The following is a 287,219-nucleotide window of genomic DNA, read 5'->3' as shown; positions in this document are numbered from 1 at the left end:
GTAGAATTTAGCAAAAATTTAACAACGAATTTAGCTGTCTTAGGAGAGCTGTTTATTTGAGGAGTTTTCGGCGAGTTGTCTGTTTTAGGAGAGGAGTCAATTTGAGGAGAGGTTGTTGCAAGATAGGTGTTTATTTGAGGAAGGTGCGCATTTGAGAAAATACATCTCCCTTGGAACAGATGTTTATTTGAGAAACTGAAGTCAATGTGAGGAATTAAAAAAAAAATGTCTCAATTGGAGAAGGAAGTGACATCGTCATCTACTGGCCTGGCATGCACACCGCAGCGTATTTCGACTTTCTGTTTGATCTTTGACATGTCGCCTCCTTGTGTCTGGTTGCAGATCAGCATACTGGACTCCAAACGGGGAATGAACGTGGGCATTTTCCTCAAGCAGTTCAAAAAGTAAGTCCTGAGTCCTGTTGTTTTTTTGGGGGTTTTTTTGGTCTGAAACAAACTGAAAACAGTTTTCAAGCACTAATACTTTCATAGGATTAGTGTCCGAATACGTGTTTGTTAATTAGCTCTGTCACATTTCTATTGTTTGTCCTTGATTAGATTAGAATCAGATTACGTAAACACAAATGTGTCGCCCACGTTGCGAAGTGACTGCTGCTCGGTCGACTGGAATGTTAATCCGGCCTGGACGTACGCATCATTGGCGAAGCAACTTGGAACTTGGAATATTAGGACTTTTCCCTGTGGAATAAATACCACTTTTGATGTCACTCATGATCAATTTAAAAGAAAGTCAGTTCTTGTGATAGTAGTTGCCCCAAGTGGAGGAGTTCAAGTGTCTTGGGGTCTTGTTCCAGAGCGAGCTGAGGATGGAGCAGTAGATCGACAGACGGATTGGTGCAGTGATGCGGACTCTGTATTGGTCCATTGAGACGGAAGGCGAAACTGTCAATTTACCAGTCGATCTACGTTCGTACCTTCACCTATGTTCAGAAACTGTGGGTCGTGACCAAAAGAATAAGATCCAGAATAAAAGCGGCCCAAATGAGTTTCCTCCGTAGGGTGTCGGGGCTCTCCATGAGAGATAGGGTGAGAAGCTCGCTCATCCAAGAGGGACTAAGAGTTGAGCTCCTCCACGTTGAGCCAAATGAGGTCACTTGGGCAACTTGTCAGGATGCAACCTGGACTCCTCCCTGGTGAGGTGTTCCGGGCATGTCCCGCCGGCAGAAGGCCCCGAGGACGACCCCGGGACACGCCGGAAAGACTATGTTTTCCAGCTGGCCCGAGAACGACTGGGCATCACTCTGGGAGAGTTGGAAGACGTGGCTGGGGAGAGGGAAGTCTGGTCTTCCCTGCTGAAGCTGCTGTTGTTGTTGTTGTTGTTGTTGAGCAACGAGATAATTCGGGTTAGTGCTGTAGGGGTTGGGGTTGTGAGACATCTGGCAGATCAGTCATAGAAGTCCATCACTCCCATATGAGAAGCGTTAAAGCAGGGTCCTTCCTCATAGTGTCAGGAGGAGTGGGTTCAGCAGACGGCCTGTGGATGCGCGGGCAATCATAGATGATGTGCTCGGCAGTTTCGTCGCCCAAGCCGCATTTTCTGCAGATTGTGTCTGTAGCTCGGTCGATCTTGGCTAGCCAATATTTGAGGCTGGGGTGGTGGCCAGATCGGAGGCGGCTAAGTGTCACCTGGTCCCTCCTCTCGAGGTGTTGTTCTGCGAGACGATTGACTTTCTCTCTTCTATCACCGTAGATCCGCTGAGTGCGTTCATGGGACGCCGGGCCGCCCCTTGTCGCTTTCCGAATGGTTGCTTTAGCGGAGTCATAACGGTGGTCGACTGTAGTTTGGTCAGCGTCCGTCCCCTGACTCGCCTGGGTGTCTCATGGCCGACTATACCACACTGGCTTGGGCACCAGGTGAAGGTCACTTGGCATCCTCGCTCCGAAAGCACCGATAAGGCTTGAAGTATCATCTGTTCATCGTTGTCTTTGCACGGTCGGGATGGGTGCGCTGACTGGATGCGAGTCAAAACGGAGAGGCTGTCGCTGACGATTCGGGCTTTTTGCACATGTCCTTCGGCCTGTATTTATTGGAGCGCCTTAACCATTGCTTTGATCTCTGCTTGGAAGGAGGAACACCATCTGCTGGTGGGAATGGCGAAAGAGCGGAGGACTTGGGGGTCTCTGGGGTGGCCAGTGGTGACGACGATTCCACCACCGCCTGTTGCGGTACCGCCCGTTGCTGATCCATCAGTATGGAGGACCAGGTCGAAGGTGTTCCAGCCTTCCTCCAGTCGTTGCAGGGCCCACTTCTTGTCGGCTTCCACATCTCCAGACTTGCTGCCGGAGGTCTCGAAGATGTGTCCACCTGTCTCCAACCACGGTGGGAGAGGTTCTGGCTGTTGGGGGGGGCAGGTGTTTTGGAAGATGGACTCTCCTGCCTTTTTTCGCCAGCTGGGCTTTTTCGTGCGTTGGATGACTTTTTGAGTTGCTACTTGGTATAGCGTGGGTTTTCTGGGTCGAGGCGTTTTGACTTTTCTAGCGCTATCACACCAAGCTGAGCAAGCTTCGGTAGGTCCGCTTCCGCTAGGATCATCTCCACCGGGGTGGTTTTGACGTTGGCTGGCTTCCAGCTTCTCCATCGTTGACGACGAAACCTATGGAAGCCAGGCCGATACAGCGTATTCGACAGATGCCCTGCCGGTTGCTATGTAGGTGGCTCTGAGGGTGCGTTTATCATACCCCTACTCTGTAGTCGCCAGGCATTTCAGAGCCCCTGCCTGCCTGCACAGCTTCCCGCCGATGGTCGCCGCATGGTGGGCGAACGTCAGCTGACGGTCATAGATGACGCCTAGGAACTTCGGGTGTGGGTTGTACTTTAGCTGTTGGTCGTTCAACTTTAGGTTGGGGATCCAGCTCGCCTCGTGGGTGTTGGTAGAATAGAAGGAGTATTCCGATTTTTGGGCCGAAAGCTTCATTTTCCACTTTTGACTCCATTCTGCTATGTGGTTTAAGGTTGATTGGAGGCGTTGTTCAGCTAGTCGTAGGCTCGAGGACTGGCTCCACACTGCCACATCGTCGGCATAGAGGCTGATTTGGTGGGTGTCGAGGCCGGTGGTGAGGTCGTTTATGTAGAAAAGGAACAGGAGGAACAGAACAACACTGACCGCTGCGGGACTCCTTGCTTGCTGCAGTTGCTCCGACTCTCCCAAGAGATCAGCGATGGTCGCCAATGTAGAGAACGGTGCTGAAGCTGCTGCCCTTGAGACCTTGGATGGGGAATAAAATTTTTTTTTTTTTTTTTAGAAAAATTGTCAGACCTATCAAGATGGGTGTTTTTCTTTTTCTGATGAAGTTTTTTCAATTGAAAAATTCTCTCATTGTTGTATTACGATGACAATTTTTTGTGAGGGCGGATGGAGTGGCCTGTTGGATGCTTGGTCATCAAGATGAGATGATCTGTATAGCTTTTCATGCTGGAGCAGTTATTCTGCACATCTGGAGTGTTTCATATATTGCCTCTGGGGCTATTTATAGGGATGTCTGTTGCCACTTTTTTTCAGACTGTTACCAGTACCAGTATTCATTCTCACTGATATTGATGACTGATACTTTTTGTGAATGATATATAAAATTTCATTTAACACAATGGCAAAATATGTGAACAAAGACCTCTCTTTCTGACACACATAATAGTCCAATGTGTCAACGTTTTGCACGGCAGCGCAAACTACTGCCAAGGAAGATTTATTTGATGTTTCTATCTTTTATTTAGTTATTTTTTTTTGCCTTACGTATCGGCGGCTGGTATTGGCAGCTCGACACCTCGTATTGGTACTCGCCCAACCCTATTTGTATTGTTATTTGTATTCTGATGGATATTTATTGAAAACTGATCGAGGCCAGACAGAGACAGAAGAGGGGCAGAGAGAAAAAGCACAAGTATCAATGGAACCCTAGCTGTAAGCAAAACAAACAAAACACATTTCATGACTACGACAGCATTCCATTGGAATCAGGTTTTTATGTTGGTCATATTTTGTCCATAGTATAATAACAAACTACTTTCTTACGCGTTTTACATATTTCTGGCTTTATTTTAATATTATTTATGATAAAATTCTAACTTTTCTCCTAAACTTACAGCAAATTTTTTTCCGCAAAAAAATAGGACTTTTTCATCATACGAATATGCATCTTTATGAACCAAAGTCATTCCGTCAATGATGTCTCCAGGGCTTCCTGTGTTTTGTTATACGTTCTTTACAATTTGGCCTCTGTAAACAAAGCGCCTTTTGCCAACTTATTCAAAATGGTACACCTGTGGCTCACACTCCTCCTTTTTAGGTCTAATCGTTGCATTGTGGAGGATATACGACAAGGACACGGCGGGACGTACGGAGCCCAGCCCCTCAAAGACCTGCTTAAGCTGCTGCCCGACACAGATGAGGTCCATGCTGGAGCATGTTATTGCGTCACGCTGATGACAACATACAAAAAAAAATTCCCCTTTCCCTTCCGCAGATGAAGAAGCTGCAGGCGTTCCAAGGCAACCCGGACAAGCTTACGCTGGTGGACTCTTTTATGTTCTTGCTCATTCAAGTGCCTCGGTAAGTCCTTTCTTTGATTTATTTTTTTTCTTTGTCAGGGTGGATTATTGCAATTTGTTCAAGAGTCAGCTGTGATCAGATCAAGCTTCTAATTGTGTCCCATCAGTGGGATTTATCCAGTGCATTTTCAGATTTTATATGTGTGTGTACCACAATACGTCCTTATCACAATTGATCAAAATCACTTTACCATTACATATCAATGTTACAATATATTGATATTGATCGTTATTACAGTGTTTGCTTAAAATCATAACTGCAATATTTTAATACCATAAATATTGCAATCATTTTGCACTCCTCCTCGAATTATTTATACATTGGCTGAATATCACCTTGTGATATTGTTGTTGCAATGTATAACAATAGTGTATCATGAGTTACTCTACAGGGCGCCACAGTGGCCGACTGGTTAGCACAGTACAGAGGTGCAGGGTTCGATCCCGGCTCCGGCCATCCTGTGTGGAGTTTGCATGTTCTCCCCCTGCCTATGTGGGTTATCTCCGAGTATTCCGATTTCCTCCCACATTCCAAAAAACATGCATGGTAGCTTGATTGGTCACTCTAAATTGCCCCTAGGTATGAGTGTGAGCGCGGATGGTTGTTCGTCTCTGTGTGCCCCGCAATTGGCTGGCAACCAGTTCAGGGTGTCCCCCGCCTACTGCCCGAAGATAGCTGGGATAGGCTCCAGCACCCCCCGCGACCCGAGTGAGGAGAAGCGGTACAGATAATGGATGGAGTTACTGTACAATCACCACCCATAATTGTGATATTGAAATAACTATACATACCAAATGACATGACATCATCTTCTGTTTTATGTCAGGCTGGAGGTGCGCATCGAGGCAATGGTCCTCGGTGAGGAGTTTGTGCCTTCCTGCGCGCTGATGAGTCACGACATTGACGTTGTGCGAGTCGCCATTCGAGGTAACCGTGACGCACACAACCTGTGCCTCTGGTGTCATCTTTCAAGTGATCTCACTCCTGATATCTGATCACGCTGCTCGGTTATGCCAAGTGGACCAATTTTGCATTTTGCATGTAATAATGATACAGTAGATGCTACAGGACGATACATTGTTATATATACTTAGAAATAACAACACTCTGTGCGAACGTTAACGAACTGTACAACGTTATAACAATACACGGCACCACTTTGAGATAACAGTTGATGATGTTACAGGGTGATAAATTTGAGACTAAAATGTGAACTGTATTACCGGGAATTGAACCCCGTGGCCTCTGGCATGGCCAGTGAGAATGCTACCACTGAACAACCAATACTTCACACGTCGTGCCGGTGGGTAGTAATGTAGACCGACCTCCGCCAAGGCAAAAGCCACTAAGTTTTGCTCTATTGTTCTTGGAATGTATGATGATAAGAGTGTGCGTATTCCAACGATGATAGATTTTGTTCATGAAACCAACATTATAACAAAAACATGAAAGAACTGTCCAATGCCTTAGCGAGCCATAACAACACACCGCAACAACGTTACGGCAACAGCATTTGGCGATAACAGCTGGTATTGTTACATGGAGTAAATCAATGTGAGAGTTTTGAGATTCAGTTGCTGCCCCCTCTGATATATTACATTAAACTTACATTGCAATCCCAACCCTTAACAACGCATCAAAACGATTGATCTTGATCCACGGCGACAACAGATTTGAACATTTTGAGATGAAGCAGCTGCCATATCTGGAAACGTAAAATGCACTGAGTGGGAATTGAACCCAGCCTCTTGCATTGGAAGCGAGAATTCGATCACTGAACAACCAATGAAGACTGTTGGTCACCTCATAGGTTGTGGACCACCACCAAGGCAAGACATTTTTAAGGGATGGTATGGCTTGTAGTGTATCATTGGAATGTCTACATACATATTGCAATAACAAAATAAATAAAAATAGTAAGTAACGGTTGGTATGAGAAAATATGACATTTATTTCAAACATTTGGGTTCAACCTCAAACATGAGAATGTACTGCACTTGAGAAAAATAAATAAAAAAATGAATCAAAGCAGAGACAACTTTTTTACTTGATTCTGCCAGCTCCAAAGTTTACACAGATTTCTGACTAAATCACATTGAGCGAGCTGCCAATTACAGAAATTCATATCCGTTTTAATTTAATTTTCCCATTTTAAAAATTCTGTCAGGAACATTACAGCATGACTGCACATTGGAACGTTTTACTGTATCTTTAATATTAATGTTGCAAAGAAAAACTCGCGGAATGATTTACTCAGCAGTGACCTTTCAACAATGCACATACCTGCGTACACGTGCATTTTTAATTAAATGCTGGAACCTGTTTCAATTTTGACAGCCATTTTCAAGTGAAAATATGATATTATCACTCACCATAGCTTCACTTCCTGCGAACTTTGACCGTTATTCCCACAAGTATTAATGACTGTTAAGACAGTTACGACACCGTCTTTGCCATTCATCCATCAAATTTCCAAAGCATTTAACCTCACCAGGGTCGTAAGCATGCAGCAAGATTTGTCGTTAGCTGTCGTCTGCGCATTGTTGGACATCGTAAACTGGCGATGAAAAGTTCACTGTCTGCTGCGGTTAGCGTCAAGTACAGTTGCATTCAAACGTGGAGAATCTGAACAGGTAGCCACGCTTAAGTGATTCATAAAACATAAAAGTCCCGAACATTTCTTGTTCCAAATCACTCGCAAAGCTCAGCTCCGTAGTCCAGCCCCCCTTTTGTGTACACATGACCTCCGCCGCTTGACGAGTCTGCCAGAGCAGACCTGCAATCCACGGCAATCCCACCGGTCACTCGATCTCCTCCGGGATGTTAAAAGTGCTTGTCAAAGTCCACGCAATTTTAATATCCAGCAGCAAAGGTGTAAATACAGTTAAAAAGGAAAAGGCTGAACAACCAAGGCTTCATTATTAGCAATCCCATGGGTTGTAATGTAGACCTCTACCAAGGCAAAACATCTGCTAAATCTTGTTATTGTATCGTTCTCTTATGCATTCCACTAATGATGGATTTTGTTTATGATAACAAGACTCTGCGATAACGTTCGAGAACTGTCCAATGCCCAAACGATCCATAACAACACACTGCGCTAACGATACTTTGCGGTAACAACACTTGGTTAATGATAACGGCTGATAATGTTGCATGGAGATAAATTTCAAATTTGAATATTTTGAGACTTTTGGTGACACTCATACATTGTGATCACAATCCAGAACAATACATCATGATAAAAAATATTTTCTTACAATGGGATTAGAGATTTGAATAATTTGAGGCAGAGCTGCTGCTTCTAGGAAAATCAAATGCATCGGCCGGGACTCGAACATTGGCCTGTCCGGTGGCGTGCGAGAATTCTACCGCAAAATAATAAATGCTGTATATTCCTTTTCGCAGTAGACTAAAGACGTCAATGAACGCAAGGGATTTTATGGATGCTGTAGCTATTTGTGAGTCATATTTTGGCGTGGAGGGGCAAAACATTTTCCATAGCAATACTTTTGATTTGAAAACATTCAGCGATAACAGTTGATAACTCCTCTATACTTTGTGATCACAATCTATAATAATACGCCAGGAGTACAAATTTGAGACTAAGCTGCTGCCACCTATGTCAAAATGAACTGCATTTTTTGTTCCAAGAGACTTGATACGTCCGCTTGATCGTGTCATTGAAATACCTTTTCATCATTGCCTGGAGCAACACTTCTCACAGTTTTTTAAGAATAAATGTGGACATTTTGAGACAATGTTGCTGCTTAGCTTGTGATATATCGTAGTAATCCCTCATTATGATCAATAACATCACATTTCAACACAAAGAATTGGTGAGTCAGCTGCCACTATATGTGTAATTGTGCGCTGCATTGGCCGGGAATCGAACCCGGGCCTCTTGCATCGTGTACGCGCGCTCGAACGAGGAAGGAAACACACGACTGAATGAAGAAGCAATTGAGAGCTAAAATAAGCAATTCAAGTTTCGTTTAATTTGAGCAAAGGAATATAGTTCAATAAATACAGCAATGTCGTCAAAACCAGGTTTCCAGTCATCTCAAACACTCAATTAATTCCCCCCCCGTCAAATCCTTTCTCTCGCTCTTGTATTTATTTACTAAGCTCAGCTGTAGCTCACCTTGTGTGACAACAAGAGTGTGAGAAACGTTACAGTCTAATGCGCTCTCAGCATGCTATTTATTTTTTTATTTAATTATTATTATTATTATAATTATTATTATTATTTTTTTTTTGCTTGGGGCGGGCTAAGAGGGTTATTTGCACAGACGCAAGCGCTTTAAAAGGAAAAAAGTGTAAGGAGGGAACGGTGCCCAGGTCACAGATGAAGGACGCGGGACGGACCGACAAAATCAGGTGAAATCAAGCAATCGCTAAATTTAGGACGCTCAAAAAAAACAACAAAAAAAGCTTAATTGCGCTGACTGCATTTTACGGCGCTTGTTGCCAGCTGACACATTTGCAGTTCCTACTTATCAATTTGTCAGCAAACCAGGCTTACTCAAATGTGCTGTTTTAGCTAGTCAAATCTCTACTTTGGTTCTGATGTCACTTATCTCGTAGACCAAATTCTGCGCGCTAAGCATGCAATACAATGGACGATACATAACAATATATCCCGATAACAATTGCGAACAATTTCTGACTAAGCTGGTGCCATGCTTTGGCTGGCAATCAAACCTCTCGCCTGGCACTTAACAACCAGTGCTCAGACAGCACTCATAAGCTTATTTCTACCACACCGATTACATTTTTTGCATACATTTAGCATGTCTCCAATATATGAGGAGTGATGTCTTGATTGGATTTCACAGAGTTAATGGGTTGCGAGGAACTTCACGCCATTTTGCATCTGGTGCTGCAGGCGGGAAACATCATGAACGCGGTACGTGAATGCAACGCCATGCAAGGTGTCATAAGTCGTAAAATTGATTAAATGTTTACGTTTGTTCAGGGAGGCTACGCGGGCAACGCAGTGGGCTTCAAGTTGTCGTCGCTGCTCTCACTGGCCGACACCAAAGCCAACAAGCCGGGGATGAATCTGCTGCACTTTGTTGCAATGGTAGCCAAAAATACTTTAACGCATTCACACAATTGAAAATATGGTCATTTATGAATATCTTCATATAACATGTACATTTGTTTTGGATTCTACTTTCATTTTTTTTTTTATGTAATTAAGAAGTACATATTTTTAATGAATGACTTAGGTTTGTGACTTAAAGTTTTTTTTTTCTTAGTTATGTTTACATTTTTGTTAATCATTTTTACTGTATTACATACTTGTTTTTACTGTTTGTCAAATTTTTACATGTTCAATAAAATCTTAATATTTTTTACTTAATATTGCAAAGTTGCAATTGCTCCACGTATTTTATCACAATTTTGCGTGAAATTACTGTTCAAAAAATTGCATAATATTATTTGCTCATTCACTTAATGATATTTATTTATCATGCAATAGGTTTTATGGTCTTACATATTTTTGGGGGGGGAATTATGATACCTTTTTTTTCTTTTTTAAAATTTTTTTTTTTACATTTTTATGTTTTACATTTTTACTTTAATATGTTTCATGTTGGTTTTAATAATAATTTCCATGGCAATATGTTATATTTTTTTAACCCTTTTACTCAGAAATGTTCACTTTTTTAATTAGTAAGATTTCGGTTTCTACTGTTTTACTGATATGTTTCCTTTTACATGAAGAGACTTCATATTTTCTGATAATAATTTTAATGTTTTAATTACTTTGTTTTATTTTTACATTACGTATTTGAGCCTTTTTTCAGTAAATGTTTTAGAAACGTACTACGTATTGTGTTTTTGATACAATCATTGAAATCAAATTCTGCAATATCAGGATGGGGCACTGCTCATCTTTCCCTATCTGCAGACTAACAATTGTGCGTCTCATAGGAGGCCAAGAAAAAAGACGAGGCGCTGTTAAAGTTTCCGGAAAAACTGGTCCACATTCAGAGTGCAGCCAGGTAACGTATGAAAGGAAGAACATTATATTTAGTGAAAATCTGAACCGATTTAATATAGGTGCAACAGATCATCTTCGATCCGTGATCCGTAGAGATAGCACCATGATCCGGGTCGGACTCGAATGTTGGTAAAAAAAATAAATGTGCCCGTTCTCAATAAGGCAACATATACATTCCAAAGACATGCATGGTAGGTTGATTCAACACAACAATTTGGTGGCTCTAAACGTGGTGGCCTAACGGCTATCTTGACTTTATCATCTGCACATTCAAAATGTGGTATCTGCCTCAAAATGAGAGAAAGCAATCTCGAGCGTGATGCATAAAAATTATAAAACTCTGTAATAACGTTACTCAGCAAAACATAATTGTTACCAAATATACACGCATAACCCGTTTCCTTCCTCAATATTTTTTAACACTGTAAATTTGTATATTTTAACGATCTAGGTATGTTATGTTTTATTGTTGGATGTTGGCATCAATGTCTTGTGGCAAATGCGTCATGTTGTACTTTGGGTGGTGAATTTCCGACTTCATAAACGCAACACGCCGTGCTCGGTCGCAAGTTAGCGCTTGTGCTCTTGCTGTTTCGATGTCAATCACGTATATATAAAAACTGTGTTTTGGTCTCATTGCACGCGAGTTCGCTGACTACCGCCGCCACAATCCACTGTAGACGCTACAATATGTTAGCGTACCACAACATGACATTGCGTGCGACGTTTTGTCAAACGCACACGGTAGCCTGTGTGTGCTAACTCCAGCTAGCCTTCAGACAAGACAGTCCTTCTCATAAATTAAATCGAGCATCAGTCTGCGTATACTTTATAAATGCTCGTTTATCACTGCTGTGTTGCTTTGAAAGAGAAGTGGGAAATGGTTTGACATAAACAAATTATCGCTCAATTAAAACAAAACAAAGTTAATTGCAACTGCTGTGTTGCTAAGAAAGTGAAGTTTACAACGTATTAAGTAATGCAAAGCATGTCGTTTTTTTCCCAGCGCAGACATGAATAAGAGAGATAACAGGGCGTTGCAAATCGATTCTTTTATTTTTACATATCGATGCATATTTTGAGCATTTTACTAAAAAAGTTCCATCTTTTAGCTTTACATGTAATATTATATTTGAATTCTTTTTGGGTATCTCACATATAAATTTAAAATGTAAAACTTATTAAGAGAAAACATTCAAACTTCAAATTTATGTAATTTAAAATGAAAAAAACATGCTAAACATGTTAACTCGATTAAAAGTCTATTATGTCTGCAAAACAAATATTAAGCAAAAATAATATAAAATAGAATAATGTCGACCTTCTGGTTATATTGTGTGTTTAGCACTAAAAATTCTTTCCCCCCCAAACATAGGATCTCCGTTGAGAACATGGAGCTAGAGTTCTCATCCTTATACGTACGGATCCGAACACTTGACGAGAAGGTGCAGGGAGACTCAGAGTTACTGCCACAGCTGGAGCCTTTTCTGCAGGTTTGTCAGTCAATCAATCAATCAATCGATCAGTCATTGGATATGTGCCACCTGGTTGATGTTCCAAATGTTTTCAGAGTTCTGCGAAGACCCTCGCGGACCTCAAGCGTCGTCGCCTGGAGCTTCGCAAAGAAGGCAACGCGCTGGTGGACTTCTTCTGTGAGGACAAGGACACATTCAAGCTGGACGAAGGATTCCGCATCTTCCATGACTTCTGCGTCAAGTCCAAAAAAGCTGTCAAGGTCCGGCCTCATATTTTAACTTTGACATACGTTATACATTCAAAAACATAATTTTCCATTTATTTTATTTTTCCACAGGACAACACCGAGCGTGAGCTGAAGGAGGTGGCGAGGCTGCGTCGCCTGAGGGAGCTGGAGGAAAAACGATTGGCCTGGTCGGTCGAAGACGGCAGCGTCGGCTGTAGTGCATTCGCTCGCAGCAGCAGTGAAAACGACGTGGAGACACTCACCAAGGAAGGCCTCATCGATTTCTTCCAGGGACGGTCCAAGAGTCCTCACAGTCCGCCAGGTCGCTCATCCAGTGCCCGCCGCCACCGCCACACCCTGACGTCCATCGCGGACCGGGAACTCCACAGCTACCTGGAGCTGTTTGGAGACAAGTTCAACAGCCTGCCACGGTCAGGCCGCGCCCTCCAGCGCAAAACCGCCCCATGGATGGACAGCCGAGACATGACATCTCCTTGCCCTGAAACCGAACCCATCAGCCCTCTTGCCAAGTTTTCCTCAGCGGGGCTGAACGCCTATGAGGACCGATACAACAACAACAGCTGCGGCTACCTGTGTCCGCCTCAATTGTTTGGCGGCCACATAAATGTAAATGTAGAGAAGCACACTTTGGTTCCAGGTCCGCAAGCGTTTCACCTCCAAAGTCCAAACTTTGTCAATCAGGGCGACATCCAGGTGACTGATTTGGAACATGACAAGCAACCTCCTTCTGGCACTCCTTCTGGGACGCTGGATATGGTTCGAGGAGTAGCAATAGATTCTTTGACGCAAGAGGACGAGACTAACTCAGTTTCCTCAACAACCTGTGACACACCCCTGCCCTTAGACACACCGTTGTCCAATAGGAAGCCTCCGTTTTACATCCCAGACTCCACTGAAGCGGACTGCTCAGTCACGCTGGACATCTCCGAAGTAGACACCTCGTCCCTTTCGAAAGAGGGACTTCTCACTGGAACAATTGACAAAGACATGGAGAACCCTGGAGAGCTCAGTTCTCCGTCTGCCGATTTGAAATGTGTTCCCCTGGGGGAGCCCCTAGTACAGAGGATGATGGATGTCGCCTCTGCAACGCCGTCTGAGTGGGGAACGGAAAGCTTCGACACCACCATGGCGAAAGAGACTCCTCGAAGTAGCGCGAAACCAGTACGCACCAAAGGCAAGACCAAAGGCGGCAACGTGGGCAGTGATGGTCCCAACGGGGCCGCCAGCAGTGGTAGCAGTGGAGTCGACCCAGGCGGCAGTGGCGGTGGTGTACGGACACTAACCAGCAGCGAGAGCCAAAGCATGCGGAAAGTGGTGCCCATAAGCCGTCTTAGCAGGACAGGGAGCAAAAAGAAAACAGAGACATCCCATGATCGACTCCTCCGTGACCAAAGCACCCCACCAAGAGGACACCGTGAAACGAACCCTAGACCCCAGCGGCACTCGAGTCTGCCTCCTGATGACTTCAAAGCCCAGAGAGGAGCTGGCATCCTCCCTACTAGCGCCTCAAGATGCACTTGTGATTCCAGTAACTTGAAGAAGACTTCCTCTGTCAATAAACCGAGCGCCAAACCCTTGAGGAACCTCCCCAAGCCGGCGCCTGAGGAAAAAATGTGCCGATCCACCATGAGGGCCCTGGTGCAGACGCAAGTCCCGGGCAGCTCTTTGTCAGAAAGCGGAAGCTCGCAGGCGCTGGTCTCCAAGTGCTCCGCTGACGTCCCGAGCTTTGCTCGAAATACAGTGTCGTCGTCTTCCCGGACCAAGAAGGAACCACTTGCCCTGTCTGGCCTGCCCGCGCCGTCTCACGTCCCCGCTGGCCTGAGTCGGCATGCGTCCGTCAAGCAGACTAAATTAGCTTCCACAGTTCCGGGTGGTGAAGAGCGGACGACCGTGCGGCGGGTGCACAGCGTCAAGGCGAGCAGTCGTGGCACCTACCGCAGTCAGACGCCACCGGCCCAGGCCCGGGACATGGGAACGCCCAGCAGGAGCGCCAAACCCAGCTGGAAGTAAAGCGCAATGAAGCTATGATGTTCTTTCTCTGGAATCGGACACTTACTAAATCGACAGGCAGCAAGTCTGTCCTTGTTGCATCTGATCCCCTTTTCCTTCTCTTCCCTGTCAAATTGGAACATTTTCACCACAGGAACTCGGCAAGTTCATTAAAACTAACGGAGTAACAAAAAACTAAATTGAAAAAAACATTTTCTTTCATGTCATAAAATATAAACAAAAATGCTTTTAACAAAACAAAACCTAACTGAAGCTACATCTTACAGTTAAAAAACAAAAACTAAATGTATAAGTATTGCAAACATGTCCTTTATTTTTTTTTTCTTTGACAATCACTATCGTACATGAGATTCTGGGGTTCATTTTAAATTATTATTTACTATTTATTTTGGTATTGCTGTGTGTCCGTACAAAGGAAGGAAGGTCTCTCATTTGAAAATTGTAGTTTATGTGTCTTTGTTACACAATACTTGGTGACCTTTGTTTTTGTCTGCGTTACAGACATCCCATTAACGGTAAAAAACAAAAAATGGTCGTGCAGTGCTGTGTTAAAGTATTTGCCCCCTTCATGATTTCTATGTTTTTTGCATATTTATCACTCACAAAGGTTTCATTTCATCAAACCAATTTTAACATTGATACAACACAAGAATACGACTCATACAGGAGGTCGCAAAACAACCGAGAAAACCATTTAAAGAACTGCAGGTCTAGCTGGCCTCAGTTGAGGTCATTGTTCACGACTCCACTAAAAGAAAGACTGGACAAAAATGGCATCCATGGGAGGGACTCCTGGCAAAAAACACTGCTGTCACAAAAGGACACAAAGCTTCGTCTCACATTTGCCAAAAAGCATCCTGACGATCCTTGAGACTTTTGGAGAACTATCCTGTGGACTGATGAGTCAAAAATTTAATTTTTTGGAGGGTGTGCAGTCCATTATATGGCATATAAATGGCACAGCAACTGATAAAAAGAACATGATGCCAACAGTAAAAGCATGGTGGTAGCATTGTCATGTTCTGGGCCTGATTTGCTTCCTCAGGACCAAGACAACTTGGTGCGATTATTGGAAATAATAATTCTGCTATTTACCAGAAGATCCTGAAGGAAAACATACGGCCATCAGTTTGTGCGCACAAACTTAAGCACTCTTGGATCATGTAGCAGGACAAAGATACGAAACAGCCAACAAGTCCGCCCCTGAAGCTCTCAAGAAGAACCAAGATTACGTTTTAAAAGTTTGGATTTAAATCCAATTGAGATTTGGTGCTGTGATATTCAACGGGCAGTTCATGCTAGAAAACCCTTCAATATGGCGGTGTTGAAACTGTTCTGCAAAGACGAGTGGTCCAATCATGGCAAACGTTTGATTTCAGTTATTGCTGCCAAAGGTGGCAGAACTCGCTATTATGTTTAGGGGGCAATTACTTTTTCACATAGGTTTGGATTCTTTTCCCTTCTTGGTAAATAAAATCATCATTTAGAAACTGCATTTTATATATCTTTGGGTTGTCTCAGTGTGATATTAAAATCGGTTTGATGAAATTAAACCATTGTGAGTCGCACATATTCGAAAACCACAGAAATCAGCAAGGGGTCAAATACTTTTACACAGCACTGTGTGTGTTTTCACAGGACAGCAATGATATATAAAATGAACTGAATTTAAAAAAAAATCTGAATGAAATCAAAACTGCACCGTAGTAAAAAGTTCAAACCTATTCTTACTTTGGAACGCAGCAGGAACTGCATTTTTTATCCTTTCATACAATGCAAAATTGCAGACTTGATCATCATAAATTACAACTTTAATCAAATTCAGTAAATACAGATTAAAAATAATTTTATTCTTGCTAATTTTTCTTGTATTGATATAACAACATTAGATACCTTCAGCTATTAAAATTGGACTCGATTCTTGCAAAATGACACATTTTGACAGAATTTTAGCCTTTTCTTCTCGTAAAAACTGCATTCCTTGTAAATTTAGACTTTCTTGTTTTTTTTTTTCTTGAAAACTTTTTTGACCTCATGTCGCAATTTGTCGCGGAATTGGAAAATAACATTGTTTTCTTGAAAGCGCATTGTTACAGCTCCAGCTGTGGTGAATTGCGCTATATAAATAAAGTTGTATTGTATTCTGAATTGGCTCTAGTTTTTTTAGATATTCCATGATTACAAAAAAAGTTAATGATATCCAAGTTATGACTGATACTCTCTTCATGCTACTACTTGATGAAGCCGTATGAAGCCAATGTTAGCAGTAAACGAATACAAAAACAGATGATGTCAAAACACAAACTACGTTTGGTAATGATCGAAGTTTATTTTGGAAACTGTCAAAGCACATTCAGTGTCAATCAATTATATGTCAAAAATATCAAATGTCAAAAACTAGAGACAATTCAAATCTCTTTTTGATGACTCAGCTGCCCATAATTACCCCGAAAGCAGTCAAATATCTTCAGCACTCCAAAAAAAAAATTTTTGGCCCAATGTTCCTGACAAATATGAGAATGGATTAGTTACTAATTATTCAATGCACCTCTCGTGAATTTTTACCGGACAAAACAATTACATTGACTTCCTGTGGTCTCTACTTTTTTTTTTTAGCAGAACAAAGCTAATACGCTGCATGACGTGGCCACTTTGCGAACAGCTGCTTTAACGTTACAATCTAGTCCGGGGAGGATACGTAGACAAAGATGTAACCCGTTTTGCACCGTGTGGTACTGGTTGTGCCTGCTGGTAGTGTTTCGATGACGCCTCCGTACTGTCACGGGGAAGCATGCATCGCTGTGACGCTAATGCTAACAGAGCATTCAAGATACTAGGATTTTTTTTTTTTACATTATAATTATTTTGTATTTGCGGAGCTGGTGACAATTTGACTGTGAATGTAGCAACTGGTTATTAACTAGTAACAATTGTTACTGTGTGTAGCTTTAACTCAGCTGGTCAAATCATTAGGTACACCTAAACTTTTGAAAGGCGTACCTAATGAAGTGGCCAATGATGATGATGTTGAATATTATTCCAAGTAAATGTGTGTGCGTGTGTGTCCATATTGTACGGTGTGTTATATTGTTGAGGTTTTGTACAAACAAATGTTAGGGCTTCAGCGGAATTTTTTTTTTTTCAAAGAAAAATGTCATATTATGAGAATAAAGTTGTAATTTTAACAAGTGAATGTCAATACTGCAATTAATCTGATAAATGAATCACCTTATTCTCTTTACCAAAGATTTAACATTCTTTCTCTAATGCAAAGAATTTATAGCAGATGGTATCGCAATATAAATGTTTTGTGTTTTTTATGACTAAATAGTCTATGTTCAGAAATGACAACTAATCTTATAAAATCACCTGGTTTTCGACCAAATTGTTTCTCGTTATTCATTGTAAATTCAAAAAAAAAATTGACAACCATATTATTCAATTTTTTTTCAATTCAAATTGCTGCATGTGAAAATCTGCCTTTTTTCTTTTGGAAAATGTTGAATAATTTGTTGGTAATTGTGCCTATTATCCCAATTTATTTTTGGAAATGCGAACATTATCTTGTAGTCTTCCAAATCCAATTACCACTTTGAACCAAAAAATGTTCCTCGTAAAACGATTATTAGTTGTCAATTTTTTGTCCTAATTTATTCTTGATGACATGATTGTCATAAAATTGTGCATTTTTCTTCTGGTTATATTACAACTCTGACCTCATATTTAAACTTTTTCCATAAAAGTCAGGTTTGTTGTAATGTTATGGCACTATTGTCAATAATATTTCTTTTTTTTTTAAATTATGCTACATCTCTATTCTTACAATATTGCAATTTTTTTATTAACCAAGCATTGCACCGTTAAATGATCAACTATTGTAAATGATGTCATTTAATTTGACGTTGACTTTATCATTGCAAAATTACAAGTTTTCCCGCATTAAAAAAATATTCTCCCAATATTCTTCTTTTTTTTAAATTATGATTTCATACCATCTTGGAAAATTGCCTCCTTTTTCTTGATATCTTACAACTTTAGCTTCATAATATTTCAACTGCTGTAAAAATTGTCTTTTTTTCTGCTTACAACTTTATTCTCATGCAGTTCTGCCTTTTTGTACTCTAATATATCAACTTTTCTCCCCAAATTCTGTAGTTTTCTTTTTTTTTTGGTTTCCATGTAATATTCCCACTTGATTGTTTTCGCTGTTACCTTAACGCTCTTTGGTCTAGTTGCCTTTTCTGCTGTTATCATTTGGGCGAGCTTGTGTGTATTTTATTGTCAATGTCGGCCTCGTAGAGTGCATTGTGCCATCGTCTCCGTGGCAACCACCACACTCACGCACACGCGCACACACACACGCACACAAACCAAACAACCTGTTGCCTTAAAGCCTTGTGTAGCTCCATACATGCATATCAAAATGTAAACATCCATACAGCTGCTCTTTCTATATAATATAAAGACAGTATTTTTATGACCATTAAAGCTTTATACCCAGCACGTGAAGTCTTGTGTGCGCGTGTGCGTGCGCGTGGGGGTGTGTGTGTGTGTGTGTGTGAATCTTTGGCTGTCATGCAAATCAAGTGGGTGGCACACAAAAGAGACAATGGCACGTTGTCATGACAGCCGGTTCGCTGGTTACTATATTAGGGACACCTGGCCGCAACATCGACATCACATCCACGCATTTTGCCTCACAGGTGTGATAGTGATGACATTCTGCTAATGTTTGGACTTTTTTTTCTCTCATAATATTAAGACTATTTTGGGTCCAAAAATAAATTGAGTTTGTCGAAACTTTATTATTGCAATGTATACATTTTTTTCTTCATATAATTCAGGTCTATTTGCTCCGAACATTACGACCATGACTTTGATGTTGTCAATTATTTTTGTAGAATTTTAAAAACATCAAAACATTTGGACATTATTCTTGCAGTATTATAATTTTCTTCTGCAGTAATTGAAACATTTAATATTACCCCCCCCCCTCCTCCTCAATTAACATTTTAACATCATATTTCAATTAAAACATTTTAAGTACTCCCACTCCCCACAAGAACTTTCTTAAGCTGTTCTTAACGCAAATTCCCTTTAATTCTGCTAAAAAAGAAATGAACATGCAAGTCTGGCCTTATGTGTGCCTTGTTTCAGTTTCTCTTGATGCTATGCGCCCCTGGGCCTCTTCTGGGAGGTGTGGTGCACACATGCAGCTAACATACCGAACAAAGACATTTCAAAAACCAGAAGACGAAAGTTGAAATTTTGACCTATGCCCAATAGCCACACGGCACCCTACGGTCCTCATTGACGTGTACATGTAGTCGAAGTGCACGTAGTGTTTGAGAGCCAGGTTACAACTCTACCAGTGAACAACATCCATAACTTCAGTTTGCTCAATCTATAAGAAATTTGAACAGCTTATGTCTGTGAAAAGCCAAGTTGCACTAGGGCATGGGTGGCAAGAATTCGACCACTGAAAAACCAATTCTTCCTCCCATTCGCTCTCAAAGTCTGATGAATACTCCACTACAACAACTTTGAGCCTGCTGCCACGTATAAATCAAGTGTTTTAGCCAGGAATCAAACACTGGCTTCTCACAAACTAAGAGACAATTCTACCACTGAACAAATAAGTATTAGTTGTCGTCTTCCAATGGACTGTAGACCTCCTCCAAAGCAAAACATTGTCACGTGTAAAATTCTTGATAATGTTATCGCAATTTATTTCAATAAGGACACTTTACGTTAACAGTTGTACCATGTTAACGGTCACTATATGTCAGCCTCAAAAGAGCTCTGGGATGAGCATTCTGGGAGATATGCTCTGCTTAACATGTCTGCCAGTAACATGTCTTTGCCTGGAGTCTCTTTGGAGCGCTCAACGGTGGTTTCCTCACAATTGTCTCGAGCGGCTTATGATCAGATTGCCCAGTGACTTTACGCCCATATGGGAACTGATGAAATTTCTCTACACTGAAAACCAGCTAAAAACTCTTTCTCCATCTGAGCATAGCCACGTTCCGGCTGTGTGAGTGCTCTGCTTGCAAAAGCAATGGGCTTGCCTTTTTGCATGAGTGCGGCCGCCAAACCTGTGTGCACTCCTAAATCCTCCTCACGGCAGAAATACTTCAGGACATCGTTTATATGTCATTGCACTCAGCCTTCTTTTGTTTGCATCTGTCCAGAAAGTGTCTCAACTTTGCGTCATGATCTCTTATCGCATCTTCCCCTGACTCTCACCCTGGCCTGTAATGAGCACATTGTCAGCAATGATGTATAGAGGCGGCAGCCCATCCAATGCTTGATTGAATTTTCTCTGAAAAACCTCAGGTGCTGGACTGATCCCCATGGGCATCCGGAGTCATCTGTAGCGCCCAAATGGGGTGGAGAATGTAGTCAGGTAGCTTGACTCCTCTTCAAGTTTGACATGCCAGAAACCGCTTCTAACATCACACACTGTGGACAGTCTAGCTTTGGACAAGTCTGGGTCAAAGGTTGCCAATGGGAAGTGACTATGCTTGAGAGCCTTAATTAAGGGCTTTGCATCAATGCATATTCTTGGTCTGCCATTTTGTTTTTGTACGACCACCATGCTGCTGATCCAATCGGTGCTACAGTCCACAGGTACGATAATACCTCTGCGCTGAAGTTCCTGAAGCTCCTCCTTCAGTGGCTTCAACATGGCAACAGGCACACGGCGCTTTGGCAGCTGCACTGGTTTGACACTTTTGTCCACACCAATTGTGTACTCTCCTTCCAGACAGCCATCTACTGAGAACACATCTGCAAAGTCAGCCTTAATCTGTTCAAACGTCCATTTGCCCAGTGGTTTCACCTTACTACCATTATACATCACGAGAACAGACTTTGTGTGATCAAGTCTCACATCAGTGTTTAACAGGCAATAATACATTACATGTAGCACCGCAATCAATCTGGAACTTTAGCACATTTTCCTAAGAGCATGCCTGAACAATATATATATATATATATATATATATATATATATAATAAAATTAACTTTCATAATAAATATAATCATTATATCTTGATTGTTAGGCCAGCGGAGATGGCCTTGAAGGCCTTGACCGCTCATCACTGGTGTATCTGTCTGTCTATCTTCTACTGTGCCCAAGTGGGCAAGGTAAGCACACTAGACGGTGCAAAATAAATGGCATCACTGCATGTGCTTTTTTTTAAACGTGTAATATTGTGGAGTGTTCTTTTTCCGCATTAAAATACACTTACATTTCTTTTTAGGGGGAGTGTAGTTTAATGGCATTGTCATTCATTTCAATGGGAATATGTTAAGGCACCATGGAGATGGAGAAATAAGATAATATTTCTTTGTGATTGCATCCCAGACTTCATCCCTTCTGACAGCTTCCAAAAACTGTAAAACATTTAATTTCTTTGCCAGAAAATTAACATATCTCCTTTTTTTTTTAGGAATATTGCCAGTGCAACCCAGTGCAAACATCGCCGACTGCTGTCAAAGGTGCTTTTTTTGTTTGCCACAAGAGGGCAGCAGAGGGTTTGGATCCTCATCATCATAATTATTTGACATTCTGGAACCCTTACATGAGTCAATGATGCGTGACATACACAATGTATGTACAGTATTAGGTTGAGTGTACATAGTTGTATGTCCAGTGGTGCATTCATTGTCTCAAGGCGTTGTTAGTTCCTATTGTAGGTTTGGGACGTGATCTGCATGTTGAGTTAAGTAGTAGAAAGGATGTTTAGTTATAAGTACGGTATATACTATGTATGTTTTGTAGTAGAATGTTGAGTAGTATGTTGATTGGCATGTAGTGTATTGACAGTAGTAGTCGGTTGTTGAGTAGCATTCACTGAATATTTAAGTGACGTGTGTATTCTACCGACATTGCTTAGTAATTTATACAATTTTTTGAATATGTTTAGTGGAATGTTCAGTACAAAGTTATATAATATGTTCATTAGTATGTTGAGTAGAAATATGTCAAGTAGTGTCTGTGTTGTAGAATTTAATGTTGACTTCTGCTTTTTGTAGTGAGTTAAGTACTGTGTGGTATTGTGGTGAATACTTTGTTGAGCGCAGTCTTAATCAGTAGTTTGTATTTAGTAGTCTAAGTACTGTATGTTGAGTATGATGTTGAGTACTATGCTAAGTATGTTTAATGCATGTTGAGTACAGTTGAGTTCTAATATACAGGGATGGGCAACTCGATCACATGCTGAGTGGCCCCTTGATTAATCCCTGTCCCCACCTTTACAAAAAAAATGGGGTGGGGTGGGTTTTCAAAAAAAAAAAAAAAAAAAAAAAAAACACTGATAAATATTTAATAGACATTCTCCACATTAAACAGGTTAGAAATGAGGGGGGGATTCCAGAAAAATCCAAAACAGCACCTTGATTATATTTAAAAAGTGAGTGATTTGATTTTTGTGAAAACAATGTACAGGATGAGTACTTGCAATGTTATTATTCTTCTTCAGTAGTTTTGTGTGCTTTTATACAAGCATTGAAAAATATACCATTATAAAATGAAATATTTTAAGAGCACACATTTTTCTCATATGCACTTTGCATTTTGTCCATATTTAAAAATAGCATTTGCGTCATACATCTGATGACAAAGTGCGTGGTCCTCTGTGGCCCCCTCATTCGCACCGATGGAAAAATTATGTTTACGTCAACCATTCCTACTTTAGTACATGAGGATGTTAGTATGTTTAGTAGAATGTTAACTACTACTTTAGTACTGTGTAATTGAATAGTAGTAGCATGTTTATGCTGAGTAGTAGTTTGAGTAGTGTTAAATCGTATATTGAGTCCAATATTGAGTAGTCTGCTGAGTGGTGTTTTTTGGGGGGGGCGGGGGGAGGTGGTAATATGTTGAGAAGAATGTTTCAATGAGATGTCAGAGAGGAGGTGACTGGTTGGTGTGTCCACCTGCTGTGTGTGTGTGTGTTTCAGCGGTCATGTGTGAGGGATTATGCTCGTCTCAATCCTTCTTTATCCCGCAGCTCAATGTCACACCTCAACACTACTCACTCACTCACTATCACCCTGTGCCATGCTGACTTTCCCTGGCATACCACCCCAAATGCATTAATGCCACACCATACAGGACGCGTGTGCGTTAACGCCCAATGTGTTGGAAATGACATTGGAGTGACGCAGTGGACAAGCTGTGCTGACATCACAACACAAGCAGTGAGTCATGTCGTATTTCATGTTTTTACTCTGTGTTTTAATAGATATTTGTTAATTCTGCTGCAGTGTTTGATTGGGTCCTCTGGTTGCTTCTTTTGAAATGCAGATCACATAAACGTGAGGTCTGTGTGGATTCTTAAGCGGGACAAAAGGGAAGAGACATGAGGTAAGACATATCGTAAGGCCATGCAGGGTCCTCTGAATTGCCTTTTTGAGAGTTTTGCCCAAAGTCTGAATTCACCCCTCAAAAACAGTTTCACTCAGTAACATCACATTCGGAGATATGTTAATCACTAGTAGACCCACAAGAAAGTCTGAATAAGCCTTGCCTAAAAACACAAAGGAAGTCTACCATTTTGGTTTGTAGCATCCATTGGACTGGTTATCATACCCGCCTCACAGTGCAGAGGTCGTGGCTCAGATTCGAGCTTTCCAGCCTTCCTGTGTGGAGTTTCCATGTTGTCCCCACGGCAGCCCAAAGACTTGCATTGCCGGTTGATTGAACATTCTAAATCGTGCCTAGATATGATTGTGAACGTGCATGGTTGTTTGTGTTTGTGTGCCCTGCGTTTGTACGACGACGAGTTCAGGGTGTACCCCGCCTCCTGCCCGAAGACAGCTGGGATAGGCTCCAGCACGCCCGTGACCCTCGTGAGGAGAAACGGTACAGATAATGGATGGGTAGTTTAGCCCGCAAAGACAGTTTCACCAAGCAAAAGGAAATTTGGTAGGGCTGTCTACAAGTGGAAAAGTAGAGAAGAAGTCATGACACGTGATCTGCTATTGTGATTGGAAGTTTGACATTTTGAGTTAGCGGCTTGACATTCAGTCGGCATGTACATATATTCTGTTGTGTGGCTCGAGTAGACCCACAAAAAAAAATCTCAAGAAGCCATTGCCTGAAAAGACATGTAAAGTTTGCGATTTTGGTGTGACGTGGCCATTTTGGGGTTATTTCCAGGGATTCTGCATTGGCTAACTAGCCATGCAGATTATGGCCGATTGCTCTGAAATTTGAAACCTGTACACAAAATGAAAAGAATTCTCGCGGTGATCCCTTGGTTGTGTGCTTTGCATGCTAAACAGTTCCTCTTTAAAGCTGCACCCCCCTTCTCTCATCCCGCTCTGACCACCTCGATGCCCACCGACAATAAAAGCTCTCATTCCACTGCATCGTATCATTAATGGAACAGAAATGCAAATAACTTTTCCTTTTCTTCTCGCTTTTTTTGTATTTGTTTTTAAATGAAAAGAGTCTTTTATGGGATGCTGCATTGATGTTATGTTGTCATGGTGACACCTTTGGGGGAAGTTACACCCAAGAGCATACTTTTAGCAAATGCTAGCTGAGCAAGGCCTCATTAAACAGGGACAGTTTTAGGCGAATGTAAATCTAATTATAACACAAATATTTTAAAAATAAATACATAATAAATACTGTGTTAGTTTTGCGGGTATACAAAGTGAAACTTTCCACAGCTATTTTAGCCTAGTTTAGCATCAACACTAAGTTGAGGGAAAGCAATTTATGTTTGAAGTTAACTCAAGATACATTTTTTGAAAAATTAACGCGATTAAATATTTTAACTCAGTTAGCTCAGTTCTATATTTACTTCATAAATTAATTTGCATAACTTGGAAAGCCAAATTCCAAATTGGCTGTAGATCTTTACCAGATAATTTCAGAACAAAACAGCTTGCTGAAGTTACCACCGGGCCTTGCAAACCAACACTGCTGGAGTGCGGTGCTCACAACTAAATGTACTGTTGTGGCGGACATTAGGACCATGCCTCTCACCCAGCAGGCATCCCGTTTGGGGGCGTATTCATGTTAATGTTTGTTGGCGCGAATTTGTGATTGTGTGTTATTCTGTTGTTGGCAGTCTTGGAATAAAGACGTGTTCACAGTCAGTCGTGTGTGCTCATTTCAACTGCCACATTGGTGACCCCGACGCTGAGTATGTTTCAAGTCGTAGATGAAGAGGTGTCTTCCTCGGCCATGCCGCCCCAACTCCCTCATCTTGCAGCCGTCACCGCTACCGTGAGGCTACCGGAGTTCTGGCAGAGCGATCCGGCTTCGTGGTTCCAGCATGTGGAAGCGCTTTTCCACCTTCGTGGAATCACCTCCGATGACCCGAAGTACTACATGGTCGTGGCGTCCCTCAACCAACTGACTACACGTCGTGTTATGCAGCTATTGCGAGCACCTCCACATGGCGGGAAATACGACGCGCTCAAACAGCTTCTGCTGAGGAGGTTCTGTTTGTCGGACTCAGAGAGGGCAGATAGGCTCCTTTCCCTGCCCGGTTTGGGCGATGGCACGGCAGTGGATCTCATGGACAATATGCTGTCGCTCTTGGGTTCGGATGAGGGCGGTTTTATTTTCCCGCACATTTTCCTGCGACAGCTACCATCTCCGGTGCGCGCAGTGTTGGCTAACTCCGCTTGTCTGGCGACCGGCGATCATCGAGGTTTGGCTGAGGAAGCGGATCGAGTTCTGCTGGCTACGAGACGGTTCGCCGTGCAAAGTGTGGCGGCCGATTCCACCCTTGGGACGACACCAGACGTGGATCCGTCAACGGTGGCCGCGGTGGTCGTTCGAAAGCGTCGTGGGAAGGTTCTCTGCTTCTTCCATCAGCGGATTGGCGCCAGGGCTCGGCGTTGTGTTCCCCCCTGCACCTACGAAGCTCCGGGAAACTCCAACGCCGGCGTTCAGTAGTGGCTGTGGGCGCCGGCAAAGAGAGCGAGCTGCTTTTCCTTACAGACTCGTCCTCTGGACGACGTTTCCTGGTGGACTGCGGGTCGCAAGTCAGCCTGCTTACACCCTCCGCCGTGGACAAGGCGGGCGGCGTTTGCGGACCACCCCTGTGTGCGGCTAACGGCTCGCCCATCATCAGCTTTGGTTCCAGGTCGGTGACTCTGTGCTTCCATGGACGTGATTTCCAGTGGAACTTTCTTGTTGCCGCAATCACGGTTCCCATTATCGGCGCGGATTTTCTGTGTGCACATGGACTGCTCGTTGATGTCGCAAACCGCCGTTTGATTGACGCTGTTTCTTTTGCTACTTTTCCGTGTGAGGCTGGGGGACTCGGGCCATTAACGCATGCGAATTATTTGGCATCGGGTGACATTTATCAGCGCCTGCTGACAGACTTTCCCTCCCTAACGACTCCAGCCTTTTCCACCGCATGCACTAAACACGGGGTGGAGCATTTCATACCCACGGTCGGCCCGCCTGTTTTTGCTCGCGCGCGTCGCCTTGACGCGGCCAAATTGGCGATAGCAAAAGGGGAGTTTGCTACAATGGAGCGTTTGGGGATTGTGAGGCGTTCTAACAGTCCGTGGGCCTCGCCTTTACACATGGTGCCTAAAAGGGATGGTTCCTGGCGGCCTTGTGGTGATTTTCGTCGCCTTAACAATGTGACTACGCATGACCGTTACCCCATTCCACACATTCAAGACTTTTCCACCCGTTTGGCGGGCACCACCATTTTTTCAAAAGTGGACTTGGTCCGTGGTTACCACCAGGTGCCTGTGCAGGCGGAAGATGTGCCCAAAACCGCGGTGATAACCCCGTTCGGTCTTTTTGAATTCTTGCGCATGCCTTTTGGACTGAAGGGGGCAGCACAGACTTTTCAAAGATTGATGGACTCTGTGTTGCGCAACCTCGACTTTGTGTTTGTTTATCTTGACGATATTCTGGTGGCCAGTCCTTCACCAGAGGAACATCTGTCGCACTTAACAGAGGTTTTCAAGCGTCTTGATTCGCATGGTCTGATCGTTAACCCAGCGAAATGTCAATTTGGTCTGGCTGAGATTGATTTCTTAGGCCACCGGATTTCAGCACAGGGCGCGGTCCCCTTGCCCGCCAAGGTGAAGGCAGTGGTGGATTTCCCCCGCCCGGCCTCAATTAAGGCGCTGCAGGAGTTTTTGGGCATGGTTAATTTTTATAACCGGTTTCTCCCGCGTGCGGCCCACCTCCTGCATCCTCTTTACAATGCCTTGAAAAATAAGAAAGCTAATGATACTGTCGAGTGGTCTGCACCGCGGGAACAGGCTTTTCGACAAACTAAGGACGCCCTGGCGAGTGCGACTCTCCTGGTCCACCCGATTGCGACTGCGCAAGTTGCCTTAACTACAGATGCTTCTGATATAGCTGTTGGGGCAGTGGTTGAGCAGCTCGTGGCAAATGTGTGGCAGCCTCTTGCGTTTTTCAGTCGTAAGCTGCGGGATAACGAACGCAAGTATAGTGTTTTCGACCGAGAGTTGTTGGCTTTGTACCTTGCGACGCGCCACTTTCGCTTCCTTCTTGAAGGACGCCGTTTCACGGCTTACGTAGATCATAAGCCACTTACGTTTGCGATGTCAAAGGTTACTAAACCATGGTCGGCCCGTCAGCAGCGGCACTTGGCGGCCGTTTCAGAGTTTACGACGGACGTTCGGCACGTGGCCGGTAAGTGTAACCCTGTAGCTGATTGTTTATCGCGCGCGATCGTGTGTCCAGTCCAGCTCGGGGTTGATTTTTCGGAAATGGCTGCCGACCAGTCCGTTGATCCTGACATCCGCAACCTCAAGGCAGTGAGTACGGCTCTTAAGCTTGAGGAGGTGGTGTTGCGGGGCGGTGGCACTGCTCTCCTCTGCGATGTGTCCACGGGCCGCCCTCGTCCTGTAGTTCCGTTGGAATGGCGTCGCCGGATTTTTGATTCGATCCACTCCCTGTCACACCCTGGCGTCCGTGCATCGGTCAAGCTGGTGGGGGCAAAGTTTGTCTGGCCCGGGCTTCGTAAGGACGTCAGGATGTGGGCAGCGGCCTGTGTAGCATGTCAGCGTGCCAAAGTCCACCGACACACCAGGTCGAGCCTTGAACCTTTTCCGATTCCGGCCAGGAGGTTCGACCATGTGCATGTGGACTTGGTAGGTCCCCTTCCCCCTTCGCAAGGTTTTACTCACCTACTCACTATGGTGGACCGGACGACTAGGTGGCCAGAGGCGGTTCCTCTGTCCTCCACGACCTCGGTGGATATAGCCCGTGCGTTTCTGTCGTCCTGGGTCGCGCGTTTTGGCACGCCGTCCGATATCACCTCGGACAGGGGCCCCCAGTTTGTATCTGAGCTCTGGTCAGCCTTGGCAGTATCGTTGGGTGTGCGCGTGCACCGCACTACTGCCTACCATCCGCAGGCTAACGGTTTGTGCGAACGTTTTCACCGGTCACTTAAAGCTGCGCTGCGAGCTGCGTTATCGGACGGTAACTGGGTCGACCGTCTGCCATGGATTTTGCTCGGCTTACGTTCAGCGCCGAAGGAGGATCTTAACGCCGCTCCTGCTGAGTTGGTGCTCGGTCAGCCGCTTCGCGTACCTGGTGAATTTCTGCCAGACGGTTTGGACGCTCCGCCCTTTTCCTTTTTGTCGGGGGGGCCCCTGAGCCCTGCACCGGTTCACCACTGTGTTCCCAAGGTATTCGTGCCGCCCGCGCTTATGTCAGCCCGTTTTGTTTTTGTGCGCCACGATGCCCACCGCTCGCCCTTGCAGCCACCGTATGACGGCCCGTTTAGGGTGCTGGAGCGCGGCGATAAGAGTTTTGTGCTTGATATGGGTGGGCGAAGGGAGTGCGTCTCGGTAGATAGGCTAAAACCAGCTCATTTGGTTGCAGGCGATGTGCTGTTGCCGGCCCACGTCCCTCGCCGCGGTCGCCCTCCAAAGTCCACGCCCTCACTTCCGCGCGACGACGTTGTGTGTCGTGCTCCCGCTCCTGTCTCGCCTGACCCCCCTGCCCACCGGGTTTCAACTGCACCACTAAAGGATGGCCTGCGTAGTCGTTGTGGCAGGCCGGTGAAGCCCCCTGTGAGGTTTTTGTTCTGAGCGACCTTCTGGGTGTTCGGGGGGGGGGCTGTGTGGCGGACATTAGGACCATGCCTCTCACCCAGCAGGCATCCCGTTTGGGGGCGTATTCATGTTAATGTTTGTTGGCGCGAATTTGTGATTGTGTGTTATTCTGTTGTTGGCAGTCTTGGAATAAAGACGTGTTCACAGTCAGTCGTGTGTGCTCATTTCAACTGCCACACTGTATATGTTTTGAGAATTGTTTCTAAATCTCATCTAAAAAGGACTCCCTTTAGAGCAGGCATCACAAAATGGAGGGGATGTATCGGACCGGACCCATGGCCAATCTATGATGAATTTTTTCCAGGGCGCATTCGCAAACGTTGGCGCTGCAATTCTAGTTAATACGGAAAAGGCGTCACTGATTTGAGCCAATCAAATCTTTTGTTTATGATCCACTGCCAATTGCGCAGCAGATCGGAAGAGAGTGCTGCTGACAGTCTGCCTTGCTATAAAGTTAGCAAGGTCGATGCGTTTTGTTTTAAATGAATGGACGGAGAAATTCAGTTTCGTTCTGGCTGCAGCCGATTCAAAACTAGTGTGCATCATATGCTCCGAAACCGTCGCGACATTGCGAAGCGCCACTACGAAACAAAGCACCGCCCTTTTGTGCACAGTTATCCGCTGAAGTTTGAGGTGAGCGCAGGCAAAAACATCGAACTTCGAGTGCAGTACAACAGATTTTTACATTTCCGTTTCCAGCCCAGCGGCATGCAAACGAATGTTCATTAAAAGTATCATGGATTTTGGGGAAACATAAAAAAGGAAGTTGTGAAGGAGTGCTTAAATGCGGTTGCACAAACATTATTTAAAGGAAAACACAAAACCCAGATGTGTGAAATAATCTACCAAATCCCAATGGCCCTGACTCCGTTCCAACCCAGATTTAAGTCACTGGCAGGGCAGTCACAAATTCATTTTTCTCATTAAGAGAAGTTAAAAAAATATTCAAAAGAAAAAGTGGTGTCAAAGCTCATTTTGATTTAGTTTTTCATGAGGACAACCATTTTTATTGATTGTGTACTGAACATGTTGACCTGGTTTACTTGGATAATTAGGCTTTCCGTTTTCTTCTAGGCTGATAACTCTTTGATTTGAGAAAAAAAAAGGTAAAAGATGTTAACTCAATGCTTAGCACTTGATATATTTCTGCAGGAGATATTTGACTGTTTTTTTTTCTGGAAGTGGTAAACTTAAGTTCTTGGAGCCACATTCTCTTGAATGTGAAATAAACGCCTTATATTTGTTTGACTGGCAAAGGAGTTTAATGGGAACATTGCTAAATATTTCGTATATAAGTGCGCTCTGTTGAAAATGACTAAATATTGAAACTAAAAATGTAAACATAGGCTAGACATTAAGGGAAGTTGGACTTTGGTTCGGACCTTTTAATTGGAACAAATTTTAGTCGTGGACCTCTGTGACTTTTAATTGAATACCTCTGCTTTAGAGGGTATTGAAGGATCAACGAAAGCTATTAGAACAGTCTTTGATCTAAATTACAGTACATATTTGGTGAGTTTACATTAATTACAATGTTTTATGCACGTAAATACTTGTTAAAAGCGTCACAAAAAACAGTAGCAGAAAAAATGCGATTAATCGCAATTAATTAGGGAATTTTTAGCGATTGATTAGTTAAAAAATTTAATCCCTTGACTGCACTATAGTAAATATATTTTAGCAGATCTTAATTTGAATATGATGCTGCAGCTAAAGTTAGTAAAGTACAATTTAGCATGCTCACGTTAAACAGGGGAAATAAATTCCTATTCAATAAAAGATGTTGGTCCTATGTGAATTTAAAATATAAATAATAATACCGCAAATATTTTAAAAATACATTTAAATAAATGAATATGTGCAGCTATTAGCTTAGCCTAGACACGTTAGACAAAGTGAAGCAAGTTTTTAGGTTCATAAAAGTATGTGACGTATATTGTTATTTTTTTAAATTAATGACAAAAAATACATAATTCCCTGTGGTTTTTTATCAAAAGAAAAAATGTGACCATTTAGTACCATTCCTCATCATCCTAAATTCACTTTTTATAAGCATTTACAGATAAGTTTTTTAGATGGGCGTTTCTTTGCATGTGATTGGTTGCATTCAAGTGAACTGAGCTGGAAATGTATTGACATAGTGACACTGAGTCCGGGATGGACCCCACAGCATCCAAATGAACTTTCCATTCATTTCATAAACGCTCAGTGAACATCTAGAATGGTCCTACATCCTCACGTTTTCTTTTCACCCACATCAACAAAGCCAAACAAAATCCAGGTGAGCTGTTATTTTTTTTCATTCCACTGCTGTACTCCAGTGGATTATGTAAGTGTACCTAACGAAATGGGCCGCGTGAGTTCAGTTAATGATTGATGTGAAGCAAAAAGTGGAAGATTCAATTTTTTTGCAAATGCAAATACATAGTTTAAACAGTTCCTACTGAATCAGTGAATCAAAACTTTATCAAATGTGATTTGTAGTACAATAACAAAACAAAAATAATAGACTACAATAATGAAAAAAAGTTCTTACATTTTTCAGTGACTTGTTCTATCCTTTGCTGTGCAACTATGTATTTATTGTAAAAGGAAGCAGCATGGCCCTATTTTTTTATTTTTATATTATGTTTATTTTATTAAAGTAATTTTGAATGATTACTTTTAAATATAACTCCATATATTTGAGTTTTGTTTCATTCTTCAATTCTGTATTTTACTATTTTTTCTTTTATAATTTCAATATATTTTTTTATTTGAACCGCTTTTGTTTTTACCTCTGTATTCTTATTATAAGTTATTTTTTATTTTTATGTCATTATATTGTTTCTAAAATAATATTTATATATATATATTAGGCTTTTATTTTTACATTTTTTCACAATTATTTAATTAAATGGTCCAATTATATATATATATTTATTTGTTTCTCATTTCTTTTATTTTCACTTAATGTAATTATTTTATTATTATTTATTATTTTAACTAATTTATATGCATGCATTTTATTGTTTGTGTATCACTCTCTCTCTCACCGTTCACACTTATATCAGCATGGAGCGTCACACGCTTATCCTAATGCTGTGTCATCAGTAGGTCAAAGAGGTACCAGCATGAAGCACATTGAGTACCGAAGGTCGAAAAGCGCAAAAGCGACAGCCCATTTACCATTTTATTATTTTTTTTGTCATCCTTTTGTTTTTGGCTCTGCACGCAGGCGGAAATATTCAAAACAGAGAGCTATTAATAGCATTTATTGTATTGGTGCGTGCATGTTGGTGATGAGTCATGCTAATTATTGGACTGTGCAGCTGACAAACTGGTACTCTGCGTGTGGGGGTGTGTGTGTGTGTGTGTGTGTGTGTGTGCGCCTGTGTTAATGAACATTTGCAAAAGCAAACCGGTCATACACGTTAATACTATCATGTGTGTGTGTGTGTGTGTCAACAGCATGAAAAGGCCCATATATAACAAGACATGGATTTTTTTTTTATTTAAAAAAATATATAGAAACTAAATAATTTCTTAATTTTGTGAAGGAAAAACAAGGTTTGCAATATTCTAAAAGAAAAATCAACGTTATCATGCATGAGCATTTTGTTTTGAAATTTATTTAAAAGTAGAGGTGACCTGTGGACTAGTTCAAAGGCCAAAAATTTCACATCCCTTTGCAACAGTTTAACTTTCAAAAACAAAAAACTGCTACGTTTCCTTTATTGATCAATAACGAACAGACAACCAAACAAAAAAACTCGTCCGAGTATCAAAATCCAATCGTAGCTTGTTTGTTTAAACTCATAGCTTTGAATAAAAAAAGAGGAGACAAATTTCAAGTGATCCACAGTTTACTAAAACTGTAGTGCAGTCAACGTGCATCACCAAAATTGTCTCCTGTCTATCAGTATGGCTGTTTCAAATTTGCTGACAATTGAATGAATTCCTTTACAGTTAACTCTGGGACAAAATCTGGAAAAGGCCAAAAACTCCACACACCCAAAAAAATTAATATAATATATAAAAAGAAAACCACATTTGGACCAAAATGACGACATGTACATTACACAGTTTTGGTTGTATATTGATTTTTGTGCATCATTATGGATTTATGTGCTGAATATTGTGTCAACCAGATGCCTAATGCAAATAATCTATCGGTTTTGTGAGGAGTACTGTAAAATCTCATGAATCCCACAAATCTCTTTGTAAAAAAAAAAAAGAAAAAATAAATTAAAAAAATAATGGAAGGGGGGGGCAGGGGCACTGGGGCACTTTGTTAGTAACTAAACTGTTCACATTGTTTCAACGTTTACCAATCCCTAAGGGTTTGTAAAAATTAAGATAGAATCACTCATTCATACATACATAATGTTACATAACCTGCTTCACATTCTGGAATTAAAAGTAGAACATTAAAAAACAATTACAAACACAGTTAACTAGATTAGTAAAGAATTGAAAATTCTAAACTCAAAGAGTGTGGATTTTCAAAAACACATTTCAGACTGCTGGCAAAGGTAGGAAAATGCGCGTTCATGTCAGGGTTCGTTCATGGTCGCAAATGTTCCCAAAAATATCGTCAGACATTCTCCTCTTCATAGATTTTCCCATTCCGGCATGTGCGGCATTTCTTACACATTTCTTATGCCTTTCTTACTCCCTCTAAGCGAGGCCAGTCAGTTCCAGCCGGCATCCATTCCGCTCCACGGTTGGAGCCATCATGGCAGAGGTTGCCAGCAAGCATGTGCGTGAGAGTGCATGGGTGCATAGCCATTTGCGCGGGCTAGTAATCAGTAATCAGTAAGGTCTACAGAAGCTAGATAATGATCCTGATCATTTGAATCCGGTGTGTTGCAGCAGGGAGAGATGGAAAACAGGCAGGACACCGGCCCACGAGGAACAGAATTGAGGACCCCTGCTTTATACATTCGCAAAGAAGTCAAAATAGTTGAAAAAGCACTTGTGGTGCATCTGTAATATTTTAACCTTTACTTTGACGGTTCTTTTTATCAAAGTGAGATGTCAGTTGAATTGGGCAGAATATTGACTGATAAACTACCGCTGCTACGGCCTTGTCAGTTTGTTTGTCTACGTTTACAAATACTTGCGGAATTATTCACATGATGCTCTATAACGGGAACTTCTTTGACATGTGTTATTGGTCTACAGATGCCTCAATGATACTATTGACTGACAAATAAACAAATGACAAAACGCCTTCTGGATAGGCCCTCTAGATCAAGCTTTGTGTACAGCAGCGGCAAATGAACGTTAGAAATTTCCCTATGGCCATGGCGCTGCACAGAATCGCCTGTGAGTTGGTCAACTCACAGTAAAATTGTAGAGTGATTTTTTAAAAATTTTATTTCTGATTGGCCCACGACTTCCGTAGGTCCCAGGACTCAAACTCAGGTAAACCCGCTGGTTATTCGGCCCTGCCGGTGAGATGTATGCGTCGTGGTCGTCGACAGTTGCCTCCGATTGGTCTTCTGACAGCCCCACCCCCGAAAGTCCCTCCCCTTTTTACACACATTCTGACTGTCAATCTGTTTGGATTATTGGAAGAGCTCACATGCATTCCTCCCTTTTCCCTCCCGCTCCCAAGAGGAGGATTAGTTGACCAGCAACACACGCACACACACGCACACACACCCGCGCGCACCCACCGACCGCCCCCCCTCCATTCCCCCCCTCCACACACACACGCACGCACGCACACGCGCAGACGGGAGCACGAGGCGACCGTGATGCACTTCAAGTAAGTGGAAGACAGGAGGTGGTGACTAACATTGAGAATGATCGATGTGAGAAACGGATGCAAGCAAGTGATGTGAGTGACGTGAAAAATATCAGGTTGTTCATTATCATGTTGTTTATCTTGAGCATGTTATGCTAGTAGCGTGTTTGTATAGTCCTCAGGGACATGTTGACATTTTACTCTCAAGTCTGTATGATGACAAAAGGGTCCATTTGTCTCTGTGTGCATCTTAAAGATGGAATTTAGACGATGAATGTGGGAATATTTCTTCATGTGTATTGTATGGGGTACTGTTATACTGCAACGGTGTACCTAATGAAGTGGCCCAGAGAGTATATGTTTCATCGTATATTTTTGTTGCTGGTTAAAAAAAAAATGCAGGAAACTAAGCACGAACCCCCCCTCCCAAAAAAAAGACTAAAAAATCAATTAAAAACATGGGGAATTGTTTTATGTTTTAAACATTTTATTTTATGTGTTCTTATATCGCTATTGCTTTTTGCTATTGCGTTGTTCAAAATTAACTTTAAAGAAAAAAAAAGCCCCTCCAAAAATATAATTTGGAAAAAAAGGTCTTATCAATAGTGGGGAAAATAATTTTGGCCAAAAAAGAAAAATGTAAACTTATAAATTGAATAGAATACATTAGAAAACATTACAGCTCAGGTTTTTATTCTTGTTCGTTTCCTTTTCACAAAACTGGCAAAACCAAACAAAATCCAAATGAAACAAAACGTTTCTCTGACAAAAAGTTCACATGCATCAAAATATATATTCTATTTTTTTAATCAGAAAAGGCTACATTTATCGATTAAACAAAAAGGGGGCATAATATTTAAAAAATAGTTAGTGACTACATATGAAATGTAAATACATTAAAAGATTTTTGCATTGTTTTTTAATATTAATTATCTCCTTTTTTTTTTACAAACTTCTACTTTTGATATTTAAAAAAAAAGATGTGATCATCTGCATAATTACAGTAAATCTGTTAAAATGCCCCCCACTCCAAAAAATAAGAAAAAAAATATTAACATAAAATAAGTAAACACCGCAAAAAATGTTTAACAAAACATCAACATTGGTTAAAATGCCATGACTGATAAAGTTGGAGAAGGTTTTTGGATTTGAGTTCAGATTCCAAAATGACGCCAAACAACATTAGCAGTCAAATTACCATTACCTGTGCCACGTGCAAGAAAAAAGTATAGTGTTATATCACTTGTTGGTTGTTTGCTGCAACAAAACAACACACATGTGAAGACGTGGCCACAGACGGCTTGTCGTCTTATCTGGCGTGGCCAGAAATGCAAGGTTGAAACGCATGTTGACGGATGCATGATGCATTCGACAGCCAGGAAGTGGCCCCGGCCCACTGCTGTAATCTCACGTCATTCTGCACCCGGTGGACGCTTGAGATTAGATTGGAATTGGGTTTGCATTACACTAGTGGGCCATACTCTAGAAGTGCATTGCTAACCCAAACAGCAGCACCCACCAAGTTAACAGCCTCTTGGATGAATTGAAGTGTAAATTTTGACACGTGACCACATGTCGGAATAACACTACAATTCTTATAGCTTTGGTGGAATAAGAATTAAGAAGATGAGTCCATCCATCTTCATGAACGCCCTCTGCTGTTGACTGAAACTGACATCAAAGTGCTCTCACGCTAGCATTACCAAACCCAGAAAATTGGCCAAAATGGCCGCCCCCTGAAATAGATAAAAGCTGAGGGCTTATTCTACGAAATTCTCCTAACACTAGCACAAAATGAATCCAAATATGGTGTTCAGACTAGTGGGGGAACATACAACACATTATTGCAAGGTACATTTTTCACTCAAGTTCCCCTTTGAATTGATTTAATGGTAAATGAAATAAATTAGCTATGGAGTGGAAATAGATTTAGAGTGAATTAGCAGTCTTGTGGAATTGCGATTCAAGTAAATAACTTTATGATGACCTCATTTTAGCTAATCATTGAATAGTCAATATTGCCTAAAAAGACAGAAACCAGGTCAGTTTAAAAAATAGAGAAACTCCAAAACTGAGGTGTTAAATATGATGCAGTAGAATATTTGGGTGCACTTAACTTTTGTGCTGGTGCTCCAAAAAAAACAAAATGGGCACACCAGTGCAACCAGTGCAAAAACCTTTCAGTCTAGATCCCTGACACAAATGCATCTGAAAACATGACCTATAAATAAAATGATAAAACATCATTTTAAAGGCAAAATTAAATCACCTAAGTTAATATAATACGAAAATGGTCAGAAGTAAAAACCACAAAAAACAAAAACATGAATAAATAAATGCAATGACAATGTCGAATGGAAAAAAAACCCCATAAAATATATGAATAACTTTAGAAGTAATGAATGGATGTTTTAAATAATGTTTAAATTACAAACAAATAAAAACCTTAATACAATCTCATTTTCAAATAAATAAAACATCTGCCCCCGCCCCCTTTGCGGGGTGAGTCAGCATCCAAGGCTCCCCGTCGGGAGCGCCCATAATTCCATCTGTGAGGTCCTCATTCGTCATCAACCGCCCCCCTCCCTTCCCTCCATCCATCCGTACTGCACACGCTCAAAGGCAGTGAGACGACGTTTACTTGAGCACGGAGGGATGTGACGGGAGGAAGAGGAAGAGGCTATTCCCAAGCATTTACAAGTGAGTCACATGATGATGATGATGATGGAGATGCCTTTTTTTGACACCTGCTCAATCCCCTTTGCCATCCACATTGTTGCACAGGTTCAGTTTTTTTTTTTATTGTTTGCGAGCATGAAAGCCGGAATGGCCGCATGATGGTATTACATAAGAGCAGTGTGTGTGTTTAGTGTGTGTGTGCGCACTGAGGCGACTGTGCAGTTGTGTTCGTATTTACTAAGTGAAGCTCGGCCCATGGAGCGTGGCTTTTTCAGTCAGTTTTTAGAAGGTACGTAACGTACCAAATTTACATTTGTTGTTTCCAGAAGAGTTTGTTGGAGTCAGCTTTCAGGTGTCAGATGCTTGAAAATGTTCTTTCTTTGAAAGTAGTAAATACATATTCAGCAGTACCTGGAGGCTCTGTTCCAGAATATCAACCTTGTATTCATTTAATTAGTTACGTATATATATGAGGTGTGTCCTAATTTTTTCATTTGTGAGCTTCATATAGAAAAATGGAAGGCAGTTTTGAAATTGTTCGACTTTAATAAGCACATGGAAATCAAATCAATTTATAGTTATTTTGAAAAACGGCTACGTAACAGCTTTCTGTTTAAGGTGATAAAGCAAATATTGAAGAATGTTCAAGATTATGCGGTGGTAAACCACTAGGCAATGTCAACCTTTGCACTGAACAGTGACCAAATCCACAAACTGTTAGGAGATGATGATTATTTTACTTGAGGATCATGAATGTTCATAAATCGGACCTTGACACAGAGCAGAAAGTGGAAGAAACCATTCTTTCTTCTAAAATGTAATTATCTTTATACATTACATTGTTTTGAAGCGAAATAGTGCCATTATTTTCGTTGCTAAGAGTGTCTTTGGAACTTTACATATCTACAGAGACTCTAAAGTACATAAACCAATTCATTACCAATTTAAGTGGCCTCACGGACCGTGTCAAATGTTATTTTTAGTACATGCTGCGGGGCACTGAAAATTTGACCCGGGTGGTAGTTTTGACATCCGTTCTGTATATAAAATACCAATCCAAAATATGCATGGAGGAGGTCTTATTTTTGTCCACTTGGGGTTGCTAGCCTCCCCTTCTCCACTGTCGTATTTGTGACTTTGTATTTAGGTGGCTTTAAAAGTCACGGCCTGGCCTAGTGAGTGATGGTACAGTCGGCCAAAGACGGTGCAAAGTTAGCCGTGGCAGGCAATTTAATTAGGGAAACAATACTTTGCTGTTGCTCCGCAGTAACAGCTCGTGTAAAAATAATCACAGCAAAATATCACAGTATGTCAAAGCAATCTTTGCCTATTGAAATGAATGGAAATGTCATTAATCTGTTCCAGCCCCGCCTCCAAAACAAAGATTATATATTGCACTTTATAAAAACAGAATTTAATTCAATAAAATGTAAAAAATGAAGATTTTGTGGCTTGTGATTTACGATTGCAATCCAATTTCAATGTGAAATGTTTTTTCACAGCTTATGTGATGGTCGTCAATTGTATTTTTTATTTTCGCTCTTTGCAAGCGCGGTGCATATCCCTGGCGAATAGTGGCGGCCCACTGTATCACGAGTCTTTTTCACTGCTTTCTTTGGAGTAATAGTGCTGCAACAGAAATGTCCTCATGGTGTTAGAATCTGACATTTGACGGTGAACATATCGCATGACCTCATTTTAGCGCTAATTCAAACCAGACTGCACGATTACTTTGTGGTGAAAGTACATTTAGGAAAAAATAAGGGAAAAAAATCAAATAAAGGAAAACATCCAGTGCAGTTGAGCCCCTGTGGCTTTTCTTTGACCCCGTTGTGGCACTGACACATTTTCCGTGGACTGCCTGATAACAAAAGTCACTTTGTGAATAAAAGGACACTCCGACAGTCAAGCTTGCTGACACTGGTGCATTGTGGGTAAGGCGTTTATTTTTGGAGCCAACACAGAATGTCCCGCTTTTTGCTTTCTCTTTCATTATGTATCAGCCCTGTGGAGAGTGCTTCTTAAGAGCAACTCGCAAAGATGGAGGATGGGGGTGCGCCAACTCGGATGGAGCGTTGAAGGGGGTGTGCGGCTCGGAGCATTTGGGAATGGTTGTTGTACGACGTAAAAGCAACACAGCTCAACGCTAAATGAGGTTTGTTACTGGTCTTATTGGCGAGTTTGTTGGTAGGGGATTGGGGTGCTCCAAATCTACTGGGGTGTTGAAGGGAGTGTTCCGCTTCAAAAGTTTGGAAAAGGCTGTTATACAACATAAAATGAATACTCACTGCACACTAAATAAAGTTACTTTCAACTTATATTTTGGCGCTTCCCTGTGATAGGGCACAGCAACTTTGTTGGAATTTTCAAAAAGTTTGAGTTTTAGCAAACGCTACTAGAACGTAAACTTAATTTAGATATAATCAGAATGAATCGGTTTGGTTTGGGTTTTAGGTGTGTGCAAGGGTTCTATGTGTTTCAATGGGGGAGCGCTGCTGAAAAGGTTTGGGTAATACCGTTTTTTTACAATGAAAAATCAACCTAGACACATGCTAATTTTTTATTTTTGAGCAAAGAGGAGGTGGGTGTTCAATGGGGTGTGCAGATTGCAAAATTTAGTGAAATGCTATGATGTATTGTATTGGATTTTGGGGTGGGGGGCAGGGTTAGGAATGCACCAAATCTTTTGGGGTGTTGAAGGAGGTGCATGGGTGTCAGGGATAGATGCTCACCGACTTGGTGTGTCAATGGGGATGGGGGTGCGCTGCTGAAAACAACACTGTTTTTGAGGTAGAATCAACATCCATTAGCTACAAGGTTTTTTTTTTTTTTTTTTTTTTTGGAATGATGGGTTGGGGAACGTGAGGGATAGTGGTGCACCAACTTCATCAGTTTGTTCAAGGAGGTGCGCGGCTTCAAAAGTTTCCAAATGACTGTTTTGTAACACAACATTAACTTGGCAATGAGTCATCTGGCATCAACATTCCTGTATGTGAGTGTTTAATCTTATTAATCTCATCAGTGAGTGAAACTGCATCGGTTGATTGATGCTTTTGTCCGACTCCTGTCCGTAAAAGGATAATGACGGAGGGCTCACCTCCCCAAAATAATCCACTCACACCTTGTAGGAGGTCATCATTAATGGAGTTGGTCTGTCTGGCAGGGCTCAGGCAAATAAGAGGCAGAGCCAGGGCGGCCTGGACCGAGTGCCGCGTTCAGGATGGCCACTGACGCCGGCAGCATTCCCAGCCCAGTGGTGCGCCAGATCGACAAGCAGTTCTTGATCTGCAGCATATGTCTGGAGCGATACCACAACCCTAAAGTGCTGCCCTGCCTGCACACTTTCTGTGAAAGGTGAGTTGTTTTGCTTTGACTATTACGCGTGTAAAACAATTACACGTGTATTTACAACATTTGCACAGCTTTGCCCTCAACAATGCCCCTACTAGCTCAATGCTAACTTATAATGGAAAATTACATTGACACGCCAACGTGCATGTTAGCATGTTAGCAATGAGCATTGTGGTTTAGGAACCCCTTTGAGGAAATAAAGACATTTATTTTTTGCTTAAAACAACCAAACAGCTTTGGCCTTCACGTCACATTCACAATTTTAACAATATTGCATAATGGAGAAGGACATTCACATGCTTTGTTTGATTAGCATGGGTTGCATCAATAGTAATAGTTTTAGAACTCTTTAAAGCAAAATGAGACCAATGTGACCTAAAAGCAAAAATAAACAGAGACATTTTTTTTGGTACCACAAACACCTGGCATTTGAACAGGGGTGTGTAGACTTTTTCTATCCAGTGCAAGAGGAAAAATGACATAATTCGTGCTCAGCAGTGTAAAATGAGATATAATAAGAAATAAGACTGATACAGAAAATGTCAAATATTAAAATGAAATACAATTACATACAAAAAAAAATACAATTAAATAAAATCAAAGACGAACAATTCGTCGGACTAAACATAAATATTGAATAAAATGCAAGAAAAAGTTGAGCAGCACATAATGCGAGCGTTTACTAGCTGAGTGATGATGACATGACAGGCAGTGCAGTTGGCACCACTGTCTCTGCGCCGACCTTTTGTTTGGGAGACAAAAGAAACCCTGTGTGATTCTGGTCGCTTCTCAACTCAAATACAGCTTTTATTTCAAAGCGGCTACATTGGTACACACGATTGGTCGGTTTAAAAAAAAAATGATTGAGGACTTGTTTGTTTTTCCAAAATCCTGAGATTTTTACTAAAATTCCCAATCTTGTCATCCCCCAGGTGCCTGCAAAACTATATCCCGGCCCAAAGCCTGACACTGTCGTGCCCCGTGTGCCGCCAGACGTCCATCCTACCCGAGAAGGGTGTGGCGGCACTGCAAAACAACTTCTTCATTACCAACCTGATGGACGTCCTGCAGCGCTCGCCGGCCCACCGGCGAGCGGGCGATAGCCAGGAGGCGGCGGCGGTCCTCAACGACATGGCCACGGTGGCGGCGGGGCAGCTGCTCTCCTGCCCCAACCATGGAGGCAACGTAAGCGCAATGCTAAGGCAGGGGTGCCAAAAGTTGCTCAATGACGTTAGTGGTTTGTGATGACCTCATTGCGTAGTTACGGAGAAGAACAGTAAAGGGGCAGTCAACACAAAAATTGTTTTTACAATAATAAGTTCCAGGCAGTCCCACTAGTTTGAATACGGCATTCTGGTTACTATTGTGTTTGTGGAATATTAGTTAAGCAACATCTAAGCAAAATCTACCCCTTTTTAGCCATCTCAGGTGGCTGCCATTTTGTCACTTGTTGTTGGCTGAAAATGGCTTCAAAGTTGCTCCGGGCTCACGTAACAACCAATCACGGCTCACCTGTTTTCTGAAGCAGAGCCACGATTGTTTGTTACCTTGACTGCTTATTACCACACTATGTATGCAAAGTGTTGTACATGAAGCAAAAGTAAGTAATTGAAAAACAAAGGACAGAATAAATTAATAATGAAGACACTAAAAAGCACAAAAACAGTAAAACCAAAAAACATGTCTCATGCTGAGTCAAAAGTCAAAGAATTAAAGCCAGGGGGCTTGCCTAACATTTAGCAGGAGGTCATTCCAAAGACAGGGACCGGCAACGGAAAATGCTCGATCCTCCCTGAAGCTGCGCTTAGTCCCCGCCACCTCCACAAAGGGGGTCCAAGGAGGCACAAGTCAGCAGGATGGATTTTTCTTTTCTTTGAAACACTCCTGGGTCACATAAACCCACATAAACATTCAAATTAAATAGAGCGCTTTGTGGTGGCACGGTGACCGACTGGTTAGCACAATGGCCTCACAGTGCAGAGGTCGTGGATTCGATTCCGGCTCCGGCCTTCCTTTCCTGCCAGGATGGCCGAGTGGTCTAAGGCGCCGCGTTCAGGACCCAATCTCCCCAGGAGGCCTGGGTTCGAATCTCGAATTTCCCCATTGTGGGACTAATAAAGGGCAAATTATTATTATTATTATTATTATTAGATCTCAACCAGAAATTGAAATCGTTTTGCTTAAATTTGTTGGCCTAAAAAAAGTCACTGTTAATTTTTATGACTGCCAATCAAAAATAGAAAACTTATGATTGCCACATGGATTCTCCAACATGATGAGATGTGATTTCCTTGACACGCAGGTGATGGAGTTCTACTGTCCACCGTGCGAGACAGCCATGTGTCAAGAGTGCACGAGTGGCGAACACGGAGAACACCCCACCGTGCCGCTTAAAGACGTCGTGGAGCAACACAAAGCCTCATTGCAGGTGCAGATGGATTCCGTCAAGAGGAGGTACGCCTGGGATTTTGTCAAAAGAATTCTGGGATGTTGAAAAGGGTTCACATCTTTCAAATGTGTTTTGTAACATAAATATATGTAGCTATACGTTAAATGGGGTTTTGTCTTGATTTTCAAAAAGGCTGTCCAACAACATAAACATAGCCGTGGAAAAAAAAATGTTGGTACCCCTCAGTTAATGAAAGGTCCCTGACTTTTTCCCAAATGGGGTTTTGAGATTTTGCCGGATTAAGATAAAGTGATGTTGACTATGTTAAGCCCTTTGAGACTTCCATCCATCCATCCAGTACTGCTTCTCCTCACTAGGGTCGCGGGGGGTGCTGGAGCCTTATCCCAGCTATCTTCGGGCAATAAATAAATACAATATCCAATCGAATCTAAATCGGGAACTGAAAATCGAAAATCTAATCGAATCGTGGCTTGAGTGAATTGTTACATCCCTACTAATCAGCATCCCAGGTATCTTCAAATTTGTACTCAGTCGGCCCCTTTAAAGGGTTGGCAGTTGTCACTGTGCTAGTTGGTGGCATGGTGCGCACCACACTAAACATGGACTAGAGGAAGCAAAGGATAATTACCTCAGTAGATTAGAAAGTCAATTCTAGACAAACATGTTAATGGTGAAGGCTGTGAGACGTTCGTCAAGCAGCTTGATATCCATGTGACTAATGTTGTGTGGAACTGTACTGTAAACAGAGTTTGGCTCTTGTGTCATATTGCCCACACTGCTCTGCATTTAATCATCTCAACGAGGAGAGCCGCATCGGCTGTCCCGTCCAATTTACCGGGTATGCAGTGTCAAAGCAGCTAATCCCAAGGCAGCTATGGGAATCACTGCACTCGCAGTTTCTGTCCTCTAAAAAAAAAAGGTTTTTTTCTCCAGGTTGCCGGAGATTGACGGAGCCCTGCTGACACTGTCAGAGATCCTGCAGCGACTGACGGGTCGCAAGAGTGCCATCGAGGAAGACATCCACGCTGCCTTCGACGAGCTTCAGAAGACGCTCAACGTACGCAAAAGCGTCCTGCTCATGGAGCTGGAGGTCAACTTTGGCCTCAAGCAGAAGGTGAGAAGCATTAAGGACTATTTAGTCTTCAATATACCTTAACGTTCATGATTTCATAAACGTCAAAAACGGTTTTGTCTTCAACTTTATTCTTTAAATGAACCAAACCTGTTTCGCAAACATTAGTGACACTTAAGTCCTCAATTAACCTGATATGCGTGTTTTTGTAAACATCAGACAAATTTATAACTAAAGTGGGCTCACTGTTTGTTTTTGTAAACATCAAAGACAATTTAGAGTCTTGAATTAGCCTAATGTGAACCCAACAAAAATGTTTGCCTATATGTACATAAGACAGTTTTGATTTGTCAATGAATCTGACATGTTTTTGTAAACACCAATGACAATTTAGAGTAAATCAACTGGACATTTAGTTTTCAATTAACGTGCATGTTTTCGGAAACATAAAAACCTAATTCGAGTGAACTAATCTGACGTGTTTTTAAAAGCATCAAACACACTATGTATAGTGTGTTTGATGCTTATATATATATATGTATATATATATATATATACATATAGTGCTGATTAGTTTTTTTAACTAATTAATCACAAAAAAATTCCATGATTCATTGTGATTAATCAGATTTTTCAACTATTATTTTTGTGTGTGTGTGAGGGCGTGTGCGTGTGTGTGTGCGTGCGCGTGTGCGTGGGGGCGTGTGCGTGTGTGTGCGCGTGTGTATAAATTGTAAACTTCAAAGCACCTTCCAAGTTTTAAGCAACCCAGGAAACATCCCAAAATCCACTGGACTGCTAATGCTAATCTTTCATGAAGAGGTCTGCAGAGTTCTGGTGCTGGGTTTGCTCACCCATTTATCTTCCAAAAACCAATCATCTGCTTGGCTGGCTGTCCCCTGGAGCTTGATCACATGTTGATGACTCACAATTGAGGGAGGAGGGTGGATGTACGCCAGGTTCGTTGGGTGGAGCGAGCTTGCCTTTGCGTTCTGTCTGCTTGTAGATAGATGGAGCCAGTGTACAGGGTGCACTCGCAGGGTGTGTCACACTGCATCCAAGTCCTTGAAGGGGTCCCAGGGTGTCTTTCGGGGTCAAAAAACCGTGCAACACTAATGGATTTTTGGAGCCTGAGATAAATGCACAATGGCCTCGGGCGGTGAAGCAGAAGACAAGTGTGACAGGCTGATTCACGTGAGTTTACTTTGTTGTTTTCAAAAACAACAAGACGGCGTCTATAGTTTGTGATTTTATGGTCCTTTTTACGGTCTTTGATACGCACGTGCAGACTGCGTATTGGTGTTTTCAAAAGAATGAAACATCCGGTCTGGCCTCAAAAAGAGTGGTGGTAGTTTTGTTTGTTTACGTCCCAACCGGCTTGCTGACGTAATTAATTCACTTGAATAATGCTGCCCCCTCCTGGTTGTCTTAAAACATACACTAGGTTATTGGAGACGAAATTTTCTTTTTGATATTTACTGAATTGTACACAATTACTTGTTTTGAGTGTTTGGGGGGGGGGATATGATTTAGATTTGTTAACTCTTCAGTGTCTAAGAAAACACCTATTTCACGACCCTTTTTTTCCTCAGCTTTTGGACCATGTTACTACGGAGCCCCTTAGGGGACACGGAAGAGAAAAAAAAAACTTTGCGTTCCCTCGCAAAATCTTTGTGTTCCCTTGCAAAGATTGCATTCCCTCGCAAAGTTTGCGAGGGAATGCAAAGTTTTTTTGTTTTTTTTCGAGTGAATGTTTATTTTTTTTAATGCGCGTTTATGTACTTCCGGGTCATCTTCCGTTTAAACAAACGCAGCAAAGATGGAGTGTGTTCACCCGTGGGCGAGTTTAATTGAATTTTACTTTGAAATTGTCTTGAAATACAAAGAAAGGAAAATCAGTTCTGGATATTAAGCACGGTTTTCAAATAAGTGAAAGACAGTTCCAAGCCCTCCTCCATGATTAGTGCCGTCTCTTGAACAGCAGCGCATTCGAGGCAAGGGTAGTCAACCTGACCCGGAAGTACATAAACGCGCATTAAAAAAATAAATAAATAAACATTCACTCGAAAAAAACAACAACTTTGCGTTCCCTCGCAAAGTTTGCGAGGGAACGCAAACTTTGCGAGGGAACGCAAACTTTGCAAGGGAACGCAATCTTTGCAAGGGAACGCAAAGATTTTGCGAGGGAACGCAAATTATTGTTTTTTCTCTTCCATGTCCCCTAAGGGGCTCCGTATGTTACAGAGCCCCTAAAGTGACATAGGAAAAAAAAAAAGGTTTCTCGTCCTGACGAGAGACTTACTCGTCCAAACCAGAAACGTTCTCGTCCTGACGAGAAACTAACTTGTCCAAACCAGAAACCTTCTCGTCCTGACGAGAAAGTTTCTCATTAGTATGAGAAAGTTTCTCGTCGGGATGAGAAAGCAGTAGGCGTGTATGGAGACCCAGTGGCTCCATTTTGGTTTGTGTTGTAAGTGTGAAAATGACAGTGCAGGACTTACTTAAGTTATATTTTCATCTTTGACTTTATTACAAGGACATTGCTGCTTTGCTGGCAAGTCGTCACCATTATGTTGTGTCTGAGAGACATTTAAAACGAATTTTGAAATCTTGCAATCTGCTTCGCCGAAAGGAATATACCACTTTGGATCGTGTGGTTAATTTTATTCAAGAACATTTACAGACATCGGGGCAGCTCTGTGGTTACAGATGGATGTATGCTAAATGCAAGGAGAATGGGCTACACGTCAAGAAAGAACAGGTGCACCTAATTTTAAAAGAACTTGACACAAGAGGTGTAGAACTCAGGAGGAGGCGGCGTCTCCATCGCCGAAGCTATTTTGCAAAAGGACCAAATTACATTTGGCATTTCGACTCATATGACAAACTGAAACCATTTGGTATCTGTATCAACGGCTGCATAGATGGGTTTTCCCAAAAAATCATATGGATGAATGCGTTCACCACCAGCAGTGACCCAAAAATCGTTGGAGGCTACTACATGGAGGCAGTCCAAAGATTAGGTGATTGTCCGAGGATTGCCAGAGGTGACCGGGGCACAGAGAATGTTAAAGTCCGAGACTTTCAGCCGTTTCTCTCTCGCAACATTAACAACGGATCCGGCTTTGAAAGTTACATCGAAGGCGCCAGCACAACTAACCAGCGCATTGAGAGTTGGTGGGGCTTCCTCAGAAGGGAATCAATTGAATTCTACATCGCTATCTTTACTGACCTGAAGGACCGTGCTTTGTTCGACGGGACATATTTGGACCGAAATCTCATTCAGTTCTGCTTCATGGGCATCGTTCAGGTAAGCCATATGTCTATAAATGTTCTATTGTCATCTTAAATTGTGTATCAAATTGCTTTTTAATATTTTCCAATGATAAAACACTAATTGTCAATGCTATCAATTACATTACAATAATTCTTGTGAAGAAATAAGCAATGCAAGCCTATGCGCACAGCACTTGTCTTCCAAGCGTGTATCGGAAATACACTGCACCCTCGATCAATATTGATATATAATTTTAAGACCGCTGTCATATCCGAGTGGGTATCTGATGACAATTAACCATCGATATGACGTCTAAATCATTCGATTGATGTCATATTGATTTTGAATTGACATCAGATGCCCGCTGAAGTACAATTAAGCATCAATTATAACGATAAAAAAAAGTCAGGCTATAAGAGGTTGGGATAATGGATGATAAGTGGAACAACTTTTTTTTTTTTTTTTTTGCATAGCCCTGCCTAAGTGACCACATCTTGTGTTTCAGCATTGCATGTGCCATTCAAAGTGTTTTTCGGTATCAATCGCAAATATCAGATGCAAGCACAATCAACTCAGTCAACTCGACCTCTTAGAGGGTGACAGTAGCTTCTAGTGTGCAGTATTTTTGCAGCCCATTACCTGTCCTATTTCACATCAGGTCCGGAGCTGTTCACGGCACTGCCATGCCAAAGGTCACATATTTCAATTCCCTGCTCTTCTATACTTTATTTCATGTAATTTTTTGCATCATCTTCAAAAACGTCAAAATTGATTTTTATTTCAAGACATCTAATGAACCAAGATTAGGACCCACAACCATATAAATATTTGGTTGCTCTTTGTCTAATGTAGCTTACTGTTTTTTTCCCAGGACGAATTGGATGAGACCATCCGTGTGTGGCATGCACACGTCATCAGACCATCGAAGAACGAAAGGGTACCCAGTGGTCGGCCCCAAATCATGTACATGTTCCCAGAACTCTACTCAAGTTCTGACTGCATTTGTTCAGTGGACAGAGCTGATGTACAGTTGTGTTGGAGCGCCTGCAGATTTCGCCCAGCTGTGACATAGACATTTACAACATCTGCAACATTATAATGGTGGAGTCACAGATTCAGCTTCCAGCTGATGCCTATCAAGCATTGGATCTGTACCTACATTTGAGGCGTGAGATTACGTCCGCTCTCTAATTTGAGATGGCATTCAGAGCCTTATAAACTGATCAGACACAATACACCATGGAATACTTACTGCAATTGTATTTAATTTTTCAGATGAAATTTGTATAAGCTTAGTTTGGAACTTGGGTCTGATCATTTCCATGAGCACACCTACTAAACTATAACTTATACCACAATACTCACAGAGGAGTTGTATATATGACAGATATGTTGTGTAATGTGTATATCACAGAATGTATGTGCCATTTGTTTCAAAGAACATTTCCAATTTGTAGTACTGTATATAGTAGGAATGGCATTGTCTATGTTTTTGCTTTACCTTTACATCTGTCATGACCAGAAAATAAACAAAACTGCCAACAAAGCATAACAAACCAGTATATGAAAGGAGAAATGTATTTATTCACGCATACTTTTGTTGGGAATTTTAACATTTCATTAACCTAATAGTATAACTGCCCAAGACATTTTTTTACTTTCTGCTACATCAAAAAGAAAAAAAAAATACTGTGATTTAAACTGTGTTTTGGCTTTATGTTCGTGTAGTTTCTAAGTCATCCAAGTCATGATAAAATACAATGGGTGAATTGGAAAAAAAAAACCTTTTTTTTCTTTCCATTCCCAAAACATTTAAAAATGACTGGCAATTATGCTATTTGGCTAACACTATAAGGCCCTAACAAGTACAGCCACTGATGCCATTTGAAAAATGTGGCTACTAACTGCATTTAAACAGATTATTTTTGTTGAACAAAACAATAAATTGCATTAAATCAGCAATGACAAAAAGTATTAAACGTGCAAACAGTTCTTGAAAAAAAGTGAACATCACCTTTTAGAAAAGAAAAAATGTCTTTTGGACCTGAGCAAATTATCAGTCATTGTCCTGATGCATATTACAGCACGAAATCTGAATTAACAAATGACATTTTTTCGGAAGATAGTCAAATGAACACAAACTCTTTTTGTGGAATTTCATAACATTCTAATACAATATGCAGCCCTTACGTTTGCTACAAAATATCCATTGAAAAGCAATCACCAGACAGCACATTGTCAAACTCTTGACGTAACTGTGGGTACGAGCTGTAGGTGCAAGGCAATTCGAGAACTGATCCACATATGTGTGCCACAGGCCTTTGACTTAAACCACGCAGTCGATTAAAAGTCACTTTGATGTTGTCCTTGCGCAGCACAGTTGATCCTGTGCAGAAACGTAAAAATTTCTCCAGTTTTCTTTGGTCGATGCTTTTCACATACCTTAGGAGGTGGTTAAGAGATGTCTGCTCTTGTCGTTTCAGGATTTCAGTTGATGGCTTTATCATCTGGGCCACTTTCTTGTTTGTTGGCTTCTTAGACTCATAAAGCTCCATTATGTTGTCTTTTGTTATGAGTGGTGGCACAGTGTTGTGAATACTGGAATGGAAACAATCAATAATAAATTTTGGCTCTTGAAGAAGCGCTTTGTGTGCAATTCTGAGAGTGGCACTCCGTAAGTTGTCGGGAGAAGGCACGCAGCGAGAGCCCATTCGTGAGAAGATGTCTAGTAAGTCTTCTGTAACGGTTTCATCCATATTGCCTTGGAATGCTTTTTCTAGAGATGATCGCTCATTCCCTGAAAGAAATTTGGCAAATGACATCATCAAGAGTTCTTCATTCACTGCACCAAGTCCCTGGCAGCAGGCAAGAACAAAAGCTGGTGATAGTCTGATTGGTAAGATTTTGTGGTCCTGGTAACCTTTCAGCCACACTCTTCCAAGAGCTTGCCATTTCTTTGCAGAATAGTCAGGCCTTAGTATGGGTACTCGCTCATCTTCCCCCTCACAGTGTTCCAGGAAATGCTCCCAGAATGCAGAATATGCCTCTCTTGACACATCGTCGCTGTCCAAAGCGTTTTCATTTCTGAACTCCATTTTTAAGCTAGCATTCAGTATATTTGGTTCCATGAAGACATTAAGGACGTCATCAACTATGTTAACACGCCTTAATTTCACCAGGACCTGTTTTTTTGTGAGATCTGGTGATGCTTCAAAGCTGTCGGAAGATCCAGGTCCATAATTTGGTGTTGAGTACTGCAAGACAGTTAAAAGGAACAGTGATTACTGATTAAATAGGAAAGAAAATATTTATTAATCACAACTCTGACAATCTACTATATCTAAAAACGTCTGCGTTTGATGAGAAAACACAAGGATTTAAAAGATTCCCATCTTTGTAAATACAGATAAATACAAATATAAAGACAAACACATTAAATGTTTACAACAAAAATGAATAGGTAAACCTTTTTCCCATTATTTTTAGCACTGTCAGATGTGGTTCCGCACCAACTATACCTGCATACTGTTTAACTCATGAGGATTCCCGGGGATAGTGGAGTCTTGGTCGTCATCATCATCACCAGTAACAGGTCCCAAGTTTACTTCCGCATCCTCAAGAGATGTTTCAATGGCTTGGGCAAGAGGTGAATCCAAACCACCACCCAACCCCTGGTCAGCATCTTTATCTGACACAGGGATAAAAGGGTCCCCATCAGATTCCTGCCTGTCCGCTAATTGTCCAAGAGCATCATCATCATATGGAGGATGCAGAACTTCTGCGTCACTCATCTCAAAAGATGCAGCTCTTGACTGATTCATTGCTTCTTCTCTCTGTTCATGATGACATGAAAAAGACAAATTGAATAAACACATAATTATTGTCTAGTATTTTTTCATGGACTATCTGACAAAGCTATCATATTTACTTTCATGCTTTCATTGTCTCATCCTAACAAAGCTAAAAGCATATCAAACATGTGGCATTGAGGATACATCATGACACAGCACTACATCCTGATCCTTTAAGGCACAGGTGTCAAACTCAAGGCCCGGGGGCCAGATCTGGCCCGCGGCCTGCTTTTATGTGGCCCGCAAAGGGGAAATCATGTGTGTCAACTTCCTGTTTCTAACACATTTATTTCACTTTTAACATTGAGATCAGAGATATTGTCGTTCATTTGTTAGCAATACTCCCCCTTTAAAATAAATTGTTGAACTAACAATTATTTCCTGGCTTCTGATTTCAAAACTCGCTAACCCATCAGTTTGTTTCGGTACGCGGTAACGTCATAACGGCCCTCTGAGGGAAACCATAGGTATGATCAGGCCCATCCACAAAAAATGAGTTTGACACAGCTGCGTTTAAGGTGACATGTAAAGGGGAGGAGCAAGTGGGGGTTGTCCTCTTGCAAAATTTCACTCCCGTCAGATTATCATCACAGTCTCGAATCTTCGGAAGAGGATTAGGGCCATGAATGAGAAAAAAAAAAGATTGGAAGGATTCTGACTTTATTCTCAGAATTCTGACTTTAATCTCAGAATTCTCACTTTATTCTCAGAATTCTGACATTAATCTCAGAATTCTCACTTTATTCTCAGAATTCTCACTTTAATATCAGAATTCTGACTTTAATCTCAGAATTCTCACTTTATTCTCAGAATTCTGACTTTTTAATTCTGACTTTATTTGGAGAATAAAGTCAGAATTCTGAGATTAAAGTGAGAATTCTGAGAATAAAGTCAGAATTCTGAGATTAAAGTCAGAATTCTGAGATTAATGTCAGAATTCTTTGAATAAAGTCAGAATCCTTCCAATCTTTTTTTTCTCATTCATGGCCCTAATCCTCTTCCGTACGAATCTTCTTACACAGCATACATTTATTAATTTGTCACCGTCAAACTATAAAACATACAAAAATATAAATATACAACTGCGATATACAATATTTACAAAGATAATGAAAAGAAAAGCACAGCAACACCATCAAGTGTGAACATATTTGTTAACAGCAAAACATACCTCGATGACTGCACAATAATCCTGAGGGGAATGAGCTTCAAATGTTGGCAGAAAAGTCACTTCAGAAACTGACAATTAGAACGGAACATATTAACTATTGCCACAACTATAGACACAAAATTAGCAGAATATTAACCTGTAATCTTACAGGGGAAAGTTTACCTTCCTATTCAGCCGACAAACAGACTCAGCTTGTCAATAATGTCCGACCGCACTTGCCTTGCCACGCAAAGAGCGCATGAGTATGAACAGTGCAACTCTCAAATACGTCCCCGGAGCAACAAACAATATAATTACTTTCTTATTGTTCCATGTACAAACGATTCACAAATAGGAAAAGAAAACTTGCATGACAACTATGCACAAGTTATCAATAAGGTCAACTTGCAAATTGTTTGATGAATAATAAAATTATAATAAATTAAATGACAAATAATATTTTGGCAGTTAAACAAAACTTGAACGGAAACCTTGCATGTAAAGTTTATTCCATGGGAACACAAGAGTATTTTTTTTCTTTTATGTCACCTTTGGCGCGCCATATCTTTGAGACCTTTAAATGTAGATTTTACTTAAATGCCACTACAGTTAACTAATGTGATCAATTGTTGCTTGAGTTTTAAAAAGTATTGTTCAAGCATCTTGGCAAGAATTTCACACCCTGCATTTTACGGTATCGACTATTTCATGGTTTACCTGTATTGAGCAACTGGGTGCTGAACCCAAATCAGAGGAGCTCTCTTGGTGATCCGCCTGATTATCAATTGTAGTCCTCATAGGCTGATGTCTCCCACGCTGTTTTCTCAAGGATCGTCTCTGCATCATCATTAGTAAAGACAGAAAGACATTAGCAAATGAGCAAATTGTCACCCGTACCCCATGGATGAAAGCATTTTTTTCCAAATATTAGTGAAGAGAGAAGTGGACCAAATTACTGTGTAATGTGTGATTACATACTGTATCTTGACCAATAGCAACTCGACCTTTGCCCCCGTTTTAGCAGATGCCGTTGCAGGCTTCAAATAAATTTAACACATCCTCAAAAAGCACTGACGACATCAATGAATGTACAGCATAAATTCAACTACAAAATACAGTACATTGGAAAAGTGTACAGTGTACAACCGCAAATCTGTCACGTATTACATATGATGAGAGCCATATCGCAATATTTATGTAGTGAGTATGAGTAGTTAACAATTATTGTCACTTTATCTTCTTTTAGTTGGTCGATGACACTATTTGGTATAGACCTTGTTTTGAGGAAAGAGTGCCAGTCCTCTTCTGCAGCCATTGTCTCGCTGCACTGGATTCAGGATGAAAATAGACTGCAGTTTGCAAAAACCTAGCTCACGCAGGTAAATAAGGTAGCGCTCGTTGGTAAAGACGTTTCTCAACTTTCTCGTCCTAACGGGAAACTTTCTCGTCAGTACGAGAAAATTATCGCGTCAGGACGAGAAAGTTTCTGGTTTAGACGAGAAACTTTCTGGTTTGGACGAGAAACTTTCTGGTTAGGATGAGAAAGTTTCTCGTCAGGACAAGAAAAAAATTTCTTTTTTTTTTCCATGTCACTTTAGGGGCTCCGTACAATGTCAATGTCAATGTGACCTGATTGACTGTTTTGGAAATGTGTTTATTTTTATGAATACAAAATAGATTGAAATTCATTTAGTTTAAAGTAAGATATATAGGAAGGTAAATATAAGAGAATTGGAGATTTAAACAAATTATATAAATGTCTTGAAGTCTACAAAGAAAATGTGTTTCACGCAGGACTTGACCGTATTTGATGTTTAAAAAAAGCATCAGTCTTAGGTTTATTGAAGACTATGAATTGTCTTTGATGTTTACTAAAACAATTTTTTCACGGGTTGTCTTCGGGATCATTGCCAACTAAATTGTCTTTGATGTTTAATAAAATAATTATATTAGGGTCTCTAAAGTTCCTTAACTATCTGACCTTTTCAAAAACAGCTATGTTAGGTTTGTTGGTGACTCTTACTACAATCAAGTTAGTCAGATCTGCTGATTGTCTTTATTGTTGACTAAAATGTATGTTGGGTTTGGCAGAGACGAAATTATCTTTGAGGTTCACGAAAACACATACTTTAGTTTCACTGAATCAAATGTCTTTCCTGCCGGCAAAATGTTTTTGTTTACAAAAAAAAAAAAAATCCATGACGGGTAATTGCGGACTGAATCGTCTTACACTTTTACACAAACCTGTTTTGTTACATTGAAAATTTTTAGGTGTCCTTGATGTTTACAGAGAAGTACTAGTTTTCTTGTTTTTAAACTTAAGGAATGAATTGGTTGCCAACCAATCGCTGGGCACACAGAGACAAACAACCATCCGTGCTTGCTAACACATCTTGGGACAATTTAGAGCAGGGGTCCTCAATCCTGTTTCTCGAGGGTCGGTGTCCTGCAGGTTTTCCATCTCTCCCTGCTGCAACACAGCTGATTCAAATGATCAGATAATCAGCAAGGTCTGCAGAAGCTAGATAACGATCGCTCAGGTGTGTTGCACCAGGGAGAGGTGGAAAACGGGCAGGACACCGGCCCTCGAGGAACAGGATTGAAGATCCCTGATTTAGAGTGTCCAATCAACCTGCCATGCATGTTTTTGGAATGTGGGAGGAAACCCACGCAGGCACGGGGAGAACATGCAAACAGCACACAGGAAGGCCGGAGCCGGAATCGAACCCACGACCTCTGCACTGTGAGGCCATTGTGCTAACCAGTCGCCCACCGTGCCGCCTGACTACAAAATCTCATGTTGAAAAATAAATATGGCTCCTGCTGGAACTTTCAACGGCTTCCGTTTTTCATGGACCACCCTTATTTTTACACTTCACCAAATCTTCTTGTGTGGGCCGGATTAAACCCGTTTGCGAGCCTGATTTGGCTCATGGACCGAAAGTCTGACATTTTCCGCTCTGTCTTTGAAGTTTACTCAACTTATTATTCGGTTTTTGACTTTTACAAATCCAAAGGCTCCAAATTGTGTTTGATGTTTCCAAACATTTACTTAGTTGTCATGTTTTTAAACTTTAGATTCATTGAAGACTCTAAGCTGTCTTTAGTGTGTCACGTGGGCCGATGCCACGTTAATTGACAACAAAATTGACATTGTTGTCCATGACAAAATGTACACAGTTCAGTGAAGACTAAACTGTCTTTGATGTTTACAACAATTCATACTTGGGTTCATTAAAGACTCACATTGTTTGTGATATTTAAAAAATTGGATGTTATGGCGACTGAACACTCTTTCATGTTAAAAATGTATTTTTTACAAAAGCCCGACTGTTCGGGTAATTGAAGACGGTGAATGGTCTTTGATGTTCATAAACACACTGAGTGGTTGCCTTATGTTTTTAAACTTTACATAGATGACTAAACTATCTTTAGAAAAAGACCATGCCATGTTTATTGACAACAAAATTGTCTTTGATGTTTCTGAAAAAAAAAATGTACGCTAGGTTCAATGAAGACAAAATTGTCTTTAATGCTCACAAAAACTCAAACTTAGGTTCGTTGAAGTCTCATCATCATATTTTCGGTAATCAAAAACAGGTTTGTTGCATTTAATATCGGCTCCACGTTGCCTTTGATATTTCCAAACGCGCCATCTGTTACCACCACCTAACCCTGCCGGTTGTTTGTGTGCGCGCAGGTGCTTCAGACTCAGCTAGACAACCTGCTGCAGGGCCAGGATGGAATCCGTAGCAGCTGCGATTTCACCGAGCAGGCCCTGAGCCACGGCGGAGAGGCCGAGGTGCTGCTGGTCAAGAAGCAGATGAGCGAGCGCTTGGCGGACCTGGCGATGCAAGAGCTCCCCCTGCGGCCCGGCGAGAACGGCCAGCTGGACTTCCGTCTGGAAACGGAAGGCGTTAAGAAGTCCATTCACAACCTGGGCAGCGTGGTGACTACCAACGCCGTGGCGTCCGAAACGGTGGCTACTGGCGAGGGCTTGCGGCACTGTGTGGCGGGGGTGCCCACCTCTGTCACCGTCACCACCAAGGTTGACATCAGAATTCATAGAACATATTTTTGGAAAGAAAAATTGGGGGTTGACTTCTCCTTTAAGGAAAGTAATATTGAACTTTATAAAAGCAGAGCGCTTATTAACATACTTAAACAATTTGTGCATCACGATTTAAAAATTCTTTAATTCAAATAAATGTGCTGCTCCTTCGGGTGTGCCTGCTTTGGCCACTGGGGGCAGGAAAATGCACTCATCCAGACAAACAAAGAAGATCCAAGACGTTTCGGGTTGCTGCTGTTAATAAAAAAAAAAATCTTAAATTTTATTGAATACATGAATCCAAGATTTTTTTAAACATCTTTAAAAAAAATGCCTACACAAGATGAGTAGGCTTTTAGATAAATCGTTTCAATAGTTCCATATCTCAAAATAAATTACATTTATCATATTTATTTAACATTGTTAAGAAACTTAACACTGGTCAACAATTTTTTTTAAATCAGCGATTTAAGGAAACATTTACAGATTTCCTTTTTGCGCTGAAGGAATATGAAATAAGGCTTAAGGTCAGCAACAGGTAGAATTTTCTGAAATGTCATACAATGAATGATAAAATCCATATTGCGCAAGCTTTTATAGATCAAACCTAAAAACAAAAATGAAAATATCTCAAAAACCTAAAAAGATTTTTTTTTTTTTTTTTTAGCTCAGCAACAGAACAGTCAAGTTTTTAGTTGGGACAGATCAAAGAACGTCATTTATGTACCGTTGCATTATGAGACATTGAGAACTTTGTGGCGGTGGTCGTAATTTTAACTTCAAATGGAAAAAGTCTTGAATTTAACTTGCCTCAGGCTTCTATTTGCAGTCCGTTTTCAAGTGACTCACTAATCTGTAATATTAGTTGTTTTTACAAAGGGGATAAAGAATATATGCCAGTGAGTGTTACGACATTGTCTGTCCACATGTGTTGCTCCACCGTATGTTCAAATGTGTGTTGCTTAAAGGGTTAGAAACTGCCAGCAAGGTAAACGATTTATCTCTTCCCTGGAAAAAAAACACCGCAAAATTCAATGCTAATCGTTAGCTCATTGATAGCATTTTCCGTTCCATACTAACATTAAGATAGCTGGGGCATTCTTAATGCAAAGTTGTTAGGTCGTTTTGAATACACAATGTGTAATTTTCTTGGTTTTATGTTTAATTTCAGTCGAATTCAATTAGGCATAAAATAAGAGAATTGGAAAATGCATATATGATTGGTTTGTGTTATCAAATTTCTTTGCCTCTCTAAAGCATGATGAGTTCGCCTTATGTCCCAAATGTGCTCTACAAATCAGGACAAAGACGGCGGCCTTTGCAAGGTGGGCAACGCCGTCCTGACGGCAGAGATTTCGGCGGCCGACGGCAGTAAAGGCGACGGCGAGATCCTGGACAACAAGAACGGCACCTACGAGTACCTGTTCACCGCCCCCAAAGAGGGCACCTTCACGTTGTCCCTGCGCCTGTATGAGGAGCATATCAAAGGCAGCCCCTTCAGGACCAAGGCCAGCAAGTTGCCGGACGTTTCGCCCGCGCCCGACGGCGTCAAGAAGAGGCTCAAGTCGCCGAGCAGCAGCGGGCACGTCAAGCAGAGGGCCATCAAGAGGCCCGCCAGTATGTACAGCACCGGGCGCAGGAAAGAGAACCCCATCGAGGATGACCTCATCTTCCGAATCGGTACACACTTTGGGCTTTGTAAACGTCAAAGACAATTTGGAGTCGTACACTAAAGATGATTGTACGTCTTTAAGGAACACAATTTGCGTGTTTTTGTATACATGAAGTTCTGGAGGGGGCCACAATTTTTCATTAGTACAACTGGGGGGGGGGTACATGGGACCACACATTTCCTAACCATGATAACATTTTGAAGTATGGAAAAAATATGTGCTTAATACTGTACATTTAATTTTTCATAAATGAATATGCATGAAGAAAACCATCCAGTATTCTAACCTAACGACAGGGTTTGAAGGAAACAATAAAATAACCACATACTGTGATTTCTTTTTTTTTTCCGAAGCGCAAAGGGCTTTCTTGGATAAAGATAATTACCTGGATTAAAGGACAGCACAAAACTTTAAAAACTTACTTTTTTAACTAAATTCCACCCACTCAAAATGTTAATATTAATGAGGTGCTCTTTTTGTTTTGCACATCATTCCCAAAAATGATGATGCCAATGGTCCACTCAGAGTTTGGGCCGTGGGTCTTCAACAAACGTGACCTTTGCTTTCATGAATATTGAAAACCATTTCGCTTCTATGACAGACCCAAAACTTGCGTGTTTTTGGAAACACAATAACATAATTGCTTCATAAACAGTGAAGACTTTAAAATCTTGAACAAACTCAAGTTTCAAAAACTCACAAATACAATTTCAAGTGAATGAACGGAATTTTTGGATTTTGTAACATCACACACTTTGGTGTGATCAAATCAATAATTGTCACGTGACTATTTAGCACCTTTAACACGTCTTTCCGTTGACATTCACGACAGTTAGGAGTGGACGAGTTAAACTTAGAGCTTTTTATTTCCCATTGTGCAGGCACCAAAGGGCGAAACAAAGGCGAGTTCACCAATTTGCAGGGCGTGTCCACGTCTGTGGGAAAAGTGCTCATCGCAGACAGCAACAACCAGTGTGTGCAGGTACCAAAGCTACAACTTTTTTTTTTTTTTGCAAGTTTTTCTTTTAAGCCGTAATAATTCAATGTTTTTTTTTCCTGGTAATAGTTCAGCTGTTTTCTGTCAACATTTCAGCAACAATTCAGATTTTTTTTTCTGCATTATATTTCAACATCATCCTCAATTAAAACGTGGCTTATTTTTTTCTAATTATTCTCTTAATGTTATTTTCCTGAAATACTTTTTTGGGTGGGGAGCAAAACTTTTCTCATCATTTAACTGGCTTTGTTGTAAAATTGCAATTTTTTCCTCTTTTAATTATGCTTTTGTTACGTGACTTAATTTTTTTGTTCTTGTATTTAGATCATTCTTATAACATTACATAAATTCCACTTTTATCCCCATAACATTTCAAAATGTCCTCTTACGGCGACTTGAGTCTCGCAAACATTTGTCTATATATACCCTGGATTTTTTTTTTCCATCCACCGTTAAAGATTTTCTCCAACGAGGGCCTGTTCCGGAGTCGCTTCGGGGTCCGGGGCAGGACCCCCGGTCAGCTGCAGCGGCCCACGGGCGTGGCCGTCCACCCCAGCGGTGACATCATCATTGCTGACTACGACAACAAGTGGGTCAGCATCTTCTCCAGCGACGGCAAGTTTAAGGTGAATGTTTACCTGCACTTGGGGGGGAAAAAATCATCTGTAATATCAATATTTTGACATTTGCAGATTTTCTGGAGGGTGGGGGCGGGGTTATACACTGAACAACCCACCTATCAATTTTTGTACTCAGGCCAAAGCTCAGAAAGCATTACAGTGGTGCAATTTTATTTCATCTTGGTTCCAAGCAACTATATTGAGATCCCTTGAGGAGTTTCATTTAGAAATCAGTCGTGCTTTGGTGTCATCGAGTTGCATACTGGTGCCAAGGTCATTTGTCGGGGTGAAGTGAGGATTTTAATTTGGACAACAGCAGTGCTTTGAGGCAATGCTGTGGCATCTTCCTGCCCCCCAAAAATATGCTGAAGTCAACTGAAGAGCTCCATTTAGGGAACAGTGGTGTTTTTGCACCATCCTGTGGTATTTTGGTTCCAAGCAATTGTATTGACGTGAATTGAGGCGGGGTACACCCTGAACTGGTTGCCAGCCAATCGCAGGGCGCACATAGACGAGCAACCATCTGTGATCACACTCATACCTAGGGGCAATTTAAAGTGTCCAATCAACCTGCCATGCATGTTTTTGGAATGTGGGAGGAAACCGGAGTACCCGGAGGAAACCCACACAGGCATGGGGAGAACATGCAAACTCCACACAGGAAGGCCGGAGCCGGAATCGAACCCACGACCTCTGCACTGTGAGGCCATCGTGTTAACCAGTCGCACACCGTGCCACTCGGTTTAGTATTTAGTTTCAGGTTTTCCTTGTGTTTTTGTTAGGTTACAGTAGTGATGTGCAAATGGTTTTTTTATGAACCACTGAACCACTTCAAGCAGGTTCAAAATGATTTGAAGCTTCATCGCTTCAGTGAAAATGACATCTGGTGGCGAAAAACTAGAACTGCAGTCAAATACTATGGAGGCTTTTAGTAAAATATGAGCACGTATACACACACGGAAACTATGATTGGACACCTATTTTTTATACTATAAAAAGGTGTTTTTTTGTGTATTGTGGCAGTTTTTAAGTAAATAAAAAAAAAAATCAAGCAAATGGCTCCTAGCTTGTTTAATGCCGAGCTAAGAAATGTTGTGAATGTCATTTGATTATTTTTACCTTAAGTAAACAAAAGTGTGAAACAATGTTACGCTCAGAAACCACGACTCATATGTTCACACACTAAAGTATAAACATTTGTACATAAAGAAAGTAACAAAAACTATGGCACACAAATGCATTTCAAAGATTTTTATTTAAGAATATTATTTTTTTCCACAGTCTTTGGATTTAGACGGTTTCTTTTTAGGGTTTACTAGAGTTCACTTAGACAATGGAACAGTTATTGCTTCAGACGTCACAGGTCACGTCTTTTTCTCCAAATTGAACGGAACATCGGAACAGTGTTCCGAGGCAATTTTATTTCCGGGTTTGAGACGTGCGCCGGAGTTTCCGTTTCAGAGTGCTCATTACGGTGTACACCTATGCTCGCCATACCGGTCCCTGGTGTCACCCAATCAGCTCCCTCCAACCCTTTGTGTCTTGTCCAGGTGTTTTTGTTGTCTCGTCAATTTGTATTGAGTTCCCTGTTCCCTTTCGGTCCTTGTGGGGTCACTGTCTACACGGTTTTGGGTCTATTGTGTATTGCCCCCGTCCATGCCATGTTAAAGTCCTATTTCCATAGTGTTTGTTTGGTTACTTTGATTCTTGTTTTGCACTTTGATATTTTATTTAAATAGTTTGACAAGACTTTGTGCTTTGGCACCATCCTGTGGCGTCTTGTTGTCAAGGAGCTTTGTTAAAGCGCATAGATTAGCTTAAATTTGTCAAAAATAGTGCTTTGGCAGTATTTTGGTGTCCAAGTATGTTGATAGGAATTCAGGTGCTTCATTTAGACAAAAGGAAAGATTTGCCACTATCTCTATGCTGACATGAGTTGATGGGTTTCATCCATCCATCCATCCATTACCATGCCGCTTCTCTTCACGAGGGTGGCTGGCATGCTGGAGTCTCTCCCAGCTCACGGCGGGATACACCTTGAATTGGTTGCCACTCAATGGCAGGGAACACAAAGAAAAACAACCATGCATGCCCACAATCATACCCAGGGATAATTTGGACTGTTTAATTAACCTACCATGCATGTTTTTGGAAAGTAGGAAACCAGAGAAAACTCTTGCAGACAAAGGGAGAGCATGCAAATTTTACGCTAGAAGGCTGGGGTCCGGTGTTGAACTTTGTTTGTGGCATCGAGAGGCACTTTAAAGCCTTTTTAGAGTGGGCGGATTCCTTGTGGATGTTCGCAATTTGTGACAGAGTTTGGTCCCTAACTCCGAATTATAGTCTGGATTCACATCATATCGCAATTTTATTTTGACTTTCTTTTTTTTTATATAGAACAAGATCGGCTCAGGCAAGCTGATGGGTCCCAAGGGCGTGTCGGTGGACAGGAACGGTCACGTGATCGTGGTGGACAATAAGGCCTGCTGCGTCTTCATTTTCCAGCTCAATGGCAAGATGGTCACCAAGTTTGGTAACCGCGGAAACGGTGACCGGCAGTTTGCAGGTGATGGCAAACGGACGTACATGTTTTCATAGGCATCAAAAACTATCCACCGACAAGTCTTTCAACTACTTTATTCAACTTGTTCAGATTTTTTGTTCTTTTCTCCTCATTCAGGGCCTCACTTTGCTGCAGTCAACAACAACAATGAAATCATCATAACAGATTTTCACAACCACTCAGTCAAGGTAAGGCATGTTTCATCACCTCACCGCTATTGGTTTGATTGAGAGTGAATCATGGGAAAATGTGGTAACTTTAGGTGTTCAACACGGAGGGCGAGTTCCTGTTGAAGTTCGGCTCCAACGGCGAAGGTAACGGTCAGTTCAACGCCCCGACGGGCGTGGCCGTGGATGTCAATGGGAACATCATCGTGGCCGATTGGGGCAACAGCAGGATACAGGTCAGTGCACGCCAAGGTTATCATAGTTTTGAATTTTCAATGGAGTTGGTTTTTATTTGTTTCAGTTTTGTTTTTTTATATTTTAGTTAGTTTTAATTAGTTTTCAGGGTGGGTTTGCAATTGTTTTTAAATTCGTTTTGGCATTCTTTTTTAAAAAAAATTTTATCTTATGTCTTTCTTGTGTTTCTGTGTAATTAATAAAAATTAAAGATTAATTTATAATTAATAAAAACAATCTCTGGAAATATTGTGTAATAAAAATTTTACTTTTTTCTGTTATTATTATGATATTATTTTATAAACAACCATCCACAAATTAAATACAGGTACTGTCCACAGACTTAGAACTACGATAGGAGCAGTGCATAATACGGCTTCTGAAGTAACCGGTCACTGATAACTTTAGGCAAAAAAAAAATCTGACATGAGTAAGTCCTCCCCGTCAGTAGTTGTAGTAACATTTTGCTGTAATTATTTTTTTTCCATAATAAAAATTTAAACTTTATTCTAAAAAATGTACAACCTTTTGCTCAAAAAGTATGATTTTTATTTGTGTGCCCCTTGTGAGAAAAATCATACAGAAAATGGATGATGATCATATTTAATGATTTTTCTCGTAATAATACAGCTTTTTTTCTTGTATGCTGTTTTTTTTCTCTAAATATTACGTTATTCTAAAAAATAACTTTTTTTTAACATATTTACTCAATGTAATATTTTCCAACATTCCTCTATTTTTGACTATTGCCTGAAAGGTTAAGACTCATTGTAGATGACGCAATTTATTTTTTCCCCATGAAATATTATGCCTTTATTCTCATGAAATTTACTTGTTTTGGCTCCTAGGATTGTATTTCTTCGTAATCTTTCTCACAATATGAACTCTTGATATTTTCTTTCTAGAAATTATTTTAATATTGCATTACTGTTCTCATATTAGTGCTTTATAGTCATAAAATAATGACAATAAGTTAAGTCTGTATTGATAACATTGACAATGCCTATCATTCCCGTGAAATTGAGCTTTTTTCTCGTTTGAATAATTGCATTTATTTATTTCAGGTGTTTGATGGCAGTGGTTCCTTCCTGTCCTACATCAACACATCGGCCGACCCTCTGTATGGCCCTCAAGGTCTGGCGCTCACTTCGGACGGACACGTGGTGGTCGCCGACTCGGGAAACCACTGCTTCAAAGTCTACCGCTACTTGCAGTAGCACCACACATGCACTATCCACTATAAACTATTACACGCACGTGTGTGTGCGCACTCACGTAAGGAGCGGGTTTGCACTCATCCACTTTCACTTGCTGTGTGCCATTCGTGCCCCTGAGACTGCCTGTTTATTATCTTTTTTGTTTGTTGTGCTTTTAGGAGTCACTTCAAACCAACGTTCACATTCCACCACAGCTATACTGACAGCAACATTATTTTTGCCTGACTACTTAAAAAGTATTGTATAAAGGAGTATTGGTGCGACGATGAAAAGAAAAAATATACATCAGGAAAAAGAAAATCACAGTCAGATGGAAAAGACATAAGATCACAAGAATATTTTTCATACTAAAAGCATTCATATTCACAACAATATATTTTATTTACGAATGGAAAGTTGCAAATTACGAGAATAAAACAGAAATCCAAGTTGAGAATATAATTGCCATTTTTCCCAGATAAAAAATGTTTACATCGCGAGAATAAAAATAATGCTTGAGCAATACAAAAAGAAGAGTTAAGTTGTAATTTAGAAAAAAAAGAGGGAATGGTTGTAATAAGAGGTAGTCATTTTTGCAAAGAAGAAAAATGTATTGTGACAAGAAAAGAAAAAGATTTCATTTGGAAAATGGTAAGGAGGTTTTTTTTTTAATATATATTTTTTTCGCCCCATTATATTTACATTTTTTCAGTAAATTAATATTTTAACTTGTCGCAGTGATGCAGCTTTCTTCATGTAAAATTACACATTTTTATTTTGTACTAGTACAACTTTTTGGGATTAATAAAAATGTCATCCTTTTTTTCCCCCTTGTCATATTACGGATTTATTTATTATCGTATCGTAATGACTTTTTGCTTGTGCTGTTATAACATTTCCACCATTATATAATACTTTTTCCTGTTAATATTATGACTAAAAAATTTCCAACTTTTAATTCTAACATTATGATTTTAGTCACGTGATATTAAAACTGGTCACAGAAATTTACAATTGAGAAATTATTAAATTAATTATTAAAATGTTACAACTTTATTCACATAACGTTTAACCATTTTTACCATACAATTCTAACATGTTCCTCGTAAATTACGATTTGTTATAATGTGAAAAAAATCCTCTTAATATTTGATTATTATCATATTTTTTTAATAATATTATAAATTTATTCTCGTGAAATTACTACTTTAAAAAAATTCAAATAAAATCTACATTTTTTTTCTTCCAGCGTGGCCCCAATACTTCCTGGTCTCATTGCACTGTGTAACGCTGTAGCAAAGAAAGTCTCGCGATATAGCTTCAGACAATGCACTGTTAAGTTATAATTAACTAAGTCATAATTGAAAAATGTGTAGCACAAAACAAGTGCACGTCCACGACAGTACGAGACAATAAAGCTTAATATACGCATGGCTTCAATAAGCGGCAATGTTGCGTGTCACCGATTGATGTGAGCGAAAAAATACTGACCCATATGTTACTGAGTCACCAAGTGCAATTTGCTGTGTTGTGACACCTTCAAAAAAATAAACATTTTACATAAACTATGTACTAACAAAGTATATTGTAGCAAATAAATAGTTTGGCAGGACAGAGAATACATGGCTACACAGTTTCTGATGAGAAATATTTTTTTCCCCTACACATTCCTGTTAAATTATTATTTTCCATTTTCTTGTTTATATTTCTTCTAATTTCAAATGAAATTAAAGTGCCCTCTGTATTAAAAAGCATGTTTCTGGTGTCTTTCGCTTTACATGCTATATGTTTACATATTTACAAAGTTTAGTTTTTTTTCATTGTTATTGAAATGAAAACAAACTGATTTATTTTTCTTGTATTATTGCAACTGTTGTAAAATGAATGATGACTTCATAATGACTTCATTCTTATTTGCTTTTTTTTTTTTAAAAACAATGAACAGCTTGGCTGATTTTTTTCCCCTGAAAATTACACTTTTATCCTTAGTTCTCTCTCTCTCTCTCTCTCTCTATATATATATATATATATATATATATGTATATATATATATATGTATATATATATATATATGTATATATATATATATATGTATATATATATGTATATATATATATATATGTGTATATATGTATATATATATAAATATATGTATATATATATATATATATGTATATATATATATATATGTATATATATATGTATATATATATATGTATATATATGTGTATTTATATGTATATATATATATGTATATATATATGTATATATATATATGTATTTATATGTGTATTTATATGTATATATATATGTATATATATATATATATGTATATATATATGTATATATATATATATATTAATTATTGTCAAATTATAGTTTTTTTCTCAAAGTTATAATTCTTTTATCATAACATGATCTCATGACCCGTCAACTTTTTTCATATAATCACGATTTTTTTCTCTTTCCAAATTATCAATCATTACGAATTGATTCGGATTACTTAACTTGTAATACTACAATTGTATTATTCAATGTTATAGCCCTTCCTTGAATTAATTTTGATTGTAATATTATATTAGCATTTTACAATTTTGCCCTCCATAATTTAACATTTTATCCCTAGAAGCCTTGTTGTACTATTAAACATTTTCTGATGAAATTATGATAATTCTATTCTTGTAAAATGACAATTGTTCAACCTTATCACACACACGATGCAATATGACCTAAACTTTGCCCTTTTTCTTTTATTGACATAAAACATCCTATTGCAGCAATTTTTAAACATGTCCTAGATGGACAAATTGTTCAAGGAGAATACAAAATATAGGACGAGATGGTCTTGTCCTACATAGCCAATAGAGAGCAGTGACTCAGTTAAAGAAAAACTCAGTAAAAGTGAAGGCACCTTGACTGAAATCGTAAAATATAATAATTAGTAGAACAACAAACATTCATTTTTACGAGATTTTGATTATAGAAACATGAATCGAAAGAATTCACGTATTCTTTATCATAGTAATCTGGTGGAGAGTGCCAAACACCAACAAAGCATTTGTTTCTGACACATTTTCCAAAACAAATTGGAAGCGCACACGCAGGAATTATTCATGTTTTCGTGGTTCCGTGAATGCGACATAGTGAGGTCACTTGACAGACTTCCGCGGGAAATTCGGAAGCATCTCGACACCCTGATTTTCATTTGGAGTTAAAAAAACAAAACAAAACAAAACAAAAAAAAAACAAAACAAAGAAAACAAAACGGGTCAAATATCACTAACAAACGACTATTTATCACGTATATTAACGGAAGAGGACTTTTCTAGGCGGCCTGTTCATCAAAATGGTAAGCTTGTTGTTTCTAGGAACGTTTAGTGTGTATCGAGCCGGAACGTAACTTGTTCAAAGTTCGATTTCATCGTAGTTACTTTAATGACACATTATCGAATTGTTGAAGGCGTTTACCACGTATTTGTACGTTAAAAATGTCGGTAATGTCAACGTATCTAAGAAAATTGTCGCCGAATGGGGGGTTACCGTAAATAGATGCAGCCTGTCGCAACGAAGCGTCGTCTCAACATTGAAATTCATTTTACGTCTCGAGTAACTGTGTCGTCAGATTAAAATGAAATTAATCAAATTAAACGTATTAAAATGAGATCCTTTTTTAAATGTTTTTTGGTGAAAATTTCACATTAATAAGTTTAAATTTGTAAATTAAATTCCGTTATTTATATTATTTTTGTTTGAGATTGATATTCATTTCAAGTCTCTTTATTTAACAACAACCCCCCCAAAAAATACATCAATAAATGCTATTCATTCAGGAATATATCAATTTTAAGTCTCACGCATATCCTTGTTTGAAATGTAATTAGTATTATTGGTCTATGATTTTTTTCCCTTTTATTTAAATTCTTTGTATACTGTATATTAATGTTGTGAATGCTAGTAAAACGTTTGTTCTATATATCAAGTAAATTTTAAGGGTATTTTTGTACACTTTACTCAAGGTTTAACTTTAATTAAATGTAGTAGTTGGGAGTTTTCACAATTTTGTTACTTCTTCTCAGCCACCATAGTACCAAGTTACTCATAAATAATTGAATAATTCAGAATTTTGGAATTTTTATTATTATCACTGGTGTTTCAGTCCAAAAAGAAAGGACTAAGTTTCGAGGAGAAAAGAAGTCGCATGATGGAGATTTTCTTTGAAACAGTAAGAAATATATACAAAAACAATAATTACAATTGTTGTTATTATGTTTGATGCACAATAAATTCCACGTCTGTTGTTTTTGTAGAAGGATGTATTTCAGCTGAAAGACATTGAGAAGATTGCTCCTAAAACAAAAGGAATAAGTAAGTAATAATCCACAATCAGCAGTTCAGATAATGGATGGATGGATAATTCACAGTCATAAAAAGCTTTGCTCCTTTTTAAAAATTTTCAACCAGCAGTGCTACACCATGTAGACAAATGACAACTCTCTAGTGCGTAAAACTGCCTTTACTTCAACAATAACAATGTAGATGCTCGGGCTGGGTCCTGATTAAAAGCACATGTTTTTCAGCCCCTTGCTCGGGCATGATGCTGTTACTTAATGACGACAGGGAGAGGAGGGGAAAGGGGAGTGTTGCCTGCAGATCCTTCCAGGTTTTTCCTAATATGCGACTGCTAGTCCTCAGAACAGAACGCTTCTTTATATTATTGTATATAATATACATTATTATATATCAAACACTCAGTCTTTACTTTAGGGACAAATCACAAAGGCGTCATCTAAAAATCCAAACGTTAATTCACGTTTCATCTGTGAATTGATTTTATTTTAATCATCCTTAAGTGTCATTCGAGCGTTTCGGGAAAAAAAAAGCTTTGATATTTTGCTGAAGTGCGCTTCCTTTGCATATCTCTCTGTATTGGATTTTATTGTGATGTTTTTCTTTTTTTTTTTTCTTTTCTTATAAGACCAAGTGTCTTAAAAAAAGCCAAAGAACAAGCATGCCTCACTTTAGTGGTTCCACTGTATTCTACTGCCATGCAAGCTAATACTCCAGGAAGAAGGCGCCAGGTCGGGTGATGTTGTGTCTGTAACATCTTTCAGCCCCCATGTCGGTAAAGGAGGTGCTACAGAGCCTGGTGGATGACAACATGGTGGACTGTGAGCGTGTGGGCACGTCCAATTACTACTGGGCCTTCCCCAGCAAAGCTCTGCACGCTCGCGAGCTCAAACTGGAGGAGCTGAACAAACATGTGAGTGCACAAAAAAAAACATCCTGAATAAAAGAACTTGTTTTGGGGTCGCTTAATGCTTACAACAAAATAGATATGCATTACAGGCAGAACCTTTGAGCATTTTAGGATACTTAAACCTTTTGCATTTGTTTAAGTTTGCCGAGAAAAATCTGCAAAAATCGCCCATTTTTATTTTGGGGGCAGTTGAATGTCATTACACTGTGTTTGTTTTATGCCTAAAAAAAAACCTAATAAATAATAAGAAAAAAAAATCGTCCCGATTATTAAAATAGCTAATATTGTCCAATCGATTAATCGGTCGGGCCTAGTAAACAGGAGTTGAATGCAAGCCTATAGTCATCTCGTTTGCTCCCTGAATGCGTTGCTACTGTACTGAAGTTTATTTCACATTCCAATGTGTTTATTTTAAAAGTTAGTATGTTCCAAAGCAGCAGTGTAGTTGTAATGCAAAGCTCTCTACACTCAAAGGTGTCTGAGGCAAAGCAGCGCCAAACATCTCTACAGGACGCAATTGGAAAAGCAAAAGAAGGACGCCAGGATACAGTAAGAAAACACATTTGTTAGCATTTAAAACATGGTAGTATGTTCACAAGTTGAATGAGCACGTATGCGTGTGTGTGTGTGTGGGTGTAGAAAGAGAGGAATGCCATGTTGAAGGAGCTTCAGGCTCTGAAAGATGAGCGAGCTCAGCTGCAGACTGAGTTGGACAAGTACAAGGACTGTGACCCACAAGTTGTCGAACAGATGAGTGAGTACTCGTGACCAATCCAGCCAATTTAATCAGCGAATATCAGCTATTTCTAATGTCTGCAAAAGTCTGCTATTTTTTTTGTTTGTTTTTTGGGTGGGGGTTATAATTTCTGACGATTTACTTGTTTTTTGTTTTTTTTTGCACCTTAAAACATTATAGCATAAGATAAAGATCATGACATTCAAACATTTCAGCCCCTGACCAAAAATAAAAATAAAATCTGCCAACTTTTGCAGACTTTTATATCTGTAAAGTTAAGAAAAAACACTAAAGGACAAAGTAATCTAAAACGAATGTTATGCCTGTAATAACTCTTTATTATTGTAACTGTTTAAGGAACCCACTTTTTTTTAAATTAACTTTTAATTTTTTAAATGAATTGTCCGATTAATTGGTTATTGGAATCGGCATCGGCCTAAAAATAAATTATCTGTAGCATGAACAAACGGAAGTAATGACAGTCTATTTGAGAGAGGTGTATATTTTTTTCTCAAGTGGATGACAGCCCAATACAACCTAATCGGGCCTCTATTAGTGGATCACTGTTCGAGGAAAAACGTCATAGCTTCTATTCACTGAAATAAACACAGTTACAATTATTTTCCTGATCTGTTTATTCGTCATAAGTGGATAAATGACAGACCCAATCGGGGTACAACATCTATTAACGTTTAGGGTCAGTACATGAGGAAATACTGTAATGAATTTAGAGAATTACACTTCCTTATTTGTCCTAAGTGGTTGACACACCTGCCAACTAACCAGGGCACGGCACCCATTATCAGGATGGTCATTATTTCAGGATAAACACTAATCAACTGAGATAACACTTCTCACTCATACTTTGCCCGATGGGCTTTCATTTAAGGTAGGTGTGTATTAATTTTGAGTGGATAATTGACTCAGAGTGACTAATGGCATTTGTTAGTGGGGTGATATTTGAAAATTATTGTACTGTCAGTCAGTGAACTGTGATAATTATTTTAAGTCCCCCTATTTTTCTTGATGGGGAAATCGTTTTGAAACAAGGCCGAGCCACAGTCTTCGTGGGTGCGGCTTGGCTGGCTAATCATATTCAAGTATCAAGTCAATATGGGCATTTTGTTTCGTCATAATTTATGGTTTGTTTTAGTCAATACTTGGAAAATTTTATAAACAACCCATAATGATAACGCTGACATTTTTTTTTCCAAATTTGTTTATATAAAAATTTAAAACATTACATGTACTTACCTGAAGTGTAAAGCATAGTTCATGAAATCTAAACACAATAAGTTCCTAATTCCAAGGTAACGTTTCTGTGATTTAATAAACACAATCTATAAACACAATTTATCAATTTATTTAGTCTTACACTTCATTCAATTAAAATAAAAGTAAGTTAAAACAAAATTAAGAATGACAGCCCGACAGGAACATGTTCCCACATCCTGAATATACAATAAGACAAGATCTGATAATAAATTGCTTCAGTTATTAATATTGTTCCATAATATAAACTTATTACTTATTAGCCATTGACTGGCTACTTGATGTGTCAATCATCATGAGTAATCCACTACTTAGTTTGCCTTTTCTTGTTTTGCAGGAAAATCAAACGTTGTAGCCAAGGAAGCTGTCACTAGGTGGACAGGTGAGTAATTTTGGGGAATTTTCTGGCACACCCTGCTTGCATTTCTTTTCAAGGGAGCGCAAATGCTGCTAGTGAAACAGTTGACACAAGAAGTCTCTCTCTCTCTCTCTCTCCCTCTCTCTCTCTCTATCGCTCGCTCTCTCGCTAGCGCGAATGCTGCTTGTGAAATAGTTGACGCATGGGGGCTGTTTCTGTCTCTGTCCCTGTGACCTGTCCTAGTGTTGACTCATCAAATGTAACCGTGGTGAACGAATGTTGACTATTTTGCTCAAAATGCCTCAGTCTGCTGGACCGAGCTCGAAGGCACACAATGTGGAAGTAAACAAAAAGAGGAAGTGAAAGGTGAAAAAACCCCGAAACAAAACAAAACAACCAAGGACACACTTATATCCAGGCCCATCTGGTTTTTGGCCTAAACAGGTAGCTGTAGAACAGAGGTGTCATTTTTGTGAACGGGCCACATCGTGGTACTGGTTTCCCTCAGAGGGCCGTTATGACTGTGAACTCATATAAATCACCTTACATTATCACTTACACACAACACATTGATACAAAGCTAGTTTTGAAATCAGAAGCCAGTAATAAATGGCAATATCTCATTTCTCAATGTTGTTAAAAGTGAAGAAAATGTGCTAGAAGCAGCAAGTTGAAGCACATGAATTTCCCTTCGTGGGCCACATAAAATGAGGTCGCGGGCCACATCTGGCCCCCGGGCCTTGAGTTTGACACATGTACTGTAGAAGCTGAAAAAGAATTTAAACAGGTTTCCACCAGCAGAGGGCACAGTTACAATGTGCCTTTGCCAGATGTTGCCTAAAGAGTTGCCGAAACTGAAATGGAAAATAAACTGGATTCTACCAGGGGAGGGCCCAATTACACTCCAGCCCAATAAGTTTGCTGCCAAAAAAAGGTTGCTGAAACAGAAAGTGAACTACCATCCATTATCAGGGGCACAATTATATCCCGGCCCGATTCGTTGGTTGCCTGAATAGGTCACTAGAGAAACTGAAACAAAGTAAACCCATTTCCATTAGTGGAGCGCACAATTACATTCAGAACCAACCAGACAGGTTGCTGATTCAGCTGAAACTGAAAGTAAACGGATTGCACCATGAAATTAGACCCAGGCTCAACAAGTTGATGTTTTTTTCCTGCCTCGACTAAATCATCGTTTTCCAGTCCCAAGAACATTAACACCTCCATACCCGACCGACTAGGCATGCCAGTAACACCACTTACATGTAACATGACTTTTTGTTGTTTTTGTTTTTCCAGACAATGTTTTCGCCATCAAGTCGTGGACCAAGAAGAAGTTTGCATTTGACGACAGCCGTATGGACAAAGCCTTCGGGATTCCCGAGGACTTTGACTACATGGACTGATTGACTCATGGTTCTCCAATTTAAGGACACAAGTCTTGTGTTGCCAGATGAATCTCATTGGCCCTTATTTGAGTTTTTGAGTGCAACCAGAGATGAAACAAGAGCATCCCTTTGCGGGTTAGACGACAAAAAACTATTTGTGCCTGTTGACCTAAAGACTGGACTTCCTGAGGAGAGCCATCATTGTTGCTGAATGTGGAGTTCTTTTGCCTTTTTTGGATTGTTTTCACAAAGTTCCGCTATTTTCCTGTTTGACAATGCAAATGTTTCTCCGTTTCTACACCAGGCCTGTACAAGCAGTTTCTGGATGAGCCAACAAAATGGGAACAATTCTGTCATGGCACGTCAGCGATGACTAGTCGCGCCTTCTGCAAAACAAGATGCAGAGCAAAGCCCCGGTGTGTTTACTCGATGTGTGAGTGTACGAATGTACCCCAGTGTCACTTGTCTTTTTGCTTAACGATACGCCAGGCGACATTGTGATTGCAATGTTCTCGTTTGTTTGCTTATTGAAAATGTGCTGCTGCTGTGAAGTAGCGCAAGTGAGAGAGGGGGGAAAAATGTCAATAAATGCCTGAGTGCAGGTTTGTTTGGACACACCCACCCGCGTCGTAACATCGCTCATGTGTGTACTTGCCCAACCTGTCTTTGCCGCCAATTATCACGCTGTTTCATGCTGAATTCACTGGCGACCAAAGCAAGCACACTTGAACGCTTTAATTGTGTTATACAGTGGTGGGCGGTCAAGGTCTTCTCGGCTGGCCTAACATAATCAAGAAATCATGATCATATTTTTCACATTGATGTCATATTATAATCGAGTGTTGTATTATTAGGTGAGAGTTCTTTTTCAAGTCAGACTAAGTAGGACTTCACTGAAGGCCCAGGTGTGAAATACATGGCCCGCCACTGGTCTTATGTAATTTAGCAGATGAGAAATAACTCGAGTCCTCTTACTTATCTGACAGAAATGTTTCCCAGGATTCCCCCTATAGTCTTTGTCAGTTAAACATAGCTACAATGTGTTGCCCCCCAATTCCTGAAAAATTGTCAACAGGTTGTAGACTGGAGGAGGCACACAAAGGGCGAGAAGTGGACGTCCTGGAAAACATACAGTATTTATACATTAAGGGAAAAATGACATCGGCAGGTGGCAAGAGAGAGACTGAAAGAGTCACAGAAAGACCTTGAAGTGGAAGTTAGAAATGTATCCATCAAGATGTTTTGTTCATTGATGTGCTAAAATATGCACAGATAATATTGTACAGTCTTCGAATTTTGCTTTGCAAGTTATGCAAATTATTTTTGAAGTGAAAAAAATTAGCTAACTGAGTTGTGTGTGCGTGCGTGTGTGTTTGCGTGTGCGCGAATGTGCGTTTGGGCTATCTAAACTAAAGCGATAACTCAAGATTAATTTGATTTTTTTCACTTCAATAATAATTTGAATATCTTGCTAAGCACCTTTAAGAACACACGAAAAAGAAAAATAATCCGCCTGCATGGTGTAACACGCAATTTACATTTTAGTGCCATTTCTCGCTTTCACTTTGGCCGACACGTAGCCAATTTGTCAACTGTGTCGATTTGCGTGCGCACTGCGCATGCGCGTAGAGTAATCGCGAAGGAGGGTGGGCCAGAGTGCTCGCTGAGGGGAGGCGGTTGCTGCTGTGGCCGGAGACAACGAAGTAAGCACCTACCCAGCGAGCGAGCGCGGCGGCGGTGTGGCAAAACATAAGGCATGGCGGGGCCGCAGGACTTCCAGCAGGGCAGCTACTGTCACCGGAAGACGTGGCTCAACGTACTACTGGGAATATTGCATTTAGTTTTACCCTGCGTGCAACACGGAGGAGCTCAGAGACAAGGTTCGTCCGAAAATAACAAACCAAAAAAAAAACTAAACATTTTTTTCCTCCCGTAACGTCAAGTTAGCTAGACGTTCATTTGACAGCACTCTCGAATGGGGCTCTAATAGCTCCTTTATCGTTGCATTTACACCCACGCGCTCATTATTGTGTTCTTCAACACTAATCGCTGCGAGTAGTTTCTAAAGCAAATGTGACTGTTTGTGTGAACAAATTGGTTTAGCTGCCGTGCTAACGCTTCCTGCTAACTAGTCAGCCTTTGTCAAAGCGATGCCAAGTCACGTCACCCTTCTCGTTTCGTTTAGAAGCTCACTCTTAACTGTGAGGTCTTTTCATTGCCGCCGATACACGTGTTGAACGCTGCCAAATCAACTTGTCACCTCTCGTCTCATCTGATGTGTTGTTTTTCTCGCCCATTCAAAAGCTCTGAGCCAAATCGCCACAAGCGTGGTCGAGGTCTGGCAACCGGAGGATGCAGACACACTTGTCCCGTTGCAGGTAAATGCCACTGCTTGTTTATACACGTGTGGAAATATTGTTTTTCCAGAACTAGTATATTCATTTATTTGTTTGTTTTAACCCCCAAAAGATCTCCAATCGGGAACACGTGTGTGACATCCATTGTTTCCCTTCTCTTTGAACATGTGCACGTCCCCCACCACCTCTTTTGTTCGCGTACTTCATTGACGCTGATCGCAATTTTACTTTCACATGTATATTATGCATTTGTAAATTATGCATATGTCAGTTTTTTGCCATGCAAACGGCGCCTAGTGCCCCCTTCCAGCATGCGGCTTCCCCCCACGTTCCAATCTCCACTCCATAATGGGGGGTGCAACTGCACATGGAGGCAGGCGACCCCACGACACTTTGCAATGCTTCTGTTATACTCGCCCTCCACAATGTTAGGAACACGTGCACACACCAGTTTGATTAATATATATCGACAGTTATTAATTTATTATTGGATTTAAAAGTATTATTGTGAGGAGAAGTGGATTGGAGAATGAATGGATGGATGGTTACTGCATCGTTCTGGGAGCTGTTCGTGATATTTTGCCCTTATGTTATTGCAAATTAAAAAAAAATCTATGTGCAAAATTTCCTTTGTATAAGAAATATTAGAAGTGTTTTCTGTACAATATAGTTACGTGCCGTGATGCTTTTTGCTATCCATCATTTCGATTTTTTTTTTAATTTGATGTGATAGAATATAATTTTGTTACCGTAATTAGAACAATAGAAATTTGTTATTTCAAGGATTATATTATTGTCTTTTCTTGTCAACCCCCTACACTATATACATGGATATGTTAGCCTACATCAGTGCTTCTCAATTATTTTCTATGCCCCCACCAACAAGAAGAAAACAATTCTCACCCCACCACCTACTCTCCGCTGCATTTATAAATAATAGCATGTTCATTGCAAAACAAACCTTCTCCATAGATTTAATACTCGCTGCGCACAATAGGCAATGAGAGCACCACTGCCAACTACTGGAGTGGATGTGCAATTACACTTCATTATATGGCAGGGGAAAAAAATCATGTTCCCCAGATTCCCCTCAGCATCGCACCGCGCCCCCCACGGGGGCTCGCCCCACAATTATAGAAACACTGGCCTACATGCGTGTGTGTGTATTCAATGTCTTGGTTAAATATTGAAATTATATGTATTTTTGGAATTATTCACTTTAAATGAATGATGGTTCCATATATAAATTGAAAAATATCTTGAAATAAAAGTTTGACATTTTTTAATGATTGGTTTAAATATTTAGATTTCATTTAAATTCTTTGTATTTTAATTAAAATAAATAACGACTTTCGCAAAATCTTTCATTAGATACACTTCTTAGTATGATTATGTGCACAGAACAACCACACTAATAAACATACTGTATATTGATCGCACTGCATTTGCAGTGATGAATTTTCCTTAGGAAGTGCGCCTAAGATTTTGCTCTCACCCTGCAGCAATGAAATTTTCAAAGTGAGCGAGTGATTACGTAAGCGCACGTTGAGCGATAACTCACAGTGAGGTTGCCAGCTGACGGTCATGTCACCTGAGGGGGCGTGGAATTTTGTGTACGTATGTGTGTGTGTGTTGTGCGTGGGGGTGTGTGTGTGTGTGTGTTTGTTTGTTGTCCTGGCTTCACCACCACCTCCAGGTCTTTTCAGACCTTCATTGATATAACCAGCGATAAACGTGTTTTAGCAACGTGGCAAGATTTCTCTCAAAACACTATCAAAATTGGAACATTTCATGATTTGATTTACGCCGTTCAGGCAACTTAATACAATGCAATATTTTTTTTCTAGATGGCAGTTTAGCTTCTTTTGACACGTTTATCACACCTAAAACTGTTAAGGCTTCTTTATACTTCCGCGGCCGATGTCCATGCGTACATCACTGCATCAATATCACGCGTCAATTGCTGCGCGCCCACGCGCTGTTTTGAAAATGTGCTGCAATTTCGCTACGACAAATTTATCCCTCAAAACCTTCCACCCCCGTTGGCACGCCAAACTTTCCAAGCCTACAGCTGCAGCAATGTCATGTTGGCCATCTTTATAAAAGCTGGAGCTGGCATCTTATAGAGGAATATATTTGGGCACCTCCTCGCACAGTCGTTCGTCTACTTGGTCCATGTTTTCTTTGTTCGAAATGGCGGAACTTGCCAGGAAACCTGATGTCGTCATTGCAGCATGTGACATAATGGACCAATCAGGAGAGAGAATGCGCACGTCGACGTTCGCGTAGCAACTATTTCTGACGTGTGCGCTACTTGTGTTCGCTGTCATGTCGTGGACCACAACGCGTTGGTCATGTGATGCGATGTGACAAAATGGCCGCCCCTTGAGCGTGTTCCTCTCTCCCTCTGACTGATATGCTTTGCTACATTCTTCCTTTTTCCAGATGGCAGTAGAACTTTTTTTTTTTTTAACATATCCTGCGGCTAATGGCACTCAAAAAGCTAGCAATGTGAACTGCTGACGAAATAGTAATCCTCACTTGCTAAACATGCTGTGCTACATGGCCAAAATACAAGTCCTAAAATTCAACACGCCGCTTCAAATAATATTGCCTGCATTTAATGTTGAATAACTGTTCAAAATAGGCCTGCGCATTATTGGAAACATATGCGATATGGATGTTGACTTTAGCTGTTGGGGAAATGCGCTATATAAAAAAAGCTTGGTTTAACTACTTCTTAACCGTTGTGTGGCAGCTAAGAATGTTAAAATGATAATGACAAAGAGTCCTAATGCCTTAATTGTCCTTCCTCTCCACTTCCTTATATGCTTGGCTAGCTTGCTACATGAGTGTTTAGATGTCTGCTTGACTTGTTATTGCATTGTTATGACAGTTCGTAAGTAAGTAAAATGTTCCTTAATACATATTTTGCACAAGGGCGATGCAATTTATCAATAATGGCCTCTGCAATATGCACATCGCAAAGACATGCAATCATTTTCCCATGGAATTGTATGCTTTTATCCGGATTTGATCAGTCAAATGCTATTAGATACCACCCAGTAGTTGGACATTATCTTGGGGAATTACAGTTAATTAGCTAACAAATTAACCTTGCTTATTTTAAGCATGAAAAAAAGTACTTTAATTAGATAAAAATGTCATCTCTTTCGGTACATATTAAATCGATATGGCTATAGACAACATCCATATCGCAAGTGTTTCCAATATCGTGTAGCCCTATTTTGTTTATATATATATATATATATATATATATATATATATATATATATCTCTAATACCTACACATTCAATTTGGATTAGCTGAATGGTTAGTGTTAAATTCCTGACAGTTTTTGCAAAGTGTTTTGTATGTTCCTATAAAAAAAAAAAAATCAAGACTGGCTTTGTCTTTGAGGACTTTATCCTATTTTTAACAGTAGGGAGCATGGGAAGTAATAGTCTTGAGATTTTGTAATGCCCTGCACAGATTCAAGACACCTAGTGCTAGATGAGGACAAGCAGCCCCAGAATGTAACCGACACAAAGCTTTCTGACACTGGGCAAAGGTTATATTTGAGCCCACATCACGCTGATCGGTTCGAGTGTTTCTTCACAATTCTCTCTCATCCGCAGGTGGAAAAGGGGCCAAGAAAAGATGGTCTTCCACTCAAAGACAGGTAGGTTTATTTACAATTTGAGGAGTTGGGGCAAACCATTACGTTATCGAATGTTTCTGATCATAACAGACCATTTGGTCAGAAAATGTGGCCGCAAGCTAGCACACCTTAAATGTGCCTGATCAAATCTTGTCCATCTGTAGAATCCTGTCGCTTAACAGCATAGATCAACCAACCTGTTCACCACTAAAGAATGTCAAGACAGGTTCTTGATTCTTATTTGGCCTGTGGTAAAACACTGCAGTGTGATGTTTTGAATAGGGAAAAAAGGATACCAAGTTCTTGATTCACATTTCACCCTTGATAAGACTCTCGTGTGCTTTTTGAATGTATAAAAAAACAAACAGGCGACGTGTTGCCAAATAAAACAAGAAGTTCTTGATTGAAATTTGACCTCTTGTTGGGGATGTTTTGAATATTAAAAAACAACTGGTTGCCAAGTAAACAAGGTCTTGATTCTAATTGGACCCATAGTGAGATTGGTTTATTTGAACAGCCTTTTTGCATCGATCAAACATTTCTCAACAATGATGTGTCACGCTTTTGGTTGAAAATTGCCTTTATGAGGGGCCATCCCCTGGATTCAGGCTATGTTGTTTATATTGGTGTTGTGAAGCAGGCGTGTGTGTGTTGGAGGGTGGGGGTCTGCTTATGGTGGGAGTTTGAGGGCCGTGGGTAGAGAGGCACAGAACAGAATTCCTGACTAATTTTAGAACTCCTTAAAAGAAAATGGATGGCAGGTCTTGTCGTTCCCAGCTGCTTCCCCTGTAAAAGAAAATTCTCCCCCCCCAATGGAAATATCAACAGTTTCTGGTGGTTAAGAGCATTGCAATGTTTTCCCTGGGGAATCTTCTGGATTTTCTCCTGAAATCCAAACGGGGTATACGGTTTGACAGAAAGAAATCACACATTTTTAAAAATGAAATGAATTTTAAAATGATTACTGTTGATGGGCTGAAATCAGAGGAGTTGGACAATATTATGTTAAAGAATGCTGCAAAACGCTTACTCAACTATTAAAATAGTCGATTGATTTGATAATTGAATTAGGGCGATTAATTTTGACACCTGTAACCCAGGCTTGACGCCCCACTTTGAACCACAAACAGTTGCTTGAATTCCTAATTTTAAACACTGACCCACTCTTGAAACGTTTTCATTTTCTAAAGTAACCCTTGGTCTGGCTCTGGTCAGAGTCCTGACCCCAACTCGTTAGAACACCTTTGCAATGAATCGGAGCAGCTGCAGAATAGTCCAAAGTTCCCAAAACACACTCCTAAACCTTGTGGAAAGCATTCCCGGAAGGCTTGAAGCTGTTTTGGCTGCTCATGGTGGACCAACATCATTTTAAACCAGATGAAATAAATGCGTTCACTTGAGTACATACATCCTTAAACCTGCTGGGTTGTAAAATAGCCCAATGTGGGGAGAGAAAAAACCCAAATTGGATTAAAAATAAAAAAACATCCACGATATATGGGTTCAAAATAGCCCAATACATGGGTTAAAATAATCAAATATATACCAGGTAAGCAAGCCATTTTGGGTTATTTTTAACCCAGTTGTTATAAATGTGTGTGGGAGTCATGTCAGGTAAGCAAATACTTCATGTAGAATTAAAACTGGCTTACCGCAAAGGTTAATCACGCCTGTAACCAGTTTATGAAGTGATCCTCGTTTTCAACCAAACTTGCCAAACTATTTTTAGCCTATGAGGAGGTGACAAGCAGCTCATTGACCTCCACGGTACTCAGGCTGCGCGACCTCTCTCGTTGCCCGTCTTATCAGCCACTCGGCCAGCCCGTCGCCACTCAGCTCATTGGAGAGCCATCACTTAGCCCCTCCATCACTTGTTACTCAACCTAAGACGAGGGTCGGCAAAATCTGACTCGCTATGTTCTCTAACTCAACCGAATAGAGCATTTTCATTATCTAGGCCCCATTAATATACATAGATTATATTATCTTTTATTTGATCTGTTTTTTTTTTAAATCTTCATTCTAATTTATATTTATGTTTTCATCTAATTAAATAATTAATTAATTGATTTAATTTAAAAGTAAATGCAAAATCAATGAAAAAAATAAAGAAAAAAGACAATTTTGCATATACAGTCAATCCACTCATTTGCTATTCCAAAAATGTTGATAAACCGCTAACACAGTTTGTGTTTTCCATGAAAACCAGGAGTTTGCTGCCTCCAGGACACCCCTCCCAAACACAATTATTCTTATTTTTTTTTAATTGGGGGTGCAAAAAAATCCACCAAAAATCCTGCCAATCAGAATCAGCCCCGACTCCTGATTGGTTAATAATTGTGGCACAGTTATCACGCCTGCATCGTAAGCGCAAATCTGCGTTTAGTACGCGTAGAGGCGAGAGATGCCGTAAGCGTAAAACGTATTTTTTGCGTACGCGTGATGGTTCTTGTACACGCGAAACACATTTTGGTACATCCAAAACATGTTTTCGTACTCGGTATTTGACATTACGCTTACGTAATTGTGGCAGAAATCTAAAGCCATCGTGGTACGTTGACATAATGTAGCATCTACTGTGGATTGTGGCGGCGTTAGTCAGCGAAATCACATGTATTAAAAACCAAAACATAGTTTTTATATATGCGTGATTGACATCAAAACAGCAAGAGCACAAGCGCTAACTTTCGACCAAGCACCGCGTGTTGCGTTTATGAAGTCGAAAATTTCACCACCCAAAGTACAACATGACGCATTTGCCACAAGCCATGAACGGCAACACCCAACAATAAAACATAACACACCTTGGGCCTTAGAATATACTCATTTACAGTGCTAAAAAATATTGGAAAAAACGGGTTAGCAATTGTGTTTTCCTGAGCAATGTTTTTTCCGAGTTTTATGATATGCATCACGCTCAAGATTTCTCTCTCGCTCTACCTCTCTCGCTTTCTTTCTCTCTTGTTTTTTTAGGCACATACCACATTTTGAATGTGCAGATGATATTATACATACTAGATAAGTAAAACAAAACGTTTTGTATTCAGGTTAACTAAAAACAAAATGAAAAATCAATTCAAGTGATGATTTTAGTTTTCTTTGGCACGGTGCATTTCCTCAATTTTATTCATATGATTTCAGTCCCTTCAATATAAAAAAATGCATTGGTGCTCAAGAAATGTGAAATATGTTTACAAGTATTTCATTTAGTATTCAAAGGTAGTTTCGTAATGATAGTGCAAGTCGGCATAGTGTATATTTTTTGGTTCCATTCAAAAGACACGAAAGATTTAGACGCTCACGCTAAACCTCAGTAGGTATTTCATTTGTGGATTGCTGCTGCATCACACGAACGCACAGAGACAAGTGTGGCAGCAGCAATCCACAAATGAAATACCTACTGATGTTTAGCGTAAATAAATACATAAAATATCAAATCAAAATCGGGAACTGAAAATCGAATCGGGGCTTGAGTGAATCGTAACACCCCTACCAATAGGTGAATCTAAACTGCAAGTGTGCATATGTTCACAGTACTATTAACCTTTTGCCGATTTAAATGAATAATTAGTCAATCAATTGTAATTACTAAGCATGGGCATCAGCGTTGTTTTTGGCAGGCATTTTAGATTTAGTCTTAGTCATTTGGACGAAAATGCTTATTAGTTTCGTCACATTTAGTCACTCCTATTTGTGATAGTTTTAGTCAACAAAAACTCAGAGGTTTTAGTCTACCTTTAGTCGACGAAAACACAAAAAATGTTTTAGTCTAGTTTTCACAAATTTATTTGACAAAAACTCCTTAGTCCATTTTTGTTAAAACTAGGCATACAAGGTTTCCACCCAATAGCAAAGACTTTCTGGTTGACTGCTAAGTATTATACACTATAAACCGATAAAGCGGTCAATGCTCATTGCTCCGAAATAAGACGAGAATCAAAACATTTTATTTTGCAACTGTTGTGGCTTTAAAGCAACATAAATAAACAAACGTTTTAACAACATTGACTTGTAATAGACTTGTTCGAATACAGTAGCATAAGTACAATCGCAATCAAACATGGCTTGTTTACTTGTAACAGCTTGCTGTTAATCACAACAAGGTAGCCTACCGAGTGTCACTGTCGCCATGGTTCGTCAAAGCAAAAGCGCGTCAGTGTGGCCTGTGTAAGAAAAGTGTATGAGTGCCAGCCAAGACAAATGACCGCAGACATTTTTTTTTTCAATGCCCGCTGACGTGTTCGTGTTTTGTTGTCCCGTGGCGGGCGTGCCCAAACGAGGATAGGTTGCACTGGCAATTTTTTTTTTGAAAGACAGATTACATGTAGAATAGAAAGTGATGTCAGAAATTTTGAACGTGTCTGACAGACCACACACTAACAATTTTGTCCTAAAGCGTCAACGAAAATTCATGTTCGTCACGTCATGTTTTCGTCATCAAAGAGCCACGTTTTGCTCGTCAACGTCTCATCGTTGAGAAAAAAAGGGGCTGTTAAAGTTCCCTAAAATTTGCTTTAATTATAAATAATTAAATATGAAAATTAATTTCTTAAAACTTTTTTATTCATTTTATCACATTTGTTTATTTGGTTTATTGTGAATAAAATAATACAGAATTTACCATTTTTTATTTTATTAAATAGTGAATTTAGTATGGTTTGTCATGAGTCATATATGTTGCATTAATTTTGCAATTTTTTTCAAATATCCATAAATGGATTTGTTGTAAACAATAAATGAAGATATATCAATAGAATAAACTGAATGAACTAAATTAAATTGTGTTGTCAATTATAATTACATTTATGATCAATAATTAAATTAAACAGGAATTAGTTGTTTTCTTTTTTTTTTTACATTTTAATTTATCACATTAGCTGCCTAATTATTGCTGTATAAAAAAAAAAGGACATACCAATTCAGTCAATAATTGGTTCTTGAAAGGTAATTATGTATAATCCAATGTGAAAATGTATTATATTATGAAAAGAAACAATTTCCGCACTGCATTTTTTTTTTAACTAATCCACAAATGTTTTAGCCCATCTGTTCTGTCCACTTTATAAAACGAATGTGGCCCTCGTGCCCAAAGACTTGCCGGCACTCTTCAACACCAACTGCCCCCCATTCACCACCCCCAACCGCCGCTGGTTGAGGTCCCGGCAAACATTGACTTTATGTGACTTAGATCCGATGGGGGGTTCACCGAGGAGGGAGGAGGATCAAATAGCGCCAAACATAACGTGTTATTTTTGTACCGCGGCGGTGGACACAACTCTTGCCTCTCTCTGCTCACATTAAATATGCATGCTGTGTAGTTATCCAAAGCAGCAGCACGTAAACACTATCTGATGTTGGCACGTGTTGCGTTCAAGGTGATCTTAGGTAAGAATGGATGCCATCAACAGTAAAGGTGTCGTAGCGCCTGAGGAGTGGCCCTCCTTCCCCGAGCATGCAGGCTGCATGAGGCCTTCGTCGGCACACTTTTACACCAGTGAGTCAGTGCTGTGCAGAAAAAGTCACACGAGGAGTCTCAGGTGACCAGGAAAACAACAACAACCAAACATTTGACAGATGCTAATTTAAACTTTAACCTGGGTTTGGAACCCTAATTCAAAACCCCAATCCAAGATGGCTTCCCCACCTTGAGACCCTAACCCAGTTTTGATACCCGAACCCAAAACCCTAATTTGACTCCTGATGTCAACCCTAACCCAAGTTTTTAACCTGAATTTAAAAGCCCTACCCAAACCTTTGTTAGAAACCTACCCGGTAATGAAACCCAAATTTGAAACCCTACTTTATACTGTATCTCTAAGGCAAGCTTCAAACCTGAACTCAAAAGCCCAATTTTACCCCAGAAGTTTTTTTTTGTGTTTTTTTTAAACAAACACTAACACAGGGTTTCGTTTGAAACCCTGACTATGGTTTGATACCCAGACATAGGCTTTCAGTGAAGTCCTTCTTAGTCCGACTTCAGTAAACCCCCTCATAATGGCATCATTTATGACACCTTGGCTGGAGAAATAATACACACACACACACACACACACACACCTAGAAGCTACTGAGTGTTGGATGACCTCGGCTCACGGGAGCGAGCCTCTCTTGAAAATGGACTTGCAAGTATATCTGCAAACAAATCCACACTTTTCCCTCCATTGGCCATTGTGGGCTAAAAACCAAGAATATATTTTTGATTTTCTAACGGTCACCGGGTAAGCTTGTCAGTGTGGATTTGTTGATTCCGCATAGCGCTGCCCTCTCACAAGTGAGTATCTAATCACAGGATGCGTTTGTCACCTTCAACGAGAGGCCTGCTAGAATGCCTTACTGTCATCAACTCGTGATCTGATTGGCTATCGCAACTGTCTATCAACTCTTAAGAGCCAAATCACTCACACAGCAGAGACGACCGCGCTGTTGATTCTGAAGGCCTCGGACGAATAGTGCCTGCCACTGGTACTCTGAAATTTGCCTGGCAACACAAGTTAGCGGAATGTGGGGCACAATGATTGGCTGCTTGCGGTGTTTAGTAATTAACCCGCCTCTTTGAAACAACTTGAACCTGTCGTTTTTCTTTTTCTTCCTTCTCCGAAAGCGGAGAGGGGAGGGGTGCGCAGTTATGCATGGAGGAGGAGTACTAAGGGAGATTAAAAGAGACAGTGATGCACCCCCTGATGCATTTTTCTCTGATTAATGTGCGTACTCATTGTAAAAAAAAATAAAAATAAACCCCAAAAAAAACTTGAAACTTTGACCTTTGTTTGAAAACCTTTCCAAAACTTGAAAATCCTAAATGTTATATGAAATCCAAATTTGAAACCCAATCTTTTCTTTGGTACTTTGACCCAGGCTTGAAACACTCATTTGTAAATTTACTTGTGTCCTGAAACTTGGAATGAACAGTTTTGCAATAGAGTCTAATTGCCATTTTCTTTTCGCCATCATCCTTATTGTGATTTAATATGTGATTTTTTTTTTTTTTCAAGGGAAAGTGCAATTGTGAATGTGCGTGTGCGAGAGGTAAAGCGATGGAAGGGCAGATTGTGACATGAGAAGTTAGGACCATGTTTATTTTTGCAATTTGAAAGTTGCATTCTTGTACGTCATGATGTCTGCTTGAATGTGATTAAACTTCTGTCTCAACTTGTGCCATTTCCCGTGTTGACATCCTTTCATACTCCTGCTTTGTAATAGCAGTCGCCGTTGCTTCTTGTGCTAGATTACAGTAAGTGTACAATGAACTGCTTTTACTTTCATTATCCCCCCCCCAGACAGCGGCTCTCAAACTCGCCGTTTCAAACAGACGATATACACGCAGCCGCTGCCCCCGCCCTACTCACCACTGTGTGCATTTCTAACCATGTTTGGACTGCTCAGTCTGTTTCAAGGAAGTGCCAGTGAGGGAACTGTGCAGCTGCACTTACTGTATGCTCGGCATTAGCGGTCGCTACTTGTAACAACGTATTCTTAAGCTTTGTTCTCATCTACTGTGGGCTTCATTAAGTGTTACATTTACATTTATGATTGTGGTAACAATGTAAAACCCCTGGGGGCAATTTTGGAATTCAAAGTGGAAAATTTCCAAAAATAGTGCATATTAATGGGGGAAAAAAACCTTCCCAACTTAAGACTTCACAGAGGGGTGTGGCATAGTTTTAACTAAAAAACAAAAAAAGCTTGTAAGGCCAATAATTTTCAACGTATGTATGAGTGAACGGTAACATTAATATAACGTTGGTGCAGCGATATGGAAAAAAAAAAAAGGGAAAAAAAAACAAGCTCATTTTATTCAAGCAACAGGGTAATTGGACAAGAAAGTATGCGTTTCCAAATTTGGTGAGTTTTAATTTTTATTCTAAAACAAGAGAATTTGTTTACATTTTTGGGTGCAAACTGAAAACTCAGAAACGTCTCACTCAAAACCAAAGCGCATGATGAACTGTCTGCTTTGGAAATATTAACAAAAACTGGATTTTGACTTAGCACACCGCCCAATTCTTTCTAAAATTCATCGGGATGGGCAAGGCTAGCAAGCTTAGCCAACTCTCTCCATTTCCTGGTGACCAAACAATGCTGTTTATTTTAAATAGATAAAATCAGGTTGTGCTTCTTCCATCTATTAACCTTTAATCGCATTAGAGCCAGATTACTTCATTATCAAGTAGCTGTTTCTTTTTTCTTCTTCTTCGCGGTTCGATTCACATTCAGTACAGTAAGGGAAGAAAAGGCTCCCCCTAATATCTTTCACGTGAGGAACAACAGATTTAATGACAAAAGGAAAAGTCATCTTTTCTTTTTAAGAAAGTGGAATAACAATAGTTTTTTCAGCAAGCGAAGATGTGCAAAACTAACAGGTTTGAACAGTGTAAATGAAGATGCTATAAAAACACTAATAATGGCATTTTTTGTTTTTGTTTCGTTTAGTGTTTTGTTAATGTCAATAGAAAATGTGTGAGGCACTTCAACTTGTCCCTTACCTAATATATACATTTTCTGTGAGCACATAATCACCCCCAAAATATAATCTAATTGCCCGGTCATTTTGGTTATCATGGTTGGCCATTATCTGACCCCCAGGCCTCAAGTTTGACACCTGCACAATAACCATCAAGTCTTCGCACTGTGTCAAGGTTGAAAAAAAAATCTATCTCTTGTGCTGTGCCGAGTCCCAGTGGCCGAATATATTGGCCACCTGTTGGCTGTAAAGCATTTTTATGATATTATGCTTTGTTTCCTGTGATTGATTTGTCTGCGCTATAAACAGCACAGCGCCTGAGCGGCATGCATTGCTGCAGGAAACGCCCCCGATGGCGCTCTCGGATTTCAAGCCGCCCCTTGATGTCCTTCCTTCAGTTAGCATAACAGAGCTAGTATAGATTGATTTCACCTTTAATTTGGCTTACAGCTGCACTACGATTTGGTTTAAAGTAGCGGTAAAGAGATTTTCGTGTTAAGTGTCAGCAAAAAGGCAAGCAAATTAAAGAGAAGATAATTGTAATATTTGAGTAAATTGGGTCAAAGGGAGGCACATGCATCTCTTTGCCCAAACTATTCCCAATACACAGAGCAACAACTGTTCTTGTCCAAGGTTATTTTAGTGAATACGTGAAAATATAATGGAAAAATATACTTTTTTTAATGAAATAAAATAGAACCAAAAATTATTTTAAGGAAACAAAAACTGGTCCTGTCCTAAGTTGTTTTTGTTAATGAAAACAAATGAAATACGTAAAAATAAAATGGAAAAAAAAAACTTTTTCTTTAACGAAACAAAATAAAAGCGAAAATTCTTTTAAAGAAAACAAAAACTAACAAACTACATTTTGCATTTAAAAAGTTAAGGATAATTCTAACAAAAATGTCCTTCATTTTCATCATTGACAGTTCATTTCATACACAAATGTATTGAATTCATCAATATTACTGCACGACCGCTAGCCAGAAAAAGAGACGGTCGAACAGTCTGGGAGTTGTAGTCCTCTTAATGTGTCCTCAGAAACGACGTCATGAAGCAGCAGCCCAAAAAAAAAGCCCCTTTTTAGGCTAATATTTATAAAAAAATAACCTAAATATATAAAAATAACAGATATAAAAATAATAGTACACTGCACAGCCGGGTCTAATACTTTTCTTTTGAAGCGCTCTACATCACGCAGTACACTAATTATAATTCAAAGTCTGTAGACTGTTAAACTCTACCCTGTTTTATCAAAATGTTTTCAAAATATTTTTGTTGAATTTTTACAATAGAATATTTACCATGGGGTTTTTCCAATCTAGCACACAATTAAAACATCAATATCTTGAAAAACCAAAACTAATACTAAACTAAAACTGTTTTTGAAATAACTGCAACTAATAAAAACTGAGACAGATACCCTTAAAACCAATTAAAACGAACTAAATTTAAAAAAACAAAACAAAGTAAAAATTAACTATGATTACAAATAGCCAAACTTTAATAACGCTGGTCCTGTCCAAGCTAATTAACTCATTCACTACCAGCCAAGTAAATAAATGGATCTTTGACATCTTTAGCCATCAATGTCATTAAATGAGTTAATGCTCGGCTAAGCAAGGCTATCTAAACTTGTCTGTCATAACGTCTTGAATTAAATACATACGTCTGTGTTACTTTTTCAGAGAAGACATCCATCCATTATCTGTACCGCTTATCCATCGTGCTAACTAGTCGATCACCGTGCCGCCCAGAACAAACATACAAAGTCTGTCTGGTCTGAGGCTAAAAATCCAAGCTAAGTTAAAATAATGTCCAGAATTTTCTATTGGCTGTACGACGTATCTACTTATCAAAAATTATGATATAATAGATCTTGTTAAAAAGAATCAGATGCAAATTTTATCCCAGATGATATGCATACAGTATATCCAGATGAACTTGGATTTGATAACAAAGACATTGATGTCTGAAGCTAAACTACCATACTTATGAATGCTAAAGTAAACTGTTATGATTGTATTATTACAATATTGTGACTCCGTTAAAAATGGTACAAGGCACAATTGGTCATAAGCATGAATTTGTTAACTGTCAAGATCAAGGGCTGGTCTCTGGTTAAAAAGGTGAGCAGATGAATGCTAAACTGTAATGGCAACAAATAGAATAAAAGGCTAAACCATGGTCCTGATTACATGTTATGAACATGGATTTAAGTGGCAAAGACGTCTGCTCTTGGTTAAAAAGCCACGCGAATGAATGAGTCAACAAACAAGTCAGGCGAGGAGGCTTGTCTTACATTTAGCGGTAGGTCATTCCAAAAACTGGGACCGGCAATAGAAAAGGCTCCACCCACTCTGAGCCTTCACTTAGTACCCGGTACCTCTAATAGCCTCTCATCCGCACACCTGAGGCACCGGGTAGATGCGTAAAGGTGGAGGAGCTCAGAGAAGTTAGCTTCGATAAAGCCATTTAAAGATTTTAAAACAAATAATAGTCTTAAAAAGAACGCTAAAATGTACAGGGAGCCACTGAAGACGCCAGAGTTGGAGTTATGTGCTTGCTCTTAAGAGTACCAGTCAAGAGGCGAGCAGTAGCATTTGTATTTGTATTTATTTATTTTTAATTGTATACAGGGACAGTGCATATTAATTAAACAGTTTCCCGAAAATATGCCAGATCATAGCCAATGGCTAATTTGCATACATTGTCCCGTTTTTGTTTTTTTTTTGTCCGGTTTAAGACCCATGTTCAAGACTTTTGGCTTTAGATAAAGAGCCAGGTCAGCAGGATGAGAAGTACAAGGGACACTGGGAGCAAACAATATAACTTCTGCTTTTTTCATTAAAATTCAAGAAATTCTTGATTTCCTATGGACAAGACAAAAGTGGCCTCAATGAGAAAGTGTCTTTTTTGCTCAGCGGGACATAGATCTGACAGTCATCTGCATAGCAGCGAAAGGAAATAACATGGTACCTTGAGAGGAACCCAAAGGGAGCCGATACAAAGAAAACAACAGAGGCCCCAGAATTGAACCCTGTGGAACACCATTTGACAGTGGAGCAGTGCGAGACTCAGAGCAACCATGGCTAACACAAAAGGTTCTGTCAGCCAATGAAGCTCTAAACCACTCAAGGGCGCTACCACAAATGCCCACCTGGTACTGCAAACGAGCCTACAGAATAATGTGATCCACTGCATCAAACGCTGCCGTTAAAAAAAAAAAAAGGATGTCTTTAAGAACTCGTAACAGGGCTGACTCTGTGCTCTGCATCATCTTGAAACCTGACTGGAAGATCTCCATGAAATTGTTTATCCAAGAATTTTTTTTAAACTGCATGTGGACCACTTTTTCCATTTTCCATTTTTTCCCATTTTTTTTTTTAAATAAAATGCAGCTTAAAAATGAGTCTAAAATTTCACACTACTTCCTGATTAAGGCCAGGTTTCAGCAAGGGTTACACCACCAAATGCTTGCTTGAAAACTACACCAGAAGGCAGACAGCTGTTGATAATGGCCAAGACCGATTTACCAATACTTGGGAGAACCTCCTTAAATAAATACGAAGGAACAGGGTCATAAGGGAGCCAGATGGCTATGTCTGGTAAACCAAATCCTCTAAAAATGTCAAGGAAACCATTTCAAAAGAATTTAACACTGCTGAACATGGACAGACTGATTAACTGTGGTGTTTGAGCAACAGTAACATTTGCAACAATGTAGTGTAGGCACCAGTTTACCAAAATGATCCATGGAAACAATGAAGCCAAAATGTGTATCTTTATCACAGGCCAGTGTCGTGTTGAAATTGTTCAGTGAGGTTTATCCCATTTTACTTGTTTTATTTTAGTACGCTTCTTCTATTTGCTGTTTTTTGTTGTTTATGTTTTTTTTGTTCCAATCCTGATTTTATTTATTTTTTTGGGGGGGCCGTGCAGCAACTGTGTCAATCAACAAAGTTTGACCGAGTTTTATACTCACACTTCAGCACAAATCAGCTGTTTTGTGCATCTCATTAGCACTGGATTTCTCGCACCGCTCACCCTCCCACAAATGAGATTCTTGCAGAAGTGCGGGCGTGCTGACGTAGCCCCAGATTACGTGACGTTTATATTTGGCCTTCCCACAAAACTGTCCAATCTCGCCCTGTTTTTAATGAGGTGCAGGGAAGTCCTTTTATTTATTTGTTTTTTTTGTTTGTTTGTTTTTTTTTTTAAACACTGACACGCAGTACAGCCAGTTTGTTGCTAAAATACTGCTAATCAGCATGTGGACATGATATGCTGAAGTTGTACCTGCCAAATGTTTCGAATTTTTTAATGCCCATTATCATTATGTATTTAAACCTCCTGATATGTTGTGGGTCAAATTAACGCGTATTTAAAGAATGCCAATGTATATTTTTGAAAAATATTTTTGGATATAAATTTAAAAGAATGGATAAAAGCTGTTTTGCTGACCATAAGTGTGGTATTTAATATGATGTTTTTTTCTCTCCAACAGCTCCTCTGCATTTAATGGGGAGAATGGGAGGCTGTTGCATTTCCAGCCAGCGATATTAAAGTTTGGAGATCAGTAAGTAACAAAATTTGTTCTATATTCATGCCCAAAACCTTTCGAATTTGCCAGGAGAAATACTATATAATAACGGTATGTATTTTTTTTTCACAAATTAAGCATCTCCCGGGTGTCTGTGAATATATTTTTAAACACACTAGGCCTGATTTATTTGAGCTCAGAAATGTATCTGCCAAATTGCTCCAAAATTGATATTAAGCGTTCTGGGAAGAGGATGCAAATTGATTCATTTAGCGTGTGTTGTATATAACCTGAGACAAACTGCCATGGCTGATTTTGCATCGTAAAATACTGCGTTTGATTAGTCTGTGTGAACCGGCACGCAAAGCTGCAACAATGGTGCTGGGCTCTTGCAAAGCATTTTTTTTTTTTTTTTGGTTTACTGTCCCAAGTTTTAAACTTCGGCCTTGCGTGTTAGAATGAACATGCCATTTAGCGCCCACTATTTGGGATCTTAGTAAATCAGACCCATTGACTCGGAACTAGTACATGTGTGGCGTCCTGCCACTCAGCGTCCACCATATTTTTCTGCAGGCCGCTGGGGCTGCCAAGAGCCGAAACCATACATGTACACAACCCCAGCCAGGAGGTTCCTGTGACGCTGGTGTCTATGTTTACGTCCAGCAGGCACTTTCACATACCTTCCTTCCACAGAAGAGTAAGTGCTTGTGGAATATCATGTTGACTCTCTATTCGCTGGCCTCTTGAAATGACATTTCTCATTATTTTGTTGTTTGTTCCAGGTGATCCCCCCCAGAGGGAAAACATCTTTTAAACTAATTTTCCTCCCATTCGAGGAGGGCAACGTAGAAAACACATTATTTATAAACACCTCGGCCCACGGGCTTCTTTCATATCAGGTCAGTGGGTTTTTGTGTACTTTTATACATAAAAAAATGACAGTTTTACATGGGTTTGTACTTACCGTAATATTAATGAAACCATCATCATGCGAGACTTAAAAGAATCTCACGAGACCTAAGCTGAGTAAATATTAAAAGGCTCAACTCTACAACTCATGAGCTTTTCTGTGTTTACTTTTCTCTGTTTTCTTTACCACTGAAGAGTACCCAGAATGATAACCACTGATTCGAAAATGGTGTAATGCTACTGTGGATCATGACAAATCAATTCCTCACAAATTATTTTGCCCAAATTGTAAATCCACTTATGCGCTTATCACATTTAAAAATGCCAAAAGGACGCTAGATACCAGTATCGACTGCATAAAGTAGTTCTGCTGCGTTTTATTTCTGTTGTAGTATGGTAAATTAATGAGTCTAGTTGATCCACTCAAACTGGTTAGGTTGCTCTTTCAGTGTTTTTTTTTCTCTTCACATCTTGATTAGTATTTGTAAGCGGTTGACCTTCAAAGTGTGGTCATGCTGAAACATCACAATGCCGAGTTGTGAACAAAAGTAGCAGTTTTTGTACTGTCTACTTTTTAATCACAAAAATGTAGTCGTTAACGTTCTGAAGTCATTTGGTGGTAAAATAGACATATTTACTCGCAAAAATCAGTAAACCATTGATTTAAACTGCTTAAAATATGCATCAATGTTAAAAATAGAATCGATTTGCAACGCCATGTTAACCATAGCCACTCTCATGTCTCTGCTGGAAACAAACCGCATGCGCACATTGCGTCCATTACTTGACTGTATACGAGGGCTGCCAAGATTAGTGGCCTAATCACGACTACATTGACAATCAAAACTGTCGACATTTCATTTTAATATACGACTTGTGTCTTTTATTCATATATGTAATAATTTTAAATTTTGTTTTCCTCTTTTCCCGCTGGCTGCATGCCTCTCTGTAACGCACATGCAGGTCAGTGGTAAGCCGGGTTATCCGTGATGTCAAACAGAAGCATTATGGGTACTTGAGTTTGATTTCTAGCCCATAATAGCGTTATCAACAAAGTCTGAAACGTACGGGGGCATTTCACAAAATTGCCTAATGCAATGCAACCCGCCGGTGATGAACGAGCATCTAAAAAGGAAGCATGTTACGGTTGATGCCCGATTTAATTTCTGACATAGGGACGGTTGTCTGTAGAAGCTAGCTGTAGTTAGCTCACACAGGTTACCATACGGAGGATTATGGCGGCATTAGTCAGCAAGCTCACGTTTATTAAAACCAAAACTCAGTTTTTATATACCCATGTTCATCGAACAGCAATAGCCCATGTGCTTTGATGCTATTACAGTCAGTCGGCGACCACATGCCATATGTTACGTTTTAAACTACAAATCTCATCACTCAAAGGAACATAGCATGACAACCCATTTGCCACAAGCCATTGTTAGGAGTTGCCATTACCTAACAATACAACATAACCAACCTAAGTTTTTTTTAGAACGTACTAATTTACGGTGCTGAAAAAATTTTGTTCCTCCTAATCTTTACTTTTTTTTTTTTGGCAACATGTACCTCCTAAGCTTTAAAGGTTTTCTTTTTTGTTCAGATACTTACCACATTTTAAATGTTTAGATTATATTATGCATACTAGAGAAGCAAAACAAAACATTTAGTATTCAGGTTAAGTCAAATTTAAAATTAAAACTCAATTCGTGTTTATTTTACTTTTCGTTGGCACAGTACATTTCCCTATTTATATTTATATGATTTCAGTCCGTTCTACATTAAACCAATGGTTTGGACACCTTCCCTCTGAATCATCACCGGGCTTTTTCTGTTGCAGTATCACCCCAAAAAGATTTCTCAATTATTACATCCCTCACGGTTTCTACCTTGATACCAGTGTAAAAGTGATTTTAACCCCATTTTTTTCCCTCCTAGGTCTTTGGTGTTGGTGTCCACCAGGGCTCGTTAAAGTCTGTCCAACGAAAGGACAGTCAGCTGGTGTTCCCTCACATCCAGAGCATCAAGTTGACCCAAACTCAGGCATGCATTCATTCTGTTGAAAGCGGCGACTTACCTAAAATGACAGAACATTTTCTATGTCCACAAAGAGGTTTTTGTGATGCAAAAAGAAAAATTGTCAAGTCAGCAACTTGGATGACAACACAGTCCAGAGTGCACAAGCGCTCACTTTAAACAGATATCATAGAGTCGACTATAGCTATAATTAGCAATATAAATGACACCCAAAGGTAGGCCCATGTGTACCCAGTGTCCGCCCGCGCGCGTGCGTGCGTGTCTGTGTGTGATTTAGGGGGTGAAAGTACGCGTGTGTTTAAGTGATGTGAAAGTCAAGACGAAACCCACGCAAGAGGAAGTGGCCTGGCAGAGTCACTCGTAACACTCAGTCTGTCTGAATTTCTGCTTCAACTTTCAATAGCTGTTACGTAACCTTACTGTACCTGACAAAGTCAGACACTCCTCTATCTCTCATTGTCATAATAAACCAGACTTGTCGGACATTATTGTACAATGTTATGCAACTGTTCAGCATATCTTAAAGTTTTACGAGAATTTGTGGGTTCAAATTCAAATGCTCTTGTATGGGTTTTATTTCATGCCACCTGGTCCACCTATTTGGTTCCAAACTTAGGTCTGATGAATTTAGTATTTATTTATTAAGTTATTACTGTTAAATATTTAGTGTACCTGCGGAAAGTGAGGGAAAACTGAGTAGTATTTTATTTTCGCGTATATACAGGAATTCCTCAAGTTACAAAAGAGTTTCGTTCTGACGCTAGCGACGCAACCTGAATTTCCACGCAAGTCAGAATTAACCCTTTAGGGGGGTGAATCATGATTATTTTGGGAATAATTTAAATGTTTTTTTTTTTGTTTGTTTTTTTTTAAGATTATGCCAGTGTAATCGCCGAGTGTAATAATTGTAATTGTGTTTCAATTAATTGCACAGCCCTGGCATGGAAATGGTGGATGAGACTCGGGTGTTGAAAAGTCGAAACAGCAAAGTTCGAGTACGGTTTAACTCGTGGACCTCCTGTGGTTACCAATAGGTTATTGGAAGTAACATTTTAGTTCCTGCATTTGTGGATATAAAATAAAATTGAGTGTAAAACATTTCCTAAAATTATTAATGAAATTATTTATTCAAAGATATTTTACTACACATTTTGTTACATGCTTTGTAGCAATATACATAAAAAATTATTCATTTAAATTATTTATAACATAATTACCTGATTTATTTGTATTAAAATTGTATTTGTAAAAATGTTTCTTAGCCATTTCATTTTGTATAGCAAATATACCAATAATATGTTATTGTTTTCAATATCATGTATTATTCATTAAAATAACATGTAGTTAAAAAATTTTCAGACTTTTGACTGGTGTAGCTAAAGGAACTACTAAATAATGTCTTCATTTGATTTTATGTACAAATCAAAGCCTTCACTTCTCCCTTTTTTGCGGTTGAGTAAATACAGTCATTCCCATAAAATATATAAAAAATACACCATGCATTGCCATAACACTCACATACATGTTATACTCGAAACATTAGAATACACGTGACAGTGATTGCCATTACAATGTTTTCAGAAATACTCTTGAAACGAGTGTCTTGTCTCTTATTCCCACAGGAAGATGTGTCCAACATCACCATACTGGGTCTACTGCTGGACTGTAGCCTACCCAAGAGTTTTTTCATCAATTCACAGGTATGTTCTGTGTCCATATTATTGCTGTTACTCTGGAAGAAAAGCGCTTATGGGAAGCCTCAGCAACTCCTCCCTGGGTTGTCCCTTAGGGTTCTTGCCTCCAGAGTGATGAGCGCCTCAGCCTACAGATAGACCTGTCCGCACGTGGCGAGCAGCCAGCTGACCTGGACAAGCTCAAGCCTTACGTCATTGAGCACATCCTCTTGCTGCTCATGGTCCCCGCTGCCGGACAGACTGCACTGGGTGGGTGTTGTGCCTTCTCGTACCCATGGAGAGGAAAAAACACAAATTTGACAAATTAAATTGAAATGACCCTTAAATTCCATGAACAGTGCCACCAAATCACCCTTAAAGAGCATGTTTTTGTCTGTACTTGCTTATAACACGGCCCCCTGATTTGCTGGCATCCTTTATTCCAATGACCAACATTTTGCCTGCCTTTGAAAATCAATCCAACAGTTGATGGCAACAGTGACTCGGAAAACGAGTCAAGTCAGCCATTACCCCCGACATGCTGCTGGGAACAACTTCAAAATAAGTGTGCCAAGGCACTGATGTATTGCTGTAGCTGGAATGACTTAATTTTGAAGTAGGCCTCATCCGTCTTAGATAGTATGAACAATTGTTGCTGCTGTGGGCTTGCCTTGTTTTCCCCACGCTGTACATGCGTATGCGCGAGCAATTATTTGAAACAAGGTAATTTATATTACATACATTTGCAACATTCACTATTGTGTTAGAAGAAAGGTAGCGGTACACCTTGTTTTCTTTTCTTATTTATTTGTATTAATTTTTTTATAATAACATCTAGGTCCCGCTAAGGTCTGGCTTTTATGTTGGTCTTTCACACATCTTTACTCGTTTAAGTGTGTGTGTTTGTGTGTGTGTTGAGTCTGTTTGAACAGTAATATTTGTTTTAATTTGGATTTACTTTGTTTTAACCTAATTTTCTTGTACTGTTTTGTCATTTGTGCTACAGGAGAACCAAAAATAGGAGTTTATATGCAAAATTCCGGAAGCAAAAGGCTCTACATTAATGTGAGTTGTTTGTATTTTGGAATTATTGTAAATAGAAATGTATGTATGATGGTGTGTTTTTAATCCACCCAGGATATGCAGTTGTTGTCCAAAGTGGACGGCAGTCTGCAAGTCAATCGAATTCTTCTGCGTTCAGAAGCGAAAAACTTCACTGAAGTGGCCACCCTCACCTGCAGAGGTAAACTTTTCCTTTGAAAGCCTCCATAATTTCTCGTTCACCGTTTATTATACCACATTGTGTTTGTGCGCGATTCCAGGTTCTGTGCCGGGTCAAGGAAGCAAATGTGTTAGTCATATCAGTTTAAAGGTTCTAGGCAACCAGATGACCCACAACCTGGCTGGATTACATATCACACACAGGTAATTATGTCACATTTTACAATTTGATAAATTCCATGAGAGCCTTCAATAAGTTTTCAATTGTTTTTCAAACCCTAATTATCCTCAAAAGTATCACCGCAACCTTAAATATGCTGTTCAGATGTTCTAAAAACACACTGATATGATCTTTTAATCCTGTGATTTGGTGTTTATTTATTCACAATAACCACCACCTTGCATAATAGAACTAAGAAAAGCTTTCTGAAATGATGAAGTCATAAAATGCTCAAACATACACGGACTCGTACGAAGCGGCAATGTTTGATCACTATTTAGTGCAGTGGCTTGACTCCCCACTTATTCCCGAAAACTGCCACCTTGCACAATGGAAATCAACAGGGCTGCTAATATATCTGTACTTCCTATCTACCTGTAGGTGGCGCACGGAGGACCTCTCCAGCCTTTTCCAAGTCAAACAAAAAACGACAGAACAGGCGCAATTGTGGTTGAACAACCCATTCACCCTGCCACTCACTGTGACGAGCGCCAGCCTCTCACACAAACTGAAGGGGGCAATGAAGGTACGCTAGTTCCAAAAAGAAATTCAGCCAATGTATCACAGGGATACATTACCACACATGATAGCTGAAAAGAGTAGTAGAGAGAAACAATATTTAAAAAATATATTTTGTTAACCCGCTACACATGAACACACTTGAGCTTAATCATTAACTGTGTTGGGGGTATTGCGTTACTTTTGTATCGCAGTACAGTAATTTATTACATTTTGGCAGTAGTAATCTTACGACTTACCCTAAATGTTTTGTAATATTACAATTACTGTGTCTGGTAACGTGTTACAAATTTTGGGACCTTAACACAAAATACATAAAATATTTTGAAACTAAGTGCAACTTACCTCCTCATTTACTGGGTAAGATACAAAGTGAAGCAATCGTCGCAATCAGAGTATCATGACTCCCTGCAAATTTAACGCAGCAAAGTTGAACAACTTGTCCTCTTGAACTCTCTTTTGGTTCAAGTGTTTCATATGTATTTACAGGATAATCAGCCTCCTCAATGGCTGAGAAGTTATTTATTTTAGATATATTTATTTATTGAAAAAGAAGACCAGCACAGAAGGCCTTGACTGTCCTCCACTCATATATAGATATATAGATATATATATATATAGATATAGAGAGATATACATATCTATATATATGTCAGTTTTGACTATCAATACAGTTACACATGCCCTTTGTTCTTTTTTTAGAATTATAAATTATATCTCATGCATCACTATTTTTTGTGTGTAAATTCATTTGACTATATTGATAATTTGATTTATGGTTTTCAGTCTGGCATTATGTATTTACTGAACAAAATACCAGTTCCAATAGTTGTATTAAAAAATCTGATTGGTCAAAGATAATGATCTCCCAACTTAGAATCGAAACATTTAATATTTTCACCCACACTCTGTTGTTAAATATCTTCATTACGAGTTAACTTTATCAGCAACAGTATGGTAGAAAATTTTACATTTTCCTTTCAAAGTGTCAAAATCTTTATTTAATAAATTATCCCTGATTTTAAAAAAACTAATTAAATCATTACTTTACAAAATACATGTAAGGGAAAGTATTACTTTCACATACAAGTAACATGTAATATGTAATATATTACATTTTGAGAGCATCTTGCCTAACACTGCTCATTAAAGTATTGCCTGGCGCCTGTTCTCACCCCCTTAAAGAAGAGGATATAGTGAAGGAACAGACTTGGAATAGTTGACTGCAGTTTTTCTGTCACGCTCTGCCTACCAGGTGGTGAACTTCCGCAGCCCGTTGTCTGTGCCGCAGGGCTGTTGGCCCGTGTTGTCCTTGCAGCTCTTCAAAAGGGCACTGCCGGCCAGCCACTCCTTCACACTTGGCCTGTATACCAAACTGGGCGCAGCCGTGCGCGTTCCTCTCTACTTTCATGCCGACCCTTCCATGGTAGGAAAGAATTATTGTTGCCAACTGCTCGCGGCTGGGGAAGGGATGTATCCTGTACAATTTAAGGCTGAGTGATTCATCAATTTTCATTTAATTCAAGTTTTTTAAGAGCACAAAGTTTCTTAGTTTCTTACCCATGTGCCCTAAATAATTCTCCACAGTTCAAAGCACATCCAACTTGTGTGCACTGCTTATTCTAATAACATGGCTGCAAACAGACTAACTGAAAACACAATTTTTCTATTTTTGATAGGATCCAAATTTAACCATTACACAATAATAACTATTGTGTCTTTGATAAGTTCGATATTGCCCATCCCGTTTGTCTATCTCAGCAGGGAGACTTGGTGTTTGAGTCCGAGCAAGAGTGTGGACAAACGTGCCCGCTAAAGTTGTCCGAAGCAGGTGAGATGTCAAAATAACTCTTTTAAATAGTGTGCTCTTACTTACAACATTCATTGAATTGTCCCCCGTAAAGGTCGCTCAGAGTGGCAGCGCACGCTCCTCCCGGACTTCTCTCACTCGTCTTGGACGGTGGACAGCAAGCTGGCCAGCGAACTCTTCTCCCGGTGGCAGAGCCACAACAACAAACTGCCTTGCAGGTCAGCCTCAATAACTGATAATATCACCACATGATGACTTAACTGATTTGTGGCTTATTTTGAGTGCAATAAAAACGGGATAGCCTCTTTTTTTAATTATGTGATTGTCTCCACTAATCGTACCAGGGGTGTCAAAGTCAGTTTAGTTCAGTGGCCACATTCACCCCCTTCCCATGGGCTCACCACTTGTGGGAGGGGCCAAAGGGGTTGTGTGCCATGTGAGCCGGGCAGCGGCAAAAGGTAGGGAACCTGGCGCTCTGAACCCCGGCTACAGAAACTAGCTCTTGGGACATGGAATGTCACCTCTCTGGCAGGGAAGGAGCCTGAGCTGGTGTGTGAGGCAGAGAAGTGGATAGATATATGTAACGTTCACAAAGCAACCTGAGATCTGGATCTCATTTAAAATGTAAATGAATGTTTGCATCTGTCTGTGAATATTGTCAACCTCAACTGATTCATTACACCATCCAAACTAAACTTCAGAAATAGGGTGCCATTATCCGCCTACCTTGTGAATGTATCCATAAAAATACATTCAAGTTGTGGCACTCCATGAAAATAAACTAGTTTTCACCAAATCAAACTAAAGTCATTGACTGACATTTAATTTCTTATCCCTGCAGGAGGCATTGATGTGAACAACACTCTTATCTATCTCTATCTATTCTTCACAGTGCAAAGGTCTCACAACATTTTATATGAAGTAGGCTTACTTATTTTCTCATGAAACTCAGCATCTTTTAGCTTTCACAGTGCATCTATAACAGGTGTCAAATCTTTAGTACCAACCATTTTCAGAATGTCATTTAAGTGGTCGTCATTGCGAAATCCAGTGGACAGAATTAGCAGTAACAGTTATGTGTCCGTCCAATGTTGATAATTGCGTCTTTCAGAATCAGAATCGGAATCAGAAATCCCTTGATTGTCATTGTACTCAAGTATGCAACGAGATTAGAGAGCTCCCCTCTCCAGTGCAATACAACAATAATTCAGTTAAATATGTAAATTAGATAAATTTCAGCTAATAGCTGCCAATAGAATACCGTCTATTCACAGAAAAAAAATCCAGATAGGTTCATTTCTATTGTGCGCGGTGTCAGTGATCATAACTGGCGATAGGAGTGGTTGCAAAAATTATAAGACGGTTGTTGACCCGCACACTTGCTCCCGTTAGTGTTGGGGGGCCGTTTAAGTCGAACAAGCTGTTAGCCTCTCAAATGGTTGTAATACCTTCATCAACCTTTCACCATGCTTCATTAACTACGGTGTACATGTTCCCAGTTGGCCCAGACTCCTCATGGAGACATTTTCACCTCTGGATTTTGGTGCCACGCCCATTAAGGAGAGCAAGGTGAGTGACATAACGCTCGCCATTGACACTGTAATCTAAACGTAAAATGCTGAAATATTAAATGTGCGTCTTTGTGTTTTTAGGTGAAAACGTTATTGCTGAAGAACCCTTCCTCATCTGTAGTTTCTGTGGAAATCCAGATTCTCTCACTGTATCCTTCCCCACTTGGCGCTTTGGACCTTCTCACCAAATGGTACAGTAGAGGAGCATTTAGTTTTTTTTTCATTTTTCTTAAAAGTTTTTGGGGTCAAATATTCCTCTTGGTTACACCTTGTTTTGATGTAGTGGATGTTTTTGTTTTGCAGGTTTAACGTAAGTCCGCTGGCAGTCAACATCACCACTGCTGAGTTCTCTCTGTTGAAAGGACCCCTCCAGGTGAGTAAAAAAACAACAACATTAATCCTGTTTGCTTTCAATGCATTCCATGGCAACGTCTTGCGTGTTTTTAAGGCGAGTGAGGATGCTCAGTCCCTGAGAGGTGAGGGGGTCCTGCGCCTGCTGCTACAGCCGTGGGAGTCCCGGGAGGTCGCCGTCGTGTTTACTCCATCCGAACACAAACCCACCACCACCATCCTAATCATCAGGTACATTGGCATTTTGAAAAGTTGGCCCATGCACTGCAAAAAGCCCCCTGGAAATTTTGAGAAAAAAATTAAACTAAGAAAAATTATAGTTAAAATAAGCAAAATTATCTGCCAACAGAACAAGAAAATACTCCTTGACAAGATTTTGAAAATTAGGAAAATAATACCAGGCTCATATCGACCAGCACAGTCTTGAAATTATTATTATTTTTGTCATATTTAAAATTTTCCAGCTGTAATATTTTGAACTAACTAAATGTTCACCTGTATTTGGTTAACTAAGATTTCTTAAAATAGGAAAAATGAGAAGTTAATAATGTAACAAAACATGACATCTAAATAGAGATGAACCAGTTCTGTATGGTTGTTTTCATACTTTTATTTTTCATTTATCTTATTATTAGAGTATGCAAAATGCTAAAATAAGAAAATTTGACTTGAAAGTTCAATTCAGGTCTTTTGATTGATGGTCTGCCATCTTAAAATGTTGAAAGTTTGTTTTAAGCCTCACAATACTTAAAACAAGCTATTAATACTCAATGCCAAGACTAAGTACAACTAAGATAATTAAGTAATACCTGTCTTTAAACAAGCAGAATGATCTTGTTTGACAATTTTATTTGAAGCAAATATAACAAAGCGACCTTAACAAAATAAACAAATTTTGCTTACATTTAAGAAATTATATCTTGTGTGTAAAGGCAGTTTTACTTTGCCGCATGACATTTGGTAGACCCACAAAAATGTGTTATGGGCCAATCCTGGAAAAACAGAGCAAGTCTGCTGTTTTGCTTTGAAGGAGACATTCCGACTCTGTAGCGACCTCCAGAATTTATTACGAATTCAGTATCGGAGGTTTCTACAACACATGCCCACAACTCGGACGGAATGGTGCCGTTTTGGCTCTTTAGCTCCCTCTAAATTCCCTCAAAGAAATCCCCCCTCATTGCAGTTTGACATAGCAACATGAAGTTTCCTAGGTATGTGAATCATGTCACCCACAAAATTTTCACCATGCAGTGCCTAAAAAGACAGATCAAGTCTGCCATTTTGCTTTATTGTTGCATTTTGAACTTTTAACACCTGTTTCCACTTTTCTGACCTAAAGTTTGGTAGATGTCTCTTATCGTTAGTAGACCCTCAAAGACACAGCAAGTCTGCCATTTTGGTTTGAAACTGCCTTATTTTGTCCACTTTGGATGGTCCAATATATAGAATGAGAGGTCAAAAATGTCCTTTAATCAAGTCTTAGTGAATGTAATTTGTGTACATTTTCAGGAACAATCTGACTGTGTTTGACATGGTAACGGTGAAGGGCCACGGGGCCAAAGAGTTGCTGAGAGTTGGGGGCAAGCTGCCCGGTCCGGGGGCTTCTTTGCGCTTCAACGTTCCTCAGTCCACGCTGATGGAGTGCAGAGATGGTGAGGGCTTTGTTTTGTTTTTTTTTAAATCATAAATATTAGAAAATGGCTAAAAACATTTGTTTAATCACATTTCTAGCAGGCCTGCTGGGCAACAACAAGCCGCTCTTTGCCATACGCAAAAGCTTCAAGGTGGAGAACGCCGGCGAGCTGCCACTCACGGTCACATCCATGAACGTCAACGGTTACAAGTGTCAGGGCTTCGGTTTCGAGGTACTGCAGTGTCGCTCCTTCAGCCTTGACCACAACGGCTCTTCAGAAATCACAGTAGCGTAAGTCGTATTGGCTGTGGCTTCACAGTTTCTTTTTTTTTTTTTTTTCCCCCCCACCTGGACACCACTTTGGGGTATGGGTGGGCGATTTGGCCTCAAATCTTTTTTTTTTGCCAAAGTGTCTCACAGATAGCTATTTTAGCCACAATCCAAAATTGCAGAAAACTGACAACGAACTCTGTCTTCACACTTTTTCAACATTTATCCTTAAATTGGTGTTATGTCTTTAGAAACAAGTCTATGAATTCACTTGGCTGGTCAACTTTTTGGCTGTAAACAAAAACCACCACAATGGATTTGAAACAAACAAGGTGTGCTTTAACTGCTCATTTAAATCTGTACTTTGTGGGTGTGGACTTTCAAATCGGGTGACCTGCATAGGAAATGCAACATTTTATTTATGCCTCCCCATAGCATAGCATTAGCCGGAATTAATCTCAATCTTTTTGAGAAATGGGTAGAAAAGGTTGCTTAATATTGTGACCAAATTCTAAATTGGTTGTTTTTCTTTTAGATTAGCACCTTTTTGTTCACCATGTTGTTCGTGCAAGGAGGTGACAAATGACAAACTGGAATCAATCCATAGTCCTAATTTCTGGTTGCCAGATGTCTATCTAGTCAAGCAAAAGCAAATGGGAAACAACATAACAAACCTTTTATTTTGTTTAATTGCTCCCCTCCAGGTTCACGCCGGACTTCACGTCGTCTTGGGTGATCCGCGACCTGGTGCTGGTGACGTCACGCGGCACCACCTTCCCATTCACCCTCAACGTAACGCTGCCCCACCACATGTTGCCCCTGTGCGCCCAGGTTGTGCCGGGCCCCAGCTGGGAGGAATCCTTCTGGGTGGTCACACTTGTCTTCACCTGGTCAGTTCCAACGGCCAAAGTCTTGTTTTTGTTTTTGTTTTGTTTTTTTGTTTTTTTTACTGCATGTGTGGTGAGTGTTATATTTCAATTCTATTTTCCATGTTGGAGCATTGTACCGTACTAAATGTCACATAATGAAGAATATCTGAATGCGTCAGAAGCATTAGAAAAAGGAGGAAATATTTGAAAAATATTTGTATAAAAATTGTGAAATTATAAGATGAGAACTGTACATTTTGGAGATAAATATGACAAAGTAGAAAAATAATTTAAGACAAAAAGGAGAGAAATGTACAAATACTGCCAAAGAAATTATTATATCTTCAAAAAAATAAATAATTTGGGTTATAATATATACATAAGGAAAAAATATACAAACAAAGAAACTTTTCTTTTCTTTTCTCTCTTTTGTTGTATCTTTCCAGCTTCTCCTTGTTCGGCGTCTGCTTGATGGCCTTCCATCAGGCGCAATATATCCTCAGCGAGTTTTCCATGCCCGCCATCCGCAGCAACCACAACTCAAACATGTCCCGGGACAATGGCCCCGTCAACAACATCACCCCTAACGGCGTCAAGTATGCTTTATTTTTTGCTCTTGCTTTTGTAGAACGTCTGTTGTTTTTACATACTTAAGTTTTGACTCCCTCCTTTCATCCCTTCACAAGTAAACCCAAGGGCAGTTGTAAGAGCTACGTGGACACCTGCCACACCTCGGATAAAGGAAAGGGTCGTGGCTCCCCGGCACTGTCCAACAGGCCCGCTCATCGTCCACAGTCGTCCAAGAAGAGCTCCTCCGGTGCCTCATCGCAGCCCCAGAAGAAACACAAGGTGTCCCTGTACTACAGCAAGTACAAGCCCAGCGCGCCCACTGCGCCGGCGGCACCCATGGACGAAGAGCATGAGGATCATGAGGAACTGGTACCCGAACTGCCCCTGACACTGGACCCTGAAGTATGCAACAACAACAACGAACCATCGTTCATCAGCGAGATGGCTAAAAAGGCGTCGTCGGACTTTAAAGCCGATGATAGCGTGCCAGCAGCAGTTATGTTTCCCGTGGAAATTCCTGCTGGCTTCCCGCAGAACGTCACGCTCAGTCCCGGACCAAGACCGGGCCTGCTGCTGTGCAAACCGGTGGAGATGACTCACGGCGGACCCTACGAACCCGCCGTGGTGCCCAGTGCTGAGCTACAGGTCAGCACATCTCCACCAGCTCTTTGGTTTTGCTCAATGGAATGGGCTACACTTTATTTATATTTGCTTTGTCTTAACATGAGCCATGGCAATATTGCTCAAAGTCGTGGGGAAAAAGTTGTAAAAAGAAAAACACCACAAAACAAACATGTTTAGCATGCATGACAAACTAATATTGGAATATATTGGAGATATATTAATATTGGAAATAAATAGAGCTATAAATATTGGAGTAAAAATAAACAAATATTAGAGAAATAGTAGATAAAAATGCACATTTTGGAAAAGTATATTGGAAAATGTTTTCATACTTTTGCAAAATATGTGATGAAACTAAGATACAAAATATTCAACAGAAATACAATTGTATTTTAACAAATGACACTTAAGAAAATATTTAGATTAAAAAATGGGAACAACTGAAAACAAAAATAAGACATTATTATTTATCTTAAAATCAGTATTATTAAATTATGTGATGCGTGTAAAAAAATGCTAACTAATTTGTCTCTTCATCAATAAAATTCCAAAACAATATTAAACATAAACCGAACGCTTAATCATATATATTTAAAATCAAAAAATGAAAAGAAAAAAAAAAAGCACCGATATCAAGAATAAATATTCTACTACAGTGACTGAGTGATTTAAAAAAAAAAAAATGAATCAAAAAAAAAAATTGCTTTGACTTGCAAGCACAGACTTGAAATATAATGACTTTATGGTGGCAGTGAACTTCACAATGAGTAACACTTTAGAAACTCGTGACCAATGTAGTTTTTTAATGCCGCTCTCAAATTACACTTTGTATAGTTAAACAAATCTCATAGCTTAGTTTTTAGCCTGCTAGCTCAATGGTCATGCTAACACACAATGGAATACACACACAGTGGGTTTCAAAAGTATTCATACCAATGAGCAATGATCAAGTTCTCAGCACAGAATGAACGAAACAAAGGATAGGTCCCTGTTTTTGTTCATAAGAATGCTTCAACTTCAGATGGATTGCGTAAATCTGTATTTCATTGGGGCGGCACCGTGGCCCGACTGCTTTGCACGATGGCCTCGCAGTGAGAGACAGCATTGGTTGTGGGTCCCATCCAGTGTGGAGTTTGCATGTTCTCCCCGTGCTTGCGTAGGTTTCCTCCAGGTACTCCAGTTTCCTCCCACATTCCAAAAACATGCATGGCAGGTTGATTGGACACTCTAAGTTACCCCTAGGTATGAGTGTGAGTGCGGATGGTTGTTCGTCTCTGTGTGCCCCGCAATTGGCTGGCAACCAGTTCAGGGTGTCCTCCGCCTACTGCCCGAAGATAATCTGGTATAGGCTCCAGCACCCGCCGCGACCCTAGTGAGGAGAAGCGGTACAAATAATTGATGGATGGATGTATTCCATTGATGCAAAAGTATTCACGCCATTGCACCCAACTTATTTTGAGTTGAAAATGGTTGCACACTAGGAGTGTCACAGTTCACAAAAGTCACGGTTCGGTATGGGGGTCACGGTTCAGTACAGCAAATAACAACAAAAAGTCTCAAAAACATAAGACCATTTTTTTTTAGTTAGTTTTAACAGATGGCAAGTTCCTATTCAATTTGCTATGAAACAAAAAAAACATTCCCTGTTGTGAAAGCACAAAAAACCTCAGGTTGTTCATAATAATTAAAAAAAATAAACAAGTAAACACCCTTTGATGTATGGGTAGACTGATGGGCGCATAGTTGTTGCTATGTATATGTCGATTGCTCCCCGTCATTTGTTTAGCTGTCTGCTTTCACTTCTCCAGACTGCTTGAAAGCAGCGAGGATACGTTGTTGGTGTTGGGCGGGTTACTTTTTTTCTACCCCCGGTAACTGGCATATCGGGGTGATGCCATCTTGCATGTGTTAGCATTTTGGAACTATAAGCTGCAACATATCGCACGGAGGTTGAACAACGCCGACACGCAGTTCCTCTCGTTCAATTCACCACTCCTACTCCTTCGCCGTTGTAATCACCTGGGAAACCGAAATATTCGAACCACGGCTGATTTTTGTACGTGGTTGACGGCTCCTCTAGCTCCATGTTTTCACGCGCACTTGCCACTTTTCTTCTTCAGTGGTTTTGATCTATTTCTTCTTCTAACAACAAATGTGGCGGTTGCATCATCTCAGGCGTTAACTTTTTTTTACCCCCCTCAGACGTATTCGTAGTATGACCACATGCACCAAACCGTGAAGCCCGTACCGAGACAGTACGTGACGAATACAAAAACCGTTACGCCCCTATTGGACACCATAAAGTATTGCATCACAGTGTCACTAGGCTGCATTTAGTCACCTGTAACTTGTATAGGCTTGATTGCTCCTTATAAATTGTGCCCAGTAATCACCTGTCCAGTGTCCACAGTCATCCCATGATTGTCAGCAGACAACAGTCATGATGTCCAAAGACCTCAGAAAGAAAGTTCAAGAGAAGCAAAGAGATGGACAAAGCTATATATATATATATATATATATATATATATATCCAACACAGGTTCATCTGTTAATTTCGAATCTGTTTGACAGGCTTTATACTCAAATGGTGGTGCTGTTTTAAACGTTGAAATACATTGGTCGTGTTGCCTCTGGATCTGATGCTTTTTTTTTTTTTGATGCGGTTCAGTTTTGTTGAATCTGCTGTACGTCCAAATAATAGACGGACCGCCCGTCTATTGCACGATCATCTCCCTCGCCTCTTCTGTGGCGGCAGAAGTTACTTCAATTTCATCCACTTCGGTACACGGCAATGACAGAAAAAACAGAGGTGCACTCGTAGTGTGTTATTGTCGGACTGCGCTGACTGTTGGCACCAAAGCGCAGACTAAGGCGTGTTAGCCAACAAGACTGATTGGCCAGCGCTATTAAGACCCGAGCATCGACAATTCTGGTTGGCTAATTCATCTGTATCTTAAACGCCACAGGTTGGGGGAGAGAGGAAAAAATACAAAACCTCACTGTCTTGCGAATACATAATCGCACTACGTCAAACCTCGATGTCGATTAGATTTTGATTTATCATGCAGCCCTACTTATGAACAAAAACAGTGATGACTGTTGTGTTTGTGCTATTTCATTTCATGCAAACAGATGAAACACACTTTTCCTTTGTCCAAGTAATTAAGTGCTGCATACGGGTATGAATAATTTTACAACCCTCTGTATATAAGATAAGATAAGATGCCCTTTATTAGTCCCACAATGGGGAAATTCGAGATTCGAACCCAGGCCTCCTGGGGAGACTGGGTCCTGAATGCGGCGCCTTAGACCACTTGGCCATCCTGGCAGCCATATAACCCTTTCTCAGTGATTTTTAAACACAAACACTGGAGTAACACATTCGACATTGAATATAACAATAGTGAGCCACGTATTCTTTGTCCTCTACGAGGAGACGAACCAGCTGAGAAATCTAGACATTCATGTACAGTGTTTGTGTCTGTCTTAAACTGCCCCCAAGCTGCCAAGGCGGGCAAGCAGCATGATAGTAATTCAGTTCATGCGAAGTGGGACAATAACTTTGTAGTTGTGTGTAATTATTTATCACAGAATGAATTTAACTCGTATCACCACTGTATACCAAAATGGTAACAATCCAAATATGTTAGAAAATACCAAAAATAAAAACAAATCAAATATTTGGCTATTTTTTCTTTAAATCAAAAATATGGAACAATACAAAGCTATTACAATGAAAATAATTTCGAATGGAGAATTGATCATTTTGAATGCTGCTCTACAGTTCCAATCCTAACATTGATTTCTGTTGCAGTTAAGGGAAGACGGCAAAGGGACGAAGAAAAAGGCAGCAATTGTAGACACAAGCAGCGCCAGCAGCAGTATTAGTAATAGTAATAATAATAATAAGGGCAAGAAAAGTCGCCGGAAGACGGAAAGTGTCTCAAGGTAGGACATGGTCGTTTTTGTTCCTTCTTTCTGTTATCACGCCCCCACGCTCCTGTCTAAAAAATCTTGCTTGTTACCCGCCTACCCACATTCAGCGTTCCTGAGCAGAAAGTTCTGCTGCTTCCAGAGAGGGCGCGAGAACCCGACTGGAGCGCGGCAGACCGCAACCTGGCGGTGTCCCGCAATAAGAGCCGTTCCTGCAACGCTCAAGTGGCGGATACGCCCAAACCAGGACTGCGTGCCGACGTCGTCGTCCGACAGAATGGTGGGCAAACTTCCTCTATCACATGCTGGCCTTTATCCGAGGATGGACGTTTAATTTCTAAACCCTGCCGGCTGTTCCTTTTGGATTCTAGCAAACACGTGTCCCGCCCGCAGTCGAAGAAAGTCCGTGGCCGAGCGGCGCGTGTGCGAGTCCGGTTCAGACTCGGGCAGCTCGTCGGGCAGCGTGCGGGCCAGCAGGGGGAGCTGGGGCAGCTGGAGCAGCGCCAGCAGTGTGGAGGGCGACAAGGAAGCCAGACACACCTGCGCTACCTCATCCAGAAAAAGTACTAACACTAACACTGGATCCTTTTGCTTCAAGTCTAAATTGAAGTAACAATTTTTCCATAGTTAACGGGCATGTCATTGCGAGAAGTATAAATGTTGCTACTCTGACAAATACATCTCACTTAGTCCATCTGCAGTTGTTTATCTAAACCCTGCATAGCTGTGTGAGGAAGAGTGTGATAAATACAACTCGTGTTTCACACGGTGGCCGACTAATTAGCACGCCCGCCTCACAGTTCAAAGGTGCAGGGTTCGATTCTGGCTCTAGCCATCCTGTGTGGAGTTTTCATGTTCTCCCCGTGCATGCGTGGCTTTCTCTGGTTTCCTCCCACATTCCAAAAACATGCTTAGTAGGTTGATTGAACACTTTAAATTGTCCCTTGGTGTAATTGTGAGCACGGATGGTTGTTTGTCTTTGTGTGCCCCGTGATTGGCTGGCAACCAGTTTAGAGTGTATCCCGTCTACTGCCTGAAGACAGCTGGAATAGGCTCCAGCACCCCTGCGACCCTCGTGAGGAGAACCGGAACAGATAATGGATGGATAATAATGTACTTGAGTATCAAAACATAGAGTAACAACATAATTAAAAACAGTAAAGAATTAAACAATTCATGCATCACGATGTAATGATGCTATCCAGTTCATTGTGCTGCTCCTTCTGGTGTGCTCGTCTTGGCCACTAGGAGGCAGTACTGAATATTCCAGTTAATACAGTACATTTGTGTTCAAATATCCACTTTTACCATACAATACAACTATTGATGCTAACCGATGTGAATGCAATTTGTATCATATGTTAGAATTGCAGATGCGGAGGGTGGAAGGGGCTTCCTCAGGCACAATTGTTTGATTGTTTTAAACTAACGTGAATTTCTCTTTGTTTGATGTTTAGTGTGACGGTAGATTTCCACTTGCTGTGTCATTTCCTTTTCAAGTTCCAATGTCTTACAATCTGCTTTTCTTTTTCCCCAGGGGACCCCATGCAGTATAGCATATACACAGCAGAGCGAGACGCCTACCAGCCTGCAAACGCCAGCTGCAAACCCCTCAAGTAATTTCTCACTCCTCCTCACACTTGAAATCACTCCTCATGCTTTTCTCATTAAACTTGTAACCGCATGTTCCATCCAGCAGTACGTACCGCAAAGAGCAGTGCCAAAGTCACGATCCTGCCGTGTCCAGCTTCGCCCCGAGCTTTGCCGCTGTTGCCGCAGGGGTGGAGCGAACCACTGGTAACCGCGCCCCCCACAAATCCAGAACATCCAGGATGTGAAAAGCTTTTTATGCTGACTTGTTGTTTTTTTGTTTGTTTGTTTTTTTCTGGCAACCTGCAGACCTGACGGGTCACTTCCTGCCCGAAGAGACGTGGTCAGCGCCCTCGGTGCCGCTCACCAACGAGTTCCGGTACAATACAACGACCGCCGACGCACTACCCTTCATCCCGCAGACAACCTCGCCCAGGCCGTATAACGGGTATGATGGCATCCCAACAACTTTTGGGAGAACCAGTGCACAAATCTTGAAAAAAGTATTACCCAAAAAGTACATCTTAACAAATTTGAGGAAAATATATACAAACAAATATGACAGGAATGTTATCAAAATATGCCTCAATTAGTATCAGGGGAAAATATTAGGTGAAAAATTAAAATAAATAAAATATATTTGAATAATGAACACAAAAACGAAATATTTAAGAATTTCAGAAAAACAATCTGACTAAAATATAAGAAATACAAATTAGTTAAAAAGAATACAAAGCTATAAGATGAAAAATGCACAAATATTGGGATGAAATCTTTTTACAAATACACAGCTATTATGTAAAACTATGTAAATGGTAGGTAAGAAATAACAAGTATTAAGCAATATCAAATGTAAAAAATACAAATTATTTCACAAATTAATGCAGAAATAATTGGAAAAAGAATTGGACAAAAAATATCAAAAATTTTATTCTGAGGGGAAAAAAATGTTTTATTTTTCTTTTGCTTGTAAAAAGTGTATTAAAATATCCAAATATGCCTCAAATAATACTAAGTAATGGAAATTAGCTGGAAAAATACAAAACAAAAAGTTCGCAAATATTTGGAAAAAATATTAGATAAAAAACTAATATGGAAAATAATAGACCTATTTAAAAATGAGAATTTCGGGGTGGAAAATCTGACTAAAACATAAATACAAAATATTTAGAAAAATACACATAAGATGAAAAATGCACAAATATTAAGAAGAAATTATTACACAAATACCAACCTATAAGACAAAACCATTTACAAATAAGAAATACACAAATATTAGGGAATATCAGTCAACTTAAAAATAAAATACCAAATATTAGATAGTTAAATGCACAAATATTTGGAAAAAGCATTAGATGAAACCACAAATTAATCTTTTATGTAGCATAAAATCAGTAGAAAAACCCAACTGCTCGAGAATAAAACTGTTAGATAATAATGCACAGATATTGGGAAAAGAAATCTATAATGTGCTTTTTGTTAGAATAATGTTTGTGTTTATTCGTGCAGGTTTGCATGGAGAAGTGGCAACAACCACTGCAGTAATCCCTACGCCTACAGCGAGGAAGGCAACTACATTGGTACGCAAGCCTTCACATTCCACCTCATGCGCGCCCGTCAATGAGCGCCATTCCTCATTTATGTTGCGTGTGCTTGTGACGGTCTGGCAGGAAATGCGGCGTTCCCGGCGGGATTTCCCCATCAGGAGTGCCACGGCGTTCCCCCCGCCAGTCAGGCAAGCTGGAGCGAGCAACACGCCCCAGAATCCCCCTCCACGTGGGACTCTGCTGCTTGCGTGGGCACCAAGGTGACTGACAAGCTTTGCAATTAGGCAATAATATGTTGATTATAGATTATTTTAATTGAATTGTCTCATTAACCGTTATTTCGATTTTAGTCATGCATTCATAATTGATTGGGCCTTACTAAAAATTGCTCTGACCAAACAATTTGCTATCATCTAATCATAGTGAATATGTTGTTTTTTTTTTTTTTTACCTGTTTTAAGTAACAATCTATCTTTGGTCAGCCTTTCTTCTCAGGCACCCGCAGTCTTTCGCCCATGTCCAGCCTGTTTGGCTCCATCTGGACGCCGCAGAGCGCCCCCTACCATCACAACGGCCACCTGCAGCACGAGCGCTCGGCGCCCATGTCACCCGTCACACCTCCGCACTCGCCCTACACCCGGGAGTCGGCGGAGGCACCCGCGTGCGGCGGGAGCGTCGGGGGTGGCGTCCCGTTCTCCAGCTTCAACCCGTTCGGTCCGCACATGAACCTGGACATCTGGAACTCCTCGTCCAACCGCAGCTCCAACTCGCAGCTATCCAACGACTCGGGCTACTGCGGCGACGTTTAAAAAGGAAGAAGAAACGGCAACGAGAAAATAAGCGTCACGATAATTGCAAAAACATATAGAACATGGCTATATACCACCAAGTAAAAAAATGAATGTTCTTTTATCAATAATGGGGAAAATGTGAATATTCCTTTTCTTTTATGTTCCCATTTTCAAACGTTGTGGACATTTGTTGTATATTTTTCTAGATGTTTTGCAGTTTTGATCATAGAAAATTAAAAACAAGGTTTTGTACTTGAACAATGTCCCTTTTTTATTTAGTTCTATAATTTAAAACTAGCCTTGGAGTTTTAGTACAGAAATATTTCTACCGCAAAATGTGAAAAAGTAAAGAATAGAGAACCTTTTTGTTAGAGGTTGTAGAAGTTGTAAAAGTGAAGGGGGGGGTTCTACCTGTTTTATTTATTTTTCAAATTTGGTCACTTCGGTTAGTTCAAAATAATTGCATACATTATTTGTTCATCATATGTCACACAATCATTGCGAAAATACTAAAGTTAGAATCACCCAAAATCTGTTTACCCCCTCACATTTGGGGGTCATACATCACGCAATATAAACAGAAACAGGACTAAAAAAAATGGGCATTCTTAATGTTTGCGATCCAATCAGAAACCATCATTACTCTGGGTTTTCCTAATGTTAATAACATGCATCGGGCTACGCATTAGGGACATAAAAACTCATAACCTTATTGTCAGTGCTACTAAAGCTTTAATTATTTATGACAAAATTAGAAACTAACATGATTTGTGTGTGTGAGTAAACATTTTATTCCTGGTGTCGGCAGAGACCCCAATCTGCATACCTACTGATATTTGGTAGTCATAAATTAAGCTTTAGAATTTGTGGCTAACTTTAAAACTAATGAGTATTGTGTATTCAGTGTTGTGGGGGACTTAAACCAATTTCAGGTAACATAAATTGCAATCTTAACAAAATGCTACAAAAAATAGATTTCCCTGATCTGTTTATTGCTGAACATGTGTTCCAGTGTATGTTCCAACATACAACACAAATATGAATGATTTTTGTTATGGGGATCTTGTCACCATTGGGCGTCATACATCTCATAACCTTATTCGAAAATATACGAACTGATTTGTTTATGATTTTTGATGGCGATGAAACAAATGTGCTTTTTTTAAGCGATGGGAACGAAATAATGTGTGTGCCCGTGTACATAGCGCTCGTGTGGCTAAAAGGGCGTGTAATTTGCGATCAGACAGTGGAGTGCTGACATATTGCCGCTATTGATCTTGAGGCCTAAAGTCAACACGGAAGCCGGGATACTGATGACCACGGGAGGCCAGGCGGCGGTAGTGATAACACACACGCACACTCACGCGAGTACACGCACGCGCGCACACGCGCGCGGTAATACGGCGCATGCACCCATCAACAGAATGGAATTGACTTGTGTGGATTTAGTTGCCCCGCTAATGATGTTTTATGACAATGCCAAGCATTGTCAAACTGGGCGTTTAAAAGTACAATGTAGCATTAAAAAAAATACAAATTCAGGGTAAATAAAATGCAATCAGACTATCCAAAATGCATCAATAAATGATCATTGAATCAATATAAGTATTTATAATGGAAAAATCAGATGTGAATAATAAGACAATTGTTACAATCAATGAACATTGGATAAATCCAGAAAAAAATAGAAAATGAAACGAAAGCATTTGGTAAAATGTATCAATGAAAAACACGTTGAGCAAAGAAACAAAAAGAAGATACCAGTATAATAAAAATATATGTATAAAATAACCTTGTATAAATTAATTGAAAAATTGTATTAAAACAAGAAGAATCAAAGTAAATAAAAAAGGATCTTTGAAAATGTTTTTTTAATTAATTTCCAATTTGTATTTATCTTTGTTAATTTAAATACATTAAATTAGTAGATTAAATACTTCTGAATGAAATAAAATATTAAATCTCAGTTATTTTAAATCTAAAAAATAATTTTTTTTCAATTTTATAATGCGTTGTAGTTTTTTTATTATTGAAATATGATCTGAATTAAATACAATATATATTTTTTTTATAACCTCTTTGTACTGGAGTTAGCAAGTGAATTGGTATGAAATATAATTTGTTTATTTATTGGAGGAAAAAAGAAACCCATAATTATTTTGATGGCAATTAGGTTGTTTTTTTTAATGTTTTGAAATATTAAGTTGCATTGTTACTTTGACATCATATAATATTCAGTAATTATCAGTTATTTTGTTTGAAATTCAACACTAGTGTGTTTTTAAAAGTAATATTCAATGTAATATATTTAACGGTTATAACTTTATACCATGTTATTCTTAAAGTGTTGAAACATTTTAAATGTTTTCTCAAAAAGGAGTGTTTTTATATCACCAAAGAGCGTTTTATCATCATGAAATTCTATCCAGAAAGAATATGCATTTCACAGTATTTTATTGAAATTCCATAAGGCGGCACGGTGGGCGGCTAGTTCGCACAATGGCATCACAGTGCAGAGGTCGTGGGTTCGATCTCGGCTCCGGCCTTCCAGTGTGGAGTTTGCATGTTCTCCCCGTGTCTGGGTGGGTTTCCTCCGGGTACTCCGGTTTCCTCCCACCTTCCAAAAAAACATACCTGGCATGGTGATTGGACACCCTAAATTGCCCCTATAGGTGTGAGTGTGAGCGCGGATGGTTGCTCGTCTACGTGTGCCCTGCGACTGGCTGGCAACCAGTTCAGGGTGTACCCCGCTTACTGCCCGAAGATTGCTGGGGTAGGAAACCTCCCGCGACCCCCGTGAGGACAAGCGTTACAGCTAATGGATGGATGGATGAAATTTCATATATAAAAGAGGATTGTCATTCCCTCTTTTTTGACTGAATTCTAAAACGTTTTTTCTTTTGATAGCACAGATCAGCTGAACTCAAATATAAAAAAATGCAAACATATGAATACGTAAAACTAGTAATTCTACATGTCATATTGTAATAGTTTGCATTTGAGGGGGCATGCGTTGGGTTAATTTTTGACGCCCTTTAGAAGTCGAAACGGCGTGAAATTAGATTTTACACTCTTTTTATTCTTTGACTACCCTCAAAAACAAACCTGTTTATCTAGTCGTGTATGTATGTGTGTACATGTGTGTACATGTGTGTGTGTGTGTGTGTGTGCGTGTGTGCACGTCAACTTTCCATGGTGCCCCTGGCAGAGGGTCCATTAAGGTGCGGACCCCCTTCCCAGTTGCTTGGCGCTAAAGTAAACGAAAGATTGTTTGACCAACACAAATATTAACAAACACACACACGCGCGCGCAAACACGCACACACACACGCGCGCGCGCGCTCACACACTCAAGCGTATATATACCGTCCCCATTTTTGACCAACCAGTCATCACTCTCAACGATGGCGACGGGCGTCATGCGAAACTTCCAGCTCCGGGTGCGGTCCCCACCCTACTTCCACCCGGAGGAGGAAGAGGAGGAGGATGAAGAGGAGGAGGAGAAGGGGTCCACTGATGAAGATGAAGAAGAGGACGCTTCGGATCTCCGGGTCTCGTCTGACTCAAAGGACACCACCGAGCGTCTGCTCAGGTTCGCTGACGTCATCAGCCGCGACGTCCGCCGATATTTCGGCCGCCGCGAAGCCCGGGACGTCTATGACGACGGCGCCTCTGCTACTGGGGGGCGTCCGTGTTACAACGACCCGCTGAAGCTGGCCGAAAGGTGCCCAGCGGCGGCACACGAGGGACACCCCTCCTCGCAGCTGGGCCCTCTGGCTGAGCTGTTTGAGTCCCGGGGGAAAGGCCAAGGCCGCCCCATGAACGCAAGGCACTTGCCGCCCAGTTTCTGGACTGAGCCGGACCCCCCGGTCCCCCGTGGTGGAGACGCACCCCCACAGGACACCCACACGAACTACAACCTTCAAACGCTGGAAAACTCCCAACCGGACTTTAGCGACTTGTTGGCTAACTGGGATCCCAACCCAGACGACGCAGACGTGCTGCATTGATACAATAATTTTTTTTTTTTTTTTTTTTACTGCCATCACTGATGAAGTGTGTGCGTGTCTGTTAGGAGACATTTCATAAAACTGTATAAATAAATTTAAAAGCCAAAATATTGTAATTAATTATTGCTGCAGTGAAGAATTGTGAAGGAAGTGTATTTATAGGCTACATATAAAAAATGAAATTTTCATCATTATTACCACCTCCCAGAAATTGCTATAATAGACTTTTTGGGAATTTTTAAAAAAAAATTCAGCAATATTTATTTCATTTACCCAAGTAGAAAACATATAATGAATGTTTATTAGTGTTTTCTGGAGATTTTTGGTGGGTTTGTAAAAAAAAAAAAAAAAAAAATCATTTTGCTTTGCTGACCCCCTGAGATGGCCTTGGCCATCCCAAGGATAAAAGTCTAGCTCCTCTATTGCTTGGGGGCTAATTCCCGTACTAGGAATCAGCCCCTCCCACCAGTTCCACACGTCAACATGGATGGGTGATAACCAGAAGATGAACGCAAAATTCTCATTCCCTGGAAGATGACCGTTTTGGTTTGAAGCAGATATTTAGGGGCCAAATTCCAGTGCTATGCTGGACTATGAAAAAACTCAACAGCAAAGAAAAGATGATCAGCAATTTTGTTCATCTGGGCAACTTTGCATTGAAGGGAACAAAATAAAAGTCCTGCAGGAGTTCTTCTGATTGGCTGAAAGGCGAGGCCAGTAGAATTCTGCCACACACTCTCTGATGCTGTCAAAAGGGTACAAACGTGACATGCGGCGTTTACACGGCCGGTTAAGATGAGGAAGCGAACGTTAGCACTAGCAGGCCTGCTGCTGCTGCTGCTGGCCACCTGCCGGGCCAACGACAAGCACACTGAGACGGAAAACGCCACAGAAAAGAGCTTCAAAGATGTGCAGGAGGAAGTCGAAGAACCGCCCAAGAAGGAGAAGGGCACCGAGATAGAGGAGGACAACAACGTCATGGTTCTCCATGGCAACAACTTTGCCAGGGCACTCAACCAGACCAAGTTTTTATTGGTGGAATTTTGTGAGTAGCAAACATACATAAATGCTAATGTAGGTGTTGTTTTTCAGAGTTATTAAAGCATTTTAAATTATTTTGGGGATTAAGTTGCATTTTTGAGTGATTAAATGTTTTTTCAATTTAATTTACAATTTTGAATATATGTTAATTTTTAAAAATACATTTATATATAGTTATTTATTAATTATTTAAAATAGTTTGAATTTGAGAAGTATTTAAAATGTTTAACATTGTATTCACATATATTTTGTATATATCTTTTTCAATTTTTAAGTATTTCAAATTATTTATGAATTATTCTTCATTTACAATGTTTAAAATTGTATTTTTTTTCTTTGTTCAAATATATTCAATAACATTTTTAACACCGATAAATAAAGAATTTCAAACAATATTTATTTTTTATTTTCAAAGCAATTATTTGCTGGACCAATAAATTTAATATAAAATTCCCTATAAAATTCGCAAAACATTATTATTCTTCCATAAAAGAAATTCCCATTTCAAAAGAAAATCACAAATTTTACCATATGCCTCAAATTTCTTGGTTTCACAGTATTTCTGTATATGTAATCCAAAAGAAAAAAGATCTCAACAAAACAGGAAGTATTTTTATTTTTAAATACTGTGCTCTGTAATGGTAATGAACCACCATTTAAATTTTTTAATAAAAGAAAAATATGAGTTTTATTTGTATACGTATATATCTTGACTTTGGGGGTCAAATTCTCCTCCTGTAATGCAGCCCATCGTCCAGATGTTCTCCCGCTTGCACTTTCCCATGTGTGAAGGGAGCAAAGTTTCAGCTTCTTATCAGTAATGTGCATGTCTGACCAGAAAGTCACTTAGTGGCTTTGCAACTTTTGTTTTGCTAAGTTTTGTGTGTGTGCGTGCGTGTGCATTGGGTGTGTGCGTGCGTGTTGGTGTGTGTGTGCGTGTTCTTGCGTGCAGATGCCCCGTGGTGCGGCCACTGCAAGCAGCTGGAGCCCGTCTTTGCCGAAGCAGCCGAGAAGCTGAAGAAGGACGAGGCCGCCATCGGCTTGGCCAAAGTGGACGCCACTGTCGAGAAGGAGCTGGCTGAGGAGTTTGCCATCTCCAGCTTCCCCGTTCTCAAACTCTTTGTACACGGCGACCGAAAGAAACCCATCGACTTCACCGGTACACAACACAAAAAGAAAAACAAACGGTTTTTGCCTAAAGCTAAGCTTGGAATCAACAGCGTGTTAGGAATAAAGCTTAAGGGGATAAAATAACAGCATCGTTTTATTAGAATTAGAATGTTGTTTTTTTTTATTTTATTTTTTTTTATTCAGCTACCAAAGCCAGTTTTACTTACCGGAAGTAAGTTGAAATTTGCTATGCATGTCCTTCAATTAATTCAATGAGATGATTTTGGCTTGTTGCTGCCATTTTGGCTTTTTTTTTGTGGAATTCAGTCTCTGAGGCCTTTTGCACTTAGCATGATGAAATTCAGTAGCGATGTCCATTTCGCGTAGACCCACAAAAACTCAACAAGCCATGTGCAAAAATTCATAGGAGGTCTGCGTAATTTCAGCCACGTATCTCCATTCCCGATTTTATTTTATAATCCAGCCCCGAAGCAAGTTTGACTGAGCGACTTGAAATTAAGTCGCCATGTTTGCAATGAGTATACCCCGAAAAACGTCTCATAAAGGACTTGCCCGAAAACACACTAGGAATTTGCCCTTTTGGTTTGAAGCAGCCATTTTAGTCTAAATTTCCAGAGGACCCAAAAGCATTAAACAGGAAAAACTCAGAACTCAAAACTGTTTCCAGGTAAGAGGACAGTCACAGGACTCATCCAGTGGCTTAAACGTCGCACTGGTCCAGGCGCATCGGCTCTGGGCAACACTGACTCTGCCGCCAGTTTTGTCGACGCCCACAACATCGCTGTAGTTGGATTTTTTAAGGTATGCCCTCACTATATGAGTCTAAACTGGGCCGTATACTAAATGGACCTTCATACTCAATTTTCTCACCCAGAGTTTGGAAAGCGAATCGGCTAAGGAGTTTTCCGATTTGGTCATGGACATGACTGATACGGAGTTTGGCATTACGACATCTCCCGAGGTTTTCCAGAAATACGAATTGAAATCTGACACGGTGGTGCTCTTCAAAAAGGTACGGGCTCAAAAGAGTGCCCCAAAATAATTTTTTGCATTGCACCGATTTCTAAAAATTGTTTGAATGTCATTATCTTTGTCTTATATTGTAACGTGTACCTTGTACGAAAAAAAAAAGTCCTATTTGAAAATGGGAAGATGATGTGCTCAAGTTTGAAGTGGCCATTTTGCCTATGAGAATTAAAAAGAAAAAAAATGAAAATGAACAAAGCCGTTTCAATTAGCAGCATCAAATTTGGTAGGTGTCTATCATGAGTTAACCCACGAAAAGAAACCTGAAGAAGACGTGTTTGAATTTGTTTTTTTAGTTTGACAACGGCAGACTGGACTACGCCATGTCCGACGACGGCAAACTGGACAAAAGCAATCTGACCAAATTCATCCAAGAAAACAGTCTGGAGCTTATCATCCCCTTCACCAAGGAGGTCAACACAAACACGCTTGCATGCATGCCAACACACACACACTCAATTGCGTTGATGTTGTTTGTTTGTGTAGACAGGGGATAAGATCTTTGGCTCCAGCATTCGCCTTCACTGTCTGCTCTTCATCAATTCCACAGTGGAGAGCCACACAGCACTAGTGGACCAAGTCAGGACCCTCGCCAAGACCAACAAGGGCAAGGTAGTGCTCAACATCTTCAACGTTGAAAATGTGTACGTCAGATTCATTCACGGCTCGACTGTCAAAGTCAAAATCCCGCCGATATTTGGGCTTCGTTTCAGATGCTGTTCATCACAATCGATTTGTCAGGCGATGTGTCATTCGTGCTTGAATTCTTTGGTGTGTCGGCGGCCGATGTGCCCACGGTTCGCATCATCAACATGGACACGGGCAAGAAGTTCAAACTGGAAACGGCGGATTTCGTCAGCGACCTGCCGCCATTGTGTCAAGAGGTTCTGGATGGTACGGCAAAGGTAACACACGCCCACACACTCTGCTACTCGATTGTATCGATGCTAATTGTAATCCTAATTGTAATTTGTTTTGGAACGTAGCCTTACTATCGCAGTCAAGACATTCCCGAGGACTGGAATAAAGCACCTGTTAAGGTGCTGGTGGGGAAGAATTTTGAGTCTGTTGCCCTGGATCCAACCAAGAATGTCTTTGTGGAGTTTTGTGAGTTAAAAATATTCTCAATTAAGCTTCCTCCAAATTTTGAAGTGTCATAATGACATAGCAATAAAAATTATATTGAAATTGATCAAATAATGGAAACATGTTTTATTTGCAGATGCGCCCTGGTGTGGCCACTGCAAGGACTTGGCTCCCATCTGGGACCAGCTGGGCCAGAAGTACGCCGAGCATGATGACATCATCATTGCCAAGATGGATGCCACTGCTAACGAGCTGGAGGCGGTCACCATCACCGGCTTCCCTACGCTCAAATATTTCCCTGCCGGTGGAAAAGAGGTACAAATTTCACTCACCCTCCTGTCATCATCCCGCCGTCCTTATTCATAAAATATTTGTCCCATGTCCTTTTAGAGGGCCTCCGTCCTTGCATTTCACCAGTACGTCCTCTGCTTAAAAAAAAAAAAAAGTGTCCATGTATGCCGCAAGGCCAATTTCAGAGGTTTCATAACTTCACAAACATTATTTATAACTGATTAGCTGGCCAATTTCCTATTCACATCCACTTCACATAATTTCGGGACAACAAAACACCTCATTTAAAAGCCACAAGAGCTCCATTCAGCTATCAAAACAGATTTGTACAGAACTTATCCACTTTGTTAAATGAGGTATTACCTCTATTAACAACACTGGAAGACGCTTTTTCTTTTATTTAAATTTTTTTTTTTTTATGCTCAGACCAGGGTCACATTGTACAGATGCCTGGATTTATTTCACTTCATTCATTTACTCAAATTAAACACAATTTAAGATTCTTAATTTGGCTCTCAATTGCTTCTTCACACAGCCGCACGTATCGTATTGCTTCTGTGTACCCCCCTGCTTTTCTTTCTCTCTCTCTCTCTCAAACGCTCAGTTACAGTTACATGCAACAACAGAGCGCAAATTTGAATTATATACCCAGGGTACTTGACTCGGTTGGGGACGATTACAGGGACAGACGAAAATCCACTTCTGTACGTGCTTTGTTCGTCTTTCTAAAAAAACTCGTCCACCTGTACCCCCCCTACCCCCCTCCCAAATTGGACATCCATCCGGGGACGGAATGCCCATCTCTGACAATTTTACACTGTTTTTCTCACCACGCATAAAGAATATATATTTTGTTTACTGGGCTTGCCAATGTCACTCAAACACACATGTTATTGCGCGTTACTATGGATAGCAAATTCCACTCACACATACATTTTCGGTTTCTACGGATGTCAATTTCATTTACACGAACACACACACAGGTATAAACATAGGTACACGTTTACGGTGGTAGATGGTCACACTATTTTCTCAAGTTGTTGTCCTCTTGTCTCACAGGCAGTGGAATACTCGGGAAACCGTGATCTGGAGACATTGTCAAAGTTTCTGGACAACGGAGGAGTTTTGCCCAAGGAAGATGACGATGAGGATGATCACGATGATGATGCAGTCTGTGTTTGCATGCTCACCACCAAATTAATTTTCCTCTCAAATAATAATGATTATAATGAATACTGTCCATTTTCTGATGGTTTGTTTTGTTTTGTTTGTTTTTTCAGAACGCGAGCGAGTCTTTGGTGAAAGCTGACAATACAACGTCTGAAAAAGATGAACTTTGATGACATTTTTCATGTTTTTAACTCAATAAAATTCCTTTGATGGGAAAAAAATTGAAGCCATGAGGCACTTTGTGTCTTGAAATATGGGCATATAAATGAAATTGGAGTGCAGCAAAAGGAAAATAATCATGAAAATGAATGTCATTAAAAAGTATTGAATATGGATTATTGTAAATTAATGTCAATACAAAGGTAATTTAGTTGATAAATATATACAGGGTGACCCAAAAAAAACGGGCCGCAACTCTAATTAGACCCCTTTTATTAGTGTTTTGTCCGAATGAAATGAAACTTTGGTCATAACTAGTTTATTGTATTCAAAACATCACATCGAAACACTAGGGTCTTTGGCCTTTTTTCTCCGTTCTACAGCATATGTTCTAGATGGCCTCCATTTAGCTCTGTGCATTTCTTGAGGTGCAGCACAAAGTTATCCATGACGTTCTTATAGGCTGAATTGGTAATGGCTCTCATCTCCTCCCTGATGGCTTTCTTGAGTTCCATGATGGTTCTGGCTTTCCCTGCGTAGACTCTGTCCTTAAAATAGTCCCAAAGAAAAAAATCTCTCACCTCAAACCTGTCCCGAGATTAGAATTAGAATTAGAATTAGAAATCCCTTTATTGTCATTGTACTCAAGAGTGCAACGAGATGAGAGAGCTCCCCTCTCCAGTTCAATACAACAATAATACAGACAAATATATAAATTAGATAAATAAGAGAGTGCAATGGAAAATAATACTGAAGGGTATATAAAAACACATCACGATGCTGTTCTGAAAGGTAAGGGTGGTCTCGTGTGTGTGTGAGAGTTCAGGATAGAGATGGCTCTCGGAAAGAAACTGTTTCTCAGTCTATTGGTCCTCGATTTGATGCATCTGTAGCGCCTGCCAGAGGGCATCAGGTCGAACAGGTGTGAGTTTGGGTGGGTATTGTCTTTGACAATGTTGAGAGCCCTGCTGAGGCACCGGGCGGTGTAGATGTCTGACAGTGAGGGGAGAGGGCAGCCAATAATCCTTTGCGCTGTTTTGACTGTCCTCTGGAGCCTCACTCTGTCCGCCTCAGTGCAGCCGCTGTACCAGGTGGACGAGTGGTAGAAGGCCAGCAGCAGCTTCCTGTCCAGGTTAAATTTCCTGAGGACTCTCAGGAAGTGCAGACGCTGGTGGACCTTCTTTACCACTACTGTGGTGTTGTGAGTCCAAGAAAGGTCATCGGAGATCTGTACTCCCAGGAACTTGAACGTGTGGACCCTCTCCACACGCATGCCTTCGATGCAGAGGGGGGGGCGGTACCGTCTTGTTCCTCCTAAAGTCGACGACGAACTCCTTTGTTTTTGCAGTGTTGAGTTGCAGTCTGTTGTCCTTGCACCAAGCCGTCAGCCTCTTTACCTCCTCTCTGTAGGCTGTCTCGTTACCTTCCGAGATCAGACCGACCACTGTCGTGTCGTCAGCAAACTTGACGATGGTGTTGTTGCCGTGGGCTGGGCTGCAGTCGTAGGTGTAGAGGGCGTATAGGAGAGGGCTCAGCACACATCCTTGAGGGGAACCGGTGCTCAGCATGCGGGTGGAGGACGTGTAGGGGCCGAGCAACACAGTCTGGGGTCTGTTGGTCAGAAAGTCCTTAATCCAGATGCGTGTGAGGGCAGGGAGGCCGAGAATGTCCAGTTTGGCGACGAGGATGTCTGGGATGATCGCGTTGAATGCCGAGCGAAAAGAGAACTTCGGGGGCTGAGTGATCAGTCTCAAGACTGATTTTGGACCTAAGCCCCCCCAATTACTTTCGGACAAAACACTAAGAAACATGGCCTAATTAGAGTTGGGGCCCGTTTTTTTTTTTGGGTCACCCTGAATTATAAATATTCTTAATGTGGCGGCATGAATGCCTCACAGTGCGGAGGTCGTGGGTTCGATCCGGCCTTCCTGTGTGGCGTTTGTATGTTCTCCCCGTGCATGTGTGGGTTTCCTCCAGGTACTCCGGTTTCCTCCCACATTCCAAAAAAATTGCATGGCAGGTTGATTGAACACTCTAAATTGCCCCTCGGTATGGGCGTGAGCGCGGAATTCTTGTTTGTCTCTATGTGCCCTGCGATTGGCTGGCAAGCAGGTCAGGGTGTACCCCGCCTGCTGACCAATGATAGCTGGGATGGGCTCCAACACTCCCCGCGACCCGTGTGAGGAGAAGTGGTGCTGATGATGAATGGATATTCTTAATGAAGTCTAATGTTCAGTAATAATCATTGCCCAATAATTAATTTCTATGTAATATAATATTTCATCATCAAGTTTCTTCTATATATTTAATTATCATTTATTTCAGGACCAATGTATGTATTTCATGACTTTTTAATACAATACAATGAATGGCATTTTTTAAATTATTTTTTTATAGTTATTAAATTTTACTAGATGGTTTAAATAAAAAAAAGGTCTTGTGCTCAGTGGGTGTGAACAAAATGAAAATTAAAGTTTTTTTTTAATGTAATGTAACAACTATAAACAGGTCAGACAGGATTTAGTTCCTATCTTATCTCACTAGAGAGGACCTCCTGTAAACCGCACGTCCTGTGTCCGTGGTAAGACAAACTAACTTTCGATCTTAATTTACAATTTGAATTTTACTTAGTTGATGGCTATTTTTTTATTTTTTTCTCATTCTGTTAACCTAATGGTAGAATTGTGAAAGTCACAAAACGACGCAACAAGAAGAGTCCAGTTGCTGAGAATGGACAAAGACCTAAAGGGAAAAAAAAAAAATTTTTGCAAGTGCTTTGGAAAATTTTCAATTGCTATTTTGGTCGTAAGTTAATAATGACTTATGGAATTGTGTTCTTCGGCTAACAAACTGTATTTGCATACAAGTTCAGTCTTATTAAAGCTTGTGATCGTCTGTATCATGGAAAATTCCATTCACATGTTTTCTGTTTGTTAGAGCAATTTTTGGAATAACTTCAACAGTCACATGGAATAACAAGACTGCAGTGTGACAGACTGCTCAGAAAAGTAAAAGAACAGACAACCCAAAATATTTCACTTTGGGGGTCAGTAACAGCACTACTGTGCGGTGGATTTCTCAGAAAAGTGATGTCACCAAACATTCTATGGTATTATAAAAAAATATATAAATATTATGTACATTTCAAATGGCTGGTGTAACTAAAGCAAAATCTTTGTTTCAGATCTGTTTTCATTTTCTGTTGCTCAGTAGCTTCCTTCGTGACTGCATGTTCTGCTGATGGAAGACCCCCCATTGTATGAGGAGCTCACACAGAGCTCTCTTGGTTTGGACCCTCCACCAGCTTACAGTCCCGATCCTCCAAACACAACTTCTTTTCCCTCGGTGCAGCCCATCCGTGATAGAGGCCCAAGTACGGTCGAATAACCATCTTCGGTTTTTCCATTTGGTTTAACCAGTGTTGGACAAACTTGTTTGCTCTAAGGCCACGTTTACGTTTTACAATGGACAAATGGCTCTGGTCATTTGTGCATAAGGTAGAAAAAAAGTAGACAGGAAATAGATTATATTAAAAATAAAAGCACAAATGCTCCTTCTCATTTAAATTATTTCTGAATTAATTAGAACTGATTGATCAAGCCATTAAATAACTTTTTAATGAACTAATTGTATAATAAATATAAATACATTTTATTTAACCAATTTTAGTAGGCTGCAGGGATTGCAAAATTAATGCAATGTGTATTACAGGCCTTTGAGGAAGATTAAATAAAATAAAATGGGTTATTCTGTTCAGTTTTTTTTTCCTAGACTGACAACCTTTTTTCCATATGAGGGAAAAGTTGTCATTCTAGGAAAAAGCAAAACTGTAATATTGTGCAAAAATGTTTCCTGAGAATACATTTTATTAAAATATATGAGAAATTATAGCATTAAAGCAATACACCAATTGCCCTCAAACTGTTTTTGCAATTAAATACAAGTGGAGCAAGTTATTTTTGGAGAAAAATAACAACAACTTTATTTTGCCTTTTAAAGTTGGCCCATTTAAATATGTTTCATAAATTACTGATTATTGTTTAGTAAAAATTACATCAATTTTAATTTTTCCAAGAAGAATCTCAGTTACAAACCTTTAAATTATTATTTTTTTATTGCTTATAAAAAACATTGGCCAACATTTATATATTGCATTAGAGATTTGAGATAAATTTAAAATAAATAAATAAATAAATAAAACACCTGATAATAAAAAATGCCGATTATAGAATTGAGCTCAACTCCCCCTCAGGTTAAATGTTAACAATGGCAGCTGAATGGTACTCATTGTCAGTTGTGTGTTGCAGTCTTGCCAGATCCACTTCCTATCTTGACACCTGCTGCAAGGCTGCCCCCGCAAATCGAAGGCGTTGTAATCCACGTCCCAATCGCGGGTATGCATAACACTGAGCTCAAGAGTAAGTGAAATGTTCTTCCTTAGACATGCACTTCTGTGTCCCGCTTGGCTTCATTTGTGGCTTGCAGTCGGTACGACAGTGATTCCATCAACTCAGCTGGGAAGACTTCCTGCTCTTGTGCACTGCACTCGCTGTCGGCGTGATGTCACCACCAAAGTCCGATTACAGCGTGGCCGGCTTAACTACCTGGTCTGCGTTATTCTTGGAATTGTTGGGTGAGATGCACATTGTTTTTCATTTTATCGTCTACAGTGAGTGCAAAAGAAGCATCAAATGGTTTCATCTGTTTGATATAATCTGTCTGTTTCAGATATATGTGTGCTTTATTTGTATTTGCCTTGACCAGTCCACGCCTAATGGATCATCATCACATCTGTCCACATTGTGAAAACCTGATACATGTAAACAAGAGACTTTGATACGTCCCCTGGGTTATTTTGGTTTTCTCCAGTAAAACAAGGCACCTTGTACACTCTTTGGCTGATCTGTCTATGACTACAAACCCGCGATTGTAATGCTTGACTAGTTTAGAAGTCTTTTATGGCTCTCTGGCCATCACGATCATGGATCCTCTTCCACCCAACGTTGGGCGCACGGCCATGGCACTGCTTCCATGTCAGTAGCAAGACCCCATTCTGGCTCCTTATTTGCTCAAGACCTTGATTCTGCCTCCTTGGCAGCCAAAAGGCCCAAGATTTGCCTCCTCATCCGCCGCCGATGGTCTTACACTTCCGTCCTCAACCGAAGTGGTAACCAGGGCCTTGCGACTGAGAATGAGGCAGACCCAGGACTTTTTGGTTGATGAGAAAGGAAATATGGGATATTGGCAAACAAGGTGCTATATTGACAAAGGAATTCCTTGGCTTTGGCGGACCAGGTGACTGATCCAGAACCGAGGATTGATGATGAGGCAGAACCAAGATCTTTGACTGATGAGCAAACAGAACTGGGGCTTTCCTGCTGACAAGGAGGCAGACTCAGTATCTTTTGGGTCAAGAACCTTGGCTAAATAAGATGCCATAACCAGGACCTTGGACTGATAAGGAGACACCGCTGAACCTTGGTTGGCTGAGGAGACCTTCTAGATGATGAGAAAGGAGATTCAGGGACTTGAGTGAACATGGATGAGGATTCACGGTTTTATGACTAATGAAGAAAATTCATGGCCTGGCGCAGACACGAAGACCGCGCCAGACCCTCATTCACATACTCCTACATGTTTATGGGGGTTGCTGGAGATACAGTTTCCTCTCAGAGACGCATGTTTCGGAGATCAATTTTTCTCACTGTCATATGCACATACATGTTTATGTTGGGTTCTAGTGATGCCAGTTTTACTCACACTTGTGCACGCATGTAGGTTCGTGTTGGAAACTGGCTCTGTCAATTTAACTTGAACAAACTATCATGTTTTTATTAGTAGACAAGTTTCCCTCACACGCATGCACTTCTATGTTGGTTGGTGGGGACACGTATTTCACGGACATGCACACCCATGTGGTTTGGAGGATTTTGCTCAGACCAGTGTGACCATGCATGTCTATGTGTTTTTTTGGGGAGATGCCGACTGTAACGACTGATTATATGAATTGTATTCGCTTGCTTAACCCCCAGTTAATCATCCTCGCACCACGACTTTGCAAACATTTGAGCTTTTCAACTCAATCAAATACTTTTGAGATAAAAAAAAAATAAAGCCACTTTGCCCTTTAACTTTAATGCCTATTGACAATCTTTGCCTTTTTTCCCTGCCAAATAGATGTAGTTAATGAATGGAAAACTTGCCATTGAAAAATGAATAATAAATATGGAGTGTTGCTGGTACCAAAGTTAAATGAATACACAGATAATATAAGGATGTATATATATATATATATATATATATATATATACTATTCCATCGTTAATTTAGGACATTTAATATTTGTTTGTATCCAAGACAATACAACATTTCAAAACAGCTTTTTCATTAAACCAAGCTTGTTTTTCTTTTTTTTTTTTTTTCTTGCGAACAGATAGCGTCATAACAATTAAGTGCAGATGCCTCATGTCGTCCAGAACAGGTGTCTGATGACGTCCCATCAGTGATGTGCTGGTGTCTGGGAATCGTGGGGCGGTTCACTGACAGCATTTCAAGCTGCGTTTTTGTTCATCGCCTTCCAATGAGAAGTCGTCTGCGGTTGGCGGCCAAGGGAAGGTCTTTTGTTCAATATGTTCAATATAAAATACAATCCAATACAACTTTATTTATATAGAACCTTTCACAACAGGTGGAGCTTTAACAAAGCGCTTTACATATGGTCTAATATAAATTAGCGGGAAATTAGAACACAAATGAAAACACATAAACACATACACAATAGAGACCAGAAGAACAGCAGAACAGTGACAGTCTCGTGGTGAGTTGGAAGCAAAATAATAAAAATGTGTCTTCAAACGAGTTTTAAAAGTGGACAGAGAGGGGGCTTGCCTAAAATTTAATGGGAGCTCATTCCAAAGGGAAGGACCGGCAACAGAAAAGACGCAATCCCCCCTGAGGCTGCGCTTCGTCCTCGGCTCCTCCGGCAGCATTTGGTCCACAGACCTGAGGAAGCGGACAGGTGCGTAGGGGTGGAGGAGCTCCGAGAAGTACTCTGGGGCGACGCCATTTAAAGCTTTGAAGACGAACAGAAGTTTCCTGAAGTGAACTCTAAAGTGCACAGGGAGCCAGTGAAGAGAGGCCAGAGTAGGAGTTATGAGCTCCCTCTTACAGGTAGTGGTCAAGAGGCGGGCAGCAGTGGTTTGGACCAGTTGGAGGCGCTTGAGGGAGGACCAGCTGACTCCAAAATAAAGTGCATTACAGTAATCTAGCCTCAATGAAACAAAGGCATGGCTTACAAAAGAGGAACTTAAAATTGTCATCATAATAATTTGAGGTATTTTTATACCCCAAATCTTATTTCCGTTAATTAGCACAATACATTTTTCTAATTATATGTAATATCGATAAAGCCGGTCAGACTGTTAAGGTCAACGTGGATCCATAAAGTGCAGACACAGATAAGGGGTGGCAAAAACAAGATTTATTTCTAATACGACACATACAATACAAAGTATAACATTTTAACATTTAGTAGTTTCGGTGCCAGAAAAAAAAGCCATCTGTCATTGCAACCTAGTTCAACCGTTACTTTCGGATAGTCATTCAACAAGTTTTTGTTGTGTGCAAAATCAAATGTTTCACATTCCAGAGGCAAAACAAGTCCAGCAGGTTGCAACATAATGTCCCGGTCAGTCTTGGTGTTATTCCATTCAGTTGGAATTTCCTTTGACCAAGGTAAGACTGGCATTCTAAAATATCGACTATCCTACTTTTGAATTTGCAAGCGGTCTCATAGCTTTTCAGAAATTGTCAAAGTTGAAATAATGTTGTGAGGGGTGTTGTTTATTCAGTTTGCCAACACAGGATTAAGAAGTAGCCGTATAGCAAGGTCGAGGGATTTTCTAAAGAGGCATTTCTTGCATAAGGCGGCGACTGATTGCATAACATTCAAAGCACGGATGATACATTAATTTGTTTTGAGGTGATATATTAGAGTTCAAATGGCAAATCAACGATCTCCTTTTTGAGTTTTATTTACTGCCGCTTCCTTTGTTCGTCATTCAGGCCGCTACTTTCCGCTGACGGGATGACGTGATGAGTCATGACTCAGGAAGTCGTCCGCTTTCCCTCCACAATATAAAGATTTTTAGTCGTAAATATGGCACACGTTTGATATTTCGGATTGTCGGCCCCAACTCATTTCAAACCAAATCATCGGGACAAATGCTTACTTAACACACCTTTGACAGAAAAATAATCTTTACGTGTCCTTTGTCGGGAAAGGGCAAAATCGGGATAATAAACAGCCCCATTGCTTTTGTCTGTGCCTTAAATTGTTCACGCTAATGGAAACATGGAAGATAAGTTTAGCTGCTTGGATTAATGACTGAAATCAATCATGAAAAACAAAGTGTTAGGTACACAAAGATTTCACACTTTATCCACTAAAATTCCCTCGAAAAATCCTTATCCATTGTCAAAAACTCAATGAAAAAAATACAATCATTCCCATTCCAAAATGTAAAGCTCACTCATTTCACCTTGGGAACGATTTTCAACATGCCAAAAATTCCCCCTTACCCAAAGTTCTATATTTTCCCATTTGAAATACCCCCTCAAAAATAAAAAAATGCACATTTTTTTTAAACGATTCAAACCGTCACACCCTTAGTACAGCCCATTTCTTGTGTGCAGGTTTACCTTATTATGTGGACATATTGCCAAAATGTTATGTACACAGAAATTTTTCTTAGTTTTCTTGTTCCTTTTCCTTTTCCACTTCCACTAGCTACCAGCTACCTGTTTACTTACCTCCTCGTTTCCATGCTACCTTTTTTTTGTTTCCTATGTTCCTCACTTCCTTGCTTCCTTCCTCCCCCCCTGCTTCCTAGCTTCCCTGCATCCTTCCTTATTTGTTTTCCTGTTACCTTGCTTCCTTCCTTTCTTCCTTGTTTCCCTCCATCCTTCATTATTTTCTTGTTTCCTTCCTTCATTGTTTCCTAGCTTTCTTGTTATTTTTCTTATTCTGCAGTATTTCGAACCTTTCCTTCTTCTACATTTCGCGATCAATTCAAAACATTCCAATTTCAACATGTTCAGATCATTCCAAGTCATTGTACATTATTCCATGCCATTCATTATCATTCCACAATTTTTCGTTCAGCCTCTCAGCCTTCACAAGCAATTTCTCCGTAACTTGCCCTCTCCACTTTGAATGCCGTTTTTCTCTACAGCTTGCCGTTCTTGACCGAACTATCTGCTGATGGACCCTCCTTCATATGAAGAGGCTACATGCCACCAACCGCCTCCATTCACTAATCAGGTGCCCTCTGAGGACCCTCCGGCATATGAAGAGACAAGTTGGGTTACAACTCATCAACACCGACCCTTATCATTGTTGCCTTATTAATAGGTTTGCTATCGGAATGAAATACAGTATATGCATACTGTATACGTTCTCAATGACTTAAGTTTTTCACTTTTGTATCTAATATTATATTATTATCTTCTTATATATTATTATTATATTATTCTAATAAGTGTCATTCTTATTATTTAGTTAGGGATGGGAAGTACAGATACCAATTATTAGTATTGGGCCAAGACCAGCCTTATTTTTAGGTATTGGATAGTCATGCAGTCTGCTGATACCAGCCTCCGAAACTAAAGGCAAAAAAAATTATCTGGCAGTATGACTTGAGTATGAGTATGAGTAAGTATTCTTCGGTAGTAGTTAGTGCAACATTGCGGCATTTAACAAATGTCAAAGTCATCATCTGCGACAGAAAGCAAGGTCTTATTTCACATTTTTTTGTCATTGTGTTAAATCATAATCAAAATCAGGAAATTTTCCAATATATTTTTGAGGTTGCATTTACAGTTGTGTAAATGTACACTGAATAATACTATATATATATATATATATATATATATATATATATATATATATATGTGTGTGTGAGAGAGAGAGAGCATGCTGCTGTTGGATTTTTACTGTGATTTTGTTTGTTTCTAGAAGGGGGGGACTTTATATATTATTTTAATCGCATTTAAAATTGATTAGTTGTATATATATATATATATATATATATATATATATAGAGAGTAAAGGGCGGGTATACCCTGAACTGATTGCCAGCCAATCGCAGGGCACACATAGACGCACAACCATACCAATTTTGAGTGTTCAATCAACCTGCCATGCATATTTTTGGACTGCGGAAGGAAACCGCGCAGGCACGGGGAGAAATGCAAGCTCCACACAGGAAGGCCTGAGTCGATCCCATGACCTCTGCAGTGTCTCACTGTGAGGCTATTGTGCTAACCAGTCGTCCACCGTGCCACCCTCGTAACTTTGTTTTCAATTTACGTTTATTATTATAGCCCTTAAATCTATCTAAATTCAACTTTTTGTATTTTTCGAATGTGCTGTAAACTGAGGCAGTGGCTGTTTTGCAGCAAGTGACCAGCCTGGTCCAATTTCCATCTTGAGCATGCCGACCGTGACGACCACCCAGACATCACAAGTCACCTTCCATCAACCAAGTATGGGAACGTGAACTTCACCTCACCTTTTCCAAAAAGATATTGTCTTAACAACTCTATTTTGTTTTTTTTTATGGTATTTATTTGACACAAATCTTGTTAAATGAAAACCCCCAAAAGTTGGGCTGGTCCCTTTTTTTGACCCAATTTGCATTACTTTTGACCCAACTATCTTTAAATTGCCTAAACGAGCAAGACCTGGGTCACTGAGCAGTTGTAGTCCTCTAAAAACAGTTAGGTTATTTACTGAACCCAAGTTATGGTTTGCGTTAGTTGGGTCAAGTGTCTGGTTTATTTTTCTGAGTATGCTTTATTGGGCTACGTGGCTGATATTTTAAACACGTTCCCGAAATACTTGTGCTGGGTCAAAATTGGTTAAATTGGGTTCAATTTCCTGTGAGTAGCCAAATTATTTGGGTCAGGTCCACCTCTTGTTGAGTTATTGAGTTATTTAGGTCATAGTCATAAATGACTGGGCTATTCATTGAACCCAGTAAGTTGGGCCATAATTGAATAACCCAATTTTGGGGTCAAAATGACCCAATCAGTATCACCCTTATTGGCCAAGTATGTAACACACACAAGGAATTTGTGTGAAATGAGCTACACTAGTATTACAGTAACAAGCAACTACGATAAACTTCGGGACAGCTGTGGAAAAGCATGTTTCCTTGCGTGTGTTTGCCTCCAGGCTGTGTCGACTGCACCAGTGCGCCAGCTGCTCACTGTCGGTACGCAGACTCGTCATTGTCTTTGATGCGGCCGATGACTGTGATGTCATCTGTAAACTTTTTTGCTCACGTAGGTCACTGTGCCGTCGAGGTGCTCCCGGATGTAGTGCAGCCCCATGTTGACCGCGTCATCCATCGACCAGTTTGCCGGGTAGGCGAACTGCAGGGGGTCCAGTAGGGGTCCGGTGATGTTTGTTCGGTGGACTAGCACGAGGCGTTCGAAGAACTTCATGACGACAAATGTCAGAACGACAAGACTGTCGTCATTCAGTCCTGATGTTGCAAGTTTCTGGGGACTGGGATGATGGTAGACTATTTGAAGCAGGTTGGGACGTCTCACAGCACCAGGGATTTGTTGACAATCGTATAAAGACCGGAGCCAGCTGGTCAGCGCAGACTTTAAGGCAGGAGGGAGACACCCGATCCGGCCCGCAGCCTTCTTGATCTCCTGCAGGGTGAAGGGCCGTCTCACGTCCGGTTCCTGGATCGCCAGGGCCAGGGGAGGATTCTGGTGTGTAAATGAGGTAGTAGAAGTGTGGACAAGTGTAGTTGTCCGTTGCAAATCAGCAGTAGAACCTGCTCAGATCGTCAGCCAAGCTCTTATTGTTCCCTGTTTGGCAAGTTCGTCGCCAGTAGTTTGTAACTGATTCCAGGCCATTCCACGTGGATGAAAACTTTTTTTTTTTCAGCCTGTCTGCACATCTCCTTTGCGATGTGTGGGCTTATTTGCCCAGTGACCGTCTCCACTTCTAAAGGTAGCCTCTTTCACTTTTCTGAGTTTGGCACTGTGACTTGTTATTGCCGAACGAGCGCAAGGTCTTTGTTTGGTTGACACGTATCCTCCCAGAAACTGATATATGATGTTCCAGTGTGTTTGTATTCATCCAGGCTGTCAGGTGAAGTTTTAAAGACACCCCAGTCAGTGCAGTTCAAACATTCCTGTAGTGAAAGCTTTGCTTCACCCGTCCTTTTCGACTGTTTTTTACAAATGGTTTTCACTTGCTATGACTTGGATCGGCGCCATCTTGGGATACTGAAGCAGTGTCCGGGACCTTTTTTGAACCCAAATTGGGTTATTGTCAACACAACTGTATTCAGAGTGGGTCCACTTGAACCTAGCATCCTGTTTATTTTTTTACAAACTCAGCTTCAAATTACAATTGTTAATGTCATCAATACAAAAGTTGTCATTTTCTGGTCATAAACCCATTTTGCATGTAAAAATACATCCATACATTCAATGTCAACTTTTTCCCAAAATTTCAAGTGGGTTGTTAACTATGTGAGTGGATGTTTTGCAGTAACTATCGATCCGGATCCATTTCCCCTCTTGAGGACCCCCACTGTGACAACCACCCAGACGTCACAAGTCGTTGTCCGTCAACCACCAGTGGGTATGTAAATCACACCAACGTCATTTTGTCCTGTTTACATCAATTCACTGGGGACAATCTTGGATCGGAACCTCGAATACCACAAAAGTCGCACAAATTTGTAGTTCAACAGCCCATTGGGCATCTGCTTTTTCTTTGGCTGGTTTCATGCTATTTGTGTCTCCAATGTTGCCACAGTTACCCTAAAAAAAGTGACTTTGTTACTTACTGACTTTACTTTAAGTAACATAGTTATTTTGCAGATTACTTGGTTGTAAAAGTAACTAAGTGAGAATACAAGTAATTTCAATAGTTACATTCAGCAGATACTGACGACTCTGCTTCATGTCAAAATGTTGTCACTGAATTGGAAGTGCATTTTCATTTTGAGCAGTGATTTTAGTGTGTATTAATGTTGGGAATTTTTATCTCTTTTATTATTCATTACATTCATTTTAAAATGACAATACGTGTGTGAGGGAGGCACCGTGACTGAAAAAAATGTGCTGGTTATTTAAGTCTTGTTAATTCTTTGTAACTGCTGCTACTTGCAGAGGATTAACTGCAACTGTCATTGGTGGTGAAAGGTGCTGCTCTTTGAAGTACTGATCATACATGCATGTAGACGTAAATACATTTCTCAAAGTAATGCTTTTCTATACTTGAAGATTAATTATAGTCTGATTACTGGACTGGAAAAAGTAACACGTTAGATTAGTCATTGGATGAAAATTTTGGAAAAACGCGTAAGTATTTGGCAGCATCGCGGGTGTGGATTCCACGGTCTGTTTCCTTTGCTGAGGTCGTCATGCGTCCGTCATTTTTGTCTCTCAGGGGACATGGGACGCCAGAACAGACAACAAAGATATACAGCGCAAGTGGTGGTGACACAGCCGCAGAGACACCAGACCATCCCCATCAGTCATCTGCGGGACCATCCGGGCTATGTTCAATGTTCCAAGTGTCATCGGGAGGTCACGACCAGAAAAGTGTTGCTCCCGTCGTCTCAAGCCGTCCTTCTATGTTTCTTGCTCATCTTTGGAGGGTAAGCCTCTGGTTAGTTGCTAACGTTGCCTTCTGTGATTAATTGATTCATCTGAGTAAATAATAATAATAATAATAATGCCTTTATTAGTCCCACAATGGGGAAATTCGAGATTCAAACCCAGGCCTCCTGGGGAGACTGGGTCCTGAACGCGGCGCCTTAGACCACTCGGCCATCCTGGCAGCCACGAGATTCGAACCCAGGCCTCCTGGGGAGACTGGGTCCGGAACGCGGCGCCTTAGACCACTCGGCCATCGTGGCTAATAACTAGTGTTGGCAAGATAATTCCAAAATGTAATATATTACAATTTACTTGCATGTGAAAGTAATAAGTCCCTTTACAACAACATTACTGTCTTTGTAGAGTATTGAGTTGCTCAAGTTTAAATTACTTTTATGTTACTTAAAAAAAATAGTTATTTAATAATGATTTTGACACTTTGAAAGTAAAATGCAAAATTTTCGAATATACTGTAGCTGGTAGTTAACTCGTAATGAAGATATTTCACTATATTGTGTGGGCTATAATATTAAATGTTTCGACTCTAAGCTAGGAGATCCGAGTGGTAATTCTTTTTACACTTTGGAGACGAAGGTATGAGGTAAATTAACGAAAATATTGAAAAAAAAAAACCCAGCGCGTCAGACTCTAATTTAATAGCAAATATTGTCGTTTATTGGTTTGGAGCTATCGCGTGACGTATTTGGCCACCACACATCTTTGGCTTTGAGGCAGACGATTTGCATTTTGATTGCGTGCAGCCAATCAGAATGACCACTGTTTTATATTCTGCAATTGATGACACAAAATTCCGTAAAATCACCTAAAACGCATGACTCTGTTGCTTTTTAGCTTTATTCCTGCTTGTATTTTGAGTCAAAACTTTGCATTTTATTTGATGAAGCCATGACTGTGATTGGTGTCGCAAAAAAATAACTTCTCAGCCATTCAGAACGACGAGCATTGTGTCACTGCATACAGAGAGTCAAGGAACACTGAATGTGACAATTGCTTCGCTTTCTAGTTTACACTGAATTTCCTTTCAATATAGTTGATTCAATTCATATTAAGGTCCCAAAATTTGTATCGTGTTACCAGACTCGGTAACTGTAATAATATTGCGAAAAAATTTAGTTTCACTCATTATATTACCTGGCCACTGCCAAATTGTAATATGTTAATGTCATGCATTACTTTTGTAACGTATTCCACCCAACACTGGTAATCACTATGTGCCATTTACCAGAGGTGGGCGCCTCAGAAATTTATGCCATAAAAGGTTTGTCATTTGTCAATTGCCGGGCCACCCATCCGTCATTGTCATTTTCCGTCCGAGACGGTCAAAGAATGAGCAGGTTTGGAAGAATGAGAACCTACAGAGATTAAAGATCCCACGCAACCACCGGCAGGTCAGTCAGGTTGATTCAAATGAGTTTTTTTTTCTGTCGGAGGACAAGGCTTTCGTCCAAGCCCTCCGCTCAAAGAACTCCGCAAAAATACATCGTGAAGCATGCGGCGTGAAACGGGAGTCCGTCAGTGACTGATTGACAAGGCCCGTTGGTACTGACCCAGTTAATGACAGGCGCTTAGTCCATCGGTTTTTTTTGTTGTTGTTTCCTGTCATTCATTATTCACTAGTAAAACTGACGTCCATCAGTGACGGACTGAAGGACATTGTGTGAGTACTAACAGAATGCCCACCTCTGCCATTTGTAACAATCGTAATCCTAATCCCGAACACCCAATTCCCTAACCTGAATGTGTAACCTCACTTCCCCAATAATGACCCCCTATTGCACTCTAAATGCGACCTCTATAACCCAAACTCCAAATTTGAACTCTCCCCAAATCTTAAATTGTGAGCCCCTAAACACTAACCCTAACCCATAAACCTCCGGGTTCGGATGTCCCTTTAGACAAACTTCAATCCCATATTAAATCTTGTTTCTTTTTTGTCACACCTGCTATATTTTGTTCTGCTTTCATTTCAGTGTCATTTGCGGCTGCTGCCTGATTCCGTTTTGCATACCTTACTGCTGGAATGTGCACCACTTCTGCCCTCGTTGTCGGAAACATCTACACATCTATGACGAGCACTGAGCAATAGGCGATTTGTGGATTATTGACTGGTATCAACTGCTTTGTGGACATACTTGCAGTTATTTGTCAATTTTATGATCAATCACCGAGGATCAAATCAATGCACGCATCATTGTTATTAATGGTATTTATTTTGATTGATGTTATAAGTGTGCAAAAGTCGTATATTTTTACATAATTGCTGTTTTAAATAATTGCTGTGTTAATGGCTATTTTATTTTATTTTTTTAAATCCTAATTGATGGTCATGGGTTGGCACGGTCGATGACTGGTTTAGCACGTCAGCCTCACGGAGCAGAGGTCGAGGATTGTGTGGAGTTTGCATGTTCTGTTTTTTAAGATACAAATACTTTCTAATCATCGTTCAACACTATGCACAAGACTTTTGTGCTCTGTGGTAAACCAAAAGTATTTCTATAAATCTTTAAAGTTGTCGTGAAAATTATTATTCAATCTCACTCATGATGCCACAAACTGCATTGTGATGCATTGTTTTATTGTTAGCATTGATTACACAGATTAGTTTTTTATTTTTTCAAATACAAGTTCTTCGATGCATTTCCCTGATTAAGTTTGTATCCCTGCAGTATTTTAATTGTGCAATCCTGTTTTGTGATAGAATCAATATTGTTTGCCATGATAACATTAAATTGTTGTTGCGATTCTTTTTTTTTTTTTAATCAGAAACTGATTCTGAATACTTATGTTTTTATCCGCCTGATATTTCAATTCCAATTACCTTAACCCTTTTTGGCCGTGCGGCTGAAGTAGAAGCAGAGTTGCGGCCTGCTGTTAAGGAAAGCGATCCAGAGACATCCAGTCCTTTTTGGGGGATAAGCAGAAGACAGCCTCTTGGCTGGACCGGGAACAAGTCACCTCATCTGCCATCAATGACTCACTTGATGTGACTTCAACACTACGCACACGTCGTTCACCTTTGTTTTTCTTTGGTGAACCGAATGTTTCACATTCCAAAGGCAAAACAAGTCCAACAAGGCGCAACGTGATGGTATGGGAAGTCTTGTTGTTATTCCTTTCAGTTGGCTTCCTCCTTTGTCCAAGGTACGATTGGCGCTCTAAAATCTCAACTATCAAACTCTTAAGAACATGAGTGAGGGTTGCTGTTTACTCCATTTTCTTTGCACATGATCAGCAAGTCGCCTTATAGCTCGGATTAGCATTAGTGCTTTTCAAAGAGAGACATTTCGTGTATGAGGCGATAACGTTTGCTATGTACGTGAGAGACACACAACGCCAGTGTTTCTTTTACTTTAAGCCACAAGTTATCTCTCTCTAGAACTGACATTTCTTTCCCCTTTCTGGGCTGCACGATGTGCGGTTTGAACATCGCGATTGCGATGTGCGAATGCGCGATTGTCACATCGTTGGGCGTGCAATGTTTTTGTCTTTTTTTTTCTTAGAGCACGCAAAATTTGTTTAGCTTCATCGAAACAGCAAACTACTGTATGCTCTACAAAGCCTGTCTCGATCACCCCTTCCCTCCTCCACTCTATGCGCTCTGAAAACACTAACAGGCGACATGGAAGAGACGACGGCGGCATTTAGTCCTCAAAAGAAAGTCAACATTGAAAAATTGAATTATTTTGGCCATAAAAAGGAATATACAACACACAAAAAATCCTCTGCTGACAGTGCCTCGCTGTTGTCGCTATTACGAGCCCCCATATAACCAGTTCAGACTCATTAGTGGGACTCGATGAAAAACCATTGACTCAAAAAAACAATGACAGATGCCTTTATTATAACACCTTATGATAAGAAGTCCAAACAGCATCGACAAATCACGAATACAATAACTTTTCACGGGGCGAAAGACACCGTGCAAGAAACTCATCGCCATCACGAAAGAGAGGTTTAAAAAAAATTATCCGCACACTCGACAAAAGGTATAAAATGCCGTGGCGCACGTATTTCTCTCAAGTGGCCATCCCAGAGCTGTATAATAAACAGAGCTATTTGGTGAATTTTCTTTCCAATTTCCAATGTCGCAATACACATCGCATTTTTTTCCAATATCGTGCAGCCCTACTCTGTATACATGTTTTCCAGAGGTGGGCAGTCCGTTCCCAAGGCGGAACGATCCGGCCCTCCGGACCAGTCAGACGCCCACTTTTGGGACGGAGGACGGAGGGGTGACAAATTTTAAGAAAAGGTTTGATTAACAAAGGCCGGAGGTTGCTTTTAGTCCGGCCCACGAATCGGCCCTCGCGCGTGTGATAAACCTACTAGCAAAACGGGGAAACGACAAAAATTGCTTCCGAACACATCAAAAGCGACACTACCAACTGTTTGTGTATGAAGAGACATGGGAAAGCAGAGTGTGTTCAAGCTTTCCTGTATTTCCTTATTCTGACATCACGTAACCCGTGACTATGACGTGATGACCATTATGGAGCAATTCCAAGAATCCCTGTCAGATGTTTTCTGGAATAAGCAGTCTTGGTCCTTTTAATCAGAAACTGTGATGTTTTCCTTCTCTGGCCAGTAAAGTCCCAACTCGGGATAACAAGTCATGTTTTTCAGTATTGCAGTCGCCGTATCGGATGAGTTTCCATCTGTTGCTTCTACTGGATTTCTTTCAGCCTTGGTGCCGTCGCTGGCATACTTTGAATCAAAGTGTTCACGAACACTTTGACCTCCTTCCTCGTTCCGTTCATCCTGCGTTGGCATGTGTTTTTCTGTACTATTAACTTTTTACCCGAGGCATGCACAAGTCAAATATAAACTTCATCAGCCTAAGGCGAATATTTTGTACTCTGGGTGGGAGCTCGTTCAACACTTTTGTGCCGGGCAAAGCCACCAGAGGCTTGTGGTCTGGCTCCAGCTTGAATCTCATGTATGTGTTAGTCTTTCGCAAGCCCATGTGACTGTAAGAGCCTCTTTCTCTATTTGTGCATAGTGTTTTTCGGTTTATAGGCCTTTTGAGACTATCATGATGCTCGGCCTGGTTGCTCCTGTGTGAGGATGGCGCCGAGCCCGTAGAATGAGGCATCAGATGTCACACACATCTCGGATGCGAGATGAGGGAGAAACTTTCCCAAATAGTTGGCCATGCCCACAAGTCTCCTCACCCCCTCAGTATCCGTTGACTCTGGCATCTCCATGATGGCGCTGTTTTTGTTTGGATCTGGCGACACGGCGTCAGGATATGACACAGTGTCCCAGAAACAGAATCTTGTCTTTTCAAAACTTCACCACATTTCTCAGTCAGTGTCAGTCCTGGATCCCTGAGAGTTTGTAGCACCTTGTGGAACCTCTCGTTGTGCTGTATCATGTCTTCTCTAAAAACAACAATGTCATCAGCATGGCAGACTATTCTCTCAAACTCCTCCAGCATCTGCGACATTCAACGCTGAAAGTGCTCCGGAGCCGATGGGATCCCAAATGGCAGCCGGTTGAAACTGTATCTGCCAAACGGGTTCATTTCTAAGTTCAATTGCAATATTTGAAGTTTGTTTTTATCATCTTGTCTCGTCGTTCGTCTTGGCCCAAGTCTATGCACCATATCAATCCCGTCGTGAAATATGTTGACGAATTTCAATGACTCTATTCCGCACATCTTCTCTGCCAGACTCAACTGCGCAAGTTCCACCTTCTTTTATACCTCACCAAATCCATCATCTTGTTTGCCATACCTTGGACACTCCATGTTGCTGACTCTCTCTTCAGTTTTGGTCACCATCATTTTAATGTCCTTTATCTCTTCTGTAATATGTGTTCTAGTGTCAACCAAGTCAGCAATCCTTCGGCTAATACTGGCCTCTTGCTCTTCGATTTCAACATCACAATTTAGCTGTGTGGATTACCACGAGAAACTACCCGAATGTTGGTGTTAAAATGCCAAAGTCAAGTTTACACGCGTCACCTGTAGTTCCATCCGTGTCATTATTTTATACAAAGACAACACCCAAAGACGCTAGCTACGGTAGTAACACTAATTTGACTTTTTGCTCTGCAGCGTCCCGTTTGACACAACGACCTGCTGATGGAGCCGCCTTCGTACGAGGAGGCGACACGCCAACTCCCGCTTCCTTCCATTTATCAGGTGCCCTCCGAGGCCCCGCCGTCCTATGAAGAGACAAGTTAGGCCACAATTCATCTAGCCCAATCCTTTTTAGTGTTGCCCAATTCATCACTTTGCTGTTCTAATGATAAACACTATGTGCTGTCTGTTTGGATCGGCTCTCTTTTTATGTAATATTGCAAGCTGACCTCTTTTTATCAATTAGTAATAAAAGTAATGGTAATCATTTGACGAAAAAGGAAGCTTAATTTATTGAACAACCCAAAAGTTGAAAAAGTAAACTTGTAATTAAATATTCTGAAGAGTTTGAAATGTATTAACGTATGTTTTTGATAAAAATTTAAAATTGGTAAATAGTTACATTTTTTTCCAAAAAGCGTTAACTTGTAACATTACCCTAATATTGAATCGAAAACTGATTTGTAAAATGAGAATTTTTTTTTCATTCTTAAAAATTTCAGGAAGGAAATTCAAGTTCTTGTTTTCTTTTATAAAATATGAGCGTTTTGTACAATGTTTTTTTATCTTCAAAATTTCCAGGACAAATAATAGGATAAATAACTAGCAATATGACTTAAAAAGTTTGTTTTGTATTCAACGTTTGTCAAATTATAAAGGTTTCATAAAATTTTAATTTTAAGAAAACAATATTTACAATTTTAAAAAGTTAAAACTGAGGAAGTGGACATTTACATTTTCATAAAACAATCACTTTTGTCAACAAAATGACAGGAAAGAAATTGTATTTTAAAAATGTTTCTAAAGACGTGCAATTTTCTGAAATGGTTTTAAATTTGCTTTTACCAGATATTGTTTTAATTATATTTTATTATTAAAAGCCCAAAATATATCTATTTAATAACAGCTCATTCAAAAATGTGTTGTAAACAAAGCAAGTTGCTGGTTTGCAGCAAATGTGGAGCCAGTTCCCGCCTCGAGGACGTCCGCCCTGACGACCGCCCACACGTCCCTTCCTCAACCAAGAGTGGGTATGTAAAACTCAGCCTCATTTAACGTGAAAGTATACTTACCTCTTACGTTAAACACCACAAAAGTTGCATTCATTTGCTGTCAAGAGCATAATATTAGCGTAATAAAGTCAATTGAATTTTTTTTATTTTTTTTTTTTAGTTACGGTAGCTATTTTTTTGATATTCTTAAAACACATCAATCCAACTAAACCTTTTTCAAAAATGCAGTTACTGTCCAACCGGATCCAGTTGGCTTCTTGAGGACGACCACCCACACATCTCAAGTCGTCTTCCATCAGTCAACAGCCGGTATGTAGATCTCAACCCCCTCATTTAGTCGTGTGCTCCTTGATGCAGGTTGGCCAGAAAGCAGGTTAGGGTGATTAAGGATGGAGAGGGAAATGTGCTGACCGGTGCCAGGAGGGTTCTGATTGATGAGAGGAACACTGAGAAGTTGATGAATGAAAAAAATGAGATTAGGAAAGGGGACTCTAAAAAGGCCCTTAAGAGCAGGTGTGGGCAAACTACGGCGCGGGGGCCACATGTGGCCCGTTAAACGTTTTAATCCGGCCCGCCGAACTTGAAAGAAATTAAATGAATAAACCTCGTTAATGTTTTATTTTCTAAATAAAATACATATATATTGTTGAAATGCTTTTGTTCACAAATTAAAAGTATTGATTTTCTCCGATGAGGTGAGGTTACCAAAACACTCCATCCATCTGCTCTTGGTCTGGCCCCTCTGTCAAATTTTAGAACCTATTGTGGCCTGCCAATCAAAGAGTTTGCCCACCCCTGCTCAAGAGGAAATATAAAGATAGTTGGTTGTCTTGACATATTTGTGGAGGTAAAGAGGCTGAAATTTTACAAAGTTTTTACAAAGTTACCAATTTCTATGAATGAACTTGCTTGCCAATGTTCTGAATGTGGAATAGTTCTCAAATTCATCGTTAATGTTGTCAAGCATATTAATGCCTCATAATGTTGCATCCAATCTTGAGTTAAAATGCTCACAAAAAATATTTGGAACCTGACTTTTAACTTTGATTTAGTGTTAGATCCATCAAATACATCAGGCGTGTAAACTTCAACTTTTTCAAAAAGGCCACCTGTGTTGTTAAACTGAGGGGGTTATTGTTTTGCAGCAAGTGTCCAGCCGGGTCCATTTCCCATCTTGAGCACCCCCTCCATGACGACCATCCAGATATCTCAGGTCTCCTTCCATCAACCAAGTGTGGGTATGTAAATTCCAACCTGATTTTTACCAAAATCAAACTTTTATCACTTCATAAAAAGTTTAAAAACTTAAAAGTTTGGTCAGTTGTGTATTATTATTCATTTGACACAACTTTTTGGGTTGATTGATGAGCCCAAAAAGTTTTGACCCGACCAAATTATTTTTAGATTGCACGAGTAAGCAAGACTTTGGCCACTGCAAAGCTCCAATATTCTAAAATAATAAAAATAGTCGCTTTTTGTCATTTTGTCATTTTTGACACTACTGTTTGTTACAAGTGCGCCCACCCGATTCGAGCATCCTGGTTATCATCACCCTAAAAATAAAATTTGATGTTCAGTTCAAAAACCTCTGAGAATAAATATGATGAGAAGAAAGTCATTGGTATCTTCTCAAAATACATCAATTCATTGTCACATCGTCCTAAAATTTCAAAAGTGTTGTAAACGATGTGAGTGGCTGTTTTGCAGCAGCTGTTCAACCGGTTAGAGTACCAGTCCTTCGGATGCCCACCGTGTTGTCCACCCAGACGTCGCAAGTCTTCGTCCGTCAACCAGCAGTCCATATGTAAATCTCACATTGGTCCAGTTTACATCGCTTCATGGAAGGACAAACTAGGAGTGGAACCTCAAATGCCACAACAGTCTTGCGAATTTTGTAATTCAACCAGGCATTAAGTCTCTGCTTTTACATCCATTATTTGGCCGCTTTTTGTGTCCTTGTTGTGTTTAATTTTCGTAAAAATTGTGGTATAAAAAAAAACCTATAAATTTTCACCCCCTGAAATTCACACACATTTTGGAGTCGGAATTGACAATTCAAACATTTTCAAAATAAGTTTGAAAAAAAAAATCATCCCAAAAATCACCTTGGAATATTTATTTTTTTCCATTTTTTTTTTAATTCTGTTACGAAAAAAATCCCTTAATACATGAATTGTTAATGTCTTCAATTTTTATTTTCAAACGAACTAACGAACCAAGCAAACAGTTTGGAATTTTCTAAAACTGTACTGCATTTCGATATTTTGGATATTATGCAATGAAACTAGAGAAAAGATTCAATCAGCAATCATCCAAAAATATATGTATTGTGTCTTAAAAAATTCAGAAAATCCTACATATGTCAAAATACAATGCAATACAATACAATTTATTTATATCCCGCATTTCATGATTCCACTGTACCTTTCATTTGCTCTCAGTGGCCATGGTACACCAGCAGAGACAACAAACATTCACGGCGCACGGAACTCAACCGCAAGTGGTGGTGACACAGCCGCAGACACAACGGACCATTTCCATCAGTTCTCCCGGGGAACCATCCCGGCTATGTTCAATGTTCCAAGTGTCATCGGGAGGTGATGACCGTCAAAGTCCTGATGCCGTCATCAGTGGCCTTCATATGGTGTATCTCTCTCATCTGTGGATGGTAAGCCCTTGATTTGTTGCTAACATTGCCTTGTAGGACGTAATGATTCACCCAAGCACTGCTGATTTCTTTTCGATATATATATATATATATAGTTGGGTGATGCCGTTCATGGCTTGTGGCAAATGGGTCATTTTGTGTTATTTTGAGAGGTGAAATTCTCGAGTTCATTAACGCAACACTGGTTGCCAGTTAGCACATGTGCTCTTGCTGTTTCAATGTAAATCACAGGTATATAAAAACTGTATTTTGGGTTTTAATTAACATGAGCGGGCTGCCATAATTCAGAGTAGACGCTACAATATGTTTGTGTGCCACAACAGGACACACCAGAAACGCACATGGTAGCTTGTGTGTGCTAACTACTGCTCGCTTCTAGACACAAAGACATATACGACGTGCACATTGACGTTAATCCTAACCCTGAAAGCTCCTATCCCAATGAGGGGCGAACATTTCGGACAGTTGGTGAAAGTAGAAAAATTATATTTCATGTCACGGTTTGTCATCGTCCATTCAAGATAGCAAATGATCACCAAACGGTCGTCAGACCTTCACGTTACTGCAAGACAAGACAAATCCCTAAAACTGCTGATGAACATCCGTTGAATGTGATGCAAACATTTGCGACAATAAACGAACCCGCAACATTTGCTGCTTTCGACAGCTCTTGCAATTGTTCGCCGCTCAGTAGGGTAGGGGCACAACAGTGAACCCTAACAGCAAAACCTGTACCGCGAATGTTGCATTCACGTTCGAGTTCTTCAGGGTTTGGAAAAGGTTTGCTAGACATTCGGCAACAGTTTTAGTGATTTTTTTTTTGTTGTGTTTTTTTTTCGTCGCAAGGAAATTTTGAACATGTACAAAAAACACAGGTGAACATCCGATGACTGTTTAGCAAACATTTGCGACCTTGATCTAACCCTGAACTGAATGTGCATTCTTCTACCCACTGTCATAAATGTTCGCCCCCTCAGTGGGATAGCAGCTTAAACGCAAAGACCCAAGACCCTATTTAGTCGTGTTTCTTTCTGTTCACCTCCTCAATATTTGGGTCTGCTTGCATTTCAGCCTCTTCTGCGGCTTCTGCCTGATTCCGTTTTGCATACCCAGCTGCTGGAACGTGTACCACTTCTGTCCTCTTTGTCGGAAACGTCTACACATCTTTAACAGGAGATTAGCCATGACTGTTTTGGAGACATGAACTCACTTGGTCAACCACTTTGTTTACCTTTTTGCAGTTATTTGCCAACCCTACAATCAATCCCTGAGCATCAACTCAATGCGAGTGTCATTGCGGGGAGATTTATTTGGATTTCTGGTATAAGTATGTAAAAGTTGAAATGTTACTTTATTGCATTTAAAATAGCTTCTTGTGTACACAGCACAGTTTTAGCACGTTTTAATAAATTGCTCAATGATCCTTTCCTATTGTTTTATTTTTATTACTCTTTTTTTTTTTATAGCTGTATTAGACAATATCTTTAAAACCCTCCACAATGCAAATTACCTAACGTGACACGGCATAGTTAAAAAAGTTATGTGCCCTGAAGCCCAAATTTAGACAGAATTGAGCCAAGAATACGGGAAAAAAAATTAAAAATCTTTAAGTTATGTATATGTTATGTTTTATATATATATATATATATATATATATATATATATATATGAGAATGTTTTAATTTGTGTGCTAATTGCCTGCTAATTTATATTACGGCATATGGAAAGCGCTTTGTTACTGCTCCAGCTGTTGTGAAATGCGCTATATAAATAAAATTAGATTGTATTGTATTATTCTTGTTTGTTTAAAAAAAAAGTGTTTCTATGCATTTCCATGTTTCTTTTTAATTGGCAGTCCTGTTTTGCGGTACAAGTACCATTTGTAATGCTAACATCAAATTGTTGTTTGTCTATATATATATTTACATTTCCATAAAATTCAAGTATTCATGTGTCTGACGTTTCAATTAACACTCAATCACTGTTATAATTGTTATCAATAGCAACAACAACACTGCATCATGGAGATTATTAACATCATCATAATGATGTCCGGTTCTCATGGCTTTTGTTTATTGCTTATTCGATTTTCATTCTAACGGATTTTCTGGTCTTATATAATCATTTTGGGACAAACCAGCAACTTGTTTCTTGAAAATGTTACTTTTAAATAAGGTTGTACATTTTACTCAAAACTACAGCTGTCAACTGCACAACACCCAATAAAATTAGGTTTCATTCCCTAATGGTTGTACTTTCTTCTTATTGTCGCTATTAAAAGTTTTATTTGGAGTTCAAACCAGCTATTTCTAGTATCTGTGTGTGCCACACCTGAAAATGGAACATGCGTCATTCATAACAAGATACGTTATAAAACAAACAAGTCCTGTGAGTATTTTGTAAGTGCATAAAGTAAAGTGTCGCGAGTAGCAAATGAATACACGTTATGTTTGGTCACAAATTTGGTGCTGTTTGAGATGTATTTCAGTCAACTCGTGACTGGAAGAAGCAATGACAAAAAGCCACATCAATTCTGTTTGCGTGTGAAAAACGTGACTTTCATTGCAAGATCATGCATACAGTGACGATATGCAGCTTGTTCCTGAAGTTGTCTGGCAACAAGCCAACATTCTGCGGTGAACTTGTGTTAACCTCTCCAATGTCAGATGTATTTCAACTCATGTTGCGCCGAAAAGAGGTCAAGTCCTTTCGATTGTCAGCTGCTTCATGACCGCGTTAAGAATAAGTTGGACAATCTTTTCTATATGTAAAAAAATAAAATAAAAATGAAATGTTTTCCGTTGATGTTTTTGCGAGGGGAGTTGAGTGGGGGCAACCCCATTTTTTCATGGAAAATGCTTATTGGCTCTTTATTTGTATTTTTTTTCGATCATTTTTGGGCCTAAAAAAAATACAAAATTCAATGCATTTATAATGGCCGTCAAATATACGGCAAATTTTACCGTTCCCGAGCCCCCGCAAATAGCGGGGAGGGTCAAATGTATTGTGTTTAGTTGGAGTCATTCATATTGTGATGTAATTGGGGTCATTTGTAGCAATGGAATCGTAAATGGAGTGAATGAAATTATATTGCTTGTAATCAGAATTAATCAAACCATACCAAAATAGAATCATATTGCATTCTAGCTGGAGTCAGGTGGTTCACATTTTAATTTGAGTCAATCATTTCATATCACATTGCATTGTGATTGGAGGAGTCCGTGGCACATCATTGCCGGGAATTGAATTTCATTGCATCGTAATTATTGTGAATCAAATGATACAGCATCGTATTTGGAGTAAATTGAATTCAGTCTCATAATTAAGATGAATCGTATCCAAATTGGAGGCCATTGAACGATCTGACTTTTCATGCAAACTGGGGTGAATAAGTATTAGAATTGAAATGAATCGTATCATCGCATTGTTATAGGAGTCAGTTGGATATCATATCAATCTTTTTGTAAATCATATCATAATTTGAGTAAATCGAATCACATTATAATTGTAATGAATACAATTGTATTGTCATTGAGGTGAATCAAACCGCATTCACATCCTGACAGGCAGTCAAACAGCATCGTAACTGGAGGGAATTGAGTTTTATTGGAAATCTGATCGCAATTTCAGTGAATCAAATCGTATTACAAACCAACTGGTATTGCAATGCAGTCAGAATTGTATCACCTCGCAAAATACAAATATTTTTTTTTTTTTTTTGTGCATCGTTTGTTGAAAAGGCTAGCAGTCCAATATTTTGTTTTACTTGAAGAATTTAGAGGGGTTTCGGATGTGGAAACTATTTTTTGATTGCGGTAAAGAACTGGTTGGACGGGCTTTCATGTCAGCTCTCACGACAACTCACAGTACAAATTGCATCCTCACAATTTGTCTCGCAAAGCTCTTCAAGGTAAGACTGCTGCTCTCTGATCACGCACATCACTTCTATTCTACTTACAGAGGGACACTACTGATATTCAATATGCATTTGCTTTCTTTGGAAACAAGGTTTATTACTTGGTACATTTTCCACTGGAGGTGAATTTTTTTCGTTCCGGCGCAGGTAATGGGTGGATGGATGGATGGGTGAATAATTGACACAAGGAAAATTAAACTGAAGATGAAACAACTATTTAAAAAATATATTGTTTGAATCATTGGGAAGGTTTTATCAAAATGTAAGAAATAATATATTTTTTCTCGTCATCTCCAGCAATATTTTGTCCAGTATATGTACATCAATTTGAATGGTGCATTTTTTTTTTAAATTAATGTGAAAATGTAAAAAAAAGAAGAAAAATAACTAAGAAAAAGTTTTTAAACATATATTTGTGAGGGGAATCTACATTTAATTGAATTCCATTAGAAATGCATTGATATTTCCTTTTACCAGACAAAATTCTAGAAAACAATAACTTGCGGCAGTTGGCTTCCAAATGAAACCAAACTCTATTTTGAAAAAAAAAAATATCCGTTACGATGTATACCTGCATGTGCTGAGCCATGAATCTTTTTAAGACTTTCCAGCGACAAGATATTCTAAATGAAAGCAAAAATGTACATTGCAACTATTTACTTAAATCTCACAATTGATGTAAAATAGTATTTTGGTAAAAGTAACAATTTTGTCGATAAAATTCATATTTGATGAACATTGGTGGCAATTGGAATGTTTAAAAATAAAAAATCCAGCACCCCCAATGCGGATGACCTAAAAACCCACAAAAACGTCCCAACGAGCTACGGCTGAAAAGTCTCATAGACTCTTCGGATTAAAATAGTCCTAACTGGCTAATTCCTCTTTAAAGATTTTATATGTTGGACTATTTAAATGACTGAATGGAAAAATTGTTGTGTAACTACGCTCGTGTGCAGTTAATTGTGTCACTGTTGCATAAATAAATGGAACATCAGCTGTTAGATAATATGTAATGACTATTGAACAAACACAATGAGAATGACATTTCAGTGTTTGAAACAGTTTGCGTATAAAAGAAATAATACAAGGGACTACATGGCCATCCACTTTTTGATGAAGAATTTGAATTTGTATGAACCAGTTGTGGTGGCACGGTGGCCCGACTGATTAGCACGATGGCCTCACAGCACAAAGGTTGTGGGCTCGATCCCGGCTCCAGCCTTCCTGTGTGGAGTTTGCATGTTCTCCCCGTGCCTGTGTGGGTTTCCTCCGGGTACTTCGGTTTCCTCCCATATTCCAAAAACATGGCAGGCCGATTGAACACTCGAAATTGCCCCTAGGTATGAGTGTGAGCGCGGATGGTTGTTTGTCTCTGTGTGCCCTGCGATTGGCTGGCAACCAGTTCAGGGTGTCCCCCGCCTACTGCCCGAAGATAACTGGGATAAGCTCCAGCGCCCCCCCGCGACCCTTGTGAGGAAAGGCGGTACATATAATGGCTGGATGGACAGTTGTTGTAACTTCCGTTAAGTATGACAACCTTGGTATGATCAGAATCTGCTAAAACGGTCTTGTGATTGTTTATTTGTCTTCATGGTCAGTTTTTATTTTGGTCAAGACACCAATGGACCCTCCGACGTACGACGAGGCCACGCTGCCACCTTCCGCTGTGGCCGTGGGAGGGGTTGACGTTTGCCCTCCGCCTTCTTATTACGCTTCCATTTCCCACCATTCAAACCCGCCTCCCTATCAAGAGACCAGTAAGATTGCAGTTTAACAATCCACTGTTGATAGAAGATAGCGGGCCCTTTTCATCACCCTTTGTGTGTCCAGATCCATTTCCTGTCTTGATGCCAACTATCTTCAGTCGCCCACAGACCTCTCCAGTCATACATCTAACCCACCAGGGTATGTAACAAATGTAATACCTCCACGTTCATTCACACAAGAGTGACTTTACATCAAAGTCTTTTGTTCACCAAAGGTTAGTGAGGTGGCCTGTCAAGCCAACTGGATCAGAAAGTTGAGAAACTACCAAAATCAAAGCGATAGCAGTGTTCAACAAACTCAAATACACAACACCAATGACCATAGGTCCACAACAAAGCTCATTGTTAACAAAGACGTGGTCAATACCAGCATTGGCTGAGAGTCCGATCAAGCCTAGCCTCAACCCACTAAAGTAAAAAGAGTAACAGCGCAAATGTGGCCTAAATACAATACAATCCAATAAAATAACAACATGGGTCCCAGTAGATGCCAGTCACAAAAAGCTGGTCACGACCTGCTCTGGCTCTAAGTCAGATCAGGACAGTAAAATGACTTTGATGTGAATGGCAAGATTTATTTGATTAGGTTTCTACTTCCTTTCTTTGGGGTCTTGATAGGACGCTCAGATGGTAGAGTCACTGATTTGGTTGGGTCACACCAAGCCAAGAGAAATAGAAACCTACCAAAATAAAAGCCGCTAGCGGCGCGAAATAAAGTCAGTTCCACAACATCTGTAACAAAAAGATCCTCGTCAAAGTAATTTGTTCACATCTGGTCGCTATTACAGCTGAGAGCTTTATAAAGCCCAAAAATAAATAAATAAAAAAAACTGAAAGTTGAAAGCAAACAAACGGAAAACAATTGGATGACAAAAGTGGGGCCGCATCAAAGTCCTTTGAAAAGCTGGTGGCTGGATGTACTATCAGGATAAAGTGAACTCCTACAACATCAAACGACTACAAAATTTTGACGCCCCACACGCAGCTCAAAAGATTTAAAACTCACTTTCCTTGTCTGTCCATATTTGTTCCCAAATAGAAGCGGTGGTGTCCCAGCCGACTTCAGAACAAATGTTGACAATGTCCGACCTGCTAAGCTCGCCAGGCAGCGTTCAGTGTCCACACTGCCACCGCGGCATCGTCACCAAAATCAAACAAATGCCCGGGAAGAGCGCCTACACTTTGTGCTGCGTCCTGGCGTTTTCGGGGTAATTAGCACATTAGCACGTTAGCGTATCGCCACTTTTCACTCACGATTTTCATTTTGTTCCTCACCTCCCCCCAGGTTAGTTTGTGGCTTCTGCCTGATTCCTTTCATGATTCCAGACATGTGGGATGTTCATCACTACTGTCCTCATTGTGGAAAACATCTACATGTGCACCATAAATCCTGACAGTGGATTATTTGAACACTTTTTGGAGAACTTTTTCTGATAATTATTATATTTTTTTTGCCTACAAAGGATAACAACTGCGCATTAAGTGTGGACCAAAAAGAAACTATATAGTACATCCAAAAATGGAATTAGCATCTTCAGAAAACATGTTGCAGAAAAAAACAGGATTACCATTTGAAAAGGCAACATTAGGAAAAGTGTTTCTTCCACCATTTTGACCTTGTTAAGCCAAGTGCATTAGGCAACTAATAGCAATTGTCTTGATGAGAACAACCGTCAATGACATAGCTCAGATAACGACAAGTTAATGAGCGACAAGACAGGCTTGATAACATTCACCCCTGGGCACACCCGTCCCAACTTGCTGCACGTTGCAACAATGGAGAGACTGTTGATGCCGCTGCTGTGACTGCCTTCTGCCTCGCTGCGAGCACGCAGGACGCGAAAACTCTCCCAGAGAAGGACGGAATTTTACAGCCGGACGGGGCGAATTTCAACAGAACGCCGAGCACCTACAAGCAGCTACTGGTTCACTTCTGTCAGTTCTTCAACGGCGTCTTTCTGCTTGCCTTTGGCTGAGTTACAGGATAGAAACTGTTACTTCATTGTAGTATTTCTTTGGTATCTCAAGTGAGGGTTCAAAACAGTGCAAGTGAAATATAATTGCCAAAAATTGTACAAACAAAACATTTTGGTACTTTGAGTGTTTTGGGGTGGGAGTATGCCAACACTAGCTTAATTGAAGACTCAAAATTGTTTGTTGAAGACTTGAAATCTTTGTTCTGGGTCATTGATATTGTCTTTGATGTATTACAAAAACTATTTTGGGTTTTGAAGGATTGTATTACGATTAGTGGCATTATTTTAAACATTTACGGGGCAGAATGTCAATTTAGTTTAATTTAATTGATTTAGCAGGTTACTGAAAATGTTCAACATTGGTTAAACAAGAAGCATTTATCAAATGAAACTAGAAGTTCCGTGCACAGTGATGACTGGGATTGTAGTGACGGTGGTTACCGATTTATTATATTATTCTCATATGCAAAATTTATGGTTTAAATGTGTGAACTCTATTGAAATTTTCAGTCGTAAGACCTCAAACTTGAACACATAGTAGTTTCATGACCTACGCTCACATTCACAACAAACATATTCAATCTGCACATTACAAACCGATTACAAATCAGACAGCACTCCATGGAGAAATACGATAAAGCATATTTTTTACATAGGCCGTAGAAGATGCAAACATATCAAATTGGGCACTGGAGGGGTTACAGGGACGCTATTGCAAAAGCACATTCTGAAAGACATAATTAGATTTCGGAGCACACACACTTGCACACAGACAAGATTACAGGAGACTGCCTGCCGGAGAAGGCCAGCCATGGAATGCCAGTCCTGGCGACCAGACGGTAATCAACCTTCCAGGCGATAACCAACCTGGAGAGGACCTTCCCTTGGACGTTGACTCGTGCCGTGGGAGGGAGCGAGGACGACCGATTTCAACCTACATTTCCATTGTCATAGAAACCTGGCTAGGGAAATCCTATAAAATGTGAGGGTGGGCTGAGATAGAGCGCGATTTTTCAACTGTATTCGCTTGAGTACAGTTCCTCGTGAGGTTGAGGAAAAGCCGCCCAGATATCTCTTTGTACTATTTCCTGAACTTCAGAGAATTTAAGAAACTATCGGAACAAATCTTGGGTCAGTTGTTGAGTCTTTATTTGACATCTTCTTTCTTGAATATAAAAAACAAACACGCATTGAGTACGCCTTAAGTAGTACATCTAATTAATTAGGGTTTATTACCTAGTAATTTGCATCTATTTGGCGATTTAGTTCAACACAGTGATATCACCAATTAACCTATTCCTGAAGATCTTCAAAACCAAAAACTGCAAAATTGCCATCAATCTATCACAAACATCAGGTGTCGAACTGTTCACAGCAGAACCCATACACCAGGCATCACCAAATGGCGGACCGCAGTCCGGATCCGGACCGCGCGATGGTTCGGACCGGACCCATGCCCAATCTATGATGAATTTTTTCCAGGGCGCATTCGCAAACGTTGGCGCTGCAATTCTAGTAAATACGGAAAAGGCGTCACTGATTTGAGCCAATCAAATCTTTTGTTTACGATCCACTGCCAATTGCGCAGCAGACCGGAAGAGAGTGCTGCTGACAGTCTGCCTTGCTAAAAAGTTAGCAAGGTCGATGCGTCTTGTTTTAAATGAATGGACGGAGAAATTCAGTTTCGTTCTGGCTGCAGCCAATTCAAAACCAGTGTGCATCATATGCTCCGAAACCGTCGCAACATTGCGAAGCGCCACTACGAAACAAAGCACCGCCCTTTTCTGCAAAGTTATCCGCTGAAGTTTGAGGTGAGCGCAGGCAAAAACATCGAACTTCGAGTGCAGTACAACAGATTTTTACATTTTCGTTTACATCCCAGCGGCATGCAAACGAATATTCAGTAAAAGTATCATGGATTTTGGGAAAACATAAAAAACGTTCAAGTGATGGGGAAGTTGTGAAGGAGTGCTTAAATGCGGTTGCACAAACATTATTTAAAGGAATACACAAAGCCCAGATGTGTGAAATAATCTACCAAATCCCAATGGCCCTGACTCCGTTTCAACCCAGATTTAAGTCACTGGCAGGGCAGTCACAAACTCATTTTTCTCATTAAGAGAAGTTAAAAAAATATTCAAAAGAAAAAGTGGTGTCAAAGCTCATTTTGAATTAGTTTTTCATGAGGACAGCCATTTTTATTGATTGTGTACTGAAGATGTTGACCTGGTTTACTTGAATAATTAGTAAAAGGTATAGGTAAAAGGTAATAGGTAAAAGATGTTAACTCAATGCTTAGCACTTGATATAGTTCTGCAGGAGATATTTTACAGTTTTTTCTGGAAGTGGCACCCTTAAGTTCCTGGAGCCACATTTTCTTGAATGTGAAATAAACGCCTTATATTTGTTTGACTGGCAAAGGTGTTTAATGGGAACATTGCTAAATATTTAGTATATAAGTGCGCTCTGTTGAAAATGACTAAATATTGAAACTATATAAAAATGTAGACATAGGCTAGACATTAAGGGAAGTTGAACTTAATTGAATACCTCTGCCATACACCAATCACACTGCTTCTCTCATGTCTGTTTGGATCCTCTGTACAGAAATCCTGACCTTTGCTGGGGAATTAAATTTGTGGTCTCTCACTACTCACCATCTGTTCTCTGGTCATGTTCAAACCATCTCAGTCTGGCCTCTCTGACTTTATCTCCAAAGCCCCTAACGTGTGCTGTCCCTCTGATGAACTCATTCCTGATCCTATCCATCTTGGTCACTCCCAAAGAGAACCTCAGCATCTTCATCTCTGCCCCGTCCAGCTCTGCCTCCTGTCTTTTCTTCAGTGCCACTGTCTCCAGACCAGACAGCATCGCTGGTCTCACCACAATTCTATAAATCTTTCCTTTCATTTTAGCTGAAACTATCGCACATCACACCTGATACCTTTCTCCACCCGTTCCATCCAGCCTGCACACGCTTCTTCACTTCTTTTCCACACTCTCCATTGCTCTGGAGTCTGGAATGTTGACCCTAAATACTTAAAACCCTCCACCTTCTTGGTTTCTTCTCCCTTTAAGGTCATTATTCCACTTGGGTCCCTCTCATTTACACACAGAGACTTCGTCTTGCTACGGCTAATTTTCATTCCCCTACTTTCCAGGGCAAACCTCCATGCCTCCAGTTTCTCCTCCACCTGTTCCCTGCTCTCACTACATACCGCAATATCATCTGCAAACATCATGGTCCATGGAGATTCCTGTCCTCCTCATTCTACCACCAAGTCTCCTTATCAGCTTTCCTTTCAGATGACACATTATGGACTTTCCTACCCATCTCCCTGATCACATTTGCTGTAGTTGTCCAGTCATCTGCTCCGCCTTTGCCCTCTTTGTCATTCTCACCACCAGAGTCATCCTACACACGACCATCCTTTGCTGTCTGGCCACACACTCACTGACCACTATTTTGCAGTCGCTGATCTCCTTCAGATTACACCATCTATACAAGATGTAGTCTACCTGTGTACTTCTACCTCCACTCTTGTAGGTCACCCTATGTTCCTGCCTTCTCTGCAAGAAAGTATTCACATCAGCCATTTCCATCCTTTTTGCAAAGTCAACCACCATCTGTCTTTCAGCGTTCCTGTGCACGGTGGACGACTGGTTAGCACGATGGCCTCACAATGAGAGACAGCATCGGTTGTGGGTTCAATCCCGGCTCCGACCATCCTGTGTGGAGTTTGCATGTACTCCCCGTGCCTGCGTGGGTTTCCTCCGGGTACTCCGGTTTCCTCCCATATTCCAAAAACATGCATGGCACGTCGATTGGACACTCTAAATTGCCTTTAGGTATGAGTGTGAGCACGGATGGTTGTTCGTCTCTGTGTGCCCTGCGATTGGCTGGCAACCAGTTCAGGGTGTCCCCCGCCTGCTGCACACAGATAGCTGGGATAGGCTCCAGCGCCCCCCGTGACTCTAGTGAGGAGAAGTGATATAGATAATGGATGGATGGATGCAAATATTGTGCCATATTAGCTGTACAAGCTTTAACACGTCTCAGAACAAAACACTGTGTACAAGTTACCACTGGGTCTTGCAAACCAACACTGCTCCATTTAGATGGTATTCAAAAATCAAAGAAAGCAATTAGAACAGTCTTTGGATGAAATATACTTCATATTTGGTGATTTTGCATCAATTCCAAGATATTATTCAATATCTGTTACTAGCTTCGCAATAAGTTGTAGTTGAAAAATGTGATGAATGACAATTAACCATGGAATTTTTTGCGATTAATAAGTTAAAACAAAATATGACAGCACTTACACATACATTATAAATCAATTATTGCAAAACGTTTTGCTTCTCTAGCGTACATAATGTCTTCTGCACATTCAAAATGTGGTATGTGCCTAGAGAGGGAGAGAGAGAAATTTCAAGCGTGATGCATATCATAACTCAATAACATTGCTTGGCAAAACACATTTGTGAGCAAATCAACTCACATTACCCATTATTTGCAATATTTTTTAGCACTGTAAATTAGTCTGTTTTAACGATATAGGTAGGTTATGTATTATTGTTGGGTGTGGCCGTATGGCTTAATTGTGGTAAATGCGTCATGTTGTACTTTGGGTGGTGAAATTTACGACTTCATAAACATGCATGGTTGCAAGTTAGCGCTTGTGCTCTTGCTGTTTTGATGGCAATCTCGCATATATAAAAGCAGTTTTGGTTTTTAATACCCGCGAGTTGGCTGACAAACGCGGCCACATTATGTTAGCGTTCCACAACAGGACATCGCGTGTGACGTTCCATCAGACGCTCGCGATACCTTGTGCGTGTTTTTTATCGATGCTTATTTTGAACAGCTTATTTCGATATTTAACTTGTTTCAGAAAAAATCTTGAGAACCTTCTGACTACTGCGACTGACAAATTTGTTCCAAAACTGGTTTTGACACAGTCTTTGAATTTGAATATTTAATCTTTGGCACCAGTAAAACTAAACATGAAGTCAAGTATCTAGCCGTGTCGATCATGGGCCCCCCAGAATTTCTCCTTAGTCCCCCCACTTTCTGGCACCCCTGATGACATTGACTGATCATTTGCTTTTTTTTTTCCTTTCTCTTCCCATTTGTTTTTATCTTCGATTTGTTTATATTTTCAGTGTGAGAAAATACAGAGAAATCTTGGTCATTGTTTTTCAAAGTGCAAATACTTTGGCAATATCTTGTTTTCCAAAGTAAAGGAAGAATTGTTGTCATTTGCAAGAAAGATAATCAGTCCGCTATGGATGTTCTGTTGAAAAGCTGCATTTCCAGTATTAGGACATTTCATTGCTCTACAAATTTTTATGTAGGGCACATCCAGCTTCAAAAGCTCTTTTCATTGACTTTTCCGCGCCACTCGTTATTTTTCTTTTGACTCACCTCCTGTGGTCTTGTACATGTATTGTATGATCCCTTCCCCGTTTTAGAACAAATACTTTAACATTACACGCAAACGCCGAGTTTATGCCATGCTAATTTGTTGGTAGTAATTACGTATAGTTTGAAATACTACTTACAATATCTTAAAGTCAAGTTAGTTTGTTCGCCCCCCAAATGAAATTCTGCATCAATTAGTGAGCCATCAGAGGGCGCTGCAACTCCCCAAGCTCAAAGCAGTTGAAAGACACTTTTAAACGATTTTATTCTTGTTCTAACACATTGTCCTGTTCACATCGTCACGTCAAAGCAAATTTTCTCTAAAAGAACCCAGTTGCATTCAATTATAGCAATTGTGTCCATACTTCACATTCCTGGCACGTCATTTTCCATATTTTCGAAGAGCACAAGAATTCCGTAATGTGGCCGTCAATATTTTGTGCCGTGAGATTTGCTCGCATGGCTCGTCTAAACAGTGGACAACAAGAGAAGCCGGTAGGCGTAAACACGTGCGAATTGAGCCGACGGCAGTTCGCATGACGACATCCAAACAGGACGCTGCGGTGGCCGGCGACGTCGTCGTCACATCAGCCGGATGCCGGTCAGCATTGCATGCCACACCTCAAGCCAGTTGACGCTTTGCAGGTCCTTAACTTGATAGTCGAAGTCCAGCCGGAGGTCGTTATTGAAGTTCAGGTGGAAGGTGCCATTGTCACACTTGATGACGATCTGGATGGTGACAAGACAGCAGGGTCACTAAGCGCTCCTTAATCAGTCAACACTTTTTTCCGGTCAAGTCAGGAAATGCCGACACGTGACAGACTGGTGGCCCGTCAAGGTCAAGACACATTCATTTGGGCGACGAGCAGCCGACAACGGAACGATGGGCGTCACCTTGAAGTCGAGACCGCGTCCAAACGGCCGTCGTTGGGGAAGGTCCTCGGTACGCTTGGCGCCCCATTTGCCGTCCACTCTGGAGTTGAGGACCACGGTTTTTTTTGCGAAGTCAAAAGTCAGGCGTAGCGCCGTCTCGCCGTCGTCACGATTGCTGCCGTCCTCGTGCACCCGCAGGTTGACGATGAGCCTGCGGCACAAACGCGTTGTCATGGTAACAGCATTGCGTGCACAAGCATGGCATCTTGGCCTTTTACTTCTCCGCTTTGGAATTGGCTCGCCCTCTGATGACAATGCTGCGGTTCACGGCGAGGCCGTCGTCGAGCGCGGCTTGGAATCCGCCGTTCTACGCACACAATGGAGAAAGCTGTCAAATCCACGACGCGCTTTGTGTCCAAGTCAACTTCTTTGTGGACAAACATTAGCCCTCATTTTCTCAATGGGGTCCACGAACGCTTTTCAGCATTCACAGCGCAAACAATCGACTCACCGGGTTGACAAACATGGCAAGCAGGCATGAGCATGTGACGTTGCGAGAGGAACACGCCGTACGACTGGCCGAGCTGGCGCAGGTCTCTGGCTCCTCAGCAGTTGGGAGGTGGGAGGAGTGGGGACGGTAGAAGCGGTGGGACACACGGGGGCCTCGGGAAGAGCGGGGCAAGAAAGATTGCACGGAGCAGGATGACCGTTAGGGATTGCCTCAAGGCAACGAGGAAAGTTACAGATGGGCTCAGGACAAATAGGTGCAGGGCAGTTGCAGATAGGTTCGGGGCAACTTGGATTCGTAAAGTTGCAGACAGGGTTGGGGCAACTTGGAAAGTTACAGACAGGTTCAGGGCAACGAGCAGGATGACAGGTACAGGTGGGCGGAGCACACTGGGGGCAGTTATCACATTCAGGGCAGTCCAAGGTAATAGAGGGACAGTCATGTTGAGGACAGACAGGACGAGGACACTGATTACAGGCTGGGCAAGGGGTCTGGTCTGCAAGGAAAGGAAACAATCCATTTGAAAGGAGAAGACATGCATGCAAACGTTCTTGTTGGTCATGCACTTCTACATGTGGCCACGAGGGAGCGGCGGCATCTTTTGAAGAAATCGGATGTATGCCGCTTTTTTTGGTTGCTGGATTGCTCGTCACTAGTGATGGGCATAACGGTTGTTTTAAGTGAACTGAATCATTAGAAACAGTTCATTAAAAAGATTCATCGTAAAGAATCGTTCACTGAATCATTCACCGTCATCTCCCAGCTGCTGCAGACAGAGGCGCCTCATTGGTGAGTGGTTCCTTCCTTGGCGAATCGTGAATCATTCGCAACAAAACAGCGTGCACTGACTGAACTGATGTACTGCATGGAGTTCTCGTTTGTGTGAACCAGAAATGGCAGCGACACGTTCACTCACTTAATCGTCGGTGAACGGGAACTGACGTCACGGATTGCTTCGTGAACGCCAATACCGTGGCAGTATTTTCAGTAAATCACGTTTACATGTGACATTGGCTGCTAGTTGGGTGTTCGCGAAGATTGACAAAAAAAAAAAAAAGAATGAATCACTTCAGGAAGTGATTCATTCACTAATGTTCACTGAAAAGATTTGTTCTTTTTGAACGAATCGTTCGCGAACGACACAACACTACTCGCCACTATTAGTTTAGTCCTTGAGATGATACAAGGGTGCGCCAGCAAAGAAAAAGAGACATTTGTTTTTTCGAATAGAAAGTTTTCTAGGGAGCATATTGGGGAGAATAAGTGCAATTGCAAAGCAATCATTCGCAGAGGTGGTGAAGGGAGCTTATCTGCCAGTTGAATAGAAGCACCTACACCACTTCTGATGACATGCATGGCAATCTAGTTCTGAACTAAACTTCAGTTAAGCACATTCAAGCTAAATGGAGGAGGAAAAGGTTTTGATTTGTTAACGTGATTGTGCGCTTGTTGCCGGGCGATATACATGCCGGTGTTCTGAAATTCCTTCCTACCCATCGCGGCGTCCTACCAATGCCTAGTGCGCATGCACACAACGCCGTTGTAGATATTTGACCTACCTGTCGTTTGTTCGATTAAAAGTGGGGATGACTTATTTTTATTCTCATTGAGTCTTATTTGAATTTTTCATTGCCTCAAAATACACTTGACGTGTGTTTCTGTCAAGCACATTACTTACGCAGTATGTATGCCACACTCATTTGATATCGCCAGTAAAAGTTGTTTGTCAACATATCTATGTCAGGGTGTCCTACCTGCTTGCCTCTACGTGTATTTAACTAAAGGATTTTTTTTTATAATTCTACCTATATGCATGTAAACAAAAGAATCTGAAAGCACACGGTAGTACTTTGCTGACAAATTAGCCTCTGGTAGGACATTTTGACTGATCTGGCTGTCAAATCTATGGCGTTAGATTTATGCCGCAATTATGTACATGAAATGTCAAATACCGCGTACAAAAATGAGATTCGCGTGTACGTAATGTTAAATACCGCGTACGAGCCATAATTATGTAACCATAATGTCAAATAACGCTTACGAAAACATGTTTTGTACGTACCAAAATGTGTTTTGCGTATACAAGACCCACCACACGTACTCACAAAATATTTCTCTCTCCTCTCCGGTACAAAACGCAGATTTACGCTTACAATGCAAGCGTGTTAACTGTGCCACAATTATTAACCAATCAGGAGTCGGACACTAGGGCCGATTCTGATTGGCTGTTTACTGTCCAGTCGCATTTTACAGCAGTATAGCGTCCTGGAAGAATAAGAATCTGCGTTTTGTACGGTAAAGGAGAGAGAAGCCGTAAGCGTAAAACCTATTTTGTGCGTGAGCGTGGTGGGTCTTGTACACGCGAAACACATTTTGGAACGTACAAAACACGTTTTCGTACGCGTTATTTGACATTACGCTTACGTAATAGGGGCTCGTACGCAGTATTTCACATTACGTACACGCGAAATTCATTTTTGTACGCGGTATTTGACATTACGCTTACGTAATTGTGGCATAAATCTAATACAAAGCAGCCTCTGGTAGGACGATTCGTACGGGTAGGATATTTTGGCAAAACACCGGTTGAAATGCAGTCATCAATCCACAATGTGTGGACTCACCCAAGTCACGCTTGCAGACGTATCTCTGACTATAGGAGCAATCATAGTCGTGCCAGCGACCGTCGTCTTTTCGGATCTCACCGCAATGGTTTTCACCAACCGTGTTGTCCGGCTGGCCATCATCCCAGTATCTGAACGAGACAAGCAAGCTATCACACGAAGCCGCAGCAACCAAGAGCTGGCACGCGTGCCGCGTTTTCCTTTCACACACACGAGGCATGCCAGCGCGCTGGGGTGTGTGTGTCTGTGTGTGTAAATTTTCATTTTTATAGTAGGTAGAGCATTTTGCCTTGGTCATTTTATAAGTAGCTCGCATGCTGACCTCTTGCCTGGCACTTGGAAACTCAGCATCTTTCTGCCAATATACTCACTGTCTCTTCTCTGGACATGTCCAAACCATCTCAGTCTGGCATCTCTGACTTTGATCTCCAAAGCCTCTAACATGTGCTATCCCTCGGATGTACTCATTCCTGATGTTATCCATTTTGGTCACTCCCAAAGAGAACCTCAGCATCTTCATCTTTGCCACGTCCAGCTCTGCCTCCTGTCTTTTTCTTCAGGGGTACTGTCCCCAGACCAGACAAGATCGCTTGTGTCAACTTTTTGTTTAGCTGTTCTCCGCGTGCGCGTGCGCGTGCGCGTGCGTGAAAGTAAGTTATGTGTTAGGTTAGCTTTAGTTTGCTCCAGAACTGGGTAGTCCGTCCCGGGGCGGAACGGTCCAGCCCTTTGGCACAGGCCGATGCCAATTTTTTTTTGGGGGGGAGCATTTTTAAAAGACGCTTGACTAAGGAACAGAACAAGTCAATATACAGATGTCAATCTCAGTACATTTTTATTGCTTGTCACGTCTTTATTATATAGGTATTTTAACGCAGGGCTTGATCATTAAAAACGCAGATTGACATTGAGAAGTGTCATTCTTTAGGAGCAGAATTATGGAGTAAGATCACTGTAAAAAAAAGGCAAATGCATAATTAAATGAACCGTGTCAGTCATTGTAAGATTTGTATCTGTAATTATTAAAACGGGATTAAGGGCGGTACAGTGGACGACTGGCTCGCACGATGGCCTCACAGTGAGAGACAGCATCGGGCGTGGGTTCGATCCCGGCGCCGGCCATCCTGTGTGGAGTTTGCATGTTCTCCCCGTGCTTGCGTGGGTTTCCTCAGAGTACTCCGGTTTCCTCTCACATTCCAAAAACATGCATGGTGGGTTGATTGAACACTCTAAATTGCCCCTAGGTATGAGTGTGAGCGCGGAAGGTTGTTCATCTCTGTGTGCCCTGCAATTGGCTGGCAACCAGTTCAGGGTGTCCCCCGCCTACTGCCAGAAGATAGCTGAAGAAGATAGATAGGCTCCAGCACCCCCGCGACCCGAGTGAGGAGAAGCGGGACTGAAAATGGATGGATGGTATCCGTACGTGAGTACGAATCAGAGTTGTGAGGGTTATTTTTTTTTTTGAGTCCGAATAAAAATTGTGAGGGTGAAATGTTTTGTGAATACAAATATCGTTTCTACGACTACAAATCTTCACTACGCACAAATTGCCAGCTGAGGATACAATTCTCACTGTCGGGAGGACAAATCTGCACAATATGCACATTAGGATGACGTCACTCAGGCGACTGGGAGGTCCCAAGGGAAGCCAGTCGAGCGGCGATTCCACGATCCACGCATGCGCAAAGAAGAAAGCAAGACATTCATCCGCGATTTGGCCCTTTGCAAGGTGCGGACAAGTTTATAACAGCTCAGGTAAAGCATCTTCACAGTCAAGTAACGTCAACTACGTGGATATCCAATATATTCATTGTAATTTATTTCATAAAATTGCTCTTAAATAATAAATATTAGCTTTGGACCACAGGCTTACGGCCATAGATGGCTATCTAATGACGCGTTTTACTGTCTGCATTGTATGTACGTGACTGTTTTACGCCGACAAAAATGTTCTGCATTGTATGGATACTGTTAATCACTCGCTAAATTAATCACTCCGTTTTGATTAATCAAAGTAGTCCCACAGAACACAAAAAAGGACATTGTAGTGCTTAATGCAAAAGACAAAGATGCAAAACATGTCTTCTAGACATTTTAGTTATTTTGTTTTCTGCGAGCTTGTTTATGACTACTACTACTACTGAAATGTAGTGACACAATTGAGGAGTGAGGTTTATCAACATTTGACATTTTAGTAATTGACTGTCATTGTCCTTCCATGTTTTTTTTGTGGTACAAATATTAGGTATTTATGATTACAGTATAGAGTGTTGCGCACAATAACATCATGAATCCGTCCCATGGAGCAAACCTGTGATAATCGTGTAATCCAAAAAATGGTATGAAATGTCACTTTTATACGCTTGAGAATATAGTTTGTCAGTACACATTGAATTTACGCAATTTTATTTTGGCAAGCGGTTGCATGAAAAAAAAACCCTGTGTAACTCACAGCAGCGGTGATTTTGTTGTATTTTTCCATTTGGAATTTGCATTGAAAGGTGCTACTTCCGGTTGAAGCTATGTGCTTAAATTATGAATGCAAACTTCCTGTTTAGTACAGTACGTGCTCGTGCTCGTGCTCGTGCTCGTTGCTCTCGTTCACGTTTACAGCTCATAGTTTGCCTTTCGGTTTTGTTTTGCTAATAAATCTCCCTTTACGTTACCTTTGCCCCCAGTTTCCCCGCATCTTTGGGTCCTCCTCCACCTCGCCTTCCCGGGAGCTTAACACGACTGAGGTATTAGTTTTATTTGTTTTGGGATTACCCATTTTGTGTTAAAATTTCGTGTTTGCATTTTGCTATAATATAGAACCGCGTCGTTCCCTTTGTTTTGAAAATATATTGTTTGGCTTCATTGACTATTCAACTGTGACAAAAAAAAACATTATGAATGATTAATGTTGTTCCTGTTGACCAAATAACACACCTGCATACAATTGTCAATACATTAATCATACTTATTTTTTGTATGTTTGAAAATTACAAGAGCAACAATGTCTTGAAACTATTGACAATACACAAGTACAGAGGTTTTGCAGTTTGGCCGCGCTTTATGTATTTTCGAGAGCCTTTAAGTTGCTTTGCTTTTTTGTTTGTCTCCACCAGGATGTTTGTTTTTGTTGTTTTGTGTTCCTCATAAAAGTATTTTTAAAAAGGTGAGCAAGAGGAACAATTTGAGCACTTCAGTGTTGCGGCGCCTGGGTCACAAAAGCTTTATCGCTCCACTTACGCCTCAGATGCAAAGTAAGGAGTTTCGTCTCTCCATGTCCACTCGGTATTAGAGTTCGCACGCCACAGTCCGATCCAGACCCACGCGGAACTTAATCGTGCCGTCAGCCAGGACTGCAAGAAAGGGATAGACAACGGGGGACGAATGAGAGACAGCGCACAAGAGAGACAGACAAAGAGAGAAAGACGTCACCTGCTCCCCTTGGTCCCAAACGCTCGCCAGGTGGCCTCCGAGAGAGAGACAACTGAACTCAGCATCAAACCCATTCATGCTGTCTGTTGAAAAGAAGTAACAGTGGTCCTTGTGGCGCAGCCAGCCCGTTGGACACCTATATTGCGCTTCTGCAACAAGAAAAAGAGCAAAAACAAGATGTGCACGCGTGAGCATGCAGAATGGAAAAGTCGAGTGCAACACATGGCTGCATTCGTCATGACACCCGCGCGTGTGCCGCCGGCAATTACAAATGAGCGCCTCGGGAGGGCGCTATGAGACAAAGTCCAACGCGCACGGCAGCAATCACAAAGTCACGCGCACTCATTAAAGTTGCACCAAAGAGGGCAGGATGTGCGTGTAAATTGAAATAGCGTATAGCTTTAAAATATAGTACTTCCACACGGCGCACTTCATGTTCCGGGGCCTTTTCAACAGGGACATCATGCGCATATTCCGTTGTCTGCCTGCCTGCACAATCGAGTCCTCGATGAGCGCATGTCGACATTTTAGACAAGAAACTCGCGCGCGTGTCAAGAAATTAAAGGCATAAATTGAGGCGAGGCATATGTGACATGTTGCGTTTCCATGGAATTTTCACGGGTTGTTCGGGACAAAACAAACTAAAATTATGGACTTTCATTGCTAGTTAATTGTCACTGGTGAACTTTCCAAATCACTGTTATTCCGATGACAAAGGTCGTGCTTCACGTGCAAATGATAGACTTCAGAACACCAACTCGACGTTTGATTTCAATTAGGAATGAAGACAATTCAACGACACACGGCACATGGGAAAAGGACTACAAATCGTTCCCTCGCAAGAGACAAAAGTGAACATTTGCTCACCTACGCAGGTCCAAGCCAGACCAAGTGTGACGATCAGACTCGCGACGGATGGCAGACTCATGTTGGGTGACTCGCCCTGTGCTCCAAGTCAGCCGATCGCAAAGAAGAAAAGGAGAAGCCAACTGAGATGGGTATGAGAATGGGACGCTGCAACAAATGACTGAGCCCTTCAAGTGGGGGCTGCCTGCGCCTGCCAGCCCTGCCTTGTCCCGAGAACACACCCAAAGCACGTCACACAGGACACTTTGGGCCTTTGCGCTTGCATCTGGACGTGCGTGACGTCACTTCACAAAACGCTTTGATTTAGTTTAGCTGCACAACACGACAAGAAACGGAAAAACAACTGTCTCGCTTGGTTTGCGTCAGATTGTACAACATCCAAATTTAAAAAAGGAGCAAAAGTCGCGTTCCTGCTGCCAGCAAGAATGACAAAAATGTTCTCAGTGAAGTGTCTCACTAAAACTCAGTTCAGTGCACCAATGCAAGTGTGTCAGAGCCATAATAATTGCGAACATTTGTTTTTTGCCATTTGTATGTTTGTGAAAAGAAATTATACATTGATTTGTCTTTTGTAATTTTTTTTTATTTTGGGGGGGGTTGAAATATGTCCGAGATGTTTAATTAAAAATCAGTTCAGTGCAGCATTGCAAGTGTATTCAGTGATGACAGTCGCTTATTTGTCGGGCGTTTATTTTATTTATCTATTTTATTCGCAGTTTGTGTTTTGATTTCAAACTAAGTGGATTGTTTCTTTTTGACAACATATCTGCACTATGATCCCAAAGGAAACATCATATATATTATAATGATCTTAATGACGGCACGGTGGACCACTGTTAAGCACGTTGGCCTCACAGTGCGGAGGTTGTGGGTTTGATTCTGGCTCCGGCCTTCCTCGGCGGATTTTGCATGTTCTCCCCGTGCCTGTGTGGGTTTTCTCCGGGCACTCCGGTTTCCTCCCACATTCCAAAAACATGCATGGCAGGTTGATTGGACTCTCTAAGTTGCCCCAAGGTGTGAGTGTGAGTGCGGATGGTTGATTGTCTTCGTGTGCCATGCGATTTGCTGGCAACCAGTTCAGGGTGTACCCCGTCTACTGCCTGATGACTGCTGGGGCTAGGCTCCAGCACACCCCGCGACCCTTTGAAAGAGAAGTGGTTAAAATAATGGATGGATCTTAATGACGTATGCACATCCAAATTAACAGTGTCCTCCTTTGGATCATAGTACAGATCTGTTGTGAATTGCGCGATTCTATAAATAAAGTTGTATTGCATTGTTGTCAAAAGGAAACCAACGACTTAGTTTGAAATCAAAGCAGAAAACTGCTAAAACAACAACAAAAAAAGGGGTGAGGGAAGAAGATGCCGACAGGATGAACGACTGTCAACAGCGAATACACTTTGTAGAGGCCATCTTTGATTCCTGTAGTTTCTTCTTATTTTCGTTGTTCAACCTCTTCATTTAATGGTGGACACAAACAACGTTTTACACATGAACACTGACGGTCGCAGCACGGTAAAAAGACCGTGTTTCTTATCCGCCATCAATTTTATTTCTTTTCCAACAAAGCACAACACTTTCTTCTTCATGTATAACAGTAAAAAAAAAAGCTTTATTGATGCCTTGACATATTAAAAAAGAACTAATGGACATGCTATAATGTATAGCAACAGTCATTTCCCTGTAATTACAAAACCCAGTAGAATAACTGTTGATACAGCCACACTAATAGATAACTTCAGCTAATTCTGAACCACAAAGGAGTACATGTTCACCTGTGACCTTGCAGCGCAGACACTTCTGCTACTTTTTAACAGTTTGAGATGTGCATGTGTTTTGTGGCTTCCTGTCAGCGCAGGCCCTTCTGTTAACACTGAATCACAAAGGTACATGTTCACTTGAACTTCAATTGACCTGTAAGCATAGTTTGAAACTTGATAATATGACAAACTAATTTCTTTGACAAACACAGAGTGTAATGTAAATATTATTATATATTATTAGATTTTATATGGATGATGTATTGTCTTGATATAAATTAAGTAAAAATGCACTGAAAACTGGGGGTAGGACTTGAGAAGTTCTCTACTTCGTCCTAGTACCTATTGAACACATAAACTGTGCTGATGACATTCGTTTTTTTTCTTTTTCCTTTTAAATCTTCTACGTATGACTATATTCATTTCAGATCTATTTATATGTTCAATAAAAAAATCATGATCAGAATAATGAATTGCGCCCTTTACCGTAGATAGTCTCAACATCTCGTATACAACAAACAAAAATAAAAATAATTCAAAAGACAAATAAATGTATAATTTCTTTTCGTAAAACATACAAATGGCAAAAAACAAATGTTTGCCATTATTATCCATAAAAATAGAGAAACGTGTGAAATGGCTCTTACACACTTTCATTGGTGCACTGAACTGACTTTTAGTGAGACACTTCACTGAGGACATTTTTGTCATTCTTGCTGGCAGCAGGCACGCGACTTTTGCTTCTTTTTTAAATTTGGATGTTGTACAATCTGACGCAAACCAAGCGAGACAGTTTTTTCCGTTTCTTGTCGTGTTGTGCAGCTAAACTAAATCAAAGCGTTTTGTGAAGTGACGTCACGCACGTCCAGGTGCGAGCGCAAAGGCCCAAAGTGCGTCAAGTGTGTCCTGTGTGACGTGCTTTGAGTGTGTTCTCGGGACAAGGCAGGGCTGGCAGGCGCAGGCAGCCCCCACTTGAAGGGCTCAGTCATTTGTTGCAGCGTCCCATTCTCATACCCATCTCAGTTGGCTTCTCCTTTTCTTCTTTGCGATCGGCTGACTTGGAGCACAGGGCGAGTCACCCAACATGAGTCTGCCTTCCGTCGCGAGTCTGATCGTCACACTTGGTCTGGCTTGGACCTGCGTAGGTGAGCAAATGTTCACTTTTGTCTCTTGCGAGGGAACGATTTGTAGTCCTTTTCCCACGTGCCGTGTGTCGTTGAATTGTCTTCATTCCGAATGGAAATCGAACGTCGAGTTGGTGTTCTGAAGTCTTATCATTTGCACGTGAAGCACGACCTTTGTCATCGGAATAACAGTGATTTGGAAAGTTCACCAGTGACAATTAACTAGCAATAGAAGTCCACAATTTTAGTTTGTTTTGTCCCGAACAAACCGTGAATATTCCATGGAAACGCAACATGTCACATATGCCTCGCCTCAATTTATGCCTTTAATTTCTTGACGCGCGCGCGAGTTTCTTGTCTAATATGTCGACATGCGCTCATCGAGGACGCGATTGTGCAGGCAGACAACAACGGAATATGTGCATGATGTCCCTGTTGAAAAGGCCCCGGAACATTTAAAGCTATACGATATTTAAATGTACACGCACATCCTGCCCTCTTTGGTGCAACTTTAGTGAGTGCTTGTGACTTTGTGATTGCTGCCGTGCGCGTTGGACTTTATTGTCTCGTAGCGCCCTCCCGAGGCGCTCATTTGCAATGGCCGGGTGCCACAAAGAATCTTCTCATCTTGTCGTTTTAGAAGCGCATTATAAGTGTCCGATGGGCTGGCGGCGCTACAGGGATCACTGTTACTTCTTTTCGACCGACTCCATGGGCGGGAGGGAGGCTGAATTGAGCTGTCGCGCCAAGCAAGGCTACCTGGCGAGCGTTTGGGACCAAGAGGAGCAGGTGACGTCTGTTTTTTTTTTTAGTATCCTTATTTAACATTCGTTAATTACAAAAGTCAGCAGAACACATTTAAAGGTTTAAGACAACGAATATAACGCGAGCGGGTGAAGTAAAAAAAAATAGAGCGCACAGAAAACAAAACGATTAAATATATGCAAAAATACAGACGGAAAACAAAACATTAAAATCATACAAGCAGAAATAGTTTTAATTGATTTCCGTTTTAAAGAATATCTTATTGTAGAAATACAATGTTTGAACTTGTTAATGAAACCAGAAAAGCAAATTTGGCCATTATTAAAATTAGATTCATCAAATACATTTTATATTTTTTTTTCAGCAAACCCAAAAAGCTCAAAATCCATTCCAAAATAAAGCAACTTTTTTTAAAAAAAAAACATGATTTGTCATGAAAATACTCAGGTCACTCCATATGGATTCTACTAATGGACATTGCCAAAAAAAGACAAAAGCACAGTTTAAGGAGAGTTAGAACAGAGAAGCTATACAGTTTACATCAATGTCTTTCTTGAACCTTTTTTCAATATAAGCTTTAGATGGATAAATTGATGAACAATTTTTATTTTAAACCCTCAATCTTATTTGTAATTAAGTAACGATTAGGTAAGTGCCAGATATTCTTCCACATTATATCATCCACAAAGGCCGACCAAAATGCGACTACATGTCAGAATCAGAATCAGAAATCCCTTTATTGTCATTGTACTCAAGTGTGCAACGAGATTAGAGAGCTCCCCTCTCCAGTGCAATACAACAAAAATTAAGATAGATATATAAATTAGATAAATAAGAGAATAGTTAGTGGAATGGAAAATAATACTGGATAGGATATATAAAAACACATAACGTTGCTGTTCTGCAAGGTAAGGGTGGTCATGTGTGTGTGTGTGAGAGTTTAGAATGGAGATGGCTCCTGGAAAGAAACTGTTTCTCAGTCTATTAGTCCTTGATTTGATGCACCTGTAGCGCCTGCCAGAGGGCATCAGGTCGAACAGGTGTGAGTTTGGGTGGGTATTGTCTTTGACGATATTGAGAGCCCTGCTGAGGCACCAGCGGGGTAGATGTCCGACAGTGAGGGGAGAGGGCAGCCAATAATAAAAAATAAATATAATGTGTGGCTGAGGTAACATTTTTCTGAAGAAATATTCTAATTTTGTCTTTACCATGAGATTTGGAGAAACATTCTTTTTCCACAAGCCAAGCTAAAAAAGATTAATATCATGATTGCAAACAAGAACTAAATACAATCAACCCATTTGAGAAAAAAGGTACTTAGGGATGATGTTCCATATGGAGGTGGGATTGGTCAGTGTTTCAGTCACTTCAGCTTGAGTGTATATTTAAAATATAAAAATACCCCCAAATTAAGCCCTCCATTTTCATATGAAGCCTTTCTCAAGTAATGAGTCTTTGTTTTTCCACCCAAAAGAATTAAAAGAGCATCTTGTCAATCTTTTTAATTGCTTGTCATCAAGGTGAAGAGCCATTGAGTGGCAAAATCCCTTCATCCTTTGTAATCAAAACCCTCCCTTTTAGTGAAGGATCCCTTTACAAACAAAAAAGAAATATTTTTGGAGCTTTATGTATGATGGGTTTGAATTTTAGAGAACTTCTCATTTTTTGATTCTTAGGAATTTTAATTCTAAGATATATTTCCTTTTTCTTATTGGAATACCACAAGATTTAGAACATTCCTTAATGGCCATAAGATGGTGACGTCTTTCTCTCTCGCACTTTTTTATTCTCGTCTCACTTTTTCTTGCAGTCCTGGCTGCAGTCACGAACAACAACTGTGGATTGAGGAGACTAATCGCAATTGGCAGTGGTCAGATGGAACTCCTTACCATGAATCTGAGGCGTAAGTGTCCTTCTGGAAAGAGAACGTGACAAAGTTTGTGAGCCGCAGGAAGCGCCTGAATTTTTCCTCCTCCTCCCTATCTCAGAAATGTTCAGGTACAAAATGACTGCAAGACAACAAGTCATAGTTATTTGAGAACATTCAGCAAAAGAATAGTTAGATTACTTAATTGCGTTAGTAAACAGTCTTTTTTTCCCCTTGAGGTGAACCGGAAGTCCGCCTGCTGTCACCTGTTCATGCTGTGACTTTGGAATAGCAAAGAAAGCAAAAGCCAGTCTTAAATTTGTAATATCTAGTTATTAATATTTGGTTCTATTAAATAAAGGCGATGAAAGGCATGGAAGTTCTTGTGTGCTCGGGCTCTTTGGCTCCGGCACTGTGTCAAAGCTCGCTCGTCACTTTCAGGTTCTGGGATGATAACCAGCCCAACTACTGGAATGGAAAAGAAGAACGCTGCGTAACGATTAGGAGCACTGGAAGTGGTCGCTGGCACGACTATCCGTGCCCCTTCAACTTCAAATACATCTGCAAGCGCGACTTGGGCGAGTCCATATCTTGTTGATATGTGGCTACATTGCATCAGGGTATGCATTTTAGACGTCCCAGCACAGTAAGGCTCTTTTTCTTTGCTGGTGCGCGCTTGTATCTTGTCAAGGACCAAACTAATAGTGGTGCGAACAACCCTGCAAAACAGATGCACACTCTCGGTTAGGGCTGGGCGATAAACCAAAAATTGACCATTACTGAAATTTATTACAATGAATTAAATCATTTTGTCCATGTCGGTAAATTCGGTGTTTTAAAAAAGAAAAGCTTTTTTCTCTGTGCGGCAATGTTCATGCCCCTTTAAAACGGCTCCACCCGTCTGAACGAGAAAGAAAACAGACGTCGCTGTCGTAGCCGGCGATTCAAATCCAGAAGCGTTTTCACCACCCACAACACAACCATGCTGTGCTGAAAGTTCAAAGTGAGAAGCAAGGTTCGACAAGTGACGTATTTCCCGATATGGACTACATCGGGCCGGGAGAGACATGCCAAGCATTTTGCATCTACATCCGACTTGTGGTCGGGTCGCAACATGGATCCCTGATTGAGCCTGACTGTGCATTACATAGACGACAAGTGCCGACTGCGCACCAGAGAACTCGAGACGGCACATTTTCCCCGATGATGCACACTTGTTTATTTGGCTTGCATTGACATTTTCTTTCATTTAATTTCGCATTTTTTTATTTGCCATTATTTATATCATTACAGCATCTTGGCGCAATCTTTTTGCAGAAAATTATTTTGCAAGAGGTACCCTTTTTTTCTTTGTGACATTGTTCAAGTCATGCAAAGCAAGCGATTTGGAATGTTTATACAAATGATTTTTGTACTTTTATTTTTCATTGAAAATAATGTGTACCAGTTGGTCAATAAAAAAAGCAGTTTCTATGCATTTCCTGCATTTATTTTGATTTTAGTCCACGGGGGGAATTTATTGTGCATTTATCGTTATCAGGTAAAATCGCTCAATTTATCGCGATATTGATTTGAGGTCATATCGCCCAGCCCTACTCTCGGTGTCTTCAAAATACAAAGCACATGACCAACAAGAAAGTATGCATGCATGTCTTCACCTTTCAAATGGATTGTTTCCTTGCAGACCAGACCGCTTGCCCAACCTGTAATCAGTGCCTTGATCCTACCTGTCCTCAACCTGTCTGTAATCGTCCTTCTGTTCGCTGTCCTATTTGTCCTGACTGTCCTCAATGTTCTGATCCCATCTGTACCTGTCATCCTGCTCATTGCCCTGAACCTGTCTGTAACTTTACTAGTTGCCCCAACCCTGTCTGCAACTTTGCAAATCCAAGTTGCCCCGAACCTATCTGCAACTGCCCTGCACCTATTTGTCCTGAGCCCATCTGTAACTTTCCTCGTTGCCTTGAGGCAATCCCTAACGGTCATCCTGCTGCGTGCAATCTTTCTTGCCCCGCTCTTCCCGAGGCCCCCGTGTGTCCCACCGCTTCTACCGTCCCCACTCCTCCCTCCTCTCAACTGCTGACACCGACCGGTGAGGAGCCAGAGACCTGCGCCAGCTCGGCCAGTCGTACGGCGTGTTCCTCTCGCAACGTCACATGCTCGTGCCTGCTCGCCATGTTTGCCAACCCGGTGAGTCGATGGTTTACGCTGTGAATGCTGAAGAGCGTTCGTGGACCCCATTGAGAACATGAGGGCAAATGTTTGTCCACAAAGAAGTTGACTTGGACACAAAGCGCGTCGTGGATTTGACAGCTTTCTCCATTGTGTGCGTAGAACGGCGGATTCCAAGCCGCGCTCGACGACGGCCTCGCCGTGAACCGCAGCATCGTCATCAGAGGGCGAGCCAATTCCAAAGCGGAGAAGTAAAAGGCCAAGATGGCATGCTTGTGCACGCAATGCCGTTACCATGACAACGCGTTTGTGCCGCAGGCTCATTGTCAACCTGCGGGTGCACGAGGACGGCAGCAATCGTGACGACGGGAAGACGGCGCTACGCCTGACTTTTGACTTCGCAAAACAAACCGTGGTCCTCAACTCCAGAGTGGACGGCAAATGGGGCGTCAAGCGTACCGAGGACCTTCCCCAACGACGGCCGTTTGGACGCGGTCTCGACTTCAAGGTGACGCCCATCGTTCCGTTGTCGGCTGCTCATCGCCCAAATGAATGTGTCTTGACCTTGACGGGCCACCAGTCTGTCACGTGTCGGCCAGACTTGACCGGAAAAAAGTGTTGACTGATTAAGTAGTGCTTAGTGACCCTGCTGTCTTGTCACCATCCAGATCGTCATCAAGTGTGACAATGGCACCTTCCACCTGAACTTCAATAACGACCTCCGGCTGGACTTCGACTATCAAGTTAAGGACCTGCAAAGCGTCAACTGGCTTGAGGTGTGGCATGCAATGCTGACCGGCATCCGGCTGATGTGACGACGACGTCGCCGGCCACCGCAGCGTCCTGTTTGGATGTCGTCAGGAAAGCAAATGATTAGTAGATGTCATCGGGGGTGCCCAATTTAGGGGGACTAAGACTGATCGCTAATTTTGACTTGGTCTTTGTTTTATTGCTGCCTAAAACCTTGTATTCTTCAAAGACTATTTCTGTCAAACGAGTTTTTTTTGTAACAATTCGTAATAATTTTCCACAGTCAGGAGCTGCTCATGATTTTCTCTGAAACGATGTTATGTCATCAGCAAATAGGATTTTTTAAAAGTACTTTAGACAAACTGCAGATATTGTTGCTATGAACAATTTGCGACCAATCACAGACCCTTGGGCAACCCTGTGAGATATCTTCAACTGGTTCGAATTCATGGAAAACGAATTTAATATCAATATAAACTGCTCGAAATATGCATCATACAAAAATGATTTACATCACCATGTTACCCAAAGCCGTCACGTTTGTGCTGTACAGATCTCTTCTTCGGCCAAACAGCACCTTCGTTTTCAAGGCCATAAACTGTCAATAGTATTGCCAGCCGCCATTGCACGGAGAAGAGATATATAAAATATGAGGTACGTTTGAGAAATTTGCTGTGAACAAATGAGCAACCAGCTTTGCAAGTGTCGGACGCTTGGCGCCCCCCAGAGGTCTCTTTCGGTCCTGCAAAAGCACAAAGTAACACGTCTGAGGATGGGGGCGGGCAATACCAATGGTGTAGTTTACAGGGGGCTGTTATATTTGAATTGAAAACTGAAAACATTTATGAAAGTCGATCGATTGTAGATGGAAAATTCAAATTAAACAAATAAGCAATTTATGTCATTCAATAATTCAGTTTCAATTCAAATATTCAAGTTAAGCAATTCAGATACAAATCAATGTCCAGATTCAGTTTCTAGTGGCACAAATATCAGCCCCCCAGTGCGCACGCCCTCGAGTACGCTCCAATTCTCCCTTTTTGCATACCATTCTTATCCTACTTGCCATTAAAATGGCCTTTCCATTAAAATGGCCTCCCATATACAACTCTTCTGCGCCAGACCCCTTTTCTGTATACACGTACATTGGGAAGTCGAGGACCCCTGTCGGAATCTCTGACCCATCTGAAACAACGTGGAGTCCCGATGCCTCGAAAGACAGTAACTCATCTTATTAACACAAGACTAGTTATTCCGAAGAGCAACAATCTCGTCTTGGCCATAAAATGAGTTGTATATGTTAGACCGCATGGAAATACATGACATTACCATTTGAAAAGGCAACATTAGTAAAAGTGTTTCTTCTTCCATTTTGACCTTGTTAGGCAAAGTGCATTAGGCAACTATTAGCAATTGTCTTGATAAGAACAACCGTCAATGACATAGCTCAGATAACGACAAGTTAATGAGCGACAAGACAGGCTTGATAACATTCACCCCTGGGCACACCCGTCCCAACTTGCTGCACTTTGCAACAATGGAGAGACCGTCGATGCCGCTGCTGTGGGTGCTGTTGGTGGCTGCTGCCTTCTGCCTCGCTGCTTGCGCGCAGGACGTGAAAACGCTCCCAGAGAAGGACGGAATTTTACAGCTGGACAAGGCGAATTTCAACAGAGCGCTGAGCACCTACAAGCAGCTACTGGTTCACTTCTGTCAGTTCTTCAACGGCGTAACTGTTACTTCATTGTAGTATTTATTAGTATTATTGGTATCAAGTGAGGGTTCAAAACAGTGCAAGTGTAATATAATTGCCAAAAATTGTACAAACAAAACATTTTGGTACTTTAAGTGTTTTGGGGTGGGAGTATGCCAACACTAGCTTAATTGAAGACTCAAAATTGTCTAAAAAAATGCTGTTAAGTTTGTTGAAGACTTCTTTTTTCAGGGTCATTGATATAGTCTTTGATGTTTTCAAAAACTGTTTTCGGTTTGTCAAGTCTTCAATGTTTATGACTAAGCTTGCACTAGAGTCATGGAAGACCCCAAATTGTCTCGATGTTCTATCACAATCATTTTTGTTGAAAGAAGAGAAAAAAAATCATCTATGATTTCCGAAAACACGTACATTCAGTTTGTTACAGATAAACGAATTTGGAAACATGCACACTAGTTTCAATGAAGTCTAAAAATTATCTTTGATTTTTTTTCCCACTGAACAGCATGCAAGCAAACAATGAAACAAAGAAATACAATTAAGACTAAACATGCATCTCTCATGCCATTCATATCCCAAAAAGAAATAAAAATAACATAAAAAGAGTCCTGAGCCTATCAGGCTCAGCCAATCAGATGGCTGGTTAGAGAGATGTGAGTGGTGTGCTTTGGGCAGTATTTCTTTTTTCAGTCTGTTGTCCAAACCTGTGACATTTCTTGCTTGCAATAACATGAATGATAAGATAGACTAGAACATGTTTTTGAAAAATGCAAAGGGTAGAAAAAAAATGAATATTGGTTTCATTGAAGACTCAAATCATCTTTGATGCTTGTCCCCGTCCAGACGTTCCACTGTCCGCAGACGGCCGTTATTTGTCAGAAGTCTTTCAAGGAGCTGCCATCGATCTTCAGGACTCGGACATCAAGTTTGCGACTGTGGATGTGACGAAAGACAAGGAGCTAGCCAAAGAACTGAACGCAACAGGACCGCCAAACATTAGGCTCTACCTTTTTGGAGAGAAAGTAAACTTTGTATCCTGCCCTGGTGAGTTGAAGTTCAGTTTCACCACAAAAATATTCGGTTGTTAAAATTCATTTTTCATGTTTTTTTTTGTAAGAGATTTTGCTACCAACTACCCCCCCCCCTCCCTCAAAAAAGAAAAAATAGACATCTTTAATTTTTTTATTGAGCCGATTGAAGAAAATAAATGTTGGGCTCTTTGGGGAAGTATAAAAAAAAATAAAAATATGACATATTCCAACTAAAGAGTTTTTATTTATTTATTTATTTATTTGGAACCGTAAAAATATGTATTTTTTTAAACTCACAAAATTTAGAATCACATCTATTTTGTTCTAGAAAAAAATTTACGATTCCTGACAATATCAAGAACAAAATACTTGGGTTGGTTTTCTGCAGGTTGACTGCCTTCCACCAAAACACTCATGAGACCCCCGCCCCCGGACCCGTACACCCACACAATCCCCCATCCCCCTCCTACCACCAAACAAAAAGAAACTCACACTTCGGGGTTCAAATGCAATGAATTTATTATTATTTTTTATTTTTTTTGCCTGAAATCCCAAGAAGTCAAGTCTAATAAAGATGTTGCCTTTTCATCCTGACGGCCTGCATTAAAAATTTTTTTTTTTTTTGGGGGGGGGGCCTGCGATTCAAGTTCCTCAGAGCTCCACTTCCATCGTAACGTGGTTGAAAAGGAGGGCGGGGTCTGCTGCCGACCTCGTAGCCAATCTCAGCCAATTGGTGAGCTCAGAGGAGGAGTTCGTCGTGGTCGGATTCTTTCAGGTGATGACCGTCAAGCCAGCTCTGTGCTCACCGCTCATTAATAAGGTCATTATTAAGTGTGTGTGCGCGTGCGTGCGTGTGCGTGTGCGTGTGTGTGCGTGTGTGTGTGTAGGAGCTGGACAGCGAGTACGTTCAGGTGTTTTACTCGACCGCTGTCAACCTCCCAGACGTCAGGTTTGCCGTGACGCAAAATGATGACGTCATCCATAAATATGATGTCACACTTGATGTTGTGCTGCTTCTTAAACAGGTACCCACAAATCACAATAAAAACATATTTTAAAATGTTTTTGGAAAGTATGGTGATTGTAACAACGAAATTGGCCGAGCTAATAAAGTAGCAAGGGAATTTAGGATTGTGCTTTCAGAATGGATGACCATGGGGTTTAAAGTAGGGTTTCTAAATTGGGTTTGAAAGTGGGGTAAGGGGTTCAAGGTAAGGTTCATGGTTTTGATTGAGGGTTCACTTTGTAAGCGTGGCACAGATAATGTTCAAATTAGGATTAGGGTTTCATATATGGGTCTCACTAGGGTTATGGTTTCAAAGTAGGGTTTCAAATGAGTTTTTGGGCTTCAAATTTGGGTTTCAAACTTGGGTGTCATGGTCCGGGTTGAAGTAGGTGAGGACCCAAACGCAGGGAAGCCAGGCAGGGGTAACTGAAAGGGTATTTAATAAACAGAAAACAATTGGCAAACAAGGAACTTGGAAAAACTGGACAACGATAGGAAACCAACGACAGGAACAGGCGACAGGGACAATGACAGTGAAAATGACAATGAACCAACAAGAACTGAAAGCAACCAAGGAACTAAATACACACAAATTGACGAGACAACGAGGAGCACCTGGACAAGACACGGAGGGTTGGAAGGACCGGATTGGTTAACACAAGGACTTGGGTAAACGAACACAGGTGGACACAATAGACAAGACAAGACAAGACACAGGAACAAGGCCAAAACATGAAACCAAATACTAAACCAAAAATAACAAATACAAATCCTGACAGTGGGTTTGTGTTTAAAATGTGGCTTTCAAATTCCAGTTTGGATTTTAAATTAGTGTTTATGTTTAAAATGTGGGTTTCAAACGAGAATATCATAGTAGGTGTTGTGTAAAGGTTAATATAACCAATCCGAGTTAATGTTGTTATCTCAGCCAATCAGGGGACTTGTTACAGGAATGTGGGGTTGTAAGGAAAAACATGAGTCGTCATAGTAAATGTTAACAAGCAAGTTAACCGCTCTCTCTCTCTCTCGTTATTTAATCACACAATAACGTAACATGGTGTCAGGAGTGGGATCTTCGTGAATCGCGGGAGGATACGTTCCCATGAGAAGAATTGCCCGGACGAGACGATCGGGTGGCTACATTAGGCTCGAAGCTAACGGTGGCTCGCGAACGCCAGGCTAGAAGGCCGAGAGAGGAGCCGACTTCGCCGAAGGTGCGTCGGGGGAGACGTAAACAGGCGAGAAGGCGGCCGATAAAGCTAAAAAGAAGGACAACGAACCAAGGTGCCGTTTAAGCTATCATTAAAAAGAAAAAAAAATGCTCAACAACCCTCCAGCACTGGCGAGCAGTGTCCAGCTAGCTCCACCCGGTAACTTTTACTTCAGCAATGCAAATGAATGGCCAAAGTGGATACGACGGTTTGAACGTTTCAGAATAGCATCAAGTTTGGATAAACAGTCGGAAGAGTACCAAGTCAACACCCTGATGTATACTCTAGGAGATGAAGCTGAAGATATATTGAGCGTGTTGCCCTTAAGCAGTGAGCAGAAGAAGGTATATACAGATGTGAAACAAGCCTTTGAGAACCACTGTGTGAGCAAGAAAAATGTAATTTTTGAGCGTGCACGTTTCAATCGAAGAAATCAAGAGCCGAAAGAAAGTGCAGAATCATTCATCACTGCTGTCCATAGTCTTGCAGAACACTGTGCATTTGGAGCACTAAGAGAGGAGCTTATCAGAGACAGGATTGTTGTTGGTCTAAGAGATGCAAAGTTGTCAGAGTCATTACAGATGGACCCGGATCTCACACTTGAAAAGACAATATGCCGAGTGCGCCACAGTGAAGAAATAAAGAGGCAGCAACCGGTACTGCGTGGCAGTAGGAATGAGAGCGAGTCGGGAAACATAGATGTGATGACTACAAAATGGAAAACCCAGAGGACCTCAAAAGGAGACAGGAGCAGCGCACGTCCCAAATCAGGAAATAGGCATAAAGAGGTGAACTGCGGGAGATGTGGAAATAAAACAAACCACGCGTGGAAAGACTGCCCCGCTAAAGATGCTGAATGCCACAAATGCAAAAAGAAAGGACATTTTGCCCGGAAATGTCGGTCAGCTGGCAGCGTCCATGACATCACAGATGACTCTACGGAGTGTAACTCTGACGTCACCTTTTTGGGAGAAATTATTATTGCAATGGACGATGTTGAAAATGAATGGACAGAACATCTTGAATTAAATGGAGAAACCAGAGAGTTTAAATTAGACACTGGAGCAGGGGTCACAGCTATTCCGTTTCACCACTACTCAACAGACAAACATGGGACTTTGAAACCCCCGAAAATTCCCTTGTACGGCTCGGGCAGGCAGCCCTTGGAGGTAAAAGGCTAGGATGGCCGAGTGGTCTAAGGCGCCGCGTTCAGGACCCAGTCTCCCCAGGAGGCCTGGTTTCGAATCTCGAATTTCCCCATTGTGGGACTAATAAAGGGAATATTATTATTATTATTATTATTATTTCAGAGGAAAACTGAAGGTGAGAAATAGACACACTGAACAAGACATCTATGTGGTGAACAATTTGTCAAAATTACTGTTAGGACTTCCAGCCATTAAAGCTCTGGCTCTTGTGAAGCGTATGCACACAGTTCAGGTGGGAGATGATTTTGTAAAGTGTTACCCCACAGTCTTCAAAGGACTGGGGAAACTGACAACGCCATACAAAATTGAGCTAAGACCAGGGGTCACACCATATGCTCTGTCCGCCCCACATCGAGTTCCTCTCCCGTTACGTGATAAGGTGAGGACAGAACTGGATCGGATGGAGGCCATGGGGGTGATATCTAAGGTCACAAAACCCACTTCATGGTGCGCTGGCCTGGTCGTGGTACCAAAACCAAGGTCAAAAGAAAGACTGAGACTGTGTGTGGACATGACACACTTGAATGAATGGGTGCAGCGGGAGAGGATCATTCTGCCAAACGTGGATCACTCAATGGCAATGCTGACGGGAGCAAAAATCTTCACGAAATTGGATGCCACATCAGGGTTTTGGCAGATTCCATTGACTGAAGATAGTGCTCTCCTGACTGCTTTCATCACTCCATTCGGTCGCTATTGTTTCAACCGGCTGCCGTTTGGAATATCCTCAGCCCCAGAACACTTCCAGCGGAGGATGACGCAAATTCTAGAGGGCTGTGAAGGTGTAGTGTGCCATGCCGACGACATATTAGTGTATGGGAACGACCAAATTGAACATGACTCTAGACTACACCAGGTGCTGAGGAGACTTCGTGAGGCGGGTCTAACTTTGAACAGGGACAAGTGTGAATTTACCAAAAGCAAGATAATGTTTCTTGGACACAGCCTCTCAACAGAAGGTATTAAGCCTGACCCAGGGAAAGTCAAAGCCATTCTGGAGATGCCAGAGCCCACCTGCGTTGCTGATGTGAGGCGAGTGATGGGCATGGCTAACTACCTGGGCAAGTTCCTGCCTCATCTGTCCTCATATGCCCAGCCCCTAACGGTCCTTCAGTCAGAGAAGACAGAATGGTGCTGGGGGACACCACAAAGAGAAGCTTTCCAGAAGCTAAAACCAGAACTGAGCTCACCCAGAGTCCTGGCTGTTTACTCACCTTATGCTGAGACGCGTGTGTCAGCTGATGCATCATCATTTGGGATTGGAGCAGTCCTGATCCAGAAACAGCCTGAGAGTGGAGACTGGAAACCAGTCGTGTTCATCTCCAGACAGCTATCGGATGCTGACAAACGATATGCTCAGATTGAGAAGGAAGCGCTAGCAGTAACCTGGGCATGTGAACGCCTGCAGGTGTACTTGCTAGGGATGAACTTCACAATTGAGACGGATCACAAGCCATTGGTCCCTTTGCTGAGTTGCAAAGCGCTGGATGAGCTTCCTCCCCGTGTCTTGAGATTTCGACTACGACTGTTAAGGTTCACCTATGACATTGTGCATGTGCCAGGGAAGCAACTCATCGCGGCAGACACTTTGTCGAGAGCTCCAGTGAGTCACTTAGCCACACAGGAGGAGAAAGAGATGGAGGCGGATGTTCAAATCTTCGTGGACTCCATCAGACAGTGTCTTCCAGCAACGGAAGTAAGATTGCAACAGCTCGCAGAAAAGCAGAAAGAGGATCCAGTTTGCAGTACTTTGAGACAGTACTGTCAAACCAAGTGGCCTGACAAAACTCACCTTCCAGCTGATATCGGACCTTACTGGTATGCGAGAAATTATCTTTCTATGTCCGGTGACCTGCTCCTGAAAGGACAAAGGATCGTTATTCCCAGCTCCTTAAGAGATGACATGCTCAACATCCTCCATCAGGGTCATCAAGGGATAGGAAAGTGCCGAGCAAGAGCCCGTCAGTCAGTCTGGTGGCCAGGACTCTCAAATGAAATTAAAAACAAAGTGGGAATTTGTCAGACATGTGTGAAACACCGGCACACGCAGCGGGAGCCCCTGTTACCAACCCCTGTGCCAGAGAGACCGTGGCAACGCGTTGGAACTGACCTGTTCATCTGGAAAGAGAAAATCTACCTGGTAGTGATAGATTATTTCTCTCGCTACATCGAAGTGGCACACCTCCATGCAGCATCAGCTGAAACAGTCACAGCAGCGCTAAAGAACATCTTTGCTCGACATGGAGTTCCGGTGGTGCTCGTGTCAGACAATGGGCCACAGTTTGCTGCTTCACTCTTTAAGGACTTTGCCAGTGGGTACGGCTTTACTCACATAACCAGCAGTCCGCGATACCCACAAGCCAATGGTGAGGCTGAGTGGGCAGTGGCCATCGTCAAGGGATTATGGAAAGAGGGAGGAGACTATGCAAAAGCGTTGCTTAGTTATCGAGCTACCCCTCTGGAAAATGGATACTCTCCAGCCCAACTTCTTATGGGAAGACAGCTCAGGACCACAGTCGCACAAGTGCCCGAATCACTGCGTCCACGCTGGCCCAACATTAAACAGTTCCGGACCACAGACACACAAGGTAAACGGAAACAAGTGGAATATTATAACAGACGCCATAGAACACAGAGTCAACCGGAGTTACATCCTGGCCAGAACGTATGGATCGCTACAGAAAGCACTCAGTTGTGCAGAAGACAGACGCCCCCAGATCATACCTAGTCAGAACAGAGGATGGACTGTTGAGGAGAAACTGCGCACACCTGCGAGCTACCCAGCAGTCAGCATCCATTCCAACCAACAGGCAGGAAACTGACTTGCCTATAGGATGAATCAACCTGCAGCAGAGCCAAATGCTGCTTATGTTACAAGCTCAGGCAGACATTCATGTCCACCCAAACGACTGGACTTGTGATTGTGTGAAAAGAGTTCCTGACTGTTATGATCAATGTTCCTATGTGGAAGTGAAGTCATGTTGATGTTGTTTCTTACTTAAAAGGGGGAGATGTTGTGTAAAGGTTAATATAACCAATCAGAGTTGATGTTGTTATCTCAGCCAATCAGGGGACTTGTTACAGGAATGTGGGGTTGTAAGGAAAAACATGAGTCGTCATAGTAAATGTTAACAAGCCAGTTAACCGCTCTCTCTCTCTCTCGTTATTTAATCACACAATAACGTAACAGTAGGGTTTTTAACTAGTGTCAGGGTTTCAAAGTGGGTTACAAATAAGGGTCAATCATGTTGTTTTTAGCTGACATTTTTTTCAGACTTGCAAACATCTCATATGTTCCAACTGTCCTCTTTGAATTGGAATGAGAGAAGCAAGCAAGCTGCCATGTGTGTGTTCATGTTCAAGCCAGGCTAAGTGTGTGCATGCGTGTGTGCGTACATACATGTTGCCTCATCATGGGTTTCACGTCGTTTTGTGAAAACGCTGAACTGGTTGGATCAATATATCTCTTATTAGACTTAAAGAGATCAGGGCTGGTGTGGAAAAAATGCCACCATGGTCATTTCCGTTAGTTATCCTGATTGTTGCTCAAATTGAAGGTTCTATTTTTTCAGCATGTTTGTATTTCTATAGACAAAGCTGATTCAGGCCTACAAGATGACGCCACAAACTTCCAAAGTGGACTTGATGACTTTTGTCAGCGTCTATCAGATGCAGCCCGTCACGGAATACTCCGGAAAGGTACACGAGCATGACGAGTGCTGCAGTTCCACTTTTGGACACATAATGGCAGCAACTCAGTTCAAAACCATTCAAATAAAATGTAAAAAAAAAACTAAGAAAAAGATGTTGCAGTAAAAATGATTTTAAATTCGGTCACTTCATTATGATTTAATTTTGATCTATTATAAAATATTAAACAGTATAACACAATAATTTATTAAAGATGAATATATTTTTGGAGAAATTGAAATGACAGATTAAAATTGAAGTACAAAACAAAGTAAAATTGTCATATAATTCAAAATTTATTGATTCATCAGACGGCCACTCAGATCCTGTCATCGCCCGTTCTAAACCACGCACTCCTTTTTGTCAACAAAAGCTCAGCCGATTTCCACGAGCTGCAAGCCGCCTTCAATGCCGCCGCCGAGGTCTTCAGGATGAAGGTGACAAACACACACACACACACACACACACGCACACTAAAGATCACAAACTCAACTTCTTCTACGTGTATGTTAAGATTTTGTTCGTACTGGTGGATGTGTGGGAGTCACGTAATGGCCGCCTGATGGAGTACTTCCGTGTGCGGGACTTTGAGGCTCCACTCGTGCGACTGGTCAATCTGACCAACCATGTGACCTACCAGCTGCCCTCAGCCAAGCCGGACGCTGACTCCATTGAGGCCTTTTGTCGTAACTACCTCGAGGGCAAGGCAAAGGTATTCGCCGTACACACAGCGTGTGACATTGATATGTAACACAAATCAATGGGAGCGTGTGTGTGCGTAGGTGTGTGTGTGTTTGCGTAGGGGGGGGTGTGTGTGTGTGTGCATGTGCTACTTTGTGTTTTAATCTGTGTAAAGCGCTTTGTTACAGTTGCAACCTTTATGACATGTGCTATACGCATTAAGTTGTATTGTATCAGCCCAAGATGCAGAGTGAGCCGATCCCGGAAGGATGGGACCAGCGTCCGGTAAAGGAACTGGTCGGAAGCACTTTTGAGGCAGTTGCCTTCAACCCTAACCGGACTGTGTTTGTCCTGTTTTGTAAGAATACACACGCATACACACGTAAACACAGACCATGCATACACACACGCAAAATCACATTTTTCTATACACATTCATAACTGAATCATTACTCTGTATTCAGTATATGTAGTGGTGAACCTAATGAAGTGGCCTGTTTGTTTGTGTACTTCAGACGTGCCGTACAGTCCAGCGTCCCGCGCGGTGTTCCCCCTGTGGGAGGAGCTAGCCGCGGCCTTCAGGGCTCGTGACGACGTGGTGGTCGCTCGCATCGACGCGTCTGCTAACGACATCAACATGTCGGTGCAGCGCGCCTATCCATCCTTCTGTCTCTTCCCTGCCCTTTACACAGAGAGAGTATGAGTCACATTTACCTTTGCATCGCTTGCGACACACCACACCACTCCACGCTCACTACGGATCGGAATTATTGGCAAAAAAGCTGGTTGATGCTGGCTGGCTCTGAACGAGAGTCAAAGGAAGTAGAAATATATCAAAATTAAATAATTAACAGTGTTGAACAAAGTCAAATGTTAACTATCAGTCACAGAATTCAATATTCCGACTGAACATCCTATCAAGAAAACAAATACAGGAAGTCACAACCTACCAAAATAAAACTTGTAAAAGCGTCGCTTAATGGGTAAACTCAAATGCACAAAGCCAGTCAGAAGATCCAAATAAATGTCCCTTCTTTACCAAAACCGCTTGATACAAGCTCTGGTTGTGTGTCCTATCAAGAAAACAAAAATATGAAGTAGAAAGGCGTATCAAAATAAAACGAGCTTTGCTGGTGAATTCAAATGCACAGCCAGTTAAAGAAGATTGAAGGCCAAGGATTTTGCTTGGCTACCCAATATAACAACTGAGCATCCTACATTAAACAGCCAGGCACAAGAGATCCAAATTAAGGTCCTTTTTGACAAAAATTCGTTTGATCCTTTGACCCTTGTCCCAAAACAACAGAGAAAAAAATCAAACCACCAACTCATAAAAAAAAAAATCCACGTACAAGTCATAAACTGTTTCTTACATTTCCATATAAGTCGTATTCAGAAAACAAACACAGGAAGTTGATGCCCAACAAAATCAAACCACTAAAAGGGTCAACAAACTCAAATAGGAAACAGCAGCCACGAAAGATCCGTTTCAAAATATTTTGTCCACAAAAGCGACCTCTTTCCAGCTCTGGCCCAGAGTTTTATTAAGCCATCAAAAACAGAAAGTAGAAAACATTCACAAATAAAACCAGTAATGAAATGAAACTAATTCAGACGGCCAACATCAGTCACATTAAATCGAAGTCAGACTTTTTGGTCGAAGTCTACCTAAATAAAAGCAACAATAAGCTCCTTTTTTTCCCAGGCAGTGTTTTACACTGGCGACAAGAAGTTGAAAGCCCTGCTTGCTTTTGTTCACCAGGAGATGAAGAATGCTGCGAAAGACAGAATCAAGGTAAATGTCCCATTTGCCCACGTGAATAAAACCCTGGCTGAAAATAAATCTTTTGTTGTGGGGGGGGGAGGAGGATGATGACAGGCGGAAGTACGTGGAGGCCATGAAAGCAGAAGATGAGAAGAAGGAGAGAAGCGCCGCCAAGGAGGAACTTTAAGCAACTGTCGTGGGAGTGAAGGTTAAAGTAATAAAAAGAAAAAGAAAAAGCTTGATTTGAAGTAATTTCTATTACTGTGCAGAGATGGGGACAAGAAGTTTTTTAAGAAGGACAGACTAAGCAGGTCATATACTGTGTGTATAGAATCAAAGATGTGCACTTGGAGCAGAATAAAATCTTGAAATGTGGTGTATATTGTCCCTTTAACTGATAATTCAACTGACAGAGAGAGAGAGAGAGAGAGAGAGAGCACAAGACTCAAAGTCAGCAAAATTGAAAGCAATACACATGCTATGTGAAGAAGCAATTGAGAGCCAAAATAAGCATCTTATGTTGCATTGAATTTGTGGAAAGGGATGAAGTGCAATAAATACACCCATTTCTACAGCGTGACCCGGTCCGACTCCATCTGTGAATTTGCCTCGTGTGACAACACGAGTCTGAGAAAGATTCCGGTACGCTCGGTTACTATTGCTGCGTTGTTTGGGGGTTAAAAAAGCAACTCCCTGTGTTTATAATATAGATAGTATTTAAAACATTTAATAACGTAAAGACCCACAGCAATTGGACCCAAGGGGCTCATGTACTGTATGGACAAATTTGTTTTTACGGCTAGATTTAGACTGATGAAATGCAAGGACGGATGTGCTTTAAAAGAATGAAGACAGACGGGACACAGGACGACTACTTTAGGAATAAGAACGGAGGGACGATGCAAGGGTGCCCAGGTTGCGGGCAGAAGACAAACAGTACTGGAAATAAAACCTACACAGTAAATTTCATTTTATTCAAGCAATACTATATTTGGTCCCAGTAAACAGAGTAAAATTTGAGAGTAAAATATCCAATGTAAAATTCTCAGAGGAAATTCTCCGCTGAATATATTACTCTCAAATTTTATAGCATACACCTCACTGACAATTATTTTCATTGTTTCATATTGTCATATTCATAGGAGCAATATTTGTACTAATTTAGCGCTAGATTATTTTTCTGTCACGCCATTATTGTGATTATGTTGATGATAGTAAGACTAGGTAATGCCTTTCATAACTCAAATTCGATCTTCACAATGTTATTGTTATTATTATCTTGGTCAAACTAGTTAAGGCAGTGCTTCTCAAATAGTGGGGCGCGGTGCAATGCAGAGGGGGGCGCATGTTAACCTGGGGAACATGCTTTTTTTCCCGCCGTAGTACAGCTGAACGATGTACGGTTTTGGGACCAAAATTGCAATCTCAGGCAACGTGATGTTACGATCGTCAAAGCTGCTGTGCCCCTAGTTCACGCAGCAGGTCACGCAGTACTGATAATAAAAAACAAAACAAAAAAAAAAACTGCGTCGCTCGTTTGTCTTGGATGTGATTTCTTTCGCCGCTTCTTGAATACTAACCACCAAGCTATCTTGCGCCGCAGCAGTATGAGGTTTATTTGTACTATATTTAAGTCCGTGCACAGCAGCAGCAACGAGCTGCACGATGACAAACAAACGACCCCACTAACAGGTAGCGTTTTAAACGAGGAGGCGCACAAGGAGGCGCTAAGTGTGCTAATCGCTAAAATGAATGACAGAATGATAAGTGCTTCAATGTGCGCTCGACTTTTAAGAAGTCTGACTCGAACTGCATTTGGGAGAGCCAACAGATATAAACAGAAATGTTGTATTACAACAATTGTCTATCGAAACAAAATAAGACGACGGCTACGTTAGCAATTTAGCAGATGCTCTCAAACCGGAACACGGAAACGGATGACGTCATCGCGACGAAGAGGTTCGATGTCAAACTTTTGGGTAATATTTATCATCTTATCAATATTTTCACCACAGAGTACTGAATTTTGAAATCCTCACAATAATAGTTGTCAAAATTATATTTCTTTCAAATTTAGCTTTGATAAGGGACATTTTATTGACATAACCTAACATCAATATCCAAACAAAATGTACATTAGTACCAAATGGGAAAAAAATGGTGGTGCGGGTGCGAATTGTTTTCTTCTTGGTAGGGGGGCGTGACAGAAAATAAATGAGAAGCACTGAGTTAAGGCAACAAGTGTAGTGAGAGTCATGCTTGATAAAAGGACGTCACAATTTATTGAGGGGGGGGGGTCATTTCTATTGTTTGGAATATTTCACGGAAGCAAGCCAATAATAACCATGCAGGCAGCCGTCTGAGTGTGACGTCATCGCGAGGCTGCTGGTGGCTGCGGCTGCGCACAGCGGGGCACAGCTGCTTCTGTCGCCGTCTCATCCGCTTCTCTCGGCGGGGAAAAGGAGCCGCGCTAAGCCGGTGGAGGTCGCTAGTTCGCTCGGAGGTGGGGGGCCGGCCGCCATGGAGCCAGCGGCCGCCTACGGAGCCGCCAAAGCCGGGAAACTGGTCTTCGACCCGGTCGCCTTCTTCACACATCCGCGGACCATCTTGAGGCTGCTGTCGTGGGTGAGCATCTGCAAATAAAAAAAAAATGGGGGTGGGGGGGCTTATGCTTTTCCAGTCTTTGTCTCTCTCCTCACATTACGTGCACCATGCAGCATTAAAACGTTTTTCATGCTGTTATTTTTTTAAGACGTTAAAGTGCGCTATCGTTGCATAATTTATCGAATGAGAATATTTTGTATTGATCTATTTCTGTATTTAGTTGAAAGCCTCTTTTGTCTCCAGCTGCAACTTACATGTTAATCATGGACATCTTACTTAATGGGAGCGTAGTGTTACCCCTATTTCATTTTTGAAAGTCTATACAAAAATTATAGACCCAGAAATGTATTTTTAATGGATCGTGAAGTATAGTTTATACATACATTTTGCCTGTAGTCGTAATTTTATTTTTGTATTATTTACTGCTTTAGATTTTATGTCAAAATTAAAACGTAAAAAATAAATAAATAAATAAATAATAAAAACAATTGGAAATTATGTTAAAATGTAGTGGATAAAATTTACATTTTTAAGTTATTGGTATCTTGTCATATTTGGAATTATAAAGAACACTGTCAATGGATTTTTTTTATTTGATGTAATTATTGTTTAAAAAGTAAGATACATGTCAAAATACATGCATAACATATAGACATTTAACTGTATTTACTGTGTATGTATAATTACAGTTAACAACTAATTTTAATAGTATTTATGCATTTATTTCTTTTTATTATTAGCCACTAATTGAACTGGTCACCAGCCAATCACATTTGTCTGTGCCTTTTCAACTTTTTAGAAAATATTTCAATATTAAAAAAACAAACATTTTCCATAATAGTTACAATATATTTTCAATATAATTTCTAAATGTGTTTTTTCAATACATTTTGGAAAAACTATACATTTGAATTCCTTTTAAGTTTAAAAGATTGTTTTTTTTAATTTATTCATTTTTTGGGGGTGGGTTTCCTTCTTTAGGCCACAAATAAGAGTGGCAGAAAGTACAAAAACAGGAGAAACCCGATGACAGTTCGTTTGATGTCCATAAAATGCATTTAGTTGACCATTCGTTTCTTTTCATTACACTGATGTCCATACAACTGTTTTGAAATACAATACAATACAATGTTATTTATAAAGGGCGTTTCACAACAGCTCTTGTTTGTAACCTTCCATGTAAACAAAAAAGGTACAGGCATGGTCCCTTTGCCGGTTTGGATCATTTGGTCCCTTTTCAAACACTAAAAAGTAGTTCGATTTTGAACCCTCGAGGGTACATCACAAAAGGTTGTACCTTGGAGAGCAAAACTGGACACCAATAGTGCCCTTCTTTTTCCAACAGTGTAGACAAATAAGGCCAAGTGTTTAAAATGAGATTTAAAAGAAGACACACAAACCAACACAGGGCTCCAGCAGCTATTGGAACCGATTGGAATCGCAACTGCAACTGTTATGAAATGCGCGATACAAATAAAGTTGTATTGTATTGTATCGTATTGATGAATATGGAAACCAAACATGTGACGCCCACGGCAGGTGTTCTCAATGGTGGTGTTCAGCTGCATCGTCAACGAGGGTTACGTCAACATCGGCAGCGAGCGTCTGTTGTGCGTGTTCAATAAAAACGCTGATGCGTGCAACTTTGGCGTGACAGTGGGCGTGGCCTGCTTCCTGGCCAGCGCCTTCTTCCTGATCCTGGACGCCGTCTTTCCATCCTTCAGCAGCCTGACAGACAGACGGCGCGCCGTTCTGCTCGACCTCGTCTGCTCAGGTAAAACAAACAAAAAAAAAACATTAGAATCTTTACTCAAACACTAATTTCCATCCCTTAAACCTTGTTTGAAACCCCAATTTGATACCTTTACTTGAAACGTTTAGCCAGGCTTGAAAGCCAACTTCTCAATGCTAAATTTGATTCTGACGTGAACCTCAATTTCAAACCCTAATTTGCAGCATTAAGCGTGGCTAGAAAACCCTTATTTGGCACCCTAAATTGAAACCCAACTTTTAAACACTGAACCAGTCCTGAAATTCTGCTTTGAAACGTTAACTTTTATTTAATAGCCTAATTTGAAAACCTAACTGCAATTTAAAATGCAAACCAAGTCTAGCCTAGATTGAAATTCTTATGTGAAATTCTCATTTGCTACACATTTAAAACTTTCCCTGAGGCTTGAGACACTTAACCCTGGCTTGAAGCCCTGCTTTATGAACTTCGTCCTCATTTTAAAACTCGAATTAAAACCTCAACTCCAGGTTGAAACCCTAACACTTCCCGGATGTGCTTTTGCCCCCTGAGGTGTTGCCAGCTTCCTGTGGTTCGTCGGCTTCTGCTTCCTGGCCAATCAGTGGCAGGCGACGTCACCAGACGAGCTGCCGTTGTCGCAAGGCGCCGACGCCGCGCGAGCCGCCATCGCCTTCTGCTTCTTCTCCATCATCACATGGGTCGGTCGCAAGCAAGACTAATACAATTCAAGTTTTCGTAAATAGTTCCCTGACTGATTAATCGGTCAAAGTTATCTTTTCAAATCAAAGTTAACGTGGTAAAAAAAAAAAAATCCCCCAAAAAATCGTCTGTTTTTTGGCAAATTTGGTTCCACATTAACACATGACAACATACGAGAAAAACGATGACATTCATTCTAACATTTTTTTAAGATCAGCGAAAAAATCTGTTGATTTTTAACAATTTTTCCCCTCTGTTGGAAAGTTTAACAAATACAAACAGAGAAAATCTTGTAATATTGGTGCCAACTGTTCTGGCTGGAATTCATATATTTATTATTATAAATTTAAGGGACCAAAAAACATATTATTGTCTTCATATATTTAGATTAATCGGCTGATTATTTGGTTATCAGAATTAAAATCCTGCCTAATATCAGAGTTGGCATTGGACTAAAAAACAAAGCATTTCGGTCGAACCCTAATTCTTTGCCAAAGCATTATTCATTTGCAGTTTGGACATGAAGTACCACATCTGGTCGTCATGGTAATTTGAGCATTTAATGAGTGTTTTGACAGAGAAACATGCCCCTCCCCCACAAAACCCATCGATTTCAATTTCAGAGTGTGTGTGTCTACTCCCGGCCACTAACTTGCTTTCCTCGCTCGCCAACAGACGGTGCTGACGCTGAGCGCCTTGCGTCGTTACCTGTCGGGCTCACACGCCAACCTGTTCACGTGGCAGCACCTGGACGCCGCCCCTGGCCACGCCCGAGCCATGCCCTACCCCATCGCTAACGGCGCCACCATCGTCACCACCAAGCCCTACCAAGCCCCGCCCTTCACCGAGACACTGGACCCGCAGAAGCTCACACAACAGCAGCACAGACCAGTAGCGCCCGCCCTTTAACAACCCGTAACTTAGGCGATGGAGTTGTTGCCATGGCAACCTGCTTTCTTTGCTTTTGTGTGTTTGCGCACGCACGCTACAGTAGTCACACACACACACACACACCAGCATGTTCTTTTAGTGTAGAAGTAAAAAAAAAAAAGGCAGGCCAGCAGCTTCCTGAATGTTCCGCTCCAGATGAAATATTCATGTGACTTAATATTTGATTGTGATACGCTGAAGTGTATGATGAAAAATGAAAAAAAAAAGGAATAAATAAAACCAGCACCACCATCAAAGGAGGGCTCTGCCTTTGTTTGTCTGCTTCACATTAATCCTTTATACTCACGACTCATTGATATGCATGGGACTGTAAAAGATTAGACGTCTTTAATCATCTCAAATATGCATTTGAATTCCTCCCTATATTCCCTCCTGTCTGAATATATGAATGTATATATGTAGAGGAAGGCATGGTGGCCTCACAGACCAGGGTCAATTCTATCCCCGGTCTTCCTATGTGGAGCTTGCATGTTCTCCCCGTTCTGCGTAGGTTTTTTTGGCTAGGTGTTTGTGAGCATGGATGATTGTTCATCGTTGCGATAATGGATGGATGGATATATATGTATATATAGAGAGACAGATTTATCCATCTATCTATGTAAATGAAATGAAGGGATCTTTCATACACAACACAACCGGAGGCGAGTAAAAGCCAGACAGGAAGTAGTTTTATTCCAGGGAGAGTGTTCAAAGCCCTGCTGTTCTTGCATCTCAGACCATTTCAAGTGCAACGTTTCAAATCATCGTCAGTATTACAACAAACATCCTGTAACATTCATAGCGTTAGAAATTCACCTGTGTTCTTCCTCGCGTCACCGTCGCTGCAGCTGATGCTATGTTAATAAAATAGAATCTTCATTATTCGACCGTAAATAAGCCCTTCTCATCTGCATGCCTGTTTATCAGTTCCAAAACACAAACAAAAATATTGGCATTTGCCTCAAAATGACTACTTGTAACCAAAATGCTCACCTATCTGTTCTAATTTGGCCATTATGTTCTTCAAACATTTTGGTCCATCCTGTTATGATTGATGTGTGTGTTCAATTCCACATCAATTTGAGAAGGTTGTCTAATTTATTTTATTTTATTTTATTGAAATATTCCGGAGCGCACTAATGAGTTTTTGGTGCATTGAGGACCAGGATACACATGCTTTCAAAAAAGGTTGCGGTTTCAAGCATGTTGAGTCAAGGCCCTTATAAAAGGGGATTAATTCAGCTCCATCTAGGCAAATTCCATAGCAACAGCCTTGAATCCCTCCCAAAATGGCCACCTCCTTGTACATTTCAGGCATGGGACCTTGAGACAATTCGGTGCATCCTGTCATGATAGACATGTCTTGCCCAATTTTAGGTTTATCTGTGAAACTGGTACACTGAGCTTTCCCAAAAAATCCAGAGGGGCTCCGGAGCGAGTTCTTGGACGTTGTGTTGAAGAAACCTCACCAACCACCAGGTTACACACTTTATCACTTGCTGACGCCCCCTAAAAAAGGCGCTTGAGTCCAATCTGTTGGCCAAATTTTTTGGTAGCCCTAGTATTTATCCAAAATGGCCGCCTTCCTGTTCAATTTTGTGCATGGGTCCTTCAGACTTTTTTGTCCGTCCTGTTAATATTGACTCATGGCCAATTTCATATCTTGGTGAAACTGGTTTCCTGGGCTGATTTTTTAAAAAATATTCAGAGGGTCACTTTGATTGAGTTTTGGGTGTGTTGGGGACCCCAAGAATCCAAGGTTTTCACTACACGCTTTTAAAACTCTCAAAAGGTGATTCATTCAGCTCAATTTAGTTCACCCAAGATGCATGCTTCTTCTTTTGTTAAATTTCAGTCATGGCTCCTTGAAACATTTTCATGCATCCTGCTATTCTAGACATCAAGTCAAACGATGAAACTGGTGTCCGGGGCTGAATTTGAAAACTTTCCACTGAGCAAGTTCTTGATGTTTGTGTTCGAAATCCCAAAGATACACATTGCATAAATTGGTGCGTTTTGGGGCTTACGGAAGCTCGCCCAAAAGGCGATTCAAGTCCAACTTCACACAGCAGGGGGCAGTCTAACGCTACTTCTACCTGAGTATATAAAGCCATAAAACAGGAAGTGAAACTCATCAGGCGGGAATATTTCAATGATTATTGTGTGCGCGTAGGGGGCAAACAGGAAGAGGTAGAGACCGCTAAAGCCTAGGTCACACTACATATTCTATACATTGGTTGGATTCAGTATGACTTATAAAATGGCGCCGGTTTGAAAGGTCATTGGATGGATGGATGTCAGCTTGAAAAGAAACATCTGGAAAGTTGAGGCAAAAAAACAAAAATCAATAACTCAACGATTGTTACACTTTATCGGATTGATGTACCTAAAAAAGTTTTCTGTATAATTAAATATTTTGGAATATTTGTTTAAAAAAAAAAATCTACCACTTTTATGACTGTCAAAATGTTGTATATGAAATGTTGTATTTCATGAATTTAAGATTATAATATTACAATATATTTGAATGCAGCAAAGGTGATACAATTAGCACAGATTTGTAACAAAAGAAGGTGAAAAATCTTGCCCCAAAATGCTGAAAATGAAGGATGGGGGGGCGAGGGAAGGAAAACAAGACGCACAAATTCTTGCCAAAAAAAAAAAAAGATCAGTTCTCTGAGCATTATGGGACATTGTGCACATTTAGATTTTTCTTTAGGGTAATTTTTAGGACAAGTGTCCTCGGTTGTTATTAAAGCTTTGAAAATATTTTATTTTTTACATTTGTGATCTCAACAGTGAAACACATTGTTGAATTTAACATCGCACTCTTAAAAGAAACATTAAGTATATTGTCTTTGTATAGTTATTAGTAAAATTTTCATTGAAAGCTGTGCAAAAAATATGAAAAATATGGGTGATGGAACTATCAATTAAATTTTTTCTTTGGCTTTTTTTTTATATTAAATAGTAGAGTAGTAGAGTGCAAGACAAGATAGGCAAAAAAATACTGTGGGAAAAGTTTCAAAAAAGTTTAAGAATGCTTACTTGATTAATTAGGAACAGTGGTTAACTCATAATTTGAGGATTTTTTTCAGAAAACTATGCAAAAGTCTCAAAAAATTAAGAAAGGAATGATGCAAAACATGTTGCAAAAGGTATGTAAAAAAACAGCAGAAGATAAGAGAATGTTTCGTTGAATTTCTGTTTAGCTGAACTGCAGTTAACCTCTTTTTACACTTACCACCAGAAGTAAAAAAAAAATCAAAAGGTTATGCCACTTTTTTTTAATCGTTTGAGTTTTTGTGGAAAACATTACTTTTTTAAAGTACTTTTGGTTAATATTGTATTTTATAACTACCATTTAACACATGACGTAGTATTTTGCGCGACAAAGTAAAAAGAGCATAAAAAAATAGGATGCAACATTGACCCAGTTTCTTCATTTACTACCAACTGCAATTGACTTCTTTTTACACTTGTAATTGTAATTTCAGCAAAAACCGCCGCAAAGAAAGACACCCAAAAAAATCAAAGGATATTTGCATTCATTTGGATTTTTTTTATGACCAGGGTATTTTAATTTATTAAAAAAAGCTTTAAAAAAATAAAAGCTAGTGTTTCATTTATATAACATTTTTACTACAAAGAGCATTTAATTCTCACCTAAACAGCTTAAAAAAATTATATAATTCAAGTTATACCTCAGCGTTTTATTTTATTGGTTTATCATTTTCCCATGAAAATGGTTCATGTATTTTTACACTTGCATAACCGTTGAAGAAGTTTAAAGTATTATTGGAGCAGAATTAATTTTAGTTCCATGATGTCCAATGTTGAACAAGAGGGACAAAGCATTCGGAACAGGCATAGGTTTAGATGGTACTGTGACCTAGGCTTGAGGCGCAAGGGGAAAATAAGCTGGGATCGGAGCAGGAGTATAGAACAAGCAAGGGGGAAGTCGACGTGTAGTCAGTATACATTTAAGGGTAAACGAGTCGAAAGTTGTGCATCTCGTGTGCAACTAAACAAACAAACTGTAATGCGGAGAGCCGTCAGAACATACAAACCCTGTGATTGCCCTGGACAAGGCAGGGGGTTGTGGTCAGCGGGGGCGTGGCCTGCTGTGCTTCGCAGAACAAGAAGTCAGTCGTCCATAGAGCCGGACTCGGGCTGATTGGTCGCCAGAGTGGTGGCGTCGAACGACAGCGTCCGCCTCCTGAGCTCCACGCTGCTGTCCATCAACTGTGTCGCCATGGTAACCGGCTCCTCTCCCGGGGGTGGGCTCACGCGCTCCTTCCTGTTCCGGCCCGACACCGGCGACACTGATTGGCAGAGGCGGCCACGGGCCTCGTCGGGATCAGGAGCCAGGTGTCTGTGCAAGTGTGTGTTGATGCGCTGCACTTCCTCGTCCGCGTCGTCCGCCACCCGGGGCTGCGAACAGCCCGCGTCCTTTCCCACAAGGTCCGACTCGGGTCCGGGTTCTGAACCAGCCGTGTCGCCACGACTGCGGCATGAGATGACTCTCTGCGGTTGAGTGTATTTCAATGTGTGAACGCTGGACGAGCGCTGCCGAGGCGGCGTGGAAGAACATGTGCCGGCCGGTATGGGGAGGTGGCTATCTGAAACGTTGTCACCCGAGCCGCTTTGATCCAGTGAATCACAACGTACAGCCTCCTGCATGTAAACATATGGAAATAAACCCAGAAATAATCCCTTGGTGAAACAATGAGAAAACAAAATATTCAAGGGAAGATGTGGTGTTAGGTCAAGTCATGGGGCAAATTTGCATGTGCCCCAAAAGCCTTTTTTTTTTTTTTTAAAGCATAAACAAGTGTGCCCCTTTCATGGAAACAAGGGGGTAAACGGGAAACTTGGCAAGTCAACTTGCCAATAACATTTGCACCAATAACTTTACGGGGCAAAATCATAAGTGCCCCAACAGTTGATAAAAACAAAATAATCACATGCAACATTTAACACACAAAACGCAAAATGAAAAGACACTCACTTGTCTGCGCAGCTGTCGACCGGCAGCACGGAAAGACGCCGGCCTCTTGAGGACGGAACTCTCTGGGATGTATGAGGGGCTTAGCTTGTTGCGATCCAGACTCTCTTGGGGGCTCAGCCAATGTGAGGGCCCCCTGGAGGCCCCGTGAAGGGGACTTAGCCTGAGCGAGGGATGTCTGTCTATACTGCAGCTCGACACCAGCTTCACTCTCTCCCCGCCCACCCTGTAACCGTCCACACTGTGCGCGGAGCTCAGTCGGCGAAGGTCGGTGACCCGCGACGGGCTGAACCGGCACCCGTCCACGCTGTGAGCCGAGTCCAGTCGGCGGCGGTCAGGCGGCCCGCCTTGGCGGGACGGGCCCCTGTCGATGCTCTGGGAGCTGCTTAGGCGGATCATGGGGCGGCTGCTGCGTCCGTAGCCCAGCGAGGCGTGGCTGATGGCGGGGAGGGCGCCGGGAACCTGCAGCAGGGAACCGCCCCCGCTGGAGCCCAGTGACGACATGGAGCCTAGAAAAAAAATAAATCCAAATTTACCACGGCAATTTTGCCGGCTCATGTCTGAATCTTCATGGGGCAGTATGTGCCTACCAAAGATGACCTAAAAATAAATTAATAATAACTGTCAGTATCTTTGGTAAGCAGGGGCAGGCTGCTTCACTGCCACACACAGCACAGAACGGGCAGGGAGAGATGGCAGTAGCACTAAATTAGTTGTTACAAAACCCCACAGACAATAAGTAATGAGCTGTTGCTAGGCAGATTACAGGGGGCTAAATCATGCGTGCATGAAAGTTTTACATTTCAGGAAAACTAGGTATAACAAAAATCAAAAAGTATTTGAACGATTAAAAATTTGAATAGAGCTAATCACATCTTGAAAAAAAATCATTGTAATTAATTCAATTCAAACTGTCTCCAAAATATGTTCTAATATTTTAATCATACATACGGTATATAAAATAAACACATGCTTTGCGTTGAGATGGGAATTTAAACTTGAATAGTGTCGGTGGAACTGGAATTCCTATGAATTCCATGACAGACAAGAAAAAACAATAAAAGCTATTATTGTAAAAATGCAAGGACAGGAAAGACATTTTGTGAGGGAAGAAGTCCTTTTTCAAGTTGTTAAAAATGGTTCAAGTTAGGCCAGACCGACTGTACTACTTGCCGTCAAGTGTAATTCTGTATTTGTGTAATTCTGTATATGAAAATACATTATTTTTAAATTTTTGGAAAAATATTTTACATTTTGTACTAGTGTACATTATGTTATCCCAATAAAACATGGTCCTTCAGCAGAGCTCAATTCATTAAAAATTTAATTTTGAGACATATTATTGTATAGATCTCAAAACTCAGTACTCTGTGGTGCAAATAACAGTGATGAGATTATTAATACTTAATACACGTTTGACATCGTAACTCTTCATCATGACATCAGCCGTTGTTACTAATATAGCCGTCATCGTATTTTATGTCTCGCTACGTAGTGATTGCAATACAACATTTCTGTTCATAGCGGCTGGCTGGTTCTAGTCAAACATCTGTCAAAAGTCAAGTGTACGTCAAAGCACTTATTTTGGGTCTTTCCCAACTCTGTATTTCGCTTTAGCAATTAGCACGCTTAGGGCCTCCTCGGTTAAAACCCTATATGAAAAAACGTGATATATAAGTATATTAATCATAGTTATTCAACATTAATTACAGAGAAATAATAAACTATAATACAATACAATACAACGCATTTTACAACAGCGGGAGCAGTAAAAAAAGCGCTTTCCATATCGTGAAATATGAATTAGCGGGAAATTAGAACACAAATTGAAACACATAACCACTGAAGGATTGTGTTACGATAACTGGCATTATTTTAAACATTTATGGGACAGAATGTCAATTATTAAATTTAGCAGGTTAATATTTACTGAATATGCTAAACATTGATTAGACAAGAAGCATTTATCAAATGAAACTAGAAGTACCGTGCACAGTTATGACTGGAATTGTAGTGACAATGTTTACTGATTTATTATATTATTCTCATATGCAAAATTCATATGACTTAGTTTAAATGAGTGAACTCGATTGAAATTTTCAGTCGTAGACCTCAAACTTGCACATATAGTATTTTCATGACCTACGCTCACATTCACAACAAACATATTCAATCTGCACATGACAAACCGATTACAAACCAGACAGCACTTTATGGACAAATACGATAAAGCACATTCTCCACATAAGCCGTAGAAGATGCAAACCTACCAAATTAGGCACTCGAGGGGTCACAAGTCACAACATTGCTAGCAAAAGCACACACACACACACACACACACTTGCACACAGACAAGATTACAGGAGACTGCCTGCCGGAGAAGGCCAGCCATGGAATGCCAGTCCTGGCGACCAGACGGTAATCAACCTTCCAGGCGATAACCAACCTGGAGAGGACCTTCCCTTGGACGTGGACTCGTGCCGTGGGAGGCAGCGAGGACGACCGATTTCAACCTACATTACCCTTTGCATAGAAATCTGGCTAGAGAAATCCTATCAAATGTGAGGGTGGGCTGAGATAGAGCGCGATTTTTCAACTGTACTTGCTTGAGTACAGTTCCTCGTGAGGTTGAGAAAAAGCCTCCCAAATATCTCTTTGTACTATTTCCTGAACTGCATAGAATTTAAGAAACTATCGGAACAAATCTTGGGTCAGTTGTTGAGTCTTTATTTTGACATCTTCTTTCTTGAATATAAAAAAGGAACACGCATTGAGTACCACCTTAAGTAGTACATTTAGTTAATTAAGGGATTATTACCGAGTAATTTGCATCTATTTGGTGACTAATTCCAACAACACATGTACAATCGATACCACAGAACAGCAGAAAAACCACAGTCTCATTTTGAACCAAAAGCCAAAGAATACAAACATGTCCTCAAACAACTTTTAACAGTGGACAGAGAGGGGGCTTGCCTAACATTTAATGGGAGGTCCTTCTATAGGGAAGGACCGGAAACAGAAAAGGCGCGAACCCTCCTGAGGCTCCGCATAGTCCTCCGCACATCCAGCAGCATTTGCTCCGCGGACCTGAGAAGGTGGGTGTCAGGCCTGCGGTCTCTGCACCCTGAGTCTCGCTCTTCTTATGTGATGTGCGTGTGTGTGTTTACAGGTGTGCTGAAGATGTGCAGCAGCTCCACATAATCAGCAGCTGTCTTCTTAAACCGACTGTGCACTCCCCTGCACCGCTAGAACGTTTGCGCTCGACCCTGAGTTAGTTCTGCTTGACGAACACTCTTAGCCTTTGACAAGTCTGTCCAAAATCTCTTTCTTCGCCAGCTCCAGCCCCTGCCCTCCTTGGCTTGCCACCCAGATTGGACTCAGTTCTAAGTGTTCCCTCTGAAATCTGACCAAGACTCATTCCATCCCACCAGAAACCTGCTACTTTTTGCAGTTTAAAGATTTAAAGGCTCTGTTTCTTTGGGTACTGCGGTTACCTCCCCTTTGCCAAAAACATGCACGGCAGGTTGACCCTAAATTGGCCATAGGTATGATCATGAGTGTGAATGTTTGATTGAGTTTGTGTGCCCTGCGACTGTCTGGCAACCAGTTCAGGGTGTAGCTCCAGCACGCCTGCGACCCTCGTGAGAAGCGGCTGGCAAAATGGATGGATGGATGGATGGAATGGATTTCTACTAATAATTGCAACTGTTTTGACGTTAATTACTGCATCACAGAAAATAACTAAAACTCAAATAAAGCCAAAAAGGGACACCCAAAAAAAAAGCAAAACATGAACGTCTCACCGGAATAGCTGTAGGCCGAGTAGGCGTCAACGCCAGCCGACGGGTACGGCGTGCATCTGAAAGGCTGCTGGCTGTCGCTGGGCAGTGACAGCATGCGGCCGATGCTCAGCAGGTTTCCACGGCAACGCTCCTCGTCCTCCACCTGCACCTGCCCGGTTCGCATCAAATGCAAATGAGCATCACGGCACTCAGCGGCTTCACCACGGCATTCACCCACAACCCCTTTGACACGATCCAACCGTTCTTAACGACACTGTCAGTAGAGTTGAGATAGCAAAGTAGTCGGGCCTGAAAGACTGTTTTCAGCCAAATACGGCCCTCCATTTTGCCTCAGTTGCTTCGTTAAATGATTCATTAACAATAATAAATTCAGAGGGCTACTTATTATTCCTGTTTCAATATTTTCTGCATCCCATTTAGGCAGTAAAGCAGTGCCCGAGTGCCTTGTGCCTCCGTTTTGCCTCTCAACATTACATTTTACTTCCTGCTTTAATCTTAACCGCATCCTGTTTATGTAGTAACCTAGTCAGGTCTGACGACTTGCCCCCGTCTCTTGATTGCAGCCAAGCAGGGCGCAACCACTTGGCCTCAGTTGCTTAGAGACATGATAAATCAAGGTTGAATTTCTGACAAATAACAGACCTGTGAAGGTGCGTCACCGTTGGGGGCGGCGGGGTCTGCGGTGCTGTTCCTCCGAGCGGCCTCCTCGCGCTCCCGCCGCTCCTCCATCTCCTCCAGCTGTGCCTCCTTGTTGCTCTCCTCCAGGTGCTTCATGAGGACGGCCACTACCACGTTGACCAGCACGAACTGCGCCGTCAGCACAAAGGTGACAAAATAGACGGGCGAGATCAGCGGCAGGTAGCTGAGGCAGTGGCGGTCCTCCGGCCGGCAGTCGCGCAGCGTGTCCTTAAAACACAAATTGACAAATATGAATTCGGAAATATTATCCAACTATCCGTCCATCCATCATCCAAGCGGCTTCTCCTCACAAATTTTGAGGGCGTGCAGGAGACCATTCCAGCCATCTCCGGGCAGTAGACAGGTACACCCTGGACTGGTTGCCAGCTGGGCACACAAAGACAACCATCCACACTCACAATCACACCGAGGGGCAATTTAGAGCATTCAAGTCATGTCTTTGGAATGGAGGAGAAAATCACAGCAGCCGGAGAGAACTAATGCAGGCACGGGGAGAACGTACAAAATCCACACAGGAAGTTTAGAGTTTACATTTTCTCCCCGTGGCTACGTGGGTTTTCTCCAGGTACTCTTGACACGCATGGTAGGTTGATTGGATGCTCTGAATTGTCCCTCGGTATAATTGTGAGTGAGGATGGTTGTTTGTTTTTGTGTGCCTTGTGATTAGCTGGCAATCAGTTCAGGATGTACCCCGCCTGCAGCACGCCTGCAACCCTTGTAAGGAGAAGCACATCGAATAATGGATAGATGAATGTACAAAAATGATACAATAAATAACAAAACTAAAACAGATGTTTTTATTCACATGAAAAAAAACAAAAGAATTTTAAAAATAAAAAATGCAATGCAAAAAAAAAATTGAAAACGCAATATACATTAAACAATAACATTGGACAGTAAAAAACTGTTAACTCAATGTTAACTATCTTTGACGTCTTTAGCCGTCAATGGCAGTAAATGAGTTAAAATGCAAAAACGAGGCAAAAAAGAAAACAAGATCAAAAGTTGAAAAGGTAAATTTTATACGACAAAAATGTATAAATAATAATAATAAAGGCGTAAACAATGTACAGTTTTCAAAATATTTTTTCATTAAGATAACTGTTAAAAAGAAATTAAATTCTAAAGAGGAAGAAGTACAAAAGGAAAAAGTAAAATAAATATTTTAAAAGCAAAATACATGTTTTAAAATAACAAATGTGGAAAGGAAGAGAATTAAAAGAAAATACAAGTAAAAACAGATGTTGAAAAAAAAGTAACCGAATTGTCAAGTCTAAAAATAATGAAAAAAATTACAAATATATTCTTACACATATATTAAACACAAATTCCGAAAACCTTTTGCCAATTAAAACCTAAATTGAGGTCTTCAACTCCAAACTAAATTTTTTGTCTGTTTAATGCACCACATTGTGTTTCTAAGATCCTCCAACGGAGGGCGCAAAAGACCTCGACGCTGCAGAAGCTCTTCAATGTTACCAGATTTTATTTTGTCACCCGCCTGTCTCATAAACTACACTTAGCTTCGCATGAACTCACAATCTTTTGTCTTCATTAAAAACCAGGCGGGTTAGACAAAGACCTTCACAATTCCCATCCCGGTGTCCCCGAGGACGGGCAAAAAAAAGACCATGCCATAGCCGCTGACTGCTCCAGCAACTTCGGTTTACAATCACAACTCAATGTGGTGCTCGCAGGCACCAGGTAGTCCTCAAGGACCTCATGAGTAACCCAAGAACCTATTCTAAAAATAACTCACCAGTGATCACCGGTGTCTTCACACAGATCCATCCATTATGTAAGCCGCTTCTCCTCATGAAGGTCGCGGGGGTGCCGCAGCCTATCCAAGCTATCTTCGGCCAATAGGCCAGGTACACCCTAACCTGGTTGCCAGCCAATCGCAGGGCACACAAAGACAAACAAGCATCCGCCCTCACACTCATACCTAAGGACAATTTAGAGTGTCCAAACAACCTGCCATGCATTTTTTTTTCTTTGGAATGTGGGAGGAAATCGTAGTACCCGGAGAAAACCCCTGCGGGCACGGGGAGAACAGGCAAACTCCACATAGGAAGGCCGGAGCCTGAAACGAACTTTGCACCTCTGAACTGCGGTGCCATTGTGCTAACCAGTCGGTCACCGTGCCGCCTCTTCCCACAGATTAAAGACATTATTAAAAAGAACATCATTAGAGGTCATTTCAGCAAATGTCTCATTTCAGAAGTGCGTATGAAACTGGTAGAAAGCCCCTTAACATGCATGCAACGAGTAGCTCTCACTTCCAAAAAGGTTGGTTACCCCTGATAGAAAAAGTCAAAATGTTTAAAAATAAGTTAAAAAAAATTATTTATTATATTTTTTTAAGAAAATAAAGTTAAAGAAAATCAAATAAATGTAAAATAAAAACCTAATACAATTTTTTGTTGTGTATGTATATCAAAAAGGCTGTGATAAAAAAAAAAGTAATAAAAAGCATAAAACATGCTGGAAAATGTTTTACAAGTGAAAAAATACATGTACAAAAAGTAAAATAAATTTTAATAAACTAAGGGAAAAATGTTTAAAAGAATTTAAAAAGTAAAAAAGAAAAGCTAAAATGTAGTTCTCTGGAAACTAAAATAAATGATGCAACAAATTGTTTAAAATCATTCAAAAGTAAGAGAGTGAAAAAAAATGTAACAGAAAGAATAACATATAGAGAAAATGTTAAATAAATATGTAACTAAAAGACATTTTGAAAAAAAATGCTAAAAAATTACCTAAATGTTAGAAGTTCAAATTGTCATGATCCGTGTCGGTCATGTCAGTGTTTTGGTTATTTCCTTCACCTTCCTGCCATGTGCTCCTTTTGTTTACTTGGTCAGCTGAGTGGGGCGTTCCCTTCAGCACTCGTTCCCCACCAGGCACGCACCTGTTCCCCGTTAGCCTCACACACCTGATGCCCATCTGCTTCCCGGATTACTGGACTATTTAAACACCTCACTCCGACAACCCATTGTCGGTGCATTGCCCTTCATTCCCGACATCGCTGCTCCCGCTACGCCCTTTGGACTGTCACTATCGCTCCCTGATCCCGTTCATGCTCCTGTTCTCCCCCTCGCCATTGTTCCTTAGTTTCTGTCACAGTTCTTTGTTCATCGTTGTTTTGACCAGTTTAGTCACGTTTAGTTTTCTTTTGTTATTTTGCACCCAGCCACGTTGTTTTGTCCTTATTTGAGCCACTCAATAAATTCCCTTTACGTTACACCATTCCATGCTTCCTCGCCTTTTGGGTCCACCCCCTTCCCGCCTACCGGCGAACCCCGACACAAATTATGAGAAAAACATGAAAAATTAGTAAGAAAGTAAGGAATATTGTTACAATTTTTAAAACCATTTTCAAATGTTCACAAAGGAAAATATAAACATAAAAAAAAGAATATATAAAAAAAAAAGCACAAGTTTGCCTTTTGCCAATTTTCACCATTGTGCTTCCAATCTCCGCCAAAGGGGGGCACAAAAGACCTGAGGCCTGCGAGACAACTGTCTCGACTCCCTCTATTGTCCCCTCGCTTTTATTGTGTCTTCCACTCTCGTAAAACACGCTGAGCACACCGCCATCTTCCATCTTGCTTGAAGCCCAAATGTTGAGCACACCAATTACCTTCATGATCCCGTTCCAGTTGTCGCCGGTGGACACTCGGAAGAGCGTCAGGAAGGCCATGCCGAAGTTGTCGAAGGTGGCGTGACGGCTGAGGCCCTCGCACGGGTTCTCCTCGGAACACTCTGGAAAGCAAGTGCGAAAAAGGCCTTAGAACAAGGGTGGGGGGCGATACGGCGGACGTGGGGGGGGGGGACTAAAATTGACATCATTAATGCATGGAATGGAACAAACACGCATAAGCGTACTGTACGCATGCACACGCGCACTAACCCAGTTTTCCAAAGAGCTCAACTCCCAGAGCTGCATAGATGAAGAACAGCAACATGAAGAGCAGACCCAGATTCCCCACCTAGACAGACATACAGTACATACACACACACACACACACACCCCCACGCACATACACACATATATAAACACACACACACACACTCACGCACATATATATATATATATATATATATATATATATATATATATATATATATATATACACACACACACACACATATATATATATATATATATATATATATATATATATATATATATATAGTATATGTATACAGCGCCATACACACACATATAAAGGGAAAGTATACAGAGAGAGAGAGAGAGAGGCGTACATAAAGCACACAGAGTGCGCAAGCGCGCTAAACTAACTTGAAATCCCAAAAGATAAACGCAGCTGTTAACTGGAAAACAAAAGGGAGGTGCACAGGGGACCCCGACGGATCCGTGCTGAGCATCAGGTCACGTGCGTTTGTCTGTTTATGGAATATTTAAAAGATCACATTCATCAAGATTGGGGCTTGGGTTAAAAAAAATGGATTTATCAATTTTAATCGTTTTTTTCCTTTTCACAACCGGGTATCGATTCATGAAACCATATATCGATACTTGTGTCTTTTCCCCCATAAATTTTGAAGATTGCATAAAAAATGAAAATAAGATAGTTTAGGGAAAATGTCACATAAAACAAGAAAATGAAGAATTAAGTGAATATTGTATAAAAATAACACACAACAAAATACATCTACCCCTCTGTGAGCGGTCACCTTAGCGTGGTGGAGGGGTTTGCGTGTCCCAATGATCCTGGGAGCTAAGTTGTCGGGGGCTTTTTGCCCCTGGTAGGGTCACCCATGGCAAACAGGTCCTAGGTGAGGGTCCAGACAAAGCACGGCTCACCAAACCCCTTATGAAGCACAACATTATTGGACCACGTTTTCCCTTGCCTGGACGCAGGTCACCGGGGCCCCCCGCTGGAGCCAGGCCTGTCGGTGGGACTCGTTGGCGAGTGCCTGGTGGCAGCACCCATGGGGCTTGGCCGGGCACGGCCCGAAAAGGCAACGTGGGTCCTCCTTCCTATGAGCTCACCACTTGTGGGAGGGGCCAAAGTGGTTGGGTGCCGTGTGAGCCGGTCAGCAGCAAGAGGCAGAGACCTTGGCGCTCTGATCCCCGGCTGCAGAAACTAGCTCTTGGGACATGGAATGTCACCTCTCTGGCAGGGAAGGGGTCTGAGCTGGTGTGCAAAGCAGAGAAGTTCCGACTAGATGTAGTCGGGCTCACCCCCACACACAGCCTGGGCTCTGGTACCAGTCCACTTGAAAGGTGTTGAACACTCTTCCACTCCGGAGTTGCCCAAGGTGAGAGACGCTGAGCAGGTGTGGGTATACTTAATGCCCTCCGGCTTGGCGCCTGTACATTGGGGTTATCCCCGGTGGACGAGAGGGTAGCCTCCTTCCGCCTTATGGTGACTGTTGTTTGTGCTTATGCACCAAACAGCAGCTCAGAGTACCAACCCTTTTTGGAGTCTTTGCAGGGTGTGCTGCAAAGCGCTCCCCTTGAGACTCCCTTGTTCTGCTGGGGACCTTTAATACTCACGTGGGTAATGAAAGTGAGACCTGGAAGGGTGTGATTGGGAGGAACAGCCCCACCCAATCTGAACCTAAGTGGTGTTCTGTTACTGGACTACTGTGCTCATCATGGATTGTCCATAACGAACACCATGTTCAAACATAAGGGTAGTTCGGTCCATGTACCACCGATGTCAGAGTTTTGTCCGCATTAAGTCGGATTTGTTTCCAGTAAAGGCTGGACTCCGCCAAGGCCTTTGTCACTGATCCTGTTCATTTCTAGTTGCAGCCAAGGCAATGAGGGGTTTGGTGGCCTCAGTATTGCCTCTCTGCTTTTTGCAGATGATGTGGTGCCATTGGCGTCTTCAAGCCGTGATCTCCAATTCTCACTAGAGCGTTTTGCAACCGAGTGTGAAGCGGTTGGGATGAAGATCAGCACCTCCAAATCTGAGACCATGGTTCTCAGTAGGAAAAGGGTGGAGTGCCCTCTCCAGGTCGGGGAAGAGACCCTGCCCCAAGTGGAGGAGTTTAAGTATCTTGGGGTTTTGTTCACAAATGAGGGGAGGCGCGATTGACAGGCGGATCGGTGCAGCGTCCGCTGTGATGTGGACGCTGTATCGATCTGTCGTGGTGAAGAGGGAGCTAATCCAAAAGGCGACGCTCTCAATTTACTGGTCGATCTACGTTCCAACCCTCACCTATGGTCACGAGCTATGGGTTGTGACTAAAAGAACAAGATCTAAAATACAAGCGGCCGAAATGAGTTTCCTCCGCGGGTGTCCGGGCTCTCCCTTAGAGATAGGGTGAGAAACTCGGTCATCCAGGAGGGACTCAGAGTCGGGCCGCTGCTACTTCACTTTGAGAGGAGCCAGCTGAGTTGGCTCGGGCATCTGATTAGGATGTCTCCTGGACGCCTCCCTGTTGAGGTGTTCTGGGCATGTCCCACCGGCAGGAGGCCACGAGGACGACCCAGGACACGCGGGAGAGACTATGTCTCCCGGCTGGCCTGGGAATGCCTGGGGATCCCTCCGGAAGAGCTAGAATATGTGGCAGAGGAGAGGGAAGTCTGGGCTTCCCTGCTGAAGCTGCTGCCTCCACACCTGACCCCGGATAAGCGGTGGATAATGGATGGGAATTCTAGGACGGCACGGTGGCCGATTGGTTAGCACGATGGCCTCACAGTGAGAAACAGTATTGGTCGTGGGTTCAATCCCGGCACCGGCCATCTTGTGTGGAGTTTGCATGTATACCGTACTGACAAGTCAAGAGCCTCCAGTACAACATTACAACATTTCTGTCTTATACTGCCCCCAGGTGGCCAAGGCCACAATGAAAAAGCATTATTCCAGGAATGCATTGTGTCTGAAACTTATAAAAGTTCAAATATAAAATACAGGATAAAGTAAATATAAAACAAAGTAGAACATGCTAAGAGGGAACAATAAGAAAAAAGAAATTGCAAAAGTCAAATGTAAAAATTTAGAATATGTTAAAATGTTAATGTTAAATGTTATGTTAATAATAAAAACTATGCCAAACAAGCTAAAAATATCATAAAAACATTAACAATTTGTTTGTTGTGTTTTTATTATTTTTGTAAAAAGCCTAATATTTGAATTCTTTTATGATATATTAAAGACAACTTTTAAAATTAAAATAATGTTTCACCCCAAACTGAATGCTGTTTTGTGAGCCTTTTTTGCATAATTCCTCCCCATCTGGACTTACCAAACGCTGCTACCGTGTTCTTTTCACCTTTTTCCCTTAGAAGCATTCCTGCTAGCTTAAAGTGTTCGTTTCTCATGAAAGAAAATTTGAATTCGGGCCTTGGACAAATCATCCAAATGTTGTTAATTGCCCCACGCAAACATCATCAACGTGACACTTTGATGTGGTTCCCGGCACTCATAAACGTGTCCTTCCTTTATATTTGATGACAACTACGCAGCCACGGAAGCCATTATGCAAAGGTAAAATGACTTCATTTGACATACATCAGCGTGCACTTCTGATTAAGCGTGAAAGAAAACGGCAAAAGAAAAAAAAAAGAAAAAACAAGCAAGCGCTCAATGATGACTCATTGAGTCACGGTTGATCATTATTTCATGATGCATCCATCATGAAATAAGGACGCCAAGAAAAAGGACTTTATTCAACATGTTTGGGCCCTTCAATGACGCTCAGAATGACTAAGTGGAAGGTGTTTGAAAAAAAAAGTTCTTTTTATTTTTTAGTCCCTAATCATGGTGACACAAATGTGTTTTGTTTTTTATTTCTTCCCTTTTTATGCCTATTATTGAGTGAGTCAAAGAAAATGTGTGTTTTCAATTAGGATGTTTCAGATTGCTGGCCAGCGTTAAGATTTAATTTACTATTTTATATTTTATCTTTGCGTTGAGTCAAAATAAAACATTTGCTTTTACTTTGGACAACAACGATCAACATTTTTGCTTATTTTCTGACAAACCAAACTCAAATCATAACATTTAGAATTAAGTCATTATTTGTTTAAAATCCAATTGATCATTCAATATAATGAACAGATTAAAAAATTATCGCAATCATTGGTAGTTGCAGCCCTATTCGGAATATAACAAAGATCTACTCGGCAGAAATTTCCAGCAGTTGTCGTTACCTGAGGCAGCGCTTGCATGACCGTGTCCAGCAGAGCACGCATTCCCGTGGCCATCTTCAACAGCTTCAGAACTGTAACATGTAATGCACCGCACATCGGTAAGGGTATGCCAAGGTCCTGATTTACTTTTTTGAAGACAACTTGTCAAAGGTTTGATACATCACGTTGCACGAGCTGAATTTCAATTTAATTTCCGTATACTCTGACAATGTGCAAAATTAGCGGCGTGTCAATTTTGCGCATTTGGTAGCCACAATCTCGGTCGAACCCAGTCAGGAGTGCAAACTGAGTGAATCAGGCCACCAAGTGTTGTTGTTTTGGTTGTTACTGTTTTTGGTGTGTGTCGCCTAGCGTACCGCGCGTGATCCTCAACACCCTCATGATGCGTATGATGGTGGGATTGATGGGTAGCGAGGCATTCAGGTCGATTTCTTCCAGCGTGATTCCCATAATGGACAGCAGCACGATGGCCAGGTCCAACTGGTTCCATCTGGACGACAAGCGCACAGTCAGCACAGCATCTTGTAACACTTGGATATTTCTTTAGATTTACTTTTTGTTTCATTTTGAATTTAAATTTGTTTTTATTTGTTTTTACAGTGGGTTTAATCAAAATTCTTAATTTTTATATATTTTTTAAATGCTCCATTTTAGTTTGGTTTCATGTTAGATTTAATTTTTTTTTTAATATTTTAAAATAAATATATAATTTGTCGAGTGTAACATGCGGACCAAGAAAGGCAGTTTTCTTTTAGACCCCCGGTGCTCGACAATGAACGTAGACTAAAATTTATGCTAGCTGAAAAAAAAATTTCAATTTATGTATCAGATAACGTGCGTCAAACCCTCTGCATCACTGTAGAAATAAATTTTTTGAATATAATACTGTTATTATCGTCTGTAATATATTTTTAAAACCACCCTAAAAGATATATACTTTGAGGGGGTTGTCACATGCGGACGCACGATCACAGGTGGAAGGCGGTCTCCAACTTCACAACATCCAGCAAGTGAAGATCCCATTGCATTTCCTTTTAAACGTGTACGTCAATCTGTCCGAAATCAAGCGAGTAAATTCATGTTTCCACCTTGTAGAGCACGTGTCTCTCCTACCCTGAATTGAAAGGGAATAAGAGAAGCCATTTCCTTTGACCATGAAGCCAGTTGCCTGTGTTTGCGCCCACAACGGCGCAAACACCCATTTCTACTTGCACCTGTGTATGGAAATACCAGGAGTCAAAGAAATAAAACGTCATTTTGATCATATCATATCTTCTCGAGTATCTAAAGTGTATTATGGATTATTTTCTTGAAAAAGTACTCATTTTTTAATATTTTTATCCCAAGAACAATCACATCATTTAAAAAACATCTTTGACAGTATTACAACTTTTTTTTATAAAAAACTGCTATGTTGATCTTTCCTTCATTTCTCCTTCTAAACGTAAAAAATATTGTTGTAACATATTGTTGTGACTTTTTTTGTTTCCTGAATTATACAAATCAATTCTCATAACATTATAATTATTTTCTAAATGTTCCACTTTCATTTGCAGAAAATGTTCGTTTAAAGATGACAAAAATATCAGAAAACACAATCAGATAATTATTGTAATAAAATAAACTTTTTTCAGACACCATTCAACTTTAATCTAAACTTTTTTTCACTCAAACACTTTTTCAACTGAATTTTTTTCCCTCCACACAAAAAAATACAACAAACTGCTATTCTGATAGCGTTCTTTCCCTTGCCATGGTAAAATTAAAACTTGATTCCGATAATATTTTGAATTTATTTAAAATAAATGACTTGTTTCATTTAAAGAATGTAAATCTTGTAAAATTCCAACTTCTTTTCCAGTGTTAAATTCTAATAAATGAAATCATCATTGCGACTGTTTTTTTTTTTTTTTTCAATTTTCATTTCTCAATATTAGAGGATCCCTAAAAAGGCCAATTCATCATTTTACGATTTTTGAGCCCCCCCAAAAAATTATCTCTCTCGCTCTGACTTTCTAAAAAAATAACTTTTTGTTCAATCAATTCTAAAAAAAAATGGTGACTTTATTTGATAATAATAGTCTCTTATATTTCTCAGAAATTATACTTGACTTTCTTTAATATTTATTAATATTATATAACTTTTTTGTTGTACATATTTTTTCTCGTTCCAGTTTTAATACTGCTTTTCATAGATGAAGTGTCAACATCAGACTTAAAAAAAAGAAGCTTCTTGTGGTGGTTAGGGTTTGGGGGGCCTGGCGAAGTTATTATTGTTTTCAGGTCTCCGGCAGTTTCCAGCCAGGCACGCCTCCGGCTCGAGAGGGCGTCGGCTCCTGCACACCTGCCGCTCATCAGCAGCAATCACCACCGGGATAAGACCCAGCCTCGCCAGGAGCCAGACACCGGATTATCCCGTGACCTTACGTGGTATTGGCTCATGTCTCTGCACGCTTCATGCTCGTCTGATCGTGTCGAAGCTCACGCCCGTCTGACTTTCGTGTCTGCTTGTTCCCCCTCCAGCCGTCCAGTGCCCGTCCGAACCCGAGCTCCCAGTGCCCACCTCCGCGTTCCTGACCAGCGTTCATCTCGCCTGCGCTCCCTCCGCTACGCCGCTTACCAGCCTCCCCCGCGCCGCTCCCGCTGCTTCGCCACCAGGCCGCCTCCCGCAACCAGCGCCCGCCGCCTCGCCGCCTGCCAGCCGATCCTCGCTTCCGCCACCTCGTCCGACCCGCCGCGCCGCTCCACTCCCAGCTTCCCAGTCCCGGTTCCCGATCGTGCTGCTCCCCTGCCTTCTTATTCAATAAACCCTGTTCACCTCACCCCGGTTGCTCTTGGGTCCTATTTTCCCGCCTCACGGTTCACCGAACCGCCACAGAATAATCCGGCCCCAACAATGGACCCAGCGACCCCGGATCCCCTCAAGGAGGCTCTCGCCCTCCAGGGAAAACAGCTAGGGTGCCATGAGAGGATGTTACAGGAGTTCATGGACTCCTTCCAGGCACTCCACCGCCAACTCACGCACCTCTCCAACCAGGTGGGCTCGCTCGCTTCCTCCTCCGACCCCCCTGGTGGCTCTTCTCCGGCTCCTCCTGCTCCCGCGACGTCACTCCCGGGCAGCAGGGAACCTCATGTCCCCACACCGGAGCCCTACTCCGGGGATTGAGGCTCTTGCAGCCAATTCCTACTTAGCACCTCGCTGGTTTTCGACTTACAACCCCTCAGTTATTCCTCCGACCGGGCTAAGATCGCCTACCTGGTCAACCTGCTCCGCGGCCGCGCCGCAAAATGGGCTACGGCATTGTGGGAGGCTTCGTCACCGGCAATGTCGTCCTACCCCAAATTTTGCCAAGAGCTGCGACGCGTGTTCGATCACCCCGTCAAAGGACGCGAAGCGTCCCGGAAGCTGCTCGCTCTCCGGCAAGGCTTCCGTTCGGCAGCCGAGTTCTCGATTGATTTTCGCATCCTAGCTCACGAGAGCGGGTGGAACGAGCCCGCTCTCCGCGAGGTCTTCCTTAACGGGTTGACCGACTCCCTCAAGGACGAACTGGCCGTCCGCGACGAGACCTCAACACTCGAGGAATTAATCGTTTTAGCCATTCAGGTCGATAACCGCCTACGGGACCGGCAGGCCGACCGGTCGCGGCGATCGACCAGGCCAGTCGCACGTCCTGCCAATACCCCTCGCCGAGGCCAGCCCTCCCGGTCCGGCCCAGCTCCCCGCCGGCCCGGAGGAACCCATGCAGTTGGGAAGGACCCTTCTGGACGCCCAGGAGCGTCAGCGACGCCTGGCCCAGCAACTGTGCCTCTCCTGCGGCAACTCCGGACACTTCCTAGCCACCTGCCCCGCCAAGCCAAAAGATCAGGCTCGTCGTTGACTGAGAGCCCAACGACGAGCCTTCTTGCGTCGGCTACGGGCTCTTCTCCTCGGATGTCGGTCTCCGCACGAATTCTGTTGCAACACCAGTCACTCCCTGTCACGGCACTGGTCGACTCGGGAGCCGATGGGAGTTTCCTGGACCTAGGCCTGGCGCGTCAATTAGGAGTCTCCGTGGAACCTCTCGCTTCCCCCCGACGAGTGGTGGCGCTGGAGGACCACCTTATCGCCCAGGTTTCCCGGCAGACCACCCCCCTGACCCTCATTGTTTCGGGCAACCACCGGGAGTCCATCCAGCTGTTCATTATTAACTCACCCCAGGTTCCCTTGGTGTTGGGGTTTCCGTGGCTCCAGACGCACAACCCGGTCATTGACTGGAGGAGATGTTCCATCACCGGATGGAGCGAATTCTGCCACTCACATTGTCTGCGCTCCGCGGACCCTTCGTCTCCGTCTCCCGCCCCTACTCCTCCCGACGTTTCCTCCGTGCCCTCCGACTACCACGACCTCGCCCAGGTATTCAGCAAGGACCTCGCCCGCGCCCTTCCTCCCCATCGGCCCTACGACTGCGCCATCGACCTTCTCCCTGGGGCTCCTCTTCCCAACAGCCGCCTGTATAATATCTCCAGGCCGGAAAAGGAGGCTATGGAGACCTACATCCGTGACTCGCTGGCCGCCGGGCTCATTCGGCCCTCCTCATCCCCCCTGGGAGCTGGGTTCTTCTTTGTGAAGAAGAAGGACTCCTCCCTTCGCCCTTGCATCGACTTCAAGTCCCTTAACCAAATCACCATTAAGAATAAGACCTCGCTTCCCCTCATTGACCCCTCCTTCGAGCCCCTATGCGATGCCCAGATCTTCTCCAAGTTGGACCTCCGAAATGCCTACCACCTGGTACGAATCCGAGAGGGCGATGAGTGGAAGACGGCGTTCAACACTCCCCTGGGTCACTTTGAGTATCTCGTTATGCCTTTCGGTCTCACCAACGCACCAGCAGTCTTCCAAGCCCTGATGACAGATATTTTCCGTGACATGCTGAATCGCTTTGTATTCATTTACTTGGATGACATCCTCATCTTCTCCCGCTCTCTCCCAGATCACCGCCGACACGTCCGCCTAGTGCTCCAGCGCCTCCTAGAGAACCGCTTGTTCGTCAAACCTGAGAAGTGCGAATTCCATGTTCCTTCGGTGCACTTCCTGGGGTACATCATCGCCCAGGGACAACTCCAGCCTGACCCCGCCAAGATCCAGGCTGTGGTGGATTGGCCAATGCCCGCAACCCGCAAGGAGCTACAGCGCTTTCTGGGGTTTGCCAATTTCTACCGCCGCTTTATCCGTAACTACAGCAAAGTGGCCAGTCCTCTCACCGCGCTCACCTCCACGTCCACCCCTTTCCAGTGGACTCCGGCGGCGTCCCACGCCTTTTCCCATCTCAAGGAGGCCTTCACCAGTGCCCCGGTGCTCAAACACCCCGATCCCTCTCAGCAGTTTATCATCGAGGTGGACGCTTCCGACACCGGAGCAGGAGCCGTCCTCTCCCAACGAGATCCCGCTTCCCAGAAGGTTCACCCCTGTGCTTTCTTCTCCAGACGCCTGTCTCCGGCGGAGAGAAACTATGACGTTGGAAATCGCGAACTGCTGGCGGTGGTGTGGGCCCTCCAAGAGTGGCGACATTGGTTAGAGGGTACCACGATTCCCTTCCTGGTGTGGACAGATCACAAAAACCTGGCCTACCTGCAGTCCGCCAAGCGGATGAACCCTCGCCAGGCTCGCTGGAACCTCTTTCTGAGCAGCTTCAATTTTTCCCCCTCCTATCGACCCGGCTCAAACAACGGCAAGGCTGACGCCCTCTCCCGCATGTTCTCGCCTCCCGCCAGTCCAGACACGCCTGAACCCATCCTGCCCTCCTCCTGCCTCCTGGGTGCAGCCGTCTGGGAGATAGAGCAGACCGTAAGAGAGGCCCAGCAGAAGCAACCTGACCCTCGGCCAGACTCCTCCGACCGCCTGCACGTACCCGACGCCGTGCGGTCTCAGGTTCTCCAGTGGGGGCACTCGTCCTCGCTCACCTGCCATCCGGGCGTTACTCGCACCCTCCGGTTCCTCCAACAGCATTTCTGGTGGCCAAGCATGGCAAAGGACACCCGCGAATTTGTGTTGGCTTGCTCGGTCTGTGCGCGAGGTAAGGCCTCTCACTCGGTTCCGGCCGGTCTCCTCCGTCCCCTGCCCATCCCGAGCCGTTCATGGTCCCACATCGCCTTGGACTTTGTCACCGGTCTTCCCCCCTCCAACGGACACACCGTTATCCTAACCATCATCGACCGTTTCTCCAAGTGTGTACACTACAGTCCCCTTTCCAAATTGCCCACCGCCTTGGAAACGGCCAAACTTCTCACACAGCACGTCTTTCGACTCCATGGAATTCCGGTGGACATCGTCTCCGACCGAGGTCCCCAGTTCTCGTCACAAGTCTGGAGAGAGTTTTGCAAGGCGGTGGGCGCCACGACCAGTCTCTCCTCCGGCTACCATCCGCAAACCAACGGGCAGACCGAGCGGGCCAACCAAGACCTGGAAACGGCACTGCGGTGCGTGGTGGCCCGTAACCCGGTGTCCTGGAGCGAGGCCCTGCCCTGGATAGAGTACGCCCACAACTCCCTCTCCTGCGCAGCTACAGGTATGTCCCCCTTCATGGCTTGTCTCGGTTACCAACCCCCTCTGTTCAGGGAACAGGAGCACGCCGTGGCTGTCCCCTCCGTCGAGGAGCATCTCCGTCGGGTCAGAGGAGTCTGGGCCGAGGTGAAAGCTTCTCTCACTCGTGCGGCGCAGAGAAACAAGCGCTTGGCCGACCGCCATCGGTCCCCGGCTCAGGACTACAGGCCTGGCCAGATGGTTTGGCTCTCGTCCCGCGACCTTCCACTGCAAACCGACTCACGGAAGCTGTCTCCCCGGTTCATCGGTCCCTTCCCCATCACTAAAATTATTAACCCGTGCTCCGTCAGGCTCAAGCTTCCCGACTCCCTAAAGATCCATCCCACATTTCACGTCTCCCTTCTCAAGCCTGTCTCTTCCAGCCCTCTGAGCCCTCCGACCGTCTCCCCTCCACCCCCCCTGATGATCGACGATCACCCGGCATTCACGGTGTCCAAGGTGTTGGACGTGAGGCGCCGGGGGAGGGGATTCCAGTATCTGGTGGACTGGGAAGGTTATGGCCCAGAAGAGCGCTCTTGGATCCCTCGTAAGCTCTTCCTAAACGATTCTCCGATCAGGGATTTCTACGCCTTACACCCGGATAAGCCGGGTAGGACGCCAGGAGGCGTCCGTTGGGGGGGGGGGGGGGTACTGTGGTGGTTAGGGTTTGGGGGGCCTGGCGAAGTTATTATTGTTTTCAGGTCTCCGGCAGTTTCCAGCCAGGCACGCCTCCGGCTCGAGAGGGCGTCGGCTCCTGCACACCTGCCGCTCATCAGCAGCAATCACCACCGGGATAAGACCCAGCCTCGCCAGGAGCCAGACGCCGGATTATCCCGTGATCTTACGTGGTATTGGCTCATGTCTCTGCACACTTCATGCTCGCCTGATCGTGTCGAAGCTCACGCCCGTCTGACTTTCGTGTCTGCTTGTTCCCCCTCCAGCCGTCTAGTGCCCGTCCGAACCCGAGCTCCCAGTGCCCACCTCCGCGTTCCTGACCAGTGTTCACCTCGCCTGCGCTCCCTCCGCTACGCCGCTTACCTGCCTCCCCTGCGCCGCTCCCGCTGCTTCGCCACCAGGCCGCCTCCCGCAACCAGCGCCCGCCGCCTCGCTGCCTGCCAGCCGATCCTCGCTTCCGCCACCTCGTCCGACCCAGTCCCGGTTCCCGATCGTGCTGCTCCCCTGCCTTCTTATTCAATAAACCCTGTTCACCTCACCCCGGTTGCTCTTGGGTCCTATTTTCCCGCCTCACGGTTCACCGAACCGCCACACTTCTTTTGATTAAATTGATTGATTTGATTGATTGATTGATTGATTGATTAATTGATTGGTTGGTTGGTCAAAAAAATCTGTGCAAAATATAATTTTTTGCTCATATCATTGTCAAGATCCAACGTGTGACTGAGCCAAAATGTCCAAACCCTGCATGCCGTTGTTGACTCGCCCCTGACAGGTTGAGCTATGCCACTTGGGGGGGAAAAAAACAAAACATTTAGGAATGTTGCTACCTTTCTTTAAAAAAGCGACGAAGGCCAAACGCGATGAGCTTGAGGATAGCCTCAATAACAAACACCACGGTGAAGACGTAGTTGCAGTACTTGAGGATCTCCACCAGGTACTGTTTGACACACACACACACACACAATGCAAGCATGTCATGTATAGTGATGAAAGAGGGACTGTTGCCGTGGTTACCTGGGGCTGGTTGTAATGCTCCATGCTCATGGTGAGCAGGTTGGTGAAGATGATGATGGTGATGAAGAGGTCCAGGTAGTGGCTGGTGCACACGCTGTGGATGGAGCGACGCAGCGGCGAGTAGTCGGCGTAGTATGGTTTCTCCAGGGCCTCTGTGCACACAATACAAACAGAGAAGGATTATTATCAAGTAAAAAAGTAAAATTGACAGCCGATCACCGAGCTGATAAATCCATCCAACTTGTTTAAACAACTTATTTATTTGCAAGGGAGTGCGCCCAGACTGGCTCACAAATATCTAAAATTTGCATTTGATTTATGTCCATTGAAATGCATTTTGAAAAAAATAATGACAATTAAACCCCAAAGAAATCTCACAAGAACACTGCTAAAAACATTGAAGACGTTGACATGCAATCAATATTCAGGTTAAGGTCAAAATTTCGGTTTCGGAAACATTCCGAAAAAAACATTTACATGTGTGAGCAGACAGTAACTCCCGCATATAAATAACTCCATTTAAATGGTGACATACGGACAACGTGATGAAATTAGATGTTATTTACGCTTGTTACTTCCTACCGTCAATAAAACACCCTTTTATTCATGTCACGCACCACAGGAATAAAGCAGTCGTTTTCATCCATGCTCCAAAAGTGTGCCGATGTGCGTTTTGCCATAATTATTTACCTCTACTTATGTATTTCCAGGAAGTTGCTTGCCAGACTTATACACTTTTTTTTAAAAACCCGAATAAGATTATTAAACATGATATATATTGAGGTTTTGCACAAGTTTACGTGACCTTTAAAAAACGGAATACTGGCAATATTCAGGTATTAAAAGGGTTATTGACTGCATGCAAACGTAGTCGGTCAATACACAATTTTACAAAATCCAACAGCTGAGAAACCTTGGAATTTTAACGATGGCATCACAGAACGTCGCTGGAGTGAACAAGATTGTGTTTTCTGTCATATCTTATTTTGCTGAAAATGACATCATTGATCAATCGCCAAACTCTGACATTACCACACAATTTTGTGTCAACGCCTAGTATTTCAGGTACTCTGTGGGGACATCGCAACACATTATTCTGTGAGGACATACAGTGCGGTGGGAACACACGACTTAGTGGGGACATCGAGATTTACGGCTACTCCAATACACTATAAACCTTGGCATTGCCACAGACATGCGTGTACTTGCAGAGTAATGTGTCCACACAAAGTAATGTATACATATTAAAATTGTCAGTGTCCTCATTGAGTAATGTGTCCACACGGAGAAATGTGTGCTTGTGGAGTAAATCTCAGTGAGTGAGTAATGTGCACCTATACGACGAGGTGTCCCCATCGAGATGGATGCATATCTGCAAAGTTATCTGCGCTCAGAGTTATGTCCCAATGATGCACAGTAAATAAACAGAATAACCACGTGCGCACGCACGCACACACGCGCACACACATAGGGCTCATAAAATCCTTCAGGGAGGGACACAAAATGTAAAGCAAAGTCAATGATGAAACCAAGTGAAGTGAAGAGTGTCTGCGTGTGTGTGTGTGTGTACAGAAAAATTGTACCACCTCATAAATTCTGATCATCACACACAAGCACATGCACGCACACTTGAAGGTGTCTTTGGACCTAAGCTTAACTGTTGGCTGCAGACAGTTAGTGACTGTAAGAACAAAGCGTGGGGGAGGTGTTTTTTTTCTTTTTTTTTTAAATAGATTAAATAAGACAGCAGGGAAACCGTAAAAGTGCGTGTGAAAGTGCTCGTGTGTGAGTGCATTAACGAGAATTCAATCAACACTTTGTCAAAGGATTTAGGTAAGATGTATAGTGTTTTTGTACTAAATGACATATTTATCCCATTTTGTGACCACAGAGACATGCATTTTTTTCTTTTTTTCTGTAAGTGTAATTGCACATCCACTACAGTAGGTGGCAGAGGGAATGTCATTGTCAGAGTGTGTGCAGAGAGTAAATAACATCCTTCCATCCATTATCTGTCCCGCTTCTCCTCACTAGGGTCGCGGGGGGTGCTGGAGCCTATCCCAGCTGTCTTCGGACAGTAGGCGGGGGACACCCTGAACTGGTTGCCACCCAATCGCAGGGCACATATAGACGAACCATTCCCACTCACAATCACACCTAGGGACAATTTAAAGTGTTCAATCAACCTACTATGCATGTTTTGGGGATGTGGGAAGAAAATGAAGCACCCGGAGAAAACCCACACAGGTACGGGGAGAACGTGCAGACTCCACACAGGAAGGGCAGAGCCGGGAATCGACCCCTCGACCTCTGCGCTGTGAGGCGGACCTGCTAACCGGTCGTCCACCGTGCCGACCAGGTTTGTGTGACTTGTATTGTATTTTTTCCATTAAATGAGTTTATATAATTTCCGCATTATGCAATTAACTGAAAACAAGTAAAATGTTAGCCAGACATTTTACATTTAAATGCTGTTATAAAATGTCACTATTATTCTTTTTAGCAGAAGTAAAAAAGTGAATGAAAATAAAATCTACCATTTCAAGTGGGTCTCAAGCTTTTTACACCAAGTAAAACTAAATTGTCTCTCAAGAAATCTTTAAACCAGACAGCTTTTAAATATGAAATGCAACTGTGTTGAACACGGGACACGTGGATGAGCTTAACATTGACACTTATGTGATAGGTTTGCATGCAAAAATGACAACAGTACGACAATGGAATCAGTGACAGTGGGCAGCAGGCGAGCATGGATCTTTTTGCGACCCTCTTGATCTGTTGGATTCAAATTTATATGATGGCATATGGAAAGGACTTTGTTACTGCTCCAGTTGTTGTGAAATAAGCGCAATATAAATAAAAGTGTATTGTGTTTCGACTGTCAATACTGACAATAATTCTGTTTGCGTATCGAACTGCACTCACTGCGCCTCCTCTTCTCCAGGCGCTTCCGCCGCTTCTCCTCGCGGATACGGGCCTCCTCCTCCTCCTGCTGCTGTCGACACTTGTGGAAGTTCTCCACCACCACGCCCACGAACATGTTGAGAACGAAGAAGCTGACGATGAGCAGGAAGGAGATGAAGAAGAGCAGCATCCATGGGTTGTTGTTGCGAATGGGCTGCCGAAGAAAACAGGCAGATGACGGGAGTCCCGAGTCAACAAAGTGGCGCGGCTGTCACAGCGCATCGATCACTCGCATTCACTTTTTTTTTTTCCACCTTCCTCCTTTTTCCTGAAATATCCTCACTTTTTTTTCTCTTTGAAACTAAAGATCACACACATGACACTGTCACATCTAAGCCAATGCAGTTACTTCCATATTAATAATTAATTTCATATTAAAAGCGAAGGCAGGGACGGACAATGTTTGTCCCTGCCCTCAAAAAATTTACAATAAAAAAATTATAAATAAATAAACATATATATATATATATAAATAATAAATAAATAATAAATAAATAAACATATATATATATATATATATATATATATATATATATATATATACATTACAAAGACATTTCTCATTAATTGCACATATCTTTTTTATTATAAGCAATAATTAAAAATCCAAAAGTAAAATAAGTAATTTTATAAGTACATTGAACTTTAAAAAATATATTGATTATCAATTGATGATTATCAAATTACTGAAAAATGTATATGAATTACTAATTTAATATTAAAATAAAAGATTTTGGCTACTGCATTAATTTATCCAGTATTTACCCAAATTTGTTTTCAAAGTTGTATTCATCCATTTTTAAACATACGTTCATCTTATTACATTATGGCCGTTTTATTTTAAATAACAAAAAAAATAAATCTGAGTGAAATCGCCAATTTCATATCTACATTTAACATTTGTATTTTATGAATTGATTATTATCAGTAATTGGATGTAATAAATTTGAAAAATGAGCATTAATGTTTTTTTCATTAAAAAAAGCCATTGTATTCGTTATATTAATTTCACCATCCCAAAATTAAAATGTATTATTTTATTTGAACTGAATTATTGTACATTCTTATTAAATAATTGTAAATCGAATTTATTTGAAATAATATTGAAATATTTTAAAACAAAATTTTTCATGGACATGCTTTATGTAATTACAAACAACAAATTTGGAAAAAATGCAAACAAAAACAACGTTTTATATGTTGCATTAAATTAACCAGTGTATCTGTAAAATTGGTAAAAATTGTATATGCAATATTTCACTATTGTGTTCATTTAGCCACGTTTTGCTCAAATATGTTCATCCAAATGTTCCTTTTGTATTAATTTTCCATTTGTATCTGATTGAGTAAAAGACTGATTGTAAACAATAAATAACGCATCAACTAAGGATCGTCTTTGATGGCTGTTTGGTGTGTCTTTGCCGGCGGGCGTCGCACCTGCTGGTCGACGCCGACCGCGTCAAGACCGTCGTACATGATGCTGACCCAGCCGTCTTTGCACGACAGCACAAACAGAGACATCAGCGCCTGCGGGACGGACATTTCATTTACTTCAGCGTACGTGCGTGCGTGTGTGTGTGTGAGTGAGTGTGCGTGGGTGTCACACCTGTCCCAGGTTGTCAAAGTTGTACTTCCTGCGCAACCAGCGGTGCCCTGCATCCAAACACTGCGTCTTGTTGGTGATGCTGGTCACGTTGTAGCCGTCACAGTGGAAGAACTTGCCTTTGAATAACTGCACACGCGCACACATAAACACGCGCGCTGTCCGTAAATCACAATATCACTGAGCAGGTAACTCCAACAACATTTTGGTTTTTGGGTGCAGCCCTTCAAAAGGCCACTGAGCCATGCCTCACTGTAGGCAGTAGATTAAAAAATGAATTCAATTCATTGGAATATTTTCAATCCTTCAAGTGAGCCTATATCATGTAACGGTGATCCTGTTAAAATTGAAATGAAAATGAATAAAAATTATATTCATTGAAATACAATGATCACAATTTCAAAAAGTCTGTAAAAAATAATAATTAGCACATTAAAAAATGTTTTATGCTGTCATATTGATTTCTATTTGCTTTGTTTTTTCAGAGTTCCCTCTAAACTGTGATTTGTTTTCAAAATATTAGGAGTAAGACGTAATAGGAGTGCATCATATCACAACGGTGATTCGAATCGTGGAGCGAATCGAATCACAATTTGAGTAAATTGTATGCTATTTTGAAGAAATACCAGCACTAATGTAAGTGGAATGAATTATATTATAGTTGGAGTGAATTTGTTTCACTTCATATGCTAATGAAGGAGAATTGTACCTCATTGTATCGTCATGAGCGTGAATTGGAGTGTAACTAGATTGACTTGTATAGCAACTGGAGTGAATTGAATCCCAATTTGAGTAAAATGTATTTTTAGTGATTCATTTCGTATTTGGACTGGGGTGATATCGGCTTGATTCATACGCTCATTGAAGAAAATGGTTTCATAATTTGAGTGAAACGTATCGATTCCTCTCATGACCATATCATCATTGAAGTGAATCATATCACAATTCCATTGAATCATAACACTTGATATAATAATTAGAGTGAATCATATTGTTTCGCTTTGTAATTGAAGAGAATTGAATCAGATCTCAAATGGAGTTATGAAATCAAATTGCATAGTTGTAGATTGCATTGTTGCCGACTCAAGTGAATAGATGGTAATTAGACAAAAATGATTGCATTATTTAAAAACACTTTGGTACATTCAAATTCAACAATTATTAGATCCCTCCCCGTGTTATTAAAAATTATCGGTATCAGTGATACTGGCCCTTTATTGGGATCGAAAGCAAATCTAGCAGAATGGCAAGCCCTAGAGTGTGATGCTTTATCAACACCTCATTTGCATTTTGCCATTATTCCCTATTTCGTTTGTAATCCGGAACCTCATTTGTCTTAAAACAATCAGCACTGTACAACTTTTATGCTTACCTGAACCCCCAAAATGCCAAACACGATGAAAAACGCACAGCAGATGAGGACGATGTTCCCGATGGGCCTGAGCGATGTGATCAGGGTTTCCACCACCAGTTTTAGGCCCGGAGCGCGACTGATCACCCTGGAACAGCAACACCTACACTAAGCAGCAGCTGACAATGTTTTGTGCTCACAGAAAGCCCAGTTGGGATATGCGTCGTGGAGAAACACTCAGGCACTAAATCTCAACAAATTTGTCATCATACAGGTGAAAGCTGATGACCAAAGAGCATGACTCCCCCCAAAAATTGTGCCAGTAGCACCCATGGGAATTCTTTTCAAAATTCAGCCCCCCAGAATCAGCTCTAATTGGCAATGTGAAATTTTGTAGACCAGTCTATTACGGTTGACTCACAAAAAAAGTGTCAAGAAGCCATGCTCGAAAAGACGCAGGATGTCTAACCCTTTTGGTTCGTAGCAACCATTTTGGCCTTTTTTTTAATTTTCAAATATTAAACTTCAGTCAGTTTAAATTAGTAACATGAAATGAGGTAGACATGTCAATCATGAGTAGAGCCACAAAAACTCCATGTCTCCAGGAGACATGTCTAAATGGCGCAGGAAATGTGTCATTTTGATTTTAGTGTTGATTAACAACATGAACAAGTCAGCCCCCCAAGACAGTTTCAAATAGCAACATGAGATTTGGTAGGCATGCCTATCATAAATAGAACAACAAAAACGGATCAACAAGACATGCCCAAATGCCACAGGAAATCTATCATTTTGTTCTGATTCAGTCAGTTTCTGATCGCTAGCACATTGTTTTGAACTACAGCCCCTAAAGACAGTTTATTTAGCAACATGAAATTTGGTAGGCATGCCGATCATGAGTAGAACCACAAAAAAGCCTCCAGAAGCCATGCCTGAAAAGACAAAAAAAATCTCCCATTTTGGATAGAAGCAGATATTTTAGCTACTTAGCGCACGCAGTTATTTTTTAACTTCAGCCTCCAAATCCAGTTTCACTTAGCAGCATGAAATTAATTACACACGTCAATCATGAGTAGACCCACAAAAATTCTTGAGGTTCTGTGTGATTGCTTACAAATTTGACATCTGCACAATAAACAATTTGCTAAGCAATGCGAAGGAGAATGACATTTTTTGTCACAGCATTTGGGCAAAGCATGGTAGCAAAATGTGCTGACCTCCCATAAAAATGGGGGGGGACGTAATAATGCCAAAATAAAGTATGTTCCCATTGAGTTCTCCATTTTGCAGGCCCCCATGAACATGTCGCCAGCCAGTCACAGAGCAGACATAGATGCCATCACTGAGTGGGAACTGATCCCACGCTGGCCGCACACAAGTCAGGCGCATCTACCACTACACCATCAGTGACTCTGTGAAAACAGGACTAGGACTTTGCTTTTAACTTTCCAGGGGGCGCTAGTGAATGGGTTTTGGGAGGATGCGTTGAGAACTCCTAAAATAAACATTTTCACAAGGATACAAGCATGGTGAGTTTCAGAGCATGTTAACGCCCCCAAAAAAGGGGTTTCCAAAATCATATTTTGGCATTAAATTAGAATCGGGAACTGTAAATGACAGTGGAGAATGGTAAGATAGACGGTCAAGCAGACTGGCACCTGAGCGGTCGTAGAGTGCGCAGAAGCCGCAGTACTCGCAGGATGCCCAGTATTCGGTTCCCACTCGCTGACGCCACAGACACCAGGATGTCCACCAGGGACACCAACACCAGGACCCCGTCCAAGATGTTCCAGCTACTCTGCAGATAAACACCTTTGCCAAAGTATATGCCCATTGCCACCACCTACACATGCACACACACGCACACACGCACAGACACACGCAAATATGTGATTAAGCATTTCCATCTTTAGGTGATGTTACGGTTATGGGATTTGTGCCACAAAAAAACAAAAAAGGAGACAGTTTTAGGTGCCGACAACACAAGAAAAACACGTTTGCAGACAAATCATGTTTTCTGACTTGTGATGAAAAAATCTTTAGTACAATTTCAGCTAAAATGATGTGATTTATGACCCCCCCCAAATGATGAAGATTGAGGTCTCCATGAAATTGAAATTAAGCAAGTCCACCATTTAGTTCTGTTGTGGTCATGTAATACATGCACATACTGTTTTACCTCAATTTAGATGGGAATTAGATAACAGTTTCTGATTTGTCTGATGATTTAAAAAAAATAAAATTAACAAGTTAATTTGAACCATTTCTAGTAAGATTATATGATTTATGACCACCAATGGTTCCATAACTTGGTCTCACAACACTAGGAAAACATGTTCATCCGTCATAAATCTTTTTTTTTCGGATTAGTGACGTAAGTCCATTTTCAGGATCGTATCTGTTAAGGTTATGTGATTTTTCCCTCCCAAAATGTGTAATATGTAATTGATTTCGGTCCCCAGCTTGAAGCACAGCCGAAGAGAAATGGCCTTATCACACTTACCTTGATCATCATTTCGCCGACAAAGATCACAGTGAAGATGTAATTGGACACGCTGAGAAACACTCGCTCCTGTAAAAAACACACACATGAAATGAGAAATTTGTCACATTAACGCTTTCAAGTTCCCATCAGTTTCCTACGTTAAAAAGAAAACAATTACCTCCTTAGAAGATTAAAGATAATGAAAAACACAACAAACACACAGCGAGACATTGTAATCTTAATAATCAGGGTTGGCTGATTATTATTACCAGTATATGCCCGAAGGGGGAAAGAGTAAAATCGTCAAGATTGCAAATCAAAAGTGGAAGTTCAAAGCATCATTGGAAAGAAAAAAATATATTCAGCCCAGTGAGGGTGCAAATCAAGAATATTTTGCATTTTCATTTACTTTTTGGTTGGCGCTTATCACTTGAGAACAAAATTTTGACCAACATCATGATAAAGGGCTTTATGATGGTGACAGTTTGAATGGAACAGATAATTCTTATTTTTAGAATTAATTCATCAATGCATCATACTCATTATTGTTTTTTATTTTATTTTTTTAGTTATTATTTGTTTAACATACTAATATTAGACATCTATTTTTAATAAATTGAATAAATAGTTTTACATGACAATAATATTCATCCATCCATCCATCTTCTGTACCACTTCTCCTCACTAGGGTCGCGGGGGTGCTGGAGTCTGTCCCAGCTATCTTCGGGCAGTAGGCGGGGGACACCCTAAACTGGTTGCCAGCCAATTGCAGGGCACACAAAGACGAACAACAAACCCATGCTTATACCTAGTGGCAAGTTAGAGTGTCCAACCAACATGCCACGCATGTTTTTGGAATGTGGGAGGAAACCGAGGAATTGAGAGTAAACCCACGTAGGTACGGGGAGAACATGCAAACTCCACACAGGATGGCCGGAGCCGGGATCGAACCCACGCCCGATGCTGTCTCTCACTGTGAGGCCATCGTGCTCACCATTCGGCCACCGTGCCGCCAATAATATTCATAATAAATTCATTATTGATATTTTTTTTAAATTATTTTTGGTAACAAAACCCATCGAAACCATTTCGCTTAGACAACTCACTGCAATGAAAAAGATTTACACATTTTTATATTTAGACATCTTTTGCATATGTATTTCAACACGTGTTTAATGAACATACACAAAGGAAATGATGTACAGTATGTACGATGTACCTAATAAAGCGTCTATTGGCTGCCGCACTATACATTATGGATGTTGGCACGTGTGTGTGTGTGTGCACATGTGTTACCATGCTGTGTGACTGAATGTCGGGCCTCTCCAGCGCAATGGTGATGCAGTTAAGGAAGATGAAGAGCAGGATGATGTGATCAAACATCTTGTGTCCGATGGTCTTCTGGCACCACAGCCTGAAGCTACACACACACACACACACACACACAAAACACATTGCAAGCGTATGTATGTGTGTTTTGACATGCCGCTCACTCGACCGCACGCAAGGGGATTTACCGGTTGTGGGGAGCGAACACGTAGAGTGACCAATCCTCGTGCTCCACGCACCACTGAGGCTCGTATGGCTCCAGCAGTTTCCTCAGCTTCTGGTACAAAGTCTGCAATGGCACACGTGATGAACATTATCCTCAAGGACAGCATTTTATCTTCAGAAAATTCAACATTGCAGTTCTCTCTGCTTTTGATGTTGGGGACACCATGGATAAGTGAATCAGCGGGTGCCGAAATGGACATCAGAGGCGTAACTGATGTGGAAACAAAGCAGATTCTATACTGCTTAGTGTGTTAGTTAAATACACATAAATAGAATCCAACTGTTTTTTGTCACACCTTCTGCTTCAGTTGTGCTGTTCATTCTGGAGTGTGTGCCAGGTCAGACCAAGACAAGGATATATTCTACTGGGGGCTCAGCTCCTTTCTCAGCTTCTCAGTACTGCAGTAAGAGCTGTTGTTCTTCCCAGAGGATAAAGAATATATGCTCTGTATTTAAGCACCGTTTTTGTGGCACCATACAGATGCTAATTGTTGGCTCCTGTGCAAACTGAGTTTTGCATTGTATGCTAGCATTAAGGTAGTGGAAGTTATGTTAAGTTATTGTTTTCATTACATAATGTGCAATTCTCTTTATTTTATGATTGATTTTATAGCAACCTTCAACAAGGAGTTGATTGCAGCCTCTTTTTTGAGCTCCTATATACTTGCTGATTGTGAAGTCTAGTTGAGATTAGTGTGTACATCTTAGCATCATAGTGACATTAAATGAGCATATATCTGCCATATGGGTCAATATAATCCCAATTCAAATAGCCAAATCGCCAACCTCCTCCACGTCCTCATCCTCCGCGTGCGTGTTGTAAAGCGACGTCTGGAGCGTGTCATCGTAAGCGTGCTCGGGCAGGTGGAAGGCGGCAGTCCCGTTGCAGTCGGGTGTGTGCAACACAGGCACCTGCAGATAGTCGGGCACGTCCACGGACGCCTCTCTGCTGCCGGCTTCGGAGGCGCTGTGGCCGTCGGACAGGAGCGACTCCATCTCCCCCGATTGGCTCCTGCGGTGGAGGCTGGTCCAGCTGGAGCGACGGCTCTCCGGGAGGCTGACCCACGGAGGCTGTGATGTCATAAATGATGGTAAAATGAGCAGGACTAAGTAGGACTTCAATGAAGGCCTCGGGGTAAAATGCACGGCCCGCCACTGGTTACGAGCAATGTTCCCTTTAAGATGCGACCGTGAGGATTTGCTGCTTTCTATGGCGCTAGATTTCTGCTACAATTACGTGAGCCTAATGTCAAATAACACGTACGAAAACATGTTTTGTACGGACCAAAATGTGTTTTGCGTGTACAAGACCCACCACACGTACGCACAAAATAGGTTTTACACTTACGGCTTCTCTCTCTTCTACGGTACAAAATGCAGGCGTAATAACTGACACAATTATTAACTAATCAGGAGTTGGCCACTAGGACTGCTTCTAATTTCTTTGGGTTTCTTTTGGATTTACAATAGTGCTTGATGTCTTATAATATGAATCAGTTTTTAATTCGTTATATTTAAAAAAAAATGTACAATCTTACTTTAGTGTACATGCAAATATTTTAAATAATAACTAGTGCAATATTGTGTAGTTTTTTTTTCATTCTGGATTTTTGAAATAAAATAAGAATTTTTGTAATCAATATTAGTAAATATACATTTTTGACTTTTTTGATTTTCAGCAAATCAAAATTTTCAGCCTTCGTGTGTTTTGCATTTTCTGAATTTTTTAAAAAAATGTTTTTTGGACACAGGTGTATTTATTCCGGCAGTAGATGAAAACTAGGCAACAGCACCACTGTGCAATCCATCGGCGTTAATGTGTCTTAAAAGAGGCTAAGGACTTGTACTCGATTTTCATTTCATTACACAAGAATTCATGGCGAAAGCTCACCGGCGACCTCTGCTGCTCGAGGCTGTCCACCACGGAGGCGGCACTCGCGCGCCGCGATTGGCCGTAGATCACCGTGGGTGTGGCTGCCGTGTGTGTGATGACGGGCAGGGAAAGGGGCGGCGGCATGGAGGCCCTGGGGTTCAGGAGACCGTTGGGGCTGCTGATCAAGGCCTGGATCTTCAGCTCTTCCAGTCAGGAGTAAAGAACGTGAAAAAGTGGAGGACTGACCAAGACTGAGACGTTAGCTTCTCAAGCTAGCTAATTACCTGTGGCATACAACTCCCTCAGCTTCTCCTCGTCGTCAAAAGACAGCGACTGGGCCTCGTCGTCCGAATCCGATCGGCTGGCGTCGCCCTGAATGACAGACACACAACAACACACAAAGATACACAAAAATGCGAGTCAGATGAGGCAAGAGAGCCCAGGGGGATTTTTTGGGCGCTGATCTCCTGTCGTCACAGCAATAAAGCTTTGGCCAATTTAATTAGAATTTTTGCTGCAAAGATAGAGGAGGCTGGTTGAGGCGGAAGGCATCAACCGGTGTGCGTCTACCGGTGTGTTGCTATCATTGTGTGCGTGTGTGTGTGCGTGTGTGTGTGTGTGTGCGGGTGTGTGCGTTTATCAGAGTGTGACCATCAGTGTGTACTGCCTGATGATGGAGATAAAGCAGCAAAAACTAAACAACAAAAGCTCACCAGCTGTGAATGACAGAGCGATACCAAACACAAGCCTGCCCTGGAGAGTTCGTGTGTGTACAAGAGTGTGTATGCGTGTGCGTGTATGTGTGTGTGAGATGAAAACCATGTCGAACTAGAGCGAAGCAAAAGCATGCAAGTGGGATGGTGGAGATTATTCTCTGCAAGACAGCTTTGCTACCACCGCCGCCAATTCTATTGTCAATGGCGCCAGCAAGGACACCAACACCACTGCCACCCCTGCTATCCCAGAAAGTCAACACAAGGCTGCCCCTGCACTAGGGTAGACGCTGCAAAAACTGCAAAGATCCTTAACACTACTAACCAGGCAAGTCAAGGCAGTCGCCTACGCCAACACGACAACAAAGTGGTGACAGTGCCAAAGCCAACACACCGCTGCCAAATCCAAGCCCAGAGGAGCAGTCAGAGCCGCCAACGTGATAATGCACCGACATGAACGTCAACGCCACCATCACCTCACCATGGTAAGAAGCCACCACAAAGAAAACAAGCTGGCCAGCAGCCAGGATAATGGCAAAGCTTCCATGCATTGTCTTTTTGATAGGCCACCACTAACCGCACAACTACTGACACCACTGCCATCTTCATCACTGTCAAGGCACTTTCAATAGCTGCCACATCTCTTTAGGTAGCTAACGCCAACAAGCCCTGCCGATTAACGGCACCACTACTACCTGCTATTCCTAATAATAAAACCAAAGCTTTAATGTAGCCACCACTGATGATCCACCGCTACCACCAGGCAACCTCCACAACCACAACCACCAGAGCCTTCACTTCCTCTTTAAGTAGTCACCACCAATGCTGCCAATCTGGCGCCGCCACGGCGAAAGCTGACGCCGCCATTGCCGCCGATGCAAACCATCAGTGCCTACGACCAAAATCAAAAGCACCAACTGCTGCCGCCGCCGAAAAACTACCACAGCCATAGCCAGCATCAAGTAGCCAGCGCCACGATCAACGGCATCACCATCACCGAAGTCGAAAAAAGCCCTTACTTCGGCCTGGAAGCCTTCAACCAAAATGGCCACCAGCAGGTTGAAGAGGACATAGTTGCCAAAGGTCATGAGAGCAACGAAGTAGAGGGCAGCCAGCGGCGTGGTGGACGCCATGCCGTTGTACAGGACGGCGTTCCAGTCCTCCTGCGTCAGGATCTGAGGAAAAGAGGGAGAGATATTGACTGTGGGCAGGAAACAAAACAATCTTCAAGAACTAACCCATTGTATGGAATGTTTTCCAAACTTCAAAGAGAACTGTCACCAACCCTAGCATAAGTGTTTTTGGAAAGATTGACGTCTTCATTGAACCTAATGTACGTGTTTAAAGAAGAATTTCCATTCAGCAGCTAGCAAGAAGCCTGTATCCCACTGAGGGGAGAACATTTGCAATTGTTGGAAAACTCAAATCAAAATAGCCATCTAATTAATCAACCTGACCAAGAGCGGTCATATTAGCCAACAACGGGGTTACACCGATCATTGAGGGCTTAAAAAAAAAAAAAAGAGAATAGACATGAAGCAACCCGCAGATTCTGTAAGACGACACTTGAACACCATGTGGAACTTTGTTCAACACTTGCAAATTGAGAGGCAAAGAGGTCATTATTTGTATTATTTATCTGCACACGGTTAATAAAACAAAAAGGGTCCATGCCGACCAAGAAGAATATTGAAATGTTTTCTGTCTTTAAGGACCTTTGCGATTCATACTTGACTTGGTGGACTTGACGACATTCCTGGTTAATGTAAACACAGAAATGATTTAGAGCCTGAAACAAAGCTAGCAAATGTGCTTTTGAAACATGGTGAAAAACTTGCAATACACAAAATGAATAATTGTGTAAACAGAAGACAATTTAGGGTTTCAATGAGCCTTAGACTTTTTAATCAAAGACTGTCTTGACAGATCCAAAATTATACAAAAAGTCCACCACTGGCCAAATGATGAGCTTTTGTGAAGTAAAAAATGAGACTAAGACAAACAAACCTAACATACTACTGTTTGTAAACATAAAAGACAACGTGAGTTTGTTTTGACATTTGAGTGTACTGGTGGAAAAAAACTGGGATGCTACAACATAATGTGAACATACCAAACGACTTTCTCCCCGCGCTGTAATAAGAAGCATATTAACGCAGAATTTAATATCTGTCTCTACGGGTTCAACAGCAATAACGCTCGTCGGCGTTAAACAAGCTCTTGCCGCGTGCGTTTTCGTGCACCGTCTTTGCTTTTTTTTTTTTCCTTGTTGCTTTGCTTTTTTTTGTTTGTGAGTGCATCATCTGGCTGCAGTGCCATTGGCTCACTTTCGGTCATTGCTGGGGTTGGGGAAAAAAACATTGCTGCAAGTGAGCCAGTTCTAGATTGGATTAAAAATAATCAAGATGAGTATCTGGGCTGCTGCCAATGACACCACAAGCTGCTTCGGTTTAAATGGCCTACTATTTCATTTCAAATTAAATAGCGGACACGACAACTGTGTGTGTGTGCGTGTGTGTGTGCCAAACCTGAAAGACGGTTACTGTGGCCCAAAGCAGTGAGTCAAAGTTCTTTCTGTCGGGTAGCGTGTCTCCACTGTCTTGTCGCAAACCAAATTTACATCCAAACAAATGCATTCCCAAGATACTGTGAATGAAAACAAGAAAGAATGGGTTATTTTGTCACATGACAACCTAAATGCATGGACGCAAGAGATGCTCAAAAAAGAAAATAATAAATAAAATATTTTTTTTTAAAAATCAATAGCACGCAGAATTTTTTATGAATTTCTGTTGCTGATGGGCATTTCGCTTAGCAACGTAGAATTTGGGAGACATCTATCGTGAACAGACCTTGTTTATAGTTATTTATCTCGCTCGTGCTTTTCTCGTGAATTGGTATTCCGTGTCCTTCCGAGGACCAAGTGATTTTCGTTCAGTTTTTGCTCCTTGCCTTTTGCAAGCGTTTTTTGTTCGGATCGTTATTTTCCTGGTGTGATTTCCACCAGCGTCATTTGTTGTACTTTGTCGGTCTTGCGCCTGATTTCATTTTTTGTAAAATAAATATTGTTGTGAAATTGATTTTCTGTGTCAGCGTTTTAACGGATCCTGATCTTTTCCAGTTTTTCTGGAAAAACTTAACACCAGAATTGGGTTTTTTTCCAAGCTGGTTTGACTTAGAAAGTTCAAATTTGGTGGTGATAACTACTGTATCACAAGCAGACCCACAAAAAGTCTCAAGAATCAATGTCAGAAAAGCCACAGAAAGTCACCCATTTTGGATTCAGGTGGCCATTTTGGCTCCAGAATGTGCTAAAAAAATCAAATAATACATGAAATATGGTAGGTATTTCGTTGAGTGGAACCACAAAAAAAGTCTCAAAAAGCCATGTTGGAAAAACGCATAGTCACATATTTTAGTTTGAACAGCCAGCTTTGTAGTACCTTATTGCAAAGTTAAATTCAACCCCCAAAGAGTTTTTTTAAACTACAGCAACATGGAATTTTGTAGCTATGTCTATCATGGGTAGACCCCCCAAAAAGGCTCAAGAAAGCCACAGGAAACCTTTTGGTGTGAAGTAGATCTTTGGATTGGAATCCAGATGTTTTTTGTTTTTTTAAATCAACCCCCGTTGGCGGTTTTACTAGGCAACCTACAATTTGGTAGTTATGCCAATCATGAGTAGATTCATAAAAAATGTCTCAAGCCATACCACCAAAAAGGCACAGAAAGTCTGCAACTTTAGGTTTGACGCAGCCTCTACGACTCAGTAGCCAATCCAAAATTTCTTGAAGAATTCCAACATTCAAAGCCACTTTCACTCAGCAACATGAAATTTGATAGGCACGTCTATCACAAGTAGATGCACAAAAAAGTCTCGAGAAGCTCCTCCCAGAAAATACATGGGAAGTCAGACATTTTGTCGGAAGGGTTTTGACATTGCATGGCCGGTGATCAGGAAAGTTGACCTCGCAATAAAACCAAAGATTCTTGACTCTCATACCTGAAGATGAAAATAAAGAGCATGAGCAGCATGCAGAAGGTGGCCACATTGTCCATGGTCTTCATGAGCACCACCAACTGCCTCCTCAGGGCTGGCAGGAAGCGCACCAGCTTCAGAACGCGCAGCAGACGGAAGGTACGCAGCACGGACAAACCTCCCTCTGCCTCGCCCACAATCTCCCACACACTGACACACATGCAGTCAAAACATAAAATATTCAGGGGAAAAAGAAAAAGAACATCTTCAAATGTGAAGGGAACATCAAAATCCCCTCTAAAATGTTGTAAGAACATTCCACCTGATGATGACGATGATGCTGTCGAAGCCGTTGTAAGGGTTCTTGATGTAGCCGAACAGACCAAGGGCCAGGACTTTCAGCAGCATCTCCAGACTGAAGAGACTCGTGAACACCATGTTGCTGATCTCCAAAACGTCCGTCAGCTCCTGCGGCTGCAGATAGGAGAGATTGAGCCTGCTAGCAGGTGCAGGAACACATCAATAAAAGGCTTGTTTTGAAGTGATCATGTTGCTAGGCAGAATTTGCAGTACAGAATCAAGAACTTGACAGTGCATGTGATCACAATTCATAATAAAACACTAAGAGCAACAAATTGTCAATTATCTTTAGTCACCCCCCTGAAAAATATTTGTAGGGCAAACATTTCTATTCATTATTATTCAATTGACTACAGAATAAATGGGAAAACTTCACAAGAAAACAGCTGACCGACACAGGAACAGATCAACAAAACTGAGATTCTTTTTCCAAAACCATTGCTTGGCAGATTTTATGGAAAGCAATTGCTTTTCAAAAGGAAGTCAGATGGACACAAGAACAACAATTAATGTTATTTAAAATCAAATCACATACACAAGCATATACACATATAGAAAAATTCCATCCATCCATTTTCTGTCCTGCTTCTCCTCACTATGGGTCGCGGGGGGTGCTGGAGCCTATCCGAGCTATCCTATAGCCTATAGCAAGCAGTAGGCGGGTTCACCCTGAACTGGTTGCCAGCCAATCACAGGACACACAAAGATAACCAACCATCTGCGCTCACACTCATACCGAGGGGCAATTTAGAGTGTCCAATCAACATGCCATGACGTGTTAATCAGTAGGCCATCGTTCCACCCTGGACTAACTAACTAACTAATTGTACCTAAATAACACCAAAAGAACCGACTGTATATTCACATCCTAAATTGAGGGCATGTGAAGGAATGCGGTTGCAAATTTAAGCAGAGGAATTAATTGAAGCTAACTTCAATTAATTTTATCTGGACAGAGTGACATTTGCATAATTTCAATTTGCACAACAGAAATAAATTTCACATTTTAAGTCTGACTTTAACCTCAATAAAACAAAGTTTATATTCAGTGTACTGTATAGAGTCCATGGAGAAGGAAACAATAGTAGCGTTAAACAATGCTACCGGAGGGAGACACTACATGGAATGAGGTGACATTTATTCATTAGACCGCACTTTTTGCATTTGTGTGTGGGTGTGTGTGGGTGCGTGCGTGCGTGCGATTGTGTGAGACATCTGGCAGTGGTGCCGATGTTCTCTGGAGAGGCCTCTGCGAACTCCGAGGTGTTACCGACTAAACAGGACACAGACAGCGAGGTCACGTGCGTTGAAACGAGGAAACGCATGTAGCACCGCATTTAGATTGTCAGAACAGGAAGCCGCATCGACACAAAAGATCTATTCATCCAAATTGCCTTCAAGTTCATTGAAGGGATAAAAACTGTTTACAAAAACCAATATTAGGTTCACTCTAGACTAATGCTGGACCAATCTTCTTTTAAAATGTGCACATATCAGACATATTTGTTCAATTAATCAGCTGATTAATCAATTGTCGATCGAATAATCAATTAGTGTTGTTTAAAGTTAACGAAAAAATGAATAAGTCAGATTCACTTAAGACTAAATTGTCTTTGATGTTACGAACTATAGCCCGATAGCCAAAATCAGTTTGAAAATTTGTTTTGATTTAATGGAATCGAATCGAACCGGAGCGACTCGTTCCACTTCAAAATGTATTTGACAACATCGATTATACATATATGGAAGGAGGTGTAAGAGGTGGTTACCAGGATGTGGAGGGTCCGGGACAGTTTTGGGCACCTTTGCATGTGTATCAAGTCATCTTTTTTTTTGTTTGCTTGTTTTTTTTTTAAATATATGTATATCCTATCTTTTACTGGAGAGATGTACACCCCTAAGCAATAATGTCGTTAACTAAAGTTCCATCCATCCGTATTAATCATGTAAAAAAAAACAAAAAAAAAAACTCAACCTCAAATTCAGGTGAGACCTCGTGGGCTTGTAACATTAAATGATTAACACGGAACCTTTTTTCAATCGTCTTTGACCTTTTTCATCCCATTCCTTAATAATACAGTCCAAGTGGTGTATATTTCCTTGCTGAGATGAAAACTCCGGAATGTGCCTTACTGTTGAGTAAATAGGCCAAAAAGGCAATCTTCCCTCAGCAAATCATGAAGCTTTCACCGACACCACTTTTACTGTCTCATCCTCACTCTCTCACTCACTCTTGTCCAAGGGTCACACTTTAATTAACACTTCTGGTCTTATGAGTTACGCGCATACACACACACGCACACACACACAGACAACCTCATGTGAGTCGTGCAGCAAGTGTTGATTGCAGTGTGCGTTTCATTGAATGCGGCATGCACGTCATCAGCGCATCCATTTTCGGCGTCATCACGGCGTGAATAAATCCAGCCAATCAATTGTAGAGATAGAAGGCGTGTGTCAATCATTTGCTCACAGGGGGTGCTGGCAAAGGTGACTACTGCAGTTTTTGGGCTGGTTATTTAACTACGGTTAGGTTAGTAACAAAAGTTGGGCTTATCATCACGTTGCGTTTGAAGAATGAAAGCCTACAAATGGACGGCTTCAACCACCACCGCAGACGTGATCATTCCAATCCCAAGACCAGGTAAACCGATCACCTGTATTGTCTCTTAACTGACTGCACATCCCCACCGACCCAAAAAAAAACACATCAAAGCTGTAACATTTCATTTTTGGGAATACTCAAATAATGAATAACCATGCTAACATTGTCGAAGCTGTGAGGATTTCTTTGGGCAGAATGAATTGAATCTACATTTAAAGCATAAAATTCAGAAACTATATCTTTTTGGGGAGGGGGGGGTAAACTACACAGTACAATCATGGCACAACTGTTTTAAAGATTAGGCTTTGCTTTTTCTTCTGCCCATTTTTAACCAGTAAAATACCACACTTTGGAGTCATAAAAGCGGTAAAACATCAGGGACATAAACTGAAAAGGATAAATGCTTCACTCTTTCTTGAGCCATTTTTGCAATACAGCACGCATTCAATCCTGGAATAATGCCGTTAACTCAAGATTTTGGTAAAAAATAATAAATAAAAAAATATAAAAAAATAAATAATAAAAAAGTACCACCTTAAAAATCTTATGAAACACGAAAGCTCAGGGACATTATCATACAAGTGTTAACACTTTGTATTCGCCTTGGGTGTTTTTTTGTTTTTTTTTATCCTACACAATGAAATTGCGGCATTCTGGGAAAACTACCAACTTTAGAAGTCATAAAAAAGTGAGATCTTTTGGAGTTTGTTTTAAAGGAAAAATACCACCTTTAAAAGTGGAACAAATCCTCATCAGATAGCATCAAAGGATTAACTCTTAATTCCTGTTTTTTTTTTTTTTTTATTGCTTTTTCATCCGATTTTTTTATTGCACCACACTCACACTCACATATGCACTCGCACACACACGTACCTGTTCATGATACTCTATTCCCATGGACAGCGTGTTGATTAGAATAGCAATCATGATGCCTCTGTTGAAGTATCTGCTTCCCACAATGAGCTCCAGTTTGCCCCTGAGTTCCACCCAGCATCGAGCGCCCGCCCGCCACAGGCGGCGTGCGGCATGCCCCTCGTCTAGGCGGGGGCCCGGGCTCTTGCAAGGCGGCTGCAGTGGTGGCGGGGGGCTGCCAACGGGGCCTCGCTGATGATGATGCTCGTCAGCGGCCTCGTTTTGGGGGTCGCACAGTTGGTTGTAGTAGCTGCAGTACGGACAGGCCGACGACTCCACGGGGACCTCGCCCGGCAACGGGAGCGCAGGGTGGGCCGAGCAAACGCCTGCACACAAACGCACAATAATCACTTTTGGTGAGTCAACAATACCTTTGATGTCCACAAAAACAAGTCCATTCCGCTGTCTTTGATGTTTTTGTTTTACAAAATAGGCCGGGTCATGAAATAAGTTTATCAGCTTCAATGAACACTCTTGTCTTTAATGTTTACAAAATATGTCCTGTCATTCGCCCCTGTTTTTTATTTATTTATTTATTTTATTTTCTTTCAATGTCTCAAAAGTCTTACCTCACGAACAGTTTCGGCTGTCACTTCAGACTTCCGTGTGATGGACGGAGCACAGTTTTGATCGGTTCGGGGAGCCTTAACTTGAAGGTTCCCCGACCCGATCGGCTGTTTTCAGACACATCACGGAAGTGTGACAGCTCTTGTTGAAACAAAAATCAATCCCAATTTAGAAAATGTGCTTTCCTAAATTTCAAAGACAATATAGTTTGTAACCAATCTTGCATTTCTTTGTAAAGGCTATTTGATGCCTTCAGTGAACCAAGTGTACAGTTTTTGAAAGCATTAAAGACAAATTTTAGTCTTAAGTGAACGTCACGTGAAAGTAAAAACCATTCAATCTCGATTGAGCCTGACGTACATGTATGTCATTTTGTAACCATATTAGGTCAGGGGTTTTTTTCCAAACTTACAAACTCGTCATCTCAAAATATGCATCAATTATCATGCCCAAGAATGTATATTTAAAAAATTAAGCTACAGCCGTCGCTTTCTGTAGGCGTAAAAAGCAGGCTTATAGGGGATGGAATAACTAGTTTTCACGAACAACTGGGCTGCTTTTGAAATATGTCAGCCTCCTTCTTGATTTCACTCTTTCAAGTTTACTGTGTGAAACGATAATGTGCCGACATATTGTGGTCGACAATGGAATTACACCCCAAATAAAAGAGGTAAAAAAAATATTAACTGGACAAAAAAAAACAATTGTGGGACCGCTAACCTGTGATGGAGTGGGGTTTCATATTTTTCTTTCTAATTAGAATTAGAATTAGAATTAGAAATCCCCTTATTGTCATTGTACTCAAGTGTGCAACGAGATTAGAGAGCTCCTCTCCACTCCTTTTCTTTCTAATGTCTTTTTTATTAATTTTCAAAACCACAATGACAAAAAATCCCAATCAATCACATATAATTATCAATTTTTGCTCTTTTAACAAAACAAACCCCCAAATCCCCGGACAGCGAACACACACACGCACGATAAATTTTACATATAATACTCATATAAAGTAAAGGCAAAATGCAGCACAATCCCAAGATGAGCCGTAGTTAATATACCATCCACTCATAATAAACAACAAAAGAAAAAAAAAAGAATAAATAAAATAAAAAACACTGACGGGTTTTCTACTCATAAACAGCCGTGGTAGGTTTCTCGAAGAAAGTCAGGAAGTGGCGCCATATTCTTCCAGCAAAAAAATATACATTCAGGTCATTGAAGGCTGTAAATTGCCCATCCAAAAACACATAAGGTCCGCGAAAACTATACATTGTCTTTAATAAATGGTAATTCATCCTCTAAATTGGCACGTCAGATTTTTACGCTAATATGCATGTCAGGTTCATTGCACACTCCAATTTGTTTGACTTTTACAAAAACGCATGCAGTCATTGTAGCCTCCAAAATATCTATTGGATGTTTACAAAAACATTCGCGTTTAAGGGTCATTGAAGGCTGAACACAAAACATGTACGCACGTTTTGCTTTTGACTAAATTGTCTTTGTGGGTTATGAAAATGTGTTGTGCTCATCTTTACAAAATGACTTAAAGCTAGGTTCACTCATGAGTCTAAATTGTCATTAATGCTTCTGAAAAACATGCATGAGTTCCAAGATGTTCACAAAACCACGTACGCTGATTAAAGATTCAAAATTGTCTAAATTTTTGTACGGTTACTAAAGACTGAAACCTTGTATACAATTAATGTGCACGTTTTGAATTTTTATGTTTGCTGGTAGAGCGTCTTCCGATCTCTGCCGTGTGCAACATCAAAAAAGTCAATAACATGGAAGCTGCTTTTGGGATTCTTTGTGCAGTGGGGGCGAGGGGGAGGGGGTTCTTTTATTAGACGTGTGAGTGTGCAGTAGATTTTGTGCACAATCATTAGCGAGCAGCTCGAGGCGAATGAAAGAAAAAGGAAACGCTGCTGTGACAAAAAAAAACATCTAAAAACCACAGAGTCATCTCGCACGAGCGCTTCTCCTGGCGCCTTCTTCAGCGTTGTGACCGCCGGGTGGCGTTTCCCTGAAGAGCGGCGACGCGCTCAATCCAATCAAGTCCCTCCGTCATGTGTAACTGTACATAAGCTGTACATGATGTGGAAATTTCCAGCCCGAGGGCGTCAATCGCAAGAAATGCCGACGCTTACACTGGGTTCACTGATCACTCCAAATTATCGTTGATGTTTCGGAAAAAAATGCAGTTAGTTAGCTTCATTAAAGATGCTGAATTGTCTTAGCAAAAACACCGTACGCTAGTTTCACTGATGACTTTCTAAATTGTGTTTTGATGATTTTACATCCACAACATTTCTTAGCTTCACTGAGGACTTCATCATCAACACTTCAAAATAAAAAACCTATATATCTTTGACAAAAACATGCATGTTAGCATCCCCAAAGAGCCTAAATTGCTTTAACAAGAAAAAAAAAAGGTCCAAAAATAGACAAGCTAGTTTCACTTCAGATGATAAATTATCTTTGATGTCTATGAAAAAAACACGAGCTAGTTTCACTGAAGAACCTCATTTGTTTTTGATGTTTAAAAACACATACACGGGATTTGTAAAAGACAAAGTTGATTTTATGGAAACACGTTGACTCGGTTTACCAAAGACTCTTCATTGTTGTAAGCTTGGGCCAATACGTACTAAACAGTCTTGGATGTTTACCAAAATAGTTCAGATTAGAACTAACAATAATAAGTATTGTTTTACATTGAAAGTTATTATATTAATAATCAGGTAGACTGGGTTTGACAAAGACTGTAAGTTGTCATATGCGTCAATGACTCTAAATCAGTTGTGTCAAATATACGGCCCATGGGCCGGATCAGGCCCGCAAGCGGGTTTAATCCAGCCCACGAGAGGGTTCGGTAAAGTATAAAAAACCAATAAGTATGGCCGCCCCAAAATTCGCCAAATGTCTGATGTTAGTTGCACGCAAGTAAGATACATCTCTAAACTAAATTCAATGGACTTTTAACATGAACTAAGATCTTTTAATATGTATAATAAAATTCAACGTGGCACTGATTCCGCAAGCCTTTCTTTAAAAACCTTATTCTTGATATTTAAAAGCAATGCTCAGATGAGTAGAGCAAGTTGAACACGAAATTAGCGTGGATGCCACTCTTTAAAACTTGACCTTAAGTCATGGTTTTATCGGGGGGGGGGGGAAACAGTCCGACATCAATGTGTTAGATACGAAACATTCAACTACTGGCAACACCAGCGAGGCTTGTAAATCACGATAATCTGTGTAATATGGACGGCAATTATTTTATGTTATAGACCATGATTTTACTGCTGCGGCCCACTCGGTCATAGATTTTCCTCCACGTGGCTCCTGAGATAAAATGAGTTTGACACCCCTGCTCTAAATGATCTTGAATGTTTACCAAAACAGACCCAAATAGGACTAACAATAATAAGGGTAGTATTACTTAACACCAAAAGTAATTCTACTAATCAAGATTTGTGTTGCTTATCCTGTCATGTATTATCTTTTGTTCCAGTATCCACTTGTGTAAATGAGCCCAAAAGTCAAATCCGCTTTGCGTAAGATGACTGTGTGCAACAATAATACCTCCAATAGGATTATGTCCCTCCTCAGATCCTGTAGTGCACTGTTTGCTGCCGACTACTTAGCTTTAAACCAATTAGGATGAGTGACAATGTAGTGTATACTCATTTGATATCATCTTCTATATGGGACACGAAATGAATATGAATAAGATCATCTTTTATTTACTACATTAGTAATGGAGATTGTAGTAAAACAGCAATCATTTTAATGTTTAGTACTTCAAATTATTTTATTACTAGGATATACCAGGACGATTTCAATGGCCTTTTCAAGTGCTGTTAATTAGTGGCCATTGTAGCATAAGCCACTAAAGTCGCATATTCTCCTTGAAGATGCGATGAAATAGAGATAAAAAAATAATGAAACTGTGTGTTTTGGCTCTGGGTGCATTCACTGTGTCAATACCCACCGTAAACCACCGACTCAACAAAATTGAAATGTGTCGTCGTGGTCAATGCATTCATGAGCACTGAAAAAAAAATGATCTTTATAAATAATGCCTAAATAGACAAACAAGCAGACTGTAAGGCCCAAAAGTGAAACGGAAAGCCTTTTGCTATCATGTGAAGCTGCACGTAAAGTGTAACAGCGTTCATGCACCCGATGTGTTTGACATCAAAACGGAACCTTGCATTTTCACATGTGGTGGGTCACTGCCCCACCCCGGCCTGAATGCAAGCAGACTGTAACAGCAAATAGTTCAACCCAAATGCTTCATTAGAATAAAACCAAAACGGAATAACTAAAGTAAAATTGAGTACAAACATTAAGTTTTCCCATTAGAAGCATCTGGAGGGTCGCTGCACCACTTGCCAAAAGTGCCGTATTAACAAGAAATTTTACTTCATAATACTGCCTTTACATGAAAAAAAAATTTAACCAAAAAAAAAGAAAAATCACGCTAACAATTAAATGAAATAAACTGGATGGATCTCGCTGTCGGCGGCACGGTGGCCGACTGGTTAGCACGATGGCCTCACAGTGAGAGACAGCGTCGGGCGTGGGTTCGATCCCAGCTCCGGCCATCCTGTGTGGAGTTTGCATATGTTCCCCCCGTGCTTGCGTGGGTTTCTTCCAGGTCCTTCGGTTTCCTCCCACATTCCAAAAACATGCATGGCAGGCCGATTGAACACTCTAAATTGCCCCTAGGTATGAGTGTGAGCGTGGATGGTTGTTCGTCTCTGTGTGCCCTGCAATTGGCTGGCAACCAGTTCAGGGTGTCCCCCGCCTACTGCTCGAAGATAGCTGGGATAGGCTCCAGCACCCCCCGCAACCCTGGTGAGGAGAAGCGGTACAGATGATGGATGGATGGATCTCACTGTCACACCTGCAAGCAACTCCAAATCCCAGTGAAATCCTCAATTTGAACCAATTTGAACACCAAAGCTGGACAACTTGCAGAAAATGACCTTGGGTTTTTGCATTGGGTCCATTTGGTGGGTCTGCTAACAAGCAACCCTCCTTTCCATGAAAACTAACCAACAAATTGTCAAGGCATCTCACCGTGTTGTAGCACAAGCTGCGGCAGCCTGTTGACGGTCTCCATGGTGACAACTCTCTTGTGATGCGTACTCTTTGCATCCAGGTGAGTGAGGAGTGGCGATATGACGGGGTAATTAAAGCCTCCGTTACTCAGGCGACGTTCCGCTACCGGCGGCAGTGACGGGGGCGGATGTCGCTGATGATACAGCTCATGAAGGTGGGACAGGTCACCCGTGACGTGACCGGAATGTCGGTGCGCCAGCCCGTTCATCTCGGCAACACCTCGGTCCAGACGGCGACGTATGGTGCAGGCGCAGTGCAGGCGGGCGGCGCCGCGGGTGAGCAGCCGGGAAAGACGGCGGCACGCCTTGCGGCCCAAGTGCGCCAGGTAGCGGATGATCTCCTCATAGCAGCTGCCCGGCTGGCTGTCGCTGGCCAGCGTGGATGCCGACTGGTGGAGTTGGCGGGCGCGCTGCTCCGATTTCATCAGGGCGTGCTCACGCTGCTTGGTCTCTGAGAACTGGGTGGCGATGACCACCAGGCATAGGTTGATCATGAAAAAGGAGCCCACCTGGGAGAGGGACAGATATAAAGTGGTGAGACATTTGTGTTTTTGTGCGTTTTCCGATTCTGATTCAACAAGATATATTCTTACTCGTGAAACAGTAAACTCTGTTCAGAAGGTATGAGCAGAAAGTAAAGGATGCGCATAGCCGACTGAACGTTATTCTGTGTGAATTACATCCCTCACCATCCTCTCATATGCCCATTAAAACGCAATGACTGGAAATACTGCATAAATATGTTGGGAGTGGCAGGCCGTGCATTTCACACATAGGTTTTCAGTGAAGTCCTACTTTGTCCTACTTGAATAAATCCCCCTCATAATAGCATCATTTATGACACCACGGCTGACAAATAATATACAGAAACACACTTACAGAGTACTGAGTGAGTGTCGGACGACCTAGCTTCTCTTGAAAGGTCGGTCTCAAAAATGGCCTCTCAAGTGTACATTGTGGTTTAAAAAAGCAAGAATATATTTTAGATTTTCGAACAGTCACTAGCTACCACTTCCGGGTGTGTTGATTCCGCCTAGCGCTTGTGTTAGAATTTACTGATCAGATGTCAGGTTCACACATTTTGAACCTAAAAATTGGTGTTATTAAATCGGCTGGAAAACAAAACTGGTCTCTGGTGCACCCTTGCACTCCTTTTCAACTCACCCTTCACATCGACCTATTTAATTAATAATATTAATTTATTATTAATTTATTAAATATTTAAGGTGCCACTGAGCACTGTCTCATGGTCAAATTGTTCCATCTTCCAGCTTGTTTACCATTGACCTCCCCTTGACACCCACCTGGGAATCCCCTCAATCGTCAACCCTCAATCATGAGTTCTGCGTAGCTTGTTTGCCTGTGCCCGTGGCTGTTGAGTGTTCTTCTATCACAAGAACAAAGTGTGAGTTCTGCTTGTTAACACTTTTGGCGCTCTACATGACCTGGCCCCAAACGTCTTCTGACCAACAGACCCCAGACTGTGTTGCTCGGCCCCTACACGTCCTCCACCCTCATGCTGAGCACCGGTTCCCCCCAAGGATGCGTGCTGAGCCCTCTCCTGTACGCCCTCTACACCTACGACTGCAGCCCGGCCCACGGCAACAACACCATCGTCAAGTTTGCTGACGACACGACAGTGGTCGGTCTGATCTCGGAAGGTGACGAGACAGCCTACAGAGAGGAGGTAAAGAGACTGACAACTTGGTGCAAGGACAACAGACTGCACCTTAACTCTGCTAAAACAAAGGAGATTGTCGTCGACTTCAGGAGGAACAAGACGCTGCCGCCCCCCCTCTGCATCGAAGGCGTGTGTGTGGAGAGGGTCCACACGTTCAAGTTCCTGGGAGTACAGATCTCCGATGACCTTTCTTGGAGTCACAACACCACAGCAGTGGTAAAGAAGGTCCGCCAACGTCTGCACTTCCTGAGAGTCCTCAGGAAATTCAACCTGGACAGGAAGCTGCTGCTGGCCTTCTACCACTCGTCCATCGAGAGCCTGCTGACGTACTGTGTCTCCACCTGGTACAGCGGCTGCACTGAGGCGGACAGAGTGAGGCTCCAGAGGACAGTCAAAACAGCGCAAAGGATTATTGGCTGCCCTCTCCCCCCACTGTCGGACATCTACACCGCCCGGTGCCTCAGAAGGGCTCTCAACATCGTCAATGACAATACCCACCCAAACTCACACCTGTTCGACCTGTTGCCCTCTGGCAGGCGCTACAGATGCATCAAATCAAGGACCAATAGACTGAGAAACAGTTTCTTTCCGAGAGCCATCTCCATACTGAACTCTCACACACACACGAGACCACCCTAACCTCGCAAAACAGCATTGTGATGTGTTTCTATATGCCCTATTCAGTACTGAATTCCATTGCACTGTCTTCTTTATTTATCTAATTTATATATTTGTCTGTATTATTGTTGTATTGCACTGGAGAGGGGAGCCCTCTAATCTCGTTGCACACTTGAGTACAATGACAATAAAGGGATTTCTATTCTATTTCTATTCTATTCTACTCCATCTGGACGTCGGACTTAATTGCTCCGAAACAGGACTAAGAAGTTATCTGCACTCCTATTCACTTGTTGCTCTGGTCCAGTGTAATGCATTCTGAACTCTACATATGTTCGTGCTAACGACATGTTTGCACTTGGAGGCTCTGGTTTTTATCCTGCTACCCAACTGCTGAATGAATAAAGTACAAAAATTAGGTATGCAGTATTTGGTGGGTGTGGTGGGTCACTGAACACTTGAGCTGAAATGCAAGCAGACTGTAAAAAAGATCCTCAATATATCTTTTTCTTCCTTTTTTCTTGCTGGATGGCATTGGGTTTGCTCGGAACAGCGCAACGCTTTGCATAGAATATCAAAGCACATACTGCATTACTAAGCCTCCTTTGTCTGATATGACATGAAGCGACGGCAATAAGCTTACGCCGCATGAAGTAGACCCTGTGATACGTTAAGCTTGTCAGCTACTTCTTGTCTCAACTATCTGCAGAGAGTGTGTGTGTGAGTGGGGGTGCGTGCGTGGGGGTGCGTGTGCATGTGTGCTGGGGTGTGGGTGTGTGGGTGTGTGTGTGTGTGTGTGTGTGAGAGCATGCTTACTATGATGAGGAAGATGAAGTAGATGAAGTTGTAGAAAGAGTGGGCATCCATTACGTAATACATGATGTCCACCCAGCCTTCCAGAGTAATTACCTGGTAGACCACACACGTAGACACACGCACACAAACACACACACGCACGCACACGCACACACACACGCACACGCACTGTCAGTGGATACCTAATGTCAGTTGTATCCCAGCTCCATTTGGAATCAATGCAGAATCTATTGCCCATGTTTCTCAAGGACAAAGAATAATAAATTTTAAAGGAAATTGGATAGAAATATGAATATTGTACTGCCATAATAACGGTTCAATATCTTGGGGGGGAATCGTTACAAAATTAAAAGATAAATATATTTTTTGACTTCAACTAAATGAATAAAGGCGGCACCGGTGGCCGACTGGTTAGCACGTCTGCTTGACAGTTCGGAGGCATTCCAATGTGGAGTTTTCATGTTCTCCCCGTGCCTGCGTGGGTTTCCTCCGGTTAATCCGGTTTCCTCCCACGTTCCAAAGACATGCATGGTAGGTTAATGGGCCACTCTAAATTGTGTCCGGATGGATGTTCGTCTGCGTGCCCTGTGATTGGCTGGCAACCAATTCAGGGTGTACCCCCGCCTACGGCCCGAAGATAGCTGGGATAGGCTCCAGCACCCCCGCGAGCCGTGTGAGGTAAGCGGTACGGTTATTGGATGGTTGGATAAATGAATAAATAAATGATTATTTTAAATAACCCATGAAATATTTTTTTATCATTTAAAACAAGGATATTTAAAATAATAATACTTTCAAGATGTGTCCTCGCTAGTGATACAAAAAAAATTGACAAATGACAAATAATCGTCAGACAAATTGGAACAGATCAAACATGAATAAATGAATAAGAATAGTGGAAAATAATAAATTCGTTAGCATTTCAAGTGAAGCACTTTTAGCTAATTTGAGAAAAATAAACATGAATTAGAAACAGACTGAGTATTACTTTTTAACAGTATATTTCACATATTTAAGTTAGTTTATCATATATAATACTGAAAACAATAACATGTTTTGCTATGTTAAACTATTAGTGGCTCCACATTAAAGTCACTTAATATTCTATTATTCAAAATAATAAATTAACGTATCCAATAATCACCTGAAAAATGGCAATCCACGCATAGCCAATATTATCAAAGTTGATGGCTCCCTTGTGGGGGTTCAATTCGCCAGCTCGGCACTCGTTGTAGTACTGGTACCAGTTGACGCATGAGGCCCCTTCCCCCCCTACCGCCACCCTTTCAGGACGTGCATCCTCGGCCGCCAGGAAGCAGGACGTGCCGGCCATGCGGCGGCGGGGCACGTCAGCGCAGCGCAGCATGCCGTTGTCTCGCTCTGCCGAGCAGATGAACGGGTGGTCCTCTGTGCCGCCCGGACGGTAGTAAACGCTCAGGAAGGAGATGTTGTACCTCCTGGAACACAAGTTGACCGCAAACCACCAGAAGTATTTTCAGTGTAAAAATCCTAAAAAGTGTTTTTGTGTGTGCAATTTTATAACAATATATATATATATATATATATATATATATATATATATATATATATATATATATACAGACAACCAGCAAACAAAATTAAGTGAAACACTGCCCGACTTGGCCCCAATTATAGAAGACCGTAGATTCCGAGTTCCACATGCATGTTTACTGTGACAATCCTAAAAAATATTTTTTTTTGTGTTTACAGCTGATAGCAAGCATTGGTGAATGGATGAAATAATGGATCTGGTGGGGCACCGTTACACTTGCCCCAACTGCATGTGAACTGCATTGGTGAACAAGAAAGTAACAAAACACATTTCAGCAGAACCTCGACTTATGAGTGACCTGGCTTATGAGGTTTTCGAGAGACTAGTGAGAGCAAAGATTTGGGATGGGAGCATTCGACGGCGGCAATGAACGTCAAAAAAATTAAATAATGGGTGTGTGTGCTGTCACTTGGCCCCTTTGCAAGAATGGCAAAAACAAAAAAGTACATTCCTCCATCTGCACTTCAATAACTTTCTGTGGTGTCCTGTGCTTTTTGACATGGTTTGTGGAGTCTCTGGTTTTCCTTTCAGGGCTTGGGTGGCTTCCTAGATCCATTCCTAGTAACGCCCCTGTGCACCTGCAGCTCATCAGCATCTTCAACAACAGGATAAAAGCTCAGTGCAGCCAGGAGTCAGGCGCTCGATTATCCCGTTCCAATCGTGGTACGTTGGCTCATACCTTGCTCAGGGACTCATACCCTCCGTGTCTTCTTGTGTGCTTCTTCAAGCCTTCTGCCTGTCTGCACAAGCCCCGTGTCATCACCGCCTGTACTTGAAGATCGGATTGCATCTACCACTCTACCCGCCTGGCCGCCAGACCCGCTGCCTTCACTTGCCTCCCCCAAAAATAAACCCCTTATTAATTCCGAATGCTCTTGGGGTCCTTTTCTCACCATTGCGGTTCCACCCATCTGTTGCGCTTTCGTCTGAAATGCTGATATATCACTAAGATTAAGACTGATGTAACTCAATGAATAAAAAAAGTTAGATGAACTAATATGCCCTACTTGGTCCCAATCCAAGTGGAATTATGACAATTCTGAGTAGAAGTTGTAAAATTTTGAGGAAAAAAGTTAGAATACAGAATTTTTTTAAAGCAGTCGTAACCTTATGAGAATTTTTTCATTCTAAATAAATAATAAATTCTAAATTGGACCTTTTTTCAATACATAAGCCATCGAAAATAAATGGTTATACATTAAGATTTTAGACTCGTCAAAATTAACCATCTTCAGGCTTATGCAGCCGAAATATAAGAAACGGCTCAAAGTTGCCGTCATTTCTACATTTTTACAACGAAAGGTGTAATAATTTTTTTTACATAAATACAGGATTTAAGATACTGCCTCTCTTTGGCTTGGGCAAGTATATTTAAACAAAGGAGATGCTGAGTGGATATTCTTTTAAAATGAAGATTCAGGAAATTGCATGTTCTTGCCGTGCAATTCCAAGATGGATGTTCACAGTCAGCAGTATTCTCCCCATGCGGGCTGGATTAAAAATAGACAATTTAAGCGAAACAACAATGGTAACCGCACAGCGAGACACGCTTTACATCAACAACACTTGTTAGCAGGATTAATGGTGCAGTTGTGTAAGGAGAAGAAAGCAGAACATTAAAAAAAAAAAAAAAGAGCGCTTTCGCCATGATACATGACTTCACGCTCTTTGAGTTTCTGGGCAAAAGGGAGACGAACATGTCGAAAAGATGAGAAATCAATCATTAATGATGGCGAAGCGTTGAGAATAAGATCAATCGTCAATAAAGTGAATTGCAGACAGATGAGTTTGCTGAATGATGTTAACTCTCTTGACATAGCCACAATCTTTGTCTTTGTAGTCGTTTATCATTATCCTTATCCTAAGGTACAGCAAAGTATTTGGGTCATGCAAAAATACATTTAAATTACAACGGGAAAGGGCACAAACTTCTGAGGAAAAAGACACAAAATTATGTGAATAAATATTGAATGATTTTGAGTGCGTAGTCTTAAAAAAACTAACGACCGTAATCAAACGAAATTACAGATTAGGTGGGGCATTGCCCTTCCTTAGCCCCATTGAAGGTGTACTGAATCTGCAAAGTTAGTTTTTCATTACGGACATTATCAAAAAGCAATTTTTGTGTGCAATGGTGAAAACTAAGAAAACGAAATAAAAAAAGAAAAAAAAAATGGCTCAGGTGGGTCACTGCCCCACTTGGACACAGTCCAAGTGTACTCTTAACTACGGTGGCCGAGAAAGGTCACCACAATTGCAAAAGACAAAACACAACAACATTGAAATACACACGATTGCGAAATCCACAACGGAAAAGCAAAAGCTACAAGGCAATAACATTTGAACCGCAGCACTATTGGAGTTGGCGTCGGCTGCGGACCACTGGAGCTGTATTGTAACGATAAAAAAAGGAGATAACTAACATCTGACTTTGTGTCTTTTAAAGACTCTACAATACTTCAAAAAGCACGATGTTAATAATGACTGTTTTGCTTCCTCTTATTTTTCCAACTTCGATTATCAAAACGGCAATTTAGCCTTGTTTTATCTGAACATGAACTCAACATTAGTAACGTCTAATACGTGTCTGGCAAATGACAGCTGTCCTCACGTACACGTTGAGTACTACGTTGAAATATTGTGTTTAAATGTTTGTAAAGTTACGAGAATGAAGTGGCTTTTGCAAAAATATTGTTAACGCCCAATGGCCAACCTTGCTCTTCCGCTACGCTCCAACTCTGCTCTGGTGGCGTGATCCCAGCGGCCGACTTTTGATTCTGCTCCAGTGGCGCAAGCCCTGTGGCCACCCTCCGATTCTGCTCCGGCAGCACAAGCACTGCGGCCACACACCAACCTTGCTTTCCCATGGCCCTCCAACTCTGCTCTAGTGGTGCGAGCCCTGAGGTCACCTTACGATTCAGCTCTGGCAACGCAGGTTCTGCGGCTGCCCTCCGACCAATGTTCTGTTGGCGCAAGCCCTGCAGCCGCGCTCCAATTCTGCTCCAGCGGGGCAAGCCCTGCGGCCACCCTTCAAAGCATGCAACGGCCACACAAGCCCTGCGGCTGCACTCTGACCTTGCTCTGCTACCGTCCTCAAACCCTGCCCTGGTGGCGCAAGCCCTGACGCCGCCCTCCGACCTTGCTCTGCCACCGTCCTCAAACTCTGCTCTGATGGCGCAAGCCCGATGGCTGCCTTCCAGCGCAAGCCCTGCGGCCTCCCTTCGACAATGCTTCGGCTGTGCAAGCCCTGCAGTTGCCCTCCACATTTCTGCATCGCCAGCGCAAGCCATGCAGCCGCCTTCTAATTCTGCTCCGGCAGAACAAGCCCTGCAACCACACTCCTAACCTGCTATGGTGGCACAAACCCTGCGGCTGCCTGCCAATCCTGCTACGGCAACACAAGCCCTGCAACCACCATCGACTCTCGTCTGGCTTCCGGGTCGCCCACCGCCAGACTGGTCCCGACAAGACCCTCTCTTCTGGCCTCTGTCATTGATTTGGTTTTGAAGACTTGTTTTCCTCGTGTGCTTTTGTATGTGTCTGTTTCATTATTGTATCCACCTGTGCTTGTTTACTCGATCCTTTTTTACCAAATCGGCTCTCTCTAACACTTTATGTCTCATTCAGGTGTTTCTCGTTGTCTCGTCCGTTTGTATTTAGTTCCTTGTTTTATTTCAGTTGTGGTTGGTTCGTTGTGTTTTTGTGTTTGCTGTCTTAATCCAAGTCAAGATGATTTCCCAGTGGTTTGTTAGTTCCTTTGTTTATTTTGGAGTTCTGGATTTTTGTCCTTGTTTGTCTTCTGTCCCTTTCGTTTCTGGGCACCGGGGGGGTGCCCTTTGAGGGGGGCCCACTGTTCTGACTGGTTGTTCCTTGATGTATCAGTTGGTATGGTCCTTTGCGGCTTTGCTCCTTTAATATGTCATATAGGCCTGATATTTTAGACTTATCATCTTCAACACCACTTCTCAGCCTATCCCAGCCATCTTTGGGTAAAAGGCGGACAAGGCAAGGCAAACACAGACACCGTCACTGAGCAGGAATTGATCCCATGATGCCCAAACACAAATCAGGCTAGTGTACCACTACTTTAAGCGTGAGTTACTGAGTGACACATTGTCAATATGTCAAGCTTTCTTCTTGTCTTGAGCATCCAACCCTACTCTCTGTAGTTATTTGTATTTTCTTAAAGACTTTTGCTTTTCAACTTGCGTGTCATGTCTGCTTCGGGGTCCAAATTCCGCTCCTCATGTGACGATGTTTCAAAACTAAAATCGGAATACTACAGGAATAAAGCCATTATATAAGTTTGATGCTTTTTTTTTTTCGTTTTTATGTCGTATTATTATGAGAAAAAAAAAAAAGAAAAAGACCTAATGAGAATAAATGCATAATGTTACAAGAAAATTTATTATTGAAGATTGGGAACATTTTTCACTTTTTTTAGCTAATTTAAGACTAAGAATTCTCCAATTAAAACTTGGCTTTCGAAGTATAATTACTTTTTTGTCATTACATGTTAATGAAATACAATAAATGTTATTAAAAAGTCAATTTAAGTGAACATAAAAATGTTCATCACATGCCCTTATTTTTCCATTGACCTCTCTTGCCCGAAATTGGTTTAAAACAATTAAAAAAAAAAGAAATAAAAAAAGCCAAATCACAAAAACAATCTCTTTGCCAACCAATACTTTTGATTGGTGATTAGCGCGGCGTTTAATGACGGCGTACGCCCCACTGAAACATTTCAACACTTAATTGATTACGATGACGCCAACGCGAGAACGGTCGCGGTTTCCGCGGTAACTCACGTCTTGATGTCCTCCCCCATGAAGCAGCGGTTCCTCAAGAGCCCCGCCCAAAGCTGCACACCCACAATGCCGAAGATGAAGAAGACGAAGAAGCACAGCGCCAACACGTTGCCCAGCATGGGAAGCGTGTCCAGCAGGAGTGTAACCAGGATGCGCATGCCTGCCAACACGCACACAAAAAAAAACACATTTTTTTGTTGTTGTCATAATAGTGTTCCCCAACTACATTGCTGATTTTCCCTCACATTCTACACTGTACTCAGTACAGTGAAGTCGAATGCGTGTGTGCCTTTGAAAGTTGTGCCTGGCCTGTTGAGTGACATGCAAATGAGCGAATGATAATGTATGGTAGTCTGGCAAAAACGTTAACCATTGTGTGGGAAGAAGAGAGAATGTGTATGTGTTGACAGCATTTTGTTGCCGTTTTTTCAATGAAGCGATTTAAAGAGCACCGGCCAAAGTACTACCTTGCGCTTTCAGAATCGTATCTCAAGTTACTCTGCAATTCCACATTGAATTTATCCTGTTTTTTTTTTTTTTATTATTTGTATGGAGGTAAATAAAATAAATCCCTTCACAAAATACTTCAACGTAGACACAAGCAGGTAGGATGTCCTAACCTCCTAGCACGTTTATGCATAGATATAAACCGGCAGGACGTTCTGACAGTTTAATTTACCCATTTAGAGTATGTTTATGCACAGATATAAGATGACATACAGAACTTTTACTGGCAGTATCAAACGAGTGTGGCATACATACGCTGCGTGAGTAATGTGGTCAACAGCAACACACGGCAAAAGTATTTTGAGGCAATGAAAAAGTCCATTTTATTTGGAAGTTGTTCCCAGCAGTGTGTCACATCGTAACGGCAGACATGACTCATCTCCCCGATTTTTTTGCTGTATTCATATTGTCATCACAAACTGTTGTTACTGACTTGAACACCCCAATGGCGTCCTTTAATAACGTTTAATCGATAATTAAGGATGCTGGGGAAAAAAACGACTTAATTATGCTGACACTATTGCTGAGTGCGTTTAGCGGCAGCTCCAGCGCTAGCGGCTAGCAGCACTCAAGTGCCCAATAAGGCTGGCGAGACACATTGGATTACATTTTAATAGACGTAAATGACTCTGCACACTTCCATGCTGACAGCCTGGCACAGTTTAAGTTTCTCCAGATAACAAACCAGGCTTGCACAAGTGTGTTGTTTTATTGAGTCACTTCATCTCATAGACCAAAATTTATGGGGAGAGATTAGTCGAAAATCACACTAATGGAAAATAGTGCGTGAGTATGTATGTATGTAAAAAATGTTTTTACTGTTATCCAAATATACCCAATTATTCGATAGAATTTTCATTTCGGTATCCGAAAACCAAAATGCTAGCTATAGCGGCAGCCCCAAAAGAAATGATATGGTTTGGTTGAACATATTGTGTCAATGTTATCTTTTCATTTTTCCCTCAATTCGTGACAAATAAACGTGAGCATGCTTTTCCTCCTATTTGGAGAAGTGAGCCAGTGAGTCTTGAGTGTGCATTCCGATAACTTGCGTCGAGTACATCGTATCTCAAGTTACTCGGCAATTCCACATTGAATTGATACTGTACCTTAAAAGATAAAGACACAATATGATTTCTTGCCATAGAGATAAAATATATGCCTCTGCCTCTATTTCCCGGCCCTGATAGTTACAATATATTCAATCACTTCAATTGTTCTATAGTAATATTATCCTCGGCAAAATCTATCATAAATTAATCTGCAATACTGCCCCAAGAGATATATTCCATCGCAAGACGCCAGAACAAAAAAAAAATTCCTTTCCAAAATCCCATCTTGGAATGTTTGGAAATATACCCATAAAAAGGATATTAATTTTAGATCATTATTAACATTGTCTTTGCTGCGACTAATGACTTTGTTGCTGGTTTCCTGCCATCTTGATGTTGTTTCCACAGCTAACAAATGACATCATGACGGATTTCCAGTCTTTACAAGGGGAATGCTACTAATTGCTACATGGAGCATAAATAATACATTTTTCTTTCAATAAATGATTAAGAACCTCCTGTGTAATTTGAAAATGTGTTGGTATGGACTATTTGCGAAGGTTTTTTTTTTTGTACTTTCTCAGACTCCGAACCTCACCAGTCTTGTTCATCATCATGAAAATTTACATTTGGTACAGATTCTTGGGGTGACCTTGACCTCCTAAAATTCAGCCCCGAAGCCAGTCGGAATGTCTATCAAGAAAAATAAAACACCAACAAATTCTCAAGGGGCTATGACCCTAAAAACACAGGACATCTCCTGTTTTGGACAGAACTGTCCACTTTGGCTCAGTAGCACCCTCCCGAATCTTCAAAAGAATTCCACCCCTGAAGCCAGCCACGCAGCAACATGAAATTTGGTCAGCGTGTCAATCGTGACTCGATCCACAAAAAAGTCTCAAGAACCGACAGTCAAAAAGCTACACAAAGTCTGCCAATTTGAAGTTGACATGAAAGCTCAAGAGCAAACACCTTAATAAAAATCAAAATTTCAAACCCTAAGCCAGTGCACGTCGCTGGAAGAAATTTGGTGGGCTTATCTATCGAGAGAGGACACAAAACGTTACAGGCAACAATGCCCGTAAACATAGAGGAAGGTAACCACTTTGGTTTGAAGTTTCCATTTTGGCTCAACAGCGCCCTCCAGAAGTTTCAAAAGAATTCAGCCGCCCTGGGATAGTTGCACTTTAATTTTTAACTTTAGATTTTAAAAACAAGTCTATCATGAGTGGGACCAAGCCAGGTCCAAAATGAAACAGCAGGTCCGCAATTTTGTTTCAACGGCCCATTTTGGTTCAATAACGCCTTGGAATTTTTTTTTAAGATTCAACCCCCAAATAGTTTTTTTTTTTTTTTTTTTTTTTTTTTTTAGCAACATGAAATTTGGTTCACTTGTCTATCATGACATTATGTACAAAAAAGTCCAAGAAGTCATGCCGGAAAAGACTCAAGGTTTTTCTTTTAAGCTGATATTTTGGCTCAGTATGACCTTCAAGATTCTTGAATCAAGAATAACGAAAAAAAAATAAGCAGTTTTACTTAGCAACATGGAATTTGGTCGAAATAAAATGAACCCCAAAACGTGCCACAAGAAATCATGTCTGAAAAGCCATCTTAGGGCAGATTCAGAAAATTCCAGGAGTCCTTTAAAAAAAAGAAGTCATCTCACAGATTTTGTCGAATTGCACCCAAATATGAAACATGGACACGAGACACATGGGCAAATTTTCATCATTGCGTGTGGGGAGCGAGCCTGGCGCTGAAGTGTTGTGATGCAAATATTTGACATGGGATGCACGCTAACAAAAAAAAAGGTCCTTGTAAAGAAAAACTGAAGAACTCACTAGGAACCCTGTTGATGGCTCTGAGTGGGCGAAGGACGCGCACGGTGCGAATTGCCGACAGGCTAACATTGTGTCCGTCCAGCGAGTACTCCAACATCCTGTGGAGAAGAGGAAGAGCGCACTGACCCGTTTAGTCTACCGGGAATCGAACAGAAGGCACCGTCCAGTCTCTGGAATACGACAATGGCTTTTAACAGGGAATCACGGAGGCTTCCCATGAGGACTTTGTGATTCCCATTGCCATTCTGCAAAGCTGTCAGACGCCGACACACACACACATGCTTGACATTTCACTGGCATTAAACAAGTGTCTACGCATCACACACACACACACACTTTTGGCTCATATTTAATGTCAGCAGTGCACATGCCCGCACACACATAAACAAGTGTCAAAAACTCACCCCACGATGACAATGAAGAAGTCCAGTCGGTTCCATGTGTCTCCTAGGTAACCGTTGTGACCGATGATCCCCAGAGCCACCATCTTGACCAGCATCTCCCCGGCGAAAAATACAAAGATGCCGTCATCCAGTGCCTACACACAGGCACAAAAACACGCACACACACCGGATTAGTGTAAATTGATTAAGAGGCAGCTAAAACTTTCATTGACCCTTCATAAAGTCTCACAGCAAAACATAATTTGTTGTTTAGTTTTGGCGAGTGGTCAGTCATTCTACTTTGAAGAAAATTACATTTCTTCACAATTTTGTAATGTGCATCTGTCTAGTATGCGTGTATGGTTTAAACTGGACAAAATTGATAAGTTTGACTCTGAAGGACTGTTGGAAACTTCAAAAAAAAAAATCAAACCAAAGTGACGTTTTTCTTGAGATTTTTCTAATCATGATCAACATAACCAAATTTGATATTGCTAAGTGAAACTGCGTTGAAGTCTTGAAACTTTTTCAGCCAGATGCATGCACACACACCCCCCCCCACGCACACGCACACACACCCACACAAATAGCCTCTTCAAAACATAATGGCAGAGTTCCTGTGTCTTTTTGGGCATGGCTTCTTGTGACATTTTTGTGAGTCAAGACCGTCAAGGCCTTCTCTGTTGGCCTAACATAATCAAGAAAAAAATGATCATATTCTTCACATTAATGTCAGATTATATCCTAGCGTTGTATTTTTAGGTGAGAGTTTTCATCCAATAATATTTCAGGTAGTTTGTGTTGCCAGGCAGATTTCACAATACCAGTACCTCACACTATTTGTCCGAAGACTTCCGATACAATCGGCATCTGTTCTGTGTCTCAAAGGGGCATTTACAGTTGATAAGACAGTTATGATAGCCAATAAGATCACGACTTGGTTACAGTGAGCCTTCACGCTGGCCTTGCGCTGAAGGTGACGAACGCGTTTTGTGATTGGTTACTCACTCGTGAAGGGGCAGGGTTGTGCGGAATCAACACACCAGGAAGTCATAACTGCGATCGATCGAAAATCTAAACTATATTCTTGTTTTTTATAAATCACAATGGTCGAAGGAGGGAAAAGTGTGGATTTAATTGCTGATACACCTGTGAGCCCATTTTCAAGACGGACCTTTCAAGAGAAGATAGGTCGTCCAACTCTCACTCAGTACTGTGTAAGTGTGTTTCTGTAAATTATTTGTCCAGTCGTGGTGTCATAAATTATGCTATTATGAGGAGTATTTATTCAAGTCGGACTGTGCTGTCCTCGTGACACTTGTGAAATATGAATGTCTCTTTAAGACATGACACGGACTAAGTAGGTCTTCACTGAAGGCCTACGTGTGAAATGCACGGCCTGCCACTGGTATTTATATACACTGATATATATATATATATATATTGGAGGTGTTAGACAAACGTGTTATCATTGGTATTAATCCAACCCCCTTTTAACGCCGTCAATTCTTTTAACGAGCAATTAAGACTCATCTTGGCCTAGTAAACAATGTAGTCCTATGACATAGCGCTGACGCAGGAAAAACTCCAACACTTTACCAGATCTTGCGAGACCGGAAAAAAACATCAAGCTGGTGAAATTTAGGACACGCCTGGGCTTGCTGTGCGGAGTTTTCGCCGGTTTATATCACTAAAAGCATCATGGCGAGTGGTAAAAATGACGCAAATTCAATTCTGAACGGCAAGTTTTTTCTTTTTTAAAAAGTTACCTAATGGTGTCACTGAACTACCATCGCAGCACGTCCAGTTTAAAATACCATTTGATGGCCAAGCACACCGCTGATGCCAATTCTCCAGCCCCCTTGTCAAACCCAGGCATCCATGGATAATTTGCGACAGAAATCGATGGATCAACTAAAAAGAGACTCGCCGAAGCCATAGCTAAGTGGGTGGCCACTGTGTATATATATATATATATATAAACTCCGGCCATCCTGTGTGGAGTTTGCATGTTCTCCCCGTGCTTGCGTGGGTTTCCTCCGGGTACTCCGGTTTCCTCCCACATTCCAAAAACATGCATGGCAGGCCGATTGGACACTCGAAATTGTCCCTAGGTATGAGTGTGAGTGCGGAAGGTTGTTCGTCTCTGTGTGCCCTGCAATTGGCTGGCAACCAGTTCAGGGTGTCCCCTGCCTACTGCCCGAAGATAGCTGGGATAGGCTCCAGCACCCCCCGCGACCCTAGTGAGGAGAAGCGGTACAGATGATGGATGGATGGATATATATATCTACAAATTTGGTTGCAAAACATCAAAATTAATGAAAACAAAGGCAACAGTTCTGAAAATTAATAAGAAATGAAAATCCAGAATAGCAGGGTTAATTCACTTTAATTACAATACAATACAATTTTATTTGTGTAGCGCATTTCACAACAGATGGTGCTGTAACAAAGCGCTTTCCATATGCCGTCATATAAATTAGCAGGTAATTAGGACACATTAAAATACATAAACACATTTACAATGTATACCAGAATAATAGCAGAATATTAATTATTCAGTTGGATATGACTCTATTAGCTTTGTACACCTAGATTGGGAAATATTTGCCCATTCTTCCTTGCAGAATTACTCAAGTTCAGTCAAATTGTGTGAGGAACGGAGATGGACTGCTCTCTTCAAGTCAAGCCACAGATTTTCTATTGGGTTTGAATTTGTTCTTTTGGCAGTATGTTTAGGATCATTGTCATGTTGGAAGGTAAATGAGCTGCCCATCTTTTCAAATAACCTCTGGAAATAATCCAAATGAGCTTTAAATGGTCTGAAAAATGTCAATTTCGATTTTGAAGGACTGCAGGAAACTTACAAAATGTCTTTTTGGGCATGACTTCTTTAGAGTATTTTGTGGGTCTACTTGTGATCTAAATGCCTACCAAATGTATCTGCTTGTGTATGCATTTGTTTGTGTGTTACCTGCAGCAGGAAGTGTGTGTCATCGCAGGGCTGAAACATTCCCAGAGTCACGCAGTTGAGCAGGATGGCCAAGATGCTGACACGCTCGAACCAGGTGGCGGAAAGGTCAAGGGTCACAATTGCAATATTGATCACGACAAAGCAGCACAATATTGACCATGACAATTAGGACAAACAGCAACAATATTGAACACAACAATAAGGAAAAGAATAACATATTGATTGACTGACCCCCGTCTGTCTCTTTGTGCTAGATCAGAAACAACAGGGGACAGTGATTATGACCAAAGAACAGGAAATTGATGTTAACTGCGACGTTGGATAAATTCTGGATGCTAAATACAACCTGACGTTTCACAATACAATTAGTGAAACGTCAATTGCATCGTCAATTTTTACCGGAACGTATTGATATATACGGCTTGTTGATAACAGCAAAATGGCTAATGTCTAGCATCAAAATTTGTATTGTCCACCATGCTTTTTTTTATTCCACTGTGAAGATTTGTGGCTACAAAAAATACTTACGATTGAATATACATATGTGTATAACATTATGCATGAAAAACAAATGAATGAATGAAAATAACATTGATCTACTGCACAAAAATTCATTTTTAATCAGAGCCTAAGTAAAACCAAAATTAAAATAAAATGGCTATCGACAAATATTTAGTCGTATTAAAATGACTTTAAGTTTCTTCAACTTAGTCTATTTGCATGCAGCATAACAGATAAATGCCGCTTCACCATGTTTGCTTTAAACGCCGGGCTTTGCTAATTGAGTCTAGACAGCAGACCTTTGAGGGATACTGGGTTTATATACAATTCGCATTTCAGGATCCAAACCATTCAGTGGTTTATAGACCAGTAGCAGAATTTTAAGATTTATTTTTGGTAGTTTTATTATTTTGTCCCATATTTAATTTAAAAAATAAATAAATAAAATAAAGTTAATGTAATTGAAATTAAAGGAGCATCTTATGCCTGCTTAAAGCTGAATCTAGCCATTAAAATTCATGCAAATGTTGATGAAAAATTGGCGACGTTAACAAAGCTGGACAAAAAACTCCAGATGACAGTTTTATTGAAATCAGTGATCAGTCAACCAAGTCTTTTTTTTTTTTTTTTGGCGTTGCGGGCAAATAAAATTCCTAGAGGTAATGCGGTCTGCTGAATTTGGCATCAAAGAGATTCCGCATACATTCCAACTCTTCTGTTTTGGCTAAACTGTAGCAGGCTGGGGATCATTTTGAACAGCTTCAAGCAAATGATTATTCACATTATTATTCACACTCCTCAAAGCATTCCGTGACCCATTCTGACCTGCTTCCCAAGCATCTGCATTCATTAAGCTTCCCTACTCACTTCATCAGCTTTTTTTTTTACTTTGATTGGTCTCCAATACATATCCAAGCCAATGAAGCCACCTCCAAACACATTCCTCCCTCCCCTCCTCCCACCGATCCATGAGGACGCCACTGTCAAAGGTTAAGCCACGTCCATCATGCGAGGGACATCAAAATTAACTTCTTCAAAACGTAAGCTTTTAAAAAACACATTTTACTTACCTGGTAAAGCAGAGACTTAAAACGCTTAAAACTATCAAGTCTTCGTAATAGACGCAACTTGTGAAGACACTTTTTGGCATGTTTAATATTCATGAGTGAGAAAGCTGATGACATCAAATATTCAAGTGCCCTTGGAGGTGCAGTGGACGGACATCTTAATGCGATAGTATATACATACAAATACATATATGTGAGTGTATATAAATAAATTAATAGCGGCGGCGGCACGGTGGACGACTGCTTAGCGCGACGGCCTTACACTGGAGAGGTCGTGGGTTCGATTCCTGTGTGGAGTTTGCATGTTCCCCCCGTGCCTGCGTGGGTTTCCGCCGGGTACTCCGGTTTCCTCCCACATACCAAAAACATGCAAAAATTGCCCCTAGTTATGAGTGTGAGTGCGGATGTTTCTTTTTTTTGTTGTTGTGTCCTGTGATTGGCTGGCAACCAGGTTAGGGTGCACTACTGCCCGAAGATAGCCAAGATAGGTTCCAGCACCCCCGCGACCCTTGTGAGGAGAAGCGGTACAGATAATGGATGGATGGATATAAATAAATATTGTATATATACATATAATGTTATTCATATATAATATACATATCTTTCCATCAGTGGTGGGCGGAGCATTTCACACGTAGGCCTTCAGTGAAATCCTACTTAAATATATTCCCCTTCAAAATCATTTGTGACACCATGGCTGGACAAATAATCTACAGAAACACACTTACACAGTACTGAGTGAATGTTGGACGACCTAGCTTCTCTTGAAAGGCCCATCTTGAAAATGGGCTCGCAAGTGTATCTGCAATTAAATCCACACGTTTCCCTCCTTCGGCCATTGTGGTTTATGAAAAACAAGAATATATTTTAGATTTTCAAACGGTCGCCAGTTACGACTTTTGGGTGTGTTGATTCCGCATAGTGCTGCCGCCTCACGATAATCTGATTAATTTTTCAAGTAATCTGTGACAACACTGAATCTAATTTAATGCAAACAACTTGCATTCGCAATGCACTGGTGGAGATGAAACTGCACATTACAATGTACACAAAAAACAAATCTAAAAATACTGACTGCTATGAAATACTTATATATTTTATAAGTATATATTATATATTGTGAAACATTTTTCACCCATATTCCAGCCTCACCAAGCATGTTTCAAAAGGAGTTCATTGAATCTTTATACTGACCAGTTTAGTTGACTTTTTCATCGTTGCAGTGACTTCTTTAAGTCTCGTACTATTATATTGTTGCTGTCCTATGAAAAACACAAATGTCCAATTTTGTCGTTTTTAAAACTGTTCACATTAATAGAATGTTTGTAAACCGGAAACTACATTAACATAAAAATTAGGATGGCCGAGTGGTCTAAGGCGCCGCGTTCAGGACCCAGTCTCCACAGGAGGCCTGGGTTCGAATCTCGAATTTCCCCATTGTGGGACTAATAAAGGGAATATTATTATTATTATTAAAAACAAATTAATGGATATACGTTTTTCCACCGATTAAAATTACATAAATTCAACCTTTTTCCAGGGGTTCAATAGTTTAAAAAGAGAGAGAGAGAGAGAGAGACATTTAAATGTATAACTTTATAGCTGAATATGAAAGACTGATATCGTGATGTACTTTTCAGCCATATTGCCCAGCCCTACTGACAGCAATACCTGATTTGGGTGTCCCATAAATCCCCTCAAATTAAAGATGAAAGTCAACAAATGAACTACATCTTGTTCATTTCAATGTAAATACAGTCAGTGAAGGCCAGCTTGACTGTTTTTCAGCACTATTGTATTTGTTTCTTCCTTGCATGCCATCACAGCGGCATACGAAGGGACTTGGACCACTTACATGTCGAAGCGAAGACGGAAATACCGAGGTTAGCTTGGTGCTAGCTATCAGCTAGTCTACCCGCCGCAAAGCGGATAGATTTAAAATTGTTCCAAAAGGGGAAGTTGGTTCATAAAATGGACATAATGGTTGGAAGAACAGCCTGGTTTGGGCCATTCAATAGCATTCAGCAAAAGGCATCCTGAAGGTTTAAGTTAGCTTCACCTAAAGGTCGAGGTTGAACGACTTTACGTGTTGGTATACGTGTATTGAATTTGGTATAGAGTTGTGTATTACTTGTATACAACTAATATCAGCCATTTGTTGAATTGAGGGTGGGTAAAGTATACAAATAAGCAGCCAGAGGGCGGGGGACAGCCCGACAAAAAATGGTCGAGTGCCCAGCATATTCGCTTATTTTGTTTTATCCGGTTTTTTTTATATTAATAATAGTAATATGTTTTTTCTTCCAATGTTTTCATCAGCATTTTTCAAAGAATTTTTGGGACTTTGAGTTTTTTTCCCCCCAATGCATGTCAATGGCCATCAATTGTATGTGGAGTTTCGTTATCTGTGGGCTGGCCCCACACCATCCCTCGCGTATAGGGATGGACGAGATGTAATCGTTCTACTCATGACAGACATGCCTGCCTGTCTACAGCCTTGTGACTCGTGACGATACATTTTGACACGTTAAATATTCATGCCTACCAAAGCAACCGGCATCAAACACTTGCGGGTGTTTGATGGGGGCGAGCAAGAGAGGGGCATTTGAAGTACGTCTGTCATACCGGAGACAGAGTTCGACTCCGAAGTGTGATAAACAGAAGAAGAGAAAAACAACTGAGTCAAAATAGTGTCGAATGGGAGACAAGAATGTGCAAGGACGCATGCATAACAGCCTGGATTGTCCACAGACTCCCCACTCACACACAAACACACACGGGCACACACATGTGGTCGCCTTTATGGACACTTTGCTCTCAAGAGGGCGGAAAAAATTAATGAGAGCACAATCCTTTATCACCCTTGAGACTCGTCGAGAGAGCAAGCTAGAGAGACACAGTGAAACAGAGAAAGAGAGGGACACAGGGAGAGAGAGGGTAATCCAGTGTCATCCCTGTGCTGCGGTTGCCATGGGAACCCCCCATCTCTCACCGTGGGAACTGACTTGTGAGTTTCAATCGGCTTCGTCTGGGCCACGACACAACGGATGCGTGTAAACACACACAAACACATATTCACGCACACAATAGTAAGCGATGCCCTTCAGAGTGAGGAGGGTCTCTTGGAATATTATATTTATTACGATTAATTAATCATTGTTTGGTGGGGCTTAACATTCTTTAAAATCCACACATTTTTGCGGCATGTGTAAACTGATGTAATTAGAGTAATTCCGTGTTTTTCCATTTAATGGTGGCCGGGACCCGCGGCAAAAAGTGAAAAACCGCGAAGTAGAGGTTGACTTTTGAAAATTAATATTATTTTGAATTTTTATTTTGGGGGGGATTTACACCTCTATTATGACATTGCAACCCCTTGATGTGGTTCCCAACCTTCTAAGAACTTTCACAACAAATTTCACCGCAAAATGAAGAATGAAACTGCAGGCTGTGAGAGGAAAGCGATCTACAAGCCAACATTCCGTCTGAGGCAGCGGATGATTCCAACTGAAGGTTGGCTAATAACTACGTTAAAGTTTTCATTTTTATCCTAAAAGTTGCTTACCTTAACTAGAATCCCAAAGAGCATTTTAGCTAAAGGTCCTTCTTGATGTTGTTGTGAAAAGCAAAAGGTAAGCCATGATTACTTCCAGCGAGAGTGCTTCTTATTCACTTTGTCGTGATTTTTTATTTTATTTTTTTTAATTAGTTATTTTATTTGTCATTGTGCTACTGAGTACGCTCCGCTCACAGTTTCTGAACACAGCTCTTTATGTAATATGGTTGCCGATACGGCTGGAATTTTTTCTTTGTTTTTCTTTTTTTTTTTTTTAATTAATATTTTGGAAAAACACTTAAGCCACAAAAAGTGAAGGGCATTGTCAAACTGTCTGTGTATTCGCTCAGTAATAAAATTTGACAGGTTGGTCTATCATAATGGGATCCACAAAAAAGTCGCTGGAACCCATGCTTATAAATCAACTTGGAAGCATCCATTTTTGGAAGCTGATCATTTTGGTTTGAAGCAGCTAGATTAGGCAAAATCCTAGGACTTTGACCATAAATGAATAAATTAATAAACCCTAGACCTGGCCCGGCCAACCTGCGGCTCCTGAGCCTTAGTTTTGACCAGTTTCATGCGGCTCTTCAGGAGCTTTCACACGACATGCGTCAAAATTGCTTGGCTGACACTGCCATTCATTCCCCCTACGGCGAGATGGCACGCTGACGAGGAAAGCCTGTTCGAGTGACGTCAAACGCACGACGAGAGAATCTCTGGCACGTAATTGTTTGCGTTTTCAACAATTTCCGTTAAGGTGGCTCTCAAAATGGCAGGGGAAAAAACGCACAGTAAAACGAAAATATGAAGAACACCGGATGTCTTTGATAGAGTGGGAGAGTTTATATTTTTTTGTTCAACGTAATGGCAAGCCGGTATGTCTTATAAGTCACGCAGCATTAGCGCATTTCAAAGCTTCAAAGCTATACAGTCTACTTCTTCAGCGTCACTTCAGCTCACTCCATCCTAACATCGAACAGGAATTTCCAAAAGGGACTGAACTTTGCAAGCACAAGTTGGTCACGTTGAAAAGTCCGGTAAAAAAGCAAATGCAGTTATTCAAAAATTTCACAAAACACTCGGAGACCTTACCACTTGCATCATATCAATTGGCTTGGAACATGGCACAGGCTAAAAAGCCAAACGACGAAGGGGACCTCATTAGAAAATGCCTCATTGAAAGTTGAAACATTGCCTCCTTTAGACGACAAACTAAAACGGAGCGAATCAGACATCCAACTGTCCCGCCACAGTGTTGAACGCAGAATATCGGATATTATTACGCCCGTTGAATCGCAGTTGCATGCGGATTTGAAGAGGATTGTTCAAGATAAGGAATGCCAAAAGTCTCACTAAGCAGTATGGTAAGAGAAAGAAATTATTAAAATTATTATTTTTTATTTTTGTTTGTCGACTTGCTTGAACTGAGAGTTTGTGTGTGTGAGACAGTGCACACGATGTTAGCTGTTGAAAATAACTGATATTATCATGTTGGTGTGGGGTGTTTTCAATAAATCTGACTGAGCAGGCTTCTTTGTGTGCGTGCATACATGATGAAGGCATGGGATGACGTTCATGTGTGCCCATGTGCATGATGTGGCTCTTTGCAGTAACACAGAAAAAAAAGGTGGCTCTTTGTCTCTGACTGGTTGGACACCCCTGCGCTAGACACCTGTTTTACCAAGTGAAATGAAATTGGGCAGGCGTGTCTTATCATAACAGGATGAACAAAAGACTCTCTGGAAGCAGTGTCAGTAATTGAAAAGGAAAGTGGTCATTTTGATTTCAAATGGCCATTTTAAGGAAATTCCGAGGTTTATACTTTTTCTTTAAAATTTCACGCCCAACACCAACTTCACCTACTATGGAACCACTACTACTACTCGGGGACCCATGCCAGGAAGTCATTTTGGCTTGAAGCAGCCATTTTACAGTCGGTGAATTCAAGGGTAGTACCCTTAGACAGAAATTACCTCTGGATACCAGAATCACGAATTCACAGAAAATATGTCTGACACAACAAGACGTATAAAAAAGTCTCAAAGACTGATGCCAAGAATGAAAAACGAAGACCATTTTGGGTTAGAGAAGACTGTTGGGGAAATTCTAGATTCAGTATTTTGACAAAGAAACTGGGAAATTGTCACAAATCATAGGTCACAAAAAAATTCTCAAGGACCCATACTGAGAATTGGATCGGAAGTTAGCCATTTTGGTTTATAACAACAATTTTTTGGCCAATTTCAGGACTTGTAATTTGACCAAAAAATAAATAAATAAATCAGCTATTGACACCAGTGTTACAGACTGCTCTAAAATTTGACAAACATACCAATCACGACAAGACACATATAAAGTCTCAAGGAATTCTGCTGGGAATTGAACAGAAAGCCATTTTCCTTTGATGCGATTGTTAAGAAGGTGAATGCCGGGTCGTGTACTTTGGCGAATTCCTAGTAGGATATTCACCCAAATTAGAAGCAGGTGTCTCAAGGCCTTTACACACCAATCCACCGTCGGAAAGTTGGTACACAGCATCTGTTTGGTGTAGCGCAAATAAAATCTGAGCCGTTGTTGTGGCATCTGGGGGGTGTGTTCGGCCGATTCAACATGTACTGTCGGGTTAAATGAGCATTGTGATTGGCTGTCGCGAATCAGTGCACTGAACAAGAAGCGGAAGTGACAAAAGTGGAAAGAACTAAATTAACGTTGTTCCTCAATGGACATAACGGCTGGCTGGACAGAAAAGCGCAAAGACAAAATATTCAGTCTCGTTCACGAAAGATCGCCGTTATTGGACATCACCGTGAGAAGCTTGGCAGTGACGATCACCGCTGATGGCAAGGAGGTACTACTTCGCATCTGAAAAAGCTCCGGTGTAGTTGGGGTCTCTGTCGGCTTTTGCGATGCGTTACGCTGTCATTTTCCGGTCTAATGTACCGACTTATTGGCCGACGTGACAGTTGGCCATGATGGCCGACGTCCGATTGGTGTGTAAGAGGCCTTTAGACAAATGGGGGATGCTAAATTGCCAAGCTTTTCTTCAAGTCATGTAATGTAGGCAGAAAAAATTTGGTATATATGATGAAGATGCTACCCTAAACAGATCCAGACATCAACTTTCTCAATTAGTGACGACCCCACATTGTGGTGTCATAAAAGATTCATTCAACGCTCTCAGTTGAAAGTGTTCCCTTTCATGCAGAAGTAATGGGGTGCTTACTTACAGTATACAGTTTGTGTGTCACTATAAAATACATTCAATTAGTGTACACTGAGGTCACAAACACACACAAACACACACGCACAGTCAGCCACGCAAGACAGGCCAGGGTCAAGGTGCGAGTGATGGATGAGGCGGGGACTCATTTCCTCAGCGGGACCATCACTCAACATCACAACAGGGAACGTCCTCTCACTCTTATCCTCCTCCTTGCACTTTCTCGCCGCCATTTTTACACATTCCGTTGCTCGTTCTCTCGCACGGCCCAATTATTTCCTTTTCTCTGCATTCCGCTCAACCCGTCGCCGTGCAAGTTCATCCTTCGTCTTGAGCTTCTCACATCTCGTTCAGAGCACCTCGTCGTATTATGGCCGCGGGTTAGAGAGCCATATCAGAAACCCGAGAGTCAGCCAACAGATAAACTGTGACTTCCCTCAATAATTAACAGCGTCACCGAGATGGAGAGAGGCTGAGGGCAGAAGGATGACGATAAAGGTAAAGGAAGCAGGATAGTACGGAGGAGCGGGGAGGTGAGGTGAGGGTGAGAGAGTCACTCTTGCACGCTGTGCTCCTACAAAATTGCCCAACCAGAGACAAAAGAAGAGATGATTTAGTCATTTGAAACCCTGCAAAGTGGAGTATTCGCCTGACTTTTTACACCGCAACGCAGCAGCCTTCAAAAAAATACTTGTCAGACACCGACCGATGATGACTGACCAACGACTCATTGAATGAACAAATGGACAGGTGGACGGAAGAAACTGATAGTGTACCCCTCTCTTGTAGGAGCAAAGTTTGGGATTTTTTTTTTTTTTTATGCACCGCGTCCTTTCTTTTATTTATCTAAGAGAATTGGGGCGCTGTGTGGCGACCGACAGTCTTCCGGTTCTCTCTCCCTCTGTCGGTCATTGTTTTGTACAGTATGTCTCTTGGAAGGGTTGTAACTGTTTCGTGAATTTGCACTGCACTCGTGACAATTGCAATGACAAATTCAATTCCAGTCCATTCAAACTAGAAGTGCTCCAACTTATCGATTGTCATATTAAACAATAATTATTTTTAATAATCAATTAATCCTTGCAAAACTTCAAATTGTTCATTTCAGAATATCAGCCTATCAGCAGTCAATATTATCAGATTTCTCAAATCAGAGCAGACTTTTTGTTTTTCTTGAAATCAAATATTTGCAAACATCCGCTTTTACTTTGGAAAACAATAATCATACTTTATGCTGACTTTCTGACAGATGTCACGGACCAAACCCATAATGGAATCATAATTAATTGACATTTCGGCATTTGTGTGTTGCTAATTTAGAATTATTCCGTTTTTGAATAACGGGAAATGTATTTTCTAAATCAACGTAATAGCAAATTGGCAAGGTACGCAACGGATGAATTGACTCACAATTTTTTCGACAAAGAAACTGCCAAACCAACAAAAACAGAAAAACTGACTTATGACCTGTCTGACGAACAAATGAGCAGGCGTACAAAATCTAAAAAAAAAAAATCCAAACAAAGTGTGGCCTCCCAAACAGACTAACAAATAAATGTATGAACTGACTGACTGACTGACAAACTCAGAAACTCATCAAAACACGGTCTTCCGCCCTTGGAGGCGGTACGACAACAAGAGCCGAGGGAAAATAGCATCTCTGCGATACGTACGGATTAACGGGGTTAAAACGGCCAGGAAGATGAGACGAGTAAACAGACATAAAAGGTCTTCTATGTGTAATTAAGCGGTCGTGGAGCAGACCTGAAGCCTCCCGACGCTCACTGTGAAACTTGTCCTCCTCCCTCATCCGCAACATGCCATCGCGGTCCCCCCTATGGTGGCGGCACTGGTGGAAAAGGTCAAGCAGACATGATGAATCAAACCCACTCGCATGACTTGTGATCTTTTTGCTCCAACCCTCGTACTGAAGAGCTTTTTATGCGAAGCCTTTATTTACTTAAAAGCATCGACGGAGGGTCGGCCATCTGCACATGGATGGAGACAATTAGAAGACTCTAGATCAGGGGTGCTCACACTTTTTCAGCATGCGAGCTACTTTCAAAATGACCGAGTCAAAATGATCTACCCACTACAAAAATGCAAAACATCTATTTATTTTCAAATGTATTAAGGATTATTTGTACGTACAATGTATGTTGATGTACCTTACATAACCAAATGAGCCAATATTGCAAAACACACATAATTAACTATTAACATTTTTCAAATTAACTGAGTTTAATTTGATGACTTGCACTGAATTGAATCAGCCAGGGATGCATAGTCCGGACAGTAGCTGCTGATAGCCAGCCTCAAACACACTTCCAAATGTTCATCAGTCATGGTGGAACGGTATTTGGACTTAAATCCTCGGCCATGGCATCACAGCGACGTGTAACTGTATGTCTTGACAACTGCAGAGCTTTGATTGAAGATAATATCTCTGCCTTATTTTTAAAGTCCCGGAACAATGAGTCAGCTGCTTCAACGAATGCCTCTTTTACCATCTCTCCGTCTTGGAAGGACTTCTTGTTTTTAACAATGGCGTGACACACCCGGAACGATGCTTCGGTGGCCGCCTTCGCTTTTGAAGTATGTTGTGTGAAAAATGACTGCTGTCTTGTCAACTGGGATTTTAGTTCATTCACCTTTCTCTTTCTTAGCTCGCTTTTCGGCGGGAAGTCGTTTTCGTATCTTTCATGAACAGTCCGAAAATGCCGCTCCACATTTCACTTCTTTGGTACTGCGATGATAGAATGCCATATGAGGCAAACGCACTTCGAAAATGACATTGTGAAAAAAAAGTCCACCTCCCATTCCGTATGGAAGTGATATGTTTTTGCCTTTCACTTGGTCCAGCTCCTTCACTCATTTTAGTGAACATAAACTTTAGCGAGGGCTTAAAATCTGACACAATTCGCCGACTAGCTTAGCACTTTGCGTCGTTGTTTACGCATGAGCGGTGACCTAAAGGTCAAAGTTCAGTTGTTATCTGACTGGTTGTCCTGTATGTCAATCAAGTAACGGGGATGGATGATAGGCTGACATCGTAAATTCTGCTGCACTTAGAGCCGTTGTTTGATTTGATTGGTCACCAGAATGGCAACATTCAGTTGTCATCTGAATGGCTGCCTTGTATATTAATCAAGTGACGGCATTGATGCTAGGATGATATTTTTTTAATGTCACGCCGCGATCGACCAGTACCACCTCCGCGATCGACCGGTAGATCGCGATCGACTTAATGAGCACCCCTGCTCTAGATAAACGCTTTCAATGCAGCCGTGGCCAGCTATACATGAGGTCATCCAATTTGGCCGCCATGCTCTACTCACATGCAGTGACAAAAAAAAACAAAAGTTCATCTGTCCAATATTTTAAGTTGAAATTTGGAGGCAATAGGACAATGTTTGTAGGACAAATTTGATTTCTAAGCACTACTGGATATGGCTGTTTTGAACCAAAATGGGCTTTTGTCCATGGTTTCTTGAGACTTTTTTTGAGGGGCTATTCATAAAATTATGTTTGTGGGAGTGGATTCTGGAGGGTGTTCCCAAGCCAAATTGGTCACTTCAAAACAAAAGGCCACACTTCCTGCGTCTTCTTGGGTAAGTTTGAGCAATTTTTTTGTGGCTCTACTCATAATGCCCACCAAATTGGATGTTTTATAAGTGCAACCGTGTTCTGGGAGTGAATTCTTTTGAACATTCTGAAGGGAGGCTACCAAGCCAAGATGGCCGCTTCAAAACAAAATGGGAGACTTTCTGCCACTTTTTAGTCATGGCTTTTTTGTGGCTTTACTCATGATTGACATGCCTACCAAATATCTTCTTTAGCGTGAACTGAACTTTCAAAATAAATCTGAAGGGTGCTGCTGAGTCAAAATGGCCGCTTCAAAACAAAATGGCAGACTTAACGTGTCTTTTTGACCATGATTTTTTCAGACTTTTTGGTATGTCCAATCACAAAACATCAAAACAACACAACACGATGGTTGGCTGCTTCGAACTAAAATGGTAGACTTCCTGTCTTTTCAAGCAAGGCTTCTTGAGATTTTTTGGTGATGCTCCTCATGATCAACATGCCAAACAAATGTCATGTTGTAAGTGAAACTGTCTTCAGGGACCGCATTTTCTCAAACCTCCAATGGGAGCCAGCGTGCCTTTTTTTTTTTTTGTCGGTCACCATCATCTTCTTGATAAACTTGAGTTACATTTGGTGAGTTTTTTAGAATGCAGAAGACCTCAAAAGGGCCATTTAGTTACGGCAAAAATAACGATCATGAAGAAAAAAAGCAGTATAACATTGATATTAATAGGAAGGAAGAACTGCATTGTGGGAAATCCCCCAGCTAGTTTCCAAGTATAGCAGGAATGATTCAGGACAAGCCTCAACCGTCTTAAATTGTGTTATCAAGAACTTTTTGCTTTTAAATCCTTAAAAGAAAAATGTTCAAAATGACTCCAGTGAGCTTCTTGTTCTACTTTTGGCCAAAATCTGGGGATCCATTAGTCAGACAAAAAGTTTCCTGAGAGGATAATCAAGGGCAATTAGCTAGCCAGCATTGGAGAATAGTATTTCATCAGTTAAAACACACACACACACACACACCCCCACACCCCAAATACTAAAAATTAAAAATAGTTAAAAATAATTTCTTCTCTGGACTTTATACATAGGTTGGTATGTGCTGCTGTTTTGGTTAGCAGCAAAGTTCAAACAAGAGTTAGGAATTTCAGATAAAGACTTTGAAGCCAAGATTAGGACTTTAAATGAGGGTTTCTGCTTTGGGACTATGACAAGGTAAGAGTTTCAAGTCTGAGTCAGTGCTTCAAACAAATACAATACAATACAATGCAACTTTATTTATATAGCAGAGGCTTCGGCTCAATTAGGAGTTGAGGCCGGCACTGGGGTTTCCAGGTAAGGTTTGAAGCAAAGGTAAGGTTTCAAACAAGTGTTTAAAGCCTTATGTTAGGGTTTGAAATTGTGTCTTGAAGTAAAGCTAGTTTGGCCAAATAAGGGTTTGAAGCCAGCATTAGGGTTTCAAATTATAGTTAAAAGTGGATAAATGTTTCAAGCAAGGGTTTGATGACACATTTATGGTTTCAAAGTGGGGTTTCAACCTTAACTTAGGGAAGTGCTTCTCAAATAGTGGGGCGGGCCCCCCTGGGGAGGGCGCGGTGCGAATCTGAGGGGGGCGCGTGGGAGCCTGGGGAACATACTTTTTTCTCCGCCGTACTACAATAAAGTGTAATTTTACATCCACACCAGTAGTTGGCAGTGGTGCTCTCATTGCCCATTGTGCGCAGCGAGTACTAACTCTACGGCAGAGGTATTCAATTAAAAGTCACAGAGGTCCACGACTAAAATTTGTTCCAATTAAAAGGTCCGAACCAAAGTCCAACTTCCCTTAATGTCTAGCCTATGTTTACATTTTTAGTTTAAATATTTAGTCATTTTCAACAGAGCGCACTTATATACTAAATATTTAGCAATGTTCCCATTAAACACCTTTGCCAGTCAAACAAATATAAGGCGTTTATTTCACATTCAAGAAAATGTGGCTCCAGGAACTTAAATTTACCACTTCCAGAAAAAACAGTAAAATATCTCCTGCAGAAATATATCAAGTGCTAAGCATTGAGTTAACATCTTTTACCTTTTTTTTTTAAATCAAAGAGTTATCAGCCTAAAAAAAACGGAAAGCCTAATTATCCAAGTAAACCAGGTCAACATGTTCAGTACACAATCAATAAAAATGGCTGTCCTCATGAAAAACTAATTCAAAATGAGCTTTGACACCACTTTTTCTTTTGAATATTTTTTTTTACTTCTCTTAATGAGAAAAATGAGTTTGTGACTGCCCTGCCAGTGACTTAAATCTGGGTTGGAACGGAGTCAGGGCCATTGGGATTTGGTAGATTATTTCACACATCTGGGCTTTGTGTTTTCCTTTAAATAATGTTTGTGCAACCGCATTTAAGCACTCCTTCACAACTTCCTTTTTTATGTTTCCCCAAAATCCATGATACTTTTAGTGAACATTCGTTTGCATGCCGCTGGGCTGGAAACGAAAATGTAAAAATCTGTTGTACTGCACTCGAAGTTCGATGTTTTTGCATGCGCTCACCTCAAACTTCAGCGGATAACTTTGCAAAAAAAAGGGCGGTGCTTTGTTTCGTAGTGGCGCTTCGCAATGTCGCGACGGTTTCGGAGCATATGATGCACACTGGTTTTGAATCGGCTGCAGCCAGAACGAAACTAAATTTCTCCGTCCATTCATTTAAAACAAGACGCATCGACCTTGCTAACTTTTTAGCAAGTACTGTCAGCAGCACTCTCTTCCGATCTGCTGCGCAATTGGCAGTGGATCGTAAACAAAAGATTTGATTGGCTCAAATCAGTGACGCCTTTTCCGTATTTACTAGGATTGCAGCGTCACCGTTTGCGAATGCGCCCTGAAAAAAAATCATCATAGATTGGTAATGGGTCCGGTCCGAACCATCTGTCGGTCCGCCATTTGGTGATGGCTGCTCTACGGTGTAGATTTGTTTTGGAACGAAAATGCGATTATTTATAGTTGCAGCGGAGAGTGGGGGGGCGCAAATTTTTTTCTTCTGGCGAGGGGTGGCATAACATAAAGTAATTGAGAAGCACTGACTTCGGGTTTCAAAAACAGATTAGGGTTTCAAATCGCCAAAAAGTTTGGAACAAGGCTACATTAGGGTTTGGAGCCAGGGCTGTGGTTTCAAAGTATAGTTTCAAGACAGGATTAGGGTTTCAATTTAGCATTTGAATTCATGAGCATGTGGAGGAGGGGGGGTTGCTGTCAATGTGTCACCATCTTCCCCGCCCCTTGGGCGCCCCCCCCTGTCAACCAGTTACCATGGCAACACGCTGCAATCACCTTAATTGGGGGGGGCTACGAGGGGAACTGGGTTGACTGCTTCAGCCTACTTTGAGCGGGACCACGAGTGGGCACGGAGGGGTTTTCATCAAGACCACCAGCAGCCATTCAGCTCGAGCCAATTAAGTAGGATGGATGGATAGAAACAGAAAGAGCGAGTGCGAGGGAGAGGGAGAGAAAGGTAAATAAGAGGGAAGGAGAACGACAAGAAAGCAGTGACAGAATCAGCTTTTCGCATAAACAAAAGGAAACACCCTGAATGTTTCATGCCCTGATGAATAACTTAGCATGTGCGTGTTTTTCACGTGTGGCTTTAAAGGAGCAGTACTTGAAAGCGCCACCTTAGGAAAAATGTATAGTAGTTGTATATACTGTGCTGTCGTTTCAAAGCAGGGCTTGAAGCAGAGGTTAGGGTTTCAAATCAAAGTTGTGAGACAAAGTTAGGGTTTCAAATTGAAGTTTGAAAAAAGGTTATGGTTTTAAAGTGAGGGTTCAAGCTGATGTCAGGTTTCAAATTAGGTTTTGAAGTAAAGTTTATGGTTTCAAAGTAGGGCTTCAAGCCAATGTTAGGGTTTCAAACACAGGTTGGGAGTTTGAAATTTGTGTTTCAAGCCTAAGTTAGTGTTTAACATTTGGTTTAGAAGCATAGTTTACTGTTTTAAAGTATGGTTTCATGTTTGGGTAAGAGTTTTACACACAGGTTCTGGGTTTTAAATTAGGGTTTTTAACCAAAGTTAGTGTGTTTCTAAAATAGGGTTTGAAGTCTGGGTTCGGGGTTGAAAATTAGGGTTTAAAGTCAAAGTTTGGGTTTAAAATTAGAGTTTGAAGCAAAGTCCATGGTTTCAAAATCGTGTTTCAAGCCTGGGTAAGGTTTCAAATTCAAGTTGGGGTTTCAAATTCGGGTTTGAAGCAAAGTCTATGGTTTCAAAGTCAGATTTCAAGTTTGGGTACAGTTTCAAATGGAAGTTACAGTTTCAAACTAGGGTTTGAAACAAAATGTATGGTTTCGAAGTCAGGTTTCAAGCCTGGGTAGGGTTTTAAACACTGGTTAAAGTTGGGGTTTCAAAGTAAGGTTTCAAAAAAGCCAAATTCGGGTTTCAAGCCAAAGTATGTGATTTTGAAGTTGGGTTTCAAGCCTGGGTCGAGTTTCAAACGCGAGTTAGGGTTTCAAATTTGGGTTTGAAGCATTGTCTATGGTTTCAAAGTCGGATTTCAAGCATGGGAAGGGTTTCAAATTGGGGGTTCATGTCTGTCTTTGCATTTAAAACACACATGCGCACACCCACTGCTTATATTGTTGCTTATGCGTATATATACGCGTGTGTGTGTGCCAGCTGAGCTACACACAAACAGGCGAGCGGAAGTGTGGCCGTCACGCCAGAGTTGCTAGGCAACCGGGTGATTCCTCCAAAGAGAGACTCTCCGTGGGAGATTCCCTGCCAGCGTGTGTGTGCGTAGCACAAGCCTCAATATAACTCACGTTCTCGTCAAAAAGTACTTGGGCAGCTGTCATTCAGGGCTCAATGTCAAAATTGGGCTTCAAGTAAGGGTAGAGTTGCAAAATACAGTTAAAAGTCAATGTTGGGGTTTGAAATTAGGACGTGAAGCGAGGATTTTGGTTTCAAAGTAAGGTTTCAAGTAAGGGTTATGGGTTCAAGCCTGATTTACAGGAGTTGGGGTTACAAAAATGGGCTAACAGTTTGAAATACACATTAGGTTTCAAAGTAGGGTTTCAAGTCAAGATTAGTGTTTCAAATGAAAGTTGGTTTCCAATTAGGGTGTAACGTTAGGTCAAAGCTTAAAATCCATGTTATGGTTTCTAGCCAGGGTTCAGGTTTCAAATTAGGGTTTGAAATAAACATTTGATGCTCGTATTTTAACATTGGATCAAAAATGCATACGGGGGATAGAAAAATGTTCCCCAAGGCTGGCGCAGTCACTACTTTTTTTTCTCTTTTTTTTAAACTGTATTTCTTGTCTTTCATTTATTTAACTCAACTCAGTTTTGTAATTAATACTTCACGTGGGAGCGCGCACACACACACACACACACAAACTAAGTATTCCATTTTGTGACCTCCAAAAAAATGTTCAACGCCATACTGACAGGCATGCGTAACCCAGGAGATTCATTAGGGCCGGTTGCCAGGGAAACGTCCAATCAGGGAGTTTTAGCCTTCGTTTTTCCCCGAGGCTAACGCATCTGAGGAAATACCTGAACACGCGCACATTCAACATCCCCAGGCGTGTTTACAGCCGGACTAAACATGAAGGCAGCCGGCTTTGCATTAGCACGACGCGTGTTGACATATCACACGCTCCACAATGTACGATTGTTCTGCTGAGATTGCGTTCCAAGTGACGGCTTTTCATTTGCAATACGTTTACGTGTCGGGAAGTGTCATTGTGACGCTGAACTCACGAACCAAAAAGTAGCTTTCACTTTGAAAAATGTCGGTGACCCCCGAGAGTCATTTTATCATCTTAATTTTTTCATGATGAGCACATTTTCTGTCAAAACAAGTATCCAGAGAAGTCATCAGTGCCGTATATCAGATTTGATTGCGGCCATAAAACCTTAGTGCGAAATGGCAAAAATGAAGTTTGCCCCCCCGCACAAGTGAACTGCTTTGACAGGCACAGCGTAAGGATATGGGTGGCATACGGCTCGTAGGCACCATGACCTGGGCGGGCTGGTTTGCGAGAGCGCCAACAGAACCACGGGGGCCAACGAGGGGTACGGCAGCTCATCTTCTTCCTCTTTGGCCTCCTCCTCTTCCTCCTCTTCCTCACTCCTCCGTTGGCCCTCCACCGACACGTGCACCCTGACCCCGCCCTCCTGGTCTCGCTCGCCACGCTCCGGCGAGGGTCCCCCGTCGTGCGGCTCTGGCTCCGGGGGGTCCGTCATGACTGGGGCCACCTGGAAGAAGGGCGGAGGGGTGAGGATTCCTCCCCTAGCGATTTGTACAGCGACGGTGAGGCCTCCTGCGGTAAATGGAGTGAAAGTGCAGCGTTGTGTCTGGGAAACATAAATCTCCATAGAACGCAAACACAGCCGGATGAGGAGAGTAAACAAACAGACTGAGAAGCTTTGCAGGCGCTTTCATTACATTGTCGGAGAAGAAACAGAGGAGGTTGGATAAATTACATGACCTCTATTTGTATTATTATGTTAGCAGATGAAAAATCACTGTATATGGGAAGATATTAGCGTCAATTCTTGTTAGTTAGGATAAATACTGTATGTTTAGTTCCAAAAAATTCCTGTTCATTTACAATAAAGGCTTGTCAATTAACTAGAAATCCATACGACATGAATTATAATAAATTACATTGGAGAACCATTTGAAAAAAAAATTCAGAGTTAGATTTTGATGCGGATTAAAACTAAAAAAAAATGGCATTCTGGTTGCAAAATTGCAGTCAGTTGTATTCTAGCATGTCAATTTTTTTCCTCCAAAGCTTACCCGCCACATAAGCAAAAATCCAGTGAATAGCTTTCGTAAGACTCATCTACAGATGTGCGGCAACTTGTTTGTGCAGTCGCAATTGAGACTGTGAGAGGTGCGTGCAGCTCCCAATAGGTCAGTCCTATCAATATCTGCAAACAGAAAGTTGGCAGAGTAGGAGTTAAAAGGATTAGTGCTGGCTTTTCTCTGGGCATTCCGTTAGAGGCTTGGTTTCGTTTTATGCTGGGGGTTTTTTTTTGTTTGTTTTTTTCATTTTGCAAAACTTGTAACTATTCCATCTTAGTGTTGCATTTACATACATACACATTTCTTTTTTTTTTTAAAAAACAGTTATCCAGCAATTCAAAAACTTGACATCATAGAGAATTAGTCTTTGGGTTGATTTTGAGTTTATCAGTTGAGTTGAACTTAACTTGCAACAAATCAATCTTTATACACAATCATTTGTGCTAACATATGATAAATCAATTTTATGTTGCAGTACAATTTTGTTACCTTATGCTAAATATTTTTGAATCCATGCAACGCCATTAACTATTTCCAGGGGTCCAAATATCGACTTTTTATGAGTTCCATTTTTCTTTTCCAATTGAGGCAATGCTTCATGTGTTCAGTGCAATCAAAAAGATGAAGTTAACCGATTAACGTACAAAGTATAGACAGTGTATGCTGCATATACTGAGATGTAAGCATAATAATACTGTATAGTATATAATAAGTACTGTATATACCGATAACAATGAAGTGTATGGCCAATTATTATCAAGTTAACTTCTAGCGCAGGGGAGCTGGCACTCGCATTAAAATAAAATAATAAGACTGAGCAACATAATGAGATGCACTCATGCACACACACACACACAGTGTGTGTGCGTTGGTATGACGCGGCGGGCATGGAGCCTGGAAGCTAGCAAGGATTCCAGAGCTGCTTCACTTTGAGGCTTTTTCCCTTTTTTGGGGGGTTGTAGGGGGTGCGATGCAAGCTGTTGGGTGGACATCAGTCAGCCATTACACGCGCGCACACGCACACGCACACACACAATGCAGTTAAAAGCATACCGAGCAATGCTTTCAAAAGACTTGAAAAACGGTACCATGTGGCAAAAAAGTCCACTTTATCTTGACAGGCAACATTGCATGAACCGCGACAATCCAGCGTGAACAAGGCAAATATACGATCGATATACGATAAATCCATGTTAACTTATTTTCAGCTCAACTTGCCATAAATCCATGGGAATTTATCAAAAGAAATTCCTTGTCCACTTAATGTGAATGTTTGTTAACATAGGAGAAATTTGCAATAAATCTGTGAGTAATGCACTTTATTTTTTATCATTTCAACCTGAGGTAAATCCACAACAATCAACTCTCTCTCTCTCTCTTTTACAATAAATCCAAGTTGAAATAAATCCATGTCAGTTTACTCTAATTCCATGTTGATGAACGAAATGAAATGTATGTTTTCTTTGGTTGAAATTAAGTCAACCGCTATGTTATTTGACAAGATCACCACGTTGATTGTCAAAAAAATCCATAATAACGGTAAAAACATGTTAACTAATAAAACCATGTTAATGTATGATAAAGCCATGTTAATTTACAAAATTTCCATTTTTAAATCCACACTAACGATAAATCCATGTTAAATATAACAAAACTGTTGTTGGCCAGCTTGTTTGTGGATCTGTTTTTGTTTTGTTTTGTTTTTTCATTGTCATTGGGATGGATGGGTGGAGTGTCCAACGCACACCTGCTGGTCATCATCATTAGTCAGGTTCTTAAGCACTGGAGACGGTGGTGCTTGTCGTTGGAGTATTGTTTCTCTTTGCCATTTGCTAGCGTGCAGTTGTACTTTGTGGCGTTCCACTTTTGTCTCAATTGCCCATGTAAGTAGTTCCAGGCTGTCATTATTCTGCCGTCTCCTATCCTTGTGTAGGTTAGTTCTTGTCTGGTGCTATTCATTATTCCCGAGCGGGTGAGTTTTTCTTTTTGTGTTCCTGGAATTCGGTTTGTGTTTCTTAGTCCTGTTTTCTTGTTTTTTTCTAAATCACGTCTGATGTGCTCCCTTGGTTAAATAAATTTCTATTTTGTTTGATCTTTGCCTCTGCCCATTTTTTTTTTTGTTGGGTCCGTTTTGCCACATACGCAATCATTACAAAAGCCATCTTATCTCGCGATAATTTTATGCCAAAATACGTCAATTTAGGACAAATCCTTGTTCACCTACGATCATTTTGTTAGGTTCCACTACATTTATGTTAAAGTCTTAAATTTGGTGTTCATTTATGATGGATCTACATTAGCTTTCATTAACTTCATGTTCATTTACAAAATATTAGAAGTTGGGTTACAACACATCCATGTTAATTAAAAACTAATCTAAGTTGATTCTACTTTAAATTAAATTGTTTGCACACAATCAAGCTGTTGATTGATATCCATGTTTTTATGGTATTTCCACTTCACATTAAAATAATGCTGCAATAAATTAAAATCTATTTATTTATGAAAAAATGTGTTAAGTCATAAACTGTTTCCTTGAAATGAACGTAGAATCTATTAATTTAGCATTGACCCACACAAATTAAAAATTAATGTCAATTCACGATCAAGCTTACTTGTTGGTTTAAAAAAAAAAAAATTATAAAATCTTAATTTTAATTTACTTTGCAGAAATATACCCTCTTGACAAAGACAATTTGTCATGATTGGATGTCAGAAATTGTCAATTTCAAATAAATCCTTGTCCACCTGCTTAAATCTGTTATTTCATGATAGATTCTTGTCAGTACGAAGACTAAAAGACGTTGCTTTATGATGAAATTTAGATTAAATTCATGTTATTTACACAAATTCACATAGCAGTTACATTATGATAAAATCATGATCATTTTGAATCTGTCAAATGGTAAAACCAGGTAAAACTACAGGAAATCCATCTTCAATAACAATACATAATTTTATGCTGACAATAAATCCACTTTTATATATGACAAAAATTACATAAATGTACGAAAAACTCATCATTCCTTAGGCCAACTTCAACTGCATGCATCAACGGGATTACTAACTAAAAATAAATAAATAAACACCAAAGCAATACATCTTTAGCTTTCACAAACATATTTCTGTGAATGTGTTTATTTCCTGGAATATCAGCAGCACTATAAACAGCAGTGAAAGTAGATTATTATTGCATAGAGGGGATGGAGGGGATGAAGGCAATGCTTATTGTCATATTACTTACAATTAATCCACTGCAGTCATCTAACACAATGAATGCTTTCATTGGGTTGAAAAGCATTAAAAACAAACACTTAACACACACACACACACACACACACATATATATATATATATATATATATATATATATATATATATATATATATATAAAATGACACAAAGAGTATCACCCCTGCGTATGAATAGAACGAAAAGGGTAAAACACACGTTGAAAAAGTCAACGATTAGAACGAAAAGTTGCCGCCGGGTCTTACCGGGGAGCTGCGTCCGTCCATCGGTCACTGCGGGACGGCCGCACGCCGGGAGCTCCTCCGGGTACCTCGGTGCTCCATGAAGCCCACACTTCACGCGCGCTCAAACCAAAACATACGCAAATAATTGGTTTTAAATTTTAAAAAAATATATGAATGGAAGTCCACGATGGGGCAAGGGAAGTTGAAATAAAACAAATGGGGGTGGTGCTGAGGTGGGGGGCAATAAAGTTAGAAAGGACCGTGCGACCCCCGCATGCTTGCGCGCCCCCTCAGCCGCTGGACGCGTTGTGGTGTCAGGTAGAGGAGTTCACCAGCACCGGGGGAGAGAACCAGGGAGGGAGTGCAGGAGGGAGGGACGGAGAGAGAGAGAGAGAGAGAGAGAGAGAGAGAGAGAGAGGGACGGAGTCAAGACAGCGAGAAGCAAGGCAGAGCCGGATACACTCGTGAACTGAATTTCAAAACAAGAGCATTTTCAAGCTACTTCCGCTAAGGATATAAACCACTTATTAATTTAGATAAGTACGATTAAAAGGGACCAGCGTTTGAGCATATGAACATAAACATTAAATACGCTAGCGTCTAAGATATCTGTTTATCGAAGCAAAATTCACTAACCATGAAGCTATGTC

At 41.3% G+C, this 287,219-nt stretch overlaps 15 protein-coding genes, 1 long non-coding RNA gene and 2 pseudogenes across 30 annotated transcripts in view; 15 read left to right on the top strand and 3 right to left on the bottom strand.

Moving 5' to 3' along the window:
- The window catches only part of fhdc1 (FH2 domain containing 1), a 35,035-nt gene extending 16,213 nt beyond the window's left edge, over positions 1–18,822 (top strand). The window contains exons 3-12 of one of the 2 annotated variants that reach the window (XM_088302063.1): positions 343–404; positions 4,305–4,407; positions 4,482–4,567; positions 5,394–5,494; positions 9,406–9,476; positions 9,546–9,653; positions 10,511–10,581; positions 11,956–12,073; positions 12,151–12,315; positions 12,394–18,822. In XM_088302063.1, the coding sequence (XP_088158189.1) occupies positions 343–404; positions 4,305–4,407; positions 4,482–4,567; positions 5,394–5,494; positions 9,406–9,476; positions 9,546–9,653; positions 10,511–10,581; positions 11,956–12,073; positions 12,151–12,315; positions 12,394–14,313 (2,805 nt within the window). In that variant the 3' untranslated portion in view covers positions 14,314–18,822. The remainder of the gene's footprint in view (positions 1–342; positions 405–4,304; positions 4,408–4,481; positions 4,568–5,393; positions 5,495–9,405; positions 9,477–9,545; positions 9,654–10,510; positions 10,582–11,955; positions 12,074–12,150; positions 12,316–12,393) is intronic. The other variant, XM_088302064.1, reaches the window with a different exon arrangement.
- An 18,830-nt stretch (positions 18,823–37,652) lies between these two features.
- Positions 37,653–66,200, top strand: trim2a (tripartite motif containing 2a). The gene is made up of 13 exons (XM_088301950.1): positions 37,653–37,838; positions 40,981–41,171; positions 42,101–42,353; positions 43,471–43,622; positions 44,512–44,692; positions 56,629–56,976; positions 58,281–58,659; positions 59,534–59,634; positions 60,108–60,275; positions 62,667–62,835; positions 62,950–63,020; positions 63,095–63,235; positions 64,298–66,200. The coding sequence occupies exons 2-13, from the start codon at positions 41,038–41,040 to the stop codon at positions 64,448–64,450; spliced, it is 2,250 nt and encodes a 749-aa protein (XP_088158076.1). The 5' UTR covers positions 37,653–37,838; positions 40,981–41,037; the 3' UTR covers positions 64,451–66,200.
- On the top strand, positions 46,860–49,486 carry LOC148331854 (uncharacterized; annotated as a pseudogene). Its single transcript, XR_015844596.1, has 2 exons — positions 46,860–47,960; positions 48,799–49,486. The product of XR_015844596.1 is annotated as an uncharacterized LOC148331854 (transcript).
- LOC148331853 (uncharacterized) lies at positions 49,492–53,232 on the bottom strand. The gene is made up of 4 exons (XM_088301951.1): positions 53,112–53,232; positions 52,950–53,017; positions 51,446–51,760; positions 49,492–51,181 (listed from the first exon to the last, which is right to left on the bottom strand). Exons 3-4 carry the CDS (start codon positions 51,746–51,748, stop codon positions 50,123–50,125), a joined length of 1,362 nt encoding a protein of 453 aa, XP_088158077.1. The 5' UTR covers positions 51,749–51,760; positions 52,950–53,017; positions 53,112–53,232; the 3' UTR covers positions 49,492–50,122.
- A 1,338-nt stretch (positions 66,201–67,538) lies between the features above and the next one.
- On the top strand, positions 67,539–74,057 carry mnd1 (meiotic nuclear divisions 1 homolog (S. cerevisiae)). The gene is made up of 8 exons (XM_088303143.1): positions 67,539–67,778; positions 68,586–68,651; positions 68,737–68,794; positions 69,541–69,689; positions 70,161–70,235; positions 70,326–70,440; positions 72,032–72,076; positions 73,352–74,057. The coding sequence occupies exons 1-8, from the start codon at positions 67,776–67,778 to the stop codon at positions 73,456–73,458; spliced, it is 618 nt and encodes a 205-aa protein (XP_088159269.1). The 5' UTR covers positions 67,539–67,775; the 3' UTR covers positions 73,459–74,057.
- A 978-nt stretch (positions 74,058–75,035) lies between these two features.
- tmem131l (transmembrane 131 like) lies at positions 75,036–114,859 on the top strand. Of its 3 annotated transcripts, none has more exons than XM_088303384.1 (34): positions 75,036–75,320; positions 75,745–75,818; positions 79,437–79,480; positions 92,428–92,499; positions 93,037–93,160; positions 93,246–93,362; positions 95,308–95,412; positions 97,029–97,106; positions 97,196–97,349; positions 98,086–98,144; positions 98,217–98,322; positions 98,402–98,504; positions 98,902–99,046; positions 100,295–100,465; positions 100,801–100,870; positions 100,944–101,067; positions 102,349–102,418; positions 102,502–102,611; positions 102,724–102,793; positions 102,869–103,002; positions 104,281–104,423; positions 104,506–104,695; positions 105,379–105,564; positions 105,990–106,139; positions 106,230–106,758; positions 110,552–110,685; positions 110,781–110,950; positions 111,042–111,233; positions 112,208–112,286; positions 112,370–112,467; positions 112,570–112,708; positions 113,770–113,840; positions 113,931–114,067; positions 114,290–114,859. In XM_088303384.1, exons 1-34 carry the CDS (start codon positions 75,197–75,199, stop codon positions 114,614–114,616), a joined length of 4,599 nt encoding a protein of 1,532 aa, XP_088159510.1. In that variant the 5' UTR covers positions 75,036–75,196; the 3' UTR covers positions 114,617–114,859. The 3 variants fall into 3 exon arrangements, with proteins under 3 accessions (XP_088159510.1, XP_088159509.1, XP_088159508.1); XM_088303383.1 differs by having other exon boundaries at positions 112,367–112,467; XM_088303382.1 differs by having other exon boundaries at positions 75,037–75,320; positions 104,503–104,695; positions 112,367–112,467.
- Positions 114,860–118,002: 3,143 nt separating this feature from the next.
- Positions 118,003–118,617, top strand: percc1 (proline and glutamate rich with coiled coil 1). Its single transcript, XM_088303791.1, has one exon. It carries the CDS (start codon positions 118,003–118,005, stop codon positions 118,606–118,608), a length of 606 nt encoding a protein of 201 aa, XP_088159917.1. The 3' UTR covers positions 118,609–118,617.
- A 761-nt stretch (positions 118,618–119,378) lies between these two features.
- Positions 119,379–124,579, top strand: pdia2 (protein disulfide isomerase family A, member 2). Its single transcript, XM_088302652.1, has 11 exons — positions 119,379–119,653; positions 120,602–120,808; positions 121,448–121,581; positions 121,655–121,792; positions 122,103–122,219; positions 122,293–122,418; positions 122,520–122,711; positions 122,793–122,913; positions 123,029–123,207; positions 124,243–124,353; positions 124,464–124,579. Exons 1-11 carry the CDS (start codon positions 119,404–119,406, stop codon positions 124,521–124,523), a joined length of 1,635 nt encoding a protein of 544 aa, XP_088158778.1. The 5' UTR covers positions 119,379–119,403; the 3' UTR covers positions 124,524–124,579.
- A 2,448-nt stretch (positions 124,580–127,027) lies between these two features.
- LOC148331847 (uncharacterized) lies at positions 127,028–129,405 on the top strand. 2 transcript variants are annotated; one of them, XR_015844580.1, is made up of 6 exons: positions 127,028–127,093; positions 127,450–127,621; positions 127,697–127,885; positions 128,820–128,906; positions 128,998–129,145; positions 129,241–129,405. It is a non-coding gene; the product is annotated as an uncharacterized LOC148331847 (long non-coding RNA). The 2 variants fall into 2 exon arrangements; XR_015844581.1 differs by having other exon boundaries at positions 127,061–127,093; positions 127,193–127,621.
- Positions 129,406–132,143: 2,738 nt separating this feature from the next.
- On the top strand, positions 132,144–140,969 carry LOC148331846 (lipopolysaccharide-induced tumor necrosis factor-alpha factor-like). 4 transcript variants are annotated; one of them, XM_088301867.1, is made up of 6 exons: positions 132,144–132,246; positions 133,746–133,871; positions 134,971–135,057; positions 137,090–137,182; positions 137,996–138,206; positions 140,199–140,969. In XM_088301867.1, the coding sequence occupies exons 2-6, from the start codon at positions 133,775–133,777 to the stop codon at positions 140,305–140,307; spliced, it is 597 nt and encodes a 198-aa protein (XP_088157993.1). In that variant the 5' UTR covers positions 132,144–132,246; positions 133,746–133,774; the 3' UTR covers positions 140,308–140,969. The 4 variants fall into 4 exon arrangements, with proteins under 4 accessions (XP_088157993.1, XP_088157992.1, XP_088157995.1 ...); XM_088301866.1 differs by having other exon boundaries at positions 134,953–135,057; XM_088301869.1 differs by lacking the exon at positions 132,144–132,246 and having other exon boundaries at positions 134,957–135,057.
- Positions 140,970–144,170: 3,201 nt separating this feature from the next.
- On the top strand, positions 144,171–149,943 carry LOC148331845 (uncharacterized; annotated as a pseudogene). Its single transcript, XR_015844593.1, has 6 exons — positions 144,171–144,410; positions 145,264–145,341; positions 145,552–145,632; positions 146,469–146,561; positions 147,765–147,991; positions 149,063–149,943. The product of XR_015844593.1 is annotated as an uncharacterized LOC148331845 (transcript).
- A 3,485-nt stretch (positions 149,944–153,428) lies between these two features.
- Positions 153,429–155,070, top strand: LOC148331844 (lipopolysaccharide-induced tumor necrosis factor-alpha factor homolog). Its single transcript, XM_088301870.1, has 4 exons — positions 153,429–153,667; positions 153,741–153,815; positions 154,716–154,884; positions 154,962–155,070. Exons 1-4 carry the CDS (start codon positions 153,532–153,534, stop codon positions 155,068–155,070), a joined length of 489 nt encoding a protein of 162 aa, XP_088157996.1. The 5' UTR covers positions 153,429–153,531.
- Positions 155,071–161,642: 6,572 nt separating this feature from the next.
- LOC148331843 (galectin-5-like) lies at positions 161,643–163,127 on the bottom strand. The gene is made up of 6 exons (XM_088302296.1): positions 163,034–163,127; positions 162,937–162,957; positions 162,465–162,616; positions 162,232–162,320; positions 161,975–162,164; positions 161,643–161,809 (listed from the first exon to the last, which is right to left on the bottom strand). Exons 1-6 carry the CDS (start codon positions 163,125–163,127, stop codon positions 161,663–161,665), a joined length of 693 nt encoding a protein of 230 aa, XP_088158422.1. The 3' UTR covers positions 161,643–161,662.
- Positions 163,128–166,763: 3,636 nt separating this feature from the next.
- LOC148331841 (galectin-5-like) lies at positions 166,764–178,835 on the top strand. Of its 3 annotated transcripts, none has more exons than XM_088301862.1 (7): positions 166,764–166,837; positions 167,761–167,820; positions 174,835–174,927; positions 175,333–177,081; positions 177,226–177,314; positions 177,382–177,571; positions 177,732–178,835. In XM_088301862.1, the coding sequence occupies exons 4-7, from the start codon at positions 176,515–176,517 to the stop codon at positions 177,876–177,878; spliced, it is 993 nt and encodes a 330-aa protein (XP_088157988.1). In that variant the 5' UTR covers positions 166,764–166,837; positions 167,761–167,820; positions 174,835–174,927; positions 175,333–176,514; the 3' UTR covers positions 177,879–178,835. The 3 variants fall into 3 exon arrangements, with proteins under 3 accessions (XP_088157988.1, XP_088157990.1, XP_088157989.1); XM_088301864.1 differs by lacking the exon at positions 166,764–166,837 and having other exon boundaries at positions 167,684–167,820; positions 175,333–175,537; positions 176,917–177,081; XM_088301863.1 differs by lacking the exons at positions 166,764–166,837; positions 167,761–167,820 and adding an exon at positions 172,918–173,048.
- Positions 172,220–175,489, top strand: eslec (eosinophil lineage-specific marker). The gene is made up of 4 exons (XM_088302295.1): positions 172,220–172,280; positions 172,900–173,048; positions 175,131–175,168; positions 175,333–175,489. The coding sequence occupies exons 1-4, from the start codon at positions 172,220–172,222 to the stop codon at positions 175,487–175,489; spliced, it is 405 nt and encodes a 134-aa protein (XP_088158421.1).
- A 512-nt stretch (positions 178,836–179,347) lies between the features above and the next one.
- Positions 179,348–190,696, top strand: LOC148331840 (protein disulfide-isomerase). 2 transcript variants are annotated; one of them, XM_088303062.1, is made up of 11 exons: positions 179,348–179,525; positions 180,371–180,571; positions 181,206–181,333; positions 181,446–181,583; positions 187,575–187,682; positions 187,985–188,110; positions 188,188–188,385; positions 188,592–188,712; positions 188,870–189,051; positions 190,060–190,149; positions 190,223–190,696. In XM_088303062.1, exons 1-11 carry the CDS (start codon positions 179,351–179,353, stop codon positions 190,304–190,306), a joined length of 1,551 nt encoding a protein of 516 aa, XP_088159188.1. In that variant the 5' UTR covers positions 179,348–179,350; the 3' UTR covers positions 190,307–190,696. The 2 variants fall into 2 exon arrangements, with proteins under 2 accessions (XP_088159188.1, XP_088159186.1); XM_088303060.1 differs by having other exon boundaries at positions 190,220–190,696.
- Positions 190,697–192,456: 1,760 nt separating this feature from the next.
- LOC148331839 (synaptogyrin-3-like) lies at positions 192,457–196,217 on the top strand. Its single transcript, XM_088302861.1, has 4 exons — positions 192,457–192,744; positions 194,263–194,497; positions 195,026–195,171; positions 195,848–196,217. Exons 1-4 carry the CDS (start codon positions 192,640–192,642, stop codon positions 196,079–196,081), a joined length of 720 nt encoding a protein of 239 aa, XP_088158987.1. The 5' UTR covers positions 192,457–192,639; the 3' UTR covers positions 196,082–196,217.
- Positions 196,218–198,056: 1,839 nt separating this feature from the next.
- On the bottom strand, positions 198,057–286,873 carry LOC148331838 (voltage-dependent T-type calcium channel subunit alpha-1H-like). Of its 3 annotated transcripts, none has more exons than XM_088302168.1 (35): positions 286,591–286,873; positions 282,273–282,602; positions 264,358–264,452; positions 261,405–261,538; positions 261,001–261,098; positions 257,598–257,757; positions 252,358–252,670; positions 251,214–251,306; positions 248,058–248,607; positions 242,361–242,725; positions 238,845–238,996; positions 238,547–238,732; positions 237,072–237,189; positions 235,563–235,718; positions 234,115–234,202; positions 233,849–234,033; positions 232,744–233,028; positions 231,921–232,021; positions 231,700–231,823; positions 230,422–230,490; positions 229,577–229,761; positions 227,940–228,066; positions 226,571–226,696; positions 226,402–226,491; positions 224,926–225,118; positions 222,001–222,152; positions 221,814–221,923; positions 214,106–214,239; positions 213,750–213,820; positions 209,529–209,607; positions 209,259–209,380; positions 205,559–205,822; positions 204,917–205,064; positions 201,114–201,619; positions 198,057–200,779 (listed from the first exon to the last, which is right to left on the bottom strand). In XM_088302168.1, the coding sequence occupies exons 2-35, from the start codon at positions 282,523–282,525 to the stop codon at positions 200,249–200,251; spliced, it is 6,363 nt and encodes a 2,120-aa protein (XP_088158294.1). In that variant the 5' UTR covers positions 282,526–282,602; positions 286,591–286,873; the 3' UTR covers positions 198,057–200,248. The 3 variants fall into 3 exon arrangements, with proteins under 3 accessions (XP_088158294.1, XP_088158293.1, XP_088158295.1); XM_088302167.1 differs by having other exon boundaries at positions 282,273–282,537; XM_088302169.1 differs by lacking the exons at positions 264,358–264,452; positions 286,591–286,873 and having other exon boundaries at positions 282,302–282,416.
- Positions 286,874–287,219: the final 346 nt, after the last annotated feature.

Source organism: Idiotropiscis lumnitzeri, chromosome 8, assembly GCF_059441095.1.
Source record: "Idiotropiscis lumnitzeri isolate Australia: NSW breed Sydney's pygmy pipehorse chromosome 8, RoL_Ilum_1.0, whole genome shotgun sequence".
Classification (NCBI taxonomy): Eukaryota; Metazoa; Chordata; class Actinopteri; order Syngnathiformes; family Syngnathidae; genus Idiotropiscis; species Idiotropiscis lumnitzeri.
The sequence above is the reverse complement of the archived record's forward strand: the minus strand, read 5'-3'. Positions and strand labels throughout refer to the sequence as shown.

Excerpts from the sequence above, each read along its gene's own strand:
- pdia2 (XM_088302652.1), top strand. The coding sequence starts at position 119,404 with ATGAGGAAGCGAACGTTAGCACTAGCAGGCCTGCTGCTGCTGCTGCTG. Across the intron at positions 122,419-122,519 it reads CCAAGACCAACAAGGGCAAG|ATGCTGTTCATCACAATCGA; the intron begins GTAGTGCTCAAC and ends GCTTCGTTTCAG. Across the intron at positions 122,712-122,792 it reads TTCTGGATGGTACGGCAAAG|CCTTACTATCGCAGTCAAGA; the intron begins GTAACACACGCC and ends TTTGGAACGTAG.
- LOC148331843 (XM_088302296.1), bottom strand. The coding sequence starts at position 163,127 with ATGCCCATCACTAGTGACGAGCAATCCAGCAACCAAAAAAAGCGGCAT. Across the intron at positions 162,165-162,231 it reads GCCAATTCCAAAGCGGAGAA|GCTCATCGTCAACCTGCGGG; the intron begins GTAAAAGGCCAA and ends TTTGTGCCGCAG. Across the intron at positions 161,810-161,974 it reads GACGCGGTCTCGACTTCAAG|ATCGTCATCAAGTGTGACAA; the intron begins GTGACGCCCATC and ends GTCACCATCCAG.
- eslec (XM_088302295.1), top strand. The coding sequence starts at position 172,220 with ATGAGTCTGCCTTCCGTCGCGAGTCTGATCGTCACACTTGGTCTGGCT. Across the intron at positions 172,281-172,899 it reads TCTGGCTTGGACCTGCGTAG|AAGCGCATTATAAGTGTCCG; the intron begins GTGAGCAAATGT and ends TTGTCGTTTTAG. Across the intron at positions 175,169-175,332 it reads TGCTGTCACCTGTTCATGCT|GTTCTGGGATGATAACCAGC; the intron begins GTGACTTTGGAA and ends CGTCACTTTCAG.
- percc1 (XM_088303791.1), top strand. The coding sequence starts at position 118,003 with ATGGCGACGGGCGTCATGCGAAACTTCCAGCTCCGGGTGCGGTCCCCA.
- LOC148331853 (XM_088301951.1), bottom strand. The coding sequence starts at position 51,748 with ATGAATCAGTCAAGAGCTGCATCTTTTGAGATGAGTGACGCAGAAGTT. Across the intron at positions 51,182-51,445 it reads ATGAGTTAAACAGTATGCAG|TACTCAACACCAAATTATGG; the intron begins GTATAGTTGGTG and ends ACTGTCTTGCAG.
- LOC148331846 (XM_088301866.1), top strand. The coding sequence starts at position 133,775 with ATGGACCCTCCTTCATATGAAGAGGCTACATGCCACCAACCGCCTCCA. Across the intron at positions 133,872-134,952 it reads TCCGGCATATGAAGAGACAA|GCAGTGGCTGTTTTGCAGCA; the intron begins GTTGGGTTACAA and ends CTGTAAACTGAG. Across the intron at positions 137,183-137,995 it reads TGTCCGTCAACCACCAGTGG|GGGACATGGGACGCCAGAAC; the intron begins GTATGTAAATCA and ends TTTGTCTCTCAG.
- LOC148331840 (XM_088303060.1), top strand. The coding sequence starts at position 179,351 with ATGGAGAGACCGTCGATGCCGCTGCTGTGGGTGCTGTTGGTGGCTGCT. Across the intron at positions 179,526-180,370 it reads GCAGCTACTGGTTCACTTCT|ACGTTCCACTGTCCGCAGAC; the intron begins GTCAGTTCTTCA and ends GTCCCCGTCCAG. Across the intron at positions 188,386-188,591 it reads ACCTCGAGGGCAAGGCAAAG|CCCAAGATGCAGAGTGAGCC; the intron begins GTATTCGCCGTA and ends GTATTGTATCAG.
- LOC148331838 (XM_088302167.1), bottom strand. The coding sequence starts at position 286,611 with ATGGACGGACGCAGCTCCCCG. Across the intron at positions 238,997-242,360 it reads GAATAGAGTATCATGAACAG|CCGCAGGAGCTGACGGACGT; the intron begins GTACGTGTGTGT and ends TCCTATCTGCAG. Across the intron at positions 238,733-238,844 it reads AGCATCATCGTCATCATCAG|TGTGTGGGAGATTGTGGGCG; the intron begins GTGGAATGTTCT and ends CATGTGTGTCAG.
- LOC148331844 (XM_088301870.1), top strand. The coding sequence starts at position 153,532 with ATGGACCCTCCGACGTACGACGAGGCCACGCTGCCACCTTCCGCTGTG. Across the intron at positions 153,668-153,740 it reads GCCTCCCTATCAAGAGACCA|ATCCATTTCCTGTCTTGATG; the intron begins GTAAGATTGCAG and ends TTGTGTGTCCAG. Across the intron at positions 154,885-154,961 it reads TGCGTCCTGGCGTTTTCGGG|GTTAGTTTGTGGCTTCTGCC; the intron begins GTAATTAGCACA and ends ACCTCCCCCCAG.
- LOC148331841 (XM_088301862.1), top strand. The coding sequence starts at position 176,515 with ATGACCAACAAGAAAGTATGCATGCATGTCTTCACCTTTCAAATGGAT. Across the intron at positions 177,082-177,225 it reads TCGCCATGTTTGCCAACCCG|AACGGCGGATTCCAAGCCGC; the intron begins GTGAGTCGATGG and ends TTGTGTGCGTAG. Across the intron at positions 177,572-177,731 it reads GACGCGGTCTCGACTTCAAG|ATCGTCATCAAGTGTGACAA; the intron begins GTGACGCCCATC and ends GTCACCATCCAG.
- LOC148331839 (XM_088302861.1), top strand. The coding sequence starts at position 192,640 with ATGGAGCCAGCGGCCGCCTACGGAGCCGCCAAAGCCGGGAAACTGGTC. Across the intron at positions 192,745-194,262 it reads TCTTGAGGCTGCTGTCGTGG|GTGTTCTCAATGGTGGTGTT; the intron begins GTGAGCATCTGC and ends CGCCCACGGCAG. Across the intron at positions 194,498-195,025 it reads GCTCGACCTCGTCTGCTCAG|GTGTTGCCAGCTTCCTGTGG; the intron begins GTAAAACAAACA and ends TTGCCCCCTGAG.
- mnd1 (XM_088303143.1), top strand. Across the intron at positions 68,652-68,736 it reads TGGAGATTTTCTTTGAAACA|AAGGATGTATTTCAGCTGAA; the intron begins GTAAGAAATATA and ends TTGTTTTTGTAG. Across the intron at positions 70,441-72,031 it reads ACAAGTTGTCGAACAGATGA|GAAAATCAAACGTTGTAGCC; the intron begins GTGAGTACTCGT and ends CTTGTTTTGCAG.
- tmem131l (XM_088303382.1), top strand. The coding sequence starts at position 75,197 with ATGGCGGGGCCGCAGGACTTCCAGCAGGGCAGCTACTGTCACCGGAAG. Across the intron at positions 92,500-93,036 it reads ATATTAAAGTTTGGAGATCA|GCCGCTGGGGCTGCCAAGAG; the intron begins GTAAGTAACAAA and ends ATTTTTCTGCAG. Across the intron at positions 102,794-102,868 it reads TGTTGAAAGGACCCCTCCAG|GCGAGTGAGGATGCTCAGTC; the intron begins GTGAGTAAAAAA and ends CGTGTTTTTAAG.
- trim2a (XM_088301950.1), top strand. The coding sequence starts at position 41,038 with ATGGCCACTGACGCCGGCAGCATTCCCAGCCCAGTGGTGCGCCAGATC. Across the intron at positions 41,172-42,100 it reads CTGCACACTTTCTGTGAAAG|GTGCCTGCAAAACTATATCC; the intron begins GTGAGTTGTTTT and ends GTCATCCCCCAG. Across the intron at positions 63,236-64,297 it reads GGGGCAACAGCAGGATACAG|GTGTTTGATGGCAGTGGTTC; the intron begins GTCAGTGCACGC and ends TATTTATTTCAG.